Raw genomic sequence first — 288,358 nt, 5'->3', positions numbered from 1 at the left:
GTGGTTGGGGCACAGACTTGGACTACTGTGATATTGAATGGTTTGCCTTGGATTCGAACTGAGATCATTCTGTCATTTTGAGGATTATATCCCAGTATTGCTTTTCCTACTCTTTTATTGACTATGAAGGCTACTCCATTTCTTCTGAGGGATTCTAGCCTGCAGTAGTATACCTGATGGTCATCTGAATTAAATTCACCCATTCCTGTCCATTTTAGTTCACTGATTCCTATGATGTCAATGTTCAGTCTTGTCATCTCTTGTTTGACCACATCCAGCTTGCCTTGATTCATGGATCTTACATTCCAGGTTCCTATGGAGAAAAAATCTTTACAGCATCGGACTTTCCTTTTACCACCAGATACATCCACAGTTGAGTGTCCTTTCGGCTTTGGCCCAGTCGCTTCATTCTTTCTGGCGCTACTAGTATTAGCCCTCTGCTCTTCCCCAGTAGCATATTGGACACCTTCCGACCTGAGGGGCTCATCTTCCAGCATCATATCTTTTTTTTTCTTTTGGTATTGTCCATGGGGTTTTCATGGCAAAGATACTGGAGTGGGTTGCCATTTCCTTCTCCAGTGGATCATGTTTTGTCAGAACTCTTTACTATGACCTTTCCGTCTTGGGTGGCCCTGCATGGCATAGCTCATAACTTCATTGAATTACGCAAGCCCATTCGCCACAAGGCAGTAATCCATGAAGGGGTAGCTTGCAATACTGCATTCTAACCACTGTGCCACAGCTCTAATGAAGCAATCCAAAACAATTTTGGCTTTTTTGACAGCTGCAGAACATTGCTGGCTCATTCTTAAATATGCCTATCAATGTGGACTTTTTTTCCAATGCAGCCATGCTACTGTATGATCTAACAACAATGTGAAGCAAAGTTCTTTCTTATAGCTACTGGCATCAAGGGCAATATTACTGGATCTTTGGTTGCAGTGAGTCTTGTATATTGTTGAGCAAGACTGCTGAGATGGAGAACCAGAGAATTTATGTAATATTTGAAAAGCAGAAGGGCTAATCTGCAACCCTAAGATTTTCCTCACTAAGGTTTCTTTTGTGAGATGACCTAATGTGCTACATCTTATGCTTAACAATCTTACAAAGTTTAAAAAGCAAAAGTAATAGTAATCTGTTATTAGCAGAACTTCTAAGTTCATTGCACAGCTTTTCTCTTGAAACTGAACATAGTACTAAAATTTCTATATTCAATAGCATTGAACAAAGAGCAGAATTGGGCACTTTATTTCTTAGTTAAGCATTATAAGATCATTGCTTGATCTCTCAAAAATGTCCTGCCCCTGAAATATATAAATGGTTTCTTACCACTTCAATAATTTTTCTGTCAATATTTGATGCCCATTTTACTAATTATAATTAGCAAACTTAAGTGGATTTAGGTGATAGGCAGTGTACATGACAGTTGCTGAATCAGTTGCTGGTTACCTTTCTCCTGAAGTTTGGAATAATTATAGTCAAGCCACAGTCTTGGGGATTTGAAACCATGTAATAACTGCAAAAAGAAAAGCCAGAAAAGAATCCTCCACTCCAAATTCACTTTTAGGTTTTCTGCAGTAATAAAGTCAAGTCTTGGGACCATGGTAGGTTTTAGGTAATTAATTACAGCTATTATCCCCAAGCACGTAACCTGTGGTCAGTGTGGGAAAATAGTGGTATCTGCTTTCAGAGGATAAACTCGTCATTAGATGACATCGCTAGTGCAATCATGCAGCCTGGAAAAATACTCCCTGGGGAATTTCTGTCCAGTTGGAATGTCTCTTTGCAATAAATTAGTTCAATGGATACATTTAGAAAAATAGAAAAACTACAAAGATCATGAAATTCTGTTTTATAATGCTTACTCATTCCCCTCCCCTCCCCCAAAAACCTTCCCTCTAAACTCACCAACCCTACCATCTTTCTCCTGGCTGCAAATGAGAATAGCTATATATTGACTTCACAGGCAACCAATAAGTCAATTTTGGCTTATTAAATCACAAGAACATTTGCCATATGTAGCCGCTTCTTTTTTTAATCAGTTTTTATTTTTATTTTTATTTGCTTCTTCTGCTTGAACAATTAACTAAATTAACACAAGCTGTAGTGATACATTGTCCATAGCTAATGTAATCATCTATTCAATTAACCCAATTTTCTAGCTTCAGACAGAACAAAACACTGAAACTGTATTACGTTTGAATACCTTGTTATTCAGTATATGGTTCAAACACAAGCCGGGATGATCCAATTCAAGAATATGCTTAGCATCTAAATGAATTATGATTCACAACTGATCTCAAAATTGAATTAAAAATGGTTTACAATCTTACGTGTCTGGATGCAATAAAACATAATTCTCAACACAAATATAACTCAGCCCTGTTTACTAATTTTGACAGCATCAGAGCACAACAGAAACAACATACATAGTAGCCTTAGAAATGTAGATATTAGTCTCTCCAGACATGCTCAGTGTTTTCATTGTTGTTAGGAAAGGCACAGAAATTTCTTTTATATTCAGTGCCCCAAAGCACACATTTTGTGCAGCCAAATCTATCATTGTGGTAGATTTGCTGAATACAACAATATTGTAATAGGGATGAACAGGTTAGAATGCTGACCTAATAGTAAGAGAATTACCAATAAATCCTTCAATGTGCAAACTAGGGATTACATAGAAGCAGATACTTTATTATTTCAATAGCCAAGAGGATTTAATTAATCCCATTTAAAGATTTGGTATCTTTTTTGTTAGCTATTTTAAAATAAAAAGTGACTAGGGACTGTTCTATTTGAACTATAAAGTTAAATTAACCCCATGATTAATCCCTTGCACAAAGAAGAAAAAGAAGTGTGCATTAGAAGTGTGCATTAGATATGCCATTGCATGTTCTTCTAGTACTAACAATCTAGAGATTTCTAGCTGGTAGTAAAAAAAAAAGTACACTATTCCTGTTAGTGCGAATTGGCAGCAGCTCTCTAATTAAGTGAAATTATTTGTCATCACCAAGCTATTTACACTGAAAGCCAGATGGTACATCATGGTCATTGAAGATGTTATTTAAATCATGTGTTCAAATTTTCTTCTGCAAAACAAACACAAGCCAAATGCTTTTATTACCCATGTCATGAAGCTACTACTTTTGTATAAAGCCCCTTTGGTGCAGAGGGGGCCTGTCTATGCAATCATTAGTTGACCTATCCATGCTTTTTTTTTGGTGCCCACACATTTTTCAACATACGGTTTTGTCTTGGTAACATTCTTATCTATTACTTCACTGTTTCTGTACTGATAAAACACTAAATATCCAGATAAAAGTACAATATGTCCCAAGATAAGATACTTGTATCTTATCTGAATTCTGATTCAACAAATGTGACTGCTACTTAATTACAAAGGGTTGTGATGTTTCTATTTTTATTATTAGATTTATATCCCACTTTATTTTGTTCCGCTCAAGAGGGCCTACATAATCCACCTGCTTTTGATTTTCCCACAACAATAAATCTGTGAGTTGAGTTGGACTGAGAGAGTGTGACTGACACCCAGCCAGCTTTCATGCCTACAGAGAGACTAGAATTCACATTTTCCAGTTCCAGTCCAGCTCCTTAACTACTACACTAAACTGGTTCTCAAAATGCTTGTTACAAAATGCACTCAGCTGTGGGCTGTCCCCTGACACCACTGGATGACATCGCCAGGGCTCGTTGCCTTGGAAGAGTGAGGAAAATTCTCAGGGATGACTCACATCCTGGACGGTACCTCTTTACTCTCCTACCATTGGGTAGGAGATATAGGAGTATAGCCAGCCACACCAACAGGCTGAAAAACAACTTTTATCCGTGTGCTGTCAGACTCTTGAACGGGAAATAATTTTTATAAACTTTATGCAGAATTGACTTGCGAGGCCGGTGTGTGGTGCAATCAGTTCACATGGTGTAATAAGATGGAGGTTTGTTGTCACTGTGAGTTGGGGGGTGGGAGCACAAAGGGAGGCTCAGCTAATCTCAATGTATACATGGTTGTACTTTGACAATAAAGGTTCATTCATTCATTCACCTTCAAAAAAGGATCTGCAGTCACTTGCTGTACTTGAGGCTTCTGGCCCTACAAGACTAGAACATGGGTGCTTCAGAAAAACCTGACACCATGCCAGAAGTTAAGATTTCATCTTAACATCTGAGAGCCAGGAGAGAACACCCAGACAAACAGAGGGACCTCTGCCTTCAAGACAGCTTTTCACTCCAGCAAGCAATTTTCAGAAAAATTGTACACTTTAAATCTTCTTCAGAACTTCTGCTGAGAACCGAGAAGAAAACTACCACAAGAGGAAGCAGAAATTTTCATTTGCCTGTCTGTGACCAAGGCACACGAAGAGCATGAAGATAGGAAGATTGTTGTCATGTGGGGGACAGGGATACCTAGAAATCTTCAATGGTATCGAGAACAGGTATATAGTCCCAAAAAGGAAAAAGTCTGTTGGAGGCCCAACTGGCTTTCAGAAAACACAGTAAAAAAACAACAAAAACCACTGTGTTGAAAACTACCAGGTCTGGTCCCACAAATGGATAAATTTACAGGTATAAATAGGTTTGTAACAGAATTAAGGCAGAAAGCCAGAAATGAATTTAGGGACACAGAAAAAGGTGATGCTATGTTATCAATTTGAGTTCAGTGTTTCAGATACCGCACAGAAAGAATAATTTCTGGAAATTTTCAAGCTCACATCAATCAGATTGTAGATAACTGCATATCCAAAGCTTTAATATGAGCTCAGCTTTGAACAGTGTCAGGAGATCTGTTAAACCTTCCTATACGTGTTAAAATGTGGAAGATAAAATTGTCCCCTTGAGTTGGAATGCCAGAAGAACTGCACATTGTTTGTTTATGGGTATAGCAGTTGGATGACACCAAGTACTCTCAACATTGTAGGCCAGCGATACATAATTTCAATGTCTTAAAATTAAATATTAATGTCTTTCAAACTGAACAATGGTGCTGAGGTGAACAGCATGCCAGGGATTACTGATGGTCAAACCTCCACAAGTAGGTACCAAGACGCTGCTAGTTGCCTTCAGGAGAGCATATGTGAAACAAAATAAAAGAGAGCCTGACATCAGAAGGACATGATTTTTTTTATGATCAGTGATGTTACTTGGCCCACATGCTAGTGCTGGACCTCATAGGTAGGTTATTCATTGGGCTATTCAAATTTACAGAAAGTAAAATAGACGTACTTCAAATCCCGGCCTTCAGGATCATCTTAATTTTCATAAAGGTCTTAAGTGCCATGCATTCTGGAAAATAAAAATGGTGGGAAGTTGAAAGTATGTCTATCTATCCAGGGAAAAAAAGACAAAGATAAACTAGGAACAGTAGATTTATGGTGTTGGTGAGCTACCTTCGAATCACTTGTCTTCTGATAATGGGTGGTCTGAAACTGGTTATACACAAATGGCTAAAGTTTGTGAGATAGCCCAAGAAAATAGACATGAAATTTAAACATCATTCTGACAAAAGATTTCAGCAATAAAATAATACCTTCCTTTTATCAAAATATGAAACTTCTTATTGTTTTGTTATTCAAACCCTTATAGTCAATAAATAAGGACAGGGGCAGTTTATCTGAAACTGATGCAATGGTTTATCTATATAAGTAAGTCTAATTTATAGTCAGTGCACTTTGAAAGTTAAACCTCTCTGAGAAGGCATATAAATGTATAGCACATATTCTGTGGCTCATTAAGTTCCATCCTTTGTTAATTAAAATGAAATATTAAGTCTGTAAAATTTGATGGCCATATTTTTGCATCTTTCATTGGCTACAACATTTCAAACTTTTTATCTTTTGCATATTTAGTGGAGAGGAGCTTGCTTCCAAATATATATATATATAGTCAAGCTGATTTTTCATTCTTTTCTAGGGAATATTAATCTTGATTTATGATTCTGGCAACCATGCTAATAATTTGAAGTATTATCCTGTAAGTCCACAAAGTCTCTTTTGTATGTAATACTCTCTTTCCTGACCTGTTGACTTACACACCACCATCTTCATATTATATTTAAATCTTAATATTTTGAAGCAACTTCTTTAGGAAAGAAACTAAAAGTCTGGGAAACTTAATGGCCAGGTCGCAAGCTGGTTAAGGGATTCTGGACACTGAAGTCCATTATCTTAAAGTTGCAAACATTGAGAAACATTGGCCCAGAATATATTAAAGCATAGCAGGCAAAGTTGAAAGCAATGCTTAAGCTACAAAAAATAATATTTTTAATTGGAAGCAGGAAAACATGGACAGAAATTGTATTTGCAGTGGGCTGAGGTAAGCAGAAAATGATGCCATTCATTCCTGTTCTCCATAAATTGTTGGAGCAACCTGTAAGCTTTTAATTTTTTATTTATTCTAAGGCTGGAATAGAACTCACACCTTCCTGGCTAATAATCTAGCATCTTTCATACCACTACACTAAACTGGCTCTAATGCCTTTCAAAAGCACACATTGGGGGTGGGGAGGGACCTAAGCCCTGTTCTTAGTTTTATTCTTCTGCTCCAGAAAACATGTAACTCTTGGGGTAGATGTTATTCTGTGCCAATTTGTTATCTAGAAAATCTTTCTGCCTACATATTCCATCTTAAATTTAAAGCTAAAAAGAGTTATTAAATCTTACCCACTTCCAGCCACCATCTGGTAACTTCTCTCTGTGTGTCTTAAGGCAAACACATTTCCTAAGGCAAGGGAATCTGCCTGCAAAAATCAGCCAGAACATACGTGTGTATCTTATGAAGATGTGCCAGCAATTTTAGTCTAGAGATGGTTTCATAGAAGTAAAAACAAACAAAACAAAAAGACTTGTCTTCATGAAAAAAGAACTCAGTCCCATTTAATAGTCAGGTTAACCACTGCAAAGCTTGCTACAATCTAAAATAAATTTATTGTTTCTTACAAGGGAAACCTAAAAGGGATTAACACAGATTATAATAGAAAATGAAAATGTTGCCAATTCCAAACAGACCTTGATTGCTGGAAAAGAAAGAAGTGGTCATAAATGATAGGAAAACTGCCAAGAAATCAAACATAAAATGGTATTCAGCTTCTCTGTCACAGGCTGTTGGTGTCTATCAATAGCATTTGTAAAGGAATTCCCTAGAAATGTGCCTTTAGGCAATTCTAGGATATAGCTGCAGCCAGGCTTAGCTAAAGGCTAAGACCAGAACATTTCATGATTTAAAAATGTTATTACTCCAGATGATAAGGAATGGTTTTTGATAATATATGTTTTCTCTGTCTTGGGGAAAAAACACTGTTTTCTACTAACCAAAGGATGAAGCAATATGCACTTACTTTGGCAGAGATTTGGGATTTTTAACAATGATGTTCTGTGTTGATTACATCATACTTCTATTTACACATTAATGAAATCAACTGAAAAATGCTATGCATGTGTGGGTGACCTGTCAAAAATCATCAAGCACAATTCAAGGACAGCTACATTTAATATCAGTTGCAAAATACAATTTTGTACTTGTGTGGCTAATTCTTCTGGTTTCGTTGACACTCAGGACTCTAATGATAAAGGAAAGTAAATGCTGTTTGGATTACATGCCAGGAAATGGATTCCAGCAGAATTTGGCAAACAGGAACTTCAGTGAGTCTGTTCTAAGGGGGAAAAATCATGCAGAACAAGCAAAGAAGAACCCACAGAAATGGTGTAAGACATAATGGTGTTTAAGAAGCAAAAAGGTCAGAACAGTATCAGCAATAACAATAAATCTGAGATGAAAGATAAGTGAGAATACAAAGATGAATACATTCACAAAATTAGTAACTGAACCTTATGCTGAAAATGAAAAGTGTCAAGAAGCAAAAAAACTGCAGAAATATCATCACCCATGCAGGTGGAAATATAATCAAGCAAATATTTGGGTGGATGAAACCCTGAAGGAAATGCTTCCTTGCCTGAATCAATATGGAAATAAACAGCTTCTTCTATTGCTCAACTCTGTAATGCAGCCTTCTGGGGGTTCTGTAAGTTAATGCAGAAATTATCGCTACTTTATGGAGTCAATGTAATTACTGCAGGAAAATTTCAAGTGAATCCTTCCTTGTAGTCATGCTTTTATTTATTAGTTTAATCATCTGTCACTTTATATTTATTTGCTCAGAAACATTTTGCTCCCTCACTTCCTGAAATCAAATTGAGTTCATGCATTACAGTGTTAATATATGCAGCAAGAAATGCCCATGTGCTTGTCTGAAGACTCAAATGTAGCCAAATAGCTGTTATATTATTTAGAAGGCTGTGCAATTTGTACTTGCATTCCAGCTGTGCTTCACATTATCTTCTTGAAGATCCAAGTATTTGCCAATGTTGCTGTAACCTACAGCACAGCCTGCTGGGGTGTTCCAATCCACAACTGTTCTTTGTTCATTTATAAGCTCGCAGTTGTGCAGAAACATCTCAAAGAAAACATTGCCATAAAAATGTTCTTTTTACATCCATATGTGCTCAAAATCAAATAATTCATGCCCCCATTTTCCCTAAAGCAACTTCCAGATTAGGCTGCTATAGTATCATGCCATTTCTATTCTTCATTAATATAATTTCAGTGAAGGGGAGAAAGTGATTTCAACCGATCATCCTTCTGTGTTTTTCAGCACTTCTAGTATTTTTCTTTCTTTCCATATCATTATATCACTGTGGAGGAAGAATCAAAATAGCAGCATGGTGTCTTTTGACTGTAACTCCAGGAGCTATTTTTCAGAAGAATCAGTGTTTGTATAATTAGTAAAGGATCATAGTACAGTATTGCATTGTATCCTTTTTTCTTTTTTTTTCATTTAAATCACATAGCCAGAAAAGCAAAAACACACCTTCTTACCTACAGGATAAACATGCGGAGACAACAGGGAAGATGGTGCATACTTCTTTTTTGTCAGTTGTGACAGTCACCAAAGATGTATTACAAGACACTGGTCCAAGTCCAGGCATCCTTCCAAACAAGGGATAAGGAGTATGAGCTATTAAAGAACTTTGCAGTATTTCACACTGAAGCAGCTCTGCCCCAACAGATGCCATGTTTGGCATATGTTGCCAATAAGGACCCTGGAGTGGAGAGTAGGTTGGCTTAGCAATGCTATCTGCTTGCTCCCAGAGACAGTATCTCAGTCAAGCTAACTGGGGAATTCTGGGAGTTGAAATCCATCCATCTTAAAATTGCCAAGGTGGAGAAACACTGCAGTATCTGATTAGCTCCCCTACCAGCTCTTTCTCGTTGATAAAATTGATTGACTGCTTTAACTTTGTTTGGCTAGCATTTACAATGAATGTTGTATGGTTTGGGGCAAATAGGCCAAGTCTAGTAGGAGATGCTGCTGTGAGAAGGAAGAAAAGAAGAATTGCAGAATAGCACCTGAATAGACATCCAATGCAGAAAAGGAGAAGGCAAGGTCTCTATAAGCCTAGGATATCAGGGATAAGATCATCTCAATGTTACAGGTTGGATTAGAATTAGATACTATATTAAAATTAATACAAAAATAGACTTCTCAAATTGCAGGACCTGGATTTTTTTAAAAACTGCATTTGGTCCTTTATCTAGCATTGGTTATTAATAAATATCAGAGGAACAAAGTTTCAAAACTACAACTTTGCAGATTATTTGAATAGAGAAGTATATATATATATATATATATATATATCTGTATATGTGATGAAGTCCTGCCTAGTAAGTTTATTCAGCACATTTCTCTTCCATTTTTCTGAGTGGACAGGTGCAAAATATTTGCCTCAGTTTGTTCCCATTTCTAGAGATCTTTCTTGTTTTGCCAGGAGAACAGGCAGCTGCTCATTCCTTAAATTCTTCTATGCTTGATATACTTCCCTGAGTACAGAATACCAGTGAGGCACTGAAGATGCAATTGTGTTTGGTTCAAGAAAATGGATATGTAAAGGAGCAACATCAGTTGCTGTGAGTGAATCAATCTTTGTCAACATTGTTGAGAATCTAACTATTGTAACTACTGATGGGCAATGTCTTCTGGTGATCTAGGCAATCATGGTCATTTATTTAGTGTACATCTTTTTTTCCCCTTTTCAGAGTAAGCAACATTATGCAAAGCATAAAAAGAGCAAGAAGTAGTAAGCAAAGGAAATTGGAGTAGTAGCAGGAGAGAAAAGAAAAGGAAATCTACCATAAGTAAATCTAGTTTAAAATCACACCATTCACTATACCTTTCTTTACTTTTCTATTCCTGAAAAACAATTCTACCACCTCCATTCACTGATTCGTGCTTTGCCTTTTGTTCTTTAAATTTCTCACCTCTCTTTTTTGAGGATCATGTTGTCAATTCCATTCAGCCAATTCAGAAGCTTATCTGACAAGTAGCTATTAGAAATATTAGCCTGTTGGAGCCCAACGCATGGTCCAGGTGTAGTTCATCTTTTATTTCAAGCAGCAGGTCCCCAAATCTGGGGCTATCAGAAATTTTCTCATGTAAAGGAACAGCACCAATTATTTTAGTCTGTGGGGGTTTGGGGAATGGAAAGATCTGGGGGAGTGAGTGTAGAATAGAGAAGAATGTATTTGCATTGGAATTTTGAATACCTAAATGTCTCATGGCAACAACAGGTATATAGCCAGATTGCTGCTCATCAGCAGTACAGAAAATATATTTCTCAGAATAGATGTTTCTATCCTGGGCAGTTGGTAGTAACTAGATCTATTAGAAATTTAGCTGTTTTGGAGGTTTGCCACTGATGTTCCTCTCAAATAATCATAATGTAGTCTTAATAATATCAGCCTGCTCCAAATCCAACAGATCACTAATGGAGAATAATAACAGAATAACAGAGTTGGAAGGGACCTTGAAGGTCTTCTACTCAAATGCCCTGCTCAAGCAGGAGACCCTATACCATTCTGTACAAATGGCTGTCCAATCTCCTCTTAAAAACCTCCTGTTATTGTGCACCCACAACTCATGAAGGCAACCCATTCAACTGATTAATTGTTCTGTCAGGAAATTTCTTTTTAATTCTAGGTTGGATCGCTCTTTGATAAGTTTCCATCTATTATTTGTTGTCTTGTCCTCAGATGCTTTGGAGAATAGGTTGTCTCCCTCTTCTTTGTGACAGCCCCTCAAATATTGGAAGACTATCTTCAATAAGTTGCTTATTGTAGAATGCATAGTCATTTTCTTTTCTCTCTCATGGGCACTGTTGGTAAAACATCCTTGGGATTATCTGAGAGTCAGTTGTTACAGTTTACTGTACATTAAGGTTCCAATGGCTATGCTGAATTATAAGTGAGCAGGTTTACTCCGGGCAAAAAACTTGGATTGGAAAAATGGAAAAAGTGCTTTAGAAAGATTTAATTATAACTAGCATGCTGGGAACTGTAGATTGCCCAAAAGACAGTAAGACTTGCCAACAACTGCCTCTAGAAAGAAACCATTCAACTGTCTGTAGCTCTATGAGTTGTTTTTCACAGCCAAAAACTTGACTGAAGGACATAACAATAGCTTTCTAAAATCCCCATCAACCTGTTTACTCCATTATTTGTAATTTGAAAAACAATCTGATTAATTGGTATATAGCATTTGCATTTTACAACCTTTCCTCCTTCAGCACTTGATTATTTAGAACCTGCATCTCATTCTTTCCTTATGACATTGCTAACCTTCTTCATTCATTTCTTTTCTAATTTTAAATCTGAGAATGGGTTCTTTCTTTCTTCCACCATCTATATGGAGCCTATATTGTGCACAACTCTTTTGTTTTGACAGTCTGGGGATTTTTCTTTGGTTGACTATCAACAAACTTTAACTTTAGATTCTCAGTGAATCTATTTGTTTTTAAATGTAGCAACTTAAAGAACACTTTGTCTGGATATAATCTCAGTCTTATTCCTTCTTTCAGGCATTTTAAATTTGCATCCCCATCTCCATCCTGAACAAGAGAGACAAATGGCTGCTGAACAAACAGCAGCAATCTGGAGGGCAAGGATGTCGTCTCTCATGGAGGATGACAGATCTATAAATTGCTGGCTGTCTATCTCCATTTGTAAGTCCCATTCTGAAGACTCATACCTGTCAGTTGGACAAGGACAGAGGATGTTCCTTACAGAGAAGGATTGCTTGCTTGTGATATATCTCTCAGCCTTCAGTTGCTTCGTAGGGTTAGATGACTGTGTTACAGAAAGTACACACTGATTTTGCTGCTTTTTTCCATAGTGATAGAGCAAATATTCTATTTATTAAAACATTCCAACATTAGTAATGGAGGAGGTGAAGATGAATTAGAGTAAATAATAAATGGATGATATAAAATTAAGAGCAATTTAAAGCAGCTCATTATAGGTGTGGCTACTTCATCGCCACCTTGGGCCCCTCTGCATCTATGTCTTACTACTATTCAAGAAAGATCTAAAAACAAAATACAAAAAGTAATGATAACCAGGTTGGCATGATTAAAAAAAATAGTTGATTTGGCTAAAGTGACTTGAAGTTAAATCTATCCACTACTATGAAAACTTTTCCATCTTAACTTAAGCTTCTGAGAATTAGTCCAGTATAAATGTGTATGATACTTTCAGCATTTTTCAGATTTGAGCTTTAGTGAGTATCAAGAAAAGATTCCCTTTATCAGCCACATCTGCACCTTTGCCTTAGGAGGGTAATAGCAGCACTAGTTTGGCTTTTATACATTTATTTATAAAATGTATAGGTCACCCATCTTTTATTTGTTCCTCCACTTATTTCTTACTTCAGTTATCTACACAGAACTGATGTTTGAAAGGTATGGATATTTTTAACACGTATTGCTTCTTTTTGAGCCATTTGCATCTTTCAGATTCCAAAAAATACTTTAATAAGAATATAAAATCATCACAGCTTTTCCAAAGGCCCTTTGATGAAGTTGTAAGCAGCACTAGAGGCTAGAATCAGAGTTCATTAAATCATGATAGCACTAGTACTTACACTTGTACTGTATACTGCTTTGTAGTGCTTTACAGCCCTCTCTAGGCGGTTTACAGAGTCAGCATATTGCCCCCAATAATCTGGGTCCTCATTTTATCAACCTTGGAAGGATGGAAGGCTAAGTCAACCTGAAGCTGGTCAGAATCGAAGTCCTGGAGTAAGCAGTGAGTTAGCCTCCAATACTCATTCTAACTGCTGCACCACCATGAGCCATAGTTTAGAAACCACAATAATGAAGCTCATACAACATGTTCAACCAAAGCCAAATAAATTACTGGACAGTCACTTGTCTGAGAGGATATAGGTTCTCCTTCTTGAGCAGGGGCCTGGACTAGAAGACCTCCAAGGTCCCTTCCAGCTCTATTCTATTCTATATTACGACTTAGCAGAATCCAGATTCTGAGTTATGGCCATCATATGAGGATCAGGAGGATCTTCAGTCAACACAACATACGTGCACACTTCAGCCCGAAGGCAGAAGCTTGTCCACCCCAATGATAAAACACCCAGACACAAATTGAGCAACATGGTATATGTAGTACAATGCAGTGAGCCATGTGCAGATCTGTACATTGGGAAAACAAAACAACATAGGAGAACAAGCCCATCAGGACATGATTCAGCAGTCCATCTGCATTTAAAAGACAAAGGCCATTCTTTCGAAGACAGCAACGTCCATAGAGAGGACTGCTGATTTGAAAGAGGGGTCAAAGAGGCCTATGTCAAAATTGAACAGCCTTCTCTCAACATAGGGGGGGGATACAACATCATCTATCTTCAGTCTACGACACAGTCCTTTCAACAGATTCAAGAAGACTCCACACCCATTTGCACTACTCAGGTGACCCTGAAGACACAGATAAGCATCAATGACTTGGTAAAAGAATGCAAATGACCAGTTGTCTGCAAGGAATTAAATCTTTCCATTCCCTACCATCCATGCAGAGTTGAAGAAGCTTCTTGGATGAGAAGTGAAATGTCTTCAAAGAGAAAAAAGAAAGTCCAGTTGCCTCATGAAAAAGCACCTTTGGGACAACCATAACCTGGATGACTGAGAATCTCCATAGGCCATCATATGGAGTTAATTATATTTATTACTATAGGTTTCCTGGTTTCTATTCATACCAATCATATACATTTATGTTTTGAAAAACCTGACTTCACGTAGCACATTTCAGTGTATTTAACCTATGTTTGCCTTTCTGATGTTGTTGCAACAAATAAAGTAGTAGCTGGAACTTCAAATGGAAGAGAACAATTATTCTTCTGACAACGTCAATTTTGTTTCAAGGTGAGATATTCTTCTGCACCTAAATATGCACATAGACTTTCATGCCCAGAGTTTAATTTCTGAGTTAGTTCTTGCTTTATAGTTATACCACATCTTTTTGCTTCATGAGGAACAGATTTGGGAATATTTCAGTATGAAACAAAGAATTGTGGCCTCAACATGAATACAAAATTTCATTATAATATCCTGGAGTATTGAAGTTTTATTGTTTTTTAAGCTATTCATTTTACAACAGTCTAATTACATTTTTAACTAAATAATGTGGCTTCTCTTGAGAGATGCAATTAAAAGTAATAGTGTATATGTTTAAAATATTAAGGGAAGGAAACAGAAAATATTTTTAAGTAAATTGTTGAGTACATAAATAAACTTATTCAGAATCATAAATCTGTCCACTTATTCAATTTGTACACATGAAACATTGGGGGAGAGGTGATTAAGCATACACAGAACTCCAGGGGAGTTTAACTGGTCATATATAGGTAGTTCTCGACTTATAACCACAATTGAGCCCAAATTTCTGTTGTTAAGTGAGATATTTGTTAAGTGAGTTTTGCCCCATTTTACAACCTTCCTTGCCACACTTGTTAAGTGAATCACTACAGTTGATAAGCTAGTAACCTGGTTGTTAAGTGAATCTGGCTTCCCCATTGACTTTGTTTGTCAGAAAGTCACAAAAAGTGATCACATGAACCTGGGGTCATAAATATTAATATTATATTAATATTTTAAACAGTTGCCAAGCATCTGAATTTTGATCACATGACCATGGGGATGCTGCAAAGGTTATAACTGTGAAAAATGGTCATAAGTCACATTTTTCAGTGCCAATGTAACTTTGAACAGTCACTAAACGAACTGTTGTAAATCGAGGACTACCTATAATGAAAACAGCCTTGTTTTCAAACTCCAGTTCTTTTGAACATGCATCACACAATGCCACCATCATTTTTTAAAAAGCCTCAGCTCCTCCAGTTGCCTCTATACAAGTCCCTGTCCTTTTCATTTGAAGTGGGAACCTGCAGGTGGATTTCTATATGTGTGTTTGACTGAAGACATGGAGCAGCATTATAGCAGGTGCTTCAGCTGGTACAAAATGCGGTTTTGGGTGCCCAAATAAGAGCAGATGTAACACCTCCACTGTGCAAGCTGCATTGGGTGCCAGCCTGCTTCTGGAGTCTCAAAGTGTTGGTTATAATTTCTAAAGTTCTGTATGTTATGTGGCCAGATTACCTACAGAACTGTCTTCAGTCCCTTACATTAGGCCGGCCCACCTGGTCAGATAGGGAAGGTAGGTTGTAGACCTCAGTGGCGTAGCGTGGGTTGTCAGCACCCGGGGCAATTTGTGCCCCCTAACCCGGTGACGTCATGGCACCGCCGAAAAGACGCGCCCCGCAGCGGCGTAGACTTTCCAAGAAGAGTCGCGCGCATGCGGGATGCTTCCGGGTTCCTCTCGAGGGCGGCTGGGCGGGGCTCCGACCTGCAAGAGCCGCTGCATTCAAGCTCGCACGTGAGCCCCGCTAAATAAAGCCACGCATGCGCATGAAGCTAGGCCAGCCGGCCGGCGGGTCCGTCTTCGCTCGGCCAAGCCTGCCGGGGCGCCTGCGGGGCGCTTGCAGTTGGCCTGAGCCTGGGCGGAGAGTTGGGCGCTTCTATTTATTTTATTCAGTTTATGTGGCCGCCCATCTCACCTGCCGGACTCGTTTCGCTTTGCAAGAAAGAACAGCTCGAGAGCGGAGCCAAGCCGACTCTGTGCAGCCCTTGGGGCTCCCTGAGCAGCTCAGTGCGAGCGCGCCCCCCCCAGATGTTGCGCCCGGTGCGGCCGGCCCCCCCTGCACCCCCCACGCTACGCCACTGGTAGACCTCGTCAGCCAAAGAATTCCAACAGGAAGAGAACTTTCTCTGCTGTTGTCCCCACCGTGTGGAACATTCTCCTGGTGAAGGTGAGGTGGGCCCCACTCTCCAGGCCTTCTGGAAAGATGTGGAAACATGGCTCTTTGGCCTTGCTTGTGGTACACAGAGGAAGACAGAGCAATAGGACTGCTTAGAGCCCTAAAAGCCCTTCTTTCACCTTTTAATTAATTTTAACATGGTTTGCCTCTTTTTAATGTTTTTAATATTTTATGACTATTACATATGAAGAACGGATGCAGGAATTGGGTATGTCTAGTTTAATGTTAAGAAGGAATAGGAGTGACATGATTGCAGTGTTCCAATATCTAAGGGGCTGACACAAAGAAGAGGGAGTCAAGCAGTGGTGGGATTCAAATATGTGAACAACCGGTTCTCTGTATGGATGCCTCTTCCTGAAGTCCATTCTGGGCCTGGGCAACAAAAAATTAGCTACCAGTTATGCCGAAGTGGTGCAAACCGGCTGAATCTCACCACTGGAGTCAAGCTATTCTCCAAAGCACCAAAAGGCAGAAAAGAAGCAATGGATGGACACAAATCAATGAGAGAAGCAACATAGAACAAAGGACAAATTTCCTGACAATTAGAACAATAAATCAGTGGAATGACTTTCCTCCAGAAGGTATGGGTTATCCAAAATTGGAGCTTTTTAAGAACAGATCGGACAACCATTTGTCTGAAATTGCATAGGATTCCTGCTTGAGCAGGGCGTTGGATTGGAAGACCTCCAAAGTCTCTTCCAACTCTGTTATTCTGTTATTCTTGAAGGTATAGAAGAAGCTGAACAATTGAAAGTCAACTAATTTTATGTCACTAGGAAAGATTCTTAGTTTTCCTAGTGACTGTATTAGATTTCTATTCTCCTCCAATCTCCATTCACCTCTTTCTTATATTTCTTAAGAATGGGGTTGGGGGGGAAGAAGGTATTATAATATTATTCTGTTATTTGTATATTACCAGACTCCCTCTGTGAGGGAAATGATGGTTTAAAAAAAATGATTGACAGACAGACAGACAGACAGACAGACAGACAGACAGACAGATAGATTGATGAAAAATCTATCTCAAAGCAGTCAAACTATAGATGAAGGAGAAAGAATGATCTGTTCCTGTTTTGAATTATCTCAGGAGCATCAAAAAACCCATACTACAGCAAAATAATCATCGTTTAATTAATAACTACTATCAAAGAACATATTAGTGACACCACAGCAATGAAAATTCATAAAATTCGAGATGCCTGGTTCAGGTATATAGAAGGCTATGAGGCTAAAATATTTTCAATTGAACTGTTAAAAAGGATAGTACCTCAAGATTCGGACTTTTATTTCAGGGTTAAAAAATGGTATTGGATGGGTTTTTCAAAAATTGACCATATTTTGTCCACAGCAACGAAAATTCAAAAAAATTGTTTATGGATTGAGGCCTGGAGGACAAAATTAGGCCCAATTTTTTTTTCAACCGAACTGCTAAAACAAATACTATCTGAAGATTCGGGGTTTTATTTCATGGTTGAAAATGGTGTTGGATACTTTTTTTCAAAAATGTACCATATTTCATCCACAGCGGCAAAAATTCATAAAAATTGTGATGCCTGGTTTATGGATGTAGGAGGCCTGGAGGACAATTTTTCTTTTAACCTACATACTAAAACAGGTACTTTGTCAAGATTGGGGGTTTTATTTCATGGTTAAAAAAGTACTGAATTTGTTTTCAAAAATTGACCATATTTTGTCCACAGGGCTCGCTGCCTTGGAAGAGTGAGGAAAATTCTCAGGGATGACTCACACCCTGGACGGTATCTCTTTACTCTCCTATCATCAGGTAAAAGATATAGGAGTATAGCCAGCCGTACCAACAGGCTGAAGAACAGCTTTTATCCATGGGCTGTTAGGCTTTTGAATGGGAAATAATTTTATAAGCTTTATGTATAATTGATTTGCGAGGCCGCTGCATTGTGCAATTAGCTCACATGGTGTAATAAGATGGAGGGTTTGTGTCACTGTAAGTTGGGGGTGGGGGCACGAAGGGAGGCTCAGCCAATCTCAATGTATACATGGTTGTACTTTGACAATAAAGGTTCATTCATTCAGTGACAAATATTCAAAACAAATGTGATCCCTTGTTGAATGATGTAGCAGGCTTTGAGGCCAATTTTTTTTCCAACTGAACTGCTAACAACCCGTAAAGATTCGGGGTTTTATTTTATTGTTAAAAATAATGTTGACTGCTGTTTTCAAAAATTGACCATATTTCATCCACAGTGAGGAAAATTCATAAAATTTGTGATGCCTAGTTCAGGGATATAGAAGCCTTTGAGGCTAAAATATTGTCTATTGAACTGCTGAAAAGGATAGTACCTGAAGATTTGGGGGTTTATTTCATGGTTAAAAATGGTGTTCATTGCTGTTTTCAAAAATTGATCATATTTCGTTCACAGTGGTGAAAATTCATAAACTTCATGATGCCTGGTTCAGAGATATAGCAGTCCTGGAGGTCAAAATTTTTTTCCAACCGAACTGCTAAAAAGAATACTCACTCAAGATTTGGGGTTTTATTCCATGATTAAAAATGGTGTTGGATGCTTTTTTCAAAAATTGACCATATTTCGTCCACAGCAATGAAAATTTGTAAATTCATAACAACTGGTTCAGGGATGTAGAAGGCCATGAGCACTTTTTTTTTCATCCTAAATGGTAAAACAGATCTTGTGTCAAGATGTTGACTTATATTAAATGGTTAAAAATGATATTGGATGCTTTTTAAAAAAATTGACAATATTTTGTCCACAGAGATGAAAATTCATAAAATTCATGATGCCTAGTTTATAGATTTAGGAGACCTGGAAGACAAAAGAAAATTCAACCTAAATGCTAAAACAGACTCTTGGTTAATATTGGGGGTTTTATTTCATGGTTAAAAATGGTGTTGGTTCTTTTTTCATAAATCAACCATATTTCTTCACAAAGAAAATTCATAAAATTTGAAATGCCGGAGTCAGGAGTACAAGAACCCAATTGCTTTTTCAACCTTAATAGTAAAACAGACGATGGGACAAGATTAGAGGTTGAATTTCAAATTTTTAAAAAAATGGTTGTTCTTTTTTCAAAAATCGACCATATTTTATCCACAGTGACAAAAATTCATAAAATTCATAATTCCTTGTTGAGAGATGTAACAGGCCTTGAGGCCAAAGGTTTTTTTCAACCAAACTGCTAAGAAGGATGCTATCTGAAGTGCAGGGTTTTATTTCATGGTTAAAAATGGTGTTGATTGTTTTTTTCAAAAATTGACCATATTTAGTCCACAGCAACAAAAAATCATAAAACTCATGATTCCTGTTTCAGGGATGTAGAAGGCCTTGAGGCAAAAAAAATTTTTCAACAGAACTGCTAAAAGGATATTATGTGAAGATTAAAGATTTTATTTCATGGTTAAAAATGGTGTTGATTGCATTTTTCAAAAATTGACCATATTTCGTCTATAGCAACGAAAATTTGTAAAATTCATGATGCCTTTTTCAGGGATGTAAAAGGTGTCAATACTGCTAACAATGGATGTTCCTGCTTTGACAAATGATGAAAATACAGCCATTTTCTCTATTCCTTTAACATGCTTTTTCTTGCTTTAGAAATTAGGTGCAGCAGAGGGGTGGGGTTGGAATGTAAGCTCAGCTAGCCATAACATAATGCTGTGGTGGGAACCCAAGGACAAGCTGATAACATTTTGGTGGGCTGTGGAGCTAAGGAAAAAGCCTACGCTTTAAGCTAATTGGGGAATGTGATTTATGACAGTTTGTTGGGGGTGGGAATTGCACTTTGTTGCTTTGTATCAGGGGGAAGGGAATTTAGTTTTTGGATTCAACTATGTGGTGCCGGTACTTTGTTTCCTGAAATAAAAGATTCTTTAAGGAAAACAATGCCTCAAAGTTCTTTTGAAGGGTTTCATCTATCGCAGACATGTGAAACTCGCGATGTCACATGACGTCGTGCAACATATCGGGAAGGTTTTGCCATTGCCGGCAATGGGATGGGTGCAGCTTCCAGATGACACGTCCAGCCTGTGGGTCAGCAGTTTGACACCCCTGATCTATCAGAACCATGAGAGAAGGCTTTGAGGCAAAAGTTTTTTTCAACCAAACTATCTGAGGATTAGGACTTTCATTTCATGGTTTAAAATGTTGCTGGTTGCTTTTTTCAAAAATTGAGCATATTTCTTCCACAGTGATGAAAATTTGTAATTAAAGACAGTTTCTAAGAGTTACCCCCTTACTAACTATAGGAAAGTCTATAGACAAAAGCAGCCTAGATGCCTCATTTTGCTTAGTCAGACAAAAGGTACAAAAATAGAGAATCTACAGCAACCTTTCCAGTCCACAGGTTCTCCTTTAAGTCTCAAGATTACCATGACTTGTGAGATTTTTGGCAATCTCACTCTGTGCCTTGCTGTAAGTTTTTAGTTTTCTTTCATAAAATTTAAGCCATTTTAAACATTTGTGTCTAATTTGGACATCTGAAGCTGCTATTTTGTGGGGAAATTGAGGCCTCGTTCTTATCCTTTTCCATTCTTCTGCCTATCTGCAGTTTCATGCACATGGACAATTACAGTTGTATTGTTCGAAAGAAACAAAAAACATTAACAAATGTGTTCAATAATAGAAACCAGCCCACAAAAAAACTTCTTATCAATTTAGAAACCAACCATTTTGTATCCAAAGGCTAAAATTAGGAAAGGTGGGGCAGTTATCATTGTGGTTGTCTACATGTGATATACTGAGAAAAACATCTTGGGGACTAGGAATTCTTAGAGTGTTATTTCTAGCTCTGCTTCCTTGGATTGTGATTTACCCAGTGTTTCAGACTCGTCTTTCAATCTCAAAGTGAACAAGAATTCCCAAAGCATGTGGAGACTTTAAGTGGGATCACACATGTTCTGCTTGCCTAAGATATCTCATACTATCATGCATGCAGCTCTGCCCTTCACAAATAAAGTGAGAAAAAGAATGCTATTCTGATTGGATTTTTATCCTTTGTTTATTACTTTATAAGTAACTCAAGATGGCAAACATGCATAATATTTCCTCCTCCTATTTTCCCTACAACACCAATCCTGTGAGGTGGGTTAAGCTGAGAGAGAGTGGCTAACCCAAAGTCACCCAGCTGGCTTTCATGTCTAAGGTAAGACTAAAATCACTGTCTCCTGGTTTCTAGACCAGCACCTTCAACACTAGGCCAAATCAATTCTTTTTCACATCTGTTCTTTTTTACATTCATAACTATTCTTCACATCAAACTTCCTTGACCAGATTCTTTTCTAATGAGCTGGGCAACAAGGCCCATCATCCTCAGCCAGCATGGTTTGGGATACATTGTTTCCAGAAGGTGGGATTGAAGTTTCAGAAATGTGGATTTACTTTCAAAGAAGCCTATGGATGAAGGGAATGAGATTTATGTAGTACTTTAACCTAATTTTTCTGTTTTCTCCTAAATTTCTGTTTCCTTCTGAGTCTTGGATAAAGACCATTGTTTAATCAATACAATATAACTATGCTTTCTTTGCCATTTTTTCTTGTTATATATTGGACAACAAATGTTTTGCTTCCTGGGTATACTTTTTTGTATATATGATAGATTTTGGCTACTTATTATGAAAATAAGCTGTAATTTAACCCATTCACATTCCATTTTATAGAAATCTTCTATTTTTACACCATGGCAATGTACAGCCTTTAGTCCCTGTTGGTTATGCTGCACACATGAAAGAAGCATACAAAAACAAAGAAGTGTTGCCCATAGAGTACATCAAGTACGACTGAAATATTTGTGGAGATCTAAAAGTAGTGGCTCTGCTGCTTGAAATGCAGCTCAGATATACCAAGTACTGTTGTTATATATGCAAATGGTTGAATTGTGCAAGATGGTCACATTAAATTAGAGAGAAATGGCCATGTCAAAATAATTTGGTTCCAGGACAGAATAACCTGGCACATCAACCACTTGTTGACCTGACAAAGATATTTTTGCCTTTGTTTCACATAAACTGAGATTGATTAAAAATTTTGATGAAAACAGTGAAGAAGAAAGGTGAGACTTTTCATTATTGGAGACAGATGTTTCCAAGAATAACTGATGTCAAGATTAAGGAAGGCATTTTTGTTGGTCCACAGATCACATATGTCATCAATGAAAAGTGCTTCAAAGATCTGTTAGTCAGGTCAGAGAAAATTGGCTGGAAAACATTCAAGGATGTTGTTGAGAATTTTCTTGGCAACTACACACCACCAAACTACATCCAACTAGTTGACAAATTTCTTACAGCATGCAAGACTATCAAGTGTAACATGTCATTGAAGATTCATTTTCTGCATTCACATTTGGACTACTTTCCCAAAAATCTACGGTAGGTACAATCAGTAACAAACATGGTAAAAGATTTCAACAGGACTTTGCCGAAATCGAAAAACTATATCAGGGCAACTAGAATCCATTAATTTTAGCTGACTAAAATTGAATACATTGAATACTGAGCACAAATGAAAATCAGCAGCAAAACACTTTTAGCCCTGTTGAAGTCATGCAATGTGTTGGAAACATTATGCAATTAAATACATTATAGTCATGCTGTACATTAATACATTAAAAGTTAATTTCACACTTCTCAAGATTCCTACATGATACAGTCATACTGAAATTATACTTGTGTTCAGGTTGAAGGGGTCAATTATTATCACCAAGTTTTCCAGGAAGCAAATTTTTTGGAAAAAAATTGTCCAGTGATACAAATGAAACAGGGAACCTGATGTTGCTGAATAGATCTCTTTAGCTTAATTCATTTGTTTTAATAAAGACTCTCCCCAAGACAGGATTTGCTGAAAATTATGGATAATAATTATAGCATTTCAATAACAGGTGTGTTCACTTTTACAAACTACTTATTCTGTGAAGATGATGGAACTTGCTGAGACGGCTAACTTGACTTCTTTAATCAGATAAAAGGCAATACTTTCATTTACTTTTGATTGGAAACCCCTTGTAGATTTTATGTTTGTTTCTTTATGTTTTTTTAAAACTTTCTTGAACTTAGCTTCCTCATCGATTTTTTTCCTTTTTCTTACTTTATATCAGTTTATATTAGTTTTATCTTCCTTTTCTAAAAATCTTTAATAATAGGTAAAGGTAAAGGTTCCCCCGCACATGCATGCTAGTCGTTTCCGACTCTAGCGGCTGGTGCTCATCTCCGTTTCAAAGCCAAAGAGCCAGCGCTTGTCCGAGGACGTCTCCGTGGTCATGTGGCCAGCATGACTAGACGCCAAAGGCGCACAGAACACTGTTACCTACCCACCACAGTGGTCCCTATTTTTCTACTTGCATTTTTACGTGCTTTCAAACTGCTAGGTTGGCAGAAGCTGGGACAAGTAACAGGCGCTCACTCTGTTATGCGGCACTCGGGATTCAACCTGCCAAACTGCCGACCTTCTGATCGACAAGCTCAGCATCCTAACCCACTGAGCCACCGCATCCCTAATCTTTAATAATAATTACCTATAAAAAAGCCTCTTACACTTAATTATCTGTACTTGTGAAATCCAGAGTTCAGAAACTTGATTTTTCACATTCTCTGTCAGCCCCTTTTAAATAATTGCATTCGAACCTCTGTTTAAAAAATAGTTTGGTGTAGAGGTTGTAAATGAGTCAGAGGACCCAACTGATTTCAACCTTCACGGCATTTCTCAAGAGACATAGCATTTTGCTTTTTAATTACTTTTGCTTGCTATGGAAGCAGGATGCAGACATATTTGGGGGGAAAGAAAATTACATGATTTGCTATGATCCTCCTTGGAGATTATGACATGAAGAGCCAAGTTGGAACTTGAATAAAGAATGGATGCATCTGGGTAGGATATTTGCAAAGTAGAGTAAAGAGAAAGGGTAAGAAAAGATTTATGTGTAGAACTATGATTTTCTACAGAGGTTCTGGTCTAATTGCATAAATAAGCAATAGTAGCAAAGATAGCAAAAAAATTACCCCAGAGACATTATTATTTTGGTTATTTTTTCTTTATACGTCCCTTGTGAGGTTTCTTAAAATTTAATTGTGGCCTTCAAATAGATTGTGCTGGAGAAAATTGCCAATATTCTCATCCCTTTTCTTCCTTCTCAGTCACCTAAGCCGTTTCATCAGAGCGCAGTTTGCAAAGTCTCCAATATTTTTATGAAGAGACTGCATAATCTGGTCAAGCACACAAAAAACACGCTGGAGAATATTTCTTTGAGCATGACCCAAACACACAATAAATATGTGGGTACAAAGAAGTACAAAGAAGAGGTCATAGGAAATTACTAAATTTTGTTCATTCCTGGGCAATAACAGGAAGCCTCCTCCTTGTGGGTATGGTACCGGTAGTTAATGCTTTAGCTTTGGGGAAGTTCTGCTGTTTGCAATAGCAGTGGTTATCTCTGGCTTTGGTCATAACTGCAGTCCTGTCACTGCAAGGGCATTTTTTTTTAATTCCATTTGTATCCCGCCCTTCTCCAAAGACTCAGGGCGGCTTACAAGCTTAGCAGTAGCCTTCATTCTATGTATATGCCTGCTTATTAGGGCTTTCACACACACCCCAAGCGGCATTATTACAAAGTCAGCTTAATTGCCCCCAACAGTCTGGGTCCTCATTTTACCTACCTCGGAAGGATGGAAGGCTGAGTCAACCTTGAGCCTGGTGGGATGCGAACCTGCACTAATTGCAGGCAGCTGGTGTTACTTAAGGAGGCATTAGCCCACTGCTCCACCAAGGCTCATTTTGACTACTTCTGTATGTGTAGGTGACTTTCTCAATAGTAACAAAAAGAGTCAACGTGGCTAAGTAAAGCTTTGTTCCAGATTCAACACTATAGATGTCTTCCACAAGTGTATGCATTATGTATGATCCAAACTTCTTAAGTGGCTGAACTTTTGATAAAGGTTCTAAAAAATTCCCAGATAAACCCTAAATCCGCTTGCTTAATCTGGGTAAGGTGGCTGCCACTAGAGAGGGAGTTTTTCTATATAAAAATACTTCACACTTTCCAAATCTACATACAAACGGAAACAAATCTGTCAGCCCCCAAATCCATCTCAGGAAGAGGCAACTATGTTGTTTTGAATTCTGAATGTTGTAATTCCAGTTCATCTGGATGTCAAAAGGTTGAATTGGGTTGGAAAGTTACATAATGGTTTTGATATTTTTTTTCAGCAGATCATGAGTGATCCTTGCATGGTGCTGGACTGCAGGCTTTGAGTGCTCTCAGAACCAGTAAAGGCTGTAAATATTGAGGAGGTAGATAAGTTGAATGAATAAATTCCCCCCATCTGTGAGCAGATAATTTCCTTCACCTTTAGCTACTTTCAGCTACAGTTTTATGATCCTGAAGTTCTTAACCCTAGATTGTAATAGCCCCATCCTAATTATGTACGACAGCATTTCCTGACCTTGGGAACTTTAAGATGCATGGATTTCATTCAACTTCCAGAATTCTTTTGGTTCCTAACTTTGTCCTATTAACTTATTGAGGAAGGAGAGGTTATTTCTGTCAAATTTCTGCTGTTCCTCCAATCCCATCTAGGTCTCCTTCTGTACCTTACTTTTATCATATGTTCAGCTGCAGTATCAGGGACAGATGTTAAACAACCATTTGTCGGAAATGGTATAGGGTGTCCTGCTTGAGCAGGGGGTTGGACTAGAAGACCACCAGGTCCCTTCCAACTTTTTTATTCTGTTATTCTATTATTCTTCTGTGATTATTTTATTTGGAGGATCCCCTTTTTTAAGTTCCCATCTCACAGCTTTCCTCTACAGAAGGGTTACCTGATCTTCTGTGTTGCACTTAAGGGTGGGCAATGGGTGGCCTTTGACCAATGTAAAGTTTTGTGTTGTACTATTTTTATATTCTGGACTTCCATGGTGATAACCCAGGATCAATTCATCCATAAATACCTCCATTCATAAAATTATAGCCTTGTAAGACATCATCTGGTATAGCCCACTGCACAGTGGGAGATCCTCTAAAGCTTCCAGCGGTTTGCATGCCTCGCCTGATATATAGGAAACTCTCACATTGTAAAGAAAGTTTGAATTTCAAGCAAAATCTTTATTTTGAAGACCCCTTCTAAGTTCTGCAGATTAATGCTTGGATAAGAAAAATGTCCAACTGCCCAGAAGAAAAAGAGACAGAGATACGTTGTGACAGATGTTTTGTTAACACCAAGCTTTTGCACAGTTTGGGGGACTGCTTTAGGGAAAAAATATTTAATTCATGCAATTTAAAAATTGTTTACCCTAAGCTACTCCAAACTGGTGTAAGATTCCTCCCATAAGTCTTGCTATCCCAGAATCCTGTTCCTTTCAAAATACGACTCTGTCCATTTAGCTCTGTTAATCAAGAAACAATCTCCCGCCTGAGTTTGTTTCTGTGGCATTGTTTTCCACAGATTTCTAAAAACAGAAATGTTTATATTAAATATTTCAATCCTCAACACGGTACAATCTCCTCCTAGCTAAAATCACATACTACAAGACCATGATCCAGATCTTATCTTGGACTCAGTTAATTAAAATGTCCTTGACTTGTGTTGGTTTCTTTGAAAAATGGCCAGATTGGAACATCTTTAATTCTTGTCCATTTTTCATGAGGATACAACAGTGGCTCATTTTCATTGCATGCAGCTTGGCGTTTGGTGGTACGTGATTTGGCAGTCTCTGTGATACATCATTCTCTTCTTTCTGCTTCTGAGAGTGCAGATGCCTGCAATAAATGATGGCATAGATTGCCTTCAGGAATAGTCATCTCATAAAAACTCTGTCACAAGCCCAGGTTATCTCTATAGCGGAAGTTTTATCTACAGATTGTATCTTACAGAGCAGAACTCTCTCCAGTTGAGACTGGAAGTCTCTGAATGGTCATGTGTTAGACACTGCATCATTATTTTGGACTTAGGAGTCTTTTGATGACAAATTGAGAGAGATAAAGGGAGATGGTCTTCCTATGTTCTCCTGATGTCTGTCTCTCCCCTGGCCTATTTTGTAAAATGAGCCTCTGGGTTTAAACAACAAGGGAACTTCTTAGCTTTCTGTCTTTTCAAATGTAGTTTAGGTAGAAGATTTTCTACCTTCATGTGTTTATCATTAAATAATTTTCCTTCAAATACAATGAATGTTTGCTAGCATTCATTGATAGCGGAGTCAAGCTCACCCTCTGCAACCAAGACAAATATATTATGAATATTTTTCTTCTTTAGTAAAACCTTTGCTACTTATTTATTTTATGGACTTAAAGGCCACTCCAATCACAGCCCCAGCAATAAGCAGCAGAATAACAATCTCTACAACAACCTCCATCAACAGACTTGATGGAGATATGCAGGAACTCTTATCTAGGCAAAATGGGCTGAAGCATTTTTCAAGTCCAGAACAAGATAGTGGTTCTCTAGGACAACTAATCATGGCCAACTCACCACAGCCAACTTGCCCAGCTGTTTCACCTGGCCAACTTGTTGAGGGACAACTTGCTGTAAGACAATTCAACCAGGATAACTCAAGAGAGGACAAGTGAATTGCAGTGAGCCTTATCTTGCTTTAGGTTTGACCCTTCTCAAGTTAAAAGTCTTTGAGGCTGGGATGAACTGCAATTCTAGTTGTCCCTTTCTTGAGTTTTAGTTATCCCACACTGAATTGTCCTGTGGCAAGTTGGCCATGGTGAATTGGCCACAGTGAGACTGCTGGGCAGAGTTATCCAGAGTGAGTTGCCCAGGGCAAGTTGTCTCATTCCGCTTGGAAGCAGTTTAGGAAGATACCTCCCTAATTCACTGGATCATGAGAAGAAAGAGGAGCACAGTTAGACTTGTAGCATTCTGTTATTTTAATTAATTTCAATGTAACTAGTTTTAGCTGTGGAATCAATTTTCTGGTCTGCTCTATCTAGTAGGGTTGGCTGACACAGGATCAGTTGGGACTGTGGCAGTTTCAAAATGTTGTAAAACCGCTATAAATAAGGTTGCCTACAAATTCAGGCATGAGCAGACCCAGGTTACCTACAGGTAGCAGTTTTGGTCCTTTACCCATCAGGTCTTCTGTTGCTTTGATTTTGCAATCCTGCACTGTTTTATTTTGAAAAGCCAAGAGAGGCAGATAAGAGTCAAACCCCGGGGTCACAGTTTTATGTAGCAACTTCTTTACCATTTTGACAGCTGACTATTGTTCCATTGCTATGGGAAGGGAAGGAAATTGAATAGAATCTGATTGTGCTGAAGAAAATACTCTGAATTTAATACACATGAATCATATTATTGAAATACTGTGTTGAAACCTTTCCGGTATTTGGAAAGGTTTGGCTTTACTTTCTGGATTACCTTTCTGGATTCCTGTATCTTGGAGGCCATAAATAAGGTTGGAATAGTAATCTTCAAAGGTAAAATATTGTTGTTGTTTTTAAATGTAGCTATATTTGTTTTAGAAGTGAATGTATGTCAATCTTCTTCCATAACCTCATGCAACATTTGGTTGGCTTTTGATCCTGTCAAAAGCAACTATTGAGTGATGACATGCTTCCATAACTCTGTTATACAGCAAGGCTAAAATGAGAACAGTCTGGTCAAGGTATATTAGGCCATGCTGGACATAACATGCTTCCTTTAACAGTACTTCTGCTCCCACAAACACATTTCCAAGCCAGCCTTCCAAAATGACATGCTTAATTGTTTGGAGCTGTGCAAATTCATTTCTTGTAGCTTTGTTATCCAAATTCAGAGGAAGTACACCATGTTGATTGCCTAATGACTCCATCTCTTAGACAACCTTTTCCATACTACATAGGCAGGCAAGTCTCACTGTGTTTTGTCAGCAGGAAAATTTCCTGAGCCGTATCTAATCTGAACTTACCATGGTTCTAAGCCTGTCAATGCACGTTCCAATCATTTGGGTGTTCCGAAGAACAGCTTTGTTACTGTTTCAAGTCATTTGTGATCAGAAAGTAGCATTACCAGTTGCCCACGAGCAAAATATTGGAAAGAATTTATTCAAAGATCACAGATGGTAGCTTTTTTACTATTTATGCAAACCCCCTGTTGAGTTTCTGAAAGGGCTCTGCTTGCATTGTCAGTTGGTTGCTCCTGTGAAAACCTCCCCAATTCTTCTTCAGAAGAATCACATTGTAAAATCATCTGCTCCCCCGTTGGCAGTATTTTATGACAGGTGCTTGGGTGATTAATTGCTTTAATCTTTCAAATGCTTTTTCCTGGTGTACCAACTAGTACTTTCCACATTCTTTTTAATACCGCTATAGTACCCATTGAATTTGCACAAACTTTGCACAAAATTTAGCTAGGAAGTTTATTGTTCACATGAAACAGTGAATTCTGGTCACATCCATGGTCATAGCCTGTTCCAAATTGCCTCTTCGTTCTGAGATGAGCCTTTAGACCTTGACCTGAAAGATCATGCTCTACATATGACACCTATTCCTGGTTGAATTTAATTTTGCCTGGATTTAATTTGATATTCTTTTCTTTCCACAAATGGAAGAGAGACTGTAACTTACCAATAGGGAGCTTTCTACATTATTTTGTCCTTCTATAATTGGAATGTCATCAATAATTAGCTTCAAACTGGGCTATTAATGCTTGGTTTAATTTCAATTGAAATACTTCACATAGCAGAGATGCTCAGGCATCGCCATCTCTGACAGTCAATATGTGAAATGTAGTCAAATTTGCTTGACTTTTCATGCAACTTCACAAAGTAGAAGTCATTGCTGACATCACGATGGATATTCAAGTTTCAGGTCACACAGACACCATCAATTGGAAGCATTAGATATTCAAACCATTTTCATGTTCAGCTGATGGTTAGGAAGGTTCCTGGATCTCTAACTGGCTTCTTTACTATATTTTGTGCCTACCGTATATTAGGGATGTCCAAATCCTTTGAAAAAGTGCTTTGAACTATGTGCGATCGCATCCAAAACATCTCTTTTCCAATCCATTGAATTGTCTAGTGTTTTGTGAAGCTGCTTCCTAACGTGTTTCTGGATGCACATGCATGCATAGTTGCTTCACTTTGCTAGGCAACAAAGCAAAGTAGCTTTGAGAGAGACAGCCAAGGACTGCTGATCAAGAAACTGGGGAAAGATGCATTTGTTTCATTGATTTAAAAGAATTGATTTATGACCGCAATTGAGCCCAAAATTTCTGTTTTTAAGTGAGACATGTGTTGAGTGAATTTTGCCCCATTTTATGACCTTTCTTGCCACTGTTGTTAAGTGAATCACTGCAGTTGTTACATTAGTAACATGGTTATGTGAATCTGAGTAAGATGCCAAGCATCTGAATTTTGATCACATGACCACGGGGATGCCACAATGGTCATAAGCATGAAAAACAGTCATAAATCACATTTTTCAGTGCCGCTGTAACTTTGAACGGTCACTATATGTATTGTTGTAAGTCGAGGACTATTTGTACTTTAGATAAGCTCACATGTACTTGGAAATACCTCTTGCCTAGCCCTATGTCTTATCTTGTCTATGGTAGTCTTTTATTGTTCTTGTTTATGAACTGATGTAAGTCTGTAAACTGCAGCATTATATTATCCCAAGCATACTGTCATTTGCTTCCCTTGACTTTCTTGTCTATGGCATTGAGGTGTTTGGGGTCTTAAGAATTTTTAGTTAGATTTGGAGCCTCTACTACTTATGCTTTAGACCAGGGGTGTCAAACTGCCGACCTGTGGGCCAGATGCATCTCGCGGAAGCTGTACCCAGCCCAGCTCCGGCAAGGGGAAAATAGTCACAATACATCACAACATGTCATGTGACGTGGCGAGTTTGACACCCCATGCTTTAGACTATCATTTGTTTTTAAAAAATAGTGAATGTTTGGGAGAGATCTTACCAGTTTACCGTTTAAGGGCTGCCCCTCCACCAACCGTGGAAACTATTTTGTTACAGTAGCCTTAACACGCCTTCAAAATTTGAAATCTACCAGTGGCCCCTTCTTTGCTTGTTACTGATCTTACCATCCCAGGATTATTGAAAGAATATTGATAGAGAAGCATGCATGAGTTTTTCCTTGGGTATTGTGACTCAAGTGATTGGAGTCCTCTTAGTGGGAGGTCTTGATTGTATTAAGGGTTTTGTATTGGAATTTAATCTGAAATTGTTTTGTTTCCTTGATTTAGTGTAAGCCATCCAGTATCACAGTGCTCAAGTTGGCTATATAAATGCTCTAAAATAAAATATAATATTGGGAAATCAGTAGGGAAAGTAATTAATATTCTTTCCTAGGATTTATACTTTATTCAGCTCACTTTAGCTGTCTTCCAGATATCTAGCCATGCATTATCCTGCATCATATAAACAGGAATATGTGGCTATGGAGGTGGTAGCCTCTTAATGCCTCAATTCAAAACATGTATTTCCTATGAAGGGCACAAAAAAGGAATGGAGTTCAGAAAGCTCCACTGAGCATATCCATACTGTCTCCCAAACACATTTTCAACTATGGAGTTGAATGATTGCACATCCCTAAAGTGGATTTTGCACTGCAAAAAGAAAGCAACATCCTATGTCTGGGAACAAGACCAAGTTCATTTACATCAAGAAACGATCAGCTGTAATTTATTGTGACCATCCCTGGAGAGCCAAGATTATGTATCAGTTTCAGCGTGGCACTAAAATTAGTCCTTTTCTATAGTAAGTTCTCAACAATACGATGCCATGCTAAACCATATTGTTTCAATCTCATTGCTTTTTGTCTAAGACACAATAGGTGGATTTACCCACAATGTTAAGTTATGTAGGTTGTAGCTACATAGTACTAAGACACTTCTGTCAGTTTCCCATGATGGTGCTTATATTTTTAAAAGGCAAGATAAAAATAGAATGATATCTTTAACACCATCAAACAATGTCTTCGTCCCCAAGGTCTTTGGGAAGTAATCAATACTGTAGGTGCATAAAAATTCCAAATCCAATCTAAACATCTGGCTGACTATGTGATCAATCATAATGAACCAGAGTTTATAAATTTATTATTATCTATGCATGATGTCACATGCTTTGATCAACAAAGCATGATATTCTAACCCAGGGGTGTCAAACTCACAACATCACGTGACATGTCGTGACATATCATGACTTTTTTTTTCATTGCCGGCAATGGGCTGGGCTTGGTTTCAGCATGACGCATCTGGCCTGCGGGCTGGCGGTTTGACAGCCCTGTTCTAATCCCAGAAGAATCATTAAAAAGAAACAAACTCTTCCAAGGGTTTTCTAGTAAAAGGTAACGTGGTCACTGTCATCAATACTGATTACTGAGGAGTCCTTGGTGCTCTCTGAGCTTGGTTGTTTTCTTGCGGACATTTTATTACTCAAAATAGGTAATATTATCAGTGTTTCTGAAGTAAGAAGTGGGGTTTGCTCTCAGTTTATATGCTAATAGCTTGCCCTGTCAGGCTTGGTGGGAGTGGTCTTGGAGGTTCTTTGGTTGAATTGTTTACTGTTAGCTTGTTTGGCAGTTCCTTGATTGGGGTATTGTTTACTTCGGAGGTCCCCAACCTTTTGATCACCAGGGATTGGTTCCGTGGAAAAAGGTTTTTCTGCGGACCGGAGGGAGCGTGGTTTCATGTACTGCCTGCATCCTGTGGATGGGACTTTGTTTGCGTGGACCAGTTTCTGGCATGCTGTGGCCCAGTGCCAGTCCAGAGACTGGAGGTTTGGGGACCCCTGGTTTACTTGATTGTTGGTCTGATGTTAATCTTGGAGTTAATCTCATTCCTAAATGATAGGGATAGCTGCACAGCCATGGAGTCTTGCATCAAGGGAAGGTTTAAATGAGAAAATCCTTATTAAACTAATGAAGGGAAAGATCTCTATATAAAAAGGGGGAAAAAGAATGGATAGAGAAGAAAGCTATAATGGAAAACTTACAATCCCCCCCCCACAAAAAATAACCAGTCAGCCTAGTAAGTGTATTACTGTATCTCTTTAAATATGTCTAGCATGTTTTCCAAATTAATTGCATCAGGAGGACTAATTGGAAGGAAATCATCCACCCCTCTGCTTGAATATTGAGGCCTTTTCTTCCTTTGGTGCTTAGCTTGATAAAATATGGAGAGTAACTAAAAGTTTATTTAAGGAAATTGACTACTGCTTTATTCAATAATTGAGTATCATGTTTCTGATATCCTGGATTTTATCAGCAAATCAGAAATGCTGACCCCACCTTCTGAGTGACCTTGGTGGAATGATAAAGGTGCAATTTGGTTTCTACGGTTATGTCATTGTTTAAGTGCAAAAGGCTTTTTGGGAAATTGAAAGCTGAATTCCACTTATGCAGGCCTTTCAGCATGGAATCAACTTACCAAATGTTCTGCATTCCAAAGACACTGATTTATCTCAGCCCAGTGCAAAAGCAGCAAGTAAAGCAATAAATGTGAGAGTAAACGGATCATCAGATGGCACCTGTTTTAACTCTGCAGCACCCTCTAATTTTATTAAAGAGAAAGAACAATTTATAGAATGCATATACAGTAAACCTGTCATTTACTTGGCAGTGGGACAAGCCATCACATCTAAGCTTCTGTTGTGTATTCAGCAAAGAAAACAATTTAGTTAAACAATTAAAGAGACCTTAAGTTTAACAGTTAAAGCGACCTTAAGTTTAACAATTAAAGGGACCTTAAATAAAAGGACTTAGCTCTATACCCATGAATATATGTAATAAACAAAGGAAGCGATGTAAGATTTAAAGGCAATCAGTGAGACTGAATGAATGGAGAATTGCTTATGAAAGGCATTCTCGAGAAAAATGAACTAGATAAATTAGAAGCTGCTGGCAGAGGGTTGTATGGTGGGGGGGGATGTGGAGTTCCTAAGAGTATTAAGACCTTAACAACACTTGGTAAAGCAGGCTTTATAACACAAAGCTGTATTTACAAAGGGGACATGAATAAATCTGTACTACATGCAGCTGTCCCTTGTGGTTATGAGCTGCTGAAGACCCAACAACATTGAATACACACATGCAATACTGCAAAACTACAGTACCCTAAAGGTTTCTTTGTTTGACATAGTTCAAATTAACTGTCTTGACACAATGTCTGAACAATGTAGTGCCTCATTTTATTTAGCAGTTGATGGCAGATATTTTTTGTAGCAGCCAGAAAATCCTGCTGCTCCTTTCTTGCATTATTACTGTCTGTAGGATGTTTTAAAATTGCAGCTCACCTGTAAGATAATAACATTCCTGAAGGAGCAAATCTAATTTATTTACCAAGTGGTGTCAAATCTTGTAAAAGCTTTTCATCAAGGATTATGATAAAGCTTTTACCAGAGCAGATAAAAGAGAAGTGCTCCTTCAAACAAGCCATATTTAACAACCAGAGTTTGATGCAATAAAATGTGGCAATTGCTGCTGTTTATGGTAGTTTAAGGGACGCGGTGGCTCAGTGGGTTAGGACGCTGAGCTTGTCGATCAGAAGGTCAGCAGTTTGGCGGGTCGAATCCCGAGTGCCGCATAGCAGAGTGATCGCCTGTTACTCGTCCCAGCTTCTGCCAACCTAGCAGTTTGAAAGCATGTAAAAATGCAAGTAGAAAAATAGGGACCACTACGGTGGGAAGGTAACAGCATTCCGTGCGCCTTTGGCGTTTAGTCATGCTGGCCACATGACCACGGAGACGTCCTCAGACAAACGCTGGCTCTTCGGCTTTGAAACGGAGATGAGCACCGGCCCCTAGAGTCGGAAACGACTAGCACGCATGTGCGGGGGAACCTTTACCTTTTTATGGTAGTTTATGCAACTTTCTTGTAATATGGTGAATGGGAGCATTGAATAGGCCTTCTCTGTTCTCCATATGCTCAGCCAACACTGAGCTAGAAAAATATGTGGTAAGAGTATTTCAGTCCCCCTTTCTCCCATTTTAGGAAAAAAGCAAGTGATATTTTTAATGTAATAGTATTTATGCATTAATCTGTTTTATTCAGCAAACATTAGCACAAGATGCGTGAGATATTTAAAAATCAGAATTGAAGTCCTGTAAACCTGCAGATAAAAAGTTAGATTGCAAATCCAAAAGATTTATGACATGCCCACCTGAAATATCTATGGTCTGAAATATTCTTTCCAAGAACAAAGAAAGATTTGATTTCTGACTTTCCTGACTACATGCTATTAAAATTAAATTTCACACAGTAAAAAATATTTCTGACCTTCCCTTCCTTCTTTACTGGCAAAAATAACAGTAATTGTGTATTTTTGTTTAATGAGAGTACATGCCAGTTTAGGAAACAATGGAAGAATCCTAATTTTTCATTTCTTTGATCTAGCATGTCCCCTTTCTAAACCCATTTTTCAATATGGAACAAAGGGTTTTTTCCAGCAAAATTTTATTTTTTGTTTTTAGCCTGTGTTTTAAAACACAGACGAGTAGCCTCACAACACGTGGGATTAGAGAAAGCAGGATGTTGTACGCCAATCAACAATAAGGTCCCATAGTCCTGTGAAAAATATAATATAAACTCTTTTGGAGTCAAACCCATGCTTTCCATGCCATTGTCTTCTTTTGGAGATGTTTTGGAAAGTCAGCCCAGTATTACTTAAAGTGTTGGAAGTTGTTTTGAAGGAAGGCGTCTCATTAAAATGGACATAACAACACAATAGTCGCAACTGCAACCGCCATCACATCAGCGTCTTCGCGGGGCAAGTTTGCAACTGGAAGCAATAATTGTACAGGGACCTTTCAAAAAGCAACTTTAAATGACAGCCGGACAAAAATCCTCTAACGCTACAACTTCAGAGACGTACGTCCATCGAAGTAGAAAAGGGAAGAGAGTGACTCTACACTAATTTGTATCTCTATGTGGTTTTCAGGAAGTGGAACGAAGAGAGCAGCGATCGCTCGCTGCTTGGGACTGGGACGGATTCAGCTGTGCAAGGTTGGTCTTTTGAAAGGAAGGACTCGTTATTTTCTAATAATGCAGCTAACGCTGTTCAGACTACCACTGCTGGTTTCTCTTGTTTTAAACCAGAGTTTTTCAACCTAATCGACATTTAGATCGGTAACTTCAACACAGAATTCCCTAGCCAGCCGCATAATATGGCTTGCTATATTGCCTTTTTTTTGGCATAACGTGTCCATCTATTTATTTGTACCCCACCATTATTTTTTTTACAAATTAATAAAAACAATTCGGTCTCGATGCATACCATTGATAACCCAGGGTTAAAATTTGGATAACTGCTTAGAGAAGGCAGCGATACATACAACAAGAGTTGGTCTGCCAACTTTTCCAATTCTGTTCCTGTATCCTGATACAACAACCTGAGTATTGCATTTTCCAGTAGATTCTAGCCTGATCAAGAAAATGTACAGATCAGAAGAAGATCTATGACGGGAACTATTAAAACAATAAAATACTACTATTTATTTTTAAGTCATTATTCTGAGATGTGTTGCTTTTAAATTAATAAAACTGCAGTTGTGGGGAAAAACTTAAGATTTCCTTCTGATCTGTACATTTTCTTTGATTAGGCTAGTTTTTATTGGAAAGCAATGCTCAGTTCATGTTGGCTTAGGGTTCAAGAATAAAATGGAAAAGTTGGTAACACGGATATCTTAATATATGTCAATGTTTTTCTTAAGCAGTTTGAATAGTCTATTATCCACAGTCTAGAAACTACAGTCCAATGGTTTGGATACATAATAAACTATATTATAGCTTAAGTATAATGACCTTCTGGACAACAGAGTAAAGCTGAGGGGATGACTGGTTCTTATAGCATGTGGAACCACAAACAATTCAACTTCAACAACTTTTAATCTCTTTAAATTAGAACAATTCTTCCCATAGTTATGGCAATGAGTTACCAGGACCTGGTTACTTGAATTTAGAAATAAATCAGTAGCAGCAATAGATTTTTTTTCTCCATTTTCTAAAGAATAGAGGAAGTTGTGGTCCACTAGTTCGTCATAAATAAAATCCCCTTTCAGCACTGACAATGTAAATTTTTCATAACAAATGGAGCTGTGCACGCAAGTGGAGCTGTGTGCAAATACACAATCGCCCACCAGTCCTGCGGCGCGGTTCGGAATGGGCGTGGTCCAGTAGTGGGTCGTGGCCTCGGGATTGGGTACCCCTGTCCTAACCATTGATAGTAACACTACTGGAAGAGCCGTGGTGATGCGGTGGTTAGAATGCAGTATTGCAGGCTGACTCTTCTGATTGCCAGGAGTTTGATCGTAACCAGCTCAAGGTTGACTCAGCCTTCCATCCTTCCGAGGTCGGTAAACTGAGGACCCAGATTGTTGGGGGCAATATGCTAACTTGTAAACTGCTTAGCGAGTGCTGTAAAGCACTATGAAGCGGTATATAAGTCTAAGTGCTATTCCTATTGCTATTACAATAATACCAAATAAATCACTGTCTTTCAGAATCTGCTACCTGCGGCAGCTATTGTTTTCTATTTCACTTCTAAATTTTTTATTAAGTTTTATTATAACATAAAAATATAGAAAAACAAGGAAAAGGAAAAGAAAAGTACAAAGGCAGAAAAGCAGCTACCTTATTCTACTTCATAGTAGGACCAGCCTTGAACAGAAGCAATAATCAAGTTCTCAGTTCGGAAGTGTGGGGGATAAATTAAGAATTGTAGATTGGCCTGACTAAAGAACATTTGCCTTGCTTCCAAAGCAGATCTGGGAGTCACAACAAGCTGGGTTGATGATGAAATAAGAAAAATTGTAGCCAAGCTTAGGTATAATAGTCATGATTTATTAGACTGCATGGTCCTTCTTTCTATCCCTCATTAGCTCAGCCTTGCTGAGACATCTGAAATGGAAAACCATGGTTTAAATGCTGCTAACAGATTAAAATATAGTTTATAAGACCAGCTGCAACAAACATTTTTTTTGCATGGTAATATTAAGTTAGTGTACCTTTACATTCTCTTTCTCCAAAGATAAAATTGATTTTTAAATTTGGATGTGACCATATTTTAAATCCCAAGAAGTGGGCATGGGAGTATATGTGTGTCTATGTGTAGGGAAATTGATTAAAAAGGTCACATATCATAGCAAAATTCTGTTCAGATCTGCTAAAGGAAAGTAGAAGTAAATCTTTCCAAGAAGAGGAAGTTCTGAGCTGCAGACCTAGGACTGAATGGAATGATGAAAATAATTGTAGAGAAGCTTAAAAGAGTGTGCTTCTGATTTATTATTGAGGAAAAGAGGAGCTAGTATGTAAAATAGAGGATCTGTTTAATAGCTAATTCATTATATAATAATTTTGTGGTTAAATTCATGGAACATTTTAATTTTTATTCTTTAAATTATAGTAAAACGTGTATTATATCACTATTTTCTTGCTATGAAATATGAATGGATCAACTGATTCTTTTAATTGTTCCAATGAATAACTTTCTATTCTTTTTTAACATTTTATGTTTGATCATATTATATCTAACTAGAATGACCTTGAAATATCACATAGTAGAAATAAATATAATATGGTGTCTTTCATTAATGCTTCAAACTTTGCTGAGCCCCAAATTAATTCAGCCAAAATACTCTTTATCTATAAGAGTCTTAGTAATTTAGTATAAACTCTTGTCTTTTACTCAATCATTAGCAGGGCTTTTCCTGAAAAGGAGAATTTATATTTCCATAACACGTTCATCAATGTTAGGACATCTATAAAGTTAGGAAATAAAAAAAACTTGTTTCCATCTAGTGATCATCCATATTTTTACAGGCCAAATATAGCAATAATCAGTGTAATCTCCATCTCCCAAAAGTATTTTGTACAATGTGCAATAAATTGACGGCCATTATTCCTGATCAAATTATGTTTGCTTATAGCAGCATCTATGTGTGTTCTGTACCAGCCTGCTACCGGCCTTGCAGAAAGGCAACCCCTGTACAAACGGTAGAGACTGGAAAACAACTGAGGCTGGAAGGCGTCTGCCAAGTTTAATTCACAAGCAAAACAACAGAACAAGAAACAAAATACCAGAACTTTGATCCTCAAACGGAGCGGTTGCTTTCAGCAACCAGCCCTTCCCCAAACACTCCTTTTATTAGAGTTCAGGGCGTGGCCTCCCTGTGCCTCCTTCCGAGGAGTCCCACAGCCTTTCTCTGCTTGTTCCTGCTTGACTGCCTCCTGCGTCGGGCGTCCTTGAACAGGGCCAGCTGTGGGTCATCATCATCCGCACTGTCGGGCTCGCGCAGCTGAGAAGAGGGCCCTGGCTGGGGGCTCTGCGAAGCCTCCAAGCCATCATCAGCAAGTTCGTCTTCAACACCCTCCTCCTCCCCCTTGTCTGAGTCATCCGAGACATCCGAGCCGGCTGCCGGACCCACAGGCTGGCCCTGAATCACAACAATGTGTGCTCCATATTGATTTGGTATAGACAAGTGTATGACTTTTCTGGTATGTAATATGTGACTTGACATTTGTTGTATCATTCTCGGAAGAGAAATAGTAGTGGAAAGCAGGTTGCTGCTTCATTATCAGAGGTGGCAATAAATAGGATTTTAATTCTCATGTTTTAGATTGCAATTCTTCAGCGTATCAAAAAAGTATTACTTTAGTTATACTGTTTATGGACTTAATTCAGAGATAACACTAGACTAGGGATGAACAATTTATACTTACAACTAGTTGTTTAGTGACCATTTAAAGTTACAACAGACCCCCACCCACCCAACAGCTACTTATGTCTCTGTTCTGAAGTTACAATGTCTGCCCATCAAGCATGTGACTTACATTTTGAGTGCTCAGCAACTGCGCTGCATTTGTGGCTGTTTGCAATGCCCCATAGTCATGTGACTGCAATTTACAATGTTTTCCCCCCAAAACCAGCATTTACTTCACTTTCCGGGGGGGGGGGGAACAACCCATTATGAACAATGGGTTCATTTTATAACCACTGCAATAAAGGTCATAAAATTAGGTCCAGTCATGTGATGACTCGCTTTATGTCCATTATGACTTATAACCGTAATCGCCAGGCTCAGTTATGGTTATAAGTCAAGGATAGTCTGTATTTAAATGTTTTGGTTTCAGTTGTCTGTTCTGGTTTTAAACTATGTTTTAGCATTAATTGCACAAGTGCTGCTTGGACCAGTTGCACCCTGCTCCTTCCATCTACTTTCAGCATATCCTAGAACAGGGGTGTCAAACTCAATTTCATTGAGGGCCGCATCAGCATTGCGGTTGCCCTCAGGGGGCCGGGTGGGTATGGCCAGGGTGGGCATGGCTAGAGTGTGTATGGCCTACTGGATGGGCATGGCCAGCTCTACATCGTTCGCATCAAGGGTGCCTATGGGGGTCTGGGCAGGAGTGGGACAGATCTGAGGGTCTCTGGTGGAAGGAGGGTCTCTGGGCCAGGGCCAAGGCAGTGGGGGCCATTCCCTCACTGTTTCCAGGATGGCTTCGTGGGCCACATGAAACCACTTCGCGGGCCGAATCTGGCCCCGGGCCTTGTGTTTGACATGTCTGTCCTAGAAGAAGGGATTCTAAACATTCATTCTTATTTTAATTGATCATAGCTTGTCATTTCATCCTAGGAATCCTGCTGAAACCAGGGTCAGAACCATGATTATGTTTTGGTCTTGCAATAAGCCATTTAATGTTTTGAGGAAGCCTGCTCCTCCTCTGTACATTTTTCTTCAGTGGAGGTTGCTTTATATGATTCTGGAAATCAAAGACCCCACATCTTAAAATTGCCAAGTTTGAGAAACACTGCAAGACCACAATTTGATTCTAATATATATAAAACTAAGCACACACATGCTGAAAAACACATATTTTAAACTATATATAAGGCTGTTACTTTTGTGGAGTGATTACTGCTACTCTGTCGGCTTTAACGGTTATTCTTTTATTTTGTCTAATGTATATCCTTGGTAAAAAAAAAATCCATAGCCTTTAGTCCGCTTCGGTTCAAGCAACATCCTTCCCTTGTGCTTACGACATTATTGGTGTCCATTATATGTGAGATACAGTAGAATAATTCCTTTTTGTTTTTCTGCTTAGTTTCCTGATGTTACCTCAAAAATATGGAATTGACCATTTGAGAAAGAGTTGGGTAAGAAAGATATTGGTGACTTTAGTTGATGAAATCTCTTAAGTGAACTTGCGGTTATGATATCTGATAGCTTCTGTATGCTTCAACTGTTATTAATATGCATTGCAAATAGTTGGTCTACCAGTCATGTCTTTGGCTCTAGCTATGTACCATGGTAAAACAGACAAGATTTTATAAAAAAGGGGGAAAAATCCCCAATCCCAGGCATTGTAATTCATAAAGTATTGGTAAATATGCCACCCTTAAGCAGCTGGTAGGTCCTAGACACACCAGGCTTATATCAGAAGCTAAGTAAGGTCAGTCTACTGCAGGGTTACTGAGTAGAAAAAAAGTCAGGAAATGTCTTTGAAAAACAGTGTCAAATTGCATCTATTGTGCTGTCAAGAAAACAGCAGAGTTGCTGTCACCAAGATTCAAGCTTGAATTGAGGGCATCTTTATTTTTATCATTGGTGTTTGGAGCTGTAACAGCCATTAGTTTATAGGTCTGGAAATGCTTTTTTTAAAAAATTCTAATTAAAAATTGGCAACTGAAAATTAGACATATTTATCTCTTAATATTACAGACAATTAATTCATCTAAATTGTACTTGGCTGTTCTTATTTAATAATATAAAAGGGGATTTATTGCTTTGCTCTTCTTCCTGGAATATAGCACTGGCCAAGTTTTCCCCCCATTCTGAATTATGTTTGTATGATGAATGTTATGTTTGTTTTCCAAAATGATAAATGATAGAAAGATGCCAGCAACCCCTGCAGGTGTTGTTTTATGTTAATTGAGATTTATAACACACTTTATCCATATATATTCAGAATTAAAATTGAAAGTACCTTATATAACAAGGTTAAATGATACTCGAGCTAAATTAGTAAAATAATTCTTACTTGGTACTCTTAAGTATTAACAGTCTTTCTTCACAGTTGGTTTCTTTTGCAATTAATACACTGCAGGGTTTTTTATATATATCTCTGCATGTTTTTCTTAGAATTATATTACCTCTCCATGCTTAAATGGAACACAGTTATGTTTCCAGGATCCAGATAACAGACAGAAAATATCTTTCCCAACCTGGGAAACATCTCAATGTCTGGAATTTCAACTCCCAGAAATCTTACCCAGATTACATAATGGTGGAGGAATTCTGGGAATTGATGTCCAAACTGCTAGAGGGTGCCCAATTTATTCTAGGCTGTTGCAGTTGATCTCTCCCTTTAGATGAACAGTCAAAACTGGTTTATATTAGCTGCCATCAGTATTAAATATGAATTGAAAGGTAGCCTGTGAATCAATAAATACACCGATGGTAGTATAACCTCTGTTTCCCTGCCGCCACCCCCCTTTTCAACGAAATGATGAACTGTATGAAATTGCGGCAAATCTTAGAGCAGCTTGGATGGAAACAGTGCTGTTCATCACGGTTCATCACAGTTAAGTTGATGATAATTGTATCTAACATTTGTGTAAAACAGATCCTGAAAGGTGAGGATCATGTGATAAGAGGCAGTTCAAGGCTGAGTCAAACAATCTACATGAACAGCTATTGTTGCTTTTCATTTATAATTGTTTATAATACATAATTGTTCTGGTTTTGCTTTTAACATGCCAGCGCTTTTATAAAAGCTCTACTTGCATAGGAACTTATGACCTTCATTTTATTATGCTTTATTTGTCTATTTAAATGTTCCTGTATCCCCACTTATACCTTTTTTAGATTTCAGTGTGGTGCATAATAATAATAATAATAATAATAATAATAATAATAATAATAATAATAATAATAATAATAATAATAATAATAATAATAATAATAATAATAATAATGCCTATTGAAAGTGAATACTGAACAATGACTAAGATCCATAATAATAAACTTCCAATATATTCAACCTGCCCAGGTAAATAAAATTATTTTTGCCTGACTATGAAGTTTATATTACTACTCTCCCAAAGACATCTCTGAAGAAAGAATTCTAAGACTAAGATACTCTCAGTGGGAAAAAAAGTTTGTGTTTCCAAGTAGTACTCCTATCCGCCTTTGGTTACAAGCCAAATCCAAGGCAAAAATCCTTGATGGTGGCAAATGACTTCTTTGTTATTACTGTCTAGATTTTGCTGTGTTCTTCATTTTTTGTCCCTCCACTTTTGCCTTTTTTTCCTCTGTGTTTTCACTTTAATTTTTCTTCCTAAAAGTCTCTTTTTCTGCTTGTTTTATGGGCCCTTTTTTCAAACTCACCATATTCTTATAACCATTGCGTTTGATATGAATTTCTATATAGCTTGGTTGTCTATTGGGATTTTGGGGAACTGCCTAACATTGGGTTTTGTGCATCTAAGGCAACTGCCAAAGCATTAAAAGATTACGGAAGGAAGTGTGTAGTGGGGTACCCCAGGGCTCTGTTCTGGGCCCAGTGCTCTTCAACATCTTCATCAATGATTTGGATGAGGGGATAGATAGGGAACTCATCAGATTTGTAGATGACATCAAGCTGGCAGGAATAGGCAATACTCCAGAAGATAGGCTTAAGATACAGGAGGATCTGGACAGACTTGAACACTGGGCGCTATCTAACAAAATGAAATTCAATGGTGAAAAAAGTAAGGTTCTACATTTAGGCAGGAAAAATCAAATGCACAGGTATAGTATAGGTGGTACCTTGCTCAATAGTAGTAACTGTGAGAGGGATCTCGGAGTCCTAGTGAACAATCATTTCAATATGAGCCAGCAGTGTGCTGCAGCTGCCAAAAAAGCCAACACAGTGCTAGGCTGCATTAACAGAGGGATAGAATCAAGATCACGTGAAGTACTAATACCACTTTACAATGCCTTGGTAAGGCCACACCTATAATACTGCATCCAGTTTTGGTCACAACGATGTAAAAAAGATGTTGAGATTCTAGAAAGAGTACAGAGAAGAGCAACAAAGATGATTAGGGGACTGGAGGCTAAAACATATAGGGAATGGTTGCTGGAATTGGGTATGTGTAGTTTAACGAAGAGAAGGGTGAGGGGTGACATGATAGCAGTGTTCCAATATCTCAGGGGCTGCCACAAAGAAGAGGGAGTCAAGCTATTCTCCAAAGCACCTGAAAGCAGGACAAGAAGCAATGGAGGGAAACTAGTCAAGGAGAGAAGCAACCTAGAACTAAGGAGAAACTTCCTGAAAGTTAGAACAATTAACCAGTGGAACAACCTGCCTCCAGAAGTGGTGAATGCTCCAACACTGGAAGTTTTTAAGAAGAGACTGGACAGCCATTTGTGTGAAATGGTATAGGGTTTCCTGCCTGAGCAGGAGGTTGGACTAGATGACCTCCAAGGTCCCTTCCAAATAATAATAATAATAATAATAATTATTATTATTATTATTATTATTATTATTATTATTATTATTATTATTATTATTATTATTTTTATTTTTATTTTTATTTTTATTTTTATTATTATTTCAAGTTTAAAAAATGTCTCACTAAATGACAGATGGTTTACACATTTAGTCTACTAAGGCTATAAACAAGAATTATACTATAGTTTATTTTTTCCCCTTATAATGATGTCTCATTATAATTTTACTTCTATCCAACATCTTATATAAACTAAAATCAGTTAGTTCTTAATATTATTTTAGTAATGCCTTGTATCCAATCTATTTGAATTTCTTGAATATCACTTGCATTTGGCCTATCTCACCCTTGGGGACCAAATATTTCTTGAGAAATTTCTCTTCCAATAAAAGTGTCTTTTAAAAGTGTAGACTGTTCATATGTTTAGTTCATTGTTAAATGTGGCCAAATGTTTACTTTTTGTGCAATTAGAAAGATATCAAAGGGTTATAGAATAGCAACTGGGCCCAGAATATTGATCTTTGTACCTTAAGAATATTAATATAGAGGCTGATCAAGATATATTATGGGACCCCTGTAACTCTTGACTCCAAGTGTTGTTATGTGGTGGTAGTTACTATTAACGAACAGATATTACCTACTGATAAATTCTGATATTCTCGTCCATCTCAAGAAGGATTAATCTTTTTTACTTTTTCTTATTATGCAAATCCTCATTTTATGGTCACCTGAATGTATATGTAAATGTTATATAAAGAAATAGCATAAATCATTAGTCATGTCCACGTGACCTCTCAGTTAAAAACCCTTGAAAATGATGTGTGTGAGAAAGATATCACAATATATCATACCAGATAGAAGAGAAAGAGCAGTGAGTAATTGGACTATAATTTAACATGATCCACAGTTCTAATAATCTGTTCACCCATCCTATCCATTTCATTTGTGATGCCAGTGTCAATACAAACCAGAGCTGTAACTAGATTTATCCTTGTTACAGATTGTATTGCATGATGGTGATTATCAAAGGTAGACATAGGCTATAATCCATCATAGAATTAGACATGCTTTAAATGTGAGTTTCAAAATAAAAGGGAGGCTAGAAATCTCATTTGAAGTAAGAGTCTATGCCTACTAAAATGAATGGCTGCAAAAGGCTGCAATCTTAAATATATCTGTTAAGATTTATGCCCCAATAGACAAACTGTGACTTACATCCAAATAGAGAGGCATAAAATATATTGTTTCAAGATATTTATTTTAAATGTGGGAAGCAGCACGTAAACAAAGGAATAAATAAATTGTGCTGTGAGATTGAAATCTTACATACATTTCCTTAGAGGAAAGCCTTATTCATTGGAACTTATTTCAAGGCAGATATCTATGGAATTGCACTGCAAATGAATATACGGTAATTCTTTTGGACTATAATTACAATCTTTATAAAGTGCAGTTGCATGTTTGATCTCAGATACATAGTTTTCAAAAAAAGAAAAGAAGACATTTAAACAAGCCAATAAACATTTTCATATATTAAGTAACCATTGCTTCTTTACCTGCAATACGAGGGCAATTCGGAAATAAACCTCCATTTCATTATTAATGACAGACACTCGCAGATACAGAACTTTTATTTTACACAGTAAAAAACTACAACATTATATTACTTTTCAACATAATCGCCATTCAAATTGAGGCACTTGTCATAATGTCTTACAAGGTTTGAAATTCCTTAATAGTAGCTACCCGGCGCCAAATCTAGGCTATGGGGGTGATCAAAAAATCCCAACGGAACCGCTTTAAAAGTTCTTGGGCATGTCCAGAGGTGTGCGGGCGAGCATTATCGTGAACCAACACCACACCGGAAGTCAGCATGCCCCAACGCTTGTTATGGATGGCTCGCCTGAGTTTTCATAACGTTTCGCAGTAGACTTCTGAATTGATGGTCGAACCACGCTCCATGAACTTCAGTAGCCCAAGAACTTTTGAAGCAGTTCTGTTGGAATGTTTTTGATCACCACCCCCCATAGCCCAGCAACTACTACTACTAAGGAATTTCAAACCTTGTAAGACGTTATGAAAAGTGCGTCAATTTGAATGGCGACTATCTCTAAAAGTAATGTAATGTTGTACAGTATTCTAATGTGTATAATAAAAGTTCTGTATCTGCGAGTGTCTGTCATTGATATCCAAATGGAGGTTTATTTCCAAATTGCTCTCGTATTATCTACAAGCTTTTTAAGTAACACCACAGATTAATTTCATCTGGTCTTTCTTTCTTTCTTTCTTTCTTTCTTTCTTTCTTTCTTTCTTTCTTTCTTTCTTTCTTTCTTTCTTTCTTTCTTTCTTTCTTTCTTTCTTTCTTTCTTTGTGCCATATAGGTAGTCCTCAACATACAACAGTTCATTTAGTGACCATTCAAAGTTACAGCAGCACTGAAAAAAATGACTTATGACCTTTTTTCACACTTACGACTGTTGCAGCATCCCTATAGTCACATGATTCAAATTCAGACACTGGCAAATTCAGGGGGAAAGCCAGATTCACTTAACACCATGTTACTAACTTAACAACTGCAGTGATTCACTTAACAGCATGGTAAAATAGGGCAAAACCCACTGAACAAATATCTCACTTAGCAACAGAAATTTTGGGCTCAGTTGTGGTGGTAAGTCGAGACCTAGCTGTACCTGATTTGTATTTCAGTGAAATATAAAAGCAGCTGTCTACTAGAATCATTTCAAAGAACTATCAAAATTCTTTCGTTAAATTAAGAGAGGTTCAAGGTAGAGCACTTTGTATTCTGCTAATAAATTATTTTATTTTTGCGTGAAACAATGCAATATGTTTATTATCGCTGTGCTTTGTTAATGAAATTAAAAGAAGTTACAGCAAGAAAAATGTAATCTTAAATTTAAATTCTGCTTGTTCAATAATAAACATTCCGCCCCACAGAAGTGTGGTGAAAAGAGCATACATTTGCATTTTTATTTTACACAGTTGCTTGGGCATCACTCTTGCATGGAACTGTCTACTGATACATAAATTATGATTAATAATTAAAATGTACCATGTGTGCAATTTCAGAGGAATATTGTATTGTTTCAACAGGGCAAAGATGCTGTGGCTTCAGAGTTGGACCTTGCATCTCGCAAACTATTCAAAATCATTTCAAAGGATGTTGTGTGAAGCCAGTGTTAAACTACCAGTGTTGACGTTGTTCACCAAGGTAAATACTAGTTGACCAAGTAAACCAAATAGGATAGTCCCTAGCATGCTGACTAGGGAATTCTGGAAATTAAACTCCACATGTCTTAAGACGGCTAAAATTGAGCAACACTTCATAGAGAATCCTGCAACCACGTCTTGGAAGAATAAAAATAGGAAAATGTAGCTGTTTTCTGACAGTAGCAAGATGATTATGTGTAGAATGCTTTCAACAATACTAGGCCTGTATCAGAAGCAGGCAACCTGGGATTCCAAAAATGTTTTCCATCCTTACAGACGTGCCTAAGCTTGCAAAAGCTAATGGGAGCTGAGGTTGAGCAAAATAATGAAAAGGGTCCTCGTGTCCATTTCATGCCTATCTGGTCATATGAAATTGCTGTATATAACCCGTTATGCCAAACATTGTATAAAATTTTGATTAATTATAGTATTCCAAGATATCAAGAGTCTTATTCAATTACTACTCCATATTTCCAGTTTGACTAAGCCTGGATTCTTCAGTATAAGGCCATAGCTCTAGTACTGAGTTATGGTTCCCAAAGAAATGGCACTTGTGCTTCAGGTTGATTATTAGGGGATTCAATAACAGATTTACCCTTATATTTCTTGGTTTCTTTTTAAAAAAAATGGATTTATCCTCTCAGGAATTGGACCAGCCCAAGATAATTTACCATAAATAAATAAATTTATTTCTTCCTGATGCAAAGGATGTCATATTGTGTTTCCCTCTTTTACCTATAGAAGCCAAAGGAGTGATAGCTGAATGTAATATCAGCATTGTCCAAGAGATGCAATGGTTTACTATACCTGGCAGTTATAGGCTAGTTTATAAGATGTGGGACAGGTCTTGTGGACTACCAAGTATAAGTTCCAAGACCAGAGAATAGCTAGAAGCTCAGAAGGAACAGCTAATGATGTACCATTGTGGTCCTTCATCTATTCTCTCAGACAATTGCCTCATTTCTTAATGGTAACAGCTGGCCTCAGTAGCCAAATATACCCATATAATACTTAGTCAGGTTTGCATATGATTATGCACTAGGACTGTGATTTAGAGCATAGAGGGGTGCAAGTGTAGCAAAACCTTCCCTGCTTTCTCCCAATAGGCCAATACCTATTATGAATGATTTCTTGGACTTTCAGCATTGATTGATCATGCTGATGTGTTCATTTCATATCATGAATAAAATTCCAAGAGAACAGTGGGCAGACTATACTTCCTGTTGACTATGCTCCTCCTTTCTTGGAATTGGGATGATGCAAACTCTACAGTTCCTGCCCTTCAGCCACTGTGGTCTCTTGACCTTGGCAACCTCCCTCAAAATTTACTCGTAACTCATAGCTTGAGTTTGATTTGAAGGATTACTGACCTGGCATGTTCTCTTGTACCCATTTTTTTCTTCAGATCTGAACCATTTCAAGCTCTGATATCTATCTATCAATATCTATCTATCTATCTATCTATCTATCTATCTATCTATCTATCTATCTATCTATCTATCTATCTATCTAATATATATCTCTCTCTCACACTTTTTTCTGGTCAGACTGGTTTGATGCACCTTGGGTTTTTGAACTTGCTATACTGCAGTTCTATTATTATGATTTCTTTTGCCTTGCAGCTCCAACCTAGGAGCATTGAGCAGGGCTCAATGGCACAAGAGGACAGTGGTATCAAGATACTTAAAGTTGTATTAACCTCTAGGCCATCGGCTCTCCTCCCCTCTTTGTCAGCCAGACCAAGGGGATATAGGTGTAAGTTTAATACAGTAGGTTAATACAACTGCCTAGTATGCAGGCTGCCTAGGTTTGAATCCCACAAAGGGTATGCCTAGCTGATGACAGCAAAGAAGCTCGAAATAGCTATCCTAGTCTCCCATTTAACTTTGTCAGAAATTTGAATATAGATTATTGAAGCTAGTTGTATAGCTACAACAGAAGGCAGAAATATCTTACAGATATTTGCAGAGTATAGTCTCTAGTACCTAGCTAACTACATCCTACTGAGTAGAGCATCAAACAGCATGTGTTCTCTGTATGTTTGCCTGGGAAGAAAGGGAGAAGGAAGAAAGGCAAAGAAGGGCACAAAGTAAATCTTTTAAGTATCTTAATTTTAATTTAATTTAATTTAATAATATTTATATACCGCCCTTCTTGATACCACTGTTCTCTTGTGCCATTGGATTTATACTTCCCAAAGTGAAGAGTGCATTGATTGATTACTTAATGACCCTTGATAACCGAATTAATATCTCAGCTCAGTTCATTTGTGAGACAAATGTTTCTGTTCAGAAATAAACAATTTTTAAAAGGGAAGAAATACGGTAAGCAAAATGTAATTGAATTTCAGCCTGTTTTATTTAGCTGATCTTATTCAGGCAAGTTGAGCTAAATTTTTATTCTTACTTGTAATTTGAATATAACAAAGTTGTTTCAGTGCTAGTTATCTATGCAGCTTATACTCTAAATAGAAAAGAAATTATGAATAATGGTATGATGGGGGAAGGGAATTATTAACTATGGAAATAATGTTTTGCAAAGCCTTAACTATAGCACATGCCGAGTCTTAGCAGTATGAAATTCAGTCAGTACCAAAGCTTGCTTAGGTGATTCATTAGGCCAGTCACTCTTTCTCAGCTCAATCTACTTCACAGAATGGCTATTGTAAGAAAAAAATAGGATGAGGAAGCATTATCTAGTAGATGTATGATAGAGGAAGGAAGGAAGGAAGGAAGGAAGGAAGGAAGGATGGAAGGAAGGAAGGAAGGAAGGAAGGAAGGAAGGAAGGAAGGAAGGAAGGAAGGAAGGAAGGAAGGAGAAAAAAAAGAAAGAATAAATCACATTTTATGCAGGCTTGCTTTATTAAATAAACATTTCTTTACAGAATGTTCAAAAATGTCCAAATAGCAGAAAAGATTAGTTCCTTAGACAGACAAAAAACAGGCTCCTTTTATTAGCTTAATGTAATATTTTCATTTTGGATCCATTCTATCCAGTTCCAATTGTGTTTTTAAGTAAACAGAAAAATTATGCTACAAAGAATACACAGAAAGAATAATGGATGCCCAGAAGGTACGTTTGTTCTCTAGCAAAATTGCAGTGGGAGAGACAACTATTTTAGAGAAGAGAGAAGAGAGAATCTTAGAGAAGATTTTTCTGGGTATATCAGTGTTCCTGGAATGCATAATATTGAATTGATTTAGAATGGAAATAAGGAACCTGCCAAAATATCAGTCTAGATTCTTCTGAAACTTCTTGAAATTATACGTGGACCAATAATCTCACTTGAGAAAAGGCAATTTTTCTCTGTCCTGGACTGTGTAGTTCATGCTGACTTTGATGTACTGCAGGGACAGGGAAGGATCAGAGTAGGTTAAAATGATCCAAACACATGCAGCATTGAAAGTGCCTTGGAGAAATCTAAATGGCTTCCAGATGGTACTTGGGGAAGTGTCCCAACCATCTAAAGGATGGTTTTGCCAGGAGCCTAGTTGAATGTAGGGATAACAAAGCTCTTGATAGGATTGCTTCTAAAGATCCTCTCCCTGAATGCCAGTCTCAGAAGTCCCTTGATTCTCTGAAGGACACTTGAAAATAAAATGCTTGAAGAGATACTTAGAGTGATGCTGGTGCATGGCAAGGAGTAAATCTAACTGAACACAATATTGACTTCAGTTCATGGCTACATCTTTTGGCGAAGCAAAAATTTCTCCTCTGTCCTTTTTTACATATATATGTACAGGGCTATCCAAAGGCCCTTTTCAAAGTGACCCAGACTCCTTTAAGGAAGGATAGGTTAATTAATAGTCTTATTAATATTAACATAAATAGTCTCTTGTGAGTTCTTAGGAGAGTTATTTGCAGTTAAATTACTTGCATCAGCTCAAAGTTAGAATCCTACTGAATAGAATCCAAGAAGTGATAAGAGTAACATATAGTGATGTTACCTGGAAAGAGTTTGAACATGTTCACCTTGAAAAAAGTACACAAAAAACGTGGTGAGATGAGTTCTGTCATTTGTGGGCTTAATTCCTGCCCTGTCAGACTTATATTTGCTGCCAGAGAAAATAACCCAGGAAGCTGAATTTTAACCTCACTATGAGCTGAAATCATGTTCATGAAGGCTATATTTCTTCATCTTGGAGTTAACGTTGTCAAATACAATAGTGTTGGCTGTGGATGAGGCAAGGAAAAAAATTCTCTCCTTCCTTACCTGGTTCTCCAGAACTATCTTCTCCTGTTTTCTGAAAAAGCCTCAATGGATGGAAATCTAGGATTTTTAGAAGCTGTTAGCATCATCGTTAGCCATCCTGGTTGGAACTGCTGAAAGGTGAAGTTCAACAACACCTATAGAACTGCAGGTTCCCTGCCAGCATGCTAAAAGCAGATGTGGATTAAATATTTAGCATGCACTTTTTTCCACTATATATTATGTGAGGTAGGATCTGTCTTTAAAAAAAGTAAGAAGCTGTAGTTAAATACAGAGCCTGAATTCCATTTGTACACTTTATTGAGCTCAATGAAATGTGTTTGTGTGTACCTTCTGTGTTACAGGATGCTATAAATGAATTCATTTCATTTGTTCTTGCTGTAGAGAATGATGAATCTCATCCTGAGTTCTACCCACTGGTCTTTGAATTGGCAGAAAACTAGACAACATTATTCTGGCAACGTGTATTCTGCCACAGGCACAATGCTGGCAAATAATGTTTTTATTTACAAGCACTGTATTAAAACAATGAATTCCTCTTCTCTTAGCAATTGTGACCAGCCAGCTGATAACATTGGATAGTTAGGTTCATTTTGGACAGGGTTTTAACATTATTCTGAAATAACTAAAGTTGTGTTCCAAAGAAGCTTAGTACCACCCAAATCTGGGCTACCTTTGAATACACCTGCACAAACCACTTGTGCCAGAATGGATTATCAGGCTCATTTTGGATTTGGATTTATCACAATTCCAGAGAATCACTAAATCTGTATTGAAAAGAAGAGCTGAGAAGTATAGGAAAAGTTGTGCCCTGAACCAGCAAAAAAAAAAAAAACCTGGCTCTCTCTTTCCTCCTTCATTATGCAGTCCTTCATCTGCCATCACTGAGAGCTGCTGTTTAGACTATCCAGGTATCTGATCCAGGAATTAGTTCAGAGGCCTGGCAGGTATAGGGGAGAAGGCATTTTCAAAGAATCCAACTTTCCCATTGCTCAGAGCAGAATGACCTTGGAAGTCAGCATTACAAGGACATGACGGAATAAAGATTGGCAGGATATATGCCAGGGTTAGCTTATCTATCCTCTTTCAGGGTTGCCTTCTGAAGTAAGATAGATAATTCTGTCAATGCCACCTCTCTCATTCTTCCCCTTCAATCCAGGATACAGAATCCCGTGTCAACTTATGCCGAAAAATATTGTCAAAATGGTTTGAGAGCATGTGAACAAGCTTTATGTAGCCTGTGCTATTTTTCATTACTGCTTTTTTTTCTCCCCTCTTTAAGCATCCCTGTCCTTTATGTGAAGAAGCCAAAATGATGCTTGAGCCACATAAACACAAGGTAGGTTAATACAGTCCTTTGTTTGAGCAGAACACCGACACGCAACATTTGAAATGGGGAATCAGAACATTCCTGTTTGCAATTTCTCTTTCTTTTAGCATTTTTTAAAATTAGTTTTCACAATTGATTTTCATAAAGCCAGTTCTCAGAAAACACTTTTACTCTTTTTGTTGCAACTGAAAATTGTACTGCTCTATTACAAACTGGCATCAGAATTGGCTACAGAAATTAAATGCCTTGATTGGTCATATTAATTATCTTCAGTATCCAAAAGAGAAACCATGAGTCATCTAGGTTTATTTATTTATTTATTTATGCTTTTGGGTGGCTTGACCAAATTATATTTATTTTATTTTTTTTTTATTTTTAATTCCATTTATATCCCGCCCTTCTCCGAAGACTCAGGGCGGCTTACAAGCTTAGCAGTAGCCTTCATTCTATGTATATGCCTGCTTGTTAGGGCTTTCACACACCCCAAGCGGCATTATTACAAAGTCAGCTTATTGCCCCCAACAATCTGGGTCCTCATTTTACCTACCTGGGAAGGATGGAAGGCTGAGTCAACCTTGAGCCTGGTGGGACTCGAACCTGCACTAATGGCAGGCAGCTGGTGTTACTTAAGGAGGCATTAGCCCACTGCTCCACCAAGGCTCTGCATTGCCTAAAAAAAATCTAGGAAGAGTAGCCACTTTTTTGGAAATCATTCTTTTCCTTCAGCACAAGCACATTTAGATGCTCCTCTCTAGACAACTCTAGTGTTTTCAATATTTACATGGAACTATTGGAGGTAGTTGATCAGTAGATTTGAAACCAGGTATGATCTGTATGCTGATGATACCCATCTTCGGATAAGGATGGGGTTGCCTGAATGTATGCCGGCATTTGATAAAAAGTTGGGTGAGGAATTATCCTCAATGGAACCGCATCTACATGGAAGGAAGTGTGTAGTGGGGTGACCCAGGGCTCTGTTCTGGGCCCAGTGCTCTTCAACATCTTCATCAACGATTTGGATGAAGGGATAGATGGGGAACTCATCAAATTTGCAGATGACACCAAGCTGGCAGGAATAGCCAATACTCCAGAAGATAGGCTTAAGATACAGGAGGATCTGGACAGACTCGAACACTGGGCACTATCTAACAAAATGAAATTCAATTGTGAAAAAAGTAAGGTTCTGCATTTAGGCAGGAAAAATCAAATGCACAGGTATAGTATAGGTGGTAACTTGCTCGATAGTAGTAACTGTGAGAGGGATCTCGGAGTCCTAGTGGACAATCACTTAAATATGAGCCAGCAGTGTGCTGCAGCTGCCAAAAAAGCCAACACAGTGCTAGGCTGCATTAACAGAGGGATAGAATCAAGATCACGTGAAGTACTAATACCACTTTACAATGCCTTGGTAAGGCCACACCTGGAATACTGCATCCAGTTTTGGTCACCACGATGTAAAAAAGATGTCGAGACTCTAGAAAGAGTACAGAGAAGAGCAACAAAGATGATTGGGGGACTGGAGGCTAAAACATATAGGGAACGGTTGCTGGAATTGGGTCTGTGTAGTTTAATGAAGAGAAGGGTGAGGGGTGACATGATAGCAGTGTTCCAATATCTCAGGGGCTGCCCCAAAGAAGAGGAGCCAGGCTGTTCTCCAGAGCACTTGAGAGCAGGACAAGAAGCAATGGATGGAAACTAGTCAAGGAGAGAAGCAACCTAGAACTAAGGAGAAATTTCCTGACAGTTAGAACAATTAATCAGTGGAACAACCTGCCTCCAGAAGTGGTGAATGCTCCAACACTGGAAGTTTTTAAGAAGAGACTGGATAGTCTTTTGTCTGAAATGGTATAGGGTTTCCTGCCTTAGCAGGGGGTTGGACTAGATGACCTCCAAGGTCCCTTCCAACTACTACTACTTCTTCTTCTTCTTCTTCTTCTTCTTCTTCTTCTTATTATTATTATTATTATTATTATTATTATTATTATTATTATTATTATTACTGAAATTTAATAAGAGGGCATTTGCTCATTTATATTATTTTTACTACATTACATTAGTAATCAAAGTTATTAAAGAAGATAGTCTATAAACATGCAACAGCATTCACACTGTAATTTAACCTCAGAATTCGTAATCTTGATAATTATTAAAGGGGGTAAAATTTTGAAAAATTATATTGTAAAAGGCCATATTGCTTCTACCTGTCACTTCATTGCAAATAAAAGCCTAGTTCAATGTCCCTTTGGGAGAAGGGCGGTATAGAAATCTCAATAAATTAATTACTGACTGAAAAATTTACAATTTTTCTAGATTTGATATATTTCAAATACTAGAGATATAGTACAGAAGAACATGTGCAAGTGTTGAGTAAACAAGTAACAATTTCATCAACTTCCCATAACAAAAGAATTACTGGGAGCTGTGTTCAACCCATGTTAAACTTCTAACCCAGTGTTTAACTGGGAAGTTCTGGGAGCTGAAATCCGCACAACATAAAGATGCCAAGGTTGTGAAACTGCTCTTACCACTACTGTATGGAACATCAGAAGCAGTAATAGCATCTGGACAAAGTACAGTAAATTAGAAATGCTTGAATTAAATAAACTGCCAAGAAATAATCTGATGTAATTCATTTGTTTTTTTAATTCAGCAAACACTTTAAAATGGCTTTTTCAAAACTGCATTAATACAAAGTAATAATGTTATGAAAAGCTTAGTTGATTTTTTTTAATGGATTTCCCTACTATTCTATATGCTTCCATATGATTACCTATCATACTATTCCTTTTCAAGGTAAACAAAGTTATACAAAACACAGAAAAGGACGAAAAAAATACTAAGCCAAAGAAATTAAAAGCCCGAGATAAGGAAATGAAAAGGCAGCATAGCTAAAAATAACTTATGCCAGTACTATTCTGTATAATTTTTCATAACTTTCTGTCCCTGCAAATCATCCTTATTTCTGCCATACTGTATCTATGTGCCACTTCATATACTGCCTTTTGTTTTTTTCAATTTTCTTCCTGTTTTTGAGGATCTTGTTAACTTTCCTGCCTTTTCTCTGCCTCTTGATCCATTAATGGTATAGTCCTTAGTAGGCAATGCCACAGTAAGTCTGTTAATTTAGTCTATATCTTTGGTATAAGAATAAGAAAGTATTTTTCAACATGGATTATTCCATAATAAACTTTCTATGGGTAAATCAGTCAAAATAATCCAGTGTTGTAGGCACCAAAACAAAGTGGCATTAATTTTTAACCCACACAGAGATTCTGATACTTGTCATGGACTCAAATAGAGGCTTTCAAGTTTAGCCCCCCCCCAAAGAGGTTAAGTTCTGAAGTATTGAATAATCATTAATTGAAGGTAGGATAAATGTCCAGTGATGACCATGATAGTGGGAGAAGTCAAATCTTTCCCTATAGTTATAATTTGTGCAATAAAATTATCGTGGTCATAAGTCGAGGTTTATCTATACTCAAGTTGGTCTCCAAAAGTGCTCAAAGAGAATATGTTACTGCTGGACATTATACTTGTGTGCCAGCTGCCAATTTGCTTTAAGGCAGACATGTCAAACTCGCGACATCACGTGACATTGCGCAATGTATCGGGACGGTTTTGCCATTGCCGGCAATGGGGTGGGCGCAGCTTCTGCGTGACGCATCCGTCCTGCGGGATGGCAGTTTGACTCCCTTGCTTTAAGGCATTATTTCCCAGAACAGTCTATTCCAGTGAAATCATTTTTCTATTGCCACCTTCAAAAAATGTTAATACTTAGTATGAATGTATATAATCCAACACTTCTTATGGGTAAATCATTCTGTTTGAATTGTATAAATAAAATCCACCAGCGGACAAATAATGATGGATAAGTATGGTGTTATATAAATCTTTTCACCTGGTGGTTAACATATACATTTATTACAAGCACTCATTATTTTAATAGTATGTTACAAACTTCATGATTCCTGTGAAATGCATCATTTTTTATACATTCTGGTTTAAAAAATCAAGTTTATTCCTATTTATAATTGTAAAAAAAAAAGATTGGACACTCTGGGAGATAGAACTCATGTGAATTTTCCCCAAAACATTGTCTCTACTTTCCCTTAGATTTAACTGACCATTTTTAAAAATCCCTCTCTGAGTTGGGATGAGATGATGATGATCTTGGTTGGGAAACTGCATCAGAGTTTTAAAAGGTTTTTTTTTTGTAAGCTTCATATACCTTGATTTAGGATTCTTAGGAGAATCTAAATTTCTCTGTGATAACCATGAGCTGTTTTGGCTGTACCTCCATTAACCCTTCTCTGGAACTACCTTCCTACTTTTTTAAGCCCTTGCTAGCTTAAGAGATTTAGCTCCTTTGTTGGCTTTTAAAAAGGCCCTACTATATATCTTTTAAATAAACAATGCTTAATTGTTGATTTTGTTTGCTTCTAACTGTTCTTAGTACCTTTAATTGTGAAAGCGTGTTATAAATCACCAAGAGATCTTAATTATTATCAATGAAATAGTGTTTCATAAGTACTAAAATTGGAAATATTTCATGGTAAAATAATTCAGTGTTAAGTATTATAGTTCCTACCAAAATAATTGCCTCAAAATCTTCATGGCTTTGATTTTCTCCATTTAAATGCATAAGATAAAGCAAATATCCACATAAAGTGGTTACTGAAACAGAAGATGGGTGTGCTATTTTATGCAGCCTGGAAGTTATATTAATTGCTTTTCTAAAAATATAGTCAGAATTCCAATCAATGGGATTTCCTTTGTATTAAATACCTGATTGTTTCTTTTTCCAATTTAAAAATTTGCTAAAACTGTTTCTTTGTTAAGCAGGAATGAATTAGTGTAAAGATTTTCTGAAATTGGAATGACAGTGAAAGAGAAGAAATCTGACTGCACTGAAAATTTGGTCAACATGTAATTCAAGACAAATGCTTGCTTTCATTACTAGACTCAACTCATTTAATTTGCTTTATTCTTTGTTTATTCTGCTCCAAGGCCTCCAGGAAATAATACTTTTTATATATAATGGAACCTGAAGCTTATTGGACCAACTGCACAGGGCTGATTTGCACTAGAATAATATTGGGAGGTCAGGAAGCAAGAAAGCCCTAATCGGTGCAGTGCTCAAACATGGAGATGAGATCATTCTAGAAAGCAATCTGAAATCAGATCTAATTAGGGCATTTTAATCTCCACTGCCATTTTATATATCTTTTGTCTTCCCAAATGGAAGCAGTTGAAATCTCTCCAGCCTAGTAAGCATGTCTTCTATAAGTGACTCACAGTTACCACTTATAAAACCATTAGGAATACCTCACATGGAGGTAGCCAAAGGTTATCTAGGATGCTTGACAAAAAAGAACATACTTACTGAACCATAATTCGGGGAATTAACACAAACCTGAGTTCACATAGCAGACTCCAGCATAAACTAATCCTACGAGTTGGGTTCTTCCAACATGCTAGACTAAAATATGATTGACTGGATTGCAGTTCAACTTATTGGGCAAATGTAGCCTATTGGCAATCGTTCATCACACTGCTGGCAAATTTCAAAATCACTTGTTCATTTGTAATCTAAGTGTGGACAAATTGGGAAACTATTTCTCACAACTTTTTTATCTATAGCAATAGTCCTTATATGGGTCCTCTTATTCAGATCATTCAAAAATTCTTGCTGAAAAAAATAATAAACCTAATCAGTTTTTCCAATGGAAGTATTGCTTTACAACCTACATAGATTTGAATTTAATTTAATTGTTTTATTTGTTTTTAATTTTTTTGTATTCATGGTTTTAACTGCCCTGTAAACCGCCCTGAGTCCTACGGGAATAGGGCGGTATACAAATCCAATAAAATAAATAAATAAATAAATAAATAAATAAATAAATAAATAAATAAATAAATAGATTTGCTCTGAGATCAATTCTTTTAACATGATTTAGTACTATGCTTTTCTAATGTTTGGCTGCTAGTTATTTTATTGTCCATTTGTTTTTGTTTGTTTTTTTTTAGTTTATTTTGGAGGAAATAGATATAACTCTACCAAATCATTCAGTTTGGCTTGAAAAATACAAGTATGAAATACCTGTCTTTCATCTGAATGGGAAATTCTTAATGAAGCATCGGGTAAATATACAAAAACTAGAAAATCAACTCTTGAATTTGGAATTACAAGATGAAAGAAAAAAATGAAGAAAAAAATGAAGATATTTAACTGCAAACCATAAAGATTGCATTGATCATTATTGTATTGCCTTCTCTACAAATAAAACCCTACCCTGCAAATTTTATAATCAACTATCAGAGTTGTGTTTGATAACATGTTTATTTCATATTGACGATGTTCTTACTGACAGTAAACACAACACTCATTTTAGAGGTTTTTTCCCAGTTGTCATACATCACACATACACTTTAGACTTTATGCTAATACTAAACAATAGAATATAATTGTATTAATAAAATTGAAGCAGCATAAAGTTTGGTCCCAAAATAATTGAAACAATCTGAAACCAAGTAAGCTTATTGTCAATTTCACCTTCATTATTATATTTGTTCTTAAACATTTTATAACTTTCTTTGGGTATCAGTTTGCATAGGTAACAATAGATTTCATCTTAATGCTAAAGTTATATAGCAGCCTTTCCTTCTAAATATGTTGGACTTCAACTTCCATTATTCTGTTGGCTTGGAATTCAGTGCCTCTGGAAGGTTTCCAACTGAGAGAACTTGCCTATATAAGCACGGATAGTCCTCAATTTACAGCCATTTGTTTAGTGACTGTTTGAAGTTACAACAGCAGTGAAAAAACTGACTTGTGATTGTTTTTCACACAATCAAAATTCGGAAACTTGGCAACTGGTAGATATTTATAACAGTTGCAGTGTCTCAGAGGTCATGAGATCACCTTTGGCAACTTTCTGACAACGAACCTGGCTGCAGCCATTTTTGCTCATTCTAGTTTGCCACAAGAATGGGAGGGGTGTGGGGGGATTTCCACTAGTCTGTTTTACTGTCCCGTGGGAACCAAGGTCATTTTTGTCAATTATATGGGGGCGTGAGCATTTTGTCAGAAAACCTGCCAAATTCTTCTATTAGGGAATGTAGCTGATTACATCACATGGGGATGGGAAGTTTAAACTTTGTAATATTGTTTCTCTTTGAAAGGAACTTCAGACTTGGTTTCACTTTTGACCATGCCGATACTATGTAACCAATAAACATGTTGTTTGAGGAAATCTCAAGCCTCGGAGTTCTGATTTATTTGGTCTTGTCTGTCGGAACCTTGACACAAAGTCAATGGGGAATCCAGATTAATTTAACAACTGCATTACTGACTTAACAGCAGTGATTCACTTAACAATTGTGGCAAGGTCATAAAATGGGGCAAAGCTCACTTAACAAATGTGTCTCTTAGCAACAGAAATATTTGGCTCAATTGTGATCTTAAGTCCAGGACTACACGCACATACATGAAAACTGGTCACTCTTTGTGAAAATGCTTGAATTATTTCTGATTGCTCCTGGAAGCCAGTCGAAAACTTCAAATCCTGTACTAAGTAGTAACAGCATTCGGACCAAAGTCCTTTTGGCTATATTGGCAAAAAGACAAATAGGTGGATCGTTGAAATAGATTATCTTCAGAGTCTTTTCCAGTTCTGTGATCTGTTTCCTCATAATTGGTCTTTCATTAGAGGCTTATTAGTTAATGATGCCTCATTAAATATACATAAAAGTGGATCCAAAAGGTAAAGAGCCTGCAGCAGTGTGTGATAGCCTCTGATGTGATATGCTTTTACTCCCATGGAAATTTAATAGACACAACAAGCAAAGAGGTTATCTTAATTGGTATAAGTGCACTTTATATAAAGCCTTGATGGCTGTACACAGAGTATTCAAACTGAGTCTCTGGCTAGCTTAAACCAATTGAAGGTTTTTTCTAATTTGCGTTCCAAAGGAACTACTCAAAGAATCCTCGTTTTCCCAACAGGCTTGCATCTCTTTAAAAGGATAATTATTAACACTAAAAATTAAATATTTCATTAGGGAATTTAATTGTTGGCTTTTGGTAAAGATCTTTGCCAATGACAAAATGTTGGTAAATGGAGATTAATATAACCCTTTTGTACTTTCCCTTCTGTGCTCTTTAAATCTTTTTTTCTTCTTATTCATCCCAATTCTTTGAGGCTCCCAGTTCCTCTGATTATTATTTGTGTGTAAAAAAGATGTCGAGACTCTAGAAAGAGTACAGAGAAGAGCAACAAAGATGATTGGGGGACTGGAGGCTAAAACATATAGGGAACGGTTGCTGGAATTGGGTATGTGTAGTCTAATGAAGAGAAGGGTGAGGGGGTGACATGATAGCAGTGTTCCAATATCTCAGGGGCTGCCACAAAGAAGAGGGAGTCAAGCTATTCTTCAAAGCACCTGAAGGCAGGACAAGAAGCAACGGATGGAAACTAGTCAAGGAGAGAAACAACCTAGAACTAAGGAGAAACTTCCTGACAGAACAACTAACCAGTGGAACAACCTGCCTCCAGAAGTGGTGAATGCTCCAACACTGGAAGTTTTTAAGAAGAGTCTGGCCAGCCATTTGTCTGAAATGGTATAGGGTTTCCTGCCTGAGCAGGGGGTTGGACTAGATGACCTCCAAGGTCCCTTCCAACTTCTTCTTCTTCTTCTTCTTCTTCTTCTTCTTCTTCTTCTTCTTCTTCTTCTTCTTCTTCTTCTTCTTCTTCTTCTTCTTCTTCTTCTTCTTCTTTTTCTTTTTCTTTTTCTTATTATTCTTATTCTTCTTCTTCTTATTATTATTATTATTATTCTTTTTATTCTTATTATTCTTATTCTTATTTATTATTCTTATTATTATTGTTGAAGGTTGTTGAGAGTGTGGTGGCGCATCAGCTCCCTCTGTTCCTGGAGGAAACTGATTATCTGGACCCGTACCAATCGGGCTTCAGGCCCGGACACAGCACGGAGACGGCATTGGTCGCGCTGGTGAATGATCTCTGGAGGGCTAGGGACAGGGGTTGTTCCTCTGTCCTGGTCCTATTAGATCTCTCAGCGGCGTTCGATACCATCGACCATGGTATCCTGCAGCGGCGTCTCAGGGGGCTGGGAGTGGGAGGCACCGTTCTACGGTGGTTCTCCTCCTACCTCCAGGGCCGCTCGCAGTCGGTGTTGACAGGAGGGCAGAGATCCGCCCCGAGGTCTCTCATTTGTGGAGTTCCTCAGGGGTCAGTTCTCTCGCCTCTCCTGTTCAACATCTATATGAAGCCGCTGGGCGAGATCATTCGTGGTTTTGGGGTGGGGTATCACCAGTACGCTGATGATACCCAACTTTTTCTTTCCACCCCGAACCAACCCAGTGATGCCCTCTCCGTGATGTCCCGGTGCCTGGAGGCGGTTCAGGTCTGGATGGGGAGAAACAGGCTTCGTCTCAATCCCGCCAAGACTGAGTGGCTGTGCATATCGGCATCTCGGGTTAACCAAGTTATTCCATCCTTAATGATGGGGGGTGAGGTGTTACCCCTCGTTAATAGGGCTCGCAACCTGGGCGTCCTCCTGGACTCACGGCTCAATTTTGAAGACCATATAGGAGCCGTGACCAGGGGGGCTTTTGCACAGGTTCGCCTGGTGCGCCAGTTGCGTCCCTATCTGGACCGAGACGCCCTACGCACAGTTACTCATGCGCTTGTGACCTCCCGTTTGGACTACTGTAACGCTCTTTACATGGGGCTGCCCTTGAAGACCACGCGGAGGCTTCAACTGGTGCAGAATGCGGCCGCGCGAGTTGTAATGGGGGTTTCCCGATACTCCCATGTAACACCTCTACTCCGCGAGCTGCATTGGCTTCCGGTTGCCCTCCGGGTGAAATTCAAGGTGCTGGTTATTACCTATAAAGCCCTACATGGCCTGGGTCCGGGTTATTTGAGGGAACACCTGCTGCCGGCATCAAACGCCCTTTGCCCAGTGCGTTCCCACAGGGAGGGTCTGCTCAGGGTTCCGCCGGTGAGAGATTGCCGGCGGGTGACACCCAGGGATAGGGCCTTCTCAGTGGGAGCGCCTGCCCTCTGGAACCAGCTGCCGGTGGAGCTGAGAACTGCCCCCGACCTCCGATCATTCCGCCGGGGCCTGAAGACCTGGCTCTTTGAGCTCTCGGGCCCAGGCTGAGGAGAAATTTTTAATTGGGGTTTTTAAGAGTACAGGGTCAATTTAATATTTTTAATCTGGTTTTTAACTTTTGTATGTTGGATTTTTAATTCCCTGTAAACCGCCCTGAGTCCTCAGGGAAAGGGCGGTATATAAATGTAACTAACTAAATAAATAAATTATTATTATTATTATTATTATTATTATTATTATTATTATTATTATTATTACAGTTTAAATGAGTAAAGCATATTAAAGTTGTGAACTCATTCATCTTCGCAAATGGTCTCTATTGTGAAGTCCTCTTTACGGCAGCTAGAACGGAAAACTTAGGCTGAGCTCAGCACATAAAAGTGTGTAAGAAAAGTGTAGCTATGTCCTTAATGAACTCAGCTTTGGTTTAATGGAGCCTACTCCTTCTATTAATACAGCTGCAGCCTATGCTTATACAGTATGTACTTCCTAGCATATCAACTACTGCTGCAGCTTTTAATCAGCTGTGAGTGCAATACAATCAGGGAATGACATCTTCAGAAGAAGAGGGGGAAACGATCTTCCCAACTAAAGATGAAATTAATGTTATGGTTTGTAACATTACTGCTAAGCTTGTAAGCCGCCCTGAGTCTTCGGAGAAGGGCGGGATATAAATGGAATTAAAATAAATAAATAAATAAATAAAAATAATATAGTCTGTCCTCTGAAATGCCATTTCACTGAGAGTTTTGACTACTAGAATTATTATTCCTGTGCAACAGACTAATGTACGCAAAGGTCATATTGAGAACACAGCTTGTAGTATGTTTATATGTCCTTATTTTATTGATCTACGTGTCTGTAGTGAAGGTAGATTGCCATAACAATGAACCTGCACCTTTTAAGAGTAATATGCACATATTTGATTATATGCTGCCCAGAATTACTTTTTGTGTGATAGACAGTTATACAAACTAAATATATAAAATGTACACAAAGTTACATGAAAAAATGGACATGAAATTAAAGGTTTCAATGAATCCTTAGGAAATAGAAGCTGTACAGCCATTGGTGGGATTCAGCCAGTTCGCACCACTTCGGCAGAAATGGTAGTTAATTTTTTGTTGCCCGGGCCCAGAATGGACTTCCGGAAGCGGCATCCACACAGAGAACCGGTTGTTCACATATCTGAATCCCACCACTGTGTACAGCCTCTACATAATACAATGTATAAATGAGATTGGTATGCAATTTAAATGCATAATTAGTAATTATATGTTTGCAGAATCAAAATAAAATAGTAAATTTGGGAGGTGCAAGCATACAGATATTTTTCCAGTTGATTCAGTACGCTTTTATTTGTACTACAGAGTTGTTAATAAAGATCCAAAGTGTGATTGACACATTGGGCTTAAAATTAGCTAGAAGACAGTCCTACAGATGACAAAAAACTGACACTTCTGAGTTTTCAAGTTGTGATTTTTATTCTATCAACTTTTGACAACCATGCTAAACAACTGTCTCAACATTTGAAAGTAAAGAGAGTTCATTCTTACAAAGCAGGAGAAATATGTGTGGGTATTCTTCCAGATAACTTCAACAGTGAGAAGCACTATTAGGAAGTTACATGGAATTCTCGAAATCTACCATTTTCACTATTTTTTAAATTTTGTATTTGTAAACAATTGCACACGGTGTTGTCTCTGCTGACAGGTGTAGAAAGAGGTTGTGTTTAGTTTTGTACCACTTAGGGGTTCATTGCAACATAAATTTGACCACTTTTGCACGCAACTGTATTTCCTCAATGTCAGTTTCCCTAAATCAATGCAGACTGATACACAGAAACAGAACATAGCTGAGCATATCACCTGCAGAATTACTGCAGCTTCAGAGATTATGCAGAAACAGAACAAGAGAGTTTGTTTTACATAGAAGTGTGAAGAGAAGGCATTATAGAAGAACAATCCATCTGAAGAAAAATAACATGAATACTGCAACGGTAAGTTCTGTTTCATAAACTTATTTTTTCTGAGACATTTACTTACACTTGCAAAAGGTTTTGATGAAAACTCCTATGATGGAGACTAATTTTAGGATCAATGTTAATGAACAGAGTAAATAGGACAAAAGTTAAACCTAGGTAACATTTTTGGCAGCAGCATGGCAATTGATTCTTGCCATTGTTCTTCCAAGGTGTGTGTTTGGCTCTTACATTTTAGCTTATTTATAGCCTTGAGATTTTGTACTGGTTCTATCCAAGTACTAACCAGGTCTGACTTCACTTAGCTTTTTAAAAAATCATCTAAAAGCCAACCATAATTAAGATACTGAGCCCAATGAGGATCTGGAAGAAGTCATTTGAACCTTAGCTAAGCAATCTGTAGTCATTACAGCATCAGTAGTACTTCTCAGAACTATATGGGAACTTCTCGTTTTCTTTAAGTCTCTGTTTGCATTTTAAGCCAGGTCTTAAAATACAGATCAACTTGTATTTTTATTTTGAAACTGCAGCAGACCCATCCAGCTACTTAGTCACTTCATAGCCAAAACTAAGACCGCCCATATATAGGGACACAAAATAAAAGCAACATTCCTAATAAATCAATACCTTAAAACTCTGAAAGAAAATAAGAAAGGGGGAAAAAATAAACTCAGATGCACAAAGCAAAACTCCTGTAGATGCAAGAAGTTCAGTTCTGAAAAAAAAAACATAAAACGAATCTCCTTTACTCGGGAGGAACAGTGCCACACCGTTTTGGTTTTGGCTATGAAGTGACTAAGTAGCTGGATGGGTCTGCTGTATGGGTCTGCTGTAGTTTCAAAATAAAAATACAAGTTGATCTGTATTTTAAGACGTGGCTTAAAATGCAAACAGAGACTCAAAGAAAACGAGAAGTTCCCATATAGTTCTCCGCCAAAGGAATTTTGCCCTCGCAGCCTGGGAAGACAACGATGAGAAACGGGAGCCTCCCGGCAAATGCAGCCAGCGGACGAAGTGTCTCCCCCATCCAGCCCCCTACCCTGCTTTTTCTACCTGACGCTTGGCTTGATGACCTATCCCATCTGCGCTTCCGCCCTCTGTCCACCAGGGGTCCCCTTCCCCCCAAAGGCCATTTGTCCCCTAGCTCTCTCTCTCTCTCTCTCGGTCCCGCCCGCCCCGTGTCCAGTCCAAGGCTCCCAACCAGGCGAGCAGAAATCGGCGGCTGCCATTCTGCAGAGCCTGCCCCGCCCCCCGCCCCGCCCCTTTCCCCCGGTCTTTGCTCTGTTGGCGCTGCCGGCCGCGTAGCTGAGGTTGGCCGCGCTCGCTAAGAGGTCAATGAATTGGCAGGGGCTGGGCGAGAGGGACGCCCCTGCGTGTTGGGATCCCTGTCCCTCCAGCCGACTTGGGCGAATGATGCGGCGGCTTGAGAGCGGGACCCTTCCCGAGGAATGACCAGGGGTATGTGCGAGCGCCGGAGGAGGGTGAGTCCCCGCGGGTTTTCTCTCGGCTTAGGCGATCAGTCTGGGTGGACTGGAAGGCTCGGGGTTCAATTGCTCAGAGCTCGGAGTTTGCACTGCCACCGCCAGATTGGGGTTGTTAACTGTTCTTACAACTTATTCTTTATCTTTATCTTTATTAGACTTATATACCGCCCTTCTCCCGTAGGACTCAGGGCGGTTCACAAGGTTTTTTAAAATAACAATACAGCAATTACAAAAATTAAGAACAGTTAATATAATTACATTTAGACCTTGAATAAATATAAAACCCCAATTCAGTGGGCTCCGCGTAGTAACAATAATAGGGAAAGATTGTCACGGGGGGGGGGGCGGGAAACCCGTTACTTTCTGTTCCCTTGATTCTTTATCTGACAAAAAAAACCCCGCTGTGATTTAGTCTTTCTGGTATGATCATATACAAATAGTAGACGGGGGAACGATTGGGAAAATAAATAAAATTAGTTGCAAGTGGGTGGGATCGAAAAGATGAAAACTTTTTTCCACTCAAAAAAGTGACTTCTTACTTTGCAATAATTATCGTCACAATATTTAGATGTCAATTCAGTGTCTCCAAGGGGAATAGGTTAACCAGCAGTGTGAATGTTTCTGACTGTAATTGGACAATTGTCTTCCCTAAAGAAAAATGCAGATGTATAGAAAGCTTTTGCTCTGTGCATTTTTATTACATGATGCACCTACCTATATATTAAAAGTGGGCCTGCTCTTGTGCATACAAATATAACCCTTCCCATGGCAACAATTTAGTTGCAAAAACAAGCTGACAGAAGCTAAATAGCATGAGCTAAAATGTCACCCCACCTTGATCTGTCTTTTCATTCTGTCCTAGAATAGCGACTCAAGTGGGGGGGGGGGAAGAACTGTCCTTTATTTCTATGGCTTATTTTGTTCTTTCTTCTCTTTGGGATAGTTGCATCTGGATTTTCCCCCCCCTCCCAATGCACAAATGTTTAAAATATTGACAGCAAATTTTGTCAGTGCTAGCCCTTGCCAGATATATTTCTGCACATCTCTTGCTTGCTTCTTTGTATGAGTGCATGTAAGTGCCTCTGGAGAGGTAAACGATATGGATGTAGTATTCTTGTTTGCCTTCCTTTGTTTATGCCAAATGATGGGCCATAATGTATGGAACAAGAATGCAGTTCCGAATGCCAAGTCTTGAACTTCCCCTGGGTTGATGGGGGGTGAGGAGAGATTGGCCACTGTGTGTACTGTGTGTGTGTGTGTTCTCTTCACTGTGGAATTGTGTACAAGTCTGAATCTGCCTGTGTCCGTGAACTTTACGAGCATTCCGTTCAGTATCGCTCAGTGCGGATTCCAGCTAGCTCCTTGGTTTACAGCCTGCAGTTTGCTACTCTGCCCATCTGTTAAAACACACTCCAGCTACTGCTGACAAATACAGGCAAACACAGTAAAAAAAAGAAAGAAAGAAAAAAGCAGGAGCCTCCTTCCTAATTGTAAACATTCATATTTGGAAATGATAAAGGACAGAATCTGATTGTCAACTGAATTTGATTCTAAGTAAAGGCACTTATAATGGCCACCTTGGGAAGAGTGTTTTGGGGTTGTTTTTTGTTTTTCCCCTCTAAATCTAAAAGCTAACATCCTGCCAAATCAAGTTCTATTGTTGCTGCTGTTTCCTGCCAAATTGATTTTAATGACAAGGTTCCATGAGGAGTTGGTTTGCCTTGGCTCTTTTGAGGCTGAGAGGCAATTAAATGTTATCTAATTAATGGAAATGTTGCACAGCATTTCTCCATCAAATTTTAACTGATTAATGAAATGCTGCCGCTTAGGCATTCTTACCAAAGTGGTAATCCAAAGGCACAGCAATGGAGCTGAATCTGAATCAGACAGCACTTGGGGTTCATGAGAATGAAGAATGCAGGCATTTGGTCAATGCCAAGCATTCTAGAATCAAAGAAACACGGACAAGGGTTTTCTGTCTTAAGTACTGTTTCTCCAGCAGAACCTTCAAGAAAAAACCTCTGCAACTTTGTGAAAGAGCGTGCCCTCTTGAAGTGACAGTAGAGGAAAATTTTCTGGTGTTTTGTGGCTTTTTGTTTGCATCAGCCATTAGAAACGATGTCCCTGATAAGCAGGACATTATCGTACATCACAGCAATTTATTATATAATACATCTGTTTAAAACAAGTATGCCGCCCACGTGAATTGTAAAAACGTCAAGGGAGGAGGACAAAAGCAAGTTCCAACATTTTTTAAAGGACAGAAAGAACAGATGAACTTGGTAAATGCCTGTGACATCTCCACACCATTCCTACTTGCCACTCTCTAGCACAGTAGTGTGCTTATAGCAGAACAGGTGCAACAGAGTTATTTCTTGGAAGAGTGATTATTTAATAATTAATTTCCCAGGAAGTACATCTACTGTTTTTTTAAGTGCTATTGTAGTAAATAGCAGTTCCCTACAATAGTCAGTGAAATGCCTGCTGAGATAATGGAATTTGGTTAATTCAGCCTTAGCTGAAAAGCCTTTTGAGGAAAATTACAGCATCTGGAAAAGGTCTTGAGTAAGTACTCAAGAGGACTGTGTAGTGTGGTCATTAATTCAAAAATAACATATCTTAGTCTGAACCCTGGCCTTTGAATGCTCACCTCCAGAATAATTGCTCCAGCATTAAAAGTTTTCTTTTTTTAAGTATGAGAAGTAACAAGAGAAAGTTCATTTACGGCCAATTTGAGATTTCCCTTATAATGTGCATACTCTCAGTGTCGTAAGATCTTAGTTTAATTAATTGCTAGTATAATGGATGAGAGCCAGTTTGGTGTAGTGGTTAAGGCCTCAGGCTAGAAATCAGGAGACCATGAATTCTTGCTCCACCTTAAGGGCAAACCCAACTGGGTGATCCTTGGCCATTCTCTCTCTCTCTCTCTCTCTCTCTCTCTCTCTCTCTCTCTCTCTCTCTCTCTCTCTCTCTCTCTCTCTCTCTCTCTCTCTCTCGGAAACCTTGCTAAGAAAACCTCAGGGACTTGTGCAGGCAGTCTCTGAGAATTAGACACAACTATTGTAGGAAAATATTGAAGGAAAAAAATATATAATTGATAAGTCCATATTCATAGTTCATTTTTATTAATAGTAATGTTATTAAACATAACAGTTAAAAAGATACTACAAGCTAAAAAAATAAAATAGCAAGAAAGAGTAGAAAATGCAGAAAGAAGAAATATCTAAAGAAACTTTAAAAACAAGGAACATATACCAATATACTAAAGAAAAAGAAATATATAAAGGAATGACTTATCCCTTCATCCGCAAGTATACACAGTCTTAGTAACTTATCATTCTTTCTTAAAATACAACAAATGATCTCTTCTTCCCATGTCTCATCTCTTATATATAAACAGATTCTTAAAGCAAATGAAGGCGAATATATGTGTCCCAGGATAATGTTGCAGGATCCAATCTGGGTCAGTCACAGCAGGGGTCCCCAGCCGTGGCAAGTTTAAGACCTATTGACTTCAACTGCCAGAATTCCCCAGCCAGTCTTAAAGTTGCCAAGATTGGGGACCCCTGTGTCACAGGGACCAGAGGCTTAGTTTTCTGAGCTTTTAGACTTGTGCTGGAGCCCATCCTTGGGGAACTTCTCTCTAATGGAATGTGTGCTTTCTATTCTATGTATAGTATTTATGTAGTGTCTGATTGTGTGTGGCTTTTTTTTAAAATTTGTTGATTGGGATGTTGATGGCCAACTACTGAGTCATTGGCTGTTGTTTCTTTGAGCTACCAAGTCCTCAGCTCCTAAGTACCTAATAAGCTGGTGCTGAATCAGCACTCTGTTGACTGACAAGGGGCCTGTTTCCCAGGGTACCTTTGTACCTGCTTGGCCAACAATCTTAGTAGCTGGAGAATTGAATGTATGTCCCTGTTCATTGCAATGTGATGCTACCAATGAGTTCGGGTCTCCTCATCTGACCTTAAAGCCTCTGTTGTTCAGTCCTGTTAAGCAAAAAAAATCCATTAAGAGTTAACAGAGATAACAACATGTCTACTTTAACCTTGCTCAAATAAACACACTTTATATAAATTATTTTTATTTTTAACAACCTTGCTATTTAATTCAGTGTTTTTCAACCTTGACAATTTGTAGATGTGTGTATTTCAACTCCTAGAATTCTTCAGAGAGCTTGCTAGGTAGGGCATTCTGGGAGCTGAAGTCTATACATTCTCAGGGTACCAAAGTTGAGAAATACTACTTTAATTACTTCAAATATTATCATAGAGCTTGATTTCATTTTTTCTTTATCTCTACTCACAAAATTCTTCAAAGCAAATCTGTTTCGTAAATTCAGTATAAAAAGTTATGTAGGCCACTCTTTTTGGTTTATTTGTATATCTCTTTTTATTGTTAAGATTTCAACTAGTTTCATGTGTATATTCTCTGTAGCATCTTTTTTTTATTTAAAAAGTTTTACAATACATTTTGACTTTAATCCCCCCTCCCCCACCCCCACCCAACCCTCCCTATCCCTTCCCCCCATTCCCTCCTCCCCCCCCCCCGACTTCCCAGAGCTAAATACAGGGTATAAAATCAAAAAACAAACATAAGCACCCCTATGTTATCAGCAATAAACTATTAATTCTATCTCCCTCTAGCTCATGTAAAATGAATACAAACAATATTAATATTACAAATAAAGTAAAAAAGAAAAAGAGAAAAACAGAAAAAGAGCTTTACTCAGAATAGATTTTCTTAATCCCAGTCCTTATTCATATTAATTTCAAAAAAAAACACTTTCACCTACTATTTACATTCTCCAACCTTTCTCTAATTTCTAAACAAATTCTCAGTTACGCGCCAAAAGCGCCTATCTATTAACCTTAATAATCTCCAACCAAACTAAACCATAATCAAAAAATAATTCTTGCATGTATCACGCCAAATGTCTCGCAGTTCCAAGTCATCCTTGAGTCCAAATAAAAAGAGTAAAAAAAAAGGTTTAAGCAGTCTGTAAGACAACTTGTTGTTAATTAGGAGCTTGCATACCCATTCTTAATTCAACACATACTTTTAGTCCATAACCCTAATATACTTTTCTAACAAGCAAATAACATCCATCTTAAATTGTGTTAAATATTAAAAAAAACTTTCTTTCTCCTCTATGATAAATTTAATCCATTAACATTCTAATTTAAAAATTTAATCAGCAATCTTAACGCCCCAAAGCTTTTGGAGCACGTCTGTCATGACCCCCAAAACTTCTTTGGACCGCGCCCCTCCCACAGCTTCACTGTAAGTACACTTTGGAGATTCCATAACTATCTGCTGGTCTTGCTCTTGCTCTCGTCTCGCTCTTCTTAGGGCAGCACGCGTCATCCTCTGGCCTCCTGCAACTTCCGATGAAACTGTATCTTGATCCCCTCCAACACCATTGTCCTCTATCTGTCTGTCTGCAACATCTTGAAGCTTTCCCTCGCCGTATCCCTTTACAGCTTCCAAAAATGATAGGGGGGTTGCTTTTAACACATTGCTATAAAAATCACGTGCCTGGGCCACAGTAACCAGACGATGTCTTTTACCTTCATGCGTCACCACCAGTCCAACTGGAATCTCCCATCTAAACTTAATATCACATTTCTTAAGTTCCTGTACTAGAAATGCAAAATCTTTCCTTCTCCTTAAAATCTTCGGAGGAATCTCTTTTAAAACCAAGACTTCTTGCTCAGCCACTACCAGTTTAGTATCATAAGCAGCTTGAATGACTTCATCTCTAATTACTCTCTTTGTAAAATAGACCACCACATCTCTGGGTAACTTCCTTTGTCTTGCAATCCATGAATTTACACGAAAAATTTTGTCCATATTTCCCTCAATTTCAGATGCTGGCTGGCCCAATACCCCTTCCAGAGCCTCAGAAATCAGCTGCTTTAAATCTTCTTTACAGTTCTCCTTTAAACCCCTGATTCTAATAGCATACTGCATCTGATGATACTGAGCAAGGCTCAATTCTCCGTCCATTTTATCCCTTATATTTTCATTTTCTAATACCTTTCTAATATATATACCTTTCTAACTTCTAATATAGAGTTCTTTTGACTGAGATCCTTCACTTTTACATCCAGCTGTTGCACACATTCAGCTACAGATTCAGTCATAGACAACATGTCCACCCTCATTGCTCTAAACTTCTCTTCCATCTTCTTCTCCAATTTCTCCATTTTCTCCTCCATTTTCTCCTCCAACTTTTTCAACTTTTCATCCATCATGTCAGACATCAATTGTGAATGCTTTCCAAGAGCATCTTGTAAATCCTTAAGCGTCAATGCCGGAGGAGGTGCAGGAGGAAGCAAAGCTTGCAATGAGGTCTGTTGCACCAGGGAAGACCCCGCACTCCGAAGAGCTTTAGAAGTTTTAGCCGCCATCTTCCCCCACTTTCACTTATTGCGCACTTTCACTTTAAAGCTATAAAATCCATTGAGCTAGAGAGTAAAGATAAGAGTCCACATCACCTTGACCTCCTGTACCGCTCTGCCTGCATCTTGATAATCAAAAGTATTTCCTTTTGGCAGGGGTGGTTGCTAACGCCTGGCTCTGCTCCATAAATCCCGGAGCAGGGGCGCTGCGCAGCTCGGAGCAACCCAGGCTTCGGGGGGGCTCAATCCTTCAGCCGCCCAAACTCTCAGCTCAGGCGGCCCCGGAGAGCTCAACCCCTACCTGGGGCCTCACCCCCTCCTCTTCTCCCGAGGAGGGGGCTTCAAATCCATCTAAACAGCTGATCGACGCTGTTTACGATGGAAAAACACAGCTGCGGAGCGGACAGCCCGAAGGCGGCTGTCTTCGGCGCCGCGTCGCCACCGGAAGTCTCTGTAGCATCTTTTTGATATTCTTTCAGCCTGTCATTTTTAAATCCATTTCCAGATCAGTCTGTTTTTGTCCTGTAAATTTGTTCCTCTTCTGTAATATTTTTAAAGGCAGTCTATCTGTAATGGCAGAAACGCTTAACATTAACTTCTGAGTTCCTTGTTCACAAATATCCTTCACTTTCTTAGAAAAGGGTGTGAACCCAGTGTTCTTTTAAGGGCACCAATCATGGTTTGAGCAACATGGCTATTTCCTCATCTTTCAGAACTCTAAACTCACTGGAGACCACTATCTTGCAGGAGGAGGAGCAATTGTCTAGAGCAAGTGTGAGTGGTCTCAAGTCCTCTCTTTGTCTGCAGAGGAATTATGAAGAGCAGGTCTTCTCCTTGGCGTTCATTCTGCTACAACCATCAGCTCTGCTTTTAACAGAACTGTCTAGTTTCCCGTTTCTTCCTGGAAGTCCCCACAAAGTTCTGATGACAAGACTGATCCTTGTATTAAACTAAATAGGTAATGGAATTATTGCACATCCACATTTAGGTTCTTGTGTGTAGTTGGATTTGAAGCTTATGATTTTTAGTACTTCTTATAAGTGATGTATGCAAAAATTACAAGTGACTTATGCAAAATGACAATATTATGTCCTCCATAGACTCTGAATGTACAACTTAAAGCCCTTTGAAATGCATAATCTTCCTGGATGACAAGCTATGCTTTTTGAAAATGCCCTCTTCAGTCTTGTCCTCATTTTGCATCTGACCATGTCCTTAGAGTGACCTTGTACTATATGTTAGTGTTGCCCTTGCTGTATTATAGAATGAATCTGAGAGGGAACAGTTTGTCCAAGAAGACATCATTGTTTGAGGACGGAGGCAGTTTTCGAACCCTCATTTTTCAAAGTTTAATTTGAAAACAAATGTCAAACCTCATACAATTTTCTGGGTTTTGCATGACAACTTTTGAGTTTTCATATGAGAAAGCATTTTTCAGTAGAGAGATCATCAAAATCTTGCAATTTTCAATTATTGAGATTTTAAAACTTTAAAAAACAACATTGGGTTTCATGCCAAAAATGTTATGATATCGTTCACCTGAACAGGTGGGCAATCCCTGTCTTAGCCAATGTAGAACAAGCATATTAAGATAATGTAGCTGAACATCTGTGCTGTTAGACATGCAAGACAGGAAGATTTGGTCTTTAAAATAGAGCTCTAGCTACTTGCTAGTTCTTCATGGGTGCTCTGTTGACAGCTGAAGCATAAGCCATCAGCTTCATCTGTCATCGGACAGGGAAATGATGAGGCTGTAATGCCGACCTTGAATAATTTTATGCCAAGTGAAGCATATACAAGTCTGAGCACCGGACTGGACTCCAAATTGATTTCGGAGAAACTGTGGCTTTCTAGCAGCTCTAAAATTATTTGGGTCTGATCAGATTGAAATAATTTAGTTTTGTTACCTTTCATAAACACACTGAAATATAAACTTTGTCTAATTATTTTAGAAATAGCCACTTCAGCACGTAATAGGGCTATGGTGCCCATGGTGCAAATAAACCAGCTTCAAGACTTGCAGTGGAGATATATAAATAGCTAATAAGATTTGGGATGTATTATTTATATAACTCTTTAGTAGACAATATTCCTTGTAATCAGGTCCTTAAGCATAGGAGATTCAAGTACGGTACTTTTTAATTCATCTTCCTTTATTATAAATTTGATTTGTTATTCTACGAATGCAGGACTTTAACTTGTTTCAATCAAATCTGTTTCTATAACAGAAGCTGTATATGTGAAAATTTTGTAGAGGGTTGTGAACTGTTAGACATTCACTGTTGTAACAGTGTTATTCTGTAAAACAAAGATAAGAAATTTGTAGTCCTGAAGATTTGGCTGAACTGCAGTTTCTGTCATCCCTTGCGTTGGCTGTATTGATTGCAGTTGTTGGGAACTAGTTCCACAGGACCAAGTAGCCACCAGTTCCATTGACTATATTGATAATGATGAAAAAGGTGGCTGTAAATCTTCACTGTAGAATAATCTGATATGAAAAGAATAATAGATAGGCTGTATAATATATTAAGAGAAGGAAAGATTGCATAAACTTGGTTTTAGTATGGAAATTTAAAGGCCAGCTGGAAAGAAGAATAGAAAATTGGTTTTTTTTTAATGATTGATGTAATTTTTTTTTGCTTTGTTAAAGATAATATAACTTTTCAATAAAAAAAAGAAAAGAATAATAGATAGGCAACTTCTGAAGAGTCCTGGGCAATATAGACAAGACGTTTTATGTACAGTTCAGTAGCAAGCACTAGCTTTGAGAATATCCTTAAATGCTCATGCAGGTCATCAAGTTTCATCCTCTTCAGGGTGGAAGTAAAAGAAAAAAATATAATTTTCCTTAGAGCTGACAATTATGATACTAAAGTGGTAGATAGCTTCTGCCTGTTAGAACCAACTATTAATAGTAAAGGAACAAGCAGTTAAGTCATATCTTTTATTAGGTTCATAACCAGCATAAGGAAAGGCTCTAAATCAGGGGAAATTGGAGAAGGAAAGAGGTGGAAAAAAGACAATGAGCACCAAGGTGGATAGATTCAGTTACAGTGGTGATGAGTACATAGTTGGGAGATTTGAAAGAACAGGTTAGGGTAGATTGTTATGGAAAAAAATATATCTTTCTGGATGCTAGGTGTTCAAAATGACTTGATGGCACGTAATCAATTCTTGCCATATCTGAAACCTCACATTAAAAAGGGAGTTTGAGGGACTGTAGCCTGGCCTTATTTGATTACTTTATATATATTAAATGCTTTAAAATATGTAATAATACTTATCTATTTTGTTTATTTAATCAATTTATAGTGGCCATGAGCGGCACGGTGGCCTAGAGCTGAAGACACTCGCCTCGACTCGGAAGGTTGAGAGTTCAATCCCAGGCAGTGGCAGATATTTCTCTATTAGGGCACAAAGAGAAAATGTGTGCTGCAATCTTTGCATAGATATCAGGAAGGGCATCCGGCCAGTAAACGCTCAGCTCCACTCAGTCGCCCCGACTCCACCCCAAAACAAGAGTGAAGGGTCATAAAAAGAAAAAAAATGTATACCGCCACTCAGTTTGTAAATTACAACGTTGAATGGCTTACAGAGGATTAAAACTGAAAAAAGGAATTAAAAAATAACCAATCAAAATAAGGAGGAAGATGGAACGAAGGCTGTTGACAATCAGAGTCTCAACCATTGCAAAACAGCTTAAACCTTGTGAACCACCCTGAGTCCTACAGGAGAAGGGCGGTATATAAGTCTAATAAACTAAACTAAACTAAACTAAATTAACAATATAGTAATATTGTTGCACATAAATCTTAATATTGATAAAATATGTATTTGCTATATTTATCTGAAAACTACTGTATTATTTTCCCTTAATGAAAACTAGTTGTTGAATTTCTTAAGCAATGAGAAATTAAAGTATTGCTGAATTTGGATTCTGACTTGCCAGATTTGCATTTTGAAGTACATGTAGCTTAAATACTGCGTGTCTTCTAGTGCTCTTATCACAGTGTTTATTTAAGCCAAAAGAAATGGGCTTTGCATTAGTAGACAGAAGACATTTGTTCTATAATACAGAAGAGTCCATCCAGCTGCAGAATTGAAACGAGAGCAGTGCTAATTCATTTTTTTAAAGTTGCATTCTATGAAACCAGAAAGGTTCACTCTTAGTAAGAAACAAAATGGTATATTTCTGATCCCGAAATAACTAAGATTTTTGCAGTCAGCACCACCCATTTTTAAAAGGTGGGAGGTTGATGGACACTTCTTGTTTGTTTTGTATGTGGACCTTTGAGAGGTGTCTGTTGGTAGTCATTTTGTGTCATCATATTACGCTACAATGCTTTTTTAGGAAAAGAAATTTAATACAATCCTTGCCTGATCAACTGAATCAGTAGTATAATCACTGCCAAATTATATCGTAATCTGAATATTTAGGCTCTGTTTTATAATAAGGCAAAAACTTATTCCTTCTCTAGCTCAGTTTTGGCTGACTGAGAAACTTGATGCTGAATTGATGGGGATGCTGAACTTTCATTTTTATCTCATGTCAAAAGGATTTAGATCTTGTCTTCTGTAAGAGGCAGGAGTTACGGTTTTTAGTTTAGTCAAGCAAATAGTCCCATTGATTTTATTCTCCCTTCCTTTGATATGTATGCATAACTATACTTTACTCAGCTAATGCCCTTTTGTACAATGAAGAGTATTAAAAGTGCAACTTTGAAGGTTGGATAATATTGCTTATTATATTAAATAAATTACAAAGATGAGTATTGTTATACTACGTTAGCAATATGTTATAAACATGTCCATAACAGATTTCCAGGCTGAATGGTAGTTATTTGTTATATTACAACTTTCCTAACCCCTTAAAATATCATAAAAATACTTAATTAACCCTTTATTGGGATAACTCATAAAATAGCATAGAATAAACAAAAAATGAGAAATTTTATAGTCACCCTCAGTGCAATCACTGAATTATAAGGCATTCTGGAAAGCTTAAAGCTTGGTTCAGCAATAAATACCAAATGAAGATAATTGTAGGATTCTGCATTCTTGTTTACAAAGAATATTTTTAAATTTCTAATTTCCTACATTGAGACAATCTTATTTTTTAAATCAATTAGAACAAGGCTATAGTCATAAGACTTGGTAAAACTGATTGTGTCAATATTGGACGAGAAACTCAGTTTCAAGGGCAGATAATTATCACTCAAATTATTACTTAAAGATTCAGTTTTCTTAGAAGGTCACTAGAGATAGGTAGAGTTCCTGTAAGTTAGGGTTTATTAAAACATGAGCAAAAAGTGAAGAATCACACTATTAATAACAGTGCACTGACATATGCTTTATTGTACATTTCTGATCCTGAGGTAACTAAGATTTTTGCAGTCAGCACCACCCATTTTTGAAAGGTGGGAGGTTGATGGACACTCTCAAAGGTTTGTGGACCTTTGAGAGGTGTCTGTTGGTAGTCATTTCGTGTCATAACATTACACTAAAATGCTTTTTTAGGAAAAGAAATTTAATACAATCCTTGCTTGATCAACTGAATCAGTAGTATAATCACTGCCAAATTATATCGTAATCTGAAACTTGATTGGGGACTGGAGGCTAAAACATATAGGGAACGGTTGCTGGAATTGGGTATGTGTAGTTTAATGAAGGGAAGGGTGAGGGGTGACATGATAGAAGTGTTCCAATATCTCAGGGGCTGCCACAAAGAAGAGGGAGCCGAGCTATTCTCCAAAGCACCTGAAAGCAGGACAAGAAGCAATGGATGGAAACTAGTCAAGGAGAGAAGCAACCTAGAACTAAGGAGAAACTTCCTGACAGTTAGAACAACTAACCAGTGGAACAACCTGCCTCCAGAAGTGGTGAATGCTCCAACATTGGAAGTTTTTAAGAAGAGTCTGGCCAGCCATTTGTCTGAAATGGTATATGGTTTCCTGCCTGAGCAGGGGGTTGGACTAGATGACCTCCAAGGTCCCTTCCAACTTATTATTATTATTATTATTATTATTATTATTATTATTATTATTATTATTCAAATCTAATACTAGAACATTTAGGTTACATATTAGAACTTGCTTGCCCTGTCCCATTTACTGGGGATAAGCTCTGCCACCACCCATGAGGTTTTTGACCATTGAAACAGATCACCAAAATGATACTGACCACTAATTGTTAAGTAGATTTTAGTTATGTTGAAATCAAAGAGTTTTTTCCCCTTGCATTCAATCATGTCTGAATCTGGAGACTTCTTGGACATGTCCCTGCAGGTTTTTTGCAAGATTTTTCAGAAATGGTTTACCATTGCCTCCTTAATAGGACTGAACTGGGTTTATGCTTAAAGCAGAACTAGAACTCACAGTCTCCTGGTTTCTAGCACGATGTCTTAACCATTCCATAAAACAGGCTCTCCCAAAAGGAGTATTCTAATTTCTCTTGCATTAAGTGTAGCATACACACCTAGATGGCTCTGACATACTATCATACCTAGATAGTATGAACAAGAAAATATTTTGTTGTTCTGGGACAACAACAGACATGGCTTCTGGTTGTTCTGAAATTAAATCCAAAGTTTGCAGTTCAATATATGAAACTGTCCAGGTTTGCTAGCTGTGCTTATTGGTATGAAAAATTAATGAGAGAGAAGAAAACTATGCAGGAACTATCAAGAGAGCTACATGTAGAAATATCTCAAGTTCAAGAATTTTTCTGTTAGAAAAATCATATAGTATTTATCCAGATCAATAGCTATGTTCATATTATGCTACAACTTAATATATAAAATGAAGTGGAAGCTAAGATACCTAACTGAGAAAATTAAGTTCAGTTAGCTTGTTTATTACACATACACATTCATGCAATTTGCTAATTCATCTAAATGATTGAGTAGCATGCATTTAAAGCAAATTATCATAGAAGTCCCGACTATCTATCTTTATCTCAATATCTATCTATCTCTATAGTATCTATCTATCTATCAATAACTATCTATCTATCTATCTATCTATCTATCTATCTATCTATCTATCTATCTATCTATCTATCTATCTATCTATCTATGGAATATTTGTCAAGTAAACAGCAACAGTCTTCTGGTAAAACCAGGTTGGATATGTTGGATACATACTTCTCCACATTTCTTCTCATTTGCAAAGTGTAACTTGAAAGCTCTCATGATTCATAAAAACTGAATCATAATCTAGACCCAAAATGACACCAGATTTTAAAAAACATTTTAATTAGGAATTCAATAGATAGCTTACATATGTGTTTGGAGTTGAGGGCCAAAGAATCTTATTCTTTATTCTCTTCTTAAAATGCAGGTAAGCTCCTTTATAATGCCAGAAATAATTGCAGAAGCCCTGTTCAGCTATAGCACTATAGCTGAACAAGGCTAAGAGGGCTATAGCTGAACAAGGCTAAGATCAAAAAAATAATTTGCATGACAAGTAATTAAAATGCATCAGAAATTTCCTGGTAGTTTAAAATGAAGAGAATCTTCATTATGTTTTCTTATTTGATAAAAAAAAAACTAATGAACATAATTTCCCCCTTCTTTCATTTGCTGCATTGCAGTTTTTGATTTATTTGTTCAAGCAAGCCAAGAGATTTTTTTTACCAGTACTACTCATTTAAAAATATAAATACACTTTATAAATATAATTTAAGTCAAAAGCTTTCAAAGGTAGGCTCTCCAGTGCATCTGTTCTATAGATCTTTTTGGATGGCCAAAGGATACAGTATGTTTGTGCAAGGAACATCAAGAAATTCTCAGTACTTATTCCCAGCCTTTGTGTATTTATCCGATTGTCCCTTTAATGAAGTAAATAAGCTGCTACATACCAATAATGCAGGTGGAGGCACGCTATTGGCTGGTTGTATCTCTTCTTCCCTTCCCTTCTTTCCTGGAATACCTGCAAAAGAAGACCACTAATAATCAGACTAAATGTACCCACTCTGATATGTTGTAAATGGCTATGATGTCAGTGGAAACAGCTTTATTTTTGAAAAGATATCATACATATTGACAGTTGGTGTTCTGTAGGACCTGATGGAATGATCATTTTTTTTCAGGCTTTTTGAAGGCAATCAGGTGACCTGGTGACCATGAGTCCTCTCCTACCCATCCTGTACCTGTTGTTTATTGAACTGAAATGCCCTTCAGTGGAGAAAGGGAACTTAAGCTCTCAATGCTTATGGTATACAGTATATGGAGCTTGCTTTATCTTTGCTATATATCCTGGCTTATTTTTATCAGAAACAACAGTTGTTTATTCTGCTAATCAAATGAAGACCAGCTCCATAAGGAATAGGAGAGGAAAAAATTGAAAACACTTATGGCTTGCCAAGGATGTATATTACAACTCACAACTGTGGGCAGAGCCTAAAGGCTTTGGGCATAGCCACCAAAACCCTTCCATATATTGCCACTGAATTACCGGTATAACTTTTATATGATACACTCTAATGACTGATTTAAATAAATCATTTTAATTAATTATGTTACAGCATACCCCTTGCATTTTAAGTGTCCCATTGATCCCCTCCACAAAAGATGCACTTGTCTTGCTTAGTGTTATGTGGAGTATAAGGTTGTAAGAAATTGCCTTATATCCTCCTTTGCTTCTATTTTCAATTAACAGCTGTTTGGTGTTATATCCAAACAACAGATTTGTTACTATTTATTCAGACTTATTTCACTGAATCATAGTTAAGAAATAAGTTTTGTCCAGGTTTTAATATAATGCTAAATTGGAAATGAAAGCTTTTGCTTTTTTGCTCAAAACTGTTGAAGATTGCTGACAAGAACAAAGACTCTTACAAGCCCAAGAGTCATTCTCCTGAGAACAAAGTTACATCCAAATAACAATTACTAATCCTTAGTTCTTGTGTTTTAAGTCTTTTTCTAATAACTCATTTAGCAAATCTCATTTTAGTAGCAAGATGCTTGATGGGAATGGTTATTCATCTCAAGGAGTCTTGAGCAACATTGATTTTTCTGCATTTTTCTGCATTGGAAACATTTTGGTTGCATTTTTGGGCCAGAAGAATAACATCTGTATTGATTCTTTGGACCTTTTAGTTGCATTAAGTACAATCAATCATGACACCCTTCCTAACTACCTGATCTGAATGAAAATCAGAATAGATGGCCTGGTACTTCATAGGCAGATAGGCAGAAAGGCTGTTGTAATTGGGTGCCAAGTACTTATTTTCTGATGTTCCACAAGATTCTGTTCTATTATTCCTTGTTTGGCACAAATAAAGAATGAATACTTAGTTGGAGTTAGGAACTAGCCATATGTGGAAGACAGAGCAATAAATGTTCTTTTCACTGAATCTTACATAGCAGTGTATGAATACCAGTTCTTGAAGCTAGTAATGAGATTAGAACAGAAGCTAGAAGGCAGAACTTCAATACAAGGTGAACATGGCTAATGATTAATCTGTCCAAGGAAATAGAATTCAACCTGCTTTGGACAGGGGTATTTTAAATCTAAAATTATTGCAGAATTGGAGGTCAGTCTCTTTTTGGAGAAAAATGGTCTGTTATAGTTATCTGTATAATAATAATTAGACAACCTGTGACCCCATTGGATCGTCATTTCAGAAATATTTCCTTACATAAACAGAAACAGAATGATCATGGGTGGGGGGAAAAAGCAGTGGGAGTCGAAACAACTTCCAATTTCCCGTTGGCTTTCTCATTGAGTTTACTTGTGGGAAGTTGGCAGGGAGCATCAGAAATCTCTCCTTCCCTCCCCTCGCCTTTCCTTCTCTTGGAAATGAAGGTCACATGACCACAGCAGCAGCACAGAAGGAGCCCATTGCATTGAAGCAGCCATAAGTCTCCAAATATGGGTGAGATCATTCGTGGCTTTGGAGTTGGGTATCATCAGAACGCTGATGATACCCAGCTTTTTATTTCGACCCCAAACCACCCCAGTGATGCCCTCAACGTGATGTCCCGTTGCCTGGAGGCGGTTCGGGTCTGGATGGGGAGGAACAGACTTCAACTCAACCCCGACAAGACTGAGTGGCTTTGCATACCTTCATCCCGGGTCAATTCGGATATTCCATCTCTCTCTATGGGGGGTGAACTATTACCCCCCGTAGATAGGGCTCGCAACTTGGGAGTCCTCCTAGATTCACGGCTCACTATGGAAGATCACATAGTGGCTGTGACTAGGGGGGCTTTCGCCCAGGTCCGCCTGGTGTGCCAGTTGTGGCCCTATCTAGGCCGGGATGACTTATGCACGGTCACTCACGCGCTCGTGACCTCTCGTCTGGACTACTGCAACGCTCTCTACATGGGGCTGCCCTTGAGGACCACCCGGAGGCTCCAACTGGTACAGAATGCAGCCGCGAGAGTTGTGTTGGGAGTTTCCAGATACTCCCATGTTACACCTCTGCTCCGTGAGCTGCATTGGTTGCCAGTTGTCTTCCGGGTGAGATTCAAGGTACTAGTAATGGTGTTTAAAGCCCTACATGGCAGGGGTCCGGAGTACCTTAGGGAACACCTGCTGCCGGCATCAACTTCCCTTCACCCTGTGCGCTCCCACAGAGAGGGCCTCCTCAGGGTGCCACCGATCAGAGAATGTCGATTGGTGGCCCCCAGGGGGAGATCCTTCTCTGTGGACGCCCCGGAGCTATGGAATCATCTACCGGTTGAGCTCCGGATGGCGCCCGATCTTCGCTCCTTTCGCCGCGACCTAAAAACATTCCTATTCGAACAAGCCGGCCTGGCCTGATGGGGGATTGGTGGGTTTTTTTATTGTGGTTTTATTGGGGTTTTAATATTGTACTGATTGTTTTTAGTGGGCATATATTTAATTCTCTTTTAATTTTTGTAACTTTGTATTTCTATTCTTGCCCTGTTCACCACCCTGAGTCCTTCGGGAGAAGGGCGGTATATAAATATTATTAAATAAATAAATTAAATAAATAAATATTGTCCCTTGGGAGTTATGTATCCTGGATTTGGGATACATTCTATAAGTTATCCCATTCGAGGTACCTTGGTTCAAAAATTGTTGCCCTATGATGCACCATTTTGACCAGTTAAAGGTCAAGAGAATAAGAGTTTTAGTACCATATTGATATCGCAGCTAGAATATTCAAGAATACATCTTAATAAACTGCTTTTAAAGTAATGGCAAGATTTTTAAAAAATTATTACCCCAAAATAGAAGATCTCTCTAGCCATATGTTTATTTCCAGTGACATTCAAAGAATTAGACTTAGTATTTAAACTTTTAGTGGGTATGGGAAGGAATACCTTCTCACATCCTAGGATTGAACTCCTTTCCATGGCATGCTCCCAATTCCCATTCCTCTTTCTTCTTTTTTGTTAAATGTTATGTGCAGATAAAGTCACTTCCATTTCTAAATGCCTGTAATGGATATACTGGATTTAACTGGAATTTATCGGCTAGCAGTACTATTTTATTAACCATGCTTGTTTTGCAATTTTGTATGGCATGTTAATATTGCATGAAAGCTTCATGCCACAGAATTACTTGACATTTTGCAGAGCAGCATAAAAAAAGATAGCTATCAACACTAAAGAGTTTATAAAATAAAATTTGATAAAAGGAATGACAAGGCAGAGGCAATTCTGTAAGGTTGAAATACTGAATTAAATGTTGCCCACAAGGACTTTAGAAGTTCAGTTCTTATTGTCTTGAGCAAATTAAGCCAATTGTAATTGAAAATAGTAAAGTATGTATGTATGTATGTATGTATGTATATATGTATGTACACATACAGAGAGACATAGAGTTTTACTATGGTACAAAGTTCCATATTCTTGAGTATTGTGTACTTTATCAGATACATGGTGAATCAACTTCCCCAATGAGTATATATTCTTGCAGTTCAAGATAATGTTTAATACATTGGATAAAGTAAACTATTTTCTACAAATGCTTATACTAAATTAAATTTATTGCCTTTCAAATATTTTGAGTTTTGCAGCAGCAGACTATTATGGCTATAGAAACTTTATCAATGGGAAAATATTCATTTGAACCTATGGAAATAAAGACTTAATTTTTCAGATTGGGGGTGATAAACTCATGGCAATTCTTGAAAGCTGAACAAGGAAACCGTTCAAACAGAACATGAGACAGGAAGTGTTATGGTTAAAATTAAAAACTGAATTGATGCATTTTCTCTACTGTAATACTCTTCTTTGTACATTGTCACAATATTAAAGAACTGGATTGAATTCAAATTAGTCAGGGAAAATCAGCAAATTCAGATAACATTCAGTGACTGGACAGTTTGGGCTTCCATATAGTTATGGGCTTCCATATAGTTAGAAGGGTATAGGGTCTCCTGCTTAAAGGGGGTTGGACTAGAAGACCTCCAAGGTCCCTTTCAGCTCTATTCTGATTGACCGAATGAACCGTATAAAACATTTATGTCTGAAGCAGTTCGTGTGCTATGGCAATAACTTGAAATAATCTTTTAACCTGGTAGAGGGGACTGCCTGAAAGAACATTAAAGCATTGCATCCTTCTGCTTTGAAGCCCAAAATCAGGGAGAAAATTAGGAAAGAAATAAAATCTTAATTTAATTGCAGATCTATCCAAGGAAGATTATTGATATCCATAAGAGCTGTCCATCCGTAGACTCAGTCATAGCAGGGAATTGGATAAACTGAATGGATAGAACATATTGTACCTGATGGAAATATCAGGCTTCAATAAAGTTGTCTGTGACCTCAACTAGAGATCCCCAGTTGTATTCCCAAGACTGTGTGGATTTATAGGGTAACAGGAACAATACAGATTTGGTGGGCATTCATAGGGAAACAACACAAATTTTGTGTGTGTTAGCCTAACTTTCTGGAATGGCACAACTTGCCACAGCCAACTCATCACAGTCAACTCATCATGGCCAACTCACTATGAGCCAATGTGCTGTGAAATAATTCAACAATTCAGTTTAATTATTTAAAATAATTAAACAATTGTTTTAATTTTTTGTCATTTACATTTCATTTTGTCCTCCTTTTGCATTCTTTCTTCTGTTCCACCATTTTTTCAATATTAGTATAACTCTTGTTCCGCTGCAAGATGTCCTGCAGCAAGTTGGCCGTGGCAAGTTGGCTGTGGCAAGTTGTCTCAGGCAAGTTGGCCACAGAGAGTTGGTCATGGATAGTTGGTTGCAGCGAGTTGTCCTAGAACCACAGCTTGTTCCTAGCTACAGGACTTCAAAGTCTCAAATATGGGGGTGGGGTGAGTGTAGCGAGGATCGAATGAAAGAGAACCATGGTTTTTATGCTTCCTACCATACGTCCCCATAATTCCTTGTGCCTTCCATCGATATCCAAGCAGACCTTGATTAATACATTAATATATTATGAAAAACAGTAAAATTGTACAGAGTTAGCATATTTGGTCACTTCTTCAAACATTTTAACATATTTTTTATTTTAGACATTGCTGTGTCAGACTTCGGAAAATAAAACCCTTTGGTTGATTGATCTTGTAGTCTAAAATGGGCTCTTGATGATATTGATCCAGTACTGATTCTGACCAGAGATTCTCATAGGTTGTTGGGCTAAAGATTAGCAGGGGAAAAGTTTGGTTTGCAGGAAAGGTCTGTAGTCCTGTACACACATAAAAGTGTGTTTGTGATGTGAAGTAATTGCACAGGATTCTAGTCTTTTTTCTTTTTCTTTTTTGCCACAGTTGTTATTCAAATCACTGCAGTTGTTAAGTGAATTACACAATTCTTATGTGAATCTGGCCTTCCCTGTTGATTTTGGTTGCTGGAAGCTGGCTGGGAAGGTCACAATTGGCAGTCACGTGACCAGGGATGCTGCAATTGTGATAAATAGATGTTGATTGCCAGGTGCATGAATTTAGATCATGTGACTTGAGGATGCTCTGATGGTTGAAAGTGTGAGTGTAAGTCACTATTTTCAGTGCCATTTTAACTTTGAGCGGTCATTAAGTGTAAATGGAATGGAATAAGAATAGAATAGCATAGCATAGCATAGCATAGCATAGCATAGCATAGCATAGCATAGCATAGCATAGAATAGAATAGAATAGAATAGAATAGAATAGAATAGAATAGAATAGAATAGAATAGAATAGAATAGAATAGAATAGAATAGAATAGAATAGAATAGAATCGGACGGGACCTTGGAGGTCTTCTAGTCCAGCCCCCTGCTTAAGCAGGAGAACCTATACCATTTCAGACAAGTGACTGTCTAGTCTCTTAAAAACCTCCAGTGATGGAGCTCCCATGATTTCTGAATGCAAGCTGTTCCACTGGCTATTGAGCATACATAAATGTGATGCAGTTATATTAAGTGGTGACATAATTGCACTTTTAAATTTGTCTATGTGCATTAAGACTTTGCAGATCATTTGTGCTTTGCAGTGCACAGTGTAAAGCACCTCTTTCTGATTGTTAAAGCACCCCTGTCTTTTTCAGTCGAGGTGGCTGTTTTATAAGTTGCCATTCCTGGTTTTATCTGCATGCGTGTGCATGCGCTTCACTTAACTGGGAGGTGCATATTGAGAACCTTCAGGAGCAGTTTCTAAATCTCTATTTTAATAATTCAAACACGATGCTTTGTATGGCTTCTGTATATTCCAAAGCAAGGGTTTCAAAGGATTAACACAAGGCTGTTGAATGTGTTCTTGAAAATTTAGGATATGGACACCTGATTCTATTGCTGTGAATGAAATCCAGATCAAAGAGTTTTAAAATCACTTTCTACTTGCAAATTCTAAATCTCAGCATGAATGTACTTTTAGCAATTGATGCATTTGTAACTGAAAAATAATGTTTCCCCCCACTTATTTTAATTCTTTCTGGGATTAGATTCTTACTGTATCATTATAACAGGGAAATTCATTGTTCAAAATAAAATCTCAAATATTAATCCCCTCAGCACAGAGAGATGTAATAGTTACACTCAATATGAACTTGCTTCACTTAAACAGAAAAAAACAAGTTGCATATTATTCAAGAGCAAAAAGATGATACATCTAATTTAGTTTTAAATATACATTGTAGAGAATGTGTGATATGGAAAACACTACTTAAAAGACCACAGGCCCTATATAATATTTTAACCTTAAAAGACAATCTTGAAGTCAGTTGCAATTACTTTTATTTTTCTTTCACTGAAATCAGAATGCTTACACTGTATTCCCAAAGCCTCTTCTTCTATTACAAAAGGTTTTACTTAGGGATCAGCTGTTAGTGGGGTACATATTGTTGTGTAGTGAGTTCTTTGGAGGCAATAAGCAAGTCGAGAGGTTGCAAACAGGAACATTGCTTTATTGAGGCAAACAGGAACAGAACTGAAACAGAGACTTCTGCGCAGCTACTTATACGGTTGGCCCTAGGCGGCGGCCAATAGGTTTAAAGGAACCCATTCCCGCCCCAAATCATCCAGTGATCTTCTTGGAGACAGCAAGTCTGGCTAATCAGTGACCGTTATACAGACCAACCAATTGAGCAACCTTAAACAGCATTCAAACAGACACGTGAAACAGTTCAAGTAAAATCCCAATACGTTACACGTATGTTTGATTATACTTTGCTGGGAGATTGTGTTGCAAGTTTGCAAGGCTAATCTCATTTGAAAATATTTCCCAAGTTAAAAATAGCTCCAGATTTCTACTTATTGTGCCATACAAACTGAGATTTGTTGGAGAGGTTGGAAGGAAAGGAGAGGCAGACTAAATATTTAAGTCATATATTCTATTTGCATGGTTTAACCTGGATTAACTTTTTTAAGTGGACAATCTATGTATATTCTACAATATATTGAACTGTAACGTTTAAAATGCTTTCTGGAACAAACAACATCATTACTTCTGCTGCCACTTCATAATAATTTTCTAAGGAAGGCCATCTGTTCTTGATTAATTATCCTAGAGTTCCCTGGAAAACTGTTTGAAAACTATTGTTCAGCATTATGTAGAAATGTCAGTACTGTATTTCAGATTAATTTAAAACCCTAATCTAGGAATTGGAATGCTTTTGTTTTCTTGAGACATTTCCCATTCTAGAGTCATTCTAGAGTCATTAGATTAAAATGATCTTGAATTTCCATCAATTAGTAAACAAATCACAATGTCATATAAAATTATAGATGACTTAATTGGGTATTTGCTAATATAGCGTGAGTCTTCTTTGCTATAACTGCAAACACCACTGCATATTTGTGTTAGTTTTCCAGTTCTCCACTGCTTTGCATAAATCAAAGCTCTAACGTTAGGCCCTTGATTAAGTCTAAATTGCTTGGATCTGAAGGATTTACTCAAATTTTATATAATTTTGTTATGGTTGAATTTAGAGCATATCAATGATTAAGAACAAAATGTTTTCTATTAATAAAACAAGTAAGGCAGGACTCGGCCTAGGTCTGTGTATAGGCATAATGAAAATACTATTTTTAAAATTTTAAGTATTCAAAAACTAGTGTCAGATGGAATAGTGGCCTCTGTTTTGTCTCTAATAAAATATTTACTGGCACTGTTTCAAATCTTAACCTTGGATGTTGATAGAAATCAGTCTGTCATGCTAGATGAAGCAATTGAGTCAGTACCCAAAATGCCTGGGGTTATTTGGACATGTAGATGGAGACATGCAGTGATGATTGAATTTGAATTTGTTATGAGAGCAAGTGTTCATTTATTTACCAAAGAACAAAAATTACCTAAGCTTAGGAATGTAAGATAGTCTGCACAGATGGCAATTTAGCTGCAGTTATTGAGAGGTGTTTTGTTTTGTTTTTTTCCTTGATAGTCACAGTTTGTAATATACATGAAATACAGTTTCTCTTGCCTTTAGGGCATATGATTAGTTCAAGGGAAGATTCCATGGCAGGTGATATATTTTTTTATAAAACCTGCAGGGTTTTTCCAAATATGAACAGATAATCTAGAATCTCCTTGTCTGTTTATTAAAAAGAAATAAGTTCCTATAAATAAAAAATGAACTTCATGTGTTGAAGGAAAATATTTCCTGATTACAATTAGGGAGGACCAAATTGGTTTAGTGACACTCTTGTTCTCTGATTCCATAAACCAGACATGTCAAACACAAGGCCCGGGGGCCGGATCCGGCCCGCGAAGTGGTTTCATGTGGCCCGCGAAGCCATCCTGGAAACAGGGAACAGCCCCCACTGCCTTGGCCCTGGCCCAGAGACCCTCAGATCTGTCCCACTCCTGCCCAGGCCCCCATAGGCACCCTTGATGCGAACGATGTAGAGCTGGCCATGCCCACCCAGTAGGCCATACGCACTCTAGCCACGCCCACCCAGTAGGTCACGCCATACCCACCCGGCCCCCTGAGGGCAACCATAATGCTGATGCGGCCCTCAATGAAATTGACTTTGACACCCCTGCCATAAACTCTTTGTTTCTTTTATTTAGTGCAGGGGTTCCCAAACGGGGATGCTCACACCCCTTGGGGGTACGAGACAATATTCCAGGGGGTGCAAAAAGTTGGGTTTTCAAAATTATAGTGTATATGCATAATTTGTTGCTGTTATTTTGAACTTTTGTAAGGGGTACGAGAATATATCAGAACCATTCTAACGGTGCGGGGTATAAAAAGGTTGGGAGCCTCTGATTTAGTGAATCTAACTCCACATAAAGTTGGGGTGATGGAGAGTATGAAAATATTATGGGTCAGTATTATTGCTCACCTAGGAAGATGCCAGTTTCTTTGCATATTTTAGGGTAGCAGTACCCACCATATTTTGGGAACTGTTAGATTAAATGCAAGTAATTTTTTTTTCCTTTTGCTTTGGGGATAAGATAGGCAGTGACTGAAAATGCATTGCATGAAAATACACATAGCCATTTATTTTTCAGTGGGAAATGAAATATATAATATTTTCCTTAACATCCCTATGACATTTTATTTAATCCCTTTGAAATGTCGATGACAAATTATAGGCTTAGACTTGAGAATGACAGTAATATCTGCAGCAACTAATCCAACCTGATTTACTTCATAAGAATATCTCCAACGTTTGTACTGAGAACTGACTCTGTAACCAATTAGTTGATTTGACCTTTGCCAGATTTTCTTATTTTCCTCAGTCATAAAAATAGACAGCTGTAGTCGTTGACTAGAGGCATGTATTGTTGAGAGGAAAACTCTTATGTCACAATAGATGAGGTTGACAGAGTAGAAAAAATCCTGTTCAATCTATTTAATAGCTTCTGTTTTCTCACGGATAGCAAACGATAGAAAACTGATACATACATTGTTCATCTGGGCATGGATAAAATACAGGCAACTATTTTGTGTCGCTTGATGATTTTGTACTAACTTATGGATACCCTGATAAAAGCTTCTCCAATCAAAATCCTAGTGGGAGACTTTGGGAGATACCAAATTTGGAAAGGCTACACTAATATAAAAAGTACATGCAAACAACAAAAGAGACATATCACAATAGGCAGATGTTCGTTCGGACTTTTTCCAACTCATTATTTCTGGGTCTTCCTCCGAGTAAAATAGAAACCTTATTTTTGGAAAGACTAGTACTTTCTAAATAAGAATGTGCCTTTTGATGGGTAGGATCAAGCTGGATGTGGTAATTTTCAGTTTGCAGTTTTATCTATAAGAAATAAATGTTTACAGGAGACAGGGGAAATCATTCTGGGATTATAGCTTGAGGGCAAAGATTTTTTTCTCTCCACTGCATCACATATTACTTGCTGTTTGCAAAGGGACGAAAACTCCCACTGATACAAATTGGGACTTTTCTTACATTGTAATTACCAGATACTAGTGGTAGGACAATGGAGCTGCCCTTTTTTTTCATCTGCCATGGTCCCAGTCCAGGGGTAGGCAACCTTGGGTTTTTTATGACTCGTGGATTTCAACTCCCAGAATTCCTGAGCCAGCCATGCTGGCTCAGGAATTCTGGGAGTTGAAATCCACGAGTCATAAAAGAGCTAAGGTTGCCTACCTCTGTCTCAGTCCAATCCCACTCTTGCTAGCTAGGGATTGGAACCTCAGATAAACAGCGATAAACTTCATGTACCTGTCCGTCTTGGGTGGCCCTGCACGACATAGCTCATAGCTTAATAATAATAACAATAATAATAAGTTGGAAGGGACCTTGGAGGTCATCTAGTCCAACCCCCTGCTAAGGCAGGAAACCCTATACCATTTCAGACAAATGGCTGGCCAGTCTCTTCTTAAAAACTTCCAGTGTTGGAGCAGGGGGGATTGGTGGGGTTTTTTATTGTTGTTTTATTGGGGTTTTAATATTGTATTTACTGTTTTTAGTGGGCAGATATTTAATTCTTTTTTAATTTTTGTAACTTTGTATTTTTATTCTTGCCCTGTTCACCGCCCTGAGTCCTTCGGGAGAAGGGCGGTATATAAATATTATTAAATAAATAAATAAATAAATAAATAAATAAATAAATAAATAAATAAATGTCCACTATGGCCCAGTTTCAACAGACATCTTTCCTTTCCAGCTGTCACCTGGCAGCAACCATTCCATCAAACTGAGGAGCCGGATGGCTATTTCATAGCTCTGCTTGCAGCTTTCACAACATTAGGTTAAACGTTTGGGGTTTTTTTTAAAAAAAATTTTTTTAAAGAACCTGACCTTCCTAAAACATTTCTGATGATTTGAATCCTAGCATTAATTTTTGACATTTGGTGGTTACCACATAAAAAGACGTGATTCACTAGATGCAGCAATGGCATAATCTTTATTTCTTAAAGAAAACAATTATTTTCTTGTAAGTCTGACTTCATTGAGTATTATTCATGAGCAATATACCTGACATAACACAAGTGTTTTTACAAAAGAGTTCATCTTTATATAGAAGCTTAAAATTCTCCACATTTGAAATATTTGAAAAAAATTGAAAGAATTTATCTTGCAACACTTGAGTGATTAACTAAAAATTCCATGGCTCTGTTGTCATGAAAAATAATTGCTTTACATTTGTTTTCTGATCTGCACACATTATTTTAACTGTCTCAAGATAACTCAAATGGTGATAAGAAGCTTAGGAAAATGGCATCGGCTCTAAAAATAAAATGCCATGGTACATTGTAGTAATTGAATTTCATTCATCTCAATCTTTTGTTTTTATTTTTTGCATAATTAGGCCAAAGTTTTGCCAAAAGGCTGAAATCATTACTTCAAAATATTAAAATTGAAAAAGAGGATAAACAAGTCTGTGTTTTCATTATTTATTTAAATGCAATATTTTTAAACTGTTCAACTTATTTATTTGCTAATAAATGTTCTGTTCACCTGATGGTATCTTTATAATATTAGCAAGACTCAAGAATGTGAACCAGTTCTTTTCAGACAAGTCTAGATGACTTTCACTGCAGAACTGAAAGGATGCCACTGAATAGAACCTGAATGTGGAATTCAGTAAATGTTATGAAATTAAGGGTACATATTTCAAACGAGAGCAGTTTTATATATATATATATATTTACTGCTTATTAAAACCTGTAAATTACCAGATGTAATAGTGCTTATTGTTGCTCTGGAAATCTATAATCATGACTAATTTATATTCCATATTTAAAATAGCACCTTCTAAGACTTATTGGAATGGTATTTCTCTACATTTTGCATAGACTATTCTTATGTGTTCCCAATTAGACAATGACATTTTCAGGAGAGACCATTCTGAAGATGCTCCTGCTTCCCAGAGGGTTCTTACTGAACATGTGTTAGAGACCTTTCCCTTACTTAATTCCCAAAGTGTGAGATGTACTGTTGCACTTAACTCCACTATTTCTATCAGAAGATCAGTTTTTTCATCCATAATTATTTTAAAGTGGATTTAGCTGTCTTGGTTTTATTTATTTATTTTTCAATTCTGTCTTTTAATGATTTGACCCATGTTGACTGCCTTTGAATGGAAAAGTATTAAATATTCTTTCCCTGTTGTACAAAAAAAAATCTCCTACGTAACTCCCTAAGCTGCACAACTAGAAAATGCAACTAAAATGCAACCAGTCAATCTCTGAATTTGAAATATCTGATTAGAAATATGTATATATATTGATGGATGGAATTAGCTTTATATATTTTCTTACACTTTTTCTATTGCTTTTTAATTAACAACAAAAAAGTACTTTAAGAACAAAGTAGAAGAAACATGATACAGAGGTAAAACCAGTATGATAAATCATTTTAACAATACTTACAATTCTACATATACTTATTTAATATAAACATAATTCAAGTATGTGTGTATTCATTATTAAATTTATATACCTTTAGGGTATATTTTTAACTTTTTGTAAAAAATGATTCCCATATTTCATTATATTTATCGAAAGTCTTTGTCACAGGGAATCTGCTCGTAGGGGGCAAGTACAATCAAGACTTCAATCGGTTCAGTGAAAGAAGCATACTGTACATTTATCTTTCTACTGGTGCAATATCAGTCTTGTGGCCATAGTAAGGTCACAGAGAATCCATTTTCGTTCTCTTGTCGTCAAATTTCATGTAGGTAAGTGATTCAAGGGAAAATTCGCATTTGTCACTATTCTCCCCCAAAACTTAGTAAGTATAGGACATGTGTTTTTAAAAAGTATTATCCTTGTTACGTCTCCAGCGAAGTGCTGTTTTTGACAGTCCTTTTGTATTCAAATGTAATGGAGTCCAATAAATTCTAAATATTGTTTTTTGTTGTATAAGTCATAATTTGAGGTCCATTGATACTCTTGGTATAAAAGTTAGGACATTCTCCCATTGTCTAGATAATATAGGAACCTCTAATTTTTTATTTTATTCATTTTCATATCTCTAGGTATCTACAAACATTATACAAACTGATATTATGGCTTTTTTTTTAGTTTTAAAGGCTTATCTAGTTGTTTTACTATCTCAGGTGTCCCTAAAGCTGAAAATGCTGCTGATAACCTATGTTGTAGCTATAAATATTGCCATTGGGTTGCTAAATGAAATTTATTTCTTAACACAGAATATGTTAAACATTCATCTTCTTCATCATTCAGTTAGTCCAAAGTCAATATCCCTGATTCCATCCTATTGTTTCAAATCACCATCTTTTTCCCAGTTTTTAAAGCTAGTCAAGCTGGTATGGGGGAAAAGAGTCAATTCTTTTTTATTACACATTCCATTCCATAACTTTTTAACCTGATAGTTGTTTCTAGGGATGATAGGTTTTAGTATTTTAGTATATTTAATACTGTCCATCCAACCAAAGGTGTTATATCGGTATATTCCAGAATTGCCCAAATCAGAAAATTTAACACCAATCGTTAGCTTCCAGTATTTAATACTTAACAATAGATAAGCGTGATGATATAACTTTAAATTCAGAGAATTGAGCCCTACCTAATTAATTTTACTTTCTGTTAAATATATTCTCAGAATCAAAGAACTTCAAATAAATTATTCCTAGATTTAAGATTTGTATTTTGAGAGGAATTCCAATTTACGTATCAGGAAAATATTTTCAGAAAATAAATTATTTAACTTTATAGATACTGTTATGTTCTTTAACACTAGTCACTATTCCTGTGCAGAACTTTAGAAATGCAGCTGTGAGATAACATAGCAAATAAAATCAGCAATATGTGTTGGCTCATTAAATGAGCTGTTTGTATTTTTATGGGATCCAGCTGGCTCCCCACGACTAACTCCTCTGTCTTGGCATCTTGCCCCCCTGCTCTCTTTATAGTATACACACAGAGATTGGAGAGAAACTGTGTTTTGAAAGAATTTTCCTTTGCAGTAGTCTCTCTTTAATAAGCGTTGTTGCTCATTATTTTGTAAAAGGTAGTAGAATGCATTCAGCCAACATGCCTTCCCAACATTATTAAGCAATTCTTTGGGGTAATGCTTCTGATGGACAGATAACCCATTTCCAAACATTGAAATATGTTCATACAGGTTTTGATTGCACTTTTCATAAGGGGTTTTAAAACATGCATTTGTTGTTGGTTTTCTTGGTAAAGATTTTAGGATGAATGTGAATTTGAAACAAAACAGTCAAACACCAGGAAAGAGACAGAAAAAAAAGCAATCTGGTTAGTGGAAAAAGCCAAGAGGAAAAGAGAAGCCCAAAACCAAAGATCTCTGGAAGGAGCTTAACAAAGAATTTCAGAAAGCTGTTGGAAGAAAAAGAAATCAGTATTAAAATGGCATCTGTAAAGATATCAAAGATGGAAACTTACACAGAAAAACAAGGGAAAGCCTTCCAAAAGATCTCTGAACTCAGAAGGAAGCTGTGACTTTGAATTGGTAGGCAATTGTCATGGCAGATAATCAGTGCTTTTTTTGTAAAAGAAAAAGGTGCCGGAACTCACACATGTCATACAACCTACCTTGCCTACCCTACAAGGTTCCATCCAAAAAAGGTGCCGGAGCTCCATTCTGAGTGTTCTATGACAAAAAAAGCCCTGCAGATAATACTCAATTCAAAGAAGGTCAAATAAAAATGGAAGGAATATACTGAAATTCTGTTTGGTAGAGACGTAAACATCTAAGGATGCCTTAGAATATATATTCTCTGTTTACAAGGCATCTAGTAAGCAAATGAAGAAAAATTAGTAAAGCTTCTAATCAAACGACACCAGTAAATCTGGAGAACAACACAGTGGCCAATAGATTGGAAGAGGTCAGCCTATGTGTCAGTAGCAAAGAAAGGAGACAATGTGTGCAAACTGTCATATAACTACCTTAATGTTACATACTATAAAAATAATGCTTAGGATCATCCAATGCAAATTATAGACCTACATGGTCTATATTTGATACCAAATATTCAAATTTGTTATAGAAAAGGCTAAGAAACAAGACACATTATTGCTAATGAACCCTGAGTAATTGAGAAAACCGAAGAATACCAAAAAGATGTTGGTATGTCCTTCAATAAGAACTTCAGTTGTTTTTACCATGTGAAGCTGTGGAAAATCCTTATGAAAATAGAAATCCTAAAACATCTCATTGTCCCATGTGAAACCTATGCACAGGAAAAGAAAGCAACAGCCGTTTGGACTTTTTAAAAATCTGCTATGGAGATGCCACTATGTAAAGTATAACAAACTTTTTTCAATGCCAATTAGAGGATTTAATGATGGGCTGCATGTAGTTTAAGTTGGACTCCGATTTTTAATGTTTATGGTTTTCTTTTATTATTGATGTTGATTTATTTGTTGCTTGGGAGTTGTTCACAGTTCAATATAAGTTGAGCACCTATATAAATTTTATAAATAAACAAATTGTAGTGATTATGGTACTAAAACTGGCAAGTTACTTGATTGGTTCACCACCATTCTCCATCCTAACTCTGTCAACTGGAATTGCATAAATTTTTCAGGATTTAAATTTGCGTAGCATAGAAGTTAATAGTGGAAAAATGCAACTGTCACAAATACATGCACAGTGGTTAGAATGCAGTATGACGTCAGATCCTCCCCGGCTCATCCTTCCAAGGTCAATAAAATGAGGACCCAGATTGTTGGGGCCAATATGCTGACATTTGTAAACCGTTCAGAGAGTGCTGTAAAGCACTGTGGAGCTGCATATAAGTCTAATTGCTATTGCTATTGTTAATGAATCTGGCTTCGCCTATTAATTTTGTTTGTTGGAAGCCCAGTGGGAAGGTTATAAATGATGATCACATAATCCCGGGACAGTGACCATGTGACCATGGGGATGTTGCAAAGGTTGTAAGCCTGAAAACCAGGCATAAGTCATTTTTTTCACTGCTACTATAACTTCAAACAGTCACTTGAACATTTCAAACTCCTTTATACTGTACATCTTTGACAATTTCTCAGCCTTTGAACACCAACAAAAATCATCTTATAAACATTTTATTTCAAATTGTAATTCAGTGTAAACTTCAAACCATTAGTCCACATGGGAAATGAAAACAACCTTCCATTTTCTGAAAGTGTACATTGTAGCTTTTCAATTAAGATAGGTTTGAGTAAAATATGAAAATTATAATTGAGAATTTGTAGAATAAACTTCTAAAATAAGTGAATAATATGACCCCTAATGCAGATTTTTTTTTGAAGACTTGCTTCTCTTATTGTTTTAGTATTGTCTGTCATCACCCATGGCTTTTTCGTCATTACTTTAAGGCACTAATACTGTGTTTTCCATTAGCGGCCTTAGGCTATAATGCATCTATAAAATCAACTCCATGCTTCATAAATGAACTTAGATTATTTATATCTGCCGCATTCCAAAATGTCATGCACCAAAAACTTTTATAATCTTGGCCATTCTTCTTGATGCTGTAAATTATATAGAAAGATGTAGAATGCCAGGCTCTACTCTGTTCAGTGTTTTGGAATCACAGGTACTAATGTATGCTTATTATTGCTTTTTTGTTATCTACATGCAGTTAGTAAAGTATGGTAAGATTTCTCAAAATATCTAGGCCAGACAAAGCTTATTTGCTGTTTTGAAGGTATGTATGTAAACAAATAATATATCATAAGAATATTGTGCTGGTTGAGAATTATTTGAGTTGCGATCTATCACATATAAAGACAGCAGGTTGGGGAAGATTTGATTAACGAAACTGTCCGTGTTAGTTTTATGCTAGATGCGTTGTGCAGAAGGGGAAAAAACTTAAACTGCAAATTAGCCATGAGATGGATTTAGGGCCCTCCTCCTTATTTCCTTTCTTCCCTACCTGCCTGGAGTATTACCACAATGTGGGTAACATAGGCTAAAATATGGTGTGCCTTCTGTTTAGAGGTGTGTGTTTTTTACTGTTATCAATTGACATGTTACTCAATATTTAGTTGTCATTAAATATTAAATAAAAATGATTAGAGCTTGCCACAGCTTCAGGTTGATTTTCATCCAGTCAGTATCTCAAGACCATTGACTTTTAGGGATGGCAGGAGGGCTGGGCAATTAAGAGTTATAAAAGAAAGTAAATGGACTCTTTCCCCTTTCTGCAGACATATCTATACTCACTGTTGTTTTGTTTAATTTATCAGGCTTCTAATCCTAAATCAGGGTGAGGATTGTGACAGAAATTGTTATATTGTCATGTGTAATTATCCATAGAGGGCTGAAGATCCCATTTACTAAAGAGAAAAGGACAGATAATAAAGAGATTAAAAGAAATAAGAATTTAGTTACTTATGCACTTGATTGCTATGCTACCTTTCTGTTTGAAAAGAACATTCCGGGTGGCATAACATTTTTTGTGTTATTTTAATAACCAGATAGAGACTTGGAAGAGTGGTATATTTAAAATCTATAATAGTATTAAACATAATTCTTAAAGATACCTAAATATAATGGCCTCATGATAAAATTGGTTTATATATATATTTTTTAAAAGATCAGGGTATAATATATGTCATACTTTTAAAATCATAATGATGAAGTATTTGAAAAAACTATGCCAAAACAAATCTAGAAGTATGGGGGAAACTTTGCAGGTTATGGATATTAATTGAAAGTCATTATTATTGATTAAAATACGATTAAACCTGTTGATGTTGATTAGAAAATCAAATATAGATCAAGCTTATTGTATACACTCCAAGTTCAACTCAAATTATTAAGTCACATTTTCTTTTTATATGTAGAAAATATATATTTTAAAAAATACTTTTAAAGTAGACATGTCAAACTCTTGACATCACGTGCCGTCGCGCGACGTATTGGAGCTTTTTCCCGATAGGTTGGGCGTGGTTTCGTCATGACGCATCTGGCCCGCGGGCTGGCAGTTTGACACCCCTGTTTTAAAGGGTATTCCTATTTTCTCTTTTTTCTGAATAAGTGACTCTTCAGGCTTTTAAACAAAGAGTTTAAAAGTGGGACTTACAGAGAGACAGAGGGGAAATTTCATTTGAGAATGTAATTTAGGCTCAATTGCAGTTATTTTCTTCTAACAGGATGTTCTGGTTCCAGGGATATTAAAAGGACTAATCAAACATCCCAAGTTAGCCACAAATAAAGAAGCAGTAGAAGAGGCCAATTCTGGTGCAAGAGCAATTATATACTGTTAAAAAGAGTCAGGCAGTAGATGGCAAGGAGTCAAAGATCAAATAAATTTGAATTTCCTGACATAGAATAACTAGAGGCAAACATAATTTGTAGTTGCCTGCTCAGACAGCTCTATGTCGTTTATGCCCTGAATAGCCAGTCCCATTCAGAGTAAGTCTGCATGTGAGAGCCAGTGTGGGGTTGTGATTAAGGAGTTTTGTGTCTTCAGATGGATAAGTTCACAGGGTGACTAGGCCAGTCACTGTCACCCACCCAACTTACCCTCACAGCATGGTTGTTGTGGGGAGGGAGAAAAGAAGCCTTGAGCTGCCTCCATGTGCTCCTGAAGGAAAGGCAGGATATAAATCAAATAATAAAAGCTCATGACTGGCCCCCATCACTCCCAAAAATCCACATGGTGGTGGCCTCACACACTCTACCTTAGCCATTATAATTCTGACTTAAATGCTGCTTAGGCGGTTGGAAGAGTTTCTGGTTCAAATGGTGTATATACCAAGGCTGAATCTTCAGGAGAAGATTTTGCTTTCGCTTTGTCCTCTTCTCCTGACTCTGAACTTCTTCACTGGAAGAAGACTAGAGCAGAAGCTCATAGATAAGCAGAGCAGACTATGGCCTTTGGAGACATGCCATTTTGACTTAACATTTCAGCTTACAAGAGATGTATTTTCTTTTATATCCAGTTAGAAATTACTGCATTAATCTCATATGACATATTCTGGAAGTTTAAATGAGAGATGAGAAGACTAATGCTCTTCTTAAATGGTTAACACATGCATATTTATGTATAGGTTGTTGTTGTTAGTTGCGAAGTCGTGTCCGACCCATCGCGACCCTATGGACAATGTTCCTCCAGGCCTTCCTGTCCTCTACCATCTTCTGGAGTCCATCTAAGCTCACGCCTACTGCTTCAGTGACTCCATCCAGCCACCTCATTCTCTGTCGTCCCCTTCTTCTCTTGCCCTCAATCTTTCCCAGCATTAGGCTCTTCTCCAGTGAATCCTTCCTTCTCATTAGGTGGCCAAAGTATTTGAGTTTTAGCTTCAGGATCTGGCCTTCTAAAGAGCAGTCAGGGTTGATCTCCTCTAGGACTGACCGGTTTGATCGCCTTGCAGTCCAAGGAACTCGCAGGAGTCTTCTCCAGCACCATAGTTCAAAGGCTTCAATTCTTTGGCGCTCAGCCTTTCTTATGGTCCAGCTTTCACTGCCATACATTGCAACTGGGAAGACCATAGCCTTGACTATACGCACTTTTGTTGACAGGGTGATGTCTCTGCTTTTTAGTGTGCTGTCTAGATTTGCCATGGCTTTTCTCCCGAGGAGCAAGCGTCTTTTAATTTCTTGGCTACAGTCCCCATCTGCAGTGATCTTGGAGCCCAGGAAAATAAAATCTGTCACTACCTCCATTTCTTCCCCATCTATTTGCCAGGAATTGAGAGGGCCGGATGCCATGATCTTGGTTTTCTTAATGTTTAGTTTCAACCCAAGTTTTGCACTCTCCTTCTTCACCCGCAACAAGAGGCTCTTTAGTTCTTCTTCACTTTCTGCCATTAGAGTGGTATCATCTGCATATCTTAGGTTGTTGATGTTTCTTCCGGCAATCTTAATTCCAACTTTTGATTCATCTAGCCCTGCCTTTCTCATGATGTGCTCTGCATATAAGTTAAATAGGCAAGGCGACAGTATACAGCCTTGCCGGACTCCTTTCCCAATTTTGAACCAATCAGTGGTTCCGTGTCCAGTTCTCACTGTTGCTTCTTGGCCCGCATATAGATTTCTCAAGAGACAAATAAGATGGTCTGGTATGCCCATCTCTTTAAGGACTTGCCAGAGTTTGTTATGATCCACACAATCAAAGGCTTTAGCATAGTCAATGAAGCAGAAGTAGATGTTTTTCTGGAACTCTCTAGCTTTCTCCATGATCCAGCGTATGTTAGCAATTTGATCTCTAGTTCCTCTGCCTCTTCGAAATCCTGCCTGTACTTCTGGTAGTTCTCAATCCACATACTGCTGGAGTCTAGCTTGTAGAATTTTAAGCATAACTTTACTAGCATGAGAAATGAGTGCAATGGTGCGATAGTTTGAACATTCTTTGGCACTGCCTTTCTTTGGAATTGGAATGTAAACTGATCTTTTCCAATCCTGTGGCCACTGTTGAGTTTTCCAAATTTGCTGGCAAATTGAGTGTAGCACTTTTACTGCATCGTCTTTTAAGATTTTGAATAGCTCAGCTGGAATACTGTCACCTCCACTAGCTTTGTTGTTGCTCAGCTTTTCTAAGGCCCACTTCACTTCACATTCTAGGATGTCTGGCTCAAGGTCAGTGACCACCTCATTGTGATTATCAGGGACGTTAAGCTCATTCTTGTATAGTTCTTCTGTGTAATTTTGCCACCTCTTCTTAATCTCTTCTGCCTCTGTTAGGTCCCTGCCATTTTGGTCCTTTATCATGCCCATTTTTGCATTAAACGTTCCTTTCATCTCTCCAATTTTCTTGAAAAGATCTCTGGTCCTCCCTATTGTATTGTTTTCTTCTATTTCTTTGCATTGTTCATTTAAGAAGGCATTCTTATCTCTTCTAGCTATTCTTTGGAATTCTGCATTTAATTGGGCATATCTTTCTTTTTCTCCCTTGCCTTTCGCTTCCCTCCTTTCCTCAGCTATTTGCAAAGCTTCCTCAGACAGCCATTTTGCTTTCTTGCATTTCTTTTTCTTTGGGATGGTTTTGGTTGCTACCTGTTGTACAATGTTGCGAACCTCTGTCCATAGTTCTTCAGGCACTCTGTCTATCAGATCTAATTCCTTAAATCTGTTTGTCACCTCTACTGTATATTCAACAGGGATATGATTTAATTCATACCTGACTGGCCTAGCACTTTTCCCTACTTTCTTTAATTTAAGCCTAAACTTTGCAACAAGAAGCTCCTGGTCTTGTTTTTACTGACTGTATAGAGCTTCTCCATCTTTGGCTGCAGAGCATATAGTCAATCTGATTTCTGTGTTGACCGTCTGGTGATGTCCATGTGTAAAGCCGTCTCTTGGGTTGTTGGAAAAGAGTGTTTGCTATGACCATCGTATTCTCTTGACAAAATTCTATCAGCCTGTGCCCTGCTTCATTTTGTACTCCAAGGCCAAACTTGCCTGTTATTCCAGTTATCTTTTGGCTTCCTACTTTAGCATTCCAATCCCCCATGATGATAAGGACATCATTTCTGGGTGTTAGTTCTATAAGGTGCTGTAGGGCTTCATAGAACCGGTCAATTTCATCCTCTTCAGCACTGGTGGTTGGGGCATAGACTTGGACTACTGTGATATTGAATGGTTTGCCTTGGATTCGAACTGAGATCATTCTGTCATTTTGAGGATTGTATCCCAGTATTGCTTTTCCTATTTTTTTATTGACTATGAAGGCTACTCCATTTCTTCTGAGGGATTCTTGCCCGCAGTAGTATACCTGATGGTCATCTGAATTAAATTCACCCATTCCTGTCCATTTTAGTTCGCTGATACCTAAGATGTCAATGTTTAGTCTTGTCATCTCTTGTTTGACCACGTCCAGCTTTCCTTGATTCATGGATCTTACATTCCAGGTTCCTATGGAGAAAAAATCTTTACAGCATCGGACTTTCCTTTCACCACCAGACATATCCACAGCTGAGCGTCCTTTCGGCTTTGGCCCAGTCGCTTCATTCTTTCTGGCGCTACTAGTACTAGCCCTCTGCTCTTCCCCAGTAGCATATTGGACGCCTTCCGACCTGAGGGGCTCATCTTCCAGCATCATATCGTTTTGCCTTTTGGTACTGTCCATAGGGTTTTCATGGCAAAGATACTGGAGTGGGTTGCCATTTCCTTCTCCAGTGGATCACGTTTTGTCAGAACTCTCTGCTATGACCTTTCTGTCTTGGGTGGCCCTGCACGGCATAGCTCATAGCTTCATTGAATTACGCAAGCCCCTTCGCCACGACAAGGCAGTAATCCATGAAGGGGATGTATAGGTAGATATGGTTAAAGTAGAAGATATGAGCTCCTGATCTGGCTCTGGAGCATAACTCATGCAAAAGAATAGCTACTCTTTCCTTCTTATATGTTCCTGAAGAAAACTGCTCTATCCACATAGATGTGCACAGCTACTATTAGCATCAAGAAGGGATTGTACTAAAACTGGTTCATCTAGGTCAGTGGCTCCCAACCTTTTCTATACCCCGCACCCCTAGAACGCTTCTGATATATTCTCGCAGCCCTTACTAAAGTTCCAAATAATGGCAACAAATTATGCATATACACTAAAACTTTGAAAAGCCAAGTTTTCGTACCCCCTGGAATATCATCTCACAGAGTTTCAGAGGATACAAAAGGTTGCAGAAGAATGGGAATTCAGTAAAACAAAACTCTCCCCCTTTTTTACCAGCACTAATATCTATTCACAGAAATGTAGGGCCTGAATTATGTTGGAAAAATACATAAGGTGACAGTGATTGAATATAAATAAAGGAGGGAAATAACAAATGAAACTGCTATTGTTGTCATTGTTTATTAACGCAGAACATGAAAATCTGACCAAATTATATTAGAACTACAGATGAAAATCTTGTGCTGTTACCTTATAATTATCAGGCTGGTTGTTTCATATCATTTCCCCTGTCATATCTAGTTTTCTGGTTTGAGTTGCTTTGTTAGTGCTGTTGACTTCATAACCAATGTTCATGTACAAGCCAGTAGCAAGAGATAACCTAAATCCTTGCCCGAGCAATTTTTAAATAGTGTTGGTTTCAACTGTTTTTACAATTTCCTCAGCTTATCTGTCATGTATGCCAGATAGATTGAACACATACTGTATAACACATCTGTTCCACTACGAAATATGGCTTTTAAAATATAAAAGCCAGGCAATCATCAAAATGTAAATATCTGGGCCTCCAAAGACATTTTTTAAAAAAAAACAACAACCATGGTGCTTTGACTAGGTCCCAGCCCTCTAAGAAAATATAATCCTTCAAAAAATGTAGATGAATTGCTTCAAAGTATGCTTTGAACAACATAGTTGAGAAGCATGCTGAATACATAGTAATGTTATATTGAATATAGAATGGATATGGTCAAACAACCCTAATTAAAAGGCCTTTAAGAAAGGGCTGATAAGTGAAATGATAACAACGGAGGGAGAGAGGAATTAGAATGGAGAAATTTATAATGCAAGTATATTCTGGTGTAATGGGTATAGATGCTTAAAACAACAGTTTGGGCGAAGTGACAGTGAATCATCAATGAATAGGAAATGAAGGGAGCATAGGTCAGTATTGTAGAAGAAGAAGGAAATAAGTCAACCTACTTGGGTTTGGATCAGAATTACAAACAGATCAAATTGCATTGTTATGAGATTTTGTTCAAAACGTTGACATACGATCAGGTTTTGGACTACAACTTGAAGAACAGGACTGAATACACCACTCAGGCATTATATAACTAGAGAGATCTTAGACCAGTCGCTTTCTTTCTGCTACTAACCTAGCCTTTCTTCCAGAATAGTTGTGAAAATAAAATTGAATAGCCTGCAACTGTGTTAACTGCCTTAGGCAGGCTAGCATGTGTAAAGGTTTAAGTAAATAAACAAAAGAAATGCAGTTCCCACAGATGGTCCCGGTTGATCACCAGGAAAATCTTAGCATTTTATAGAATCTGTTCTGGAAACAACCCTCTGAACTCTACTAACCACTCAAGTGCTTTGGGGTTACTACCTCTTTTGATTAAACTTCCAGCTTATTTTATCAACTGGATGAAGTTTGAGAAAATCAAAGTGACAGTTACCAGATAGGCTACACAAAATTGACTCAAATTCTAAAACGCTTCCATGATAATAGTAGGTAGATGAACATCAAATTGCGAGCCCCAGAGACCACAACTATATAACTAGGAACAAAGAAAAGCTGGACCATTTTTTATTGACTTTAGGCCATACAAACAAAAATACATCCTGCTTTTGAAATGATTGGAGGCTCCAGATTTGGAAGAAGCAAGCAATTGGTACACATTGTGTTTAGCTTGACAAAATAAAGAAACAGACTGAATTACATAAACATAGGGAGAAAATCAAGATAGAATATTCATGGTATAATTTGATTGAAACATACATCAGAAAACCCATTCTTTACTGGGGTTAACAGGATAGGTCATGTTAAATATGTTGACATACTGACAATCTAAGTTAGACTTGTTAAACTTGTGACGTCACATGATGTTGCACAACGTATCAGAGCTTTTTTCCCATTGCCTGCAATGGGGTGGGCGCGGTTTCCTCGTGACATGTCTGGCCTGCAGGCCGGCAGTTCGACACCCCTGATCTAAGTGTTAGATTCTTTGTTTCATTTTCTAAAAATAACTAAATTTCTAAAAATAATATTGCTGTCAAATTAGCAAAGTGAGACTGTATGACTAATGTACATCTTAAGGCTCCTATGGGTCAACTGACCTTCTGTCTGTTCTTTTTCATATACAAGAGAAAATCTTATTTTTAAATTCAGGCACCACAGTTTAGTCCTTTGTGATTTAGTTATCTGCGCTCAACTTTTTGACTTATATAAGCACTCAAGGTATACAACAATAGAGCAAATAATAAATCACAATAAAAAATAATTCCAATTACAGGTAATCCTAATTTATTTAGCGACCGTTCACGGCTATTATGGTGATGAAAAAGTCCTCAGATTTTTGACCTTTGCAGATCTGTAAAGCAAACAAAAGCTGAGGTGTGATTAGCATAGTCACAGTTTCATTTAATGACTGCTTCTCTTAATGATTGAGCTGCTGGTTCTGATTTAGGTCACTAAATGACACTACTTGTAAAATCAACCAGGCAGTACCTCAGATAGCCAGGTCCTAAACTGTTTATAATTTTTCATGTAAACAACAGTTAAATTATGCATGGTGGGTAACTGGAAGCCTCTACAGGTCTTTCCATGCAGGCATCATGTGAACCTCATACTTTTAATTAGCTAACAGTCTATATACTGCTTGAAACTTAACATTAAGAAAACCAAGATCATGGCATCCGGCCCTCTCAATTCCTGGCAAATAGATGGGGAAGAAATGGAGGTAGTGACAGATTTTATTTTCCTGGGCTCCAGGATCACCGCAAATTGGGACTGCAGCCAAGAATTTAAAAGACGCTTGCTCCTGGGGAGGAAAGCTATGGCAAATCTAGACAGCACATTAAAAAGCAGAGATGTCACCATGCCAACAAAAGTGCATATAGTCAAGGCTATGGTCTTCCCAGTTGTAATGTATGCCTGTGAAAGTTGGACTGTAAGAAAGGCTGAGTGCCAAAGAATTGAGGCCTTTGAACTATGGTGCTGGAGAAGATTCCTGCGAGTCCCTTGGACTGCAAGGTGATCAAACCGGTCAGTCCTAGAGGAGATACCCTGACTGCTCTTTAGAAGGCCAGATCCTGAAGGTGAAACTCAAATACTTTGGCCACCTAATGAGAAGGAAGGACTTACTGGAGAAGAGCCTAATGCTGGGAAAGATTGAGGGCAATAGAAGAAGGGGACGACAGAGAATGAGGTGGCTGGATGGAGTCACTGAAGCAGTGGGTGTGAACTTAAATGGACTCCAGAAGATGGTAGAGGACAGGAAGGCCTGGAGGAACATTGTCCATGGGGTCGCGATGAGTCGGACACGACTTCGCAAGTAACAACAATAACAATTATATACTGCATTTGTAGTTTTTGGACAATTTTCAGAAATGGTCCACATAAAGCATATTACAGTAGTCAAGACTGATTGTAACCAAGGCAGGTATATCTATGTCAAAATCTGACCAGCTCAAGAAGGTCACAACTGGCATCCTAGCCAGTTATACAAACACATTCCTTGCCACAGCTCCACCTGCAAATATATGGGCAAAGAGCACCATCAAAGTTTCAGTTTCAGTTTCAGTTTTATTAAATTTTTATACCGCCCTTCTCCCGAGGGACTCAGGGCGGTGAACAGGGCATATGATAAAAATACAAAACTACAAAAGTTAAAATAGAATTAAATTAATGCCCAAGATAAAACTATAAAATATACAAATATTTAAAACCCAAATTAACTCCCCATCAGGCCAGGCCAGCTTGTTCAAACAGGTGGGTCTTTAACCCGCGCCGGAAGGAGCGGAGATCCGGTGCCATCCGGAGCTCCACCGGCAGTTGATTCCACAAAGCCGGGGCGCCCACAGAGAAGGCCCTCCCCCTGGGGGCCACCAGCCGGCATTCTCTGACTGGAGGCACCCTGAGGAGGCCCTCTCTGTGGGAACGCACAGGGCGGAGGGGAGTTGACGCCGGCAGCAGGTGGTCCCCGAGGTATTCCGGACCCATGCCATGTAGGGACTTAAAAACCATCACTAAGACCTTGAACCTCACCCGGAAGACAACTGGTAACCAATGTAGCTCGCGGAGCAAAGGTGTAACATGGGAGTACCGGGAAACTCCCAAGACAACTCTCGCGGCCGCATTCTGTACCAGTTGGAGCCTCCGAGTGGTCTTCAAGGGAAGCCCCATGTAGAGAGCATTACAGTAGTCAAGGCGAGAGGTCACGAGCGCATGAGTGACCGCACACAGGGCATCCCGGTCCAGATAGGGCCGCAACTGGCGCACCAGGCGAACCTGGGCGAAAGCCCCCCTAGTCACAGCTGCTACATGATCTTCCAAGGTAAGTCGTGAATCTAGGAGGACTCCCAAGTTGCGAGCCCTATCCACGGGGGGTAACAGCTCACCCCCCATAGAAAGGGATGGAACATTTTGAATATCCCGGGATGCCGGAATGTACAGCCACTCAGTCTTGTCCGGGTTGAGTTGAAGTCTGTTCCTCCCCATCCAGACCCGAACCGCCTCCAGGCAACGGGACATCACAGCGAGGGCATCACTGGGGTGGTTTGGGGTAGAAATAAAAAGTTGGGTATCATCAGCATATTGATGATACCCAACTCCAAAACCACGAATGATCTCACCCAGCGGTTTCATGTAGATGTTGAACAGGAGAGGCGAGAGAACCGACCCCTGAGGAACTCCACAAACGAGAGACCTAGGGGCCGATCTCTGCCCCCCTGCCAACACCGACTGCGAACGTCCCAGGAGATAGGAGGAGAACCACCGAAGAACTGTGCCTCCCACTCCCAATCCCCTGAGACGCCGCAGCAGGATACCATGGTCGATGGTATCGAAAGCCGCTGAGAGGTCTAATAGGACTAGGACAGAGGAACATCCCCTATCCCGAGCCCTCCAGAGATCATTCACCAGAGCGACCAATGCCGTCTCCGTGCTGTACCCGGGCCTGAAACCCGATTGGTACGGATCCAGATAATCCGCTTCATCCAGGACCAGAGGGAGCTGATGCGCCACCACACTCTCAACAACCTTCGCAAGAAAGCGAAGGTTGGAGACTGGACGAAAGTTGTTCAACACAGCTGGGTCCAAGGCAGGCTTCTTGAGGAGGGGTCTCACCACCGCCTCCTTCAAGACGGTGGGGAAATTACCCTCACTCAAGGAAGCAGATATCACCGCCTGGAACCAGCCTCGTGTCCTCTCCCTAGCTGCATAAACCAGCCAGGAAGGGCACGGGTCCAATAAACATGTGGTGGAGCTCAGCCTCCCCATAATCCTGTCCACTTCTGGTGAAAGTCTGCTTTTTATGGGATAGTAAAAAAAACATATAAACAAGATTTGCGTCAATAGCTAAGTTCAATTAGTTGCTATCTACAGCACCTTTGTCTTATCTGGAAATAATTTTGGTGTGTTCTCTTTCATCCAACATGTTATAGAGATTAGGCATATTCAATGGCACTGATTGCCTCTTTGGAGTTAGATTATAAGGAGTGATAGAACTGGTTGGCAGCAACATACTAATGAAATTACCTACCCATCCGCCAAAGATGTAAGGTTGAACAGATGTTCCTCAGCACTGTCTTGTAAATAAGTCCTAACAGGAAGGATTTGAACCTTCTAAATATAACAGAAAGGACCAGAAACACTGCCAGACAGTGCCTATAATACCCACCTTCCCACCCAATTTATATGGCCACCTGTCTATCACCTAAAAAAAGCTCTGGATTGTGAAACTTTCCATTAAAACCAAACAAAAACCAAGCAACTTGAGCTCCAATATAACATCCATAGTCACCAATCACATGCTCCCATCCCAGCCCTTGGCCCAGGGAAAGAGCCAGGTTTTCACAGCTTTCCACAAAAAACAAAACCCAATAGAGTTGGAATGATCCAGATTTGACCAGGGCAGGTGCCATGCCAAAAAAAGTCAAACTTTCTGTAGCCCAATAGGTGTCACTGTTTTACCAAGGGTATACAGAACATGCCCAGTATGCCACATCTAGTGAAATAGATGCCCCACCTTCATTATCACTTTGACTTCTCTAGTTATATTGCAGTCTGAATCAGGCCAATCAACAGCCTATTTTGTTTCTCTGCTACACCTAGATTGCAGTCTCTCATCCTGTCTTTTCTTGTCCATTAGTACACTAATATTTTCCCCCCAAGGTCATTATCGTTTCCCCCCCCCTTTTCCTTATCATACTCTTATGACACCAAGCCAGAATTAATAACTCTTCTGTTGTTAGAACCCCAGTTCTCTCCTGATGTATTAAGACAAATAAATTATGACCCTAAAACATTTCCTTCAGTATTTCTTTTATGTCCAAGTAAGATATGGTAGAATCACTGCAGAAGAGCTTCAGATGGGCAGAACTTCTAATGTTCTGATCCTGCAGTTAGAATTTATTGGACAGTTGCTGTTTTCCCCATCTTCTCTCCAAGTGATTGAACTTGCAAGATTCTCTCAAAATGGCCCCCCAACTATGCCCAATGCAGGCTTATCACAAGATGATCTTGAATATGGCATCTATCTTCAATTGGATCAGTTTCTTAATGGCTCTCTTATAGATCTGTGCTTAACAAAGATTAGAAACCCTGATTATCCATGAGAAAATATGGCAAGAACAGAATGTATGGCTGATGAACACTCTGGATTTTCATTTGACCTACAGAATGAGAAAAATTGTTTTAGTTTTTTTTAAATGCCTGCTGAAGAGATTTTACCTGCTTTCTACTTGTACCTTTTATATGGAAAAAAATATGAGATATTTTGTGAATTACAATAGAATAGAATTATTTGCTTTTCTGCTCTTTTGCATTCTGATAGTCATTTTAGATTAATTTTACAACTGAAAGTCTACAGAGACAAGACAATTTATCATTACCGAGACATTTCAGAAGCTTTTTGGGCAGTCACAGTGGATTAGGCAAAATACCATCTTCACAGAGACTTGTTCTGTGCACAAGTATGCACTTCAGAGCATGACATTTAGGTCATACAGCTGGATGTACTTCATATAAGTCACTACCAGGCGTGTTGGCTCAGCAGCTAGATTGCAGGAGAGACATTAAAACCAAGAGAGGAAAAACGGATATCTTTAATCTACAAGTTAATTCTTTATTAATTTGCATTCTTAAAAATGGATTGAAGGAGGTATTATCAATGATACAAAATATCCAGTGTAAGCTTGTATGTGAGATGATTGTTATAATAGGCATTCATCATTGTTATAAAATCATATTAAAAGTCCAACCACCACCATCCGTACACATGCACGCTGTTCCAACAAATCTAGACAAATCATTTTGCTTTCTAAAGAGAAGAGTCTGTTAACTGAGTGCGGGAGTTAACTGGATCACCCATGTTGAACAAACATTAGCAATTATTTATCTATTGAATTTCCTCTGGGCAAAAAGGATGTGTGAGAGCTAGTTCTTGAACTGATAAGAAGTCTGGTAACTGTTTCCAAAACAACAACAGAGAAAAGCCTCTATATAGAAAGAGAATAAAGGGGGGGGGGGAAACCCTCACATCTTACTAACTTAGACTTCTCATTTCAAAGTAGGGAACTGAGGTTTGGTTTAATCCCTTTGATAAATCTTACTAATCAGAGTACTGAGATATTTGTTCTTGGAATTAACTACTTCCAGTCAAAAGCTGCTGCCAGAAACCTGATAGAGGGATAGAAACAGAATAAATCGTCTTTATCATCTAGTTAAATATCATTCAAGTTTAGGGTCATTGAGAAAGCTGATGGAGCTGCTAACCAATTTTGATTTATTCCCTAGGATAAGCAAGAGCCATCATCTCTTAAGAAGCTGTCTTAAGTCTGACTTCAGTTTCAAAGGGAAGGGAAAGAATCAAGATATAACAATACAGTAAGGCAGGGGTGTCAAACTCAATTTCATTGAGGGCCGCATCAGCATTGCAGTTGCCCTCAGGGGGCTGGGTGGGCATGGCCTGGGTGGGCGTGGCCAGCTCTACATCGTCCGCATCAAGGGTGCCTATGGGGGCCTGGGCAGGAGTGGGGACAGATCTGAGGGTCTCTGGCAGGAGGAGGGTCTCTGGGCCAGGGCCAAAGCAGTGGGGGCCATTCCCTCACTGTTTCCAGGATGGCTTCAGGGGCCGCATGAAAACACTTCGCGGGCCGGATCTGGCCCCCGGGCCTTGTGTTTGACATGTCTGCAGTAAGGCAAAACATTAATCTCTGCATATATTGAAACACAAGATTTTGAAGCCAATAATGCAACAGAATCAATTTGAGGTAGTGGTTAAGATATCAGGCCAAAAAATTGAATGGAAGACACTGAATTCTAGTCCTGCTTTAGGTGCAAAGCCAGATGGTTTTGGGCCTGTTTGCACAGTAACACTTTGTGATACAGCTGCTAAATTGACTTGGCAACAGTTTATTTCACTGGACACAGAGAAGACTTTAAATATGGTTCAGTTTAAATTTCTAAATTATGTCTTAGCTAAATATGGGTTTTCTCTCATGTTTATAAATTGGATCAGAATGTATTCCAACCATTGTTTTGGAATTATTTTATAACATTCATTATAAATGTGATTATTATAAATGTAATAATTAGTATTGAGCACATCATGAGAAAGGCAGGGCTAGATGAATCAAAAGTTGGAATTAAGATTGCTGGAAGAAACATCAACAACCTAAGATATGCAGATGATACCACTCTAATGGCAGAAAGTGAAGAAGAACTAAAGAGCCTCTTGTTGCGGGTGAAGAAGGAGAGTGCAAAACTTGGGTTGAAACTAAACATTAAGAAAACCAAGATCATGGCATCTGGCCCTCTCAATTCCTGGCAAATAGATGGGGAAGAAATGGAGGTAGTGACAGATTTTATTTTCCTGGGCTCCAAGATCACTGCAGATGGGGACTGTAGCCAAGAAATTAAAAGACGCTTGCTCCTGGGGAGGAAAGCCATGACAAATCTAGACAGCACACTAAAAAGCAGAGACATCACCCTGTCAACAAAAGTGCGTATAGTCAAGGCTATGGTCTTCCCAGTTGCAATGTATGGCAGTGAAAGCTGGACCATAAGAAAGGCTGAGCACCAAAGAATTGAAGCCTTTGAACTATGGTGCTGGAGAAGACTCCTGCGAGTCCCTTGGACTGCAAGGCGATCAAACCGGTCAGTCCTAGAGGAGATCAACCCTGACTGCTCTTTAGAAGGCCAGATCCTGAAGCTAAAACTCAAATACTTTGGCCACCTAATGAGAAGGAAGGACTCACTGGAGAAGAGCCTAATGCTGGGAAAGATTGAGGGCAATAGAAGAAGGGGACGACAGAGAATGAGGTGGCTGGATGGAGTCACTGAAGCAGTAGGCGTGAGCTTAAATGGACTCCAGAAGATGGTAGAGGACAGGAAGGCCTGGAGGAACATTGTCCATAGGGTCGCGATGGGTCGGACACGACTTCGCAACTAACAACAACAATAATTAGTATTATTACAAATGAATTATTTTTTTACCCATGTTATGAATGTCCTTTATATACCTATCATGTTTAATTTGATTTTGGAACTCTTAGTGTATTTTATCACAGTTGATAAGATTTTGGGATATTAAGATGACAGAAGTGGAATGGGAATTATTATTGTAAGCTAATAATGTTTTATGTATTATCAATAATTATCTGTGGTTTTTATCATAGTTTATGGATATAAAACAACAGTTTGATATCAGATTGTTTTTAAAGTTGGCAACATATTATAAGGGGCTGCGAGAATAACCTTGAGGAACAGGAAGAAGAGCTACAACCAAGACAATGGCCAGATAAGAGAAATCTGAATCCAAAGCTGGAATGTAATTTGAGAAAGTATCTCAGTCATGAGCCTCCCTAATTCTTTTGATTGTAAAAGGCATGGAGAGGAAAAGTGCATTCAGACATCCAAGGTTCTGTTACTAGGGGTGCAGTGGCCTGGTAGTTAAGATGCTGGACTTGTCAACCGAAAGGTTGGCAGTTTGAGACCCAAGTATCATGTGACAAGTGAGCTCCCATTCCTGCCCCAGCTCTTGCCAACCTGGCAGTTCAAAAGCATGCAAATACAGTAGATAAGTAGGTACCACTTCAGTGGGAAAGTAGCAATGTTCTGTGCATCTTGGCATGCCAGCCATATGACCACAGAAGCATCTTTGGAGAATGCTGGTTCCCTTGGCTAGGAAACAGAGATAATCACCGCCCCCTAAATTCAGCCACAACTGGGCAGGGGAAACCTTTAACTTTACTCTTATAATAAAAGTAGTGTTAGCATTCACAAACATTGGTTTCTTGGTCTGGATTACCTTAAAGGGCCGATACGTATGTGGAGGGAATAAAATGGAAGAGTTGATGACATAACTGAGAAATAGAAAGATATTTTTTCTTGACTGTAATGACTAGAAGATTAGTTGTAGCATATTGATTGGAGTGGGTTGGCTTGGAACGAAGTGGAAGATGAGTGAGAAATACCCCCCAAAAAGCAGATGGATGCATTGAGGTTTAAAAGAACAAATGGGGAAAATCATCTGATTGGCAGTGAGCCAGTGGTAGTTCATGGTTGCCTCAATGTAGAAAGCTTGAGGATATTAGAGGCTGAAACTGGCTGCAGAGGAGCTGCTGGGGATTGTGCTGAAACCTATTCTTGTAGTGCATCGTCTTGGCAGGAGATCTTTTACAACAAAAACAGAGTCTGAGCTCAAATGGAAGAAGACTCAGTGGCCTGGACTGATGCAACTGCAACCCAGAACAATGACAAAGACTTGTAAAACAGCAGTTGGAAAACAAGATACCCCCATTGCATAGTTATTTAAAGACAAATATTTAGTCAGAAACAGAGGAGTATCAAGCCTTGAATATAATAAACCAGATAAAGTGATGTTTGAGACATAAGAAGATAGAACATAGGGTTGGAGGAACCTTAGAGGTCTCCTAGTCTAACTCCTTGCACATGGCAGGAAATCGTATACCATTCCAGACATATGGCTGTCCAGTCTCTGAAAGCCTTCAATAATGGAGCACCCACAAATTCCAGGGACAAGTTGTTCCGTTGATTAATTGTTCTTGCTGTTGGGAATTTTTTTCCTTAATTCTAGTTTGGATCCTGTTTAATGATCTTTCACCCATTACTTCTTGTCTTGCCCTCAGGTGCTTTGGAGAATAAATTGAGAACTGTCTTCTTTGTGACAGCACCTCAAGTACTGGAAGACTGCTAGCATATCACCCCTAGCCCTTCTCTTTTTTAAAGATTAGACATACCTAGTTCCTTCAGCTGTTCATCTTATGGTTTAGCCTCTAGACCTCTTACCATCTTTGCTGTTCTTCTCATCATTCTTTCTGGGTCTCAACCTCTTTTTTGTTGGTAACCAGAATTGGATGCAGTATTTCTTTAGAGAGAAATTGGCAGAACTGTTGTGAAGAGTTTACAAAATAAAAGCATCCAAAATTTATTTGGATGCCAGTTGCACAAGTCTGGTTCAGGTGATAGAGGTCTAATCTTGTATGAGTTAATCCGAGATTGATTTGAACTTGTGGATCCTGAGGAAGTGGACAGGATTCTTCTTGCAGCCAGGAGCATTGCTCTACTTGGCTAGTGAAAAGCTGCCAGGAGTTATAGATGATTGAGTTTGGGAGTAGTGAATACCTCCTTGAAATAGGGGCATTTATTTCATTCATCGGAAGAGGTGGTAGTGTGTCATTTTCTCAAGAAGCTGTTGCTCAATCGTCTTCCTGTTTTTGACAAACTCAGGGTAACTGGATTAGATTAAGGAAAGATTTGAATCTGAACAAACTTGGAAAATATGGGGAAAATATGGGAAAATTCCTATATTTTTCTATTTAATTTCCCATCCATCATACCTAGATGACTCTGGACTGTTTAAAATAAAAACATACAGTAGTATAAAAAGCAAAGGTAAAAATACAATTAAGAACAAAGTTAAAATGAAGATGTTAGAAAGTTAGAAAGGCTGAGGAAACACACTCAAGCCACCGTCCACTCCCAGAGTTGTATAGCCCTTTTAGACCCCCAGAAAACCAGAAATACAGAAGAGTAGGGACCTGGCTCATCTCTGGGAGTAAGATTTCCAAAGGGGAAGAGCAAAGGGAGAGAAGGCTTTCTTCTTCTTTCTTCTTTGATCACACCAGTCAAAATACCTTAACTGATCGGATCCACAACATACCTTCCTACCTGACAGGTTGGACAGATAAGTCAATGAAATAGGTATGAGATGATTTTTCGGTAACCTGGGGCCATGTCATGAAGGGCTTTAAAGATAATAATCAACACTTTGAATTGGACCCAGAAGCAAATTGGCACCCAATGCACAGGTCTTACATGCAAAAACCCTAGGGGCATTCAAAACTGCTCATGCCACAGCACTCTGCCTCAGTTGCAGCTTCCAGATACTCTTGAAGGGTAGCGCCATGTAGAGCATATTGCAGTAAGTCCATACATCCATGATCAGGGCATTACTGACTGAAAGATTTATAGTGAGTTAATTAAGGAGGAGTTTCTTTAAATGATTTAAAATACTTCCAGCCCAATTGTGCTAATTTGCCATTTATGAAGCAAGTTGCCAGTTGGCTCACTCTCTATCCATTTTGGATTACTCTCTTCCCATTCCTTTCTCAGCCTCCCCACAATCTCGGAATTTGTAGAAGAAGGAGCTGCAGAACCCAGGAGAGGAGTCAAAAAAGGAATCAGTCTAGAGCAGGGCGACTTTTTTTCCATTGCCAGCAATGGGGTGGGTGCGATTTTGCTATGATGCATCTGGCCTGCGGGCTGACAGTTTGACATCCCTGGTCTAGAGTCTCTAGGCTCTAAGGCACAAATGGACCCAGTTGAATTCCACTGACCCTTATCTAATGTCAAGATAGTGTTAAGTACCGTATATACTTGAGTATAAGCCGAATTTTTCAGCCCACTTTTTGGGCTGAAAAACTCCACTTCGGCTTATACTCCAGTCAACAACAAAAAAAAAAAGAACTTCTACCCCCGTTTGGAGAGCTGCTGCTTTCATCAAACATGAACGAAGGCAGCAGCTCTCCAAACGGGCTGCGGCGGTTTGGAGAGCTGCGCGCGCAGCTCCGCCGCCACCTCTGCAAGCCTCCGCTAAGAGAATGGGGCGGTGGAAGCTTGCCACCCATTTTCTCGGCGAAGACTTGTTTCGGGGGATCCAGCCTCTGTCACCCCCTTCTCTCAGCTGGGCAGCTGAGAGAAAGGGGCGGCAGAAGCTGCATCCCCCGAAAGAAGTCTTCGTCGCTGAGACAATGGGCGGCAAGCTTCCCCACCCCACACTTCGCGGAGCGCTCCAACGCCTTGTTCTCTCGTCTCACGGAGACTTGTTTCGGGGGATCCAGCCTCTGTCACCCCCTTCTCTCAGCTGGGCAGCTGAGAGAAAGGGGCGACAGAGGCTGGCTCCCCCGAAAGAAGTCTTCGTCGCTGAGACAATGGGCGGCAAGCTTCCCCACCCCACACTTCACGGAGCGCTCCAACGCCTTGTTCTCTCGTCTCACGGAGACTTGTTTCGGGGGATCCAGCCTCTGTCACCCCTTCTCTTAGCTGGGCAGCTGAGAGAAAGGGGCGGCAGAAGCTGCATCCCCCGAAACAAGTCTTCGTCGCTGAGACAATGGGCGGCAAGCTTCCCCACCCCACACTTCACGGAGCGCTCCAACGCCTTGTTCTCTCGTCTCACGGAGACTTGTTTTGGGGGATCCAGCCTCTGTCACCCCTTCTCTTAGCTGGGCAGCTGAGAGAAAGGGGCGGCAGAAGCTGCATCCCCCGAAAGAAGTCTTCGTCGCTGAGACAATGGGCGGCAAGCTTCCCCACCCCACACTTCGCGGAGCGCTCCAACGCCTTGTTCTCTCGTCTCACGGAGACTTGTTTCGGAGGATCCAGCCTCTGTCACCCCTTCTCTTAGCTGGGCAGCTGAGAGAAAGGGGCGGCAGAAGCTGCATCCCCCGAAAGAAGTCTTCGTCGCTGAGACAATGGGCGGCAAGCTTCCCCACCCCACACTTCACGGAGCACTCCAACGCCTTGTTCTCTCATCTCACGGAGACTTGTTTCGGAGGATCCAGCCTCTGTCACCCCTTCTCTTAGCTGGGCAGCTGAGAGAAAGGGGCGGCAGAAGCTGCATACCCCGAAAGAAGTCTTCGTCGCTGAGACAATGGGCGGCAAGCTTCCCCACCCCACACTTCACGGAGCGCTCCAACGCCTTGTTCTCTCGTCTCACGGAGACTTGTTTCGGAGGATCCAGCCTCTGTCACCCCTTCTCTTAGCTGGGCAGCTGAGAGAAAGGGGCGGCAGAAGCTGCATCCCCCGAAAGAAGTCTTCGTCGCTGAGACAATGGGCGGCAAGCTTCCCCACCCCACACTTCACGGAGCGCTCCAACGCCTTGTTCTCTCGTCTCACGGAGACTTGTTTCGGAGGATCCAGCCTCTGTCACCCCTTCTCTTAGCTGGGCAGCTGAGAGAAAGGGGCGGCAGAAGCTGGATCCCCCGAAACAAGTCTTCGTCGCTGAGACAATGGGCGGCAAGCTTCCCCACCCCACACTTCACGGAGCGCTCCAACGCCTTGTTCTCTCGTCTCACGGAGACTTGTTTCGGAGGATCCAGCCTCTGTCACCCCTTCTCTTAGCTGGGCAGCTGAGAGAAAGGGGCGGCAGAAGCTGCATCCCCCGAAAGAAGTCTTCGCCGAGAAAATGGGCGCTGAGATTTTCTCGGCGAAGACTCACCTTCTCCCGTTCACCTTCAGCAGCTCCGCCAGGCCCGTCCAGTGCCCTGCTAGCAGAGCTTGACAAATGCAAAAGCTGCTTTGGTTAAACACTGGAAGGTTTAGTGATTAACCCACCCCACCCCACCCGGTCTTCTTGCTGTTTCTCCCCATCCTCACTCCTACCCACAGGGGCTCTCTGCCTCTTCTACTACTTCTTTTTCTTTCTTTCTTTTTTGCTGAGGTGTGCGTCTCTCTCTCTCTCTCTCTCTCTCTCTCTCTCTCTCTCTCTCTCTCTTTCTCTCTCTCTCTCTCTCTCTCTCTGTGTGTGTGTGTGTGGTGTGTTATCTCGAACCAGATGGGATGGCAAAGTCAAATGCAAATGGGGATCTTGCAGATCTTGCCCTGCCTTTCCCCCCATGGTTACCTTCTGTTCTTGATGAGCTCACGAGTGCTCAAGGACAAAATAGGGCAGGGCAGAGCCGGCAGTTAAAAATAGGATGCAGATAAAAGGAAAGGTAAGGAGGGGTTCAGGTTGAGAGGAGAGGCTGCGTAGCATTAGTGTAACTCCTGTTTGGGCTGACTGGGTTGCCTCCAATGGGCTCTGACAGTGGAACAGAATGGAATAGAAAATATGGAATGGATTGGAACAGAACGTAGAACAGAACAGAACAGAACAGAACAGAACAGAATAGAATAGAATAGAATAGAATAGAATAGAAAATGGTAATAAGAATAGAATAGAATAGAATAGAATAGAATAGAATAGAATAGAATAGAATAGAATAGAATAGAATAGAATAGAATAGAATAGAAATATAGAAAGTGAATAGAATAGAATAGAATAGAATAGAATAGAATAGAATAGAATAGAATAGAATAGAATAGAATAGAATAGAATAGAATAGAATAGAATAGAAAATGGTAATAAGAATAGAATAGAATAGAATAGAATAGAATAGAATAGAATAGAATAGAATAGAATAGAATAGAAATATAGAAAGTGAATAGAATAGAATAGAATAGAATAGAATAGAATAGAATAGAATAGAATAGAATAGAATAGAATAGAATAGAATAGAATAGAATAGAGAATGGTAATAAGAATAGAATAGAATAGAATAGAATAGAATAGAATAGAATAGAATAGAATAGAATAGAATAGAAATATAGAAAGTGAATAGAATAGAATAGAATAGAATAGAATAGAATAGAATAGAAATATACAGTAGAAAGTGAATGGAATAGAATAGAATAGAATAGAATAGAATAGAATAGAATAGAATAGAATAGAATAGAATAGAATAGAATAGAATAGAATAGAATAGAATAGAATAGAATAGAATAGAATAGAGCTGGAAGGGACCTTGGAGGTCTTCTAGTCCAGCCCCTTGCTCAAGCAGGAGGACCTATACCAGTGGTGGTGAACCTATGGCACGCCTGCCAGAGGTGGCACTCAGAGCCCTCTCTGTTGGCACGTGCGCCACCACCGCTGCCAGCAGCAGGTCCTTGTTGGTTGGTGGACTGGAAGAAAAGGGAGGGGGAAGCATTTTACATGCGTGCATGCGCGCACGGGGCCACGAGCAGGCACATGCTGCAAAGGGGGCGGGGCTAGTGCCTGCGTGATACTCACTAGCCCAGCCCCGTTCTCACGTGATGCGGTGCCTTGTATCTGCACCCTGCGGCACGGCGGTTGGCGTTTTTGTGCCTTGCGGTACGGTGGCCCATTTTTTGCTCCCCCTTTTTTTTCGTGCCAGAGGCGGCACTCAGAGGTGCCTCCCTGTCCCCTCCCCCGAGGGCACCAGAATGCCGATGCTGCCTTGGCACTTTGTGATAAACAAGTGGGTTTTGGCTTGCGGTTTGGGCACTCGGTCTCTAAAAGTTTCGCCACCACTGACCGATACCATCTTAGACAGGTGAATGTCCAGTCTCTTCTTAAAAACCTCCAGTGATGGAGCACTCTTGATTTCTGGTGGCAAGCTGTTCCACTGGGCAGCTGAGAGAAAGGGGCGGCAGAAGCTGCATCCCCTGAAAGAAGTCTTCGCCGAGAAAATGGGCGCTGAGACGCCTCATTCTCTCGCTCAGCGGAGACTTCTTTCGTGAGATCCAGCCTCTGCCGTGCTGCACCGAGAGAACAGCAAGCCGCCCCATTCTCTCGGCGGAGCACTCCACCGCCCCATTCTCTCGCCGGCTTGCCACCCCGTTCTCTCATCTCAGCAGAGACGTCTTTCGGGGGATCCAGCCTCCAGCTGCTGCATTTCCCAGCCTCGGCTTATACTCGAGTCAATAACTTTTTCCAGTTTTGGGGGGTAAAATTGGGGGTCTCGGCTTATACTCGAGTCGGCTTATACTCAAGTATATACGGTATTTGTTGAGTAGAATATTATATGTAGGCATAATTAGGGAAGGCCACACATGTTCCTGTCTTTTGCCTCTGTCAGTTTTTAATGGAAGATTTTTTTAGAAGGTAGTTGACAATCTTGGATGGAATTTATTATCCAAATCCTGATCAGCCAGGATAAGGGCCTGTATATAATGTAAAAACTACAATGATCACTTATTAAATAACCATTGACAGGACCAGGATAGAGGTAGTAAGGATTTCCTAGTCCTACTGGTTCTTTCAGTGGCCTTTGATAGCATCAACCATAATAGTTGTAAGAGTTGTGAATGAGAAACATTGTTATGTAGTGGCTCTCTTCTTGGCTGTTTCAGTTGGTAAAGATGGGGAAGGGGGATGAGAATTAAACCCTAGGGCCCTCTGCTGTGGAATGTCACAGCTCTGACCCCCTTCACCTCTGCTGTTTAACATTTACATGAAGCTACTGGGTGAGGTCATATGTTGGCATGGGATGAGGATATGATTTTAAACTGATACCTAGCGGTTATTAAGAATAAATAGGAAAAACAGGCTCAGGCAAAATATGGTAGAGTAACTGTGGATTCAAAGGCCAATTACATCTGAAGATAGTACATCTGGATGAGGTCATAGTTTTCCAGATGGAGTTTACAGTGCTTACAGTGTAGGTGTCTGCCTGCATTCCTTGAATAGCAGGTGAAGAACATGATCATGAGGGCCTTTGCATAGTTACTTCTGATGTACCAATCACAGTTTGCTTTAAGGTACAATGCAAAATGCCAGTCATCCCATTTAAAGCTCTACATCAGGGGTATCAAACTGCTGGCCCGTGGCCTGACGCATCATCCGGAAGCCGCGCACACCCCATTGCCGGCAATGGCAAAACCGTCCCAGTATGTTGCACGACATCACGTGACATTGTGAGTTTGACATGTCTGTTCTACATGGTTTAAGGCCTAGATTCTTACCAACCAGCTCTGGGTTAATTCTACCTTTGTGGTAAGAACTGGGAGAGATTTGCTAAGGGTCCCTTCTTCAAGAGAAGAGTGCTGCGGAAATGCCATTTAAAGAGACTCTGTAATTGGGCCTTCACAATTATGGCTGTGTAAGACAACCAGCCCCAGAAGACCAGGACCACTCCAATACCTGAGATATCTTACCCTTATTTGATTTCCAAAGAATTTGAAGACATTTGGAGGCAATGAAGACATTCATAATTGGAGACCCTTCATTTGTGCATTATGTGAATTAACCTGTCTCATAGGGAAGCATAGTTTACTAAATAAAAGCAGATATTTTCTTAATTAGAATCTAATATACTTCCAACAGGATTGAAGGTTTCTTTGGAGATATATGAAGACTGAAGCTTTTCATATTGCTTGAATTCTTTTAAATACCTTAGAATAATTATCCCAAGGAATATTCCCTGTTTAAAGAGATAGTTCAAAAAGTTTATCTTGAAATAATATTGATTTTAATAGATGGTTAAATGCTGTGGGGAAGAATAAGAATTATTAATATGAATGTCACTCCAGTATTGCTGCAAATTAGATGGGTTTCTATACTAATATCAGCCAGACATTTTAAGCATTTTAAACATATTGATAAAATACTGAGAACAGCTTTTTTAATAGAATAGACAGACTCAAGGGTTTTCTTTATCAACATAACTTCCTTATAAGGAATACTTTAAATTTACAGATTTTCACTTTTATTATTGGATTTATATCTGAATTTTGCTTCTTTGTGGAATGAAAAATGGTTTTCTTCAAGACCTTAAAAGCACAGTTAAATACTGTACAGCTAGATTATAATAGGCTACCATAATTCTTTCTTTTTCAGGGCACATTTAGAAGAATCAGGAGCACATCTGTTTCCATGTTGTAAATGCATTTTGTTACATAAAGTAGATTTTGGAAGAAATCACAAATGAGTGAGTCATTTTGCCCTATTCCTAGCAAAGCCAAAATTCATGCTTTGGAATTAGACTTTCTCCAAAATCTTGTTATTCCCCCCGTTAAATCTAGGCAATTGTAAAAAGTAGTTGTGCTGTGGCCTCACTTTACGGAATTACCTCAACTTGTAATTGGATAATTGAATTTAGCTTGCCTATAGTTCTTCTTGATGGTTTAAACATGGCATTCTTGCTTCCTGAAATGCTCTGGGATAGTTGCTAAACAACCTCGGTGTTTCATCTAAAGCTGTTACTGCATTGGGTGAGGCTAGAGTAATCTTCCCATTGTTACTTTGCTCTATCTAATATATCCAGCTGCTGTGAGGGTGCTGTTGTTTTTCAAACTTGAGCTTTATAAAGTAGCATCTCATAGTAAATAATGTGCCTGACTCCTTGTGCTGCAGATTGTGGGAGTGTGAAATGTTGTATGTCAGCAGGAAAAGAAAAACAAAACCATGGGTGGCAAAGAGGAATTTGGCCAGCTTGAGCTTCCTATGACTAATAAAGTCTGGAGGAAGCACAGCTTGAATCCAGAGCAGAACTCTTAATTTGAAAGGAGGCACGGAAAATATGCTGCAACAAACAGTACATCTATTCCTAACATGATTTCCAAGCAACTTATTTAAAAATTGCTTGTTTTGGAAGAGATACTTGCAAAGAGCACATCCCTGATAATTAGTTCTTGCAAACACACTTCAGTTGCTGATAAACTGTTAAAACAAATTTCCTAAGCAAATAAACACATTTACAATTAATTTGGATCAAATGATAAGAAACTATTAAGGCAATTGCAATCAAAGAGGATCTCAATTTATCCTGTTACTTTCCTTTTGGCTTCTTTTTTCTTTTTCTCAAAAAAACCCCACCCCACCCCATTCTGAATATGGAAAGTCATGCAGATAATGGTGATAAAGATGTCCTACAAGTAGAAACAGGGAGGAAATTGATGAAATTCTCTTGAACTTTACATCATTATGAAGCTTTTAAATATAATGCCAGTTTCCTTGTTGAAAAACTGGAATTCCCCTCTACTACTTAAGAAAGCGATATGGAAACAGACACATGATAATAAGAAAGAAGACTTTTTTGGATGATTATGGCTGATGGAGAAAGTTGAAAGCTGAAAAAAACATGCTTGGTGAGGATTTGATTCCTTTGACAGATAATAGCATTGCGCTTTTATCGTCGTTTTACTAACGTAAAGCCTATAATAAATATAATAAATAAATATAAATAATTAATAAATATAAATATACTCCTTCCCTTTTCTTTCTTTTCTTCTCCTTGCCCCACCAAGGCAAGAAATGACTTTCTTTTAAGTTAGCAATGAACAATTTGGTTTTGCTGAGCAATACTGATACTTAATCAGTGTTTGGTAGTAATGGGTGGTGGTACTTCTTTTGTGAAGGTTACATTAATTTTCTGAGACTGTAATGATCTTTTTCTTTTCCTGGCCAGCCATACTATCAAGCCGTTTCTTTAATGGATGTTGCACATCTAACCCTTAACAGCTGGAAGAAAAATGGTTTTGCTAATAGCCAATGCAAGATTAGGCTTTGCATTCAAAGTAGATCTGAAAAATTAAGTAGTGGAAGAAAGCATTAGACCCTTAATAGCACCAAGCTTATCATAAACAGCTGTATAGTTTTGGATCAGATGAAAGCATGAGTTCAACTATGGTAATAATTTTTTAAAAATCAAAATTTAAAACCAGAAATTCATCCTCATTCTCTATCTCTAAAGTTATTAATGTTCTGCTTGGGCACACACAAGAAATGTTTGATAAAAGGAACCTGTTTGCATGGAAAATAAGACTTTTTAATGTTACCTTGATGTTTAGCTATTTAGAATATACTAGATGACTGGTGACAAATTGGCTCATCCTTTCAGTGATATTTCCTTCTCTCCACAGAGTAACAAAATGATCATAGGTGGATTGCTATTGTTTTGGTTTTGACATTAGACAACTTCATTTTATTAGAGAAGATGCATAGCAAGACAAATATGGATGCTTTTTTCATTTAACAAAGAACACTTTTAATGACACCATTTGTGGTTGATCTCTCATTATTTAGAACTCTTTTACTTCTTTTTTCTTGGCTTAAAACAGACATGTCAAACACAAGGCCCGGGGGCCAGATCCAGCCTGCGAAGTGGTTTCATGTGGCCTGTGAAGCCATCCAGGAAACAGTGAGGGAACGGCCCCCACTGCCTTGGCCCTGGCCCAGAGACCCTCCTTCTGCCAGAGACCCTCAGATCTCTCCCACTCCTGCCCAGGCCTCCATAGGCACCCTTGATGCGAACGATGTAGAGCTGGCCACGCCCACCCAGTAGGCCATACACACTCTAGCCACGCCCACCCAGTAGGCCACACCCACCCAGGCCACACCCACCTGGCCCCTTGAGGGCAACTGCAATGCTGATGCGGCCCTCAATGAAATTGAGTTTGACACCCCTGGCTTAAAACATCATACAACCGGGATGTCCGTTTCTGCAGATAAATCAGCAACTCATGATTTGTCCTGCTGTTTTATGTACACTGAGAGAAAAGTATGTACTGGGAAATGTATCCCCTCAAAAGGGACATTTTCATTTTCTGATCAATTGAGTGTAATTTTTGACTCATTTTTCAACTCTTTATTGTTTTATCTTTGCTATAATGAGATTTTTGTGCAGTTCTTCCCTGATCGGCCATGTTCCATTGTGAAGCTTTGGAAAATACAAGTTCCTCAAAAAAAAGATGGGCTATTCTATCTTCAATTCCACTTTATCTGGTGGTAATCCAGAGTTCAAGTGAATCAAGGAATTCTGTAGTGTTCTGAATAGTGATATTTCCTTCACTGATTGCACTGAAGGAGCAATATTCTTTCATCATTCCAGGGAAGCATCTAATGCAATGGAATGGATTTTTTCATCATTTCATTGAGGGAAACCAAGATAGACTTATTTGAAAACAGGCAGCATTGCCAAATGTTAGGTAGATGAAATCTATACATTCTTTAATAGTTCTTGCTGGCAGAACCATATCTATAAATAATTCTATTTCACCATTTTGATTTTTCTGAATGTTGCCTTCTCCAGCATCCAGTAAGAACCCAGAATATCTTTCTTCTTCCTCACTCAAAGGTTCTATATAAATATGATTTTTTTAATGCATGACTTCTCCACATCAGCATCATTTTATCTTTCTTACAAATGTCAGAATTAATTTCTTGATGAAAATATTATGATTGGAATTTTTTCACAAATATAATATTTTAAAAATGCTATGTGAAAAATTATCACTATGACAACACAGAAAATGGAAGAGTCAGTTACAAATATATCAGTTACTTGCACTTAAATTTATCCATTTTGGAAAACAATTTGTGTACTAACCTCCTGTTAACATGAAAAATGAGTCAGTTTGGTTAAGTGGTTAATGCACTAGGCTAGAAACTGAGAGACTGAGTTCTAGTCCCATGTTAGGCCTGAAAGCCAGCTGAATGACTTTGAACCAATCACTCCCTTCCAAGCCAACCCACTTCATAGGGTAGTTGTTGTAGGGAAAGCAGGAGGTGGAAGGAGTATTAGGTATGTTTGCTGCCTTGACTTATTTATAAAAATAATAATGGTGAAATAAGAATTAAAAAACTTTAGTATCATAGTTGCAAGAGTCAAGAAATAAAAAGCAACACTTTTCTTTGACTTTCTGAGGGTATGCATTCACTTCTGTACTATAGGTTAAGAATATTTTGCATTGTTGTGTTCCCTGCTTTCTGTGTTTGAATATGGAACTTTCCGCCTTGTATTGCAATATCCAGGAACAGCTTGACCATTAGAATAGAGTGAAGCAATTCTGCCTTTTGCTAGGGTGACAGGGGTATATAGACAGGAGGATGTTGGATTGCCTATACTACCTGTGCACAAAAGGACACTACTACCCCTCATCCTGAAACCCTCTTCCTAACCATGAAGAAAACCTCCTTCCAATCTGGTCAGCATTCATACATAAAATTGAATTGGGTGCCATTGTGTCCTTTGTCTCAGTCAACAAACAAATCAGTGAGCATCTACAGGCAAACAGAGTCATTAGTAAAAGCCAACATGTGTTTGTCAAAAACAGATCATGCCAGACAAATCTTATTGCATTCTTTGTCCAAGTGACAAAATTAGTGGATGAGAGGAATGCTGTGGATATAATTTACTTGGACTTCAGTAAGGCATTTGATAAAGTAGATCACAGCCTACTACTTGATAGGATAGAAAAATGTGGGTTAGACAGAATCACCACCAGATGGATTTGTAGCTGGCTGACTGGCCGTACTCAGCATGTGGTCCTCAATGGAACCGCATCTACATGGAAGGAAATGTGTAGTGGGGTGCCCCAGGGCTCTGTTCTGGGCCCAGTGCTCTTCAACATCTTCATCAATGATTTGGACGAGGGGATAAATGGGGAACTCATCAAATTTGTAAACGACACCAAGCTGGCAGGAATAGCCAATACTCCAGAAGACAGGCTTAAGATACAGGAGGATCTGGACAGACTCGAACACTGGGCACTATCTAACAAAATGAAATTCAATGGTGAAAAAAGTAAGGTTCTATATTTAGGCAAGAAAAACCAAATGTACAGGTATAGTATAGGGATACCTTGCTCAATAGTAGTAACAGTGAGAGGGATCTCGGAGTCCTAGTGGACAATCACTTAAATATGAGCCAGCAGTGTGCTGCAGCTGCCAAAAAAGCCAACACAGTGCTAGGCTGCATTAACAGAGGGATAGAATCAAGATCACATGAAGTACTAATACCACTTTACAATACCTTGGTAAGGCCACACCTGGAATACTGCATCCAGTTTTGGTCACCACGCTGTAAAAAAGATGTCGAGACTCTAGAAAGAGTACAGAGAAGAGCAACAAAGATGATTGGGGGATTGGAGGCTAAAACATAGGGAACGGTTGCTGGAATTGGGTATGTGTAGTTTAATGAAGAGAAGGGTGGGGGGTGACATGATAGCAGTGTTCCAATATCTCAGGGGCTGCCACAAAGAAGAGGGAGTCAAGCTATTCTCCAAAGCGCCCGAAGGCAGAACAAGAAGCAACGGATGGAAACTAATCAAGGAGAGAAGCAACCTAGAACTAAGGTGAAACTTCCTGACAGTTAGAACAATTAACCAATGGAACAACCTGCATCCAGAAGATGTGAATGCTCCAACACTGGAAGTTTTTAAGAAGAGACTGGACAGCCATTTGTCCAAAATGGTATAGGGTTTCCTTCCTTAGCAAGTGGTTGGACTAGATGACCTCCAAGGTCCCTTCCATCTTCCAACTTTATTATTATTGTTATTATAACAAAATGCTTGGGTTAATCCAAGTCACTTTCAAAATAGCTGTTCACCAGGTTCTCCATTTTCCGATCTCCCTGATTACATCCTGATGAGTTATGTAGAATAAGGGAAGATGGTAGATGAAAGGGCCCAGTGGATTTTGCGACTGATTGAGGATTTGAATCTAAATTCCTTGACTTCTAGTCCAGCAGTCTGTTGACCAATCTGTATGCTGATTTTTCTTGCTTTTCTTCCTCCATACTGTTTTACCAGGTTTACTCAACAGAAAATGTATTTGGATTTCCAAGGATATCTTTACAGCATTGCTGGTAGAAATAAAGCATTCTGACCAGTAAGATGGATGGATGACCCTTTCAGCTGTCTGGCTTGTATTATTGCATGCATTCCTTGGAAAACAGTTTGTATGTTGTATGCACATATATGCCTGAAGTACAAGATGGACAGGACGGCTGCTTGTTCTTCCATAAATAATGGATTAATTTTAAAAGGGTCAATGTAGTACATACTATAAATATTCCATTTATCTAAATGTAATAAGTCATACTGACTTAAAACATCCAGCCCTTAGGATAATGATTGTGTTCCTGGGTTTTTGGCCTCAACGTCTGTTCTCCCCCCCACCCCTCTATTTTTCAATGCTTCTTTCTGAGGTAGAAAAAAAAATCCTTGAAAAACCTATTTTTGAGCTTGATGAGATAAAGGAGTAGTGAATAATTCCAACCGTTTAGAATTCATTTGCTGTTATGCTTCCAAAAACAGTTCCAATCTATAGACTGTCAAAATGAAAATGGATAGCTTGATTGCATGGTTAAATAACTTGGGTATTAGAAGTTTAAAGAGCTCTAATTTAGAAAGCATTGAGCATCTAGCTGGTTTCTGAAAAACCTTTGGAACATGCAAAGGGAGAAACACTTTGTTTTTAAAGCATTTATATAGGCACAGCAAATTGTACATCTTTACATCCAAATATAATAATTGAGTTTTTTTAATGTTTCACTAGCAGTAGCAAGAGGATGAAAATGCATTTATATTACAAACAACAGCATTAATGGCTCTTTCCTTGATCATGTTTAAGTAACAAACTTAAACCCAAATTGTCAAAGTGACTGTCTTAGGAATACCACATAGTCATAGCTGTATTGTGTTGTGAATATAACTTTTTTTTTACTTAAGGGGTGATTTTTCAAAAAAATTGGAAGTTCCTTTTAACTCTTTTCAGAATGAAGAACTATTGCTGTAATAAATGCTAACTTCCTATATGTCAGCTTGTTTTCTGGTATCTGCTGATGATAAATTTGAAAGGAAGGAAGCATTGTTTCAACATCAACCAAACCATTTCATTGTTTGAATTCTTTAGTGTCTTGTTTATTGAAAAAAATGATTGCAGTATGTCAACCCAGTTCTTTATTCAGCCAGAAAAGTAAACCATTTTTTAAGCTATGAAAAACATTATTATGAGCTAGGAGAGTATAATTGAAATCCTCATTAGCAGAGTCTTTCTTCCAACACTTACACAGTAAAATATACTCAAGACTATACTTGATGTAATCTAATCTGTCTAGCTAAAAATTCCTTCTACTGAATGCTTCTTTTTTCAGCCCAGCTCTGGAAAAATTGAAAGAAAAATGGTTGGGATATTCCCATCTATATATAAGAAATCTAGCCCCTGAAACACAAAAAGTAGCTATGTTGCAGTCTTGCAGATAGAGTTTAATAAGGGATTATGACAGCAATCAGGACTACCATAATCGCTAAACAGTATGCTCAGGATACATCACACTTTATAGCTACATGCTTAGCTGTGGGAATTCTGCTTCCAATTACCATTGTAATCCAAGAAGTGCCTTATACAATAAAATGGATAATATGAGGAAGAGTTATTTGGGGAAATAAAAACTGACAAATGAAGGCGAATATACATATCCCAGGATATGTTGCAGTCTGGGTCAGTCACTGTGACTAGAGATTTCACCTTCCAAGCTTTCAGACTTCTGCTGGAGCCCATCTTTGGGAAACTTCTCTTCAGCCTAGACAGATGGGCTCCAGCATGAGTCCGAAAGCTCGGAAGACAAAATCTTTGGTCCCAATGACAGACCCAAATTGGATCCTTCAACATATCCTAGGATACGTATATTTACCTTCATTCGTGCTGGAGCCCATCTTCGGTGAACTTCTCTCTAACTTAGATGGACATTCCATGAAGATGGGCTCCATCATGAGTGTGAAAACCTGGAAGGCAAAATGTCTGGTCCCGGTGAACAGAGATCCTGAAAATAAAAGCTGAAATCTGTTCAGGCCCATCAGTTTGTTATATAATTGGGAGGAAGACCCTAATGTGAGATATCAAAAAGGAAAGAATTGTCACATAAGTTTAAAAATATGTAAATAAGCTGTTGATCCTTGGCGGCAATTATTTCAGTTCCAGCCATCAAAATCTAGAATTAGCATTTTATTGGTAAAATGTTCTTGAAAATTCCATGATCAAGAAAACTGATTGTTAAAAATCATATGGGGTAGACTTGGAACATTTTAAGAAGTGGCAGTTGGAGACTTCACTTTATGGAAGCAGAAATTCAGCTTTGAAGAAGTAGGCTAGAAAGAGTATTGATACCTTTGAACTTTGGTTTTGGAGAAGATTCCAGAAAATACAGTACCATGGACACCAAAAAAAAACCAAACTGATCAAACAAATCAACACAGAGTTTGCATTCAAGACCTAAATAGCCAGACTCAAATTATCATAGGTTGGTCACATTAGGCGAAGACTTAGCTCTCTAGAGAAAACTAATGCTATGAAGGGAAGAGAAGAAGAGGATGGCTTAACAGCAAGGTAGATGGACTCATTTACAGTAGTATTGGGTGCAATGTTACAAGATCTTGTTTTTATTATGTATTGCCCTGTTCACCGCCCTGAGTCCTTCGGGAGAAGGGCGGTATACAAATTAAATTAATAATAATAATAATAATAATAATAATAATAATAATAATAATAATAATAATAATAATAATAATAATAATTTAGATCATCATGGAGAAAATCTATGTGATTGTCAGGAGTCAAAAATTATGGTACATAATCTATCAATAGGTTACTTTGAGGGAAGGAAGAATAGAGCAGAAAGGAATATTTACCCATAGCTGACATTCTGAATAAAAATTTGCTGCTTTTAGCTCTTTTTTAAAATGTGATCACCTCTCCCTTTATTCAGTACTAAAAATAGGTTATGTTTTAGATAACTCCTCACCCCTGGGGGTTGTTCCAATTTTAGACTACAGTAAGGCAAAATGCCAGAGGATTCTCTTCAGAACTTCCATTCACACCATAATCAGAGTTGGTTTTGATGCTTTCTAGAACTATAAAAGTATAAAAACTCCTAGTGGATTTCTGTTTAGTCACTTTTTTCCAATATTTTCTATTTTCATATTTGAGTTGTGGAACTTTTTCTAATTTAAAATATAGTCCTGTATTTATAGATGAACATTTGCAATGACACACAGCTCCTGTCTGTCTTGTGCAGGTTGCCTGTTGAATTTCCACATCTTGTCACTTTTAATTTTTCTCTCTGAGCCTTTCTTTTGAAGCTGCTTTTATCGCTTTTAAGTAGTTGCTTCCTACTCATTCCTCGATTGGTCCCTAAGTCTGTCAGTTTCTTCTATGTGCTAGAGTGGAGAGAAGAACCAGTTTCCTTTCTGACATGAGCAATTACTGGTTTAACAGTTACCTTTTTATTACAGTAATAATTTGATTGTCCCTAGATTTATGACCATAATGATATCTCTTTATCTTTATCAGCATATGAAGGAATGTGTGCATATGAGCAGAATTTGGCAGCTTTGCAACTAATTATATTCATACAAGCTAGAATGATGATTCTGATTGGAATCTTAAGCTTCTATGTTCTTGTACAGTATGTAGAATTTCTGTGCTAAATTCCAGTGCAATTATACTGATGAAAAGGTCAATCAAGTTTTTTTAAGTTTAGAGGAGAATTAATATTACCAAGTGCACAGTTGGTGATATATTTTAAAATGTGTCCTAGTATATTTGAGCGGGGGAAAACTTTCCCAAGGCTCTTTTGAGAGGAATATATATGAATAAGTAAATATTGAAATAAAGAAAAATGTCAATATTGATACGGGGAATTTATTAGTTTGCCAAGTGTGACTTAGCATTAGAAGAACAGCCTTTTAGCCACATAAATTAACATGATCTTGTATCTAATAGCCTTCAATACCACCAGTTCCTTGCCAAAGGACACAGAGTGGCAGCTGAGCATGGCAAAGCCAATTTCTATAGAAAACGTATTAATGGTTTTAACCATTTCTTATACAGTTGTTCTCATTCGTAAATGTTATGTAAATCCTGATACTATTGTCCTCCATTTGTAAACCTTTAATATTTGCTTGCATTCTACCTACAACAAAGCCTATCTAAACAGTGCCTCCTTACATTTGTTAGCACTACACTTTGTACATCTGGAATAACCCATTAAATGTTTAAGGATAAATGGACAGTGTGCCAAGCTACTTGCTTAGTACAGAAATGTGCCATATATATTGTAAAGAAGCACATGTGTTCTAACTAAAGGATAAAACTATTGCATGCTTTAAACCAATTGTTTCTCATGACTAATGAACATAGATGATCACAATATACTTGTAAAACTTATATATAAATGGATAAATACATGCCATGGTAAAATAGTGAAGTAAAAGGATATCATTTGTATGCTTGAAGTAATCAGATAACTTTATAATGTACAGATATAACACAATAACAGAGTTGGAAGGGACCTTGGAGGACAAATGATTGTCCAATGTCTCCAGTGATGGAGCACCCATTGATGGAAGCGAGCTTTCCCACTGATTAATTGTTCTCTCTGTCAGGAAATTTCTCCTTGGTTCTAGGTTGGATCTCTCCTTGATAAATTTCCATCTATTATTTCTTGTCCTGCCCTTATGTGCTTGGAGAATACATTGAGCCCTTCTTCTCTGTGATGATGATGATGATGATGATGATGATGATGATGATGATGATGATGATAATAATAATAATAATAATAATAATAATAATAATAATAATAATAATAATAATAATAAGAAGAAGAAGAAGAAGAAGAAGAAGAAGAAGAAGAAGAAGAAGAAGAAGAAGATGATGGAAGGGACCTTGGAGGTCATCTAGACCAACCCCCTGCTCAGGCAGGAAACCCTATACCATTTCAGGCAAATGGCTGTCCAGTCTCTTCTTAAAAACTTCCAGTGTTGGAGCATTCACCACTTCTGGAGGCAGGTTGTTCTACTGGTTAATTGTTCTAACTGTCAGGAAGTTTCACCTTAGTTCTAGGTTGCTTCTCTCCTTGACTAGTTTCCATCCATTGCTTCTTGTCCTGCTTTCAGGTGCTTTGGAGAATAGCTTGGCTCCCTCTTCTTTGTGGCAGCCCCTGAGATATTGGAACACTGCTATCATGTCACCCCTCACCCTTCTCTTCGTTAAACTACACATACCCAATTCCAGCAACCGTTCCCTATATGTTTTAGCCTCCAGTCCCCCAATCATCTTTGTTGCTCTTCTCTGTACCCTTTATAGAGTCTCAACATCTTTTTTACATCGTGGTGACCAAAACTGGATGCAGTATTCCAGGTGTGGCCTTACCAAGGCATTGTAAAGTGGTATTAGTACTTCACGTGATCTTGATTCTCTCCCTCTGTTAATGTAGCCTAGCACTGTGTTGGCTTTTTGGCAGCTGCAGCACACTGCTGGCTCATATTGAAGTGATTGTCTACTAGGACTCCGAGATCCCTCTCACAGTTACTACTGTCAAGCCCCGCCGGTCTGCCGCCCGCTCGGGCCTCGACATTACCTCCGTCGAGCCCCGGACGCTGGGGAGATGGGCGTGGCTCCGCCCAAACACCGTGGAGCGCGCCGCAGCTCCGCCGTGCAGCTGGCCGGCGCCCAGCTGATCGGCGCGCCCCCTCCAGATCAACTCCGACTCCGACTCCGTCGACTCTGTCGGGCCCCGGACGCACGGTTGATGGGCGTGGCTTCGCCCGAACTCTGCAGAACGTGCCGCAGCCCCGCCGCGCAGCCGGCCGGCTCCCAGCTGATCGGCACGTCCGCTTCCAGACGGCCGGCGGACACGCGCTCACCTCATCGGCGAGGACGGTGCCGGGCGCCCACCAAACTAGTGCTGGCGTCTGCTCCGGACCCTTTACTTTCTCGGCGGCAGGACTCTGGGCTGCAGGCGGCGTCCAGGCAGGAACTGACTGGAGGTGACATGGGACTGAACGGACAGTCAGACCCGCCCCAGCAAAACGTAAAGGGGTGTGTGGCCGTGCCCGTTGTGCCACGCCCGCTCGCTGGGCGCTTAGACGGACTCGGGGGGAGCTAACAGCCGCAACGCCGGCACGGACTGGGGCGCGTGAGGGAGGCTTACCTGGGAGGGGGCTTAGCGGGCCACAGCAGTGCACACGGTGGGTGGTGGCTATGCAAGGTGATGGGTGGGGCATTTATGGGGAGGCGGGCGGATGCCGGTTTACTTTGAAGGGGTGGGGTTAGGGTGTGGTAACATGATAAAAGAGCGTTGAGGCTAGATGCCTCAACGCTGACTTTACCGCGGTTTGATTTGTGCAAGAAATAAACCTGGTCACCCGTTCCTTTTGGAGTGCTTGTGCTTATTGGAGGAGGACGTCGTGACAACTACTATTTAGCAAGGTACCACCTATGCTATACCTGTGCATTTGATTTTTTCTGCCTAAATGTAGAACCTTGCTTTTTTCACCATTGAATTTCATTTTGTTAGATAGTGCCCAGTGTTCGAGTCTGTCCAGATCCTCCTGTATTTTAAGCCTGTCTTCTGATAGCCCCTCAAATATTGCAAGACTGCTATCATATCACAGTTGCCAAAAAAGTCAAGACAATGCTAGGCTGCATTAACAGAGGGATAGAATCAAGATCACGTGAAGTGTTAATACCACTTTACAATGCCTTGGTAAGGCCACACTTGGAATACTGCATCCAGTTTTTGGTCACCATAATGTAAAAAAGATGTTGAGACTGTAGAAAGAGTACAGAAAAGAGCAATGAAGATGATTAAAGGATTGGAAGCTAAAACATATAAGGAACAGTTGCTAGACTTGGGTATGTCTAGTTTAATGAAGAGAAGGATGAGGCGTGACATGATAGCAGTGTTCCAATATCTCAAGGGTTGCCACAAAGAAGAGGGAGTCAAGCTATCCTTCAAAGCATCTGAAGGCAGGACAAGAAGCAATGGATGGAAATGAATCAAAGAGAGAAGCAACCTAGAACTAAGGAGAAATTTCCTAACAGTTAGAACAATTAATCAGTGGAACAACCTGCCTCCAGAAGCTGTGAATGCTCCAACACTGGAAGATTTTGAGAAGAGACTGGACAACCATTTGTCTGAAATGGTATAGGATTTCCTGCCTCAGTAGCGGGTTGGACTAGATGACCTCCAAAGTCCCTTCAAACTACTACTGCTACTACTACTACTACTATTATTATTATTATTATTATTATTATTATTATTATTATTATTATTATTATTATTATTATTATTATTATTATTATTATTATTATTATTCCCCCTAGTCCTTCTCTTTGTTAGGCTAGACATATCTAGTTCCTGCAACTATTCATCATATGTTTTAGCCTCCAGCCCCATAATCATCTTTGTTGCTCTTCTTTGCAATCTTTCTAGTGTCTCAACATCTTTTTGTATCATGGTGACAAAGACCAGACATAGTATTCCAAGTGTGGTCTTACCAAAGCAGTATAAAGCGATACTAACACTTCATGTGATCTTGATATTATCTCTCGCTTGATGCAGCCTAGGACTTTATTGGATTTTTTTGGCAGCTGCAGCATACTGCTGGCTCATATTAAATAGTTGTCCACTAGGATTCCTAAAACTCTCTCAAAGTTACCGGTGTTGAGCCAGCTTCAACCTATTCTATATCTGTGCAACTGGTTTTTCTTGCCTAAATGTAAAATCTTGCTTTTCTCACCATTGAATTGCATTTTTTTGAGTAGGGCCCAGTGTTCAAGTCTGCCAAGATTCTTCTGGATCTTGACCCTATCTTCTAAAGTGTTGGCTATTCCAACATATACTGTAAACACAAGATTTAAGTATATTTGTTACCGGTGCATTAACATTTTGAATATGATAAATCTATTAAGCTAATTCAGATAAAGCTATCAATCTTTATCTTGGAGAACATAGTGGTTTTTAATCTAAGGCCAAATTTGGCTCCCGGTTGCCCTCCGGGTGAGATTCAAGGTGCTGGTGATGACCTATAAAGCCCTAAATGGCTTGGGTCTGGGATATCTGAGGGAACACCTGCTGCCAGCATCAAGTTCCCTTCGTCCAGTGTGCTCCCACAGGGAGGGTCTGCTCAGGGTGCCGCTGGTAAAAGATTGCCGGCGGATAACACCCAGGGGGAGGGCCTTCTCAGTGGGTGCGCCTGCCCTCTGGAACCAGCTGCCTGTGGACCTCAGGACTGCCCCCGACCTCCGTTCATTCTGCCGGGACCTGAAGACCTGGCTCTTCGAGCTCTCTGGCCCTGGCTGAGAATTTTAATTTTAATTTTAATTGGGGTTTTTACTTTTTTCAGGGATTGATGTAATTTTTTAAATTGTTTTTAACTTTTGTATTTCTTGTTTTAAATACCCTGTAAACCACCCTGAGTCCTTCGGGAAAGGGCGGTATATAAATCTAATAAAATAAAATAAATAAATGAAAAAGAAAGAAAGAAAGAAAGAAAGAAAGAAAGAAAGAAAGAAAGAAAGAAAGAAAGAAAGAAAGAAAGAAAGAAAGAAAAAAAAGGAAAGGAAAGGAAAGGAAAAGAGGAAGGAAGGAAGGAAGGAAGGAAGGAAGGAAGGAAGGAAGGAAGGAAGGAAGGAAGGAAGGAAGGAAGGAAGGAAGGAAGGAGCTGCTCCAAAATTTTGGGTTTGCTTTAGATTTGGAGGATTTGGGAAGTCTGTTTAAATGTGTTTCATTTCCTCTCTTTAAATGACAAGTTCCAGTTATAGAAATAGTGGGAATAGAAAGGAGAGTTGGCTGATTTCTCTAGCTTTCAACTAAAATCACCAGGATTTTTCTTTTTAATATTTAATGTATATTCAGCAGAAGAAATAGAAAGAACAGTCTGTTTGTGATATTTGGCCTCGTCTCCCCACAAAGCTTGGGATAGCAAAACTTGAGGAGAGGTCATGGGATTAATTAATTAAATAATCCATTCTGTTTGTGGATTCTGTTCCATCAAGTTTTGAATACTGCAACCATACTTTTGTTCCCTTTGGGAACAAATGCACATAATCTGGGCAGACTGTGGTCATAACCAGCCAAAAGCATTAAAGAATTGAAAGTTGTACTAAGGAGCTAAAACCATGCCAAGGACCTAAACAACAGCTTTGTAATATTTTTCTTCAGAGAAAATGAAGAAATGAAATGCAGCCTGATGCAGTTATCACTGAGGATGGCCTAATGCAGAGTTTGGATGAACACCCATGAAAATACTGTGAGGTTCCATAACTCATCATAAAGGATATGTTTTAATTATGCTAACTTGGATTGAAAGGAGCTGAAACTCAAGACATTGTAGGTTATGAATGAGATTACCTGCTTTATGCCTTCAGAATTGTGTTGGAAAATAAATCTGTATTACAATAAATAAGGTTTATCAGGATTATGGTTTGGTAATCAGGATTTACAGTTAAGGGTGAAATGCATTTTGAGTTCAATGAGTGTCACAGAAAAATTAATAAATTGAAAGTGTATACTATTCTCTTTATAACAATACTTAATAGCTGATGTTGCCTTCATATATCAATTATTCTTTTTGGAACAAAGACCTATGCTATTTCATCTACTTCTGTAAACATTTTATAAGCATAAATTGCCATTTTAATGTTTGCATTTTTTCTCTCACATAATGCTGAGTAGCATTGTCATACTATATAGGTTGTCTCTGATTTTCCCTCCCTCTAATGAGTTGGGATTATAATTTTCAGAAATCCTAGATCAAAATTATGTATAATAATTCATTGTAAGTATGTTTATTTTGATTTTTCAATGTTCCAATTTCATACATTCTGTAAGAATCTTCTAAGATTCATACTATAATTAAAATGTTCAATATGGTACTTTCTAGATTAATCACCAACAAAAAATTGGTCATGGAAATTTGTACAGTAATTTTCCTAAAGGAATTAACCAGTAATATTTCTGTGATTATGGGCACTGATGAATGAAGGAAAGTTCATCAGTTAAAGGAGGGATGTTGTATCATAGAAGTAATATCTAAAGAAAATCTAATATTATTGGAGAAGATACAGGCACATGAAGATTTGCCCAGATTTAGTTAATTTCAGAAAGAGAACAAGCTGTCCAATGGTGTAAATTGCATATTTGAATTTTTTTGCAGCTATACGGTACATTCCAAATAATTTTCACAAAATAATGCATGGCAGGGAACTTTATATTGCAGAACACTATTATAGAACCCGGTTGTTCAAAAGCAGGCCTTTATAAAATTCACATAACACACTTTCTGTAAATATCAGATATAAAGAAAAGGAACTAGACTCACAATACGGTATTAAATAGGTTGGTAGAAACTATTCACAGTTAGCTTCTAGTTATTTGAAATCAAGAGGGAAAAGAGTTTTGAAGTTTTTACTTTTTGATAAAAGACCACAGGTAGAGAAATCTTTCTTTGTTCCCAATGTTCCTCTGTATGAATCTCACATTTTAGCTTTCTAAACGAAAGATATCTCCATACTGGGCTTCAGCTGAAATTTGTCTGTTTAATGGAGCAATATTCATTGTCTGGTTCAACAATAGTACAAGTCAGTCCTATTCACATTTATTTGGAGTCAAGCCTCATTTTACTAGGCATAGGTTTGCAGTGATATATTCTTATAAAATAAAATGCATCTCTTTTCTCTGACATTGTAACATTGCCAATTCTAAAAGGAAGAAAAGTGATGTTGTTGAAGTGAGGAAATTTTATTTTGCATCATGAAATGTACAGTTATTCAAACCTTTTGGCCAAGCCAATTAGATGTTAGAGAGCCATTATGTTGGAAAACTGCCAGCCAGACAAGGAGGAGGGATCAAACGGAGAATTAGCCTTGAGTCATTATGCAACCACAAGAAATCTAGAAGTAAAAGCCCTACCCCCAAATTCCATGAGGCTTTATCTGTTTATCTGTTCCCAAGAGAAGGCAAGCGTTCTGGGAAGATTATTGTATTATAGATAGCATACAATAAAGTAATCAACTTCAACCTTTCCTATGTTGATCTGGTTACTTGCATCTGATACATTAATATCTTTATTTATTTGATTTGGTTTTTATTTTTTTCTGAAAAAAGTTATGGCTTTCATGAAGATTGTGGTTATGGTATGGAAAACCATGCTTTGTGACCTGAAGCCAATACAGAATTTAGTCTGCTTTCCTTCACTCACCAGTGCTCAGAACCACAGAAATATTACTTGTTAACTATTTAAGAAAATTACTGTGCACATTTTCACGTATCTCCAAAGTTACTAGAAAGAGTCTGTGTTTGCACTTTGTAAAATTTCTCAGCTTCTTCACCCTTTCAGTAGCTTTTCTCCCTCTTCATGTACCAACTCATTAGGGAGTGTCCTGACACTTCTGGAAAATAACCAATACTTGGTGGTTCAGAGTTCCAAAGGAATCCTTGGGCTGGGACTCTTTTCTCAATGGATTCCACTGGTTTATATAATCTCTGATTGCCCTATCTTTCCTCAAACAGATTCTGGAAAAACCTATTTATTTAAGAGCATTTCCTTTTTAGTTTTTACTTTTACAGTATAATGTTTAACTTTCCTGAATAGCGGGTGAAAGACAAAAAATATAATCTTAATGATAATGTACATCCATAATAGTTCAGAATAAAAGGATCATTATCATGGATTTACTAAGGTACTCAGGTTTTGATGAGCATGAAATGGTCTTCCTTAAAACATTAAGATATGTTTCTTTGGCTTTCTGGCTCAACTGACATTGAATGGAATTGTTTCACAGTTTCACAGTTATCTCCTTGTTTTGTAGGACAGCCTAGCACTTGGACAAGAGGAAATATAGTCAATGTCTTTATGGGATTCCATTGCAACTGGATGCAAAAAAATAATAATACCAGAATTAGAAATATAATGAGGACAGGGTCATTTTTTTGGTAATTTCTTCTGAATCATCCAAGATTGATTGAGTAGCTGAACATTCTAGTTTCCATCAGTTCCTGGAATGTTATAAAGTTCAGATGTGCTAAGTGAGAGATTTAAGGATTTTTAGCCATTGTAATCCTTTATGCTTTATAATTTGTTGCTAAACTAAATGTCTGAATACTAAGGCACAAAAAAGAGACAATATGATATTACCATTTAATTTCATATACTGCATGAGTGGACTTTATCAGTAGGGAATAGTAACCGTTATCTTAATCTCTTGTAACTTCTCAGCTGTTGCTGTAATACTGCACTTGGTAAAGATAAAAATAGTTAGAAAAACATAAAATTTATAAAAATGTTTGTTTAATTAAATCTCCTTTAAATCTCCTGGTGACTTTATGGAGATAATTATGTAGCTTTTTTAACAAAAATAAAAATGGTATTGCTTTGTTCTAGGACTTTTAGTTTCTGTCTTTGATTTTTTAAAATTTCCCATTCTAGTCTACAATGCTGATATTTTCTGGGAGTCTGCCATTAAATACCAATCAGGTCCTTTAACCTGATTAGGGGTGTCAGGGGTGTCAAACTGCTGGCCCACAGGCAGGTTGCATCTTACAGAGGCCACGCCCACCCCAGCTCCAGCAATGCAAAAAAAAAAATATCATGATACGTCGCGACATATCATGTGACGCGGTGAGTTTGACATCCATGCCCTAGGTGATTAAGCTATGCTGTAAGGTTCCAACCATTGAAGCATTTATTTTGATAGAGAAACTCTAGCTAGCAAATAAAAGGACCTTAGATTAATTCTGGATATGTAACTGGTAACACAGTTTTAATCACTAAATGGTCTTTAATAACAATTACCGGTAATCATTGCTAGCATTTTCAAAAATGACACAGCATTCAATCAAATAACTTTTTCCTTATGTATCTGGTTGTTGTTTTTTTAAATGTATCTTTCTCCTGTTGACTGATTACCTCTTCACATTATTAGTAGGACTTTTCCAGACGTAGTAGCTTATCTGGCTGAGTTCCTTCCTTGAATTAACCATTTGGCATTCCTTCAATAAGTATGTCCAGAAGTGACCTGTTATTTTTTAAAAAACCCTTTGTTCCAATTTTTAATTAAGTGATTCTTGTCCCAACAAACGCGGTTCTTTCCATTTTGACTGAATTCTTGCCTTACTGATAAATGCCTGAAGCTTCACTTAAAAGAACTTACAGATCCCTCATTAACACATTGTCTTCCATTTTAAACTTTAGCATTAAGGTCCCTTACCCTTTTACCTTCTGTTTAATTTATATTCTTTTTATTGCTCAGAGATATACTTCTGATACCTATGTATGTTGCTTGAGTGAAATTATTTCCAAGGTTACTCTTTTTGGCCCAATCTAGTTTGTGTTGCATATCCCTTGACAAGTTTCTGAAATTAGAACATATCCAAAATCAGTGACTTGGGAAAAAGATTGTTCTTGTTATTCTATAGCTTAGAAACTAGAGCTACCATTTAAGCCACAAGTGCATTATGTTACATTCAGATCTACCTACATTCCGCCAGGAGACATTTATACCAGTTTTGTGTCTTAGATGAAGGCATGCTTATTTGTTCTTGGTGCTTTCCCGAAGTGCAGTTGGCAAAAATGTTTCCAGGGATGTTTCAGCTATATATCTGAGATTATTAATGTTTAAAAGGTTTAAACCTCTGTTTTAAGTTTGGTCCTGAAGTGGAATAGAAACTAATGTAGATGTTTGGATACAGTCCTATAGTGCCAAATAAAAAATTTGCTGATCTTATTTTGGATTAGGTTAAGTTTTGAGTATTTCCAGGGATTGGATAACTATAGCAAGACAACTATCCAGATCAAGTCACATTAGATATATTGGTCTAATCTCAAAAAAATTGTGATGTTGATTCATAATTCAATATTTGTTTCTGATAATTTTTTAAAGAAACTATTGTCAGATAAATTTGGGAACTGAAGAGCAGAGCAGTAAATGCCTATAAAGGTTTGCACAGTCAGCAACGTATACCTTGGTGGGGCTGTCAGGACCAGCCTTTGAATGAGAAAAGAGTGTTGGGGTTAGAAGCTCTATGCTGCACTTTTAATTATTAGTTTCTAATATAAGTCCATTTTTATCTCTAATCTTATAAGAATTTAAAAGATCCTGATGTCTGCAGCATTTTATTTCATTAAGTTTCCTACGAACTTCGTAGAAAATAATGTGCATAATGCTCCAAATATGTTTTTGTGACATAATTGACCTTTTGAAATAATTCCAATGGTAGCTCATTAGTGAACTTGGAGAGAGAGCTGTCACACATGCATAGGTGCCAGGTCCCTTTTGATTCTTGCATCACCATGGCATATCTCTGCCATCCTAGGCTAGAGACTAGTTGAGAGATACTCATCTCAGAATCCTCTGTGTGTGTGTGTGTGTGTGTGTGAGAGAGAGAGAGAGAGAGAGAGAGAGAGAGAGAGAGAATGAAATAATTGGCTCTTGGTAAGAATGTTATAGCTGTACAAAAATGTACAAAAATGAAGCTGAGTGAGACATAATATTAAGGGATACCTCTTTTGTTATAAATTGCACACGCAGAAGCACTTCTTCTAAAGTTTGACAGAAATAGTCCTGCAAGCTCTTCCCTTTTCTTAAAAAAAAAAAGCTGGTGGATGGCTAGGTTTACACATCTAGTGCTGTATTGCAATCATGTTGTTGGTACTTCATCTTCAAGGTCAGTATGAAGGTGAGAGAAGGTTAGCTGAAAATGTTATGGGCACTGGAAGCAAGAGTACAAAGGCAACAAAGAAAGGCCACTAGCTTGATCATAATTAATTTATTTTAATTTATTTCAAATTTTTATTTTTAATTTACTGTACAGAGACCTTTAGGTTTTGTTGTTGTTAGCCGCCACCCTGAGTCCCTCGGGAGATAGGGCGGGATATAAATCCCATTAATAAATAAATAAATAAATAAGAAGTGGACCTGGAAAGAACTATGCCTCACTCAAAATTTTGTTGTGATTTGTGGCTCTTGTGGAATTATGACCATGATAGAGCCATTCGCCCACTTTGTTGACCTTAGGAAACCGAACAGAGATGGAATCTTCAGTTTAGTCTAAATCTGATATTTATAGAAATACCAATACAACAATAAAAAAATAAATATGGTCTATGTCACTGTGGATATATTCACAAATTATTCCAGCCTATCACATTTCTGTGGATTAGTAAAGATACACAAACATACATTTACTGCTTTGTTCCATTTTCTCCAAGATATGGTTTTGTATGAATCATGTATTCAACTAATCTTAATAAATGTAGTTTGCCTATAATTCTTCACAAATATTCTTTTGGTGTTGTATTTGCAACAATATATATGTAATTTATTTCAGTTGTTGAGGTGAGAAAGACAAAGATTGGTAGATTGTTATGCTGTACCAGTATGTTAGCTATGTGTAATGAAGGAGTACATAGTGTCAGATCTCACTGTTTGACTTCCAAGGAAAAGTGATGGATTCATATAAATTGCAAGAGAATTTCAATGACTGAAGACTACTTAAAATACTCTGTAGAGAAAAATATTGTAGTCATAAAAGTAATTCATGTCCATGAAAAGTTGTTTGATTGTCCAATGGGCAAGGTATCGACCAGCTCTGAGTATGAAAATCAGTTCCTAATCATATGCCGTGACAAACACTTAGCATGTGGAAGTTTGACAGTATTAAAATACAAGTGTTGCAGTGCACAGTGTGGCAGAATCTAGCTTTCTACTATTAAAAGAAAAAATAATTGGTGGTCGGTAACTAATGAATGAGATATTACACATTGATTTTTCCTCTCAAGATTGTCAAAGGTTTGTGACATTGTGAAAGAACCAGAAGCCTCCAACTAGCTTGTATTAGCTTACCCATCTCTTTGTTCAAAGATTCTTTGGTTTCTGCTTTCCTTAGTTATTACAGGTAGTAGAAAGAATGAAGAGAGAATGTGAGAGAAATATGGTGTTTTAATCTAGGACAGATACAAAACCGATATTGACATGAACTAAGTCGCATTGAATACATGTTTCTTCCTCTTCCCATAGTATAACAGACGTACACTTTATAAAGATTTATCTTCAGACTTAAGGCAGCTAGTGGAATAGCTGGTGTAATGGGATGCTGTGGGTGGCCTCAGGCAAGCTGCTAATTCCCCATCCCTATAGGATTACTGCGATCATGTATATGAAATTCTTTGAACGTTTGAAATTTGCTGTAAAAATATTCTAAGTAGCAATAGTAGAAGAGAATGTATCATGGACCTGAGCTGCGATCTTTTATAATATATAGTTTGCTTTTACGATGCAAATTAATAACTTACATTTAAGCCACTGAATAGAATTCTGTAGTTTTCCATTGAAATTCCTAAGCCATTTACTTCAGAGTAAAGCAGTTAATGTCTCTTAACTGCTCTGGGATGAATACTTGGGATTTCCTTTGTCCCAGTGCTGTAAAAGTAACTGTGATTGACAGAGAGTATTTATGCCCATTGGCTGCCTTTTTCATGACGGTAGGAACATGCAGACACACATAATTGCAAACATGCTTTGCATTTCTCACATTAAAACTTTGTTTGCTCATGACAGATGCTTTGCAGATCTGAGCGAGCTGAAAGCTGGCACAGCAGTAGCACTGTTTCAAGTCCATGACATAGTAGGCGTTTGGTTTCCCAAGAGCCAGAGAGAAACAGAACAGTGTTGGCTAGCAGCAAACAATATGTATGAAAGATTTCAATCCACACATTTCAGTCTGGAGGGCATACCATAAGAATGAAAAGGGAAAGTTCTCAATTATTCTCTCTTCTTCCTTATTAAAATAAAGACAATTTATGTCAACTGTTGCCTTTGGTTTTTCTCTTTCCTGCTTGGCGTGGAGAGAAAAATAAAAATACTTAATATTCCAACATATCAGTCTCAGATTTTTCAATATGGAAGTCTTGTTATCTTTACAATAATAGCAAAGGAGACTTGTACTAGACCATGTAAAATGGATAATTAGCAGCTGGGCCAACTTCTTGATTTCTGGCTGCTAGTCATTTTGCAGTACCAAGAATTTTAGAGAGACGTGTGTTGAGATTATGTGAATGTGTAGCACTACTGAGCTTTGCTTTATCTTTGTAAAAGGCCTTAATCTTTGTAAAATGAAAAAAAAAGTTCAGATAATTGTCCAGCAGTCTCTTTCAGACTTATATTTTAACTCAGAACATTGCCACATCATGCCATATATGTCAGGGTAATTATTAATATTGAGTTCAAATGTATTATATTTGTGCCTATCATAGGTTTCCCGGAGTAATGCATTAAACATGTCAAGAAAATTATGTTATCAAAATAGCATATAGTTTAAGTCAGGGGCATTTGGGGAGCTGGCCATATACTTTGCCTCACTCACATCATTGAACCATGGAAGGAAATGCCCTCTTTCAACCTTGACAGTTGATTTACCTTGGATGGCTGTAGGGTTATTTATGGCATAAGCACTAGTGTATTAATTGCTACTGGTAGTTGTATTGTGTCTCTAAAAAGGTAGTAGCAAAAGTATGACTTTGGAATGTAGCTGATGTTCAGTAGTTGCATCGAGGCTAATTATTTTGTTGCATTTATTCTAGTTATATTGGTAATTGTTCTGGTTTGGATCTTGACATGCTTTCCCATCTCCATTTATACACGTTTTTTTTCTTCCAACACGGCTGAGCTCACATTTAATTTTTTAATTGGGGAGGAGCTGAGCCCACCACTACAAGAAGAGATAATATCCTTATTAATCTCTATTATGTGGTCCTAGTTAATATAGCATCATAGTAAAGATAATTGAGGTTTTTCAAAGTTATGGAAGAAGAAACAGAGGAGCTCAGTGGCTGGATTCAGGAATTATGAAGCAATGCAGTGTAGCTTTTATTATAAATGTATAATATAAATACAATTTCTTTATAAAAGGAGAGGGAATAAACATTGTGTTAATTATAGTAAATTTAGAAGAAAAAATAAGAGGAGAAAATGGCTTTGAGATAATTTAAATTGTTCAAGGAGAAAATACATTAATTGTCGCTAATCCCATAGCCCCAGTTCAACAGAAAAGAAATAAATAAAATCAGCTGAAGCTCCAAAGAGGAAATGCTCATTTTAATGGCTTATGAACATGAAAGAGCTTTAATAGCAATTTGCCCAACCACGCTAATCAGTCTGGGGCTGTACTTGCATCTTGTCAATTACGGTACCACAAAGAAAATAACAGGCTAATAAAGTCTTACTCATACTTTGCCAAAGAGAAGGTGGAACAATGAAAGAGGGGAGGGCTAATAAAAATCAGATGATGGATTGTGTCCAAACCAGTTACAGGAAGCCCAGCTTTTGGGATGAAGATTAGAAATGGATACTAGTTAACTATCCTACGGTATAGATGAGCTATTTAAACAACTCTTCAAGTGGGTAGTCCTTTAGATAAAGATTTAATTTAACTAGAGGTGTCTTAAGTCAAATGAAGACTCGTGGTTGCTCATAAATTGTACAGTATTTTTAAAGTTGGATAAAACCTTATTTTCCCTTGCCTAGTGAAAATTGAGAAACCCTCCAAATTTGGAGACCGTAGGCAAAGGGGGGAATCACTGCTCCTTCCTAATCTTGAGATAGAAGCAATTCTACTAAGAATTTGACCCATTTCTTTTTCATTTTTTTTTACTGAGCTACGATTAGCAAATATTAATGAAGTAATTAATTTTACCCATTTCAATGAATTCTAAACACTATGATAGCAATGAACTTTGTATAGTTTCATTGATAGGAAAAATAGAACAGAAAATGTTTTCTTCTTAATACCTTAATGAAGAGATATCAGTTGATTAGTTTTGAGCACATTTTACTGAAATAGCAAAAGAAAAATAAGGAAAAGCAATGGGGCATAAGGTATTCTAAAAAGAAGGACCTACCACATAAAATGCTTTTTAAGTCTAATAAATTTTATGAATGTGATGTCTAGGTAAAGGTAAAGGTAAAGGTTCCCCCGCACATGAGTGCTAGTCGTTTCCGACTCTAGGGGCCGGTGCTCATCTCCGTTTCAAAGCCGAAGAGCCAGCGCTTGTCCGAGGACGTCTCCGTGGTCATGTGGCCGGAATGACTAGACGCCAAAGGCGCACGGAGCGCTGTTACCTTCCCACCGTAGTGGTCCCTATTTTTCTACTTGCATTTTTACGTGCTTTCGAACTGCTAGGTGGGCAGAAGCTGGGACGAGTAACAGGCGCTCACTCTCTTACGCGGCACTCGGGATTCGACCCGCCAAACTGCCGACCTTCTGATCAACAGGCTCAGCGTCCTAACCCACTGAGCCACCGCGTCCCTGTGATGTCTAGGAACATTATTTCTGCAAGTCTATGTATACTTTTTTTTCTTGGACTGAAGAATTTTAGTTTAAGACTCTGAAATATGAAGGGAAGGCTATTAAAATAGGACTGTGGGGTAGAAATTAATGTGCATATATCATCCTTATTCAGTGTCCCACTGATTGTTCCTTGAGGACTTCTAACCATTATTTTCATGTACTTATAAGTTCATTTTATTGTCTTTGCACTCTGTTCTCACAAGAAGTCCAAACTGTATAGCAGTACATGTAAGAAGAGTGTATGCTCTTAAGAATGCTCAGTACAGGTAGTCCTCACCTTACGACAGTTCATTTAGTGACTAAAGTTACAACAGTGCTGAAATAACCGTTTTTCACATTTGCAATCGTTGCAGCATTCCCATGATCACATGATTAAAATTCAGAGGCTTAGCATCTAACTCATATTTATGACGGTTGCAGTATGCTGGGATCATGTGATCACCTCTTGTGACCTTCTGACAAGCAAGGTCAATGGGAAAGCCAGATTCATTTAAATGCAGTGTTTCACTTAACAGCTGCAGTAATTCACTTAACAACTGTGGCAAGAAAGGTTGTAAAATGGAACAAAATTCACTTAACTGTCTCACTTAGCAACCAAAATTTTGTGCTAAACTATGGTCATAAGTTGAGGAATACCTACAATAAAAAATAGAGATTATGGATAAGGGGGAAAAAAGAAATTAAAATGAAATTTATTACACATAGATCTATGCACATATAAAACATATAGACAGAAATACAAAAATTGTGTATTTATTAATTATTAAATTTCTTTTGTCTTCCTCAGTAGTTAGAGCAGAAACAGAGTTCAGGTCCATTTGGTCCAGCAATCTCTGTCTCAAAATAGGCAACTGAATTCATTTTGGAAGTTTACAAGTGTGGACTGGAGGATGACAGTCCATTCCCAGCTGGCATTGTAAGACACATTGCCATTCAGGAGATAGTAAACACTCATCAGTCATAGTTATTGATAGCCTGAGTTTTCATGAATTTGTTCAGTACCCTCTAAAACCATCTGAATTACCTTCTATTATACCAGCCCATATTCCTTAGTTAAATAAATTAATCCAAAATATTTCATTTGGTGTCAATGGATTACACCAAATGAGTTCCAATACCTATATAAGAGAAAAGCCACTTTCTCTCATTTTCTGTGCCATGCATGATTTTATGTATTTCTGCATATCTTTCACCCTTTTTTCTTTGTTCTCAGTTAATGGGACCCCCAATTGCTGTAGGGTAGCTGTTCCAGCCCCTGATCATTTTCACTGAACTTCTTTGAACTTTTCCAGCTGTGTCATACCTAAATCATTGTTTCTCAACCTTGCCACTTTTAAGATGATTGGATTTCAACTCAGGCTGGTTGAGGAATCCTGCAAGTTGAAATCCAGACATCTTAAAGGTGCCAAGGTTGAGAAACACTGATTTAAGGTATGGGGATCAGAACTTGGCACAGTACGGTATTCCCTTGTTTTTTATTGTGTTGTATTATCTTAGATTTGTATATGGACATTATTATAATCACTTCCATTTTAATTTCTTTCTTAATGATGTCAGGAATTAAGGTTATTTGTACATAATACAGCTGCTGTGTACTGTGTTAACAGTTTCTGAAAGGTGTCCACTGTGAATCCACAGTCCCTTTCCTGGCCAGTCACTGCCAGCTCAAATCCCATTAATGGTGAGCTTTGAATTTGTTCTGCCAACATGCATTACACTTGTTTTCATTTTTACAGCTGTTTTTGCTATTTAAGCCTGTTCCCATAATTTCAAAAGATCTCATTGGAAATCTTAACAATTCCTTTTACCGGTAATTTTGCCTCCTTGAACAGTTTGGTATCGTCAACAAATACATCAAATTTTCTTAGTCAGGTATGTGACTAAGAAGAAAAGCCTTTAGTGGCCAGCATGAACATTTCTTTCCCTTTATTTTCTCCTCTGGGACTTTAAGGCAGTCTGAAGAGCAACACACCTGGTTTATGATGATAAAAGAAAAAGGAAACAGCTGAGAGTACTAGAGTGCGCCTGTGACATTGGTGGAAGAGTTGAGTTGTGTGGGAAAGCAAAAAAGGAGGAATTTGCAGCTGAGGGAGCAGAGCAGCTGTATCAGCTCAACAGGCAGTTGATTGTAAAAGAGGAGCAGACTGGGACTTCCTCAGTTCAACAGCAGAGAAGCTGAAAGGAGAAGCAGAGGCCAGCAGTGGTACTGAGAGGCATCAAACGCCCTTCGCCCAGTGCGCTCCCACAGGGAGGGTCTGCTCAGGGTTCCGCCGGTGAGAGATTGCCGGCGGGCGACACCCAGGGATAGGGCCTTCTCTGTGGGAGCGCCTGCCCTCTGGAACCAGCTGCCGGTGGAGCTGAGGACTGCCCCCGACCTCCGATCATTCCGCCGGGGCCTGAAGACCTGGCTCTTCGAGCTCTCGGGCCCAGACTGAGGAGGAATTTTTAATTTGGGGTTCTTTTTTAACTGATTACAGGGTTAATTTAATTTTTTTTAATTTGGTTCTTAATTTTTGTATTTTGGATTTTTAATTCCCTGTAAACCGCCCTGAGTCCTCAGGGAATAGGGCGGTATATAAATACAATTAAATAAATAAATAAATAAATAAAGCAAGCCAGCACTTTTGGTAAAATCTCATCTTCTGCCCGCCCCTCCCCCAATGCACAAGAAAGTTGCAGGTGGTTAAATGGTGGATAGAGACTTTGGTATAAGTTCAAGCAATAAAGACTGCTTAGAAATAAATGCACTTAGGCATAGACAGATGTCAGCAGAACTAAAGTATAAGGCAGAATAGACTTAGTGGTAAAATAGAACGCAAGTAATTTTGTTGTTATTAAGGCTTCTGGGGGAGGGTAGGTAAAACTTCCATCACCACCACCAGGGAAGATAAAAACCAATCTAATTGTTGCTGGTCTTTACCATTTTCCAAAAGAAGCCTCTCCCAATATAGATAATGCTAGATTATCTACCCAAGCTAAAAAAATAATAATAGTAGTCATAGTCCCTGAAGACTCTACTTTGTATATCTCACTAATGTGAAAACACCTGCGTGACTTCCAGAACATTGGACATAATACCCCAATCTTTTATTTTTACAATAGTAAGAAGTATAGGCGTATGAGGTAACGGTCTGTCCCTAGTCACCAGGCAACCTTTATAGTTAAGCAAACACTTTAATGTATACACCCAACTCTGTAAAGTCTTTATGGCACATTACTATAGCTTTTATTATTCTTATAAGCTATTGACATCCTCAGTATACACAGAAATAGAAGTTTTCTTTCATGTGGGTTTAAAGTAATGTGTTCCTTTAGGGAAACTCTGACAGTGCCCAAGTGATCCGATTGAAAAAGTCACAGGTAAAATATTGGATATGTAACCAAGACTCTCTGAACAATGTAACTGGGTTCTCCTACATGCTGCATAATTATTGTTGAAAAGTGATTTTGGAAGGCTAGCAGTGCATAATAAATGAAGATCAAGATTTAAGTTGGATCAAAAATTATATTTGAATAGAGATTTGGGAGGAAAAGGTGAACAACATGAGGCTAGACAAAACATATTAGCTTCTTCTGTGTAGCATTTAGGCAAAAAAAAGCCCTTCGTGGTTGATTTCAGCAATGCAGAGATGTGACTTATCATGCAGAGTTCTTACAAAGTGGTAAAATAAGCCAAATGCCCAGGTGTAAGACGGTTTACTCCAGAGTCCAAGAGCTGCACAGTGAATCCCTTGTCACCTTCTCATTTGGCTTTTGAAGCCATACTAATATGTAATGGCCAGACTTGTCTTTAATTCTAGCCTGGAAATGTGAAAGTCAAACTGAAGTCACATTTGAGAGGGAAAAAATGGCTATGGTAAATCAATGTGACATAGGTTCAAATTAAGCCTTCCTTTTTTGGAAATGAGGGATATTTCATCTGCTTGGATACAGTGGGTCGCAGGCCAATAAAGTTTCTTAAGGGCTTCTTGTATTTTGTTTTGGTTTTTTGCTTACTGGAAGAAATAGGAACATGTCCTCCAATTCCTTTCTCAGATTCAGCTATTCAGTTGCTTTGCGGCTCCTCCAGCAAAAACTGAGGCTTGCCAAGATTCATGATTCAGTGGAAGCTGCTGAGTTAAGAGATAGCAACTTACTTCAAGGTACAATTGACTTGCTGTGAAATACAAGGGGGCACCAGAGCTGTTTATCCAAACATTACCACTTCCCATTGTAATAAACAGGCAAGAATAAAGTTTCCCTGCCAAATAATATAAAAGTTACTGAGTAGGTTGGTTGCAGCTCAATAAAAAGGCTGGATACCGCATTGTGCTGTGTCATAATGCAGAGGTATTTTTTCATTTAGATTTGGCACATTGTGTGAGTCAAGCTATTGAGTTTCGTTACACATGATTTATGGTTCAGTATGATGGGATCCTAATTAACTGGTTTATTCAGTAAATCAAACTATGGTAATAACACATATTGGTATATGTGTATTTCTTTTTACAACTGAATAAAAGATAACCGCTTTTCCAGAAGAAGCTTTTATCATGCAATCAGTTGCTTCGTGAATTGTTACAGATTCTGGATTTCAAGGTGTTCAGTTTCTGTTTCTTGTATTTTTCCCTCTGCTTTTGTGTGTTTCGCGGCTAATAGGAAATGGGTATTTGCAAGGAAGCATATATTTAGAAAACTCCATGCTTGGTCTTTGGCTAGGAGTTTTCCCCAAGTACTTGTGCATCCAATCTCTCATATTTTTCCTCTAAACCAGGGGTCCCCAACCCCAGGCTGTGTTATGCCAGCAACCTGGCCGCAGAAACAAGCAAAGCCCCATCTGCGGGATGCAGGCAGCACACAAAACCACACCCCCTCTGGTCCGTGAAAAAACCTATCTCCACATAACCAGTCCCTGGTGCCCAGAAGGTTGGGGACTTCTGCTCTAAACCATCCCCTCTGAGGCCATGTTCCTAAAGGTCTAGTGCAAATGGTTTTCAGTGCCTGTTTCTTGCCAGCCCCAATTACTTGTTTATTCAGGGAATATGGAGGCACATTTTTTTTAATGACTTAAGAAAGCATATTCTAGTCAGAAAGCATATTCTCTGTCATAAAACTGATCAATAAACTATAGATGTAATGAAATTGTATTGTAGTGAATTGATTTCTTTTTCAGGTCTTGAAAAGCAAAAATGGGCTTTGGTAGAAGATAGCTTAAAATTGAAATTAAGATAAGTTGACTCATGGAGGTGCAACAAAAATTTTAATGTATGCAACATGTAAATAGAGAAACAGTACCACAAGCTTTCCTCTTTATCTAAAACTCATTAATTTTTCATTCTGGAAGTCTGGTATTTTTTTCTGGTTGTACTGTAGAGGGAAGTTATGTATAGAGGTTTTTTTAAGAGACATGAAACTTTGTGCAGTTTCTTTTAGACCCAGTTGAGCTTAAAATGTTTTTATCTTCAAAAATCAGAGAATGGGTAGCATGAAGCAAAATGACCGGGCTGAATTGTTTCTTTATATTGGTGAAATCCAGCAAAGCTACACATTGTAAAACATTATTGCAATATCTACTCAGATTGCAATTCATACGCCGACCAGTACTGGAAATTGACGCATTACTGTTGCTTTTTTTATAGCATACTTAAGGACCAACTCTTGAACATCTTCAGAGGTACTATAGATTCAGTGTACTGATATTGTATATTGATATCATATTGATATCATCAAGAATATATAAAGGTAAAGGTTCCCCCGCACATGCGTGCTAGTCGTTTCCAACTCTAGGGGCCGGTGCTCATCTCCGTTTCAAAACCGAAGAGCCAGCGCTTGTCCGAGGACATTTCTGTGGTCATGTGGCCGGCATGACTAGACGCCTAAGGCCCATGGAACGCTGTTACCTTCCCACCGTAGTGGTCCCTATTTTTCTACTTGCATTTTTATGTGCTTTCGAACTGCTAGGTTGGCAGAAGCTGGGATGAGTAACAGACGCTTACTCTGTTACGCGGCACTTGGAATTTGACCCGCCAAACTGCCGACCTTCTGATCGACAAGCTCAGCGTCCTACCCACTGAGCCAACTTAATAATACTAATAATCGATATGTACTTTTTAGTTTTGTTTTGAATGGAGTGGGAAAAATTACACCATAATAGGAAAAAATATCCCAATCCTTAAAAAATTAGTCTCTGGTGGATTCCACTAGTGTACCATCTCTAGCAAAAAAATGTATTACAAGTGAACATATTACAAGTAGTAGGATTTAGCTGACTTTGATTGCACTCAGATACTAATTAGGGTCAGGCCCAGTTGATAGTTGAGTGGGAGACCTCCAGTAATAGCAGACCTGTAGATTAGAGTGGGAAGTTTAAGGTGATGGCAAGCCACCAGTCTATATTGTTGTGGAGAAAAGTTCATGGACATACCTGTGAAGGGATCCAAGCTTGACTCAAGAGACTTGATTTACTTTCCTGTGTTTCTGATTTTCACATGCATGATTTAAATAAATGGTGGATAAGGGTAGCCTCGTTTGCCCTTTCCCTGGAAAAAGGCACTCCATATAAGCTGGTCTGGTAATAGTCATTCTGGGGAAGCTAATTAAATTACCTCACTAGTTTCACTTCTAGCAGTCTACCATGATATAATGAGATTGCCCATTATATACTACCTAAATTACAAATTAGCCCACCAGTTTAACAGATTCCTGATTGCTGAATAGTAGCATTAATTTCTACCAGTCACTATCAGTGGAGTAAATCTCCAAATGCTTTCTTTAAAAACAAAAAAGGGATGAACAGTTAACCCAAAAATTTATTCTGGAATAATTAAGTAATGCAGGTTTTTAAAAGAAAATTTAATAGATATTTCTAGCAACCGAAATCCATAGTGAGTGCAGAAATCTGTTAAAGCTAAGATACAAAGGCACCCTGGGGTACAAATGACTGGTTTGTCATGGGTCATACTGTTCTAAAATTATAGTCTTTATTTTGTCTTTCTGTATTCCAGAAACTGATGTTTGCTTTGGAAGCTGTTTGGCTTTTGGATATTGAAAATTAACTCTCACTACACTGAAGCAATTGTATGTGACAATGCAACAAGGTTTGGGATATGGCTGTTTGGTGCAATTGTAGTAGCTCTCTGAGCTAATAGCAGAGCTGCCTGTGAAAAATTGATAGCTGTATGAATATTTATGTAATAATTTTTCAAGAAGACATTGTTTCTTAAATAGAGACCAGTGTTGTGTAGTAGCAATTCCATCATAAATGACTTTTTAATAATATACCTTTAAGCAACCAATATACACATTGATAGAAGAGAATATTTGTAGCTCAGGGTTGAACTGTAAGATCCTTGATACTCTCTGACTTTGGTGGTTTTCTTGCAGATGTTTCTTTACCAAACTAGGTAACACCATCAAGTGCTAGAAGGCAGTGGAGTTTGCTTTTATTTTTATAAGCCAGTGGCTTGTCCTGTCAGCATTCCTGGGAGTGTTCTTGGTGGTTCCTTGATTAGGCTGTTGTAAGCTAAAACACATATTGCATGTGCACAAAATGTTGGAAGCATTAATGGTTAGGGACCACTACGGTGGGAAGGTAACAGCGTTCCGTGCACCTTTGGTGTCCAGTCATGCCAGCCACATGACCACGGAGACGTCCTCGGACAAGCGCTGGCTCTTCGGCTTTGAAACGGAGATGAGCACCTAGAGTCAGAAACGACTAGCACGCACGTGCGGGGGAACCTTTACCTTTACCTTTAAAAACTGAAAATGATTGTTTCCCATTCCAACATGTACAATTCTAGTTTCAGACCCTCTTTTCTCCCCCTACCCTTCTCTTATCTCTCTTACTTTCAAGTAGATGACTACTGTTAGGGGAGCCTTCCATTACCAACATGCCAATTGAAGTTTTCTCCTTGTGGCTTTGAAGTTCAACAGCTATAGGATAAATGTTTTCGAGTATTTGAGTATCTCTTTGAAACATAGTAGGAGACTCTTGGGAATAACATGAAATAGGAAGTTGCTGTAGGTTTCAGAGTGCTTGAAAATGTTGAACACTACTGAAGCATTATGCAAAAGGTGCTGAAAAAGCACAAATGGGTAACTTGTACAAGTTACTACAATATTTATTCAACTTTGATTCCCACATCTCATATTTAAAAAACACTTTGTGTCCTGTGATTCAAAAGCTACTTCGGATTTTCTGAAGACTACCTAACAATTTTGGTTGAAATGAGAAATATCTAGTTGGATAATTGAATTCATCAACGTGATAGAACTTGATGCACTGGAGAAATGAGCTCAGTTAATACAAAGTAGTCAAAAGTGCAATGAATGTTTCAGCTTGGCTTCCTATTGTAAATGCAAATGAGTTCTTGCTTAAAATCGCCTCCAGACTGGCAAGGCCATCTCTGTATGTTTGACTGCAACTTACTAAGTATATCCAAGCTTGTTTGAAGTCATTTGTGGAATACTGCAGTCTTCTTTGATTTCCTTGAGTCACCGTTTTATTTTTTGGCAAACCATTAAAACCTTTCTGAAACTAGCTGTTTCTTGTCTGAAATGATATAGGGTCTCCTGCTTGATTGTAGGTCTGGACTAGAAGACCTCCAAAGTCCCAACTTTGTTATTCTATTGCTCTGTCCTAAATAGCTATTTTGTTGTCATAAATATTGCCCTATTGGCATAGCCTAGGTATGGATAATTTTATAAATTGGATTACTGCCTTTGGATTTCTAAAGCTAAGTAAATTTTTTCTGCAAGTCTTCAGGAACAAGCTTTCATTTAGCTAATATGATACCAAAGAGAACAATTCTAAATCTGCATATTGTATTTGCGGGTATTTAAAATGTGCACATATTGAATAAAACTAAGATGAAATTAGATATTCACAATACTGACCTAAAATGGATTAATGAAACAGAATGATGAAAAAAGAATATTTTATTGAACTAATATTATTTAATTTAATGTATATATTTTGAGATTCTTTGCCTGAAAGTTCAGAATGAATTACAATATTTGGAAGGGGAAAAATAACCAAATGAGCTTTTAAAAACAAAACAAAATAATGCAATATAAAACCATACATTGAATGCAATAAAGGGTTTAGTTTTGTCTGGCAATTTTCCAAGGGAAATTAATTACATAATTGTAGGTCAGCCAAAGAGATTCTTGTCTGAATCTCATTGTCCAGAGATGAATTGCAATGCAGTGCAGGTTTTCCCTAATGGGTTATACAGGTTGTAATTTATTTCAGTATAAAAGTGTTAAGTTTTTTAGAAATTTCTGATGAAACTGTTATAAAAGCTTAGTCAGTCAAGGTAGCTGAAATGCCAGTATAAGTAACATAGGTACTGCCATTTGAAGAATCAATAATGGTTTGCATTTTTCCAAAGAATTAAGAATTAACTATATGGGGAAAATAGAGTACATAGACAAAAACCTTAAAAATGGTACAACCTATCAACCTTCATAGTCTTAGCTAGTTATCATTTCAGTTGATGTTCAATCATGGTTGCTCTGATCCTAAAACTACAGTAACAATACAGTCCTGTCTATTATTTTGGACTTTTCTCTGTCTTTCTTACTATCAATTGTATCTTTGTTAGATTAGCTATGTGAATTAAGAATTACAGGGTTGGTGATAAAATGGTTCTATGTACCGTATATACTTGAGTATAAGCCGAATTTTTCAGCCCACTTTTTGGGCTGAAAAATCCACTTCGGCTTATACTCCAGTGAACAAAAAAAAGAACTTCCACCCCCCAGTTTGGAGAGCTGCTGCTTTCATCAAACATGGACGAAGGCAGCAACTCTCCAAACGGGCGGCGGCGGTTTGGAGAGCTGCGCGCGCAGCTCCGCCGCCACCTCTGCAAGCCTCTGCTGAGAGAATGGGGCGGTGGAAGCTTGCCACCCATTTTCTCGGCGAAGACTTCTTTCGAGGGATGCAGCCTCTGTCACCCCCTTCTCTCAGCTGGGCAGCTGAGAGAAGGGGGCGGCAGAGGCTGGATCCCCCGAAAGAAGTCTTCGCCAAGAAAATGGGCACTGAGACGAGAGAATGAGGCATTGGAGCGCTCCACCGCCCCATTCTCTCGTTTCAGCGGAGACTTCTTTCGGGGGATGCAGCCTCTGTCACCCCCTTCTCTCAGCTGGGCAGCTGAGAAAAAGGGGCGGCAGAGGTTGGATCCCCCGAAAGAAGTCTTCGCCGAGAAAATGGGCGCTGAGACGAGAGAATGAGGCATTGGAGCGCTCCACCGTCCCATTCTCTCGTTTCAGCGGAGACTTCTTTCGGGGGATGCAGCCTCTGTCACCCCCTTCTCTCAGCTGGGCAGCTGAGAGAAAGGGGCGGCAGAGGCTGCATCCCCCGAAAGAAGTCTCCGCTGAGCGAGAGAATGAGGCGTATTCTCTCGCTCAGCGGAGACTTCTTTCGGGGGATGCAGCCTCTGCCGCCCCCTTCTCTCAGCTGCCTGAGAGAGAATACGCCTCATTCAGGCAGCTGAGAGAAGGGGGCGGCAGAGGCTGGATCCCCCGAAAGAAGTCTTCGCCGAGAAAATGGGTGCTGAGACGCCTCATTCTCTCGTCTCAGCGCCCATTTTCTCGGCGAAGACTTCTTTCGGGGAATGCAGCCTCTGCCGCCCCCGAAAGAAGTCTCCGCTGAGCGAGAGAATGAGGCGTTGGAGCGCTCCGCTGAGAGAATGGGGTGGTGGAGGCTTGCCGCCCATTCTCTCGGCAGAGACTTCTTTCGCGAGATCCAGCCTCTGCCGTGCTGCACCGAGAGAACAGCAAGTCGCCCCATTCTCTCGGCGGAGCACTCCACCGCCCCATTCTCTCGGCGGCTTGCCACCCCGTTCTCTCATCTCAGCAGAGACGTCTTTCGGGGGATCCAGCCTCCAGCTGCTGCATTTCCCAGCCTCGGCTTATACTCGAGTCAATAACTTTTTTCAGGTTTTGGGGGGTAAAATTAGGGGTCTCGGCTTATACTCGAGTCGGCTTATACTCAAGTATATACGGGTACATCTGTATAATTGCTGTCAGTGGACAGCTTTTAAAGGAAACTGTTGATACTCTATTTCATTCCCTCTTGTTTTCCACATTATATCCACCATGTAGTGAAAGCAGGGCTTTTTTTCTCATAGAATGCTCAGAACGGAGTTCCGGCACCTTTTTTGGATGGAACCTTGTAGGGTAGGCAAGGCGGGTTATATGACGTGTGAGTTCCGGCACCTTTTTCTTTTACAAAAAAAGCACTGAGTGAAAGTATAATTTTTTGATGATAATACTGTTTCACATATTTAAAATGAGGTCCAATTGGGTATCAGCCCTACATCTGTCAAAAATTGCAAATATCTAACCAGGACCTGAGTCTGACCAAAATAGTAGACCTGAATAAAATGACTTGAGAAATGTGTGATATAGTGTGAATTCAACAATTGTTTTAGCTTATAATGTGAACCGAGTTTCCATATTAAGCCATAATATGTTTTTCTTGGACATAGAATGTTACATGAACTCAGCAGTTGTATTTTGTGTCCTAGTCTTAAGATTTAGTGGGATGTGTTCAGCAATAGATCTTGAAGAAATCAAGCTGTATTTCATTTATAACATTGTCGTGGTTATTTGCTTTTTCTTTTTCTCAGTCACAAAATAAGAATAAATGGTATTATGATGAATGTTTGTTTCTTTTTTGCCAGAATAGGATATTTGATAATACTTTGAGCTGGGTCTTATGAAGAAATTAAACTACATGATTTTAATCCTTGATTTAAAAATCCAAGAAATTATTTAATAATTAAATACTTACTATTCATGGCTTTATGAAATACCATATTTGCACTATGCCACAAATTATGAAGAGTATAAGTCCATACCCAGACCTTGCAAGAACAGAAGAGTGGCTTCTGGTTTTTGGAAAGCTAATAATCAAATCCTGTTTCAAATTCTTCCAGACTTCTTGTTGTTGTTAGCTGCAAAGTCGTGTCCGACACATCGCAACCCCATGGACAATGTTCCTCCAGGCCTTCCTGTCTTCTACCATCTTCTGCTGGTGATGACCTATAAAGCCCTAAATGGCTTGGGTCTGGGATATTTGAGGGAACACCTGCTGCCGGCATCAAGTTCCCTTCGTCCTGTGCGCTCCCACATGGAGGGCCTTCTCAGGGTGCCGCAGGTAAAAGACTGCCGGCGGATAACACCCAGGGGGAGGGCCTTCTCAGTGGGTGCACCTGCCCTTTGGAACCAGCTGCCCATGGAGCTTAGGACTGCCCCCGACCTTCGTTCATTCTGCCAGGACCTGAAGACCTGGCTCTTTGAGCTTTCCAACCCAGGCTGAGAGTTTTTAATTGGGGTTTTATATTTTTCAGGGATCAAATTTAATTATTTTTAATTGTTTTTAACTTTTGTATTGTATTGACGTTTTTAAATACCCTGTAAACCGCCCTGAGTCCTACGGGAAAAGGGCGGTATATAAATTCAATAAATTCAATTCAATTCTGGAGTCCATTTAAGCTCACGCCTACTGCTTCAGTGACTCCATCCAGCCATCTCATTCTCTGTCGTCCCCTTCCAGACTAGCCCAACATTATTCCACCGGTTTCTACCACAATGTTTCTATGTGCAGCACCGCTTTGTTGCCTCACTTGAGAGTTTATTCATTAACTGATTTATATTTACAGCCCCATGAAAGAACTGAAATATGTGATGCAATGCTATTGTCATTCAGCTTCCACTCATGAGTAGGAGTGAGGAATTTTCTGACACTCTGCACTCTTCACACCTGTCACTTAAATCAGTAATAGAAATGCAAAAGGGAAATACTTAAGTGGCACCAAGATGCTCCCTTAGGGAAATCATGTACTGCTTCATGAAGATCATATTCTCTACATAATTTATAAGATTATGTCCTTCAGGAAAAGGAAAATATCCTTTCCCATACCTGCCTTCTCCAGACTTCTATTACCATATTTTGGAAGTAATAGAAATACAAGATGACAAGTATGTTTTAAGAGTTGAGGATAATATCACAGTCATCTGACATTTATATAAAGCAGTAAACCAGAGGCAGGAATGCTGTAAATGCTTTTTCTATCAAGACATTTCAGAACTTGTCGGTAAGCAATTTCAACAGTTTGTACCCAAGAATGCTAAGGACTTGGAAGAGAATAGAAATACCCAAACTACTTTCCATATGTGTGTGTACATACACACTTACAGACAAGAATTTTTTTAACATTGAAATAGATCACTATCAAGGATAGGACATTCACTGTTATTGGACATTCCTTTCTAAAGAGACTTGGGAAATATCCACAACACTGTTTGGATGTCATATCAAGTTCTTCGCTATCTAGCTATCTAGCTACTTCAATTCCATCTTTCAAAAAAAAAAGATCCTAGAAGTGGCCTAGAAGCAAGATGATGATGATGATGATGTAATATGTTCAATTCAATTTTTAGCAATTCTATGTCAATTCTCCACATTTTCCAGTCTTATATGGCTTCTTTGAGTTGTTTTATGCTCTGGCTTGTGTCAGCTTTGATGATGTCTAGCACCAAGTCTTTAGGATGCCTTATTTCTTTTCACTGTTGGTCAAGCCAAATATAGCTGCTTTTCCAGTAAGTTTGATTGGATGACATGGCCAAATAAGTAACACAGAATATTCTGATTTTGCCTTCCAATACTGGTTTTCTATGATCTGGTATCTGCTTACTGTATTTGTCATCTTTGCAATGTAAACAATCTTAAACTGAACACATTCAAAACTAGAAATGATAGTAGACTTTAGGAGAAATGCTCCTATTCTACCATCTCTTACAATACTAGACAACACAGTATCAACATTAGAGACCTTCAAGTTTCTTGGTTCTATAATATCACCTAACATAAAAAATGTCATCAAAAAAGCACAACAAAGAATGTTCTTCTTGCACCAACTCAGAAAGCTCAGATTGCCCAAGGAGGTACTGATACAGTTCTACAAAGGAATTATTGAGTCTGTCATTTGCACCTGTATAACTGTCTAGTTTGGCACTGCAATCAAATGACACAGACTTCAAACGATAGTTAGCACTGCAGAAAAAAACAATTGCTACAAACCTGCCTCCCATTGAGGAGCTGTATACTGCATGAGCCAGAAAGAGGGCTGTGAAAATGTCTGCAGACCCCTCACATCCTGGACACAAACTTTCAACTTCTTCCGTCAAGACGATGCTATACGGCATTGCATGCCAGAACAACTAGACATGTGCCATCACTTTGCTAAACTAATTCTCACAACACTGTCAAACTACCTAGTAAGGTTATATTACTATTATTCTTCTCAGCTTTCCTATTATCTCCTTATCTTTTTATGAGTATAAGTTTGTTGCTTGCACCTTATATTGTTTTCAGTATCCTAGTATGATTCATGTTGTTTGCTTATTTAGTATCCTATGACTATCATATATTGTATCTTATGATTTATGATGAATGTATTTTGATGGTTATGATCATGATTTATCACTTGTTGCTTGTACATATATTGAGAGCTTATGCACCAGAGACAAATTCCTTGTGTCCAATCACACTTGGCCAATAAAGAATTCAATTCAATCTTTTCCAACACCACAGCTCAAACGAGTCAATTTTCCTCCTGTCTAGTTTTTTCATGGTTCAACTTTCACATCACATAGGTAGGTGGGAAACATGACATTGCAGTCTAATCTGCATTTAATTGCCAGGCTTATGTCCTTGCTTTTCCATACTTGATTCACGTTTATCAAGTCTGTCTGACCCACTTTGATTCGACACTTTTATTTCTGAACTGCATTCACAGTCCTAGGAAAGTGAATTTCTGCACACGTTCAATCTCTTTACCATCAATTGTTGTTTTGACATGTCTATTCCTTGCAGTGGTCATGAGCTTGGCCTTTTTGACATTCAGGAGGAGGCCAAATTGCTTGCTTTCTTCTTTAATCATTTTGATCAAATGTTTGAGATCTTTGGTTTCTGAGGGGACAGCATATTGAAGATTGTTGGTGTTCCTTCCTCCAGTATATACTCCCAATTTTTGATTCTTCAAGTTACAGTTTCCTCATGATCACTTTGGCATACAGGTCAAATAAGAAAGATGAAAGCAGATAAGCTTGGTGCACTCCTTTATCTTGAACCAATCAGTGTTTCCATAAGATGTTCTCACAGTGGCTTCTGATTGGTGTGATTTTGAAAGCTTTTTTGGTGATACTGTCTTTTTGATGTTGCATATTTTGACTCTGATCTTAGTCACCAACAATTTATGAGCTACAATTGGCACTGCAATACGTTCTGACAGCGAGGACTGAACTGGACCATCATTGTATAGGACATAGACTGACATTTGTGCTGTTTGAACAAGGTCTTAGTGATTCGTATCAATTTTCATGGAAAAATTGAAACAAATGATTGCCTGCATCATTCCCAAATTCAAGTTTGCCAGTGATGCCTATTTCTGTTTGGCTGCCAGTTTTTGTATTAAAATCAACTAATATGTAAACAATGTATTTGGGGAGCACTTGCCTCAGATTGAAAATAGCTATTGTCTATCCAGTGTAACTCGCTGATGCCAAGGAAGTCAATTTTCAACCTGCCATCTCCTGTTTGATGATATCTACTTTACCCTGGCTGATCTGTCGGGCATTCCGCGTTGCTATCCAATATGTCTTTGAGCAATACAGAAAGTTGCTTTCACCAATGGCTCCTAAAAGTGGACAAGAATTTGATAGATGTGGGACAACTTTTTTGATTTCTTTTCACTTTTCTGTCCTTCATGGAGAACATCAGTTCTCCCATCAGTGAACCTCTCATCTTACCTTTTATATTTTAGTCAAGTCCCTCTATTTTCTTCCTTAATAAGGAAACAAAGTTACATTTGGGGACAGAAAGACAAATTTTGCACACATTTGCGGGTCACAGTGATTACCTGCCTTGGCACCCATGTTGATCAGAATCATCCTCTGTCACCCTTCTAGCCAGGCTTTCACCCAAACCTTCTTGTCTGATTTAGTTACGAGCTCCTAGATGTAGAAGCTGTCTCTCTGGATGGTTAGCCTGGAATAAAAGATGGGGGAAAAGAGCAAAAAATAAGAAGAAAAAGGGAGTGCCTCCCTGCTGAACTCCTGTTCATTTACGCACTAGAATCTCCCTTCCTCATCTTATATGTGCCTGTAGCTGCCTGAACATAGGAAGAATAAATTCAGTGGGTCTTCACACAGGGAACTGAGCAGTCAGAAGCAGAAGCAGTATCTCCCCCTCCTTGGCCCATGTTCTCTTTTCTCCCAAGTCCCCATGATAAACTCCCACGTGCTCTCTCTGTTCATTCACTGGTTGGGAAAAGCAAATTCTGTGGAATACATCTAGATCAGGGGTTCCCAACCAGGGGTGCAAGACAATATCCCAAGCGGTGAGAAAACTTGAGTTTTCAAAATCATAGTGTATATGCATAATTCGTTGCCGTTATTTCGACCTTTTGTAAGGGGTGCGAGAATATATCAGAAGCGTTCTAGGGGTACGGGGTATAGAAAAGGTTGGGAGCCGCTGATCTAGACTTTCTCAGTATTACTGTTAAGATGCAACTTGTTATGATGCAGTAAAAGCAATATTTATTACAAAGGCTTACTTTCTGAGGGTTCTAAGTTCAGTTTTAATAGTTTTCATAAAAGTACATCTCTGGGTTTTAAGGCAAGGGTGCAAAAGCCTTTTTTACTGGTGTTAGACAACCTTGCTTATCCATTGCAGATCACTCAAAGATCTATTAGTATTCTGTCCATCTCACCTCTCAAGTAACGGTGAGAGTCTTGAAATCTGGTTTGGAAGTACTATGAATTTAGATCTCTGAAAGAAGACTGAGCTGAATATATATTATCTATTGTACATTGCTGTCTGTCCTTTGTTGTGGTTAGCAGAATGAAAATGAATTATAAAGTAATACATTTAAACTTGCAGGATATCTGGAGATTTGCTGTATTTTGGTGCAGAAATTATATTAATTTTTTTTTGCTTTGAAAGAGCAAATTTTACAGTCTAGTTAGTCTTTATATGGCATAATTCTGCAACAGAATGAAGCCATTAATAAATAAAGGATGTCATAATTCGGTGTAGTTTGCACCAGCAGCATGTAAAACTCCTGAATTAATGTTAATATTATATGTGTTTGGGAGGATTTTAAAACCATTTTTTATATTTTTGTTTATAAGTTAGAGATATTATTAAATATTGCAAGAACTTGAAATAGAGAGTTGGGATACCCCCTATTAACCAATTACATAATTATTTAAAGACTATCTTAATTTAACAATAAAAATCATGTTTTTAGGACCCCTCAACATATTTTGGATGAATCAACGCCATTGTGCTGAAATTATAAAACACGAGGGAGCACTCATATAATATGGACTTCTCTCACTGTTACGCTCTTTTGGTTTAACATCCAAACATTGTTAATATGTTATTACAAAAATTAGTATTGTTTTAAAATATGAATCTAATTTTGAACTGTAATTCAAAATTTGGAATTTACCAATGTAAGAAGAACCGTGGATCTGCAGCGTATGGAGTGCAATAAAAAAACTCTTTTAGGTTGGAAAATATGAAGGTCCCAGGACTACAGTCTTGAATTCATGATATGTATTTAGTTTCTGCTTAATAACTGGCTCTTTATTGGAATAATAGAAATGTTGATCAATAATATTACTTTTGGTCAAGTCAAAATGGTTCTAAAATAGATTTAAAATTGGGCTGAGTGTTTCCCCCCACAGTGTGTAATGTGTTTCTATTGTTTCTTGCATTTGTTTTCTTGTTTTCTTCTGAAGGTTTGGGGGAGGGAGAAAAGTACATAAAACCTATACAATTGGTTTTTTTAAAAGTATTTCTTCAAATTATATCTGTCTTTCCTCCATGTATGCAATATAGCCTTCACATGCTTCCCAACTGAATACAACTGCAGCTCCCTCACCAAGAAGAAAGTTGTTTGGCCATGTTAAAACTACTGCAAGTAGTCCTTGACTTACATCCACAATTGAGCCCAAAATTTCTGTTGCTAAACAGTTGTTAACTGTATCACGGCCCATTTTATGACCTTTTTTACCACAGTTGTTCAGCAAATCGCTGCAATTGTTTAGTGAATCATGTGGTTGTAGAGAGAATCTGGTATCCCCTATTGACTTTGCTTGTTAAAAGTCAGCTGGAAAGATTGCCAATGGTGATCACACAAACCCAGGATGCTGAAACCATTGTAACTATGTGACAGTTGCCAAGCCCCTGCATTTTTATCATGTGATTCTTCAACAGTTGTAAGTGTGGGAATCAGTCATAAGTCACATTTCCCAGTATATTCTAACTTTGAATGTTCACTAAACAAATGATTGTAAGCCAAAGACTATCTCTACATGGAGGGAAGTAGGCAGTGGGGTAATCCAAGGCTCTGTCTTACACTGAGTACTCTTCAATATCGAGATCAATTTGGATGAGGGTATAGATAGGGGACTCAGCAAATTTGCAGAGGACACCAAGCTGGCAGGAATAGGCAACACTCCAGAAGATAGGCTTAAGATACAGAAGGATCTTGACAGACCTGAACATTGTAACAAAATTAAAATCAGTAGTGAAAAAAGTAAGGTCTACATTTAGACAAGAAAAACCAAATGCAAAGGTATAGTATAGGTCAGGGGTCAGCAACCTCAAACAGTGAAAGAGCCACTCGGAACCGGTTCCCTCACAAAAGGAAAAAATGGGAGCCGCAAAAAAAATGTGCGCATGCACGTACATGCGCACATGCGCAGAACAGGGTTTGACTGAAGAGTAGAGCCAAGGCGAGATATGCACCTACCCTGCATATTTGAATTGATTGGTTGAACTTTTTTAGTCCCACTTTTTTTTTTGGACTGCACATGGCATAGGACCAGGAGCCGCAGGAGACGGCTGAAAGAGCCGCATGCGGCAGACCTGTGGTATAGGGGGTACCTGGCTCAATAGTAGTAACTATAGTGGGAGGGATCTTGGAGTCCCAGTGGACAATCACTTAAATATGAGCCAGCACTGTGCTTCAGCTGCCAAAAAAGCCAAAGGCTGCGTTAACAGAGGGATAGAACCAAGATCACATGAAGTGTAAATACCACTTTATATTCTTTAGTAAAACCACACTTGGAATACTGCATCCAGTTTTGGTTACCATATTATAAAAAAGATGTTGAGACTCTGGAAAGAGTACAGAGAAGAGCAACAAAGATGATTAGGGGACTGGAAGCTAAAACATATAAAAACGGTTGCTGGAATTATGTCTAGTTTAATGAAAAGAAGGACGAGGGATGACATGATAGCAGTGTTCCAATATCTAAGTTGCCACAAAGAAGAGGGACTCAACCTATTCTCCAAAGCACCTGAAGGCGGGGCAAGAAGCAACGGATGGAAACATATCAAGGAGAGAAGCAATCTAGAACCAAGGAGAAATTTCCTGACAGTTAGAACAATTAACCAGTGGAACAACCTGCCTCCAGAAGCTGTGAATGCTCCAACACTGGAAGTTTTTAAGAGATTGGACAATCATTTGTCTGAAATAGTACAGGATTTCCTGCCTGAACAGGGGGTTGGAGTAGAAGACCTCCAAAGTCCCTTCCATCTCTGTTTTTCTTTATTCTGTAGTTGTAAAAAAAAGTGAGGGATCAAAACTGATGGAATTTTGCTGCCCAGTTTAGTAAAATAAACTAAATCCAAGTCATAGGAGAAGGAAAAACAAAAAAATCAAACCAAGCAACAATTGAATTAAAACCTTTTTATTTAAAATTCAATAATACACAATATTCCTATAATCATAAATATTTCTAATCATCAAATATCAAAATTATTATAGCATTACTAGTCCAAAAGTGGTTTCCATGTAGAAACAAAGTTAGACAAAATCTTTTCTTTAATCAAGCTAGTTAATTTTGCCAGTTCATTAACTTTGCTATCCATTTTTCTACAGTGGGAATCTTACGTTTTTGCATCTCTGTGCAATTGTGCATATGCACATTTTACTGTGCATACAAACCTATATGTATATATAATATTTCTGTTATATGTAGAAAGTTTTTTCTCCAACTGCTTATCGATCAAACTTTAAAAGAAAAACCTCTACTTTCAATTGTATATTTTAGGAATTCTGAATTAGAGTGCTATTTGATCCTGTATTTGATTCCAATAAGCAATTTCCATATGTTTAATTTTAAAATAGTTATAACAAATGTGGCAATATCTATGTTTTGTTTTGTATACTTTTATGCCTTGGTCAATAGGTCTTCTCAGAACAATTTTTGATATTTACCTCAGAATTCAACATATGCAGTTTTATCACTTATACCACTGTCGGATGTGTATTGCATGAGACACTGTGTTTAGAGAGAATAATGAGAAACAATCTAATCAGTTGCTTTGGTTGCAGAGAATTACATCATAGAATTTCTGTCATTGCTGATTTTTTTTTTAAAAAAAGTTTGAGATTGGTACTCATTTACAATTCTCGCTTGGTTGACCTAAGAAAGGAAAGAAGAAGGAGAAGAAGGATTATTACACCAATCAGAGTTCTGGTGTTGATCTGGTTTGAAATGTCATGTCATCCATGAACTTTTTCAGCGGCCGATCTCTTCCCCTGTGCTTTTTCCTAGTTCCCTCAAATCTTCTACATCTATAATAGAATAAAGGACAATTTTAAAATGTTTTAACTATTTTTAATATGCTACAAATATGTTTAAACGTGGCATGCTGGGTGGGCTGCTCAGAACCAGTGTAACTTTTTTTATTTTTAATTAGCAGCCATTGTAAGAGAGTTGGGTAGCTGCATCATTTGGTGGTTAAGAAATACTCCTAATTGACGGTAATCTTTGTAAAAGCACGGATGGTCACTTTCTGCAGAATTATAATCTTGCTGCTGTACATAATGAGGTCAGTGAAGCAGCAAGCAAGAAAATGTAGAATTCTATAGCATGGATCTGTAAGCACAGCACTGTCTAGGCTATTTAAGTTTAATGAGGCAGCTACTGTGCTGCTGCATACGATCGCTGAACAGTCTCAGCATGTATTTCAAAACTAAAATGTAGCTCATAATCCATGACCATATGCTGTAGAAGATGAGACTTTTCTGTTAAGTCTGCATTCTTCTGCATTCCTGTTGTGACTCAGGGCCAGCCTGTGGGTCCGACAGCCGGCTCCGATGTATCGGAGGACTCAGATGTGGGGGAGGAGGGAAACGAACCGGCTGATGATGATTTGGAGGCTTTGCAGAGTCCTCAGCCGGGGACCTCTTCTCAGCTGCGTGAGCCCGAGAGTGCGGAGGAAGATGACCCACAGCTGGCCCTGTTCAAGGACGCCCGACGCAGGAGGCAGTCGAGCAGGAACAAACAAAGAAAGGCTGTGAGACTCCTCGGGAGGAGGCACAGGGAGACCACGCCCTGAGCTCTCTATAAAAGGAGTGTTTGGGGAGGGGCTGGTTGCTGAAAGCAACTTTTCCGCTTGAGAAGACAAGCTCTAGTGTTTTTGTTAACTGCGTAATTAAATCTTGGCAGAAGCCTTTTAGCCTTGGACGCTCTCCAGTCTCTTCTTTTGAATAGGGGTTTGTTAGAAGAGGGCTGGTTCAGAACAATTCCCTTTAGTATTAATGGTATCAGAATTTGTTATTTGTTCTATTTTATTGGAAACTAGTATCAGGATGCTACTCTCTTTCTTCCTTGTCCTTGGAGCATTAGCGCTACCACATAATAGTACCTTGGCAACATTCAGATTCCCTGGAAAATATCCACTTTCTTCAAGGTTAAAACAGCCACTAAAAGAAGGATAGTGTTCTCAAACATTTATTATTTTCTTTAATATTTTGTAAACATGCAAACAGCTGAGCCATCATTCATGTTATATAGACATTCTGATAATTTTCTTGCCTCCACTAATGTTTCAGAAAGTATTGGGGTGCCCAATAAATGACTGTTGCCCCAGTGATCAAACAAAGCTAATCCAAGGCTGATCTCGATCTTTCCATGCTTTGAGGTTACACAGATTTTTTTAAAAAAAAAATAGTATTAATGTGTAGGGTGCTGTATCATGGCTTTAAATGTACTTTGGGTATGTGCCAGTCCCCTTGTGCATTTATATTTGATAATTCAGCCAATTACATCAAACTAATAAAGTGAGATGACCAAAATATATCAGTTCAAATTTTGTATCTTCTTACTACTTTTTAAAAAAATTCGATTTATATACTGCCCTTTTCCCGAAGGACTCAGGGCGGTTTACGATTAAAACAATACAATATATACAAGTTAAAATAAAAATTAAATTAGATAGCCCCAAAAACTAAAAAATAAAACCTTAAAAACCTTAAAAACCCTCAGTCCAGGCTGGCAAGCTCAAATAGCCAAGTCTTTAGGTCCCGGCGAAACGAGCGAAGGTCGGGGGCCATCCGGAGTTCCACTGGCAGCTGATTCCAAAGAATGCTCTCCCCCTGGGCGCCGCCAGCTGGCACTCCCTGACTGGTGGCACCCTGAGGAGACCCTCCCTGTGGGAGCGCACAGGACGATGGGAAATTGATGTTGGCTGCAGGAGCTCCCGAAGATAGTCCAGACCCATGCCATTTAGGGCTTTATAGGTCATCACCAGCACCTTGAATCTCACCCAGAGGGCAACCGGAAGCCAATGCAGGTCGCGGAGAAGAGGTGTTACATGGGAGTATCGAGAAACCCCCATCACAACTCGCGCGGCCGCATTCTGCACCAGCTGAAGCCTCCGAGTGGTCCTCAAGGGCAGCCCCATGTAAAGAGCATTGCAGTAGTCTATCCGGGAGGTCACAAGCGCATGAGTGACTGTACGTAGGGTATCTTGGTCCAGGTAGGGCCGCAACTGGCGCACCAGGCAAACCTGGGCAAAAGCCCCCCTGGCCACGGCTCCTATATGATCTTCCAAACTGAGCCGTGAGTCCAGGAGGATGCCCAAGTTGTGGGCCCTATCTAAGGGGGGTAACACCTCAACCCCCATAATTAACGATGGAATTGAATGGTCAATCCGAGATGCCGGTATGCACAGCCACTCAGTCTTGGCGGGGTTAAGTCAAAGCCTGTTTCTCCCCATCCAGACCCAGACCACCTCCAGGCAACGGGACATCACATCGAGGGCATCACTGGGTTGGTTTGGGGTGGAGAGAAAAAGCTGGGTATCATCAGCATACTGATGATACCCCACCCCAAAACCATGAATGATCTCACCCAGCGGCTTCATATAGATGTTGAACAGGAGGGGAGAGAGGACCGACCCCTGAGGAACTCCACAAACAAGAGGCCTCGGGGCCGACCTCTGCCCTCCTGCCAACACCGACTGCGAGTGGCCCAGGAGGTAGGAGGAGAACCACTGTAGAACAGTGCCTCCCACTCCCAACCCCCTGAGACACCGCAGCAAGATACCATGGTCGATGGTATCGAAAGCCGCTGAGAGGTCTAATAGGACTAGGACAGAGGAACAACCCCTGTCCCGAGCCTGCCAGAGATTATTCACCAGCGCGACCAATGCCGTCTCTGTGCTGTACCCGGGCCTGAAGCCCGATTGGTACGGGTCCAGATAATCAGTTTCCTCCAGGAACAGAGGGAGCTGATGTGCCACCACACTCTCAAGAACCTTCGCTACAAAGTGAAGGTTGGAGACAGGACGATAGTTGTTCAAAACAGCTGGATCCAGGACAGGCTTCTTGAGGAGGGGCCTCACCACTGCCTCCTTCAAGGCGGTAGGGAAGCTACCCTCCTTCAAAGAAGCAGTTATTATTGCATGGATCCAGCCTCGTGTCCCCTCCCGAGCTGCGTACACCAGCTAGGAGGGGCACGGGTCCAACAAACACGTGGTGGAACTTAGCCTCCTCATGATCCTGTCCACCTCTTCTGGAGTCACAGGATCAAATTCATCCCAGATAATATTTCCAAGACCGCTCGTCTCACCCCCGTCTGACTCTGCCCAGTCAGAGTCCAGACCGGCCTGAATCTGAGCGATTTTATCCGTCAGATGCTGGCTAAACTGCTCGGCCCGCCCCTGCAAGGGCTCCTCCCTCACCTCCTGATTAAGGAGGGAGCGAGTGACCCTAAACAGGGCAGCCGGGCGATTATCTGCGGAAGCGATGAGGGCGGCAAAGTAGTCAGACTTCGCCGCCTCCATCACAGCGAGATAAGACCTCGTTGAGGTTCTTAACCACAATCAATCAGATTCGGACCGGCTGGATCTCCAACAGCTCTCCAGACCCCGTCTCCTGCGCTTCATCTCCCGGAGCTCCACAGAAAACCATGGAGCCCAACAGGATCTGCGCCGGGTCAGGGGTCGCAAGGGTACAGCACGGTCGAGCGCCTCGGTGGCCGCCCTTTCCCAGGCATCCACCAAGGCGCCGGCTGGGCTGTGAGTGAGGGAGATAGGTATAGACCCAAGCGCCGTCTGGAACCGTTCTGGATCCATTAGGCGCCTGGGGCTGAACCACCTGGTCGGCTCTGCAGCCCAGCGGCGAGGGGTGGCAAAGCGGAAGACCAGCCGCAGGAGATAATGATCGGTCTATGACAGGGGGACAATAGTTGGTGAACCCCCTCCCAGATCATCAAGCCACTGTCCAGATAAAAAGACAAGGTTGAGTGTGTGACCCCCTCCATGAGTCGGACCCTGAATTACTTGGGTCAGGTCCATGGCCGTCATGGAGGCCATGAAGTCCCGAGCCAACTCTGACGACCCCCCAAGGGAAGGCAGGTTAAAGTCCCCCATAACTATAAGTCTAGGGAACTCAACCGCCAACCCCGAGAGGGCATCAAAAAGCTTGGGTAGGGCCGTTGCCATGCAGCTGGGTGCCAGGTACGTCAGCAACAGGCCCAACTGAGCCCCAGGGCCGCACCTCAGGAGGAGTGACTCACACCCAACTATCTGTACGACAGTGGCCTCCCGCGGACATAAGGTTTCCCGTATAACCACCGCCACCCCCCCGCCCCTGCCCTGAGCCCGAGGCCGGTGGAGCACATGGAAACCTGGAGGGCAAAGTTCAGAGGAACACCCCCCTCTGGGCCCAACCAGGTTTCCGTAATGCATGCCAGGTCCGCGCATTCCTCCTCAATCAGATCCCGAATGAGGGGAGCCTTATTCACAACGGACCTGGCATTAAAATACACAAGCCTGAACTCAGGGGCCTGATCCCCCTCACTCCTGGATAAACGGGTCCTGACCGGAGGGTCGGAGCGCATCACCGCTTGGAAACAGTGGGGGCGTACTCCCAAAAGTTGAAGTGGCCCTCCGTGTAACCGCCTGCTGCCGTTCCCAATCGTCGTGGGGATTTGAAACCTCACCCCGCTGCTAGAAAAACCAGAGGCCCCCAACCCCATCCCCATCCTGCCGGGACCCATCTCAGGCCCGGGCTGACAAATGGTTGGTGAACTGCATGTGCATTTGATCATAGAAGGTCACATTTTTACCAAAGTCCCCCCCCCACCAAAAGACTCCTTTTGCCCTCCCCGCCACCTCATTCAACTTTCTTTTTTATATTTGGGGAACTATTACAGTAAGATATTGCATTGATCTGTGAAGCAAGACTCTGAAAACTGTTCCATTTTATACTGACTGCCACGTATGGCAGGCTGTGACATGTACCATTTTTAAAACAAATGAAATTATTGAAAAATAAAAAATAAGAATACCCCTGGGTTTTCTTTTTCACTGTTTGCGCAAATAGTAATAAGCACAATTCTTGTCTTACACTTAGCTCTGTTAAGATCTCGAGAAACTGTAACACCCTAACTAATACCTTGACTGAGAGTGAGAATAGAATTTTCTTGATAAATTTGTTCACATATTTACATATTATTCTTCTGGGAGCTTGTTTATGTATAAAAGCTGATCCCATACACAATTGGTTTTTTTCCCCTCCTCACTTTTAACTTGCAACATGTATAATTCTTGCATGCAGGTTACTTTGAGGTGGTCAACAGCCCTTCCCTCATTAAACGTTAATTTTGCTGTTTTGCTCCATTGCTTGATGATGTAATGCACTTTACAATAATGGATGGTTTCCTGAGAGAGATTCTAAGTTTCTTGTCCTCTTTCTCGTGATAGGCATAACTTTTTGAGGAGAGTCTTGTGTAGAATTGACGAGATCAAAAGCAAAATCTGTTTTGCCCTGTGCAACAAGCAAGAAGTATTTTGTGGTGGTAGACAAGTGGAGAGGAAGGGGAAGCACGAAGAGACTTTCCATTTATTATCAAGGCACTGATGATTGTAGAGAAACATAAAGAAATAAACATGTACGTTTGCTTCATACAGATACAAATTCTCAAGCCCACATTTCAAAGCTTCCCATCCCCCGCCAATAGTAGGAACATGAGGTTTTTTTTCCTAAAGAGAGGGGGGGAAATCACTCATTTTCCTAGAAAATCAATAAGGCAGCATTGTACATCGCGGTGCTCTCTGCATTGTTATCAATCTTTGCTTTTCCCCTTTTGTGCTTTACCAAAAAAAAACCCCTAACAAGAAATGACGCTGTTTTGAGTTCTGTTGAATATTAATGAATAAAGATGCAGGTGGTCTGTATTCAGTCTTTGCAGCCTGCTCTTCAGTAAATGGTTTTCTAATCTTTTTTCCTAGATGGAAATCCTGTATGAATGTGGAAGCCATTAGCAGAGTAATTGCTGTCTGTTACCATGACAACCAGCCGCTGCAGTCACCTGCCCGAAGTCTTACCAGACTGCACCAGCCCAGCCACTCCTGTGGTAAAGACTGTGGAGGACTGTAGCAGCCTTGTGAATGGACAGCCGCAGTATGTCATGCAAGTTTCAGCCAAGGACGGACAGCTGCTATCAACTGTAGTACGGACTCTTGCCACTCAGAGGTACGGTCAGTTAGTTGTAGCAAACCCAAGACATGTCTGGTTGCCCATTAAGCGGTGCTGGAGGAGTAAGGGCAAAGAACGGAGGGGATGTGGTTGTGAGATCTGAGCTCCTGTAGTCCTACTTGGGACTTTATTTTTAAGGCCAGACTAAGCACTGTCCTTTTTTTGTCGTGGTTAGATTAGAGGCTACTGTTCTGCATGCTCCTGTTTCCGTGAGGCACTCTGAGCAGACTCCACACACAACTTGCACTCTTAAAGCGTTCCTCTTTTGAATTCAGAATGAATTTTGTAAGCTGACAATAACTTTGTGAATATCTCTAATGCGTAAACTTGCTCATTCTTGTTCGGTGCAGGAAGAGGTGATGAAATAGCTGGGAGACACGGGCTGCAAAGTGAATAAGATGCAATAAATCCTTCCGATTTGGAAAAGACAACTTTAGAAGCGACATCCTGCTGACTTGTGCATGCTGCTCATTGCAAACTGTGTGCTTCTGTGTGAATGATTGATAGAAGAAGATTTTTTAGGTTTTCTCTCATCCAGTGTCAGAGTGTTATGGAGCTGCTGCTTCTCTTTTTTCCCACTCTTTCACGTCTGGCTTACATTTCTACAGCCATGGAGTCTCTTAACTATTTGACACAATAATCACTGGCTGCATGGTTTTTCTCAAATGTGCTTCATGAATAAGTCTGACAGCTGGAAGTCATATTACTGTTAATTTATGGGGCTGTGCATGCTGGCTGGGACTGATGGGCATTGTAATACAGTACATCTGAAAGATTCCAGATTGGGGAAAACTGGCTTATTTATTTTCCTTTAATGTTGTTGAGTCATTAATAGGTCTTTATTCTTTAAGTTAACTTTAATGCATAGATACTCTCTCACAAACACTAATTGTTAAATGCATCATGGCATATATATTACCTATTATACCAGGGGTCTTCAAACTTGGCCCTTTTATGACTTGTGGACTTCAACTCCCAGAATTCCTCAGCCAGGCAAGCCTGGCTGAGGAATTCTGGGAGTTGAAGTCCACAAGTCATAAAAGGGCCAAGTTTGAAGACCCCTGTATTATACCATTCGCCAATTTGACACTGGAAAACCATATTGGATTCTTAGAAAAAGAATCTTACCTTAGCACAGCTGTGTGATGTAAACTATGTTAATAAAATACACATAACATTTTTGATGTGCTTTTTCTTTACAAAGCAGATTATGGGAAGTTTCTGAAGAAAGTTTAAGTCACTTATATAAAAAGCTAAAGTTTCAATTGCAGGTTACCATGATAGATCTGTCTTAGAATAAACACCTTTTCTAACAGTCAGTTTCTGAAATTTGTGCATTTGTTTTTGTGTTGGTTTCTTCTTTTTCTTAAAAAGCAGCACACGTAGGATTCTGTTCAATCCTGCCAGAACTGCTCTGTGAGATACGTTAGGGCTGAGGGGCAGAGATTTAAAGGAAGGGCACTCTAATACATAGTTGAGAGGGATATTAAGCTTCTAATCCCAATGCTTCACCAAGAATACCATCTCTTCCCGGCTTGTATACTTGTATAATGCTATGCCTGGATTCCCACATTAGGGAAAGAAATTCTGTATTGTACTGCCTAAAAATGGGAGCATTAAGATAGGTGGTACAGTATCAAATTGTAAATATTAATTTGAATAATTTTGAGATTATGAATAAACCAGTCATTGAGAATACCTACGATCACGTTTAAAGAAAGAATAAATACATTGAAACAGAAATATCACAGTTTGATTGCCTTGCTATAGGGAGGGCCAAATCAATTATATTATGCTTCGGTTATTTTATAAGGAAAGCCAATGGAACAAAACAGGCCAGTCTTCACTTATAAAATACTCAAATCAATGTTAATAATTTAACTTGGAAGAAAGAATTTTAAACTTAAATAAATAGGCTAAGGAATAAAGTCCCAAGTTTCTTTTCCTAAAGAAGAACTTGAACAACAGTTGCAGGTGATAATGGGCAATAGGTTTATTCTGTGTAAGTTAATGTTCTATGTGCATTGTACCACAAACCCCCTACAGCTATCTTCTTCCATTTTATTTTCTTTTGGAGATCTTCCCTAAGGACCTGGAAAAACAGCCTGTCACATCATATGTAAAAATACTGAAAAATCCTAAGAGTGGAAACTATTCTTGTGGCTTTCCACAAAATATACTTTGGGGTCCTCCAAAAATAAGGGCAGAACACTGTTTCCTTTAAACACAGGACTTTCACCCAAGAGACAGCAGTACATCTCTCTGAAGAAACTTACTCAGCACTCCTAAGCTAGCAATGGAAGAAAGGCTTTTGTAAAAATCACTTTTACAAACAAAAGTGAAATAATGAGACAATCGGCTATTACAGAATCTCGAAGCAAGCCTGCTATTTATAGCAGCCCCAAGATGTAAAATCTCACCTGTCTTTATGTAGTAGCAGATTTTGTGCTGCTCATTTTTCACCTTTGGATGTGAAGGGCGCCTGCACCAAATATTTGGTCTCAGGTTTTTGCTTCTGGTTGTCAACTTTGCGCCTCCTATCGTGTTCTTTCTTTGTTATCCCCAAGTTCTAGAGAGGATACCCTTGTCCCAGCAAAGACTTTGCTCAAATTCTCAAAGAGAAACTGGTGCCACATGGAAAAAGAGATGTCCTAAGTCATGCATATTGGAAAAAGAGAAGGGAGATACAGTAGTTGAGCCAGCCCACTATGATAACTATAGTGTGAAACTAACATGAGGAGAAAATAGAGTGACTATGTAGAGCAGCAAATTAAACCTAACATCCATAGGACCTCTGCCTAGAGCAGGGGTAGGCAATCTTGGCTCTTTTATGACTCGTGGACTTCAACTCCCAGAATTCCTGAGTCAGGCTGACTCAGAAATTCTGGGAGTTGAAGTCCACAAGTCATAAAAGAGCCAAGGTTGCCTACCTCTGGCCTAGAACATGCACATGGATACTTTGCACGTCATACCTGAAGAAGCAGTAAAGCTGCATATACATCAGAGAGGATATTTAATACCATTTCAAAGGAGCCAGAATTAGATTTTACTTGAAATGTATGTTTTGGGTATTTCTGGTAATTTTAATAGATTTTTCTTAAATAAAACCAATTGCAGTGGATGAAGAAATGAAAAACAGATTGAAAATACTTCATCCGTTCAAGCAAACAAATCTTGAGCTTGCATATACAGTAAATGTGCTCTAGAGAGGGAAGAAAAGAGATTGTGAAAAATAAGTGTGAGAATGAATAGCTACAACTAATCAATTAACTATTATGCTTTAAAATCAGCAGCTGGTTTCCAAGAAAAAAACTGTTACAGTATAGAAGAAAAGAGCTTCATTCTCAAGAAATCTTTACTTAGGATTTTCTTTTGTGGTGATCTATTTCAATTTAAGCCAGAGATCCCCAACCTTTTGGACACCAGGGACAAGTTCCATGGAGAGAGGTTTTTCCATGGATCAGAAGGTGTGTGGTTTTGTGTGCTGCCTACATCCCGCAGATGGGGCTTATTCCTACAATTGCATCTCTAAAATATCACACATATTTTTGATTTTTTTTTATCGTTTGGATCGCACTGTGTAATAAATAGCAGTATAATACACAGCCACTATATTCAAAGTTGGCTCATTCCAAATATTAACAATTTTAGTTTGATAAGGTATATTTTTGATTGTTTAGTTATGTGTCAAGTTTTCTTTATTATTTTGGATTTCTGGGAGTCATGCGCCCTAATAAAGTTTGAGACAGATTTTTTGCAGTCTGTCCTCTCCTCTACCTTCATTTCTCCTCTGTATCTTAACACAGTACTTCTGATATGTGTTAAAGCAATTTCCCATAACATTTCATTAAAAAAAAATTGGTTTAAGTTCTGAATGAAACTACAGTTACAAATTGTGATTCGGTTCTGGTTTATAATCCAGAGGAAATGGCAGACAGGAATTTTAAAGAGGCTGCAAAAGAGAAGAAAATGCAGAGAATACTGAAAACTCAGGAATGGGAATGGGGAACAGGGACAAAGTAGAACATTTGGTAGACTGATGAAAGACCTTTTCTCGGTTTGGCTAGATTCCAAGGTGCTGTTATTGTCATTGGAAAGACGATAGTGGTGCAAATGTGTTAGAGAATCAAGGAACATCTCTCCCTCCCTCCCTCCCTCCCTCCCTCCCTCCCTCCCTCCCTCCCTCTCTCTCTGTCTCACTTACTCACTCCACAATATACCACATACATGGTGGCTCATTTGGGAGCAGTAATGAATGTTGCCCAGATCACATTAACTAATAGAATTTAAGGTTTGCTTCTTTATATGACTTGACTGAATGTTCTTAAAGAATGGTGCTGCCTTATTAATTCTTCTACTATGATAAGATTACATTGTAGGTAGTTGGAAAGGGATTGTGCACAACAATGAATTAGGCTCTTAGGGTCAACTGTATACAGTACAATTAACCTTGAAATAATCAAATAACCTTGATGTGCCTTCAGTTTAGGATTCCTGCACCAACCTAATCCTTCTTTTTTGCAGTCCTTTCAATGACCGACCAATGTGCAGGATTTGCCACGAAGGCAGCAGTCAAGAAGACCTGCTTTCTCCTTGTGAATGTACTGGAACCTTGGGGACTATTCATCGTAGCTGCCTGGAACACTGGCTCTCATCTTCAAATACTAATTACTGTGAACTTTGCCACTTCAAGTTTACAGTAGAGCGCAAACCAAGACCATTGGTTGAGGTCAGTAAGTGAGAGAAGCTTTTAATTATGGATTTTTTTTATACTGTACCGCAAGCAAAGGAAAATCTGGAGAGTTTAGGGTCGGAGAAGAGGAGCAGAAAGACAACATGAGAATATTATTTATTAATCAAATGTATACACTGCCTATCTCACTGTCTAAATGACTCGGAGTAGTTGAACAAATAAAAAAATGAGATGTAAAAAATACAAGTAAAAATTCAGTTATGAATCCTTCCAATTTGTAGCCAAGCCCACAAGTGATTAAAGTGGAATAGATGGTGGGAAGGTAACAGCGTTCCGTGTGCCTTTGGCGTCTAGTCATGCCGGCCACATGACCACGGAGACGTCCTCGGACAAGCGCTGGCTCTTCGGCTTTGAAACGGAGATGAGCACCGGCCCCTAGAGTCGGAAACGACTAGCACGCACGTGCGGGGGAACCTTTACCTTTACCTTTAGATGCCTTGGGTTTTATGTACCTTTATTTAACTATAGCAGAAAATATGTAGGATATATGTAATATTCTTTGATTCAGTGTAAGCATTTTGAAAGGAAATAAATTTATACCACATCAAGAGAAATATTAGTGTATATTATAAATATATAGTAAGAAATCACTTTTAAAATCCATTGAATAGACAAATGATGTGTGTGTGTGTGTTACATTTTAAATATTTTTGTTGCATCTCTTTGTTGCCAAACAATGTCATATAAGCCAGTTGTTTTACTCTATTTGTTCATTCTAAGCTGCAGTAATTTAAATAAGTGATTTAAATAAATTGAGCTGTATATGTAATGACAATATACTCACTTGACTGCTGCACTAAAAGCTTTTTGTTTTCTTTTGAAAGACAATATATTATAGGTCACTTAAAAATCAACGTGAAGCAGTGGATTGTGAGAATTCTGAATTAGATATTTTTCCACAAGTTGTAAAAAAAATAGTTGTGAAGCTGACAAGATAGAACTATGTATTTTATTTTGTTTCAGCCAATATTATTTCACTGTTCAGAATCATAGAGCTGAAGGGACTTTAGAAATCTCTAGGCAAACTCTTCACTTAGTGCAGGAGCCATCCGATCATCTCTGACATCCGCCATCTTTTTGAGAGCTTAGTGAAGGAGAACTCACTGCCTCATATAGCAGCCTGTCATTCATTCAGAAAGGTCCCCCTGATGCCTAACCTGAGTTTCCTTCTTTATATTTTTAACTGATTGGGGCAAAAGAGAATCTTCACTCCAGTGTGACAGTCCTTTAGATGTTTGAAAATTGCTATATCACCCCTTCATTGTCTTTTTTGCAGGTTTAAACATATCTAGGTTTTTTTTAACTGCTCTTCATAGTTCTTTGCTGTTGTGGTTCCTTTCTGAACTTGTTCCATTTTGTCCATTTTTTAAACTCTGGTGCCCAGACTCATATGCAGCATTTCAAATAGATTCTGACCAGGGCAGAGTAGAGTGGAACAGTTACATCCTGTGTAATACTTACTTCCTGGACTCTTTGCTTCTATTATTATATCCTAAGATAGCATTTGCCTTTTTTAGCAGTTAAATTCCACTCTCACTCGCATTTAATTTCCGGTTGACCAGGACACCCAGATCGCTTTCACATGTACTCCTGTCAGGCAAGTGTCTTTCCATCCTATATTCTGCCCTACATTTTTGTTACCCAGATACGGAACTTTACATTTCTAACTGTTACCTTCCATCATATAAATTACAGCCACTCAATACTTACCATCTGAAGTGATGCTATTAATGATGAACTCATTCAGGTAACTATGAGTTCATCTAACAATGATATCATCTACTTCATGCTTTACTCACTGATGACTAGCTGATGAAGGTTCTATTGAGGTCCAGGTATACTATGTCTGTGGCCTTTATTTATTTATTTATTTATTTATTTTAATTCCATTTATATCCCGCCCTTCTCCGAAGACTCAGGGTGGCTTACAAACTTAGCAGTAACCTTCATTCTATGTATATGCCTGCTTATTGGGGCTTTCATACACCCCCCAAGCGGCATTATTACAAAGTCAGCTTATTGCCCCCAACAATCTGGGTCCTCATTTTACCTACCTCGGAAGGATGGAAGGCTGAGTCAACCTTGAGCCTGGTGGGATGTGAACCTGCACTAATTGCAAGTCTACTGAAGGGGGTAATATTAGTCAGACATTGATTTTGATAAACTATATTGACTCCTGTTTAATTGTAGCATGCCAATTCAAGCTCTCACAAACATGTTGCTTGATAATCTGTTCAAGGACTTTGCTCAGTATAGACATGAAGTTTTCAAAGATTACTGAGAACAGTTCTACGATCAATTCTGCTAATTATTTAATTACCCCAGGATATAATCCATATGGCTCTGGAGACAAATTCATTTACATTAGGTACTTCTTTATTATTCTCTCCTTCTGTATTCAAAGCTGTAGTTCCTTGTTCCCCCAGTGGCATAAAATCACTACCTAGAGCTCTATTTTCCTTCTTGAAGAAGGCAGATATAAAATGGGATTTAGGAAGTTCTGCTTCTTGCCATCATCTACACATTTCAACACTGTCTCTTAGCAATGGATCCACACTTGATAACATAACCAAAGAATGCTCTGTTTGTTGGATTTGGTATCTCTTGCAAGCCTCAGCTCATTCTGACTGTGATAGCTTTTGTGGCAGAATTAGTAGTTTCTGGATGCCATCTTCTGTTTTCTTTGGTCCTCTTCTTTTATTTCCTATTCATGTACTTCCAGAGCTATATGCCAGTCATGAGTATCATCTCAGCAAGTCTCAATGATGCTTATCTCATTACATTTGTCTTCCTAAATTAAGAACTCTGGTTTTCCCTTTTTATTCCCATATTTTTTACATTGATGCTAAAATATAGGAGGCTTTGAGTACCACCTACTGGTATCTCTGCAGTCTTGTCCTTAGAAGCTCCCAGCGTCCTGCTTTTCATTTTGTATTTTGCTTTCTTGACCCTGTCCTTGGTTAGATATTCAATTCTAGACTTTTATCACCCCAGTTCGCTTTTATTTTTTCTAATACCTTCCTGATTGGATTGTTCAAAACACCGGCAAAACACTTCCCAGTTATCCATCAATCTCCATGAGGGTTGCACAGGCTACTGTCATAGAATCCAACCCTTCTGTTTGCGTAGCCATTTGTTTACTTCTAGAATCCTGTTTTCTCTTCTTGCTCCATGAGCTTCAATGGATAATTAAAACTGAGTGATGAAAAGAAACTGATTGATGGAAACACTGCCTGTACTCCAATTTCCTTGACCTTCCTTTCCAAATCCTTATAATGTCCGAATATTCTTTCAATTTTTTCTTGGCTCTGTCACTGATCCAGAATCAAGAGAAAAGAGCTCATATTGATAGGTTTAGTATTGGTAACTTCTTCATTGCATTCTCATATGGGCACATAGAAGACTATTCATATAGCATTTATTTAATTAATTCAATTAGGTTTCTATGGCAACCTATCACATCATAGCAATTCTGGGCAGCTATTTTATGTCTGGACGTAGCTGTCTCAGCTCATCTTAGGAGGAAATCAATGACCACCACAAAACACCTCTTTCTTTCAGGTCAACTCTTGAGTCTTTTCAATTCATAGAGGTTCATGTATTTTCTTTAGTATTCTGGGATAGTTTGTTCAGGTGGTTGTCTACTGTACTTCAGAAAGAGAGAGAGTAGTACCCATTTCAAGTTCCACTGGTATAAAATGACTCCTGATTTTCTTTCTCCCTTGCCAGGAATGATTAAGGGGGTCTTAAGACTTAACATTAAGAAAACCAAGATCATGGCATCCGGCCCTCTCAATTCCTGGCAAATAGATGGGGAAGAAATGGAGGTAGTGACAAATTTTATTTTCCTGGGCTCCAAGATCACTGCAGATGGGGACTGTAGCCAAGAAATTAAAAGACGCTTGCTCCTCGGGAGGAAAGCCATGGCAAATCTAGACAGCACACTAAAAAGCAGAGACATCACCCTGTCAACAAAAGTGCGTATAGTCAAGGCTATGGTCTTCCCAGTTGCAATGTATGGCAGTGAAAGCTGGACCATAAAAATGGCTAAGCGCCAAAGAATTGAGGCCTTTGAACTATGGTGCTGGAGAAGACTCCTGCGAGTCCCTTGGACTGCAAGGCGATCAAACCGGTCAGTCCTAGAGGAGATCAACCCTGACTGCTCTTTAGAAGGCCAGATCTTGAAGCTAAAACTCAAATACTTTGGCCACCTAATGAGAAGGAAGGACTCACTGGAGAAGAGCCTAATGCTGGGAAAGATTGAAGGCAATAGAAGAAGGGGACGACAGAGAATGAGGTGGCTGGATGGAGTCACTGAAGCAGTAGGCGTGAGCTTAAATGGACTCCAGAAGATGGTAGAGGACAGGAAGGCCTGGAGGAACGTTGTCCATAGGGTTGCGATGAGTCAGACACGACTTCGCAGCTAACAACAACAACAAGGCTTAAAATCTAGAAGAAATGACACGTACATAAAAGGAATAGATAGGAAGAAGGAAAAACAATGCAGGCTGAGTTGTTAGCTTCCAATACTGGAAACACCTTCTGAAAGGCATCTACTTGGCCAATGCTGACTTTATACTATACAAGAAGACTAAATGTAGTCCTCACTTAATGACCAGAATTGAACACAGAATTTTGGTCATGTCATTGTGGTTGTTATGTAAGTCACATACGACCAGACTAGATCTTACAACTGTTTTTATGACAGTTGTAAAGCAAGCCACCGCAGTTAAGCATTACCATCTGGTCATTGGGCAAATTCATTTTTCTTAATGGGTGTTTTTGCCAGAAACCAGCAAAAAAGGCACAAATGACCATGGGACACTACAACAAATTGTAAATGCAAGCTGGTTGTCAAGCATCGAAAATTCAGTCGGGGGCAGAGGAGTGTAGCAGCCCTAACTTTGTGGACAGGTTCTAATTAACTTTGGGGGGGGGTGTTTCCATCATAACTTTGAATGGTTGTTAAGCGAGGACTACCCTTACATGGCAAGTAAGATTCAGAGGGAGTTCTGTATGCTTTCACCATTTAATGATAAGAGGAATATAATGCTTAGGCTTCTTACAAAAACAGGATTTGACAGATTAAAAAAAATGCTTGATGACATACCAGATTTTCTAGAAATCATAGGCATCCAGAGGGGAAAGGAAGCAAGGAAATAACAGTATATGCCTGATGATGTAAATCAGAGAAATGCTACAACCTTCATACATCTATCGGACACTTTTGACAAGTACATAGTCATGGAATTTTTAAACTACATGCATGTGTCATTTTAGCATTACGGATACCACTGCCAGGAATGGCTATTCGGAATGGGACAACACGTTGCATCTTGCTATAGGACAATTTAACAATTCAATTTAATCATTTAAAATAAATAAAAAAATATTTAATTTTTTGTCATTCACATGTCATTCTGTCCCTCTTTTTGCATCCGTTCTTTAATTATTCTATTCCACCATTTCTTTGATATTAGTGTAACTCCTGTCCCACGGCAAGCTGTTCTGCAGTGGGTTGGCTGCAACAAGTTGGCCGTGGCGAGATGGCTATGTCAGATTGGCCATGGTGAATTGTCATAGACCCCTGGTTATTTACAGTTGGAAATGGGCCATCCCTTTTTGGATCTTTGCTGGATATTGCTAATGGTTTGTCATTTAATTGTAAGCAGCCTAGAGGCACTTTTCAGAGTGAGACAGGCAGCAAAACAAAGAAATAAACTCACTAGAGCAGAATGCATCAGTGGCATCAATATTTCCAGATCAAAAAGCCCTGGATTTTTTCCCCTCATAAAATAATTTGTTTGCCATGGTCCTTGCGATGGGTGAGAGCAGGGCTAGTCTAGCTGATGAAAGCAGTAGCAAATGAGGGATAGTGAAGCTGGTGGGTAATCTTATTGCCTGCAGTTATTCCTCTTTCACACAGATCTGTTTGTTCAGCTGTAGCTATAGCTGTATTTAACCAAGTCTATATTATGGTATGAACTCTCAATTGAAGTGTGCAGCTACACTGGAATTACAACTGTGGCAAATGATTTAAGGCTCAGTTACAGTAAGGAATCTTTTAAAAATCAAATGTTAAAGATTTCCAATTATCAGTGCATATGATTTTTCATGAAAACTCTTTATCAAGATAAATTACACAAGATTGCTGTGAGAGTAGATGTACAGCTTAATTTATTTCAGTTTCACCTTCTGATTGGCTGTCCATGAAAATGTTCTCCTGCACAAATGGAATGTGACATTTCTTGAGTCTTAATAGTAACTGGGCGAGCTCAAATGGAAAGCGAATGCTTCCAGAGCTGGAAAGGTATTGCTGTGTGATCACAGAGGAAATTTTCTTTCAACTCAAGAGACAAAAAAGTAGCCTGTTAAAATTGCTTATGTTATATGCTTAAATAAGGCAAAAGTGAAAATGAGTTACAGGCAAATTCTGGGACTTCGCAATACTGTTTGTACTTTTTTTTTGTATAAAGGCTTACTTGGGAATTACTAATTGAAGTAGTTTAATATCTGCAAAAATAAAGATTTGCTAATATGTTCCAGAATAGGTTCTCAGGAAATGTTCCTATAGAGCTTGATGTCAAGTTTCCGACGTAAGGGCTTTTCAAGTGACTCTGAGGCATTGTTTACCTTAAAAGTCCTTTATTAGCCTAATACACCGGCAGATGCTTGGTTGAACGAAGCTGGAATCTGAAATCTCCGCCCCTTGCACAATATATTAAAATGCAATTCTCCACCTTTCCAATTTTGTCATTATTGATATTCTCCAATTAATTTAAAGAATCAGTTTCCCTTCCGTAGAAAACCCGCCAAGGTCTTATCTTCTTTAGTTAGAGAGATGGCCTTGAAGGTGCAATCCTACTCATCCCCCCTCCCAACCTTAAACACAAGTTTAACATATGAAATGGCTACTTCTTCATCTCTTGTCAAGCAATAACATTCGATGTTAGCAGCGTTGACATCCACGCAACAAAGTAAGATGCGAATGAAAGTGAAGTATATGCAACAACTCTCTAAAATAGCAACTTACAGTTCATAAAAATGAACAGAAACCAAAAGGCCCAGTTTTTCCTCAAACCGGACATTTTCTTAATTGCATAGAAACTGAAACTGCCTTGTTGGCTGCTTATGTAAAGGTTATGACTATTTGTTCTCAGCATAATTCTATCAGGCCAAATTTCAGATGGTGGTGCAGTATAAGTCATTGATAAAAATGGGGACTGTAGCCATTTGTATCCAACGTAACTTTCATTTTCAGAAAAGAGGATCTTTGTAATCTATTTACCTCCTGATACTCTGGCTTCACTATTGCTTCGCCCTGATAAGGATTTCCTTTTGCAGAGAATATGGATTAGAGGCATTGTCAATGTTGACTATGTGTTGGTTTCATTATTCATTCACCTTGCAGAACAGGTAGGATGCCAGGCTTTAATTTATGGCTTCTTCCTCCCCGGTTTTTATCTTATCACAAAATACACTGGTGTAATTTGTCGAAGCAAGCATAAAGCATGGCTTTTTACCTACCGGGGAGTTATTAAAGGTTCTTCATTATTTTGGAGTCTAGCCTTGGATTTTATTTACTTTTTAATAATCCAAGTATAAAGTTATGAGTTTAGCAGCTTGTTATATAATTGTGTAAAACCGGATGTAGGAAAATGTGAATTCCAATGTAACATATTTGTATGATATTTTGTTCTCCTTATGATAACGAAATGTAATTTTTTTTCTAGTTCTACTGAGAAAGATTAGAGTTTTTTTCATTTCTTTTTCTTATTAAAAGGCTACAACGCTATAGATAAGAATTCATGAGCATTATAAAAAGAATATCTTTTCTTCAGGGTGCAGAACTTTTAAGCAAAAAGTAGAAAGTCCATTCTTCCTTCATAATGTTAGTTATGAAAATGTAGTTATATTCAGAAACTACCTGGTTTTATTTTAATCCCAATAACAGCAGCAGATTTCAAATGTATATATAAAACCTGCAACATGCCTTATTTTCAACTGAAAGAGGTGCAGAATTTAGCCATCTAAAGCAAATTCACAAACCAAATAATCACGATGAATCCTGAGCTAAATGTAGCATCTACCTGGCTAATTCAATCCTTCAGCTCCGGGTTCTTTCAATTAAACAATGTTATCTTTCAGGACCCTGGAAGCATAACTTCTCTGAAACAGCACCTGCCCTCTGGAATGAAGTGCCACTCCCAATATCCAAATGACCTTTACTCTGTTGCTTAGGGCAGGGCTTTTCAACTGGTGGTACTTTGGCACCTGGCAGGTGGTATGCGACTTTCCTAGACAGGTGTAGCAGGGGAGGGGAATGAGCTGAAGTGGCAGCAGCACCACACAAGCCTAAGGGAGAGACAGCTGGAGCTGCAGGGCTGTCGGGGCTCGGCAGAAGCCCCAGGATTGGCGGGCTAGCTACAGCTGATTGGCACTTCTGCAGGGCTATGGGGGCTGGGCAGAAGCCCAGGATAGGCATGCACTTCTGCAGGGCTATGGGGGTGAGACAGAAACCCCAGGATCAGCAGCCACTTCTGCAGGGCTATGGGGACGAGACAGAGGCCCCAGGATCAGTGCTTCCAGCACACCCAGAAGAGAAAAGGAAAAGGGAGGAGAGAAGGAGAGGCTATACAGACATGTCAAACTCATGATGTCTCATGACGTATCGGGACTTTTTCTCCCATTGCCGGCAATGGGGTGGGCACGGTTTCGACGTGACGCATCCGGCCCACGGGCCAGCAGTTTGACATGGCTGCAAAAGGAGAAGGTTTTGGCGGGAGAGGGAAAAAAAGATAACAGGGGAAAGAGAAGGGGATTTCAAAAGAGAAACGGACAAGCGCAGCCTTGAGAGGAATCAGCTGGAGGTTCACGGAAGAGAAAAGGAGGAGGGGGGGAGTGAAGAGAGGATATAAAAGAAGAGAGGAGAAGAGAGGATATAAAAGGGGGAGAAAGAAGACAGGATATAAAAGAAGTGGGGAGAGAAGAGGATATAAAAGGGAGAGAAGAGGATATAAAAGGAAAGGAGAATATAAAAAGGGAAGAGAATAGATGATATAAAGGGGAGAGAGGATATAAAAGAAGGAAAGAGGATATAAAAGGGAGAGAAGGATATAAAAGAAGGGAAGAGAAGAGAGGATATAAGAAGGGGGGAGAGAAAAAGATATAAAAGAAGAGAGGATATAAAAGAAGGGAAGAGGATGTAAAAAGGGAGGATATAAAAAGGGAAGAGGGGATATAAAAGGGAAAAGAAGAGCATATAAAAAGGGAAGAGAAGAGAGGATATAAGGGGGGGAGAGAAAAGAGGATATAAAAGGGGAGAGGAGAGGATGTAAAAGAAGGGAGAAAAGAGGATAAAGAAAGGACAGGAGAGGATATAAAAGAAGGGAGAGGAGAGAATGAGAAAGAAGGGGGGAGAGAAAAGAGGATATAAAAGAAGGGAGAAGAGAAGAGAGAATATAAAAGGAGGAGTGAATCTGGTTTCTCCATTGACTTTGTTTATCAGAAGGTTGCAAAAGGGGATCACATGATCCTGGGATACCATCATAAATATGAATCAGTTGCCAAGCATCCAAATGTAGATTGACCCTGGGGGATGCTGCAACGGTCATAAGTGTGAAAAATGGTCATAAGTCACTTTTTTCAGTGCCTTTGTAACTTTGAACAGTCACTAAGCGAACTGTTGTAAGTCGAGGACTACCTGTACTTTTTTCCTTTTTTTTTTTGGTCATCAAGTTTTTGACACCTTGCTAGGCGACTGGTGGTACTCAAATATTACTATATCCTAAAAGTGGTACAATTGGTGGAAAGGGTGAAAAGCCCTGGTTTACAAGAATCATCAAAACCTGGTTCTTCACCTAGGCCTTCAGCAAGCAAGAGTGAGATCACTTAATTCATCTTTTGGGCTTGCCGTCTTATATCTTTACCTTCATTTTTATTGATTTTATTGTGAATCTTTTATTGTTGTGAGCTGTCCCAAGTTGTTCAGAATAGGGTGGCATACACATTTAATATATGTGATGATGATGATTTGAAAACTGTATATTCTAGGGTTAACAGACCTACGCAGAATTTGTCAATGGCTGGATTTGCATATTGCATTAAACAATGGATACAAAATAATTAAACCAAATGATTTATTAGCTACAAATCTAGTTCCTACTATATGGTAATGCAGAATTGAACAAATCATGTTAGTTGAGCATGAATCTAGTCGCCTAGTTGGTTCGTGTTAGATCATTATTTGATAATTGTGTATACGATATTGGAATGAGTTTTGGAGGCCTTTCAAAAAGGCCACACTATTCTGACATCAACATGCCTCACCTGCTGCAGCTTCTATGAAACTCTAGCTTGCCCATTTGTAAGATGCATGCAGAAAGATGCTAGGACTTCTAACCTACTGGCATATGAGGAGCCACAATTTCTCCCAGAATTACTGGAGCATTAAATGGCATTTAATTTTTTTAAAAAAAATGAGAATGCCATTACAAATCTGTGTAATGTTTTAAACAAGGCAAAATAATAATCCTAAAGAGGTACGGTGATATTCATGCAGAACTTAAGGCTTACATTGTTTTGACCAAGGTTCTTGCAGTGTATCAGAAAGGCTCTATTATTCTTTTACTAGTCTCGGCCAGTATTAAGAGGAGCTTTCCTGCTCTGTGAACATTTTCTGCAGTTGGTTATACTGAAATATGAACATCGCTTGACTGTTTTCCCATATTGAGCTTTGAACTTTTTCCCTCCTTCCTTTGAGATTAATTTTGTGCACCTTAACCTACTGCCATTCACTGAGGCAGAAGGTTAGGATCCTGTTACTGCAACCGGAGGCCTGACACTCTTTGACACAGTTCAAGAGATCACTGTCAGGGCTGAAGGAAAAGGATTTTAAGCATGTAATAAAAAAAAAATGAAATGGCCCACTGGTTTTAAGAGCTAAAATGTACTAGAACTGGAAATTGAGCCTGTTGCAACCAAAGAGGAAATAACTTCATTATACTCTCCTGAGGTAGTTGAAGCCTAGGCTGAAAGATTTATTATTTTATTTTAAAAACTTATTCCAGAGAAAAGAAACGAGAGCACTGAGAGGTATTACAACAGAATAAACATTACAAATCAAACTGACTGAAAGTTGTGGCTGGGTTCTCACTGTAAGCTAGATGAAACTGATGGAGGATTGGATCGCTGTGGTTCAAAAAAACTAGGACCCCAGTCATTGCATCAGCGTGTTGTTTGAGCCAGACCATCACATTAAGTCAAAAAATGATTTATTTTGGCATGCAATGTTTTTACACAGAAATTATCCTTTTAAAAATATGTCAATTAGAGATAGAGCATATATGTAAAATGAAAATGTCCAGTGCAAATGTTTTGGATCTAAAATTATACTCACTAGAGTCGGTGGTATGTAGTTTAATATGAGTAGGTCTTTTTTTTTTATTGAAAAGTTTTATCATACATTTTATCTTTGACAGTCCCCCCTACCCCTCCCCTATCCCTCCCTCCTTGCCCCTCCCCCCCTCCCCCCCCGACTTCCCAGAGCTAAGTACAAGGTATAAAAAACAAAAAAAGAATCATAAACAACCATATGCTAACAACCATAGACTCTAAAATCTATCACTCTCTAGCTCACATAGGATAACTACAAACACTATTAATATAGAATATATATAAAAAAAAACAGAAAAGAAAAAGAAAGGAAGACTTATTCAAATACTACCTGAAACTTCTTAATCCCATATTTGTTCTGGATATACTCAATCCATTCCTCTTAACAGTTTAATAGCCTCCTTAGACTTCACAACCTCTAAATTAGGTCTTATCTCGCAGCGATGAGGGTGGCGAGGTGTAATTACTTCTCCACCCTCATCGCGTCCGCAGATAATCGCCCGGCCGCCTTGTTTAGGGTGACTCGCTCACTTCTCAATCAGGAGGTGAGGGAGGATCCCTTGCAAGGTCGTGCCGAGGAATTTAGTTATCATCTGTCGGATAAAATCGCTCGGATTCGGACCGGTTTGGACTCCAGCTGGGCAGAGTCAGGCGATCAGGACACGGGCGGTCTTGTCAATGTTATCTGGGAAGAGTTTGATTCTGTGACCCCTGATGAAGTGGACAGGATTATGGGGAGGCTGAGCTCCTCCACATGTTTGTTGGACCCGTGCCCTTCCTGGCTGGTTTATGCAGCTAGGGAGAGGACACGAGGCTGGCTCCAGGCGGTTATATCTGCTTCTTTGAGTGAGGGTTATTTCCCCACCGTCTTGAAGGAGGCGGTGGTGAGACCTCTCCTCAAGAAGCCTGCCCTGGACCCAGCCGTTTTGAACAACTTTCGTCCAGTCTCCAACCTTCGCTTTCTTGCGAAGGTTGTTGAGAGTGTGGTGGCGCATCAGCTCCCTCTGGTCCTGGATGAAGCGGATTATCTGGACCCCTACCAATCGGGTTTCAGGCCCGGGTACAGCACGGAGACGGCATTGGTCGCTCTGGTGAATGATCTCTGGAGGGCGCGGGATAGGGGACATTCCTCTGTCCTAGTCCTATTAGACCTCTCAGCGGCTTTCGATACCATCGACCATGGTATCTTGCTGCGGCGTCTCAGGGGATTGGGAGTGGGAGGCACAGTTCTTCAGTGGTTCTCCTCCTATCTCCTGGGACGCTCGGAGTCGGTGTTGGCAGGGGGGCAGAGATCGGCCCCTAGGTCTCTCGTTTGTGGAGTTCCTCAGGGGTCGGTTCTCTCGCCTCTCCTGTTCAACATCTATATGAAACCGCTGGGTGAGATCATTCGTGGTTTTGGAGTTGGGTATCATCAGTATGCCGATGATACCCAACTTTTCTTTTCGACCCCAAACCACCCCAGTGATGCCCTCGCCGTGATGTCCCGTTGCCTGGAGGCGGTTCGGGTCTGGATGGGGAGGAACAGACTTCAGCTCAACCCTGACAAGACTGAGTGGCTGTGCATTCCGGCATCCCGGGACATTCCAAATGTTCCATCTCTTTCTATGGGGGGTGAGCTCTTACCCCCCGTGGATAGGGCTCGCAACTTGGGAGTCCTTCTAGATTCACGGCTTACTTTGGAAGAGCATATAGTGGCCGTGACTAGGGGGGCTTTCGCCCAGGTTCGCCTGGTGCGCCAGTTGCGGCCCTATCTGAACCGGGATGCCCTGTGTACAGTCACTCATGCGCTCGTGACCTCTCGCCTTGACTACTGTAATGCTCTCTACATGGGGCTTCCCTTGAAGACCACTCGGAGGCTCCAACTGGTACAGAATGCGGCCGCGAGAGTTGTCTTGGGAGTTTCCCGGTACTCCCATGTTACACCTTTGCTCCGCGAGCTGCATTGGTTACCAGTTGTCTTTCGGGTGAGGTTCAAGGTGTTGGTCACGATCTTTAAGGCCCTACATGGCATGGGTCCGGGTTACCTCAGGGACCACCTGCTGCCGGCATCGACTCCCCTCCGCCCTGTGCGTTCCCACAGAGAGGGCCTCCTCAGGGTGCCGCCAGTCAGGGAATGTCGACTGGTGGCCCCCAGGGGGAGGGCCTTCTCTGTGGGGGCTCCGGCTTTATGGAATCAATTGCCGGTGGAGCTCCGGATGGCACCAGACCTTCGAACTTTCCGTCGGGGCCTGAAGACCCATCTGTTCGAATTAGCTGGTCTGGCCTGATGGGGGATTATGGGCTTTTAATTGTTTTTAATCTGTACTTCTGTTTTAATTGGGCATGGATTTAATTCTTTTTAATTTTTGTATAGTGTTTCTTATGTATGCCCTGTGAACCGCCCTGAGTCCCACCAAGGAGAAGGGCGGTATATAAATCAAATAAACTATAAACTATAAACTATAAATTCAAAATCCAAGCCTTTTCTTTTTCCTTTATTTCATTCCCCAATTCTTCCCTCCTAGCTTCCACAGCACATCTATGTTTATTGTTCATATATATCAACACCCCTCTCAAATAGGCCTTGCTAGCATCCCAAACCATATCCATAGAGGTGCCCTTATTCATATTAATTTCAAAAAAAAAACCCCTTCATCCGCTGTTTACATTCTTCCACATTTCTCTGGTTTCTAAACAAATTCTCATCTACGCGCCACGAGCGCCTATCTCTATTGTCCTTATAAATCTCTAGCCAAACTGGGCTATGATCAGAAATAGTTCTTACACATATCTTCACCTTCTTAATCCTTAAAAAAAAGTCATTTGTCAACAAAATAAAATCGATCCTGAAAAAAAATTGATGTCTGTCAGAAAAAAAAAGTATAATCCTTTTCATGCGAATGTCTTTCACGCCAAATATCTCGCAGTTCCAAGTCATCCTTCATTTCAAAAAAGGATTTAGACAGTCTAGCATGACTTGGGCCGCGCTTAAAAGCTCCAGCCTTGTCCATCTGTACATCCAAAACACCATTCCAATCCCCCATAAAAATAAAAATTTTATAATCCAACTGGGTAAACTTTGTATGAAATAAACTAAAAAAGTCAACTTGTTGTTGATTAGGAGCATATAATCCAACTAAAAGCATCTTTTTACCTACTAGCAGCAAGTCTATCATAACGTATCTTCCATGCTTATCTGCTTCAATTAAGTCCACTGTTAAAGCACTTTTAAGATAAACAACCACTCCATTTTTCTTATTCATTGCAGAAGCAACAAATTGCGTGCCCAACCTTGAGTTCGATAAATACTTTTGGTCCACAACCCTAATATGCGTTTCTTGCAAACATATAACATCTATCTTGAATTGTTTTAAATATTAAAAAAACTTTCTTCCTCTTCTGTGATGAATTTAGTCCATTAACGTTCCAAATTAAAAATTTAGTTGCCATGCATATCATCCCAAAGCTCTTGGAGCACTGCTTAAATAGGACTATCTTTTTTAGGCCGTGCTCCTCCCACTACTTGGCTGTAAGTACATTTTGGAAATTCCATAGACTTCTGCTGATCTTATTCTTTTATTTTTTTTTTATCGTTTTAAAGCAGCACGCATCTCCCTCTGCTCTCTAGAATCATCCAAAGAAGTTGTAGCTTGATCTCCTCCAGCACCATTCTCCTCTGTTTGTCCATCTTCAGCCTCTTGGTGTTCTCCTTCTCCAGATCCCTTTGCAGCTTCCAGAAGTGATAGTGGGGTTGCTTTTAAAGCGTTATTGTAAAAATCACGCGCCTGCATCACAGTAGCCAAACGGTACCTTTTACCTTCATACATCACCATCAACCCAACTGGAATCTCCCATCTGAACCTTATATCTCGTTGCTTGAGCTCTTGCACTAAAAATGTAAAATCCTTCCTTCTCCTTAAAATCTTTGGAGGAATTTCTTTTAGAACCAAAACTTCTTGATCAGCAATCACGACTTTAGTACCATAAGCAGCTTGAATAACTTCATCTCTAATTTCCCTCTTTGCAAAATAAACCACCACATCTCTAGGTAGCTTTCTCTGTCTGGCAATCCATGAATTCACACGAAACACTTTATCCATGCCTCCCTTTATTTCAGATGCTGGCTGACTCAATACTACTTCCAAAGCCTCAGAAATCAACTGCTTTAGATCTTCCTTAATATTCTCTTTTAAACCTCTGATTCTAACAGCCTACTGCATCTGGTAATATTGAGCAAGACTCAATTCTTTGTCCATTTTCTCTCTTAAATCTTCATTTTCCAGTACTTTTGCTTCTAATATGGCATTTTTCTGAATCAAATCTTCCACTTTTTCATCCAAATCTTCCACACATTCAGCCACTCTATACACTGAAGACAAAATGTCTACCTTCATCACTCTGAACTTCTCTTCCATCCTCTCTTCTATTCTCTCCTCCAATTTCTCCAACTTCTCCTCCATCTTTGCAAATTTATCACCCATTGCTTCCAGAATTACCTGGGCATATTTTCCAAGAGCATCTTGTAAATCCTTTGGTGTCAATACATCAGGAAGAAGCAACGCTTGCAATGATGACTGTTGCACCGGAGAAGTTCCAGCACTCCAAAGAGCTTTTGGAGGAGGTTTAGCCGCCATCTTTACTTTCACTTACTACGCACTTTCACTTTTAAATTCATAAAATCCATTAAGCTAGAAAGCAGCAATGAAAATCCTCTTCACCTTTTCCTCCTGTACCGCTCTGCCTGCTCCTTTTATTCCATGGTCTTTCCTTCTGGCAGGGGTGGTCGCAAACGCCTGGCTCCGCTCCAGAAATCACGGAGCAGAGACGCTGACCAGCTGGGAGCAACCCAGGCTACGGGGGAGTTCGATCCTTCAGCCGCCCAAGCTTTAAGCTCAGGCGGCCCCGGAGAACTCAACCCCTACCTGGGGGCTCACCCCCTCCTCTTCTCCCGAGGAGGGGGCTTCAAATCCACCCGAACAGCTGATCGACGCTGTTTCGGGTGGAAATAACACAGCTGAGCCGCGGGCAGCCCGAAAGGGCTGTCTCCGGCGCCGCGCCGCCACCGGAAGTCCTATGAGTAGGTCTTCTTGATTCAGTGGACCAATTCCAAGCATTACTAACTCTAAATCCAGCTCAGTGACAGCTAGGTATATGCATGGGCTCTGGACCAGTAGATAGAATAGATCTTTTAGAGTAGTCTTCTAAAGCAAGTTAAGTTAATAATGATGTTAAGTGACCTGGCACAATGTTGAATGGACCTCTTTTGTTGGATATCATGAATCGTAGCATGGAAGGTATTCTTCATCACTGTGATAACTCTGTATTTGGGGGGGGGAGGTTTGGTTGGTTTTTTTAAAAAATCTTGCTAAGAACATTAAACATTTCCAGTAAGGTTTTCAGTAAAAAAAAAATCAAAAGGCTGAATAAGTGGATGTACTCAACAGCCATCAGTATATCTTTGCAAAACAAAGCTATACATATGCTCATGTCAACAAATGAATGCATCAATACTATTAAAGTGTATCCAATTCCACATGCTTAGAAGTGATCCTTCTGAATTGTGAATTGTGTGCATTATCAGAAACAGATTATAGAGAAAGAGTCCAAACAGCTATTGCTGAGTCTGCATGAAAACTGCACATTTGCTATAGACATTGGAGTGAAATATGCAGAAACTTGGCAGTCAGTACACTAAGAAATCTGTAGACCTAACTGTCTTAGAAAGAGACAATTGAAAATTTGCAGATGACTTCTCTGACAAATTTACCTGAAACTAACATGAGTCGTATTCAGGGATCTTGTGGCAAGATATTAATATCCCAAGCACCTTATCCTACACTGTATGTGAATATTTGAATCATAAATTGATGTTAGCCAAATATAACCCAAATACACTCTGCCTCCCTCCTATTTAGAAAATTTTATGCAATCAAATTTATATGGAACATCACTAAATTTAACCCGCTATGAAAAAGGTCAGTAGCTTTAAAAGTCCAGATAATGTGTACAGGTAGTACTCGACCAGAATTTCTGTTGTAAAGCAAGAGAGCTGTTAAATGAGTTGTGCCCAATTTTAACGTCGTTTTCGCCAAGGTGGTTAAATGAATCACTGAAGTTGTAAAGTGAATCAAGTGGTCATTAAGCGAATACAGCTTCCCCCACTGACTTTGTTTGCTGGAAGCTGGCTGGGAAGGTCCCGGATGGTGATCATCTGACCTGGGATGCTGCAGTTGTCGTAAATACGAGCTCATTGCTAAATGCCTCGATTCTGATCATGTGACTATGAGGATGTTGCTACAGTCGTAAGTATGAGTACTGATCATCAGTCACTTTTTTCAGTGATGTTGTAACTTCAAAAGGTCACAAAATGAATGGTTGTAAGGTGAGGACTATCTGCATATTTACCCATTTAGTATAATGTTATATTCTGTAAACTTAAATCTTTATCTTTTGTGTTCTGTATTTATTGACAGATGCTCCACTAAGCCTCAGTCATATTCTGTATTTGGAAAAAAAACCCTCCCTTTTTATTCAGTGTCTTTTTAAGTATGATAGAATAAACCAATAAAAGATAATGTCTTGATTCTGTAATATGGATTTTTCTTAACATCAGCCTTGTGTATATATAAGTGCAATATGTGTGTCTAAAAACAGCAGTGTGTGACGCTGTTAGTATTACTGATAATCCTACCCCCATACAATAGTCTAATTGGCTGGGACTAATTGGCTGCATTTATTACTGGAAAATTTCCACGAAGTCTTGTATGTTTCTTTAGCACCAATGCTTCAAGTTGCCTAATGATATATTAGTGTTTATATACTAAGATTAGGGATGGATAAAAATCTGTATTTTATAATAGTCTGTGGAAGTTTTATTGTAGATTGACAAAATAATCTGATTTTCAATTATTTAGTAACAGCTGCAAGAAAACAATTACACCCTGTAAATAATATTTTTGAAATGAAGAAAGCCTGGGGTAATCAAGAATAGATTTTTGTGTGAATGAATTGTCTGTTTCATATAGTTCTGGGGGAAAAATAAGCATGCTAGCCTTTCTTCCTTTCTTTTTTTCTTTCATTGTATTTCTTTTGCCTCAATGTTCTGGTTAATAAATCTTGGGATGCTGTTTTTTAAAAAAAACAGCGTTTTTACTTTAAATTAAAATTTAAGAAAGAATGTGTACATGTTATCTTGGAAATAACTGGTCAGTAGCAGTGGAGACATTATTTCAAGACAGGAAGTTGACATTGAACACAATAATTTCAGAATAAACATTTAGGATTGAGATGTGTAAATCTACAATCCAAAACATTCTGTAGCTTGAACCACAGTTCATTAAAATCAATGGAATTTATTTGTAAGTCAACATGGTAGGAATTGGACGGTGTACTGGGTTAAACTGGTTCTTGGTTTAAACTACACTTATTTCTGTTTAATAGCCAATGAATTTAATATTCCTAGAGAATTAAATTATTAAGTGCTGAAAATTGTGTTTTGAATTTTAGGTTGGTTCAGATATGTGTAGAGTTTTGTACAACGGGTTGATGATGAACTAACTGCTCGCTCAGTGAAGGCTAACAGTCTGTTATAATTAAGACAAATGATTGCTTGGCATTTGCTTCTGTTGTAAAAAGCTATAAAAATAGTAATAAAATAAATAAAAACTACTTCAATATTGGCCACGCCCAAATTAAAACACTTAAAAGATTAATTTACTCTACATCTTTTATACATCTTCTTTCATACCATATGACAGATATTGAAGTCTGGGTATGTAGCAAAATATTAAGAAGGGCTTGCTGTACTATATTGGATCATTGGTATCTTCAAAATCAAGTTAATGAGCATATGCTCCAAAGTACATTATAGAAATATAGTTCCTAAATGAACAGTATGGAATGTGCAATTGATTACCCCAATGTAGAATGATTGCAGAAATGTTAATACTATCCCAAACTGCTGACTGGTTGAATGAATGGAACATTATTAACGCAAATTTGTTACGAAGATTGAAAACTACCTGTTCCTGCCTTGCCTTCTCCACTAATTTCGACTTAAGCAAGACCATTTCTACTTAAGCAAGTATTCAGAAAGAAGGGGAAAAAATTACATCCATTTATGTGATATTTCAAGCTAAACAGATCACCAAGCTCGCTAACATTTTCTATATATCTTTAATTATTTCTATAGGTGTCTATCCCTAAAATTGCCAGTTCTACACTTTTCTTTTGCAAAAATAAGTTGAGAATATATATTTATATATATATAGACTACTGCAATGCTCTGTACATGGGGCTGCCCTTGAGGACCACTTGGAGGCTTCAGCTGGTGCAGAATGTGGCCGCGCGAGTTGTGATGGGGGTCTCCTGATACTTCCATGTAACACCTCTTCTCCGCGAGCTGCATTGGCTTCCAGTTGCCCTCCGGGTGAGATTCAAGGTGCTGGTGATTACCTATAAAGCCCTAAATGGCATGGGTCCAGATTACTTACAGGAGCACCTGCTGCCGGTGTCATCTTCCCTTCGTCCTGTGCGCTCCCACAGAGAGGGCCTTCTCAGGGTGCTATCGGTCAGAGAGTGTCGGCTTGCGGCCCCCAGGGGGAGAGCATTCTCTGTGGGCGCGCCAGCCCTTTGGAATCAATTACCGGTTGAGCTCCGGATGGCTCCCGACCTTCGCTCTTTCCGCCGTGATCTGAAAACCTATTTATTTGAACAGGCCGGCCTGGTTTAAGGGTTTGGGGTATTTTTAATTATTTATTGTTAGGGCTTAATTAATTTAATCTTACTTTTAACTTTTGTATGTAATGCTTTTATTGCCCTGTACACCGGGAGAAGGGCGGTATAGAAATTCAATTAAATAAATTATTTAGATAGATAGATAGATGATAGATAGATAGATAGATAGATAGATAGATAGATAGATAGATAGATAGATAGATAGATAGATAGATAGATACCGGTAGATAGATAGATAGATAGATAGATAGATAGATAGATAGATAGATAGATAGATAGATAGATAGATAGATAGATAGATAGATATACACACACACATTGCGCTCATTTTAATAGGAAGTAAAATGTAGATTTATTTTTTGAAGGTATAAAAAAAATTGTGCCCAGCCTCGAAATTGGAACTTAATGATTCAGTGAATATGGTGCTGCTTGAATAGACCAGAACTTGAGAGACCTGAGCCTGTATATCTAGAAAAATGACTTAGGTTAGTGGAAATAGTGTTAATGATTTTAAATTAGCTATGCTCATTGCAGGACAAGTGATAGGGATCAGGAAAGTGGAGCCTATTGATGTGCATCATTACAAGAGTACCTCAAATCAACAGCACTATATTGAGGGGATCATAGGAAAAAACAACCTTCATATTGCCTGATACCTAATAATAAATTATTATGCTTGATGTGAACTTTATAGTTGAAGAGAAATTGGTCTGGCAGCAACAAAGAGACTCAAATACCAAATCTGGCCTGCAAAAATCCAGATGACCACTAGATGGGAGGAAAGAGCAATGGAAAACTCTGACTCATAGCTCCTGCAGCCCAGGTCTTGTAGTTTTTAAAAAAGAATGTTTAGAGGTTCATTTTCAGGGTACACCATGTAGCCTTTCAATCCAAACTGGGAAAATAATTAGAGTAGCCAAAATGCAGTTCTTTTCACCCCAGTCTTTTGCGTATAAAAGTGTGATTTGTGGATTGAATAAAAAAGATTTGGAAGGAAGAGATCAGAGAATGAAAGGTCTTTCAGTGGGATTGAGTACAGTACAGTATAGATTTCCCAGTGAATTAAACTCCATTGTACCTGCAATTCATACAGTGATCAATGAATGTCTGCATGTCAAATATTTTCTCCTACACTAATCTCTGAATGTCACTTTTGGTGTTCTTCCCTATTTTCTTCTGGGCATTTCTGTTTCCTCTTGGTTGTCTTTTGGTTTCTCATTACAAGGTGTAAATTGTAAGACAGTCGTCATGTGTTGAAGTAACTCAGTTGTACTTGGGACTGCTGCAGCAGCCATATCAAGTTACTATCCTCAGCAGTATTTTTTAAGGAAATGAGATAAATCCTTACGATAGAGTCCTGAATCATTTTATACAGTGCCTTGAAATCTGTGTGAGAGTTTTATTTGTCTGTAATATAATATCCTTGTTTCTACTTTTAAAATATCTACTTCACAACTGCTTTGCTTCTTTAACTAACCTTCAGATAATAGCACAAAGTGAAGTGCAATAATACTATTAAGGTTACTCACTGTTTTTGCTCTTTTAAACTCTACAAAGTCGATTTGTTTTTAAAATCCTAGAAGTGTTGTGGAAGTAACCCTTAAAACTATTCATGCACCAAATGCATGCTGATCATTATTTACTGACTAGAACAACTAATAGTGGGCATGTTTTGCAAAAGAGTGAATCGAGGTTTATTATTTATTATTTTATTTATTAATTTAATTTATATACCGCCCTATTCCCAAAGGACTCAGGGCGGTTCACAGGGCAAGTTAAAAACAATACAAAAAGAGAGAATAAAATAAGATTAAATTAATACAAGCCCACAAAATTAAGATAACATTAAAATTAAATTTTAAAATTAATTTTAATTTAATTTAATTTAATTATTTAATTTAATTTAATTTAATCATTTTATTTAATTAATTTAATTTAATTTAATTTAATTAATTTAATTAATTTAATATAATTTAAAATCCCTCAGTCCAGGCCAGACAATTCAAACAACCAGGTTTTTAAGTCCTGGCGAAACGAGCGAAGGTCAGGGGCAGTCCGAAGTTCCATCGGCAGTTCGTTCCAAAGGGCGGGCGCACCCACAGAGAACGCCCTCCCCCTGGGAATCACCCGCCGGCAATCTCTAACCGGTGGAACCCTAAGGAGGCCCTCCCTGTGGGCGCGCACAGGACGATGGGAAGCTGATGCTAGCAGCAGGTGCTCCCTAAGGTAATCCGGACCCATGCCATTTAGGGCTTTATAGGTCATCACCAGCACCTTGAATCTCACCCGGAGGGCAACTGGAAGCCAATGCAGCTTGCGGAGAAGAGGTGTTACATGAGAGTATCGGGAAACTCCCATTACTACTCGCACAGCTGCATTCTGCACCACCTGAAGCCTCCGAGTGGTCCTCAGGGGCAGCCCCATGTAGAGAGCATTGCAGTAGTCTAACCAGTTCAAGGTTACTGAACAGGTTCAAGACACTGAAAGAATTTTCCTATTTCCTGATACTATCTCAAGATACATAACCTTTCAATGCAGTTTGCTTCCCATATTCACCTGTACAGAGAATTTGTAATTATTTAAGTGACATACTTCTATTTATATGAGGCTGTACAAAGAGGTAGATAATATGCTTGCAAAGAGCAGCCACGAATGAATTCAGAACTGTCACTACATAACTTTCAAGAAATTGTCAAGTATGAGATTGACTACTTCAGAAGTTCTGTTGTATCCCCCTTTATTCTTAATATAGAGCCACAACTGTTCTATTTTGCGTATAGGGGAATCTTTCCACAGCTGTGTGGGGCTTTTCATTATTCCTTTCCACTTTCTCTATAGTTGAAGTGTGATGATCAGAACTGTGCGCAATATTTGAAGTGTTACCCCACCATCAACAACTTCTTAAAAGGCATTGCAATATTGGAAATTTAATTCTGTGATTCTTTTCCTACTGATCTCAGCTTAGGTTTACCTTTTTTAAAACAGTCCTATGTTATACTGATATTTTACTGAGCTGTTCACCTATCCTCTGTGATTGCTTTCTTATTCAGTCTGTGTCTACTCAATCTCCATCCGTTTATATGGGCTATATGAAGTTAGAATATTTTGCTTCACTTTATTCTTGCATATTTTAAGATACATAACATCATTTTATGCTAATCCGTAAAAGTTTTCAGAAGTATTTTTTGGCATTGTTTGCTGTTCCTCTTCATTTTGAACATTTCACAAAATTGTAAGCGAAGTTTAAAATCACCAAACACACCTATATATTACAATAATTTTGTGTTTCTACTTTTTTTGGGGGGGTTGGTTCACAAAAGCGAAAGTGATAATCTCTGAGATCTGTATGAGTTGCCAGCACCATGATTGGAAAAGGATATTAATGAAGTATAAGATTAGAATAAATTACATGAATTAATAAATAATTCGCAGTTACTCAGTAGGAGTCCTCCTACAGTCATACAAATATGGATCTTAATCAAAGAATATAAAGCTGTAATCTTATGCATACATATCTTAGAATAAGACCTAATTGAAAGGAGTAAAATGTATCTGTGATTAAACATGTATAAGATTTTTGATAAAAAATAAAAATAGATGTTGTGTGTGGTAGTACAAATAACCTATACAAGCTTGATAAAAAAAATCAGTTGTCAAAGTGTTCCTGCACTATATAAAATCAAGCTTTATCATCTCTAACTTTCAATAATTACCTTTTGCTTTACGCAAATAGATGTTTTAGTAGTAATTTTTTTACAAACATGGCTTACTCTCTCCTTTCTTTCCCCATGGGCTTGTCAAAATATAAATAAATGGATTGTTTCTTCCTTGAATCTATATCCATGCCTACTCACAATTTTATAAATATAGACACATCTTATGACCTACAAATTATTATATTTACTGGAAGAACTATCAATAAGCACTTATTGGCTTACCTTGGGATACTGTTTTGCATTATACACTCTGCATACTATTATTTATTTAGCAATATTAAAATAATTTTAGAGTTTTAGAAAATATACCAAATGTGAAGGAGCAAATGGAAATACTTTGCTGTAATATAAATAGAGGATCAAAGTGGATTCCTAGCTCATACTGGCTGAAAAACAGAAGCAGCTCTGCTTAATAAATTTCTATTTTATGTGACCTTATTTCTACTGTTTATTAAAACATAACATTATATAAAAGTGATAGAAAATGGTTTCTTTAGTTGAATGAATACCTTTTGTTGAGACTGACTATGCACTGATTCTTTCTGCAGTGGCTAAAAAATCCTGGCCCCCAACATGAGAAACGGACTTTGTTTGGGGACATGGTGTGCTTCTTGTTTATAACTCCATTGGCTACTATCTCCGGCTGGTTGTGTCTGCGGGGAGCAGTGGACCATCTGCACTTTAGTAGTAGGCTAGAAGCTGTTGGGCTCATTGCACTCACTGTCGCACTCTTCACAATTTACCTCTTTTGGACACTAGTAAGTAGTCTTTTGTTTCGACTTCTATTTACATTAGAGTATGATCAATTTTATGTTATTCTGGGAACATCTGATGACAGTTATTGTTGTATGAGAAAAGATCAAACTGCTTTATTTGAATAACAGCTTCATAATATATCTTGAAATCATGAGTGGCTTGGTGGCCTAGAGGTAGAACTCTCGCTAAACACTTAGGCAGCTGGGAGTTCGATCCTAATTGGCAGCAGATACTTCTCTCTCTGGGCGCAGTGAGTAATTGCCGGCTGTGAACTCCATGCAAGCGTCAGGAAGGGCATCTGGCCAGTAAATGCTCAGCTCCAATCAGTTGCCCTAACCTCACCCCGAAGCAAGGGATTGTAGTGTCATTAAAAGAAAATGTATATTTATACAAATATAAATCAATAGCATACAAACAACATTTGTTTCTCTTTGGTTGGATCTGGAATGGTTTGCACTCCAGTAGTTCTTAGAATGTTCTTGGCTGGGAGAAATGGCAGAATTATTTTGTAACATTCCCCCCATCCCTCCTCTACCTTTCCACTGTTCTAGAACCTATTGTTAGAAATTATAAAGACTTCAGAATGAGGACATATTTAACAAAGAGTATCTCTTCCCTTTCTACCACAGAAATTGGTCTGTGGTATTAGATGCATTGTTTAGATTAAAATGTCTTCCATCTGTAGACAGATGGCTTTGGATCCAAGCCAGTATTTGGAAAGGCCTAATGATGAGACTTTAGCCACACTACAGTGAGTAAATGGAGGGAAAAACCCTAATGAAATAAATCAGCGCTGGGAAAATAGGTAGCAAAATATTTGCAGACATCATCAACATCATATCTATGCAGCAAGGAAAAGATAAACAGATTTCCTTTCTCTTTTGGCACTAATAATGGGCAGACTGAAAGTAAATCTCGGAAATCTTACCCAGCATGCTTTGTTTTCTCTACGTTTGGGATGGGCAGCATCAGGGAGAGATTCATCTGATACAAGCCTGCTTCTCATTCTAATGTGAATTGTGAGGCACCTGCATTTACCTCCAGACCAGAATCTTGAGACATTGCTCATCCTTCCTAAATAAGCTTTTGTGGACATTGTTCAGGACTAACAAAGTATAGTGCTCTGAACAAGCTATAGTAGGAAAGATCTGAGCTGTCTTTTTCCTTCGCGATTGGTAATAAGAAACATTTTTCAAGCCTCAGTAGATTTCAGAATAACAAGTCTGGAGCTTTTAGTTAAACCTGAATCAGAAAGCTATGTTAGACACCACCAAACAGTTTCTGCGTGTAACCTTGTACACTAATATATTTTGAAACACGAGCTCTTTCTTCCTCCAGACATCCAGATGTCTCAAATATGGAGGAAGAATTGAGAATGTGATCCTTTTAGAATTGTTGAATTACTTAAAATGGGCTGATTGATTTTCCCTGCTGAACAAGTGTGAAGAGAATGCAGTCAATCTTCCCAGTTGAAAAGCATCTGCAGGAAAGAAGCGGTGGCTCCTATAGCAGAGATGCATCAACTCCACAGATGCTTTCATAAAGAAAAGAAAACCGCTTTTTTACTTACTGTCCTCTGTCACGTAATATCATTATAGGATAGACATTTTTATATAGATTTTAGTCAACATCGCTTTCGAGTTGAGTACTCATATAGGAAAGACTAAAGAAGAAAAAGAACTGCATCTAGTGCCATGACTCCCACTTGTGCCAAAAGACTTTCCTTTCCTGTCAGGTATGGTGCACCCTTGTGCTTCCCCAGATATGCCTGCTGTGGTTCAGCAGCCATCAAGAACAGATTCCAGTGTGCAGCTTCATGGGAGAAGGTATCCTTACTGCGCAGACATCATTAGACAGAAGTCAGACTTGAAAAATAGTAAACAGAAGTGCTGTCCTCCCCCCCCCACCCCAAAAGATCTTACTTTCATTATTGGTTTCAGCAGTGTGCAGCCACTAATCTACAAAAAAATGTGTTGTTATCTTGACATAACATGGAAAATTCTTATTCAGACAATCACTGCATAATCTTCCAACAGCAAGGAATGGTGGTCAATTATCGTCTCTCTCTTGCTTCTCTGTTATTCCCTGCTATTCATCTTGTTATGATTGTAAACTTCTGCTCATCTGTTTTCTCCTTTCCTTATTTTCCTTATTTTTGAACTAAATATTTTTAGTTGGGACTAAGCTCCATTAAGCTGAAAGAAATTTATATCTGAGTAGAAGTGCAGTGTTTTTCCCCCAATGTTCATTCTTAATTATTTTACTTTGTTCCTATGCATACCTTCCAATTCCTTAGTTTTCTGCAATTTCTGTTTCACCGAACTGTTATTAATAATGTATGCTAGCTTTTGAAGGTCACCAACTTTCTGATACTTGGTGTTTGCAGTTTTCTCTAATCCATAAAAGAAAGAAAGTTGAAAATACATTAGTTCAATCCCAAATAATAAGTTCCATCTTTAATTTCTACTTTTGCTCTTAGTAGTTCTTGTGCTGTCTCTAATTGGAGAGAACTGGAATGAAAAAAAAAATAGGGTGCATATTTGGTTGGTCTTGTTCTATGTTTTCATTGTATTGCTTTTCAATCCCATTATGGTTTCTTTATCAAAACTGCATGCATTTTAGCATTTATTTTAAGAACCTTTGAATAAGGTGAATATTCCTGATAGAAAAAGTAATTCATTGACAGCACATCTGTATAAATAAAAGCATTTCATACTAAATGGACCACATTTGTTTTACTCAGCATTCATAATGCTGTTTGATATATTTTCTCTTGAAAGGCATGTGGACTTACAAGATCCTTCTATGAATTTTTGGCACTGAAGAAATCTTTATAATAAGTCTATGAAATATGGATGACAAAAATCCACACAGTCCCCAGAGAGCAACAGAGTATTATAAAAAGTTATTAACCTTTTGCTGTTCCCAGTAGTCATTTTTTTTGCTTTCCAGATCTGAGAGTCCTATTTAGAATCTCCATTTTGATCTACTTCATGCACTGTTCCTGAGAATATTAGCAAAAATAACCTTAGCCAGTTGATTCAGATGATGCTATAGCTATTGTATCTGCCTATTTAGCATAGGAGTTCTAGATCAGAAATTATATTAGTTGCTATCTTATTTTTCCGATAGAGAACCAACTTTGGGAGGAAATAGTATTACCACTTTTCCCAGGCTTAGGGAAACATAGCTGTAAGGTCACATTGTCTATCTGGGAATTCTGGGAATTGCAATCCAACATAAGTGGCATAGCAAACGGAGACTGAGAATTTTTGCACACTTGATCATTTACTTTCATTGTTTACACCTAAGAACGCCTTTGTGTACCCAAAATTGCAAGGAATAAAGATTTGGGAAGTAAGCTGCAGAGCAGAAAAAAAGGAAGAGGTTATATTCCTCTTCCAGAAATTCTGAGATAACTACATGTCACTGTGAAGCCAGAAGGCCATCCACATATAAGAAAAAGCCATCAGCTATATCTGTGGTTATGATTGACTCTTCATGGAAAACAGAAAAAATAGGTGTGACTGGGGTAGGAGTGGACAATTAAATAGGCCAGAATGTAGGAGTAGACAAGAAACTTTTAATGTCCTATGGATCCTTTGTATTTTCCATCCTGGCAACAAACCATTTCTTCAGGTTGCTTTCATTTTTTCAGATTCTTATTTAGAGTCCAATAGGCTAAAAATATAAACAGATTATAAGGAAGATCACAGAAATACCAAACTACCTTCAGCACACTAAATCTTGCTCTGACATTGTGCCCAAGTCATATGGGAAAATGACTTGTTTGAAAAGGATCCTGCATATGGAACGGATGTAAAGAAAAATGAAAGAAGCTATAGAACAGTATTTTTCAAACCTGGCAAGTTTTAAGATGCGTGGATTATAGCTTTCTTCATATCACGGTGGCTAGGGTCTTTGAGTTGAAATCCACACATCTTAAAAGTTGCCAAGTATGAAATAAAATAGCACTATAGAACAAGAGTTTCTGACAGCAATTCCATGCATACATTTTGGAGCAGGTAAACTAATGTGTTCTACCCTAAGTCTGCTTGCATGTATGGATTGCTTTACAGTTATGTGCATTCCAGCTTTCTACATGTCTTCAACCTTAGGAACATCTTCCTTTTATTGTTGGAACAGGTAAATTGGTTTTGGCTGAATCTATTTGCCCTACTTTTATGAACATCAAGACAGTCTTTCCTCCAGACTAGAGACTTGTTGTGTTTCATGTGGAAATAAAATGAAAACGTTTAGCTTCTACCATTCAGGTCCATAAATGCTAATCTGAAAAGCCATGTTTAATTTTACTCCAAATATAACAAACTTTGATGGGTCAGTATTTCAGTAATACTTGTGATTTGACTGCATAGAATTTTAAAGGGAAAAAACTCATTACTTTCAAAATCAAGAGCTTTGGAGAAAAGTATCAGAAGATTTTGAACATTTTGTTTGGAGGATTTTAGTTTCAAAATAATGTTCTAACCACAGTTCAGGATTAATTTCAGTTTATCAATATGTGTGTGTACAGTCATGGCCGAAATTGTTGGCACCCCAGAAATTTTTCCAGAAAATCAAGTATTTCTCACAGAAAAGTATTGCAGGAACACATGTTTTGCTATACACAGGTTTATTCCCTTTGTGTGTATTGGAACACAACAAAAAAGGGAGGAAAAAAAGCACATTGGACATAATGTCAAACAAAACTCCAAAAATGGGCTGGACAAAATTATTGGCACCCTTTCAAAATTGTGGGTAAACAAGATTGTTTCAAGCATGTGATGCTCCTTTAAACTCACCTGGGGCAAGTAAAAGGTGTGGGCAATATAAAAATCACACCTGAAAGCAGATAAAAAGGAGAAAAGTTCACTTAGTCTTTGCATTGTGTGTCTGTGTGTGCCACGCTAAGCATGGACAACAGAAAGAGGAGAAGAGAACTGTCTGAGGACTTGAGAACCAAAATTGTGGACAAATATCAACAATCTCAAGGTTACAAGTCCATCTCCAGAGATCTAGATTTGCCTTTGTCCACAGTGCGCAACATTATCAAGAAGTTTGCAACCCATGGCCCTGTAGCGAATCTCCCTGGTTGTGGACAGAAGAGAAAAATTGATGAAAGATTGCAACGCAGGATAGTCCGGATGGTGGATAAGCAGCCCCAAACAAGTTCCAAAGGAATGCAAGCTGTCCTGCAGGCTCAGGGAGCATCAGTGTCAGCGCGAACTATCCGTCGACATTTAAATGAAATGAAACACTATGGCAGGAGACCCAGGAGGACCCCACTGCCGACACAGAGACATAAAAAAGCAAGATTACAGTTTGCCAAAATGTACTTGAGTAAGCCAAAATCCTTCTGGGAAAACGTCTTGTGGACAGATGAGACCAAGCTAGAGCTTTTTGGTAAAGCACATCATTCTACTGTTTACCGAAAATGAAATGAGGCCTACAAAGAAAAGAACACAGTATCTACAGTGAAATATGGTGGAGGTTCAATGATGTTTTGGGGTTGTTTTGCTGCCTCTGGCACTGGGTGCCTTGAATGTGTGCAAGGCATCATGAAATCTGAGGATTACCAAAGGATTTTGGGTCGCACTGTAGAGCCCAGTGTCAGAAAGCTGGGTTTGCGTCTGAGATCTTGGGTCTTCCAGCAGGACAATGACCCCAAACATACGTCAAAAAGCACCCAGAAATGGATGGCAAGAAAGTGCTGGAGAGTTCTGAAGTGGCCAGCAATGAGTCCAGATCTGAATCCCATTGAACACCTGTGGAGAGATCTTAAAATTGCTGTTGGGAAAAGGTGCCCTTCCAATAAGAAAGAGCTGGAGCAGTTTGCAAAGGAAGAGTGGTCCAAAATTCCGGGTGAGAGGTGTAAGAAGCTTATTGATGGTTATAGGAAGCGACTGATTTCAGTTATTTTTTCCAAAGGGTGTGCAACCAAATATTAAGTTAAGGTTGCCAATAATTTTGTCCGGCCCATTTTTGGAGTTTTGTTTGACATTATGTCCAATTTGCTTTTTTCCCTCCCTTTTTTGTTGTGTTCCAATACACACAAAGGGAATAAACCTGTGTATAGCAAAACATGTGTTCCTGCAATACTTTTCTGTGAGAAATACTTGATTTTCTGGAAAAATTTCTGGGGTGCCAACAATTTCGGCCATGACTGTATATACATATACAGTATCCATACATACTTATCACACACACTGTCATCCAGCAAGAGAGATCATGCACCTTGGTGTTGCAACACCCTTAATATGTGTCTGCCTTTCAGGGCGTGCAGTTGGAAGCTACAACTGGTAGAGAATGCAGCAGCCAGGCTGTTAACAAGAGAATCTTATTATTGCAGAGTTTCTCCTGTTCTGTGATCACTGCACCGGTTACCATTAGTCTGAGCATAGTGCTAATTATCACCCATAAATCCTTCTGCAGTCTAGAGAGGTTGTGCCCAAGGAATATAGATCAGAAGGCAGCTCTTCTCAGTAATGGCTGCCACATTATTTAGGTATTTGTTTATTAAATTTATATCTTGCCAACTTCAAGCAGACAAATGAAATTAAAATATCCATGGGATTACACAAATGTAGTACAGTAAAACATGCAGGATAAAAGGCATTATGACAATAGTGTTAAGATGTTCACAAAGAAAAAATACTAATACTAAATCACAGCGGTACTCATATAAGAAAATCTCAAGTTTGTTGTCAAAAATCACTAGTAAGATTAAATTTAGCCAGCAGAAACTCTCGGGGAAAAATCAGTCTTTAAGACTTCTGGAAAGCCATCACAGTAAGAACAAGTATAACACTGTCAGGGATGCTGTTCTGTAAGTCCTGTAATGGAAACATAGAGTCCCTGGGGGCTTCTCCGATCTATGATGAACTTACAGGATGGCTCAGTTTAGTTGAGAAATGTGTGCCTCGTCCCTTCTCTTCTGACATTTTAAAGAGCACCGGAAATCATTTTCTTTGGTCCCTTAGGAGAAATTATGGCAGGAGCATTATTAATGATCTACTGAGGTATATACCATCTAGAGTCTCTTAGATTTGAGTTGGTAAAAAAACAAATGTTTGTTAAATAAATAAAATGTCTATTTAAATCAACTAGTGGAAACTGCTCAAACCAATTTTTGACTGGAATAGTTTTTGACTGGAAACTTCCTTTAGTTTCAATAAATTTATTGTATGTTATTTCCATAACATATGCAGAGTCAGTCTTCCAGAAAAAAATGGCAAGAAAAGTTCTACTCTGTCTAAAATAATAGGCAGGCTATATGAATATCTTTCTCATTATTTATATTATCCGGTACAGTTCTCCTGTTGTGCGGCCACAAGTCAACAAATGTACATAAACAAAAATGTAGATAAACAATATATGATATACTGAAAAGGACAGATTTTAAAAGTTATATATCCCAAAGTATATTTCATATTAGGAAGTATGTAGGATATATTTTCTGGAAAGTATGCCATGACCATATTTTATTGGCTCTTAATTGCTACCCAAATATGCATTTTAAATTACAGTTGGAGAGCTGAATCCAACAGCTCATGAGGGTCCTTTTCATCAAGCTTTGGAAATTTCCTGTTGCTGTCCTCTTCCTACAGCTTTCTCAAATCCCCTTGGGAAAGTTGAGAGGTTTGGGAAGCACCTGAGGGTTTATTTCATGATAAGGATCTTAATTTGCAAACTTCAGATCAGAATATAACTTAAATTATCTCTGATCATTAAAAATGCCTTTCATCCAGGAGTGTTGCTTTACACATACATGGGGAGGTGATAAGCCTAAACCAAACATGGGCTCCCATTGGTATATTGAATATACAGTTTCAGGGACATGGTAGGTGCATGGTTTATGTTGCTTGCCAGATGGGAGAACATTTCTTATCCTGTTATGATTTCAGTGAGAATGGGGTGCATTAATGAAGCAATGTGCTCTCAGAAAAGAAGTTTCAAAATTTCAACAACAGGGCTTCAGTCTAATAGGAGATGATAGATGTTAGATGGATAGACAGACAGACAGACTGACTGACTGACATTAAATCCCAATACAGTTTCCATTTAACCAATTGCCGCATAACAGTTTTGCAATATCTTGGATTATAGTTTATTACCTCATGCTAGGACCCCAAATCATGATTTTTTTTAACACAATGGCATAAGTCTGTGCAAAATTGACACTGAAATGGTATGGTAGTCCTTACAGTCTTGTTAAAAAAAATTTTTCAGGCAAACAAAAAAGTCATTTTATTGTCCATTTTCAGTCCACTAATACAACTGTAGGACAGGAGGTTGGGCACAATTCAGATGAATCTTATTCAGTTTCATGTACTTGGATGAAAAAGCTCAAACTCATATTGCCAAAATAATTACATAAAACGATTAGATTTTAAGTTCTAGTTAAGTTTGATATTGAATCAGGCTGCTGGTTTTCAGATGTGATTCTAACAGTTGGAGTTTCTTAGTAGCCTTATTGCAGTTTATGTTACCACAAGTAAAGAGTTTAAAATGTATCAAATATGCCCACCTGCATCAGGTTAACTGAACCCAATACATTTTATAATCCATGACGCTTGGCTGAATCCACTCATCTAATTAAACTATATTTACAGTCTTTGCTTATGGCATAATTTGGCTTTGAGACTTCACCATAGATAGTCCAGAACTCCAGAGGTGTTCAGTGTTGTGATGTACAGTGCTGTGGTATTACATATTGTTCATTAATACGTTGTCTTTTATAAGATATACTTCAGAGCGGTTACCATTTTTTCCCATTGGCCTTCCTATTAAGCCATGTATAAATAAAACCTTGCCATCTGGGTGAGTAACGCTGCTGTATCTCAATGATGTAAGAATTTAGTGGAGCAATTATTTTGAGAATAGAGATCCATACATTTCAAAGGAGCTATTTTCTATCATTCCTAAATAAGACCCTGTTTTTCTCAAAGACTGCTGATTACCCCTTTAAATGAATCTAAGCATTGTTTTCATTATCAATGAACAAATATCATCTCTGTTTTAGGCAGGAAGGGTCCTGGACCCAAGTTTCTGATTTTTTTTAAAAAAAAATGATGAAGAACAGATCCTGCTTTCACATTGAGTTTGAATTTTATAACTAATTTTATAAATTTACAAAAATGTTTAGTCAAAATGTTTTTTAGAAAACCCAAAAAATTTAGAAATGGTTGTGGAATTTACACAATTTTGCTATCAACCAACAACATTGCAAACTGTTAACTGAAGACTTTCCTTACAAAATGCAAAGTTGAGCTTCTGGATTTGAGTACCGTAGCTGACATTGCTTAGGCATTGGCTGTAGGCAAGAACTCATTGTAAACAGCCTACCAGGCTTAACTAGGTTTATTGGTTTGTCATTATATTATATAATATAATTATATTATATTATAATTATATAATATATATAATTCAAAGGGACGCGGTGGCTCAGTGGGTTAGGTCACTGAGCTTGTTGATCAGAAGGTCGGCAGTTTGGCGGGTCGAATCCCGAGTGCCGCGTAACAGAGTGAATGCCTGTTACTCGTCCCAGCTTCTGCCAACCTAGCAGTTCGCAAGCACGTAAAAATGCAAGTAGAAAAATAGGGACCACTATGGTGGGAAGATAACAGCGCTCCGTGCACCTTTGGCGTCTAGTCATGCCAGCCACATGACCACGGAGACGTCCTCAGACAAGCACTGGCTCTTCGGCTTTGAAACGGAGATGAGCACCGGCCCCTAGAGTCGGAAACGACTAGCACACATGTGCGGGGGAACCTTTACCTTTACCTTTACTATGTAAGAATTGCCCATCTCCCTTACAGAAGGCCTCTGAGCAGTGTACAATAAAATATCAAAAGCATAAAAATAGTATGTAAAATTTAAAAGAGACAAAGAATGTTAAAAATTGACTAAAAAGTGTGGGGAGGGCTTTCAGGGCACCAACTAACCTGCCAGTTGTGTGTTCATCTGTGTGCCCCAGGCAAGGCTGCAGAGCCATGTTTTCATGCCTTTCTGGAAAGCCAGGAGAGTGGGGCTCTGCCTCATCTCCAGGTTGAGTCTTCCACAGGCCAGGGGCAACGGCGGAGAAGGCTCTCTTCCTGGACGCTGCCAGTCAGAATTCTTTGGCTGATGAGATCCATCTTCCCTGCCTGACTAGGTGGGATGGGCTGACCTAATGGGATGATGTTTTCCTGTGAAAATGCCTTAAATATTCAATGAGGACCTGGCTTATAATGCAAAAATTGCTGGAAAAACTATCCTTTCTATAACAGAGAGGGACTCTAGGAAAGAATCTTAGTAACTTAAGGAAAAGCCGATAAATGTAGATAGCCTGTGGTATTATTGTTCCACGAGTGAGCATGGGTAATGAAAACAGAGTCTTCCACAGATGGCTAAGGAACCGCAAAGCTACACTTTTTCTGTCTTCCTGATATCTCCTCTTTAAGAGGGAGTTCTTAGTCACACCAGCCCTGAAACTGATACACAATAATTAGTTCCTTCACAATGAGTTTTATAAATAGTCCTTACCTTCTCCTATCCTGGGCTCGGAAAATGGCATTGTGGAATCTGCCTACTATCCCTCTATCACCACTATCACACATCCAATCGGAAGAATTTGAAAATCTACTGGCCGTTATAGAAATGCTATCACAACAGCTTGAAAGAACTCTGATCATTTAAATCTCTTTACAAATGGGTTATTAGACATATTACTTCCTAACTATGTTGTCACTATTATCCCAATACATTGACCTGTCTGAAATAAAATTTGGATATTTCCAAAGAAAGACATTGCCAAACATATTACTGCATAATCCAAATACCAATCTGAAGAAAATTACTTTACTTTGTTGCATAGCAAGGTAACATATTTTTAAAAGGAATGATACTCCAAACTATCAGCTTTTTTTAAAAAAAAACTTAAGTTCAGAGTACAGTTCTTGAATTCACTGAAATTATTTACAAAGCGATCCTAAATCAACCGACCTATTGCCAGTATCTTTTAGCTCCATTAGCTGCTATAGAAAATGAAAATTAGATTAAATATTACAGAAGCAGATTGAAAATTTTTAAATCCTTTCAAGACTTCCTTGAAGTGCATGTTGAATTGAGAAGAACTGGAGTTAAAAGAGAACCATTCAGGTTGAAGCACAGTAACGCAATTTGTATTAAAAGGCTCTTTTCTTCCGAGTGTGTTTCTCTGGTTATCTTAACCATAGATATTTCTCTTTATTTTCTTGCAGGTATCCTTTAGGTATCACTGTAGATTATACAATGAATGGCGTCGGACCAATCAAAGAGTTATCCTTCTCATCCCAAAGTCTGTCAGCATCCCTTCTACCCAGCAGTCCTTGCTGGGCCTGCATTCAGTCAAAAGGAACTCAAAAGAGACCATTGTCTAATTGTGATAATCTTGTCCAGAGGCCACGAACTATAAGAGTGTAGCATCATAGTTGGAAAGACACTTTTTGTAGAAAAAAAAGACATGACTGTTGCAATTTAAATCATGGATGCTGCAATCATATGATATTTGCTAAGCTGCCAAACATGTCTAAAATTTAGCAGATACTGTATGGAATTTTCCAACACATGTTGATAGCTGCATCACTAGGGATACAACTCTTTTCTAATTGTGATTAAAAACTATGATGGCAAACACTGCAAAATATGTGAATTGTATTATTTCTGAGACAGGTCCAGATATCTTCTGTGCTGCATTCTCCCTTCCTATATTTAGACTAATTAAGGAGAATTGGAGGATGCTTTAAGAAGTATAATGACATGTTGAGTATGTGAAAGAGAGCACATGTATACAAGACCCATTTGTCACACAGCCGTACTAGGTCCAGAGACAGCTAAAAGAAAAATTCTCAGTGGAAGGCTAATGAAAAGTTTTATAGCCTAATGTCTTGAGAAAAAAAATTTGAAGGATTTGTAATTACCTATTAAGCACAATTCCCCCCAAAATGAGGCTTTGATATTTATGTAGTAAATATCCTGTTCCCCAGCTATACACCTCCTGTGTATTGGAACTGCTACTTCCAGAGTTAACATCATGCATTTACAACATCAGGAACAAACCAAATTGGGAAAGTCTGTTCTATATTTTCCCAAACATAATAATTGTAACATTTCTTTTTTTGTTTGTTCTGTTTTATTTTGTGCTTTGAGTCACTTTTTTCTCTTGGCAACTACCTGGAGTAGGCAAGGCTTCTTTAATATTAGTAAATATAGGTCAGCCCACACACATGTGGATCTCTTTATGTGCAAGAATATCTTTCACTGCTATGATTAGTATATTCTCTTGCCTAGTAACACATATTCTGTTATACATATTTATTTATTTCAAGGCTAAAAACTTATGCTTATTCACATTTTCATCACAATAGTAACCTTTGCAATGAGGAGAAGTAGAGAAGAAAGCTCTCAAAGTCTCTGCCAAACTGCAGAGGGGAGATGAACATAATCTGCTAAAATCTTCCCGAAGCCATTTGAAATATTCTTATCTATTTTTTTTTAACCTTCAGAATTTCCACCTTCAAGGGACCACTTTCACAACAGTATGTAATGGTGAAGACTTGCAATCATGGCTATAGACTAGAACTGTTGTATCCCTGCTGCAAAACACAGATGTCTGGAAAACATCGTTTCAAAAAGCAATTTTCTCAAGCAGAGGGGAAAAAACTGTTGTGGAGAAATGATTGATTGAAATAGCAAAGAATTAAGTTGCATCACAACAATATTCTCTAAATTTAATTCCTAAATTTATTTTGTAAGGGGGACTTTTGCACAGATAATAAAGGACTGGCTCATTAGACATGTTCTAAGAAGCTTGGACTTGCCTTGCATTACAATGAGTAAAACTACAGCTTTGCTGGATTTGCAACTTGACAGATAAGTTTAGATGGAAACATCTATTCTAAGCCTTAACTTCTTTGTGCTTAGCAGACTAAGACCTCTTTGTTAAAAATGTTTACAACCGCCCTATAATCGTAGCCAATTCCAATTTGGAATCTGAATGTTAAATTCTTCATTTCTTGGGTGGCATGTCTTGGCATGACTGTTTTTCCCAAAGCAGACAAAGGCATCATTTCAATCCATTATTTTTAGAATTGGGCTATCAAATGGACTTTTCTTACATCAACAAATGTTCCTAGAACGTAGAAAATTTATTAATTAAAATATGCTACTGAATCATATTTCAGTGGAGGAAATTTCAACATTTGTCTCTTATTTCTTATGTTGTGGGGCAGGGGGAATGAAGAGGATGTGTATAAAAGCAAATTGCAGAGACTTCAAATGGATTGCACAACTGTTCTTTGTTAAGTAGTATTATTGAGTCTCCACCAAATGCAGATTCCAGTCTACAGCTACTTTTGGATATGATCGCAGCTATCACACGACGCCAGGTGCAATTTACCAGGGTGCATTGCAAACTATGAAAAACTCTACATTCCCTTTATCCTTGGGAAGTAAGCACCCCCACACCCCCAAGGCACATACGCATAACTTTCATGCTTTAAGTCTACATGGGGAGATGATTTTGCAGGGCTTGGTGATGAAAAAAGATCTTTCTGTTGTTGGTAATGTCAAAAAACAGCCTCTGTGTTCATCTGTTCAGTTGCATCTGATTTTTTTTAGAGATCGTATAGATTAGTAAAATTAAATGAGAAAAAAGGAGTGGCTTTGCATAAAAGAGCTACTTCACAAAGCACAAGAAACTGAAAGCTGTAAATTTGGTGAGTGACAATCAAACGGAGATCATACGAGATCAGGACAAATGGCATAAATACAAGTAGATGTTAAATTGTGTGGTCAATACCATGTTTCCCCGAAAATAAGTCCGGATCTCTTTTTTTTCCTCCAAAAGAGGCACCAGCCTTATTTTCAGAATACGCCTTACCTCCGGAACTGACAGCTCGACCCAGCTGGTCCACTTCTGGGGCTGAAGTTCTGCAGCTGCATTCGGCACTCGATTTTGCTGCCAGGTCTTTCCAGAAGGCCAAAGCAGCCAAGTACCAAGCTATGGATTCAATCCATAGCTTGGTACTCGGCTGCTGAGGTCTTGCAGAACTGAGTTATGGACTGAATCCTGAAAGCCCTGTGACTGAGAAATGCAGGCCTGGCCGCAGAAGAGGCCTCAGAAGAAGAAATGGGACAGCAAGGAGAGACCTGGCTGCAAGGTAAGTGGGTGCGGGGTAGGTGGGGCAGCTCCACACAACCACCCTCCCGCCCTAGCTTGATTTTTAGGTATGTGCCTTGCCCCAAAATGGGTTTATTTTTAGGATAGGGCTTATATTAGGCCCACCCCCAAAAATCAGGCTAGGGTTTATTGTTGGTGTAGGCCTTACTTTCAGGGAAACCAATACTTTAGACTTAGAATCTGAGAGGATGTCAAGAGTTCCTTAGCAGGTGCACAGTTCCTAATTGATCTTAGAACTCGTGACTAGCTAGCTGCCTTTCTGAGCCAACTGGTTCATTTTTTTAAAAATTTAGCATTACTTCTCTTTAGTGCCCAGCAGTGAACACATATTGCAGGTCTTGGAGTCTCACTGGAGCAGACTTAACGATAAGTATTGGAAAGTTCCATAATGCAAGAAATCTCTTCATCTCTCTGGGTTTTTTTTTTAACCCAAGCTATTTCAATGATTTTTGAATATGCACAAATCATGAATATTAAGCCAAATATATAAATGCCATGTATTTTTTAAAAATGTGCATTGGTTTATTTTTTTGTAAAAAAGAATGAACAAGGGAATGGAGAAAAGAAAGAAATAATTGATTCAGAAATAAAATAACTTAGTACACAAAGCAATTATTGTGCAGTTAGTGCTCAGTATATTGTTGATGAGAATTTAACCTTATAAACAAAGTACATAATTTTTTCATTACAAGAAAAGATTTAAATCTCTGAGTTAAGCGGAGAAATCATTGTTATTTAAGAAAACAAAGACGAAAACTGCTAAAATAGTTAATACTTTAGAGCTCTTGGATCAATTGTAAAAAGAACTCACACTTTGACTAAACCTACAGTTTTTCTTTCTTGTTCAGAATAACCTCCCTTTAACTCAATCCTTCTCTATAACATGATTAGAATGTCCCACCTGCCCAGTTCATGTCTTCCGCACAAATTTTAAGTCAATATAGATTCACCGACCAAAATTGTGGAAGCTGATGCAAAAATAACACTAGATCTCTATATTTCTATTTTATTTTATTCATTATTCCATTGATGCTGGAAGTTTGGTAAAACTGTCCAATGCATCTGGAGAGCCAAGTTGGGGAAGGATGCTTTAGAACTGTGTTTTTCAAGCTTGGCAACTTTAAGATGTGTGGCTTTCACCTTCAGCTTCCTGAATTCCCCAGCCATGAAGCATGCTGGGAGTTGAAGTACACAGATCTTAAGAATGCCAAGTCTGAAAAATACTGCTTTAGAAGGATATACCTTTGCATAAGGGGGTATTTTTTTCAGAGGCACTCACCCAACCAGAGAAGCAGCAGCAGTTTTGTTGCCGCTTTCTCTTTTAGAGAGAACATCCAATAGAACTAAGGATCCTGACATACAAGGCTGGACTGCAGGATCGGAAGTTTTTGTCAAAATGCCGTTATAAGAAATGTGCATGCAAAAGGGTTGACACTTTCATTGTGCCACTACAAAAGTTTTTTTATCTTTGTTTCCCCCACCTCTCCTACATACCTGTGGGCATAGGCATTAGACTTCTGCAGCTCTTGTCCAGCAGGGCCTGCTAACGTCCAGATCCACTATAGCAGTGTTTTTCAACCGCTGTTCCGCAGCACACTAGTGTGCCGCGAGCTGTTGCCTGGTGTGCCGTGGGAAATTTTTTTTTTTTTAACCTCCCTCCGGAGAAGATGGCCGTGGCCCGCGGCTGAGCTAGACGGGAGGGTGAGTTCTGGCTGGCTGAGCCCTGAGGAGGCTGTTGCCTGTTGCACGGCCTCGGCTGGGCACCGGGAGTTCCCGGTGCCGTAACAACTTGCAGAGGCCGCGGGAGATGTTGGTGTGCCGGTCCGGGTCCGCCGGGCCTGACCCGCGGCGGCGGCAACGTTTCTGAGGCCGCTGAAGATGAGTCGGGCGGCGGGGAACCTGGACCTAAAGTGGCTGGGCCGTTCCGAGCGACGGGGCGCCTGGGGCCTGCGGCGGAGTGCCTGGGAACGCCTTCTGAGCCCGTTCGGCATTTTTACCGAACGGGCTGAGCTAGACGGGAGGGTGAGTTCTGGCTGGCTGAGCCCTGAGGAGGCTGTTGCCTGTTGCACGGCCTCGGCTGGGCACCGGGAGAGGGAGGGAAAGAAAGTGGGAGAGAGAAAGGCAGGAAAGAAAGGAAGAAAGATAGAAAGAAAGAAAGAAAGAAAGAGAAAAAAAAGAGAAAGAAAGAAAAAGAAAGAAAGAAGGAAAGAAAGAGAAAGAAAAATAAATGAAGGAGAAAAATGCAGAAAGAAAAATTAAAAAGAAATGCAAGTAGCTTCCAATTTCCACAACAAGTAGAAAGCAAGAAATTGAGAGAGGGAGGGAAAGAAAGTGGGAGAGAGAAAGGAAGGAAGGAAGATAAAGAAAAGAGGGAGGGAAGAGAGGGAAGGAAGGAAGGAAGAAAGAAAAGAAGAGAAAAAAGAAAATACAGAAAGATAAATTAAAAAGAAATGCAAGCTTTCCTTTTCCTTCACAGCAAAAACAAACAAACAAAAGCCCCAAAATAAAATAAAATAAAGAGGCTAATAATAATAATAATAATAATAATAATAATAATAATAATAATAATAAGTTGGAAGGGACCTTGGAGGTCATCTAGTCCAACCCCTTGAGAACACAGGCCATCCTCAACTTACGACCGTTCGTGTAGCGACCGTGGGGAGGCCCAACGGTGCGGAAAACGGTGGAGTGCCTCGTGATTTTTTTCATGAAACAAGTGTGCCTTTGCCCAAAAAAGGTTGAAAAACACTGCACTATAGTACTGCAGAGAAATGCTGCAAAAGCAAATCTGGACCATTACCACTGGAGCTACAAGCAGGCAGTTTTCCATTGGCAAGTTGCCTTAGCTTTACTAAGCTTTCTCTAGAAGCCAAGGCATCTTGCTCCCTTGCCACAATTTCCTCACACCCTTCTTTCTGAAATTAAGGTGCCAAATCGCTCTTCCACGGAAAAACAGCCCTCTGCCCCTCTGTTGCACAGACTCGGAGAAACAACAAGGAGGGAATAGATCATGCAGGTCATGATTATTTTCCCATTGTTTTCCAGATGCATATAAATCAATATCTTTAAAATTTGCTCCATATTTTCCCCCAGTGTTAGTTCGTGGATTTTCCTCCTCTTCTTTTTGAATGTAGGGTTGCTAGCTCCCCTCTGGTCAACTGGAATTACAGTATTTCTCTTGGATTTTTCAAATCTAATGCACACTGTAAAAGTTCAGCCACATCACCACGTTGTTCCTTTCATTCTGGGAAGTAATTCATCTGGTCTTGAAAATTTAGACTCAGAATGCAGTGGTGTTTTACGTGTTTGTCAATCTCAAAATTCAGGCCTCTTCTTTACAACATGCTCTTAACAATTTGCTGCGAGAACACATAAGTTTTGTTTGAAAAAGATTAGAACAGGTTTGCCAGGATGACAGCTGTACAACTTAGCATTGAAGACAGGATAATGTTTGAGACTGAGCATTACTTAAAACTCTTTAAATCCAAAGAAACTAAAAATATAAAAAAGAAATTCTGATGATCAATGGAGCTGGAGATGAGAGGAAAAAGTGTAAAATAAATATATATGTGGCATTAATGTCCTTTAAAACACTGTTGTTTTGACTTATCTCAAGAATTCTGAATCGCAAGAAGAGAGATAATTTTTAAAAAGCAGTAAGGCTTTTTCCTGGAGAACCATTTCTCTGTGCAAAACCACATTCTTGCTCTTCAAAATGAAGCCTACATATTGCAAACAGTTCACAATGTGCTATTATGAGTCTTGGGCAAGAAATAGGTTACCCATCACAATTATGCAGCAAAAGACAACCTCTAGAACATTTGTTAAATGGTAGTTAAATGTTAAATGTTATTTGGACATAAATGTCAGTCAATCTTTGATTCAACATTATGACAGAGGGAAATCACAATTGCAACTTGTTTACTTATATATCAAAATGGCATTGAAGTTAGAGATACACAAAGTTAGTTTCAAGAACACCCTTAGTAATATTTACTACAGTCAGTGTGTATGAAGAATTATTGTAATGCATTAAAATTTAAAACCCTTTAAGTTTGGCTTTTTAAGAGAATTTATTTCTTGTTAGCTTTGGAGAGAAAAGCTCTGCTTTCCAATATATGTCTCTCTCCCCTTCTGCAGTTTATATTAAATAGTTTCATTCTGTAGCACCTTTTAACTAGTTTTCTGATAGATTGGTTATCATTTGTGAAATCATTTTTAAATAGATGTACAAAATCAAATCCATTTCTTCCACTTCTAAATAAGTGTTTTTCTGGAACAAAAAGCTTAAAGGCAATGAAAGAAAGTGACTGTATTTTTCTCAAATTTTTCCTATTCATTATTAAAATGCAGGCCAAGCTAATTTTGATGAGAAAGGAAACAGGTATGCTAGCATGCTTTATGACCTTACAGTATTATTACAGCAGAAATGGGGTTATGTACAGATTTGAAAATTTTTATTTGCTTTTTATTAATAAGCCCAGATAAAACAATTGGAAATACACAAATAAGAAAATAAAAGCAACAAAATTGCATACAAGTCCTACCAAGTGGGTATGAAAAAGTTACTGAAAAAACTAAGAATGAGAGAGCAATATATGCAATATATTGCATAGCATTTTTAAAGGGAAAGAATAAGCACAAAGAATGTAATATTAAAAAGGCAAGGAATGGTTAAGATTTAAAAGGAAGGCAAATGTCAATTGAGTTTGATAGAAATAATAATTTTGAAAATGAAGAAAGCTAAACAAGAAGTTTTCATCAGAATGTGAGATTAAAAGTAAAACTGATGAAATGAAACTGAAGTAAGAGAATGCTAGAAGGACCATGTAAGACAGTTGTATGGGAATGATAGTGATATATTGAATAGTGGAACTGAAATGAATACAACTGTTAATATTCAACAGAAATGGATGAAAAGGAAGCCATGTATACAGTGAGAATGATGAAAGATGGAATTGTGGGTGTTGCAATTGTAAAAATGTTAAAAACCAGAGGTAGTTCGCTTATGTGGTGGCTGTGTCATTTGATTAGACTGCATCTCTATTTGACAACTGGAAGAATAATATTGGTCTTAATTGCTCTTAATATTGCAATATAAAAAAGTAGCAAAATTACTTTATTAAAGTTGGCTGGGAAGATTTGGCAGCATTGATTGAAAGGTCTTATGAACATCAGCAAAAATTGACAAGTAATTAATAATAATAATAATAATAATAATAATAATAATAATAATAATAATAATAATAAGAAGAAGAAGAAGAAGAAGAAGAAGAAGAAGAAGAAGAAGAAGAAGAAGAAGAAGAAGAAGAAGAAGAAGAAGAAGAAGAAGAAGAAGAAGAAGAAGAAGAAGAAGATCATCTGTTTCAATGGTCAAAAACCTCATGGGTGGTGGCAGAGATTATCCCCAGTAAATGGGACAGGGCAAGCAAGTTCTAACATGTAACCTAGATTTTCTAGTATTAGATTTGAAAAATAATAATAATAAGTTGGAAGGGACCTTGGAGGTCATCTAGTCCAACCCCCTGCTCAGGCAGGAAACCCTATACCATTTCAGGCAAATGGCTGTCCAGTCTCTTCTTAAAAACTTCCAGTGTTGGAGCATTCACCACTTCTGGAGGCAGGTTGTTCCACTGGTTAATTGTTCTAACTGTCAGGAAGTTTCTCCTTAGTTCTAGGTTGCTTCTCTCCTTGACTAGTTTCCATCCGTTGCTTCTTGTCCTGCTTTCAGGTGCTTTGGAGAATAGCTTGACTCCCTCTTCTTTGTGGTAGCCCCTGAGATATTGGAACACTGCTATCATGTCACCCCTCACCCTTCTCTTCGTTAAACTACACATACCCAATTCCAGCAACCGTTCCCTATATGTTTTAGCCTCCAGCCCCCCAATCATCTTTGGACTGTTAACTTTACCCTGGGCAATTTTGATTTTCAGTATTTAAGCACCACTTTAAATTCAGATTTATTTTCAGTTCCTTTTTGATGGACATTCAGATCTAATTCCTGTACCATACTCTAATTAAATCTAAAGATATCCTTATGCTTTTTAAAATTCTCCCTGTGCTAATTTTTGCATTCCTTGGGCCAGATATCTTTTTCTCATTTACTTTTTAGCAATAGACACATAAATAAATGACATTTTATAAGTAAAGAACTAGGGACTACTGCAGTGCCTTCTCATGACTCACAAACACAGTGTCATGCAACTTATGGAAAATCATTTAAATTTGTATAGTTAAGTATAGGTCTGAGGCATTAATTTTTACAGAGTATACTCTGCCTGAATTTGGACAGATACAGTTGTGTTTTTCATAATAATGTGTGATCCTGCTTCCACTGAACTATTTGGCATTTTAAACTTTAATATAATGCACACGTTTCCATGACTGCCAAGACATTTAATGCATTTCTCTGCCTCTTTCACATTGCAATGTCAAAGTTCCTATCTTTTTCTTCCACTTCAGCAGGCTTAGGATGTGAAGAGTTACCCATGCAAATATTTAATGTCTGTACAGCAAAAAGCAGATCACTGGATACTCGTCCTGGCTGGGTTTCATTTGTTGCTCTGGATTCCACATTTAAACCTTTTCCCCCCACAAAATTGGAGAATAATAGAAGTCTAATTAGTTATTTTGTTTTAATGCCCCTTTCAGTGTGGAAAGGATTTCAAATTTCATTAAGAAGTAATTCACTCTAAGCCAGTATGAGGTTCAGATGCTCCAAATTGTCTTGTCTCTTAATGTCTGAACTATGAGCTTTATGCAGACTATCGTGAATCCAGCATTTTAGTAGCAACAGAAGGGTGAAAAAGTAGAGTAGCATTTGTCTTGTGTTGAAAATATATGTGAACAGTAGAAAATTAAGAGCTCCAGATCCTAACATGCTTCCAGCTCAGCCTTCATCATATCCAATGTCAAAACCATCTAGTCCTGAGGCCTGGGAAGGTAGACAGATCAAACACAATATTGGATCCTACCCATTTCTGATCTCAGAGAGATCTTTCTGAAGAATCTTCTGTGGTTGTAGTGGAAACTCCATTTTTGAAAGGACATTTCTCACGGTATCATTTCAGAATAGCTTATTACAAAACTGTTTTTTGTGTTAGATTTTCAGAGCACAGTTTAACAAAGTAAGTTCTCTTTCCTCCAAAAGTTTCTCCTTCCCCTCTTGTGGGTGAGACTGTCCACCAGTAGACTGCAAGTACCCTTAAACTGATCATATTAGCCGGAGAGCCTAGACGTTATACTGTAGTTCAAACTCCTGAAGGCCTCTGAATTTCCAGTGTTAAGATCCTGTTTCCCATGTTGTGTATAAAAAGTTACATATTTGTTTTAGATCTTTTAGATTATCTAATTAAGGCTATCTACAATTACAGAGACTCCAGCCCAGGAGAATCCAGGCTGCTGGCAAGGCGGATTGATTGCCCAAATATAGGAAACTATTCTCTTGTAAAGCATATTTCATGTTTATCAGTGTCAACTCTCCTTTGGACATTGGTTTGGTTCACAGCCTACAATTATAAGCACCACCTTGACGTTTTAGGTAATAGCTATGCTGTGTTCCTGAATTGAACTGACCTCTTCCCCATAATTCTGTTCATGAAAAACAATATGTTTTAAAACTAATGACTACAACTTCTATTAGTATTTTAAAAATAAGCTAACAGCTAATTATCCCAGAATAATTTATTTTACTGTTTTTCATAACTGCTGTAAAATCAAATCCACAATAGTTATATATATATTTTCTAATTTTCTCATCCTGAATTCAAGACTCCCATTAGAATAACTGTTAAGTCCCAGTCAGTCCTTTATGGATTTTCCCCCTCTACTATGGGTCTAATCTTGTCTCAAATCTGTAACTTTCTGTTCTCAGGCTGTGGAAATGACTCCCCTGTGTTGCACTCCTTTCTCTCCTGGATGCAGTCTTTGCCAAGCACTGGATCAGGCAAAGCATCCAAAAACTGGGGTCTTTCCTTCCACAGCCATTTTGCTTACTGCAATGACTCCTGCAGTACTTTTAATCTATCCTGAGAATCTGGCCAGGGGTTAAGTCATTTTGCTTAATGCCACCTCCTTCTCCCAAGGGAGCTTCTCCAAGGCTTCTTCCTGGAAAGAAGCTGATCCTGCATGTCCACTGCAGGCGTTCCAAAGCAATGTATTTCCTTTGCTTGCAGGTTATAGCCTGCCTTTCATTCAGTTCGAGGTGGCATATGTTTCCTCCTCCTGTTTTTTCCCACATCAGCAAACGTCTCTTGATGAGAGGCCAGGCCACACTGGCTGCCTGCAGAAGGTATGGATTTGTAGCACCAGAAGCTAGACTAATAATCCCAGGAAGCCAAAAAACCAGGCTTGGAAGAGAAAAAGTAAGCCAAGGCAACTAATTTTGGCTGAGATACTGAGTGGATTGGAACTGATGCAGGTGTTGCAGCAAATGGAAAGGCTGTCAGAGCCCACAAGTAGTGACAGCTTTCCAGCTTTGGCCTTTGCATATCCACAATTCCTGGCAAATCATACTCCTGCTATGCACAAGCCACATTTCAACTTATCCCTAACCCTACCCAGCCTGACACATGCATCCATTTATTATGTTAGGTGTCACTTTTTTTCCACTGCGGGCAATGGGGTGGGCCCGGTTTCGCTATGATGCATCCAGCCCATGGGCCAGCAGTTTGACACCCCCGTTTTAGGTGATCATAGCACACACTATTTGAGAACTCCTGGAAAGGTATGGAAAGGTAATCAATAAATTCCCAGCCCTTTTTGGATGTCTTCTACTGTAGAATAAGCCAAGGATTTAATACAATGAAAATATGCTGCTCCTTCCAAACTCTGTAGACCAAGTTCACTGCATTTTGCTTGATTAGAAGTAAATGTTTCACCTCAGGCGTCAGTGTGCTAAATTCAACATCGATTGTTATCTGGTAATGGATTGTTATTTATTGACTTTCTATTAGGCTATCATCAATTAGAAGAACAGAGCTTAGTAGGAAAAAAATCTTGAATTGTAAATTACTCTTTTCCAGAGCAATTCAGCTTAATAGTCAATGTTAAAAGTAAAATTTCCACTATATATTGTATGCATTAAAAATACATCAGAAACTAATTTTCTGATCAGCTTTTTAAAATGGTAAATGTATGTTTCTTGTCTGTGATCACTTACATAATGAGCACTTCTTCTAATTTGCCCGTTATCTACTTCTTGGATCTGAAATAGCACTGTTATGCCCTGAGCAAGAGCAAGATGTTTTTTCCCCTTTTGAATCTTCAATGAACACTGTAATAGCAAGACTCCCATCATGTGGCTGATTCCAGTATTGTAACATAACCACAACAGAATCATTGACATCTGCAACTCTTACTGTGCTTAAAATTGTTTTATCTGATGCTTCAATATCCTGTTTGGCAGGAAAGAAAAAGGCTATAAAGCTGAATATCCCTTTTCAAGCTCTGGAGGTAAATACAACTGACTCTTCAATTCTGACAGAAAAACATCTCGATTCCCTTCCCACATTTTTTTCTCGGGTCCCTTTCCCACTTTTAAAAATTATGAAAGACCCAAAAAGAGCTTCTGTTTATATTGGTTATTATTCATCAATGTTTTCTACATTAATAATTAAAATCGATACATCTGCTGTCACTACTACTTCTCACAATTCTCTGAAGGCTTTTAATATTCTATTATTAATAGCAATTTTGATTTTGCAGACTTGAGATGGTCGTGGGGAATCTCCAGGAATCCTTTGGGATCACACTTTTGAAAAACACTGTATAAGAAAAGCTGCAACTTGATTTCACTTTCCTTAGCATATTAGTTTGTTGGTTCTAAAAAATTTTTTAATCTGAATATGGATGTTTTCTCACAAACGTTAAATACATAAACATACACACACTGCAGTCAAGTAAAGTCACTATCGTTTTCCCAGGTTCAAAACCCAACCAAAGGATGTAAGACTCAGTCTAACCTCTACATGGTGTGTTTTCTACTCATCAAGAAAACCACAATCTACAACTGCCCATATTTTATAATTTTTTTCATATTTCTGATGAAATGTTTGAAAAAAATAATTAACAGAATAGAAATACTAGAATTTAATAACAGAAAATCTTGTGATTTTGTGAATGTGAGCAATGAGTGAAGCCTCCTTTTTTTTAGTAATTCCTTCAAAAGACCCAGGACAGATTAACCTGCAAGCAACAGGGTCATCAACAAAAAGTGAGGCCTCTGCATACCAGAGAAAGACCAACCTGTGCATAATGTCCAAAATGTAAAATGGATTCTGAATCTGTAAATCTGAATCTGTACAATAGCAGAGTTAAAGCACTGATCCTCACAAAACTAAAAAAAAAATATGCTGTAGCTTTTTAAAAAAAAAAATACTAAACACGAGATATAATTTTAAATATTCTTAATATGGGTAAGAGCTGAGTAAGGGCTTGTCAGACTTTGCATGACCATTCACAGGCTTCCAGAGTAGGACATTACCTACTGCACAAGCCTGCTTTACTTAGGGATACAAGGTCATATGATCTTTCTACCCTCTTGGAGAAAAGACAGAGCAATGTCATTTTCACTGTTCTGCATTGTAAGCATTATTCTCTCCTTTGTAAGCCTATTTTAACTTTCCATAGATACTACTCCTGATTAAACCCTACCATCCAGCCAAAGGAAAAAATAGTTTCTTGTGGGGTTGTAAGAGTAAGATGACAATACTTTGTAAAATCTAAAAACACCAATTAAGATACCCAGTTATTAAACAATTGATTCCTTTTCACTAACATTGATGATTCTCTATTTTCATTTTTACTGAAAAATCAACTTTTTTCCAAAGTATTAACATGCAAGCCTTCTTAAGATAGTTTTTATTTTGTTAATATGACATGAAAAAGTATGCAAGTTACACTAGAATTTAAAAACACATCACACATTAACATAAGCCCATTTCCTGATTAAATTGCTAAGTAAAACTAGTCAAATTGTTTGAGTCCTTCATCCTTCTATTTATGATGTAACTAATAGACAATAATCTTTACAAATATTTTGAGTAAAATTTGTGTAGCTTGATTGCTAAAATACAAAAGTTTTCCATACAAAAAATTATTGAAAGCACTTTCCTTCCCCTTCCAAAAAGCATGTACGAATGTAAAAAGATAAGAGTAGATGGCTAGACTAACAACCAAACCCCACACAAGTATTTTTTTAACAAGAATATTAAAAAAGGACCACTGTAAAAATGAGGGTTGTTTTTTTGAAAAAACAATACATAGTTCAGTGTCAATATTTTTCACATTTCAAAAAGCTATATATATGATTTGACATACAAAAACCTCCATCCCTGGGACAAAGGAAATTAAGGCCAGACACAGCTTTAAAATTCACAAAAGGAAATACAAAAATATGTTGTGCTTCCAAGAATGTTCTCCTCTGCAGGATGGGATAAACATAAGTGGGGACTAGATGATCAGCATTTACATGATTGCACAGTTTCTGTTGGCTCCTCGTGGGTCTCCCTATTTTAAATATAAAAAATTTTTTAAGACTGTAACTGATATATAAAACCGTAATAGTTTGATATACATTCAGTATCATGAATAATCTGCGTACTTTCCCAAATTATGTCTGAATCTTATTAGCAATGTATTTTATGTTCTGTCATAGGAGAAAAACATGAAACCATTCAAGAGTATTAAAATTATTTGTACAAAGCAGCTCTAATATAAATTCTGTTTGACAGCTATTAGGTAAGGGGCATCACTCTTTATACCTGAACAATATTGTTATATATACAATATCAGAAACATATGAACAACTATTTCCTTAGAAATCTTGAGTGAACTTTCATATGCAAAAGCTGAAATACAACTAAATTCTACATTGTTGCTAGAAAATATTGTTTTAACATGGGATTGCACCAGGGATGGAGCAGTTTTGAGCATCTTTGTCTAGAATAAAACACACATTTTCTCCAGACATGGGCCTGAAATATGAAGTATTCCAGGCATAACAGTGTTGGGATGATTGGAAAAAGCAAGCAAGGCCACTTGATTATAGCTAAGGAAACATAAGGAAAGAAAGGACTGTCGGGGGAGGGGGGGAATGATTGGAGATGCTGCTCTTCAATTTATGGGCAGTAATGTGCAATCGCTGAGGATGATGAAGAGAAATTGGTGAGAAGATTTGGAGGTTGGGGAGGGGAGTGACTGCAACACAGCACATGCTTGTGACTTGTGCTTGAATTCAAGTGTAGGGAAAGGCACTGAAAAGATTTGAGAGGCAAAGCAGCTTGTGGCTCATGTGAAGACTGGCGGTCTGGGTGGGTCTAGGACACAGGTCTGCAACCTGCGGCTCCGGAGCCGCATGCGGCTCTTTCAGCCGTCTCCTGCGGCTCCCAGTCCTCTGCCGTGTGCAGTCCAAAAAAACAACAGTGGGACTAAAAAAGTTCAACCAATCAATTCAAATATGCAGGGTAGTTGCATATCTCGCCTTGGCTCCACTCTTCAGCCAACCCCTGTTCTGTGCATGCGCGCATGTACGCACATTCGCACACATTTTTGGCGGCTCCCAGTTTTTCCTTTTGTGAGGGAACCGGTGGCTCTTTCACTGTTTCAGGTTGCTGACCTCTGGTCTAGGACAAAAGTCTGCAACCCGCAGCTCCGGAGCCGCATGTGGCTCTTTCAGCCGCCTCCTGCGGCTCCCAGTCCTCTGCCATGTGCTGTCCAAAAAAAAAAGGACTAAAAAAGTTCAACCAATCAATTCAAATATGCAGGGTAGGTGCATATCTCGCCTTGGCTCCACTCTTCAGTCAAACCCTGTTCTGCGCATGTGCGCATGTGAACACATTTTTTGCGGCTCCCAGTTTTTCCTTTTGTGAGGGAACTGGTTCCGAGTGGCTCTTTCACTGTTTCAGGTTGCTGACCCCTGGTCTAGGACCATAAGGCTCCCACCCTTGGCCACGCCTCCTTCACCTCATGCCTCTGACCATTTACTCCAGTGTTCCTCCTCGGCTGGCCCTCCCCTGCCCATTCTCCCTGGTCAACGGGCCCCTTGCCCTCCCTCCCCCGTGTCCTTTGGCCTGGCCCTTTCGCAGAGGCCACCTTTGCCCTGGGCCTTTGTCCGCACGGGACAGATAAGACGCCAGCCAATCAGGTGGCATGAAGAGGCCATGGTGCTGCAGGGTGCGATGGCCCAGCTTCTCCAATTGCGGGTTGATGTGGGGTGCACAGGTGAACGGCAGGGTGTGCATACCTTCTCTGATTGCGAGGGGGGACAGAAAGAGGGCAGAGCAAAGAAAGAAGACACAAGGCCTAGAATGGATTAGCCAAGGTGATCATTGAGAGGGGAGGGGGCAGTCACCTGACCTGGGTTATTATTCATTAATTGCAATCTGGTGACTGAAATTTGGCAGCACAATTAAGATAGACAGAAGAGGATTTGGAGTCTGCAGCTTCCCCAGCCTGGTCCTTCAGAAATGTTCTCCTGTGCACTCACCCACCCTGCAATTGGAGAAGCTGCACCTGCCCTGTTCGCCTGCGCACCCACCTGTTCCCCGCCCCCTGCAATCAAAGAAGCCACACCGGCCCTGCGATTTGCTTGTGCACCCACCTGCAATCAGAGATGCCGCACCTGCCCTGCCGTTTGCCTGTGCACCCACCCATCCCCTCCGTAATTGGAGAAGCCACACCGGCCTTGCCGTTCACCTGTGCACCCACCCGACCCCTCTGCAATCGGAGAAGCTGCGCTGCCCCTACCGTTCGCCTGCTGCCCAACACATGACCTGCAATTGCTCGTCAAACGCTGCCCCCCCCCCCGCAGCATAGCTTTTTCCTGCCACCTGATTGGCTGGCAGCTATCTGTCCCATGCGGCCAAAGACCTGGGACAAAAGGAGCCTCGGTGAAAGCGCCAGGCCAAAGGGCACGGGGCCCATTGGCCAGGGAGATTGGGTGGGAGGAGGGCCAGCTGAGGAGAAATGCTAGAGGTAAATGTCCGGAGGCGTGAGGTGAAGGAGGCATGGCCAAGGATGGGAGACTTATGGTCCCATTCTGGCCTGGGCTGGGGACCCTTGATCTAGACCAGTGTTCCCCAATCTCATGAACTTTTAAGAAATATGTCTCTGAACTCTCAGAAATTCTAGGCAGCATTCTGCCTAGAGAATTCTGGAAGTTTAAATCCACTCATCTTAAATTTGCCAGAATTGGGAAACACTGCTCTAAAATAAGTTTAGGGAAGAACTGGGACATTTCATTTCAAATTAGGAACCGGCTAAACAGAAGACTAAAGGTGCACTGAGGAAAACACAAGTAATTGAAAAGCATTTTGAACATAAACACAAACCTATCACTCTTCCTAGTTCATTTTCTACTATCTCATAAGCTAAAGATGGTTAATGTAGATCTGGATAGACATGGTGATATTTGCCTGGCAGTATTTTATGTGCTTATCAATCAGCCAATACTGCAGCCAATTTTGGTCACCATATCACAAAAAAGATGTTGAGTTTAGAAAAAAAAAAATGAAAGAAGAGCAACTAAGATGAACAAAGGCCTGGAGACTAAAACATACAAAGAACAGCTGCAGGACTTGAGTTTGGCTAGTCCAGGGGTTGGCAACCTTAAACACTCAAAGAGCCACTTGGACCCATTTCCCAGAGGGGGGAAAAACAGTGGGAGCTGCAAAATTCTTGCCCACGCAACGGGAAGAGCTTGATTGAAGAGTTTAATTAAAAGGAAATAAAAGGCTGCTGTTCTCTGTCTCTCTCTCCCTCTCCCTCTCTTTCTCTCCCTCCCTCTCTTCCCCCTCTCCGATCTTCTGCTCACCTGGCAAGCTGGCTTCACGCTGTTCTCGGACAATCTGACACACATTCTTATTGGGCTGGCTCTCCTGCCCTTGAGGGCTGCTGCTTCCTACTTCCTGTGGAGATGCAGCAAAGGCAGGAGCCCCGCCCAATAAGCTTGTCAGCTTCTCAGAGAACAGCGTGAGGCCACTCTTTTTACACTTACACACACACACAGAGTGTGTGTGTGTGTCTGTGTGTGTGTGAGAGAGAGAGGGGGGGAAGCGCAAGTGCCTCTGTCTGTCTCTCTCTGCAAATGGCGGAGGATGACTGGGAGCCGCAGAAGGCTGAAAGAGCTGCATGCGGCTCCAGAGCTGCGGGTTGCCGACCCTTGGGATAGACGTCTCAGATGGTATAGGTTCTCCTGTTTGAGCAGGGGGCTGGATTAGAAGGCCTCCAAAATCTCTTTCAGCTCTATTATATTCTAAGTCTAGTGATGTTTCTTTGCTCGTGGCTTTATTAATGAGGGTGGAGTGATTGGTCTTTCTTCCCTTACTGATCTTTCAAAGGGATAGTTAATAGTTTCTTCTTTACCCTCCAGATTACCAACAGCCAAAAATCAGCAACCCTAGCAAACAATAATATCACATTATAGATAGAACTGTCAGAAAAGTTGTCTGGATCTCAGTCTACAGTAGATTCTTTGAATTTTATTTATTTCATTTGTGAGAGCTCTATGTCAGTTTCTTAAACAATTAAATGTATTCCTATCCTGGTTTTCTGTAAAACCCCACACATTATTAAAAAGATATGATTTTTTAAAACTATTTGAAGTTATAGGATACCTGCTGGTGAAATAGATCTTCCTCTTCTAGAGCTTCAACTGGTTCCTCTTCTATTTCTTCCCCCTCTTCAACTTCAAGTAAAGTTGTTTTGAAGACAGTGCTTCTCTGAGCCACCTCCTATAATGGACATTGCTGGGTTATTATCAAACACTCAAACTATTTCAGGACTTTTTTTATTTTTTATGTACTGTAAGCATGTACTGCTGCGGTGAATATATAAATCCCACTTGGGAGAAGTGCACTATATATTAAAAGGATAATCACAGCCTTACTCCTGTTTGATCACAACCTTTTTTAACCAAATAATTCAAACTGTTATTAAGGCAATGGGAGTCGTATGTATCTGCATTACCTCTCCCTGAGAGTTTCTCAGAACAACTTTCACATCTTTGCCAGTGCCCCAGGAATTCTGGTTCTTCCAGATGAGGTCAGAAGGAGGACTGGCTGTTACTCCGGCATTAGCAGCCCATATCTGAGAAAAATAAAATAATTGTACAAAATTAATATGTATCTATCTGCCAGTAAGGATCTTTGCATCTCTATTTACATATAAGGCTAAATAAAAGACAAACCGCACCAAAACTGCATGTTTTTGGATACAAATTGGTCAGGAATCTAAGCAAAATAGTAGTTTAAAGACATTGACCTATAATCAATAGCAGGCTTCATTTTCAAATGACACTCATAATATTGATTAGGATTAATTTACAAACCCTTGGTTGTTGTTCAGATTTATATTTTATTAGCAAGCTACATTTTGATTTTCATAAAGTTGATTTCACTTACTGTTACAGTCTGGCCTGCCTTCAGCACATATCTTGAGGTATACTTATAATTAACAGAAACATCTCCTATTTTTCTGATCATCTCCCAACCTCCCATTGGTTGATCCTAAATTAAATCAGAAAAAAAGTTTTGTATTAGGCAATTACAATACATGAACATGGATAAGCCAACCCTTGAAATTTCAACCAAAATACCACAAAAAATCATATTATCTGCACATAAATCTAATTTCAAATTTTTAACCATGGTGACAGGCAGGAAACTGCAAATTTGTATGTCGTAATTTATAAAACTGCATGATTTTAATGCTGTGATAGGCTTTAAAAAAGCTGGTATATAGACAGACCAAACACAATTCTGGGGTATATTTTAGAACCTAAAACTGTTGGCTTAGCCATGGGTACATATAGTATATATTTCTACCCATTAAGTCATTCAGACTAATAGAATTATATACAATGTATTTTGCATATTCTCTATCCCTTTTATCAATCAACACAGAATAAATACAATAGTTTTTCTGGAATTGGCAATTTATTTATAGAAAGTTGAATCATGCCAACAATATGAGCTGTAACTAAACTTTAAGAGAACTCTTTAAACTTTTGGCCTTCCAGGCACCACTTAACCATCTTCCAACAGCTCTCTTTTCATGAGCAATGAAATAATGCTATATTTGTAGTTTCTGAAAGGCTTTATGTCTCTAACTTATGTCAGCCTTATATAAACTTAAATTTCCAATAGTCCCTAGCCTGCACGGCAACTGCTGAGAATTAAGGAATTTGGCACACAGAGAGTAAAGAATGGTGTAATAAAATATGTCACCACTGGGATTATAGAACTAAAACCTTTCAGTAAACAGATTTAAAACAATCTTTCACTGGCTGAGTTTATATAGCCTACATAATAAAAAACAATCAAGACAATCAATTATACTACCACTTAGCACATAATTAACATACCTGATCAGAAGTGTTCTTCAAGCGGATAAATTTCCCATCTACATCTATCTCCTCAATACAGATATTTCCAGTAGCAGAAGCTGAGTGAGAGATACTAACACTACTACTGGCCTCCGATTCTTCTACATCAATCCTCTTCCTCTTTCCCCTTGTTGTACGAACACTACGGCTTGATGATGCCCGAGAGACAGTTACACGAGAAGATGGACTAGGAGTAAGTTTCAACCTGAGCAGAGAAATTCATGAAAACAGTTTTTTTCTCCATCCATCTTGTGTTATTAGCTGGTGAAAGTTCAGGGTAAGGTTTGTGAACCCGGCTCATGAATAAAATAAGTCAATTAATCTATATGTAAATTAACATACAGGCTTACATTTTCAAGTATAAACAATTCAGTTATTGTCCCCTCTCCCCCCATAACCAACATCATGAACTGAAGCTAGTTTTTAAAAGGTTTCAAAACAAAGACTAGCCAAAGAATTAAATTGTATTAAATTTATTCAGCAGCATTTATTTTAGGAGTGGTAGAAAGAAGAAAATGTCACATGTGGATTTTCTGTTGGAGATGCAAAACATGGCCAAAGTAATCCTAAACTGAACTAGGAAAGAAAAAAGATTAATGAATCTTCTTCTAAATCTCAAGACTGCTAGCTCATGACAAGTAGGCTGGAAAGTATGGAAAAGGCTATATTTACAGCTATGCAAGCTCTTTTGTGCCAAAACATGTTTGTGAATTGTATAGTACTTTCACACCAAAACATGAGCATCATAAGCAAAAGTGGTTTAGCAGTTGGATGGAAAAATCCAAGAATAATGGCAGGTAGGGTGGCTAAGAGGACGTAGATAAGATTGGCAGACTGCTGACCTGCAGGCCATTTAGGAGGGAGAGAGAGGGCTGCTGAAGCCTTATTCAATTTTCTCCATTAGTCTCCTCTGGAGTTCATTTAAATGAAAACTCAGAATACCAAAAATGTTTTTAGGTTTTAGTTCTGCCAAACCACAATCTGACCAGAATGGCTTTGTAAAATTTCCAAAACACACTTTCCGTTGTGTGCACATCCCAAGTTGTACTTTAATCCCTCTGCATGTGGAAGTGACTTGACATCCAGCAAATCCAAGCTAATTTGTCCTCACATTGAGAATGTTTTGTTTTCTAATCTTACACCAGCTACCGTTAAGTATTTTTATTAGGTGATGGAAATAAATAATTTCCCATTAGCAAAACTATTCCCTACCAAGGGCAATTTTCCCCAGTGACTAGAATACTTACAAATATTCAGATCAATAATACGTATTTCAGTACTGTTGTTTTTACTATACACTTCCTTATAGGCAAAAGGAATCTTAGTTGGATTTTAGCCATTTTACATGTCACACAATGCTAAGCCAACAAATGTTAAGAGTGGTCACATGGAAATCCTAGGAGAAAATTTGGCAAAGAGGATCTTTCCATTTTGACCTCCATACATGTATCTCTTGTCATCAAGGTCCCTCCCGAAGTTCAGAGAGGTGAATAGTATTTAGTGAATAGAAAGATTAAATGATCCTTTACATTACCTTTCTTCTTCACCCTCCAACAGCTTCCTATAGGCATTGATTTCCATATCCAGAGCCAATTTTACATCTAGCAGTTGTTCATAATCATTCAACTGCTGTTGCATCTGATCTCGTATCTCTGCCATCTCTCTCTCTTTGTCAGAGAGTGTCCTGCGGAAAGTATCCCTTTCTTTAGCCAGGATGTCCTCCAGTTCTTGCATCCTCTCTAGCCATCCTCTAGACTAAAATTACAAACAAAAGAAAAACCTCAGCATTTTTAACTTGAGAGAGAGAAAATATATCTATATCTATCTGTCTATCTATCTATGTATACACACGTGTATGTATATACATGTGTGTGTACACACACACACACACACATGAGAAAAGATACTATTAAAAACCAAAATAGAAAGACAAGAAATATTTTTGCATCTGTTTTGTATATTAAATAATTAGCATGAAGGAATTAATCCCCCCCCAAAATAATATATATTTCCTCTGATTATTAATCAGCATTAACACAAAAGGAAATAACTTACATATTTCCTGTTTGGGGCAAGAAGAAGCCATGCATATCACTGAATGATTACAAAACAATTTAATTTGCAGAACTATTATTTTTAATATTCAGAATTCAGCTATTTACCCATGCATTAGCATATTGAGTAAATGCTAAATATAACACAGTACAATTTTATAACGGTTAAGTGCTCTTTACTCTAAAGCAATTTGAGTATCTTTCTATAAAAGCCATCTATGTTGCATTACATTTTAAAATGTGTACATCGTTTAAAATAACTTTACCAAGGTGATTGTACTAAATGAGATTGTTTAAAATATTCAACTTTTTTGCTAGCATAATTTTATATTATTTTCCTCAAACAAAATAAGGAAAATATTTTTAAAGAAAAATAATTTATGCTAAAAGCAATATTCCCTCTCCTCTGATAGTACCAGTCATACAACCAATTGTCCTTGGAAGCCAAAACAATCATTTTGATAAGAATACCTACTATGCCAGACATAGGAAATAAAATACAATTTTAAAAGCACATTAAAGCATAGATTAAGAATTAAAATTATCATAAATTAGAAAACTACAGAAGAATCAACACAACTTATTCAATGGAAAAAACCCCAATTCATTTGCATCCAACATTCACCCCAAAATGTTTTAAGAATTGTTGTTCAGCCAGTTCTACTCTGTCACCCTCTTCTTCTCTTAAAAGCAGAAGGAAGAGAGAAAACTCCCTCATCAATGACTGCAATAAAAGCAAAATAATCCATGTCTTGAAAAGTAGTAAATTTAGGACATACAGTCTGACAATTTTTAATTTAATTTTTAATTGTCAGAGAGAAATACAAATCCAATCTAGTTAGGACCTGCTTAGCATTCACTCCAAATCTTACACTCCTTACCTCTTTCTGTAAAGCAGACAGTTGTGAAGAGAGGCTGTCAATGCGCATGCGACTCTCTGTAAGTTCTTCTCTTACGGTGTTAGCTGCTGAGCTACACATTTCAGAGGAGAGTCTTGCGTTTTCAAGCTGCATAAAAGCAAAGAGAAAGCATTCCACAGTTACTTTGCCAGCAAATATAGTAACAAGAACTTACACTTAAAAAAATCTGTAACAGAAATAATTTATGTAACACAGGAAACCTCTCAAGACTGGCAAGATGACAGCTAAGAATTTACGTAATACTTTGATGGGGAACTAGTTTCTAATCATGAAAAGTATTTGGATTACTATTTTTTTCAAACAGCAACATTTTCACTATATTTATTAATTCAATATTTAACAAGCTGATATAACAGGATCTAAAAGTAATTGAAACAGGTGGCTAACAGTTCACCAGAAAAGTGCAGCAAGCTGTTTTTAAAAATATTCCAGTTCAGTGAAATTTCAGTTACTCAACAATTTCAGCTTGTTTACAGTATTTAAAAAAAAATCCAGTGCAACCACATGAAATACGCATCTACTGCTTTAAGAACACTCTGCATTGCAATAATAATAATAATAATAATAATAATAATAATAATAATAATAATAATAATAATAATAATAATAATAAGAAGTTGGAAGGGACCTTGGAGGTCATCTAGTCCAACCCCCTGCTAAGGCAGGAAACCCTATACCATTTCAGACAAATGGCTGTCCAGTCTCTTCTTAAAAACTTCCAGTGTTGGAGCATTCACCACTTCTGGAGGCAGGTTGTTACACTGGTTAATTGTTCTAACTGTCAGGAAGTTTCTCCTTAGTTCTAGGTTGCTTCTCTCCTTGACTAGTTTCCATCCATTGCTTCTTGTCCTGCTCTCAGATGCTTTGGAGAACAGCCTGGCTCCCTCTTCTTTGTGGCAGCCCCTGAGATATTGGAACACTGCTATCATGTCACCCCTCACCCTTCTCTTCATTAAACTACACATACCCAATTCCAGCAACCGTTCCCTATATGTTTTATAGCCTCCAGTCCCCCAATCATCTTTGTTGCTCTTCTCTGTACTCTTTCTAGAGTCTCGACATCTTTTTTACATTTATATTTTAGGGCTCAACACACAAGCAACAAAACATAGTAAGCATGCAATTCCTTTATCTACAAATGATTCAGTCCAGGGAAGGCAAATGTTAGCCATGCTAGGACTTCCAGTATTTCAACAAGAGTAATACTGAATGAAATGCATTATCATGTGAAGGACCCTTTTAGATTCGCACACAGAATTTGGGAAGCCAATACAAGGGGTGGGGGTGGGGGGTGAACTGAAGATGGCTCTGGGAGACAGCCAAGTCAACGACCAATCTCTGCAGAAAGAAGAAAGGAATGAATCCACTCCCCAAATTCCTCTCTGGATTAAGGAGAGGATCTTCTGGTAGTTTTAGAGCTTGGGGAGCTGGGAGAGTCAGCTTTTGCACAAGCTGCAGTTCGGAGCCTTCAAAAGGGATACTGAGTTCACCCACTTCCTTTCTTAATTACTTTCATTGTATATGGATTGCTTTCTGGATTTTAGCAATCTTCAGCAGGACACATTTTATTAACTGGATTTTCCTTCAATATACAGCTAAAGAAGTTTCATTTAAGTTTAAGAAAAGAATTTTTTATTTAGAAATAAGCAGCAAAAGGATGATTAGGACACTGATTCTGGAAAATTTTTAAACGCACTACCAGATCAGACTGACTGGCAATCAGATTATGAAATTATTATAAGAATGTTTTACAAATCCTATTAAAATATATGAAGGTTTTGAATTTAAGTGTAAGAAATCTTGCCCTGGGCATATTTTATTTTTTTTTTATTTTTATTCCATTTATATCCCGCCCTTCTCCGAAGACTCAGGGCGGCTTACAAGCTTAGCAGTAGCCTTCATTCTATGTATATGCCTGCTTATTAGGGCTTTCACACACACCCCAAGCGGCATTATTACAAAGTCAGCTTAATTGCCCCCAACAATCTGGGTCCTCATGTTGTGGATCAGAGAAAAACAAAACAGCTTAACAGCTTCCAGGTCCTTGGTTAGGATCTGAACTATTACGTTTTTACTGTGAATCAAATTGAAGATTAAATCTTAAATAAACTAATAAATAATCATCTTATCCTATCCCCCACCTAATGAAATTTAAAATTTGAATATTACTAAAGGTTTCTGAAATGTAAAGTACTTTTTAACTCAAAAAATTATCAAAATAGTTCATTAAACCAATTCTCATTTAAAAACAGGAGAGCGCAATGGCTCAGTGGTTAAAGGCACTGAGTTGTCAGCTGGAAAGCTGATAGCCCAGATTTGAGACCCGAGCGCTGTGCGTTTCTGCCCCAGGTCCTGCCCACCTAGAAGTTCAAAAGCATGCAAATGCTAGTAGATTAATAAGTAGCACTTTGGTGGGAAGGTAACAGTGTTTTGTGTGCCTCTGGCATATAGCCATACTGGCCACATGATCACAGAAAATGTCTTCAGACAACACCGGATCCACATCCTAGAGTTGGACACAACTAGACAGGGAAATCTTTACCTTTACAAATGTTTTAAACATATAAGCTTTTTAAGTAGCCTAAAACCAAAATTAAAGTTTGCATTTGTATTTAATTGCTCAACTTGGAAGCAGTTAGATAAGCAGAGGTTATTGGGAATAAATTGATTTTAGCATTTTATCTGATCGTTCCCTGCTTAATTATTTTTGCCAGTAATATTAAACAAATAGAACAGTTCTATTCACAATTCAGTTTTCTATGCAATAAAAATCCATGGTTTTGTTCTTCACCTAACTTTAAAACGCCAGAACTCAACAAACAACTATGAAATATGTTATTTAGCACTTCAGCATGAGCTAAGAGCACACAAAACTTGTAACAATTTTTAACACGTTAGAATTCTAGTTTATCATTTCTACAGTCAATATATAACATCTGCATTGGAAAGTTTTCAGCTAGTCTAAAAATCTGAAAATATTCAAGTGTGGGTACTTTGGCATGGTATGTTTCTTCAAGCTCCTCTTTGTAAAGTTTCACTTGCGCATCTTGTTGCTCTCTCATTTCTTTCAGTGCTTGAGCCAGTTTGTATTCATACTCTATCTGAGGCCCCGAGTCCACCTCAACAAGGCGAACCTCTTGTTTCCTCCTTGTTTCATTTATTTCCTAAGAACAAACAAACAGAGTTAGATTTTTTGCTTTAAAAGAATTCACTTTAAAAAAAACCAAACAAGGAACCTTATCAGGCTGTCATACTATGTTAGGGTTGTGGTTACAGGTTAGGATCTTCAACTTTTTCCAGGCTAGCAATCCTCCTCAAAACTACTTCTACTCTTAGCAATATGTGCTTTGCCAGGTTAATGACAAAGATGTGCTCAAAGAGGATCTGTGAGCCACAAACATTGTAGATGAAATAATGGTTTATCTAACCTAGCTGAAAAAAGTGTTTCCGTTTTAGAATCTCAGCTTATTACCTCTTCATACATATTTTTTCGAAATTCCAAGTCTTCAATCAAACTTTGGCAGCGGTTTTCAAGATCCACTTTCAATAATGTTTCATCCACCAATTGTTTCTTGGCAGCTGCTAAAGCAGCTTCAAGCTTGAAAGGAATATTAAAATAAAATTAGAGCACAAATTCACCAAAATATCACTACAGGAAAGAATAATGTATCATCTGATCCAGTATTTATGTAACTGACCAATTACAGCATTCAAAACCTGCTTAATACTGTGTTTTCCTGAAAGTAAGACCTACCCTGAAAATAAGCCCTAACTTGATTTTGGGGGTGAGCCTAATATAAGCCCTACCCAAAAAATAAGCCCTAGTTTTGGGTGAGGCGCACGCCTAAAAATCAAGCTACAGCAGGGGTGTGGAGCTTACCATTGCAGCCAGGCCTCCCATGGACCGACACTTGCCTTGCCGGCCCACTTCTTCTGCGACGGAAGGAACAGTTTCATTCTGTAGCTAAGAATGGAGCTCCGGCCTGCATTTTGTAGTCGCTTGAATCCATAGCTCTGTTATCGGCTGCAAAAGCCTTCCGGAAAAGCCTCTTGACTGCAAAATGCAGGGCGGAGCTCCATTCTCAGGGCAGAATGAAGCTGCTCCTTCGGCCGCAGAAGTGGCCTGACTGGGTGAGGCTTTCGGTGCTGGAGGTGAGTGGAAAACACACACACACACACACACACACCCTGAAAATAAGACCTAATGCCTCTTTTGGAGGCAAAAAAAGAGAGAGATCAGGTCTTATTTTCAGGGAAACACGGTAATATAAATATCAGAGTTCTTTCATTTTAAGTATACAGGTAGTCCTCATCTTACAACTGGTCACTTAGTGACTACATTAAGTAATGATGGACCTCCATATGGATACCTATGATGCTGTTCTGAATTCTGACAGCTGCCCATTTTGGAGGCTCAGCAACTGGTCCAAATCTATGGCCATTTGCATCATCCAATATCATGCGAACGCATTTTATGAAAATTCAGCTGAAAACTTGCATTACTTTCAGCAAATAATTGCTTTGCTTAACAACTGCAGTGTATCCTTAATGACTGCATCAAAAAAAGGTTGTAAAATTGGGTCAGTCACATAGGTGACCTGTTTTATGACCGTCACAACTTACAAATGTAACGGGTAGGGCTCCATTACAGTTGAAAGTCAAGGACTATCCAATTCACATATATTAATCTATTGAGGATACAATCAAGTATTTATTAATTTAAACATACTTCATTTATATATATTCTATTTACAAATTTCAATTATCACTTACTTTTAAGCAAGATTTATTCATCTTGGATATCAAAGCCATTCTTCTATATGTTGAATCATAACTCAGGTAATTGTGGAATTGGATTTAAGCATAATGGAAGAACTGCCTCCTCTGGCAGCTACTGCAATTACAGGTTGTCCTCGAGTAACAACCACAATTGAGCACAAAATTTGTTGCTAAGTGAAATGTTTGTTAAGTGAGTTTGCCCCATTTTACAACTTTTCTTGCCACAGTTGTTAAGTGAATCATTGCATTTGTTAAGTTAGTATCATGGTTGTTAAGTGAATCTGGCTTCCCCGTTGCCTTTGCTTGTCAGAAGGTCGCAAGACCTGATCACATGACGCTGGGACACTGCAAATATGAACCAGTTGCAAAGAATCTAACATTTGATCATGTGACCATGGGGGGGGTGGGTGAATGCTGCAACGGTTGTTAAATGTGAAAAACAGTCAAAAGTCACTTTTCCCAGTGCCGTTTAACTCTGAACAGTCACCAAATGAATTGTTGTAAGTCAACGACTACCTCTACAGGGACCCCTTCAGAGAGGGCAATTCTGTGAATGAGTCAGGGCTCATGTTTGGCAAGGATTTCTTTCCTCTGGTATGATCAGGGACACCACCTCTAGAGACTTCCATTTCAAATTAAACTCTGCAAACTATGGCTATTATAGTTTTAATTAATAATTGAAAGAACCCTACTTTATTAAAATTGAGATGCAACATTTTAGCTATGACTAAACCATCAAATCTTCTTGATATAATCCTAAGAAAAAGGCTACCTCAGGCCCAAGCCTAACACACATAACAGACCATTTCTGAAAATGTAAAGAAAAAAATTAGGTGTATCCTGTATATACGTGGTACTACTAGTTCAGTAAACTGTTTAATAGCAACGGTAGATTATTTTTCCAAGTTATATACAGCCAAGTAGTACATATTTACACCACTTATGAAATAAGAATAAAAAAAAACTGAAAACATCTGCTTATGACTTACCTGAGTAATCTGATCCTTTAAGTCCTCAAGCTCCCCCTCCAGACTTTTTTTATCACCAAGTGCTGTAGCAAGTGCTGCTTCTTTTGCATTTAGAGAAGCTTCAAATTCCCGAAGCTTTGCCAGAGCACAATTCAGATCAGATTCTTTTTTTGCATAGCTAAAACAAATCAGAAGTTCAGTTCAAAGATTAAGAAAGTGGAAAACAAATTAACCTAAAGTGTCTATTCCAAACTTTGGAATGAACAGGCTTATTCTAAATGAGATATATTTGGCTTCCTCAAGAAACATTTTAAGGATCCAGCCATTCCAAGAGTGGTGATGTAACTGCTTTTTTCCCCAAACTGCTTCCAGGATGGCACAGTAACACAGTAATATCCCTGCTGGTTGATGTAAGCGCACAGTAAGGAGGGTAAAAAAAAAAAAAAGGCCAAATAAAAGATGCAGGTACGTGCTGGAAAAGTTGCTCTTTTTGCTTTGAAACTTTACAATGGGAATAGTCTAATGCATATGGTTGGGTTGCATATATGTCATACTTTATTTGATAGGCAACTGTGTGTTAATGAAACTGAGGTTGTACACATCAAAAGGCTACTGGAACAATATTGATTTACTTGTTTTAAGCACCAGTACAATATGTACCGTATATCCAATCTGGGTTTTCTCTTGGGCGCTGTGGGAATTGAGTTTTCAGGTGCAGAATATTTTGATTGGAGCTGTTTTGTTCTAAACGTGACACAAAGTATGCTTGTATTTTATGTTCAACTTTTCAATAAATAAAGCTCTTCAATTTCAGTGAAACCACTCAAAATCTAATAACAGCAACAGATTTGCAGGTATGAAGATTTCATTGATACAGCAAAAGGTTTATCAAAATTGTGTTCTGAAGATATTTAATGCATATTTAGTATTGCAAGGATTTTAGCAAGGAAAGAATGGAGAAGTCTTATATTATAGCGTGTTTAAGTAGAATTACATTATACCATCAACTGCCCCTGATTTATACTGGGTTGCAGTGATTAAAATCTATTGCCTAGTATTATTAGCCTACAAACCTATCAGCTGCAGTCTCTTAACTTCTTCTGCAGTACAAGCACTTTTGGATTCAAATGCTTTAAATTAAGTTCACAGAGATATTACACTTAAATACAACCTGTATTTTAGAGGGAAAACCTAAACTAAAATCTTGGACAAGTATAAAATTCTACATGCCAAGCATTTCATCTATCTACTACTCTAGAACTGGGATATAAAGATTTGGAAAACAAGGGAAAAGTTGGAGATGAAGAGTATCAGGTAAACATTCTAATTTCATTTCATCCTCTTCCCGAAAGAATAAAATAAAGCCAAAATTGGATATTTGGGAACACTGTGTAGAAAGTCAGCACCCACCCACCCTCCTAGAGAAGGAAACATTTTGGGTGATATTAAAAAAGGCAGAATATTATATTTCCCCAAAGGAATAATGGAGAAAAATCTTAGGGGAGGCAGAAACCAGCCCATTTCCCCAGGCAAAAACCTGAGGAGGAGGCCAGCTTTTAGAAATGCAGACATGGGGCATACAATTCATTAACAAAAATCCACAGCTGATGGGATAAAAGACTTTACATTCCTCCCCCCCCCCCAAATCTAAAAACAAGACATGACCTTTAGGACATAATAGGATTAATCCTACACCCTCTTCAGACTAGCAAAAGACACAAAAGCCCACCTCACTGCACAACCCAGAAACATTTCCACTTCAAAATCTCAGAGCCCTATAAAGATCCATCCACTCTCAACTCCATTTGTTCAGCTGTCCCAGAACCACATGTTACTGCAGGTTCTGCTCATCAATAAACTGGAACCTTCTTTCTAAGCCAATGCTTTCCAACCTGTGATATGCATACCACTGGTGGTACTTCCGACACCTGGGAGGTGGTACACGGGTTGAAAAGCGCTTTTTTTTTAAAAAAAAAAGTGTAAGTGTAGTAGGGGGGATGAGCTAAATGCTGCAGAGGCTTGTGGGAGAGTCAGCTGGAGCTGTGGTGTTGCCAGGGCTCTGCTGAGTGCCCAGGATCAGCAAGGGGCTCCAGCTGATTGGAGCTTCCGGAAGCAGCTTGCAACCTTGAGGAAAGAAGTCAGCTGCAGCTACACCAAAGAGAAAGGGGTGGGGGAGAGAAAAGAGAGGATATAAAAGGTTTTGGAAGGAAAGGGAAAGAAAAAAACAGGCAATCAGGAAAAAGAAGACAGAGATAGACAGAGGAGAGGCTTCTTTGAGTCAACCAGAAGGAGAGAGGGGGATAGAACAGTGCAAAGATTAATGTCAGAGAAACAAGCATAAGTTTCCCATTAAAAGTATGGTAATTGGATGTACAACATAGTCCTCAACCTACAGCCACAACCCAGCCCAAAATTTACGGTGCTAAGTGAGATATTTGTTAAATGAGTTTTGTCCCATTTTATGACTTTTCTTGCCACATTTGTTAAGTGAATCGTTGCAACTGTTAAATTAGTAACACGGTTCTTAAGTGGATTTGGTTTCCCCATTGACTTTGCTTGTCAGAAGGTTGCAAAAGGGGATTGATTACATGACCCTGGGGCACTGTGAGCATCATAAATATGAATCAGTTGCTAAGCATCCGAATGTAAATCACGTGGTCCCGGGGATGCTGCAACGGTCATAAGTGTGAAAAATGGTCATAACTCACTTTCATTGTAACTTCAAACAGTGACTAAGCAAACTGTTGTAAGTCGAGGACTACTTGTACTTTATCACTTTTTCCTTTGGGGGGGTCACGTTTTTAACACCTTGCTAGGCGACTGGTGGTACTCGAATATTGTCATATCCTAAAAGTGGTACAATCTATGAAAAGGTTGAAAAGCACTGTTTTAAGCAGCCACCGTTTTTATTCCCAGCATCTTAGCCTCCATTTTATTTACTCCCAGCTTGGAACTGGACCTGATGATTTTTCTTTCAACAATAGGGGGAGAAAATCTATGAAACTTTCATCAAGTATTATAACATAAAAATTAACTAGTGAGGCAGCTTATAATAGAGCTATTGGCTTTATAGCTATTAAAAAATTGGTAACCATTATTTATTTATTAAATTTCTACAACGCTCATCTCACCTAAGGGAGTGTTGTGATGGTCTTGTAAAAGATCGCCCACATGACTCATCTGATTTTATGACATTTTGCCATGTCAACATGTAAAAACTACAGTCATTAAGCAAACCAATGCTTCGCTATGGCCCCATTGTGCAGATAACAGGAAGTAAAAGGCAGGATTTGGTAAAAATGTGACTGCGGGGGAAGCTAAGTCCAGTACCTACTAGAAGGCTTCCAAGGTCCCTTCCAATACCTGTATTAGAGGAAACTGACTAATGAAAACTTCATCTTGGTTACTTAACTGTTTTTATATCTACTTTTTCTTAGTATTTATTTGCTGTAAAGAACATAATGTATGAAGTGAAATTCCAAGGTTTTATATCCTGAAACAGCTAAAATAAAACTTTATCTGTCAATCCAGGGATAATAAATGGGAACTTTGAACTCTGAAGAACCAAGAAGCAGGAATTTCCCCCTCGGGTGGATTTTTTTAAAGAATGTGGTAACTTCCATTTCTCTCCTATATAACCTTTCCTACACCTGGCTGATAGCCAGATAAAATCAACCCACAACAGTCTGGGTTGGTTATCAGAACACAATACAGCAAACTAGAGACCAATGGCTACAGGGTAGGGGTATGTGCGTGTGTATTTAAATGATGTGATTTATTCTTTGTTCTGTGGCTGTGGGTAGTGGAAGATCCTCAGTTAAGGGAACAGCTACCTAACAACAACCTCTTCAGAAATAAATGCTCATCTCTTCTGTTCTCCTTTTGTATCTTTCAACTTTTCAGTTTTTCTTTATTTTGCCATGCACAATGAACACAAAACAAGCAAACAAAAACCCTACATACCTATGGTTTCTTTCTGTGGCTTGTCATATCCACAGCATTATATCTGAACAAAATGACTAGCCACATTTTTAATACATCTGTGGCTTAAGAGTTAAACTAACTTGCACTGTTATTCCAGGAGAAGAAAGATACTAATACACCGCACACTCAAGACTTAATGCAAATAAATAAAAAATATTCCCTTTTACTAAAGGTAGTTCTTGTCTAATAACCATTCATAATTTCAACAGAGTTAAATGAAGGGACTTACAACCTGTGCCTAAAGGCTGTTGCATTGCCCCCTTGGACATGTGATTTCTGAACACTTGGCAACTCATCCACACTTACAACTTGATTGCCAAGCACCTGCAATCATGTGATCAACATTTGTAATCTTCCTTGCTGGCTTCCCCAGAAAGTCAATAGGTTTTTTTTTTGGGGGGGGGGGGATAGTGGTGGTGGCTGACAAGCAGGATTTTGGCATGGTGTGTTTGCAGCATGGGACATTTGCAACCTACAGCTGAAATGTATTTAGCTTATCTCTCCTAATGAGATCTTCCATTATATGGGATATGAAACATCTGTTTCAATTTTGCTATTTGAAACAGTTGCCCTATGCACCAAATGAATCTTAGTTTATATCTGTTGAATCAATTAAGTCATTGTTTAAAGCAGCCAATGATAAACATATATTTTAATATTACTTCATAAATGTCTTTTTAAACAATTGAACAATCTATTCTAACAGAAATAACACCCCTAAGAAGCTGCAAACTTATTACAAAAATTAAAATTGAACAAATTCAGTATTTATATTTGAACTTATGCATTTGAAGCCAATGTTTGGTATTTTTTCCTACTCATGTATTAATTCTAAGAGATGGATTGGACAACTATTTTATTAAAATATTATAAATGCCTCAGTTTATGGAATGGCACCTTAGTTTCCCATTGTAAAGCAAAACTACTATTCTTAGCATTTCCTATCTATATGATCCTGGACAATCTCAAGGTACTGCATAGAACTTGGATTTGATACTTCTTGATAATACTTGATAATACAATTTCTCACTATTTTTCCAAAACTTTAATCTATTTTAGTCACCAAATTTGCTTTTCCTATTGTAATATAAATGCATTATATTGGTGGTTACACAAAGGATATATGGATCAACATACTGTTATAAATATGCCATTATATTAAATTATTCACACCGTAATACTGAAACCAAGGCATTACATTTTCTATTTATCACTACATATTTTAATGGAAGCTCACAAGTACTGTAACTCTACAAAGCCCAACTTCCAAGTTGCTATTGACTCAATGCTTAGCTATGGATATCCCCAACAAAATAACTTAAGTTTCCTATTATTATTCAGGAGAGTGCTGTATATAAAGCTCCATTGTCTTTTAGGTAGGAAGGGAGAATTTTTTTAAAAAAATATTCCTTAATCCTATATCTGAGATCTTTGCTCCAAATTCTCTGTTTATTATGTTGTATGTTGTATTTTCTTTTTATATGTTTTCAAATATGATTATCTTCTGGTGTTCTTTTAAGAGAAGTCAACTTTTGCAAGTAAAAAAATATATTAAAAAACTAATGCAGTATTGCCCACAATGCTAATACGCTCTTCTATTTTCTCTCTAGACTTTCTTGGTTTACTGTATTTTAGAATATATACCGTATATACTTGAGTATAAGCCGACTCGAGTATAAGCCGAGACCCCCAATTTCACCCCCAAAAACTGGAAAAAGTTGTTGACTCGAGTATAAGCCGATCCGCCGTTCTGCAAGCCTCTGCCGCCAGCAGAGGCTCGATCCGCCATTTTGCAAGCCTGAATACACAGGAATACCCTGTGTGGCCGCGGCTCTCGGGGAAGCCCTGGCTGTCCGCTTCCTCGCTCCACGCTGCCATTCGGGGGCCGCGCGTTCCCCGGGCAAATCGCGGCGCCCAGCAGGCGAGGAAACACGCCTGCTCCAGTCGCCCCCCCTTCCCTCAGGAGACGCGAAGCAAGTGACCGCCCGGAGCTTACCGAGGACTTGCTTCGGTGCTTCCAGGATCGCGCGCACCTCTCCCAAGCCGCCGCCGTCCGGAGACCTGCCGAAGTTTGGGGAGGTTTGGGGAGGTGCGCGCGCACCTCCCCAAACCTCCCTAAACGTCGGCAGGTCTTCTTCCCGGCGACGTTTGGGGAGGTTTGGGGAGGCGCCCAAACCTCCCCAAACGTCGGCAGGTCTCCGTTCCTCCGCGCCCTGCCTGCCTGCTTCTTTCCGCAGTGGAAAGAAGCAGGCAGGCAGGGCGCGGAGGAACGGAGACCCGGCGACGTTTGGGGAGGCGCCCAAACCTCCCCAAACGTCGGCAGGTCTCCGTTCCTCCGCGCCCTGCCTGCCTGCTTCTTTCCGCTGCGGAAAGAAGCAGGCAGGCAGGGCGTGGAGGTCCGGAGACCTGCCGACGTTTGGGGAGGTTTGGGGAGGTGCGCGCGCACCTCCCCAAACCTCCCCAAACTTCGGCAGGTCTCCGGACGGCGGTGGCTTGGGAGAGGTGCGCGCGATCCCGGAAGCACCAAAGCCTCGGCCGCGCACAAGTCCTCGGTAAGTTTTTTTGTTGACTGGAGTATAAGCCGAAGTGGAATTTTTCAGCCCAAAAAGTGGGCTGAAAAATTCGGCTTATACTCAAGTATATACGGTAAATAGAAACAATAACCATGTTGAACTTTAGAGGTTGAACATTAAAGAACAAATATTACATTTCTGTAATCATGTGTTTGAAAAATTCTTTCAAAATTCTGCCACGTAGGATTAAAGAGAAAAAGATTTGACCATCCTATTTGTCACATTCATAAAGTATATATGCAAGCATACATTCTGAAATGGCTAACCCTTAGAATGTTGATTTAGATGATAATTTTGCACCAAATTATTATTACTATTATAAAGACATATCAGGAACCAGTATAAGGAAATTTAACACATTATATAAACCTATGAAAGTATACACATTTACTTTACACTATCTAAACTACTCTTTTCCCTATTAACATATATTCTAAATAACATACATATAATAATACCCCTCTTTGTTAACTTCAATGGTCTAAATATTTTCTAAATATATTACAGTTAATTTTTAATCAATACTGTTCAAAAATTACTGTATTGGAATAATATAAATGTATTACATGTTTTGAAACTATATATTTACATACATATGTATACACAATGTACTCTAATTCAAATATATAAGCATTATATTATTTATTTATCTAGCTTTCTTTACATAGTTTTACTCATTACCATTCAAAATACAGCTAAGCTTGTAAGCCGCCCTGAGTGTTCGGAGAAGGGCGGGATATAAATGGAATTTTAAAAAAAAAGATGCAATTCATAGGATGTCAATTGAAAACCCACCAAATCATAAAATTACATACCCAGCTCTATAGCATTTGTTATACTGCCTGCCTTTCTTCTCTGGAGTACAAATCAACTGATCTGAAGCAGGCAGCTTGGTTACTTTTCTTCCTAAACACAGATTTTAATATCTGAGCATGCCTCACCTTATAAAATACTTTATATATATATTATTAATGCTCGACAGAAACTTTCCCAAGGCAAGTTGCAATCCACCTACACTCATAGGAAATCAAACTTGCTGAAAAGGCAAAAATGATAAAACAGCTGTTTTGAGTACTATGAGAGCAAAGCTTTGAACTCTCAATTTATAGCATATTAAAGACAGTGATTGAAAGATGTGGAATGAAGAAAATATGCGTTTACACCACATTTTCTTACTAGTATAATTGTAAACTAGGGATCCAAGATGCATGTCTAAAATCATTATCTGCCTATTTGGTGGATGTAATAGGTTTTATCATTGCAGTGTAAAGTTTATCTTTTTTTTACTCAGAAAGATGGAAAGAAAGTCTTCTGTAACTGTAGCCCTATGTTAGATTTGGCCAGATTATCTAGCTATAGTTCTAATCTATAGGTAGTAGAACTGGTCGTTTAATGACCATTTGAAGCTCTATTGGACCACCCCAAACTATTTATGACCCATTTTTGGAGTTACAACAGTTGTAGAACCCTCCTTGCAATCACGATTGTATTTGGTAACCAGCTCATCTTTGTAGCTGTTTGCAGTCCTGTGGTCATGAGACCACTACTTGTGACTTTATTTATCTTTTGCCAATTTCCACTGAAAAACTACCTTTTGGGGCAAATGGATTTATTTAAACGACTGGCAGTTGCTTAATGATTGTTATAAAAAAAAACCCAGCAATAACTTCAAATCCAGTTACGTGATAACCTGAACTTATTACCATGTCTTACAAACAGGTTAAATTTTAATTGTAATTCAAGGGCTATCTGCAGACTGTTCCAAGAAGCTTCATTTCTCCTGCTTAACTACTTTTGATTAAGAATTAAAGGTTAATATTAATTAAATTAATAGTATGTTAAAGATTAAAATTAAAGGCCCTACCTAACAATATGAAAAGGCACATCTACTTTCCCAGGCTCTGAAGAACACAGTGGTTTCCTGGGAAGACAGATGTTTACCTACCCAAATATAAATGATAAATTCTGAATCATCAGTACAATATTTTAAAGACTGAAATTATAAAAGAGATAGAAATAATTTTGTATTGTGCAATTGTGAAAGGCTGCCTTCTCCTTTTTCTAATTTTCATGATATAAACATTTTATTATGGAGAAATAACCTATTTAATAGAAAGAAGTGGACAATCTGAAAAAACCCTATACAAATAATAAAGAATCAGTTAACACCAATCCTGTGCAAAATGTTTCCTTCAAAGCCCCAAGTTGCTTTGTAAAATGTGAAAATGTTCATTAATAAACATATCATCAAGGCCCTTGAAGCAGCTGCTTTGATGTGCAGGCAGAAAAGATGTTTCCACCTATGCCTCTGGTGAAGTGAAAGAGATAGTCTCAAAGCTTTAACAGGAGGTACCTTGGTTTTTGAGTAAAGCTGCTTATCTCAAATTGAATCTGTCCAATTCTCCACAATGCAAAGCCATTTTGCAAGACCCATTAAATATACTTGGATCTCTCAAAAGTGATTGATATAGCAGATAAACCAATCCTAAAATCAACTGTACTGAAGAATCTACATTGTGGCATACACTACTAAAGTTGAAGTGACTTTCCACCTCATTCAGATTAGGATGGCAACAAAAGCATAGTGTTTTACTTAAAAACTAGGGTTTATTGTATATGTTGATGGGAAATATATATTTAAATCAACAAATGTAGAAGGCACCTAGAAGCACAGCATGTCAAAACTATAAATTAAGTTCTCTCATTTCAATGAAGTAACAAGTTATCATAGCTAACATTTAAGAACAAAAAAATGCTATATCCTAACAATTAAGAATGTCATTATCCATATGAATAGGATTGAGTGAGGGATTTTTTTAGAGAAATAACTGCTTTCCTTAAAATAAATTTGTTTGCATTTCCACTTTCAATGATACGGGATTGTTGTTTGCAAATAGGTGCTACTTGTCAGCTATTAGCAAAGTTGAAAATAACTAGCACTACACAACTATCTTCAGACAGACATTCCTGAAATACTGAAAATGGAAATATGAATCCTTTTTGTAAATGTCCATGACTTTAAATCATATTTGATACCTATGCAGAAGTTCTTTCACAGAAACAGATTTTTAAATAGCATCCAAAAACACAGTGAGACTTTGACAGAAAGCTTTTTAATGAAACTGACTAAGTCAATCTCACAATGTGGAACATCTGATACAGTATTGCATAAAGCAGAGGTACCAAGAGCATCTCCCAATCAGCATCAACAATATTTGCCTAGGTGGGCCAATGAAGTGACTCTACAACATCCAATATTACAAAATATTTCAGAGTCCAATATTATTACACTATAATCATATTTAGATTCCAAGTAAATATGTTAAACTTTATAGTTAATCAAATATTCACATTCAAAATTGAATGATCAATCCAAAAGTGAAAACTGATCATTCAGAAAATAACCAGTTGTAGCAGAGGGAAAAACAGGAAACTTATTTTTCATTCAGTCAAGAAAGAATACATGAGTTGAACCACATGGCCCAGATGGTAAAACTGAGTTAAAACCAGAAAAATGAACGGGAGAAGAGGGGAGGAGACAGTAACAAGCTCTCAAAAGCATTTGTTTCTCATTTAGGAATGTAGGAAATACTGAGATTGGAATCTTATCTGAATTTCAAATGACTCATATTTCTCAATTATATTTCCTTTCAAAATAAGTTGAACACAGAATGACAGAAAAGCTAAGAATTCAAGTTTGGAAGCTTGTAAGCCGCCCTGAGTCTTCGGAGAAGGGCGGGATATAAATGGAATTAAAATAAATTTAAAAAAATATAGCCTTCCATTAATAGCTTGCCTATCCTGTAACATCAAATATAAAATACCCGTGGCCCCTCAACCAAGCTATAATGCTTCGCCTGTTTGTTATCTATTCATTTTCTGCCTCCATATGAGTGGCAACGGATGTTATGGGTGTGTGTGTGACGATGTTGCCGAATGGAGGTGGATGAGACACAACTATTGGGGGATAACAAGAGGACGGCTTGGTCGGTTACATCAAAAACCAATAAATGCCCGCCCGCAATTTCCCCCACAGGAACATGTCCCTTGATGGGCGATCACGTGGTTACATTAGGGATAAACGAATAGAAAAGAGACGGGGAAAAAAACCACATGGTTCTGGTTGAACCAGGGGTCGGCAACCTCGGCTCTTTTATGACTCGTGGACTTCAACTCCCAGAATTCCTGAGCCAGCACAGCTGGCTCAGGAATTCTGGGAGTTGAAGTCCACGAGTCATAAAAGAGCCGAGGTTGCCGACCCCTGGGTTGAACCGTCGTCCTGCATCCATTAACGAGCGGTTCTCCCGTCAAAGTTACTATGATTTTTGAGGGGGGGGGGGGTAGGGAGAGGCCCAAAGTCAGCCACTTACTTGCCAAGGAGCTGGTCGTATTCAGCACGGATCTTGCCCACCTCGATCTGCAGCTTGGCTCTCTCCCGAGCCGTGTCGTCCAAAGAGCGCCTGGCATCGGCCAACTCGGTCTCGTAGAGGGACTTCAGGCCGGTGAGTTCGCGGCCCCGCACCTCTTCCCGCTCGTTGACTTGGAGGTGGAGCGCGCTGTTCTCGATCTCCAAGCTGCGGACTTTGTCGATGTAAACGGCCAGGCGGTCATTGAGCTCCCGCAGCTCCTCCTTCTCTTGCAGGCGGCTGATGCGGGTCGGACTAAGCGGGGTGCCGGCCGCACCGCTCCGGGTGCGCTGCCCTATCGGTGTGGAAGCCGCCACAGCAGCCGCCATGGCGCGAACAAAGCGCGGGGAAACGGGAGGAAGATTTAAAAAGAACCGCAAAGCGGGAAACCGACAGTATCGGAAGGCTCGAGCCGAGGGAGGGGGCCCAAAAGTTTACGGGGGGCAGAAAAAGAGGGTCGGTGGACGCAAAGACGTCTCCCGATCCCGGCGGAACAAATCGGGTGGAAAAGCCGAAAGGAGACTTACAGCAAGCCCAGACGAAAAATTAAGAACGCCCCTGGCTTCAGCTGTAGAGGAAGAAAAAAAAAGGGGGGTGGGGGTGGAAGAAAGCGAAGGCAGAAGATAAAAGAAAAGAACTCCGAGGTCTCAATGAATGAACTGCGGAGGCGAAAGGAAGCGGCCAGGCGGGGGGAAAAAAGGAGGAAAAGGAAAGAGGAGGAGCGAAAGCAAATGAGGCTTCTGCGGGTGCCGAGAAGGCAATTTTCGAAAGGGAGGCGGCAGAAGGCAAAGTGCAGATGCCTCGAAAAAGACCCGCGCAGACTCCCCGGCTGGCGTTTGCTTGTTGGAAAGAGCAAACCTAGCTACCCAACCGAGATGGTGCACAGCCTCCGGCCGCTCCTCCCGCCTAGAACGGAACACAAAACAGGCGGGCTCAACGCAAAACCAACATGGCCGCCGGGCGCGCTTCAGTTTCTCCCCCCCCACCACCCTCCCTATTCTCTCTCTCCCCGCCCCCTCCCCCCCGTCCTCTCCGCGCGAATCCCTATCTCACGTGTCCGAAGCTTAACCAATCGGACGGCGAAGCGCGGTCAGCTTCGCTGTTTATGGAGATCGGGACGCAAAATTCAAAACGCGCAGACTTGCAACTGTCAGCGAGATAGCGGCGCGCGCGCGCGCTTTTACCGCTCCGCCGCCCACCTTCGCCCGCGCGCACGTTGCTGGGTTCGCGTTACCGCCGTCCTTTGCTGCTGCTTCCCCTCCCCCCACCCTCACCACCCCCAAATCCCGGCCGGGATTTGCTCAGAAGGTGGAGTTGGCGCTTGTCTTCTCCGCTCTTGTTTTCCTTCGCGGCTGCTGCTGGCGCGGTGTTGAATTTCTCCTTTCCCTCCTTAATGCGGCCGTCCTAAATAGCAACCTTATTTCTCGCCGATAGTCAGGGAAATACGTCCAATCGAAAAGGGGTGCTCTCATATGCCCCAGCATAGGAATCCGAGTTGGTTAATTTTGGCTGGGCTTGCTTTCGATATTAAGGCTTGGGCGGGTTGGAGTGGCTTGAATAGTTAGTGACTTTTCAAAGTCCTGGATTGACACAGCTCAATTAAGCAACAGCTGGGTTGGGTTTTTGGGTGGCTTTACTGTGGTGTGACCCCAAACCGCTGTGGATTGCTAGTCAGGTTTTGTGGCTGAACATGAAAGCCAGCCTGTCGGGATTTATACACTAAAGCGAATAATGGCTTGTAGTGTGTAGTTTGTGTGAAGCCAAGCTTAGCCCGAGGTTATGCGTCGCGGTAAGGATTACTTGCTGACTTTCACAATTGGCTAATTTCACACAGCAAACTTCAAGCCAGAAATTTGGTTGGCTCGTCGTAGTTCATATAAATGGAATTAAAATAAAAAAAAATTAAAATAAATGGAATTAAAATAAAAAAAAAATACATGGTCAGATAAACACAAATCCCGTGGCTGAAGAAATGAACATTTTTGTGAGCTAATGTCTGCAGCTGACCTCTGAAGGCATGTAGGCTGCATCCCAAAATAAATAGTAAATAAAATTTAATTAACTTTTAAATTGAGTTAAAATTATGGTTGCTTCCATTTTTGTCATTTTCTCTCGTCAGATTAAAAAATTACAATTTAATAGAAATGTCTGAAAGAACACATTAAATGGTTTATCTGAGGCCTTAGGTTACTACGTCCTTTTAGCTTAAGTGTTATGTGTAAACTACATCTGAAGATGTGTTAATTCAGCCAAATTAATGTGTTTGCATACCAAATAGTAAGTCACATAATTCTACAGGTCTCTCCAGAAGCAGTCTCATTTATTTCAATGAGACTTCTCCCTGAAAAGTATTATAGAATTGAAACTAAATACTACAAATACATTAGTTGTGATTACGAGTCTATCCTTGTTTGCTCTGAAGTGACAATATAATAATAATAATAATAATAATAATAATAATAATAATAATAATAATAATAATAATAATAATAATAATAATAATTAATAATAATAATAATAATAATAATAATTTTATTTGTATACCGCCCTTCTCACGAAGGACTCAGGGCGGTGAACAGGGCAAACATATAAAAATACAAGAATACAAATATTAAAAAAGATTAAACAAGGTGCCCAAAACTAACAACAATAAGTTAAAATGCACTAAAACAATATTAAAATCCAAACCCATCAGCCATCAGGCCAGGCCGGCTTGTTCGAACAAGTAGGTCTTCAGATTGCGTCGGAAGGAGCGAAGGTCGGGCACCATCCGGAGCTCAACCGGCAAACGGTTCCACAAATCCGGCGCGCCCACAGAGAAGGACCTCCCCCTGGGGGCCACCAGACGACATTCTCTGACTGGTGGCACCCTGAGGAGGCCCTCTCTGTGGGAGCGCACAGGGCGGAGGGAAGTTGATCCCAGCAGCAGGTGATCCCTAAGGTACGCCGGACCCATGCCATGTAGGGCTTTAAAAACCATTACCAGCACCTTGAATCTCACCCGGAAGACAACTGGGAGCCAATGCAGCTCACGGAGCAGAGGTGTAACATGGGAGTATCGGGAAACTCCAAGCACAACTCTCGCGGCTGCATTCTGTACCAGTTGGAGCCTCCGAGTGCTCCTCAAGGGCAGCCCCATGTAGAGAGCGTTGCAGTAGTCTAAACGAGAGGTCACGAGCGCATGAGTGACCGTACGCAGGGCATCCCGGTCTAGATAGGGTCGCAACTGGTACACCAGGCGAACCTGGGCGAAGGCCCCCCTAGTCACAGTTATATGGTCTTCTAAAGAAAGCTGTGAGTCTAGGAGGACTCCCAAGTTGCGAGCCCTATCTACGGGGGGTAATAACTGACCCCCCATAGAAAGAGATGGAATATTCTGAATATCCCGGGATGCCGATACGCACAGCCACTCGGTCTTTTTTTTTTTTTTTTTATTGAAAAGTTTTAAAAATACAGTTTTCCTTTAAAAAAACCCCTTCCCCCTCCCTCCTCCCCTCCCTACCTCCCCCCTTCCCCCCCTCCCCCCCTCCCTCCTCCCCCCCCACCTCCCCCTAACCCCCCTCCCCCCCCAGACTTCCCAGAGCTAAATACAAGGTATATATATATAAAAAAGCAATCATAAACAACCATATACTAACAACTATAAATTCTAAAATCCATCACTCTCTAACTTATATAGGATCAAACAAAACTTAGCATTATTAAATATATATAGAAGACAAAATAAAAAAAGAAAAAAGAAAACGAAAGAAGACTTATTCAAATGCTAGATAAAACTTCTTGACCCTATACTTATTCTGGATAAACTCAATCCATTTTCTCCATTCCATAATATAATGTTCTTGCGAGTAATCTTTCAAATAGGCCGAAATCTTCGCCATCTCTGCCAAGTCGGAAACCTTTAAAATCCACTCTTGTATAGTCGGCAGTTCCTCTTTCTTCCAATATTGACCTATCAAAAGTCTTGCTGCCGTAACTAAATTCAACATCAACTTAGAGTCCACAACTAGCGTCAACAATTATTCCCAACAAAAAAAATTGCGGACAAAACTTTATCCTCCGTTTAAAAATCTTCTGCATATTCCACCAGACTTTTATCCAAAAAGCCTTGACCTTTTTACATGTCCACCATATGTGAAAATATGTTGCCTCTTCATCACCACACCTCCAACATTTAGGCTGATAATTCGGATACATACTTGCAAGCTTTTTAGGATCTAGATGCCATCTATAAAACATTTTGTAAAAGTTCTCTCTTAAACTTTGAGCTTGAGTGAATTTTACATTCCTCACCCAGATCTTTTCCCACGTGTCCATTGTAATAACTTCCTGAATGTTTTGGGCCCATTTTATCATACAATCCTTAACAAGCTCTGTTTCTGAATCGATCTCTATCAATGCAAGATATATCCGTTTAATATGTGCTGGTCCTTGATTTCTAATTTGCTTTATCAAATTTTCATCAGTCGTTGCAAATCCATTTTTTTGATCTTCTTTCCACCTGGCCTGTAACTGAATATATTGAAACCAAGTCTGAACAACCTTCTCTTCTCGCAAGAAACTATATGATTTCAAGCACCAAATATTCCTTTCCAAACTTAAAATTTCCTTGTAAGTAGTCTCATCATGTTTGAAACCAGCATGTATATTTTCTATTGCGTGTTTTGGGATTGCCCACAATGGTATCTTGCTGCTTAACTTATGTCTATACTTCTTCCAAACTCTCAGCAATGCCTGTCTTAAAATATGCATCCTAAACACAATATCTACCTTCTTATCATACAACAAATATGCATGCCAGCCAAACAACAGATCATGGCCCTCAAGATTTAATAACCTCGATTGTGTCAAACCCCGTTTGGTCCCCATGAATCACCTGTTGCAGAACCCTCATCAGTCTATTAGCCAAAACCTTAGCAAATATCTTATAATCTGTATTTAAAAGCGATATCGGTCTGTAATTTTTAACTAAAGTAGCATCCTGGTCTTCCTTCGGAATCAAAGAGATAAAAGCTGTTCTCCAAGACGGGGGCACCTTTCCCCCCCTCTGGATTGTCTGGAACAGTTCCTTTAACGGTTTTATCATCTCTAATTGTAAGTTTTTATAATAGGCCGCAGTCAAGCCATCAGTGCCTGGTGCTTTATCCACCTTCAGTTCCTTAATAGCTGTAAAAATTTCTTCTTCTGTAATCAGTTGGTTAATCCCCTCTTTTTGTACTTGCGTAAGAACCGGGATGCTAGCCTTCTCCAAATACGTATCAATATCTTTTGCATTAATGTCCTCTTTAGTATATAATTTCGAATAAAAATCCACAAAGGCATCCTTAATAAGATTCTGTTGATACACAACCCTTCCTTTATGCTCAATCTTATCTATATTAGATGCCCTTTGTTTTTTCCTCAGTCTATAAGCCAACCATCTGCCTGGCTTATTAGCATTGCAAAAAGTATTATGCCTAGCAAACCGCAGATTGGTCGCCACTTGATCAGCCATTAATTTATCAAATTGTCCTCGTAACAGTCTAATAGCCTCCTTGATCTTCACCTCCTCTGGGTTCAAAATCAAAGCCTTTTCTTTTTCCTTTATTTCATTCTCCAGTTCTTTCCTTCTAGTTTCCACTGCACGTCTATGTCTATTATTCATATATATCAACACCCCTCTCATATAGGCCTTGCTAGCATCCCAAACCATATCCATAGAGGTACCCTTATTCATATTCATCTCAAAAAAATCCTTCATCCGCTGTTTGCATTCTTCCACATTTCTCTGATTTCTAAACAAATTCTCATTTACGCGCCATGAGCGTCTATCTCCTCTTTCCTTATCAATCTCCAACCACACTGGACTGTGATCAGAGATAATTCTTGCGCAGATTTTCACCTTTTTAGTTCTCAAAAGAAGATCATTAGTCAACAAAATAAAATCAATCCTCGAAAAAGATTGGTGTCTATCAGAATAAAATGTATAATCCTTCTCCCGCAAATGTCTCTCACGCCAAATATCTCGCAATTCCAGGTCATCCTTCATTTCAAAAAAAGATTTAGGCAGTCTAGCGTGACTTGGAATGCGTTTAAAGGCTCCAGCCTTATCCAACTGTACATCCATAACTCCATTCCAGTCCCCCATAAAAATAAAGGATTTATAATCCAACTGGGTAAGCTTTGTATGAAGTAAACTAAAAAAGTCAGCTTGTTGTTGATTTGGAGCATATAATCCAACTAAAAGCGTCTTTTTACCTTCAAACAACAGCTCGATCATAACATATCTTCCATGCTTATCTGCTTCAATTAGGTCCGCTGTTAAGGCACTTTTAACATAAACAACCACTCCATTTTTCTTATTCTCTGCAGAAGCAACAAATTGCGTACCCAGCCTCGAGTTCAATAAATACTTTTGATCCAAAACTCTAATATGCGTTTCTTGCAGGCATATAACATCTATCTTAAATTGTTTTAAATATTGAAAAACTTTCTTCCTCTTCTGCGGTGAGTTTAGTCCATTAACATTCCAGGTTAAAAATTTAGTTGCCATGTATATCCTCGAGAAGCTCTTGGACCACAGCTTTGATAGGACTGGTTACTTTAGGCCGTGCTCCTCCCACAGCTTGGCTATGAATGCGATGTGAAGAATCTGAAGACTTTTGCTGATCTTGTTCTTTTATTTTCTTTGCTCGTTTTAAAGCAGCACGCGTCACTCTTTGCTCTCTAGGATCATCCAAAGAGATTGTAGCTTGATCTCCTCCAGCACCATTTTCCTCTGTTTCCTCCTCTTGTTGTTCTTCTTCTCCAGATCCCTTTCCAGCTTCCAGGAGCGTTAATGGGGTTGCTTTTAAGACATTATTGTAGAAATCACGTGCTTGTTTCACAGTAATCAGCCTATACCTTTTACCTTCATACATCACCATCAGCCCCTCTGGAATCTCCCATCTGAACCTTATATCTCTTTGCTTGAGCTCTTGCACAAGAAATGTATAGTCCTTTCTTCCCCTTAAAATCCTTGGAGGAATTTCTTTTAAAACCAAGACTTCTTGTTCAGCAATCACAACCTTAGCATCATAGGCAGCTTGTATAACTTGATCTCTAATTTCTCTTTTTGCAAAATAAACCACCACATCTCTAGGCAACTTTCTCTGTCTGGCAATCCATGAATTCACCCGAAACACTTTATCCATAGCTGCTCTTATTTCAGATGCTGGCTGGTTCAATACCCCTTCGAGAGCCTCAGAGATCAGCTGCTTTAAATCTTCTTTAACATTCTCTTTTAAGCCTCTAATTCTGACAGCAAACTGCATCTGGTAATATTGGGCATGGCTTAACTCCCTTTCCAACTTGCCTCTTTCAATTTCATTCTCCCGTGCTTTTACTTCTAGTATAGCATTCCTTTGAGCCAAATCATCCACTTTTTCATCTAAATCTTCCACACATTCCGCCACTTTATGCACTGAAGTCAAAATGTCTACCTTCATCACGCTGTACTTCTGTTCCATCCTCTCTTCCATTCTTTCCTCAAATTTCTCCAATTTCTCCTCCATCTGTGCAAATTTATCAGCAATTGATTGATTAATTGATTCCAAAAGTACCTGGGCATGTTTATCCAAGGCATCTCGCAAATCCTTCGATGTCAGCACTTCAGGAGGGTGCAATGCCTGTAGTGATGATTGTTGCACCGGCGAGGATCCTCCACTCCGAAGAGTTTTAGAGGGAGGTTTAGCCGCCATCTTTTAATCCTCAATTATGACGCACTTTCAATTAAAGTTTAAAAAGTCCAACAAGTTAGAAAGTACAGTAAAATAGTCCTCTTCACCTTTTCCTCTTGTACCGCTCTGCCTGCTCCTTTAAATCATAGTCCTTTCTTCAGGCAGGGCTGGTTCGCAGACGCCTGGCTCTGCTCCAGGAAGTTCGGAGCAGAGACGACGGCCAGCTGGGAGCAACCCAGGCTTCGGGGGAGTTCGATCCTTCAGCCGCCCAAGCTCGAAGCTCAGGCGGCCTCGGAGAACTCTACCCCTACCTGGGGCCTCACCCCCTCCTCTTCTCCCGAGGAGGGGGCTTCAATTTCGCCCGAACAGCTGATCGGCGCTGTTTCGGGCGAAAAAACAAACAGCTGAGCCGCGGGCAGCCAGGGGAGGCTGTCTTCAGCGCCGCGCCGCCAGCGGAAGTCCGCACAGCCACTCGGTCTTGTCAGGGTTGAGTCGAAGCCTGTTCCTCCCCAGAGGAACAGAATTAAGAATTGGGTGGGGGAAAACGTTTTTCTACATGATTAGCATTAAGAGAAAAATGAACAATCCTTTCTAACATGCCAGGACACCAATGTGTCAAAAACAAAACAAAACAAAACATAAAATGTATCCACAGATACAAGGTCATATATTTTTCAAAGGTTTTTTTCCCATTTGCTGTTCTTCAATTCTTGATAAAATTATAATTTATTGAATAAATGTTTGAGATGATTGCAGAATGCTGAAACTCAAGCTTGCAACAGGGTGACTCTTCCTTTGCAGAACTGATGACTTTGCTATTATGTTCTGGCCTGTCTAAGAGTAAAAGAACTAACTTCCATGCTTAATCTTTTTGATCTTGAGGTGAATACAGGGTTAACCTGCTTTTTTTAAAAAAAATTGGCTCATCTTTATTTCTTATAAAAAACTTGATCAGTGAACAAACTTAATACTCTTTTTTCCTCCTATTTTCCCCGCAACAATAATCCTGTAAGTTAAATTGGGATGAGAGAAAATGACTGGCTCAAAGTCAATCAACCGCTTTTCATGCCTAAAATGGGACTAGAACTCACACTGTTAGCTTGGTGACTTAATCACTAGATCACGCTAGCTCTCTTTAATCTTTATTTTTTCTCATTCTTTATTTTCACTCATTTGTTACATTCTGACATTTTGCTTGATTATGTTTCTTATTTTCTAAAAGTTGCATCTTACGTTTGTGGGGGGTTTTCCCTAAAAAGCTTGGCCTCTGATCTTTCAAACATTGGTCCTAAATTCTCAAGTTCTTGCAATTCCATAGACATTGGCAACTCTTTATCCATTTGAAACTCTTTCTCATATAATGCTCCTGAATTTAAAAGAGCTTATTCTCATGTAATCATCTTTCTGAATTTTTTTTTAAAAAAGATTTCTTAAAAAGTAGGATTTATGATGATCTCATGTGTACTGTACAACAATAGAAATGAAATCCAGTTCATAATTCTCTGAGGGAGATGGGTGATTCAAAAATGTGAAATAAGTAATATATCCAGGCCAGCCAACCCTGAGCTGCAATAAAATGAGCATTGTTACTTTTTGTCTTTTAAAAACAGTTCCTTGCTTTTTCTCCATGTCTCTTACTTATTTTTTTTAAGATTAAAAGTCTCTTTAATTTGTACAGGTATTTGGGGGGCACAACAATATCTCTGCTTTGTGTCTATATATTATTTAGGATAAAGATATGGTATTCCAAAATAGATAAATAGAATAGCCTAATTTCTTCCACTTCTGTAACTGAATTAATTCAGAATAGTGTACTTGTCTCTTTCTGAGAAGCAATATCATCCAGATATACATGCATTCTTTATCCAAATTTAGCATTTTGTTCTAACTAAACTTGTATAACAGGATTTTAAAAATATGTGTGAATACACTCAAAATCACATGGATTAGCTGCACCTTGGCACCTTTTCAGTTCATACAGAAGTGATTACAGCATAATCACTGCCCTTTTAATCCACTTTTCTAGTAAACAATTCTGATAAACATTGGTGAAAGTAAAACAAGAATCAAGTCATGCATTGACTTGTTTTTTATATGTTCCTATGTTTTTTTCAAAGTTAAATGTGTTAATGAAATAATGCATATGTGTTCTATGAATGGTTCTATGAATGTTTAGTCACACTGAGATATAATTCAGATGAAGATCATGTCTATAAAACCTTTAAATCTTTTTATGGGATTATTATTTAGTACCAAGTCTAACAATGTTGTGATTATAATCTTCATCTCTCACTAGGTTTAAAGAATATATTAAAATTCTAGTTAAATCACATTAAAATAATGGGATTAAAGGGCAGAAAATAAACAGCAACATCAGATAAATATTATTTGACCTAATACTATCCTTAGGGCAAAAGTGGACATTTTTTTAATTGGCACAAAATATAATGATAGTAACAGTCATACCACTTAGTTGTAATCTTCAAATAAATGTGTTCTAAAAACTTACTTAGAGCTTTTAAAGGTGAATGACAACACCTTAAATCTTTAATGGATGCAGTGTTTTGTAAACTGCATTCCTTTGATTTTAGAATGAGAGTATTTGAATGTTTTCATAGTGTAAAAGTATTCAAGTGTAAACTTGCACATTGACCCTGCTGCCACAAGTTTTAATTCTTTCCTTCATATAGTTTAATATCTATGAACCTGCTGGAGGTCATGTGTCAGTTTGGAATTTGGTATCATGAGTATGCTGATGATGTCCATCTGTACATTCGTACCCCAGCGTGGTCCTATGATGGCTGTAATTGTCTTAATGCCAAGAGTGTGAATAAGACAAAACAGGTTGAAGCTGAACTTTAGGCACATTATTATTGCTGGTCCAGATTTGGGTCATTCAAACTCTTCAGGTCATTGAGCCTTTCATGAGGCTCAGGTTATTGATCAATCCACATTTATTATATGAAAATAAAATTACTTAAAATAATAGTACTACAAATAATAATTAAAATGGGTAGACTCTTGGATGTTGATATTGACCACTTTGAAGAACCTTACTGTAGGGGAGGCATTTACCAGATAAAGCAGGTTCATGACTTAAGGTTCCTTGTGCACTCACACTTACTTTTTGGTGAGCAGGTGGAAATCATGACCAACATGGCCTTTAACTCTGTGGCCTTATTATACCTTGAATGTGAAGATCTTTCTACAGTAATTCATCCATTATAATTTCTTACCCAGACTATTGCCATGTATTTTTCTTGCGGGTAGGTCAGTCAATAATCCACCCTTTCCCTTGTGTTTGTGATTTATTAGGGAAGAGCAGGCCGAAATGGCATTTATTGAGACTTGGTTGGGGCCTGAAGTGTGGCTGGCTGGGTTTAGGGAATGGCACCAGCTGTGACCACAGGAGAGGGAGAGTAGGAGTGGTGGTTAAGGCCACCCAGAAGAAAACATGGATAGATGCTAGCAATGGTTAATTCGTCCTGTTTACAGTGTCATTTAAATACTTGCCTTCTTGTCAGGAACCATCGCCAGACCTCATCGTCCTAAACAATTTTTGCCCAATCTACTACCTTCCCTTTTGGGAGAAGGTGATTGAAAAGATGGTGATACTGCAGTTCAAGAGGATCCTGGAAGAAACAGATTATCTAGACCAATTCCAGTTGGGTTTTAGGCCCAGATATGGGACAGAAACAGTTTTGATCACTTTGGGATTATTTCCAGTGGGAATAGGATAGGGGTAGCGCATCCATCTTGGCTCTTCTAGATCTCTCAGTAGGCTACAGTACCATTGGCCATGATATTCTTTTGGGTCAGCTCCATGAGTTGGGGTTGGAATAGCACAATTTTCTGTGAGTTCATCTTCCTTTGAGGCTGGTCCCGGTTGGTGTTAATGAGGAGTGAGAGGTCTTTCTGCTCCTTTTTGATATCTACATGAGTGCCACTGTGTGAGATCTATCACCACCAGATGAGGTATCATTAGCATGCAGATGGTATCCAATTGTATATCTCCATCATGGTGTCCTAAATGATGCTGTGGATGTTCTTCCACTGGTCTGGAGGCTGTGGGGGTCTGTATAGAGAACAACAAACTTTAGGTGAATCCTAGTAAGAAGGAGTAATGGGGAGTGTGTGTTTCTTCTGTATCTGGGAGTTTATCATCTTTGGTCTTGGATGTGGTTGCATTGCACCAAACTGACCCATTTTGCAATTTGGAGGTACTCCTGGACTCAGGACTCCTGCTCAAGTAGCAAGTGACAGTTGTGGCTAGGAGGGCCTTTGCTTAACTTTGTGTTCTGTACCAGCTTTGATCTTTCCTGAATTAGGAAGCCTTTCTCTCAGTTATTCATGCCTTGGTCATTTCCTGTGTTCTACATGGAGCTACCCTGGAGTATTTGAAAGCTACAGCTACAGCTGGTAAAATGTGGCAGTGCGGGCAATTCAGGCCCCCTAGGACTGCACACATAGCATCTCTCCTGTCTGAATTGCACTGGATGCTAGTTTGCTTCAGGTGCAATTCAAGATATTGGCTATGATCTTTAAAGCCCTTCATGGCATGGGCCCAGGTTACCTTAGAAACTGTCTTGTCCCAATTACATTGACTTGTCCCATCCTGGTCAAGCAAGGAAGGACATGCAATAACCCCTATTGGTTAAAAGAATTTTGATTGGTAGGGTCTAGGCGTACTCTGCTATTACCCTCACCCTGACGTGAGGTTGGACCCCCTCTTCTGGCCTTCCCAAAGAGGGTCAAGACCTGGCTCTTTCAATGGCATGGGGATAAAAGAGTGGTATAAACCTTGGGGATGGTACCTTGACAGTATTCTTTACATTTTTTAAATTCAATCTACGTCTTATAAGGATTTTCTATTTTTTAATTTTTTTTACTTATAAACTACTTAGTTACTTAGACAATGAGATGGGTGATAGGATGCCAGTATATGTTATGGCCTTGGCACTGTGGAATGAGCTTAAGATTGAACTTTTCCAAACAGTATTTGATATTTAAATTTGATGTTTAAATTATCACTACTATGGATTTTACTTATTTTTATTATAATTTATGTTAAATAATATCAGAACTAGATTTGCTGTTATTTGATTTTTGATGTTTATTTGATTTTTAACCTGGATCTTTTAATATTTCTGTTATGCATGATAAGATTTTTATTATTATAAACTTCCAGGAGTTCTTGGCTAATTTAGGAAAGTAAAAATGCGATACATACATGCATAAAATAGAACCTACTATCCCAAATGATATGTAAAAAAATGATTTGATAGCAGATGTCACTATATAAGTCTTACGTTATTTAGAAGAAAAACGCTCAACAATGATACTATATAATATGATAATATGGTATAGTAACTAGCATGTATAAAACATAATGGGCAGGGATAGGGGCCTCGTTTACAAACCTAATAAGAGGCCCCTGGTTAATTTTTTAGCTAAATTTTTTATAAGGTTAGGGAGGGGGGAGGGTTTTCATGATTGGAGGGAAACAAGGGAAATTCCATCAACTATTATTCAGACCAGATCTGTGATTGATCACACGGAGGGGGAGCTAAGGCTGGTTGCCACCGGAGCTCCAGAACAGATCGTAAGATTACCTATTCCTACGACGTTAGGGAATGGCAGCAGGTGTAAAGACAAAAGACCCTATCGACATCTGGGATTACGTCCCCGCTATCTACAAGCGGTGAGGCGCTCCAACCCTCTGGTTTTTTCCCAAGGCTCCGGGAACAAGGATAAACAGCCACCTGAACTCCAGTTGGTGTACTTGAATGCCAGGTCCATAATCAACAAGGCCCCTCTCATTCGCGATCTGATTGAAAGTGAGCATACGGACCTGACCTGCATTACGGAGACCTGGTTGGGCCCAGAGGGTGGCGTGCCTCTGGTTGATCTCTGCCCACCAGACTTACGAGTGCTTCACCAACCTCGGGCTCAGGGTAGGGGCAGGGGAGTGGCAGTAGTTATAAGAAAGACTCTTTGTCCTCAGGAGGCCACCATCGTCCAAATATCCGGATGTGAATCCCTCCTCCTAAGATGTGGCCCTAGGTCCCAACTAGGCTTACTGCTGATATACATTCCGCCTAGTCGCACAGCAACGGCCCTGCCTGAGCTTCTCGATATCCTCTCGGGGCTGGTGGTTGAATTCCCCAAGTTTATAGTTTTGGGTGATTTCAATCTACCATCCCTAGGAGGATCATCTGAGTTAGCCTGAGAGTTCATGGCTTCCATGACGGCCATGGACCTGATACAAGTAATTCGGGGCCCAACTCATGTAGGAGGCCACACGCTTGATTTGGCTTTTCTATCTAGACGGTGGTTAGATGATCTTGGTGGGGGTTCCCCAATTATTACACCCCTGTCATGGACCGATCATCATCTCCTGAGACTGGTCTTCTACTATGCCACCCCTCGTTGTGGAGTTGTGGAACCATCAAGATGGTTCCATCCCAGGTGCTTAATGGACCCTGAGAAGTTCCAGGTAGCACTGGGGTCTCCACCTGCCTCCTTTGCTCACAGCTCGGTTGATGCCTTAGTGGAAGCCTGGGAAAAGGCTGCCACGGATGCACTTAACCTAGTTGTTCCCTTGCGGCCCCTGACCCGATGCAGATCCCAGTTCACTCCATGGTTTTCCATAGAGCTCCGGGAGATGAAGCGTCGGAGACGGGGCCTAGAGAGCCGTTGGAGATCCACCTGATCTGAATCCGACCGATCACGACTAAGATCCTTTACTAGATCTTATCTCGCAGCAATGAGGATGGCGAGGTCCAATTACTTCGCTACACTCATTGCATCCGCAGATAACCGCCCGGCCACCTTGTTTAGGATAACTCGCTCCCTCCTTAATCAAGAGGTGAGGGAGGATCCCTTACAGGGTCGTGCCGAGGAGTTTTGCCAACATCTGTCAGACAAAATCACTCGGATTCGGACCGGCTTAGACTCCGACTGGGCAGAGTCTAACGATCAGAACATGGATGGTCTTGTCGATGTTATATGGGATGAGTTCGACCCTGTGACCCCAAAGGAAGTGGACAGAATTATGAGGAAGCTGAGCTCCACCACTTGTTTATTAGATCCGTGCCCTTCTTGGCTGGTTTATTCAGCTCGAGAGGGAACACGAATCTGGCTCCAGGCGGTGATATCCGCCTCCCTGAGTGAGGGTTGTTTCCCCTCCGTCTTGAAAGAAGCGGTAGTGAGACCCCTCCTCAAGAAACCTACCTTGGACCCAACTATATTAAACAACTTTCGTCCGGTCTCCAACCTTCGCTTTCTTGCTACGGTTGTTGAGAGTGTGGTGGAACATCAGCTCCCTTCGTTTCTGGAGGAAACTGACTATCTGGACCCGTACCAATCGGGTTTCAGGCCCGGACACAGCACAGAAACGGCATTGGTCGCACTAATAAATGATCTCTGGAGAGCTCGGGACGAGGCTGTTCCTCTGTCCTAGTTCTTTTAGATCTCTCAGCGGCTTTTGATACCATCGACCATGGTATCTTGCTGCAGCGTCTCAGGGGATTGGGAGTGGGAGGCACGGTTCTCCAGTGGTTCTCCTCCTATCTCATGGGACGTTCACAGTCGGTATTAACAGGAGGGCAGAGATCGAGATCGAGACCTCTCACTTGTGGAGTCCCTCAAGGATCGGTCCTCTCGCCTCTCCTATTCAACATATACATGAAACCGCTAGGTAAGATCATTCGTGGTTTTGGAGTCGGGTATCACCAGTATGCTGATGATACCCAGCTTTTTATTTCGACCCCAAACCACCTCAGTGATGCCCTTGATGTGATGTCCCGCTGCCTGGAAGCAGTTCGGGTCTGGATGGGGAAGAACAAGCTTCAACTCAACCCTGACAAGACTGAGTGGCTGTACGTACCGGCATCTCGGGATATTCAGAACATTCCATCTCTTTCTATAGGGGGTAGGTTATTACCCCCCACAGATAGGGTTCGCAACTTGGGAGTCCTCCTAGATTCACAGCTTTCCTTGGAAGACCACATAACAGCTGTGACTAGGGGAGCCTTTGCCCAAGTTCGCCTGGTGCACCAATTACGGCCCTATCTAGACCGAGATGCCCTACGTACGGTCACTCATGCACTCGTGACCTCTCGTTTAGACTACTGCAATGCTCTTTACATGGGGCTGCCCTTGAGGACCACTCGGAGGCTCCAACTGGTACAGAATGCAGCCGCGAGAGTTGTGTTGGGAGTCTCCCGATACTCCCATGTTACACCTCTACTCCGTGAGCTGCATTGGTTCCCAGTTGTCCTCTGGGTAAGATTCAAGGTGCTAGTAATGGTTTTCAAAGCCCTACATGGCATGGGTCCGGAGTACCTTGGGAATCACCTGCTGCCAGCATCAACGTCCCTCCGTCCAGTGCGCTCCCACAGAGAGGGCCTCCTAAGGGTTCCACCGTTCGGAGAATGCCGTCTGGTGACTCCCAGAGGGAGGGCGTTCTCTGTGGGCGCACCTGACCTATGGAACCGTTTACCAGTTGAGCTCCGGATGGCTCCCGACCTTCGCTCCTTCCGACGCGACCTAAAAACATATCTGTTTAAGCAATCCGGTCTGGTCTGACGGGTTCTGTTGTAATTATTGTTTTAAGGTAACTATCTTCTACATTTAGGCAAAACTAGGGTTTAATTTGTTTTCAATATCTGTATTTGTGCATTCTGTTATTTATGTCACTGTTCACCGCCCTGAGTCCTTACGGAGAAGGGCGGTATACAAATCAAATAAATAAATAAATAAAATAAATGATGCAAAACATTTTATTTTCCTTATGTTGTCAAATGACTCAAAATCTCTACTATTGGGAAGTAACCCTGTGGTTTGTGATTAGAAATTAGAATGAGGGAAATTGAACAATGTTCTTCAGATATTTTAGAGTAGAGAGCTGCAGCTAATATAACCCACAGTAAGGAATTGTTGAAAATATTCCTGACACACTGCTTCTGGAATAGATCAGAGAAGCTCCTAAAAACTAAGCACTATTACCTCAGAAGCTCTGGATAATGCCTGTTGCTAATGTCTGACATCACAATAACAATGTAATTTCTTTCCTTCACTACCTGTAGCCAATTCATAATACCAGAAGAGAAATATATATGCAACCCTTGAAAGAAAACATTCATTCACTCACTCATTCATCATATTTATATGGACACACATCTCAAGACAAGTGCCTTGGTGGCATACAATAAAGCTAAAATCAATATCTAAAAAGTATTAATGTTGTTATTAAAACTGTAAAATTATAAAAAGCACAAAATAAAATGAGGATAGCATTTGTAGAAAAACATTAGCTATCATTTCAATATTCCTGCTATTTGCATCCCTGTCTATCTTAGTAGTGAGCAGAAAAGAACAATTGATTTCTACAAAGACAATATTGGAAAATTTTGAATGGAGAAAAAACTAAATTGTGATGCAAACCATATTTTCCATTTTCAATAACTAGAAGATCCAGTTCTTTTATTGTTCATAAAAATTTGCATTTCAAATTAAGAAAACTATACTGCATATTAGTATTGTCTTCTGAATTTGAAACAGATACTTCCAAGTGTTGTTTGAATTAATGTCAAGTGTATACGTCAGTTATATATATGTTTAGAACAATATTCCTTGATCCAATATTTTATTGTTGCATTACATTATAGTTCCATTCATTCCATCAGTGCAGAAAAAGTCACTACCTTGACAGGATGGTTGTTTTATTGTTTCCATCCTGCTGGGCTTGTGCCTGCATGCTTTGGAATACAGTACCGTATTTTGTGTTGGAATTAGACTGCTCATTATTTGATTTTAACATTTAGCTTCCATGAGATATGTTTCATGCTAGGCATAAATCTTGATGTATTGTAGAACATTCTGTATGGCTGGAAGTAGTAACAGTTTACTGTATTTTTTTGTTTTATGCTGTCCTTAATTTTATGTAGTCCTATGTGCTTGTTTATATAGAGCACAATATGATGTATTAAAAACTATCCTGTGCATTGCTGAGTTTTGAGACAAAAGGTTCTTTGTTTGCAAAGAAACTGACAGATAACTTATTTAAGTAATCTGGATGTTCTCACTTTTTTCTTCCTTTGATTGTAGCCATGGCTATCTTTTTATTCTTTCTAATCTAACAATGTTGGAAATAAATTATTTGGAGGAGTTTCAGAATCTGGCTAATCCAGCAGACTAATTTTCTAAAAACTGAAAATGGGGAGACAACTTCTCCCCCCAAACAAGACCAACTGAGACAACTGAGTAGTGACTTGCAGAAATGTACATACATAGAGACTGCTTTGTCACACAAAAGACAATCCAGACACCTTCTTCTACACGGCCACTGCTGGTAAAAGGATTAGAAATAATTGAAAAAAAGATATGCTCTGCAGGCTTTTCCCGACTTCCTTGTTTTCTCCAGACCAACAGAATAATGAAAAGAAATTGTGTAAAGGGATATAGGATATCTATCCAAAAACACAACGGATTCAAATTGATGTGATGGGAAAAACTGCAAAAGAAATATCAAATTGGAAATTAGACCACATCTAGCCAGGCGCTGGCAAGGAAAAAACAACAACAACCCTTCAGTATGCCCCTATGCTACCAATTGCTGCTTTCTTAAATCCACCTCTGTCTGCCTTTCAAGAGCAGAACTATATTTAAAGAATTGGGAAGAATTCTAGAAGCCAAGATCTGTGGACTTCCTTGACTGGCTTATTAAATTCCAGGGCTGCTTGTGGCCAATTAGAGCAACGATGGTGACAAATGATACAGATTTATGCTCAGTTGAAAAATAATCTTGGCTATGTAAGCTTAGAGAGGGTAAGATATAAATGTACTTGTAGCTGCTGTTAAAAAGATTGGAAACCACTTTTTTCTTTTTCTTTCTTTGCTTTTTCTTTTAGCTTAATTCTTTTTTTATTTTTCTCTTCCATTCAAAATTTGCATTGTTTTTATTTTGATGAAAACATCTTTAATAAAAATTATTTTAAACAAGAAAGAAAAATAATCCTAGCCACAAGCAAAGGATATCTCCCCTAAACATTTTTTGTAGTTGTCAGAAACTTAAAATTTGCTGCAGAAGTTACCAGCTCATGCAGATTTGTTGTGGTATTTCCATGTTGCTCTACTTCAAAATTTCCCCAAGGCATACTGCTAAGATGCCTGGACATATTTACCTAGGTGAGGGACCATTACTGCTATACTGAGTGATTTCATTAGGATGCCTCTTGAGGTAATAGTCCTGGAATTGTTAATGTCATTAACATCTATAGTAAACTGTTCTAGCTGAATAGTCTGTTTTAATCACAACTATCTCTTTTAAAATGGGAAGAAATATTTTTGAAATCCCACTTTTGATAAACGGGCAACTTCCTATCCCCATTTTGTTATCTAAGAGGTTGGGGTAAATGAATTGTTACTTAGTTGCTTTAAAAATGGTCTCCATGGAGGGACTCAGTGTGAATTACTGTGTAATGACATTTAGATTTTGGATTTAGGTTTAGATTCTTCTCCTCCCCTCTCCTTCCCCATCTTGAAATAATCTCCATTTCCTTCTATTTTCTCTGAAAATCAGTGATGTATTGAACCAAAGAAACATCATGCATATGGATTATGTTGCCTAAATTCATAAAAGTATTCTGCTGTATTATCATGAGAAACTTTTTGTTGAGAAAAGATGTCTTAAGATATCTGAAAAGGCAGCTGATTAACAATATTATTTTTGTTGTAGTTACCCTATTAAGGAAAATTGAGTGAGTGAAGAGAAGATTTTTAAAAACTGGCAGCTCAGAGCATTCTTCTATTGGAATGCTAGCTTAAAGAACTAGAGTATATTACATTACCTAAACGCATGATAGATGAAGATAAAAAAAAATGGATAGAATTTTTTGTGACCCCATCTTCACGTCTGACTCCACATACAGGTAGTCCTTATTCATTTAGTAACCATTCAAAGTTAAAACAGCACCAAAAAAAAGTGACTGACAACTGGTCCTCACACTTACAACTGATACAGCAATTCCACAGTCATATTGATCATAATTTGGACACTTGGCAAACAGCATGTATTTACAATAGTTGCAGCATCTCAGGGTCATGAGATCACCATTTGCAACCTTCCCAGCCAGCTTCTGATACACAAAGTCATGTGACCTCATATGAACATGGCACTTTTGTGCTACCCATTAAAAGGGTCTCTCTTTTTTAAAAGTACCTATGAGCCAAAAAAAAACCAGCATTACTTTAAGGCAGAGGTGAGGGAAAATGGCCCCTTTATGACTTCTGGACTTCAACTCCCAGAATTCCTGGCTCAGGAATTCTGGAAGTTGAAGTCCACAAGTCATAAAAGGGCATCGTTGCCCACCCCTGCTTTAAGGAGTCAGTGTGACTCTTAAAACAGCTGCATCTTTTTTCAGTCTCGTGGACAAGGAAAAAGGAGTTGCTTTCATGAATAGCAGATATGTGCTGTGCTCCTGTGAAGTCCAAAGCATGCATTGTTAGCAGCACATCTCTGCTATTAATGTATTAACAAAATATAGTTGCATACTGTAGTTGTAATCACAGTTTTAAGATAAGAATTTTGATGTACTTTGACTGTTAGAGGCTCATAAGACTATCATATCTACATATTACTAAAGCACTTGTCATGACCTTTAATTGGGTAAAATAATGTATTACAGGCAGGGCTTTTTTTGTCATAGAACCCTCAGAACGGAGTTCCAGCACCTTTTTTGGATGGAACCTTGTAGGGTAGGCAAGGCGGGTTGTATGACATGTGTGAGTTCCGGCACCTTTTTCTTTTACAAAAAAGTACTGATTACAGGGCAACAGTTTTTTAAATTAAGGTACCTCAAATGGATTATAATACAGTATATCCATAGTCTGGGACTTGTGACTCTCAAGGGAATGAAATTTGGGAAAGTCATCATTGCTTCAGTGCTATTGGCTGCTGTTGTGGTCAGGAGCTCTTCATTTTCAGCATTCTGTGACAGTTACCCATCCAGTATCACAATAGTTCACTCGCTTCCCCACCAGGCATCATCCACTTACCTGCCTGCTGCGAAGGAAAGAGGAAGGTTTCCAATGCCAATGTTAGATTCTCCCAAGGAAACTGAGTAGGAAGCTGGCGAGAAGTTGGATGTTGTTCCTGCTCCCACTGCTTTTTGGCCTACCCTTGATCATTCTGTTTTTCTATTTAGGTGAGGAAATAACTCTGAAATGATGACCCAACTGGGCATGGGTTCTTTGGTTTTAATTAAAAATACATATGGTAATCTCTAGTATATTCTTAATTTAGTGTTACAGTTAATTTCTTGCTTATGCCTGTGTTAGTGATTAGGTGCAGTTTTTCTAAAAGCTATTTACTTTTTAATTAAGAACTACATAAATTTAATGCAGCCTTTTTAACAAGAAATAATCAACCATTTCTTACCAAGCAGCAGCACCTGTTCTTAACAGCCTTCTGTGTATTTGCTGCAACTACAGCTGGTGACATTGCTATGGGTACTTTCCAGTTGGATCTCTTCCTAGAGTAATGTAATATCCATTCAGTAAAATTCAATCCTGTTGTTCTTAGAACATTTAAAAATCTAATTGATGAGTTAATAATTTATATGCTGCCCGACTCCCAGCATCTCCTGAATCTAAGGTAAGTCTGTGAACCATCAAAATAGAACTGGAAATTTATTTTCTTTCCTTGAACTTCATAGCTAATTCTTGATAGAACTTGGTTGAACTTCAGGATAGCAATCAAATTCAAAATTATCCTAAGAACCTGAAATTGAGAGCACAAAAATAAAAATGTATCAACATGGATCTCCAATCAATGGTTCCATGTGCTTCCAAGTGCAAAAATCTATTCCTGTGTTTGTATGCCAACAAATAGTTGGAACTCTTGAAAGTTCCAACCACTTGTTGCCAAGGGTGTGGGGGAGAAAAGTCCTGCTCACAATAGATGATTGTCTCTTAATGAGCCATGTGTATAGTGCTAATGTGTAGACTTGATCCAGTAGGAGCTGAGTCCTTATTCTAGGAAGGGTGCAAGGGAGCATACATAGTTGCATGAAATTACATTTAATCTTGTTTATAAAATTTCTGTAAAATATGGATCAGCAGTTATCTGTTTTGCTACATCCTAGATGTTCCTTTTAAACATTACTGAAAAAGCTAAACAATAACAATGTGTAACAATACAAGTAGTCCTCGACTTACAACCACAACTGAGCCCAAAACTTCTGTTGTCAAGTGAGACATTTGTTAAGTGAGTTTTGTCCCATTTTACAACTTTTCTTGCCACAGTTGTTAAGTGAATCACTGCAGTTGATAAGTTAGTAACTTGATATGTAAACCTGACTTCCTCATTGATTTTGCTTGTCAGAAGGTCACAAAAAGTGATCACATGATCCTGGGACACAGCAAAGATCTTAATATGATCCAGTTGCCAAGCATTTGAATTTGGATCATATGATCATGGGGATGCTGCAAAGGTGGTAACTATGAAAAACAATTATAAGTCACATTTTTTTCAGTGCTGTTGTAACTTTGAACAGTTATTAAACAAATGTGTAAGACAAGGGCTACCTGTAATGCTGTAAGCTGAAGATTTTTAAAAAATTAAAATGTCTATTGATGTTGGGTATCTATTTTTTTCTTCCATTCAATCATGTTTAATTCTCAGAGACTGCTTGGATAAGTCCCAGCAGTTTTCTTGGCAAGGTTTTTTATGCCAGATTTGCATTGCTTCCTTCCTAGAGCTGAGATAAAGTGACTGGCCCAAAATTACCTTGCTGGCCTTGTGTTTAAGGCAGAACTAGAACTCACTGTCTCCAGGTTTCTAGCCTGATGCATTAACCACTATATCAAACTGGATAATAGAATACTTTTATACATTGTAGTTATGGTTTTAAAATGGCTTTTAGAAGATTAAGTCCTCGATTTAATTAGCCAGTCACAGAATATTAGTTCAATTGGTATTTAATATTGTTTTAAAAATGTTCCCTTGAATCCAATGTCACTTCAAAGCAATAAGCTATACTTCACTTTTTCCACATTTAAGAGGAAATGCAATATTTTACATTATTATATTACATTTATATATTTGTTTAGGATATAGTACTGTATCACTGAGCATACAGCTAAATAGACATGAATCTGATTGCATTGTTAATCTGTTTTTCTTTATATTCCTAAATAGATGCCTTTCCTAGAGAGAAAAATAATGAATAAAATAATTTTACAATTAAGTAGATATGACATTGTTTGTATTGACGTATTATTTTGTTGTTAATATTTTAGAAATGTATAAGGCAATCAAATGACAGCTCTCGGCAGTTTATACTAAAAAAATATGCAATACAGTTTTTAACACTGAACATTGTAAAACTTGCAATTAGTAGTTTTCAAGTGCTTCCCAAAATATTTTTTGGCAGGCTTGAACCCTGTTACCTCCTGGGAGGTAAACAAGTGGGATGAGCCTTTTCTGATAATTACGGTATGTGCTGTTATTCCCTGTGGCAGGTCACAATCCAGGGACGAGTAGGCAAGTGAGCATGATGAGAAGTCAACAAATGAGAAAAATGTACAAATACGGTATGCTCATTTGAAGCAAAGGTGCGTGTGGGAGGAAGGGGGAAATCTCTTCATGGGAGGTTTTTGAATACCCAAGATTATTTGTCTGTTTGCAATGTATCACACCCAAGTTGATATTGTGAGAACCCTCCAAGTATATCCAAGGAGAGGTGTGCTACATTTCAGTGACTGCAGATATATAATTCCAGTGCTTTGATAGCGACAACCTTAAGCTGCTATGTTTTAAAAAATCTATATTTTCAAGAGCAAGACTAATGAAAATAACTCAACTTGAGGATTTAAAATTATTTTATTCACACATATGCAATTCTGGGGCATTCAGGCAAAGGGTATTGTACAGACATTAGCAATTACAACTCTTGATTTTTCTGCCATTTGACAACACCTAATTCCTGGGTTTAGCCCTAGGATTTAAGTTAATTTATGTAGATTGGGTATGGTTTGCTTTGTTACTGTAACCCCCAAAACCCCATCATCCAAAACTCAATTTAGTCCCCAGCAGTCAGGCAGCTTACAGGCAGAGGGGTTTATTTGAACATCAGTTACCGTAAGTAAGGTTCTATTGCAACTTTACACAAATATCTGTTGTCTATTTGGCGAAGGTTACTTTTTTTTAACATTTAACATAATTATTGAGATTTTTAAAAGAAGAATAAAGCTAATTTCATTTAAACCACTATTGAAGAACCATATACCTTCAAAATATTAAACTAAATAAAAGCTAAAAAAAACAAAACATAAAAATGGGAAAGGGAAAACAGTGGAATAATGCAACAAGACTATACAATTAAAGTTTTCATCTTTTAAAAATTCCTTTCCATTTTTGATGATTATATCATATAAGCCAAGTCCTGCTTGTTCGTTTTTAAATAATGAGTTAAAGCTGGCAAAGTTTTTCTCGCTCTTTTGACTTGGGTTAGTTGAAGGAGGATCAGTCTTCCTTACCCTCAACCCTAGAATATGAGGTGACAAGCCCCCCTGTTCAAAATAGGCCCTTTCAGCTTGCTCAGTCCTATCACTTAATAGCCTTTGTCCCACCTGCACTTTCCCTCTTTTTTTCCCCCTTCCAGCTGTTGCTTCCCCATAAGTTTTGGCTGTACCTACATCAAAAAAATGTTGTCAGTGTTTGTATAAACTAATGGGGCTATTTTCTGATCTGAATTATTTTGCAAACTAGACTCCATTTAGAGCAGACATGTCAAACACAAGGCCCGGGGGCCGGATCCAGCCCGCAAAGTGGTTTCATGTGGCCCGCGAAGCCATCCTGGAAACAGTGAGGGAACGGCCCCCACTGCCTTGGCCCCGGACCAGAGTCCCTCCTTCTGCCAGAGACCCTCAGATCTGTCCCACTCCTGCCCAGGCCCCCATAGGCACCCTTGATGCGAACGATGTAGAGCTGGCCACGCCCACCCAGCAGGCCATACACACTCTAGCCATGCCCACCCAGTAGGCCACGCCCACCCAGGCGATACCCCCCCGGCCCCCTGAGGGCAACCGCAATGCTGATGCGGCCCTCAATGAAATTGAGTTTGACACCCCTGATTTAGAGGGAAGCATGCCTTCAAAATAACTATCACCAGAGTATTGTTTTGATGTGCAGTTTGTGTGTAGAAACATACAATCCTCTTATTGGATTTAATATAACATTTTTTCTGGGAAGACATGCTAATCCTTGTGGAAGCACAACAGTTTTATGGCCCTGAGGAAAATTGCATTGGCATCTAGTTCATAATTGAAACCATGCTTGCTTCGAAATGTGGCTGGTATGTTCACTTGGGCTTATTCTCACCTAACAATCACAGAGTTGATGCTCCATAATAAACTTTATCATCCCTTTCACAATTAAGATGTTATAATATCAATAAATCAGTCACGGAGACTATGTAATATTTTGTGTAGTATGTATACAGTACATATACCTCTGTAGATTTGTGCGTATATGTATATAATTTCATTACCTTCATGGACCTTTACTCCCACATAAGCATTAATATATGGCAAATAACAAGTGGGAAGATGACAAGATGTGAGACTGAAAGTAGTAAATTTCTAAAGAAAGCTGGTTAATCCTAAAAAAAATTGCCTAATGTACTTTTCTTTTAAAAAACGTTTGCAGTGAACTGTGTTCTTGGAGCTTTCTCTGTAGAGTGAGAAATCTTCCTCAGACCCAGTCTTACAGGAGAAGAATGAGTTGTGTCATGTTTGGAGCTTGTGCCTGAGCAAATTGTGTATGCTCAGCAACACAATACTTCTGAAGACTACCAGATCATCAGGGCAAATCTTCATAGCTGCAGACTGAAAATCTTGCCTCTTCTTTGCTAAATGTTGAAAGACTCGTGGGAGGACTAGAGACAGGCATAGCCCCAAGTTTCTTTAAGACCATGTTCACCCACTAAATCATTAAATCTTTATTACGGTCATAGACCATCCAAAAATCAGCCCAGCTGTTTGATTCTGTTGAGAAACAGCCTGGGGCTTTCCACCTTAGTGAGGTGAGAAGGGCTGAGGCACAAAAACACTATTTTTCTGTAAGTTGTGCTGGCCTCTGGAATGGTCTCCCCTGGAACACAGTTTTGGCTGCCTTCTGAAAGCAGTTGAAAATGGAGGTCTTCTGGAGGACATTTGGGATTTGGTGGTGTTTTTTTTAAATTTTGTTTTGTTTTTGTGTCTTTGGATTTTGTAAGTATTAAGTTTTTTCTCATAGTTTTAACCGGACTATGGATTCCTGTACAGGCCTGCCAGTTGTAGCAGGGAATAAATGAAAGGAAGGAAATTACTTGGTGGTTGCCGCCTACTGTGAGGATAAACAAAGGTGGTACAGGTTTTAAAGTTTTCCTTCAAAAGAGGAGTATGGGTTTGGGCAGCTTCAGAAAGGATTGTTTTTCTTCTAAGACTTGTTCAGTTGCTATCAGACCTTCTGAAATTCCTGCAGTCACCTCTGCTGACAATGAGGCTGGCATTTAAAAACATCTCTCCAGCTTCATAATCTAAAAGAGAATATTGTATACTATTGTATTGAGTTTTAAGCCTTACTGGAGACTGGAGGGGCGGGTGGCGGTGCAGCCACTAAGTGCCCACTTGATGTTATCCATTTCTGTCTGGCTGCTTAACTTCACCAATGGAATGGGAATTGAAGTATATAACAGACTTTGCAAATGCTGCTCGATCCTCTGATTTAGCAATAGAATACTATACTGCTCAAAAAAATAAAGGGAACACTTAAACAACACAATGTACTGTATTTAATAGTAGGATGTCTTATCTTGTGTTCCCTTTATTTTTTTGAGCAGTATAGTTTAATATAGTCCATCTAGCCTACCCCCAACTTCATTTATTTGTCTATGTATGAAGACTAGATATTCATAATTTACTAATTCTTCAGCAAAAAGAATTAGCACATACTTCTCCTTCTTTGAGAGAGAAAAGGCAATGCTGAAACATGGCTGCTATGGGTACATAACCCAGATTAACAAGTGCAGGATTTCTCAAACATATTTGGAACATTTTGGGGGATTCAAATATATTATTGGAGAACATAAACTCAGAGAATAACTTTATACTGAAAAACATGATTAGAACTTTTTTAAAAAAACATTGAAAGTTTTCAAAAACAAGTAAAAATGCAAACTAAAAGCAAGAAGGAAAAAAAGGAAGAAATAAATGTAAGGTTAAGAAAAAAAAGAAAAATAGCTAAAAAAAGGATAGAATTATAACTTTTAAAGTAATGAGTTACAATTTAAAAAGTACGAGTTGAAATTTTGAAACAAAACTAATGAGAATGAGCTTCAAATAGTATCCCAATCATTTTAATTCAAAACAACCACTTCAGTTCTGTATGTAAAAAGTTCTGTGCATTGACTGTCATTTCTTTGCAAACAAACAAAAAATGTTACAGAGATAAATGTTTTGCTTCTGTTGATCAGAAATCTGCTTAGGAGCAACACTGCAGAGTTGGATCCTTTTCTCTGGTGCAACATCAGAACGATTTCTGTTCTTCCTTTTCATTGTAATGTGATATGAAAATCCTGCTCTATATAAATACATCAAACCATAAATAAGCAGCAGTCAGTTTGCTTGTTTTTTGCATTTGAAAACTCATGAATTATGCTGTTAAATTCACTTAGGGAATTATTTCTGTTGAGAATCATGGACTGCAATACTGAGCTGACAGGCTTGACTAATTCAACAATTATTTGTGGGAGTACAACATTAATTTATTAATCAAATGTATAAACTGCCCATCTCACTGTCTAAGTGAATTTGAACTATTCTCAAAAAATAAAGAACAAATCCTACAGGTGCTGTCCTGTGGCCCTGTATATGTTATCATCTACAGAACTGTTTTAACTACAATTAACACTTGATGATATAAGATGATATATTAATAGATTTTTCTGACAATTGCCCACACTGAATTGCACAGTGGTAACAGCACTTGTAAAAGGGTTTTGTAGGACTGGTTCAATTTATTATGTATTAAAAATTAAGAAAATAGTGCCAGATGTAATCTTTCTATTCTCTTTTTCCGTACATGATTTACTGAAAAATTGAAACACAACAGTAAGACTAATACAAAATACAATAGAGCAAAATAAAAGGGAAAGGGAAAGAAAAAATTAAAGATGCAAAAAGAAAAACAGTAACAAAAAACCCAGAAAAGAAACAAAAAAGATATTAAAAAGTGGCTTTCAATCTTCTTTACATAAGTTATAAATATAAATTGGCCAATGTTGCCATTATTAGCTGGGAATTGTAGAAGTTTCTGCACTTCCGGAGTTCATTAGGATACAAAATGCCGATCCATTGACTCTACCTGATGCAGACATCTGATTGCAGATAAAAAGCAAAAACAATCTGAATTCTGAGCAGCCAAATTCTTGTGTATTAGAATGACTTGTCTCAACAAGAGTTTAATGCCAGTTTATTAATATCAGAGCTCTTGAGAAGAGATTATAAAAGAGATTATGCAAATAATTGATGAATTCCAGGAATGTATTTTTAAGATGTATTTTGTCAGTATTCCTTGGTAATGAATCATTACTAGGGAAACACTCATAGCAATAGCTAATTTACAGTGTCAACCCTCCCTCAACACTAATCCTTCCAAAAACATCTTTTGTGTACATGGAAGCAATTTCTCTTTCCAGCAGAGCATTTCCATTTAATGCCAACCTAAACTGCCAATCTGGTATGCATTACCGAGACCCAGCAAGGCTCTCTCTGAAATGTGCCTTGCCAAATACAGGGTATGGCACCAGCTAGGTTCCAGGCCAAGTGGAGGAGAATAGCAGTTGTCATCTGGGAGTCTCTGTTGGTCTTCAGGGACATTGCTGCACAAGTTGCAGGTTATGAGATCCTGTTTCTGAAACTAGGCTTGTTGGATTTAGTTCGGATAGTTGCTACTGTGCCAACCTCTGTACTGCATAACAACCTTCCTACCTGAGATATTGAAGGCCATCTCAAGAGTTGCTGGTGAAATTCCCCAGACTGATGGTCTTAGGGGATTTGAATTTGCCGCCCCTGGGACAGGTCTCAAAAGCAACTCAAAAGTTCATGGCCACCAGGGTCCTACTCAAAGCAAGAGGAACATACTAGACATAAGTAACACCATCTACCTTAAGTAACACCATGTGCCTGCAATTAGTGCAGGTTCGCATCCCACCAGGCTCAAGGTTGACTCAGCCTTCCATCCTTTCGAGGTAGGTAAAATGAGGACCCAGATTGTTGGGGGCAATTAAGCTGACTTTGTAATAATGCCGCTTGGGGTGTGTGTGAAAGCCCTAATAAGCAGGCATATACATAGAATGAAGGCTAATGCTAAGCTTGTAAGCCGCCCTGAGTCTTCGGAGAAGGGCAGGATATAAATGGAATTAAAAATAAATAAATAAAAAATAGTTTTCTTGAAAAAGTAGACAGGGTGTTTGAAACTGCAAGTGCAGCCTCCTGTGAATTAAATTTGACCAAGCCTCTTGGTTGGTCAAAGCTGTCTAGGAGATGAGATGTAGTGGGTGCTAGTGATGGTTAATTCATCCTCATCCTTTCATTACCAAACTAGGTAACATCATCAGTACACTGCACATTAGTTTGATTCCCAGTTTTTATGGAAGTGGGATTCTCCCTTCGGTAGAACTGTATGTTTTTCAGAAAAAATTGTGCATTAACAATATTGTAGTTATAGTGATCTATTGATTTTGTACACTAAAAGCTATACTTTAATCACTGATTATCATTTTAATTCAACATTAGTGTTCCCTGCCCCATCCTGGTACTCTCAAAGTGTATGAATTACAGCCCCATAAACTTAGCCATTATAACATATGGCTGTTAGCTTGGTGTTATATTATTATACAACAGACTATGCCATATAAGTGTTATAAAATTATTATGAATGTTATAAAATTGTCATTTCAGTATCATTGATAAAATTACCAATTGTAATCCATTTATATAAAACAACAATCAAGTTCTCATCCTCTAAAGCAAGATTTTCTAAATCACTAAGGAATTATTGTTGTTTTACAATAATACTTTCCCAAGTATTAGAGTGACACTTAGTGGAAAGAAAAAGAACATGCCTACTCATGTCTATCCTTTTTTCCCCTGCAATAAATTAAATCACAGATGGTGTGCAATCATAGTGAACTAATGTCAATTGCCCACATACATGGTTTTGTTTTTGTTCCTTTTTATTTCTAGCTTTTAGTGTAACAATCCTATTTTTAAAAATACTTTTTAAATTGGTAGTCAATGGACAGATTATTATTTTTCAAACAGGCAACATCTTCAAGAGTTTCTTCATCTGCAAATGTTAGCAACTGTATATTTTTTAAATTAAATTCCTACCGTCTTAAGATGGGTCAAAATACTTTTCAATATCTAATTGCCATCTTAAATCTCTTAAACTAGTCATATCTTAATTGCATTCTTTTTCATTTTATTACTGTAATATACAAACAAAAAATTAAAAGTATAAAGTATAAAACTGTTTTGAAAAAGCAACAAAATAAAAAAAAAAATACAAATTAAGCCTTGCCCATATAAAATTATAACAACCAATTTTTCCAATAAATAAAAATTCTGTTGAAAGGCTAGAGCTAAGCACATATCAAAGTGAAGAAGAACTAAAGAGCCTCTTGTTGCGGGTGAAGAAGGAGAGTGCAAAACTTGGGTTGAAACTTAACATTAAGAAAACCAAGATCATGGCATCTGGCCCTCTCAATTCCTGGCAAATAGATGGGGAAGAAATGGAGGTAGTGACAGATTTTATTTTCCTGGGCTCCAAGATCACTGCAGATGGGGACTGTAGCCAAGAAATTAAAAGACGCTTGCTCCTCGGAAGGAAAGCCATGGCAAATCTAGACAGCACACTAAAAAGCAGAGACATCACCCTGTCAACAAAAGTGCGTATAGTCAAGGCTATGGTCTTCCCAGTTGCAATGTATGGCAGTGAAAGTTGGACCATAAGAAAGGCTGAGCGCCAAAGAATTGAGGCCTTTGAACTATGGTGCTGGAGAAGACTCCTGCGAGTCCCTTGGACTGCAAGGCGATCAAACCGGTCAGTCCTAGAGGAGATCAATCCTGACTGCTCTTTAGAAGGCCAGATCCTGAAGCTAAAACTCAAATACTTTGGCCACCTAATGAGAAGGAAGGACTCACTGGAGAAGAGCCTAATGCTGGGAAAGATCGAGGGCAATAGAAGAAGGGGACGACAGAGAATGAGGTGGCTGGATGGAGTCACTGAAGCAGTAGGCGTGAGCTTAAATGGACTCCAGAAGATGGTAGAGGACAGGAAGGCCTGGAGGAATGTTGTCCATGGGGTCGCGATGGGTCGGACACGACTTCGCAGCTAACAACAACAAGCACATATCTTCAGATCAGTTTTTTAAAAGTTGTATGTTGTGAGTATTGTATGGGTAATCTCGACTTACAACTACCACTGAACCCAAAATATAAGTGCAGGTCACAAACAACATTCCACTGGGACCACCAATGAAATGAACTAAAGTGTGTATGCACTGTCTCAGACAGTGAGGGACAGTTTTCTAAACCATACAGGGTTACTCTCTCAGTTAAGCTTAAAGTCTTACATGTTATTTTATAGCAGTGGTGAATTTAAGAATCCCCCCCCAAAAAAAAGTTTCCTGGATCAGGGACTGCATCTCCTATGTGAAGGACTCTTGGTAAGGAATGGGCTGTACCTCATGAAAACAGGGAAAAATGTACTTGGAAAAAGACTGGTCTAACTCATCAGGAGGGCTTTAAAATGGAGGAGGAAGGGTCACCAATCTCTAGAATCTCTAGAACCCAAAACCAATCACAAATCCCAAGAAAACAAATCAAACAATGAGGCAGGTAATGATGAGGAAAAAAAGAAAAACTCACAACAATCAGGAGATGCGTGGACAGGCATAAAAGTCTTAAATGCTTATATACAAATGCTCAAAGCTTGGGGAACAAACGGTGAACTAGAAGCAATAGTACATGAAGGAGGGTATGACATAGTTGGCATAACAGAAACCTGGTGGGATGAAACCGATGAATGGAATGGAATGATGTATGGATACAAATTGTTCAAAAGAAAAAGGTCTACAAAAAGAGGAGGGGGAGTTGCACTATAAGTAAGAGAACACTACATATCTATGGAAATGCACATGATCAAAGATAAAATCTCTCCAGAATGTATATGAGTCAATATAAAAGAGAAAAAAAGTGACATTGCCATAGGTGTATATTACAGGCCACTTAACCAATCAGAGAGAATCTAGGAAAGTTCCCATGGATGAAAATCCTAAAGTGGAAAACAACCCAAGAAGCATGGGAAACTTTCAAATATGCAATCATAAAAG

At 38.8% G+C, this 288,358-nt stretch overlaps 3 protein-coding genes across 8 annotated transcripts; 2 read left to right on the top strand and 1 right to left on the bottom strand.

The window, feature by feature from the left end:
• The first annotated feature begins 36,037 nt into the window (after positions 1 to 36,037).
• On the top strand, positions 36,038 to 60,652 carry LOC308661591 (glutaredoxin-like protein C5orf63 homolog). Of its 2 annotated transcripts, XM_081316599.1 has the most exons (5): positions 36,038 to 36,149; positions 41,247 to 41,298; positions 47,749 to 47,866; positions 53,358 to 53,414; positions 59,433 to 60,652. In XM_081316599.1, the coding sequence occupies exons 3-5, from the start codon at positions 47,756 to 47,758 to the stop codon at positions 59,610 to 59,612; spliced, it is 348 nt and encodes a 115-aa protein (XP_081172725.1). In that variant the 5' UTR covers positions 36,038 to 36,149; positions 41,247 to 41,298; positions 47,749 to 47,755; the 3' UTR covers positions 59,613 to 60,652. The 2 variants fall into 2 exon arrangements, with proteins under 2 accessions (XP_081172725.1, XP_081172726.1); XM_081316600.1 differs by lacking the exon at positions 41,247 to 41,298 and having other exon boundaries at positions 36,088 to 36,149.
• Positions 60,653 to 66,824: 6,172 nt separating this feature from the next.
• On the top strand, positions 66,825 to 216,604 carry MARCHF3 (membrane associated ring-CH-type finger 3). Of its 5 annotated transcripts, XM_081320287.1 has the most exons (7): positions 66,825 to 67,007; positions 112,584 to 112,673; positions 138,596 to 138,683; positions 175,371 to 175,614; positions 180,142 to 180,346; positions 204,744 to 204,953; positions 216,192 to 216,604. In XM_081320287.1, exons 4-7 carry the CDS (start codon positions 175,427 to 175,429, stop codon positions 216,348 to 216,350), a joined length of 762 nt encoding a protein of 253 aa, XP_081176413.1. In that variant the 5' UTR covers positions 66,825 to 67,007; positions 112,584 to 112,673; positions 138,596 to 138,683; positions 175,371 to 175,426; the 3' UTR covers positions 216,351 to 216,604. The 5 variants fall into 5 exon arrangements, with proteins under 5 accessions (XP_081176413.1, XP_081176415.1, XP_081176414.1 ...); XM_081320289.1 differs by lacking the exon at positions 112,584 to 112,673; XM_081320288.1 differs by lacking the exon at positions 138,596 to 138,683.
• Positions 216,605 to 229,994: 13,390 nt separating this feature from the next.
• On the bottom strand, positions 229,995 to 257,150 carry LMNB1 (lamin B1). Its single transcript, XM_081321275.1, has 11 exons — positions 256,183 to 257,150; positions 245,277 to 245,433; positions 242,981 to 243,106; positions 242,502 to 242,672; positions 239,470 to 239,595; positions 238,069 to 238,289; positions 236,514 to 236,739; positions 235,552 to 235,656; positions 235,118 to 235,237; positions 234,766 to 234,882; positions 229,995 to 230,659 (listed from the first exon to the last, which is right to left on the bottom strand). The coding sequence occupies exons 1-11, from the start codon at positions 256,545 to 256,547 to the stop codon at positions 230,618 to 230,620; spliced, it is 1,776 nt and encodes a 591-aa protein (XP_081177401.1). The 5' UTR covers positions 256,548 to 257,150; the 3' UTR covers positions 229,995 to 230,617.
• Between the last annotated feature and the right edge of the window lie 31,208 nt (positions 257,151 to 288,358).

The sequence above is a fragment of the Vipera berus genome (genome assembly GCF_964194415.1).
Source record: "Vipera berus genome assembly, chromosome: 2".
In the NCBI taxonomy this organism is placed as follows: Eukaryota; Metazoa; Chordata; class Lepidosauria; order Squamata; family Viperidae; genus Vipera; species Vipera berus.
The sequence above is the reverse complement of the archived record's forward strand: the minus strand, read 5'-3'. Positions and strand labels throughout refer to the sequence as shown.

Excerpts from the sequence above, each read along its gene's own strand:
- LOC308661591 (XM_081316599.1), top strand. The coding sequence starts at position 47,756 with ATGCTGTGGCTTCAGAGTTGGACCTTGCATCTCGCAAACTATTCAAAA. Across the intron at positions 47,867-53,357 it reads TGTTGACGTTGTTCACCAAG|CATCCCTGTCCTTTATGTGA; the intron begins GTAAATACTAGT and ends CCCCTCTTTAAG. Across the intron at positions 53,415-59,432 it reads TTGAGCCACATAAACACAAG|TTTATTTTGGAGGAAATAGA; the intron begins GTAGGTTAATAC and ends GTTTTTTTTTAG.
- MARCHF3 (XM_081320290.1), top strand. The coding sequence starts at position 175,427 with ATGACAACCAGCCGCTGCAGTCACCTGCCCGAAGTCTTACCAGACTGC. Across the intron at positions 175,615-180,141 it reads CGGACTCTTGCCACTCAGAG|TCCTTTCAATGACCGACCAA; the intron begins GTACGGTCAGTT and ends TCTTTTTTGCAG. Across the intron at positions 204,954-216,191 it reads TTTACCTCTTTTGGACACTA|GTATCCTTTAGGTATCACTG; the intron begins GTAAGTAGTCTT and ends ATTTTCTTGCAG.
- LMNB1 (XM_081321275.1), bottom strand. The coding sequence starts at position 256,547 with ATGGCGGCTGCTGTGGCGGCTTCCACACCGATAGGGCAGCGCACCCGG. Across the intron at positions 238,290-239,469 it reads TGTCTGCTTTACAGAAAGAG|TCTAGAGGATGGCTAGAGAG; the intron begins GTAAGGAGTGTA and ends TTGTAATTTTAG. Across the intron at positions 230,660-234,765 it reads AAGATCTATTTCACCAGCAG|GGAGACCCACGAGGAGCCAA; the intron begins GTATCCTATAAC and ends TATTTAAAATAG.